Below are 234,330 nucleotides of genomic sequence, written 5' to 3' on the forward strand. Positions count from 1 at the left end.
ATTGCCTTAAATCTGCTTGCTCCTGCTTTACTTTGTCTGCGTTGCTCCTCTCGTCTAGCTTCGTGCAGGACAGACGGCGATGTCTGATCTGGTTGGTACAGCTGGGAAGACGGGACCTCGGCGAACAAAAGGACTGGGTATAGGAGATCCAGGTGGAGTTTCACTGCAGAGAAAGGGTGATGTATTAGCCAATCAGGACACGTGTTTTGCAGCTCTACGAGGTGAGGTGTGAGAAACCTGGGAATCTATCATTTTTATTATTTTAGATTGAAATCATTAATGCTCATTCTTGTTCATTCGCAGTCCTTAGACAGATCATTTTGACTAGTGGCACACTCTTGAAAGAAGATCTACATAAGGTAAACTAGTTTTCATGCAATAGTGATCCAGACACAGGGATTAGATTTCCATTTCCAGAAGTCTTGCATGTTTTACTTGTTTTACTGATATGGTGTTTCCATCTGTTTTCATGCAAATTTTGATAAATCGTGAATGAAAACACTAACAATTTGGAATATTGTGTATGAGTGAGGTTTAAAATGCCAACTCATGGCTACATACAAAACTTTTTTTTTTCCCGCCATACTACTGTATTTAGTACTGTAGTATGCAGGTTTGCATGCAGCCACATATAGCCAGCCATCATGATAGTTAGGAAAGCTTTTCTGGCTGCTAAATTCTTAGGTAGGTAGCTAACACTACTTAAAAAAAAACGTTCCCATGGTGACACTTGTGTTTCACACTTACTTGGAATACTTGGATGAAAACCTCTAGTTAAAAACAGTTATGATTTTGGCAATGTGTGCGCTAATGCCATGTCTCTCCCTGTCTCTCTCAGAAACTGCAGGAGCTGGTAGTGCCACTGTGTGTGAGACTCCAGCAGCAGGCTCAGTGCAGCAACTGGGATGTGGGCAGTGTTAGTGGTCAGTATGGCAGTGCTGCCCCACGCTGTGAGCTCTATGCCCTATTGCTGGCTCTGGTGCTGGTCCCGTCCCCACGCTGGCCTGCTCCACTCTCCTGTGCTGTGTGCGTGTTCAGCCAAGGACGCAGAGACCGTAACATCACTGTGAGTGATCAACACTTTAAATCTACCATTTATTGTGCTTTTGTTGTGTTATGTAGTATTATTCATGAGTAGTGATGCTGATATTCCTCAGTGTTTGTGAGAATTAGTTTGGATATAACGCCCATGAGTATAAATTTCTAGATAGTTAGCCAAATTATTATTATTGTTATTATTATTATTGCTACTTGGTGCTGGAACCATGTTATTCTTTTTTAGTGTTTTATTAGCCTAAGTCTTCATGCAGGGACTATGTCTTGTTATGTAATGGTGTAAAATGACCATTTGAAAGTTATGTGCAGATTGTAGGACATAAACTCTGAGTTTACATCTGTTTATCAGTTTCTCCGTGTCAGTTTGGACCCAGACTTTTTGGGAATTATTTTGCTTTTTTTAATAGGCCCATGCATTTAACTCTGGAACTATATTGTTTTTGTTAGAATTATTCTATAATAAAACAAATTGTGTGGACAAAACCATAAGTTATGCAGACTTGAAATGTTGTGCATGAAAAGAGAAGAGAGACCAAATGGGGCCGTTTTGAATTCTGCCTGTCGGGATTGGTTTCTTCTGTTTGGCTTCCATTATTATGTTGGCACAGTCGGGCTTGTGCTCATTTAGTTTTTTGATTATGTTTTCATTTTATTGTTGTCTCTTGCCATCATTAGGTTTCTTCGTTCTGTGCCGAGGCATTGACTATATGCAATGCTCTGCTTCACCCACGTACCCCATCCATCTCCCTCCCTCTACTGACTCTGAAGCCGACCCCAGCTGCTTCCGTCCTTGCCCCCACTCAGAATCCCTCTCTCTCCCTCCCTACAGTGCTGGGGGCACCTGCACCAGGGCCTTCCTTTGCTCCCAGACATCCTCTGAGCTTAGGCCCTGCTTCAATCCTGGGCTCTTTGGAGAACCATCTACCCCTGGGTCCTCCTGTCCTCCCCACACCAGCTGGTGCCACTGGAGCGCAGGGAGAATTGTTACTCTCCTCCCCTGCCCAGGCAGCTGACCTGGCAGGATTGGCAGCACCTCCTGAAACCCAGCGGCAGGTGTTTGTGCGCTACGACAAAGAGGAGCCCGAAGATGTGGAAATCTCCCTGGAGAGTGATTCGGACGACAGTGTGGTTATCATGCCCCAAGGCATGATGCTGGAGATGCAGGAAGGAGCTGCTAACACACAAAGTCTCCCTCCACCAACGGGCAGTGCCATGCCTGTGCCAAATGCTGGGCTGGGAAGTGAAGCAGGTCCTGTTGAAACCTCACTCTCCAGCGATCTCCCCACATCCATCGGGCATCAGATGCTGCCAGCCGATGCCAACAACATCAACTCCTTCCCAGGATCTAGTCAAACAGAGCAGCTGGTCTCTCTGGTGCCACCTCTGAACTCTAATGCTGTGCCACTTGCAGCTTCCTCTGGTGCACTGGGTAATTCTTTGCCTGCTGGTGCACAGCTTCAGCAGATGCTGATGCAGCCTTCACCAGGTGGACAGACAAGTCAGCTTGGGCTGTCCTTACACATGCAGCTCCAGAACCAACTAGTACAATCCAGCCGCCAGCCTGCCGCCAATGAGCAGGACCAGAATGTCATCAACATCAACAGCACAGATGATGAAGAAGAGGAGGAGGATGAGGAGATGGAGGATGAAGATGAACTGGGAGAAGAGGAGGAAGAGGAAGAAGGCCTGGAAGAGGACGAAGAGGAAGAGGAAGGCAGCGATTATCATGAAGATGGGTACTACCCGGGTGAGGAATTTGACGGCTTTGATGATGATGATGAAGGGGAGGAGATGGAGGAAGAAGAAGAGGAGGAAGACGATGAGGAAGAGACCCAGCCCTTGGAGGCCGACAACCGGAGGGATGTAATTGATGCAGAGGAGGGGGAAGTACTGATAGAAGGGCAAGAAGAAAGGGGGGTGGACACATTCCCCATGGAGGGTGAAAGGCCGGTAGAAGGAGGAATCGAGGAAATGAAAGCAGTGCAGAGCATCTATGAAGAGGAAGGACTAAAGGACAAAGGGGGCATAGAAGAGATTGAGAACATTGGTGCTGTAGAGAGGAACGAAAGCGTGGTGGGAGAGCAGCAAATAGAGACTCATGTGATTGGTGCAGAGGGAGAGCAAAGCGAAGAAAATGTCTCTGTAGAGGCATCCGATCAGGAATTGCAGCCACAAGAACAAGAAGGATCCAGGTCAGAGTCAGTGGTGACCCCAGAGGATTCTGGGATACCTCCAGAGGGTCAGGAGCAGGAGGTGGCCATAGAGGTCAGAAATAATGAGCCAAGTGCAGAGGCAGAAAAAGAAGAGATACCCAATCCAAGCACAGCAACCACATCAGAGGACACTGCACCACAGCAAGTAGTGGAGACAGCAGAGAAAGGAGTGGTTGAAGGGACGCAGGTGGAGGAGGATGAGGCACGAGGGACAAAAAGGAAAATAGAGGACAGAGAAGAAGGAGAGGTGTCTGAACAGAGCAGTGAGAAGAAAAAGGTAAATCTCCTTAATTTCAGCAAAGCACCATTACTGAACAGAAGGCACTATCATATGTAGTCATTAAGACTTACACCATGTTTAAGAAAAAAAACATTAAGTTCAAGTAAAGCAAAAAAAAAAACCAAGTTCTGTGGGAATAAAGCAAGATGAATAAGTGTTTATCCATGGATTGAGTGTTGATACTTACATACTACAAAATATGTAAACACTGGCTACAGGCTCGGGCAGTTCTGGTTGTTTTGTAACGAGCTGTTGCTTTAATGCTAATTCATCTTGCTCATTTGTTTAGTAAAACTCCCTCTCTCCTACTCTGTCTCCTAGCTGGATGATGAGGCCATGGCTTCCATGTTGGCTGACTTTGTGGACTGCCCCCCAGACGATGAGGACCACGGTGCCTCTCACTCGCATTCTTAAAGTAAAACCATCTCCAAGAGCCATAATTCATTTGTTGATGTCATGGACTCCAGACCTTTCCCTCCTAAGGTTCTTGCATCAGTAATTACATACAGATATAATTCATTTAAACTTTTATCAGCTGTAATTATTAAGTTAATGGTTTGTATCTGTGATGCAGTCATGATGTACCTTGTGATATCATTTAAGATGCACTCTTTCATGGTATCATAAGTGTTTTTCTGACTTTGGAACTGATTGTGTTACCATCCAAAAAGCCGGTTGGTATTTCGTGTAAATTACTTCTCACAGAGCAACCAGCAATCTTCCCTGTGTGAGGGAAGATGTACAGACCTCTTTGTGTTCTGAACATGGGTTGCATGCCTTCAGCCTTCTTACTTAACCTTACGATTGGAGTACTTTCCTTCTATGTAACATTTACACTAAAGAACCTGGGGCTCTCCATGTGGAAGATGATATGGTTATTGTAGTTCTTATGGGTTTTTTCCTCATATTTCAGTTTTTTGTACTATCATTCATTACACATGTGCTTATTTTCTGTTAATTGGTCAAAAAAGACAATTAAAAGCAAAAGAAAAAAAAAATCTGAATGCCTTGGTCCCCTTTATTCAACTAAATAGAGGGTTAGAGGTGTGCATCAGCACAGGGATCCCTCTGGACCCACCAAACAAGTAGCCGGAATCGGCTGTTTTTACTTACGGTCAGATGTCAGGCTTGTAGGAAAAATAATTTGGGAGGGTATTGGACAAACAGGTTGCTTGTTCATTCATCTACATAAAGGAGGCATAGAGAAACCCTCTTTCTGTCTCAAGTATCTCAAATATTTATTTATTAATAAATACAGATTCTACATATAGTCATTATGGACATGTAAATCACAAAAAAGAATTGCATGACATTCACCATGACTTGGACCCCATTGTTTTCCACTTCTCTTACTTGTTCATACACTATATGGCCAAAATTATGTGGACACATGACCATCATACCCCTATGTGCTTGGTGAACATCTCATTCCAAAACCATGGGCATTAATATGCCCCACGTAGCTACTGTAAGAACCTCCACTCTTCTGGAAAGGCTTTCCACTAGATTTTGGAGCATGGTTGTGGGGGTTTGCTCCCAGAGAATTAGTGAGGTCAGGCACTAATGTCAGACGTAGAGGCTTGGGGAACAGTCAGTGTTCCAGTTCATCCCAAAGATGTTCAGTGGGGTTGAGGTCAGGGCTCTGTGCAGGCCACTCGTGTAGGTGTGATGGTCAGGTGTCCACATAATTTTAGCTATACAGTGTACATCTAAATTTATACTGGCTTTAGCTGTTATAAAGGTCAATTTAATCAACCTGAAGAATCGCACGCTTTGGTTCTTTTTCCTTCCAGCAGAAGGAAAGACACTTCTTTTTGCTCCATTATCATTCTTGTACCTAGCATTTATGAAAAACAAAGTTATGCCCATGCAGAATAGACAGCATTTGCAAACTGAGAGAGTCTGTAAAGGGCACCATCTGCTGCTTCTAACCCCTCCTCCTGAACTGAAACATAGCAATCTGACTAAGAAGACTGTATTTTATTAACATAAGAGAATTAACAGAGAAATTTTTCAAATAATGCTTTGAAATCAGGGGTTCCAACCTAGGGGTCACTTGATTTACAAATGGGGTTGGGAGAGAATCTCACAATCTCCTCTTATGCTTCATTCATTTATTTTACAAATGAATATTAGAAATACTGGATTTTGTGGGCTAATATTTTGAAATGTTACTTGGACTCACAGTCAGAGAAACCACATTTAAATTAATAGGGCTAATAGGTTCCCAAAAAGTTTGGGAACTCAGGGAAATTCAGGAACTCAACTATATATTCATTCATGGACTGGAATCAATTTCCTCTCAAATCCCAAGCCTCATCTAAGGATCCAGTGGAGTTTGCCCCTCATGACAGTTCAAGAGGAGTATGTTGGTCATGTTCCATCTCCAGCCTCAGAGAGCCCTAGTCCCCAGCCCTCAGAGGATGCCTCACCATCAGACTGTGCTAAGAAGGATGCAATGCAAGTTTCCCTGATCTTCTGGCATGTTTTGGCAACGGCCCAGTTTCCAGCCCCAACAGACTGTTTCACAGACCTGCGACTTCTGCTCTTGTTCCATGCTCCATCTGTCTGTCTCTGATTCAGTGGCCATCTCATCTCCTGGCATTGATCCCCAATATATCATCAGTTCAGCCCCTGGTACTATAGACAACCGACATTTCACAACATTGTTAGATGCAAAGGGTTTGGTTTTTTTTTAATTATTCGAACCACTTTAGGCAATGTTTCACATTTTAACTTTTAGTTAGTTTATGAAATCAGGAAATAAATTTTCGTCAGACTGCATGAGAGCTGTGAGACAACTCCAGATCATGATATGCCTATATTCTCTTCGGTGAGCAATGAGTTCATTGTGTAATGGAGGTGAGTCAATTTGGAACAAATGACATTTTGTTCTGCTTGTGTGGTTATTTGGCAGACATTATATGTCCAAGACAAGTGGACTATCATGTCATATAGACTTATACTAGAGGTGTAACTCAGTGCCACTGTTGTTATCTGTACCTGCTTAATACTCCAAATATCCATGTTTCTAGTTTCTAAACATAAAGTGGGCATGGCCTAAACCGGAATTTTTTTCTTCTTCTTTGTTTACTTCAATATGACTTCTACCACTATGCCCCGGGAAACACTGGGAGAAAATCTCAGAGGTCGAAATTACAAATACAAGCAAAAAATGGTGGATTGGATCGGGTCCAATATCAGACCTTGTAACAAATGGCAAACACTTGAGTTGGATTTGGAAAAGAATTGTTTTGATTATATTTATACTTTATTATATTTATAGTCATGGCAAAAAGAAAGAACACTGTCCTTCAGTTTTAGGTTTTTATTTATCAGGTCCTAAATAACAGTTCTGTGATCCTCACCAACTTCTATAAACAAACAAATAACCTCAGGCTAACAACAACAACAAAAAAAGACAACTGATTTCAATATGGCGTCTTTTTTATTTATTTATTTTTCCAAAAGGTAAACCGACATTCAGAAACCAAGTGGGGAAACAAATAAGTACACCCTATATTTCAATAACATGTAGAACCACTTTTAGCAACAATAACCTGAAGTAAATGTATTCTGTAGGAGTTTATGAGTCTCTCACATCGTTTTGGAGAAATTTTGACCCACTGTTCTTTACAGCATTGCTTCAGTTCATTGATGTTTGAGTGCATTTGTTTATGTACAGCTCTCTTAAGATCCTACCACTGCAAATCATCACCCCTCCACCACCATGGTTGACAGTTTGACTGAGGTGTTTGTGGTGATGAGCTGTGTTTGGTTTTTGCCTGTAGATCACATTACGTAGCTCTTGAGGTTTTCTTTATAACTCTGAGCATTAAATGGTCAGACCTTGGACTGAATTTGCTGGGACGGCCACTCCTGGGAAGACTGGCAACTGTCTTGAAGGCTCTCCATTTGTAAACAATGCTTTTCACTGTAGAATGGTGAATTTCAAATTGTTTAAGATTGTCCTTTCTTTTTTGGCACGATGTAGACACATAACAGAGTGCTCCAGAACAACAAACTGCCAAAAAAACTGCCACTGCTTTTTTTTAATCATCACACTTGAAGATTAACTAATTTTGTACATTTCATTAGTAACATCTAGCTGGTAATTACTTTTTTTTGGGGTGGGTGGGGGGGTGTCGTCATCTGAGGATATTTGTTTGTTTATATAAGTTGTTGGGTACCACAGAACTGTTATTTAGGCCCTGATAAATAAAAACATAGAACTGAAGGAGAGTGTGCTTTCTTTTTCCCATGACTGTACAATGTAGGTGTTTTTTTGCGTTTAACTGTGAAGTGCTGTGAATTGGGGAAAAAAAATATTTTAATGCTTAGTAGTTTTTAAAGAAAACAGTACTGGATGGGTATCGGTATCAGCTGTGACTCAAGGTTTCAGTATTGGGTTCAGAAAAGAAAAAGTGGTATTGTGGTATCTATAGAAGAATTGACAAATCTTGTCAGCATGCTCCATAAATTCTGTCTGACAATTTGTCAACCTTAGCTCGAGTTCATAATCTGTCAACTAAAGATGTACTCGGGGCTGTTTTTTTTAAATATTCTGCTCTCAGTTTCTTTTTGTTTGTTTGTACCTGCCCAGTTTGTGTAGGTGGGATGTGTGGGAACTTTGGGATGTTCAGTCCCGGTGCACGCCTCTAGCAAGCTTTAAAAACACCATTAAAAACACCATAAGCATCATCTGTTCATTAAGAATAATGTATTCATATTCAGTTACATCCTTAACTTACACAGTGGATTAAAATGTTGCACTTTAATGGGCATTGTGTAGCAAAAGACACTAAAAAGACACTATAAAAATCCGTTCACACGCTGCTTGACTCATGCTCAGGGACTTCCCTATGGTATTTTTTTTAGTGACAGTGAAATTCTCTATTCTCTAAGTAACCTTATCTCTCACTGATGCTAGTCGAACAAGATACATTTGTGGTCTGCTGTGTAAGAGCACAAACTGAACATTTTTTAAAAAATAACAGACACATCAAACACAGAAAAATCTTTTCAGCAGTGTAACAAGTGATATATGAAATCTGTAACCAAAGCCATTTGTTACAGAAAACACTATTAAATCCAACCTGCTGGCAATCTTTTAACAAACAGTGGATTACTTATAAAATGACAATTGTGATGTTTGAATTTTGAATTTTTATTTTTTTTATTTTTATAAAAGTAAATGGCCCTCTTCATTGTCTCATTGTATTCCTATTCTAATCTCCATTTGTCCAAAGTTCTCCAAAAGCACTAATGATGCAGCAGGAGAAAGGGTTGGGCCTTGCTCATCTTACAACCATTGTGAGATTTCAGAATGTGTTTCTACCTATTGTGTGTACCTATTGTGTAACTGATGTTTTGTTCCACACCCAGTCGCTATTTTCCAGCTTAGTGTGTAGTCTTTAGCATTAATATCAGTGAATTTGTAGTGATAAGCAAAGCAAATGATTTAGCCTTGTATTTCAGATCTGGTGGTTTCTCTTTATAATTAGATGATATGATATTTTAATTTTAATTATTTAATCTCATTAATGGTTTACAAAAACATGGGGGTGGGGGTGGGTTAGTAAAGGGGAAATTCCTTGGATCTAGACTTTAAGAGTAGGCACTCACAAGGAGGATATGCTTCACAGCATTAAGACTTACTGCATTTATGTTGGTTTTACCATGTGGTAATAACATGAATTTAGTCTAGGGCTAGGTTTGAGCTTTAATAAATCTAATTTGGATGTTCTAGTTATCTATTCATTTGGCTGTGTTTCAGTTTTGGCACCTCCTTTTTTGCAGACACACCTAAGTCCTTATTTCTTGTTATACTAGAAACAGACAGACAGTTTTGTTTCGTTGTGACATGAAATGGTTTTGATCTGCACTGAAAGGTTTGTTTCAGCATCACAGTAGTGAAAGAACACTGCGTGGCTCTTACTATAAACCAGAAGGACTCCACTGTGCAACAACAAAGGCAATGTTTGCACAGTGAAAGAGCACTGATGAAATAGCTCACTTGTGGCAAATAGTAGTGGAACGTAACATGTCTCATATATTGAATCTAACGAACGTACAGCTCATCTTATGCATCATTCATTCACTCAACTTTAGTAACCATCAAACAGTGATATGACAGAGCTGAATGTTCCTAACAATATGGTGCTTTTCAGAACACTCCCTGTGAACAGGCAAATGTAAGTCATCTCTGGTGTTTAATATTAACTGTGATCTCGTGGTTCAGTCACCACAGGAAGCTCAAACAAGTGCATAAACAAATGCATGACACTGCAAAAATAAGCTTTCTTTTCAGGAGAAAAATAAAGAATTCTTTTAATAGCACATGAGATATATGACAACATTTTGCTTTATTATTTTGCTTTATATGCTTTATTACCATAATACCAACACAACATTAGCACCACACACACACACACACACACAAAAAACCTAGAAAACCTGGTTCAATTATACTTTTATTTAGAACTATAATTGTAAAAGTACTGTTATAAAGGTACTGGTGATACCCACAGTAGAGGAGTAAACAGACAATGGTTGGGGTGAGAGCTGTCTTTGATTATAATTCTGTAAGCAGATTTGATGATGATTGTCTGATGATTGTCTTTGATGGAAGGTAGCTGGACACCAGTGATGTATTGGGCAGTTTTCACCACCCGCTGGAGGGCCTTCTGATCTGAGACAGTGCAATTGCCGTAACCACAATGTGATGCAGTTTGTTAAGGTTCTCAGTAGTGCAGCAGTAAAAGTTCAGTAGTATCTGGGGGGATAAGTGAGCTTTCCTTAGTTTCTTAAGGAAGTAAAGGCGCTGTTGCACCTGTTTGATCAGTGTGGATGTGCCGAGGAAAGATCCTCAGAGATATAGACACCCAGGAACTTGAAGCCTGTCACACGCTCCACCTCGACTCCATCGATGTGAATGGGTGTGTGTATGGCCCCTTCTTGTCCTCCGGTGGTCCACATTATTCCACGTTTCACAATTTAGATGAATCGTTGATACCATATTATGAGAGAAATGAAGAAATAATTATTGTAATAAAAATAATAATCGGCTCATGTCTCAGCATGTCTGCTGGACACATAAAGTTCTTGTCATCACACTATTGGACAATGCACAATAGCTTGGTGTAGTTCTGGACAAGCTTCTGGAAAGCTATCATTGTCTGCTCATACTACTGGCCTTACTTGGTCAAGTAAGTTTCTCCTTTACAACAATAGGGCTATTTCTCTCTACTAAGGCCACTCTGGTGCTTGTTCAGTCCCCTGTCAGTGCAAGACTGGACTACTACAACTTGGTCCTGGCACGTCTCTACTTGTGTACCATTAGACCCCATCAACTGACCCAACAGAAACAAGCACGAAACTACTACTAGCATAAGGATATTGTTGGTAAGCTGCTCTGGATACAGGTGTCTGCCAAATGCAAATGTTATTGTAAATACTGAATAGATAACATGCTTTCCATACTGGTACTGCATAACTCGCATCACATGTAAATAAAATTGTGTGAAAAAATGCAGCAGCCATGTGTGAGTATACACTATATGACCAATAGTTTGTGGACACCTGACCATCACACTTGTATATGACCCTTCCTCTGTTGCCACAAAGTTGAAAGCACAGAATTGTCTAGAATGTCTTTTTTTATGTTGTGCCATTAACATTTCCTTTCACTGGAACTAAGGGGCCCAAACCTGTTCCTGCATGACAATGCCTATGTGCACAAAGTGAGATCCATAAAGACATGTTTTGCCAAGGTTGGAGTGGAAGAACCCCTGTTTCCTGCACAGAGCCCTGAGCTCAACCCCACTGAACACCTTTGGTCTGAACTGGAATGCTGACTGCACCCCAGGCCTCCTCACCTGATATTAGTACCTCACTTCACTAATGCTCTTGTGGCTGAATGAGCAAAAACCTCCACAGCCTTGCTCCAAAATCTAGTAGAAAATCTTCTCAGAAGAGTGGAGATTGTTATAACAGCAAAGTGGAGACTAAATCTGGAATGTTCAACAAACACATATAAATGTGATGGTCAGGTGTCCACATACTTTTGGCCATGTAGTATATGTAAGTCTGTAAGATAACAGAAGTTCTGTCTCTTTGCGTGGTTAAAAATACTGCTTTGCATAGGACTGGTAAAATTTGCAGTGTTGAACCTGATACAATCTACTTCCTTGAACTAGAAAGCACAGCTAAAAAAAAGAACGTCATTTACATAAAGGAGAATATGTGTAAGGGGGCTGGGGTTTCTGTCACTGCAGAGTTTATGATAACAAACATGGAATAATGTATTGACTCAGATGTTGGGCGTAGCCATACAGAAAGAAAGGGGAGGGCTAAAAGGAGGAACAACTTAAGAGGTGAGAGTGAGAGTGGGGGGAAAACTCAGTTTGCAGAAGTCAGCTATCAGATAGCAGTGCACTGAGACAGACCTACAAATACCACACAAACTGTGCAAAAGCCAGTGAAAAGAAGAAGTGGAGAGAGACTAAAGGAAACCTCAAGTCTTCACAAACAAGGCTTACTAGGTAAGTATTGTTTACAAAGTTTTACTATACTTTGATTTATTAAAGTATCTGCTATTGCAATATACGTTGCAAATAACCTTTTGTTCAAACAGGTTCTCACTGTAGAACGCATGTTGATGTTTGTGTAATGCAGTGGCTTTAGCTTAAGCCACTTAAGTTATAGTTTGACTTAAGGCACAAAACAGCCCTGTGTAATAGCATAGAGATATTTTGCATGTGTAGATCATTGTCGATAATATAAGCTAAATGGAAATGTAGTGGTTAATAGCACATGACAGGACAGAACAGAACAGTATTCACACCTCGTTAGCTGAATCATTTTCTATTTCCCTTTCCCTTGCTAATCGTATGTTATAACAAAAGTCAGTATCTGTGTGTGGCTATGTGTGTACAACTGCCTATGTGTGGCTATTTGCGTCCTTCCTTCAGCTTGGCTTAACTGTGAGCTGATTTGTATTAAAACTTTTCCAACTGGAAACCGAGATTCTCCCTATATATTATTAAGTGTAAATAAATAAGTAAAGAAATAATAAATACAAAATCACATATATGTAGTTTAACTCCCATTGATTCCTGACTTTTCGCACACCCCATATATAATTATTTAAAAAATACAAAAATGACCACAGAAATGCACACCTACCACTAAGAATTTATTAAAGGCACCAACTATTTTTGTTTCTGATGTGGGTGTGGTGGTGCTTCCAAATGCCTCCCAATGCAAATCATTTATACATTTAGCAGAATTTCTCGTATCATTTGAAGTGGCACTACTGATTTCATATTGCACATACAAAATTGTTTGTTTGTTTTTTCAAAAATACAAAATACTGCATTTTCAGTAAGTACAAATGTTTCTAGTTCATTTATTAGTTTATTTTTATTATCTATTAAAAAATATTATATGTATTTTTGCCCATTCATGAGTCTACCATTGATAAGCATTGCCTCTATAGTATTTCCAATATTTTCATGCCAGCAACATGTTTCAAAAATGTTGGGACAGGGGCATGTTTACCACAGTGTTGCTCTTCTTTTAACAACACTCTGTGAGTGTTTGGGAACTGAAGAAACCAACTGTTGTAGTTCTGAAAGTGAAATGTTTTTCCATTCTTGCTTAATATAGGATTTCACCTGCTCAACAGTTCGGGGCCTCCTTTGTCATATTTTTCTTTTCATAACACGCAAAAAGTTTTCAATGGGTGACAGGTCTGGACTGCCAGCATTCCAGTTTAGCATCTGCACTCTTTTACTACAGAGCCGTGCTGTAATACATGCAGAATATGGTTTGGCATTGTCTTGCTGAAATAAGCAAGGCCTTCCCTGAAAAAGATGCCATCTGGATGGCAGCATATGTTAAAATAACCTGTATATATCATTCCGCATTAATGGTGCCTTCACAGATGTGCAAGTTACCCATGCCATGTGCACTAATGCACCCCATACCATCATGGATGCTGGCTTTTGAAGTGTGCACTGATAACAAGCCGGATGGTCTCTCTCCTCTTTAGCCCGGGGGATGTGGCGTCCATGATTTCCAAAAAGAATTTAAAGTTTTGAATCGTCAGACCACAGAACAGTTTCCCACTTTGCCTCAGTCCATCTTAAATGAGCTGGGGCCCAGAGAAGGCGGCGACGTTTCTGGATCTTGTTTATATATGGTTTTTGCTTTGCATGGTAGAGTTTTTACTTGCATTTGTGGATGCCACTGACAGTGTTTTTCGAAAGTGTACCTGAATCCATGAAGTGATTTCCACTACAGAATTGTGTCTGAACTATTTGCCCATGTTTCTCAGAGTGGTGAACCCCCCATATCTTTACTTCTGAAAGACTTTTTTGGGATGCGCTTTTTATATCCAATCATGTTACTGACCCATTGCCAATTAACCTAATTTGTTGTGAGATGTTCCACCAGGTTTTTTTTTTTTTTTTAGCATTACACAACTTTTCCAGTCTTTGGTTGCCCCATCCCAACTTTTCTGAAACGTGTTGTTGGCCTCAAATTCAAAATGAGCATATATTTCTCAAAAAACAATAAAATTTCTCAGTTTCAACATTTTATATTGTTGTCTGTACTATTTTCAATTAAATATAGGCTTTAAATCATTTGCAAATCATTGCATTCTGTTTCTATTTACATTTTACACAGTGTCCTACATTTTTGGAAACCTTTTTTGGGTTGAAATCTTGAAAACAACAGCTGTGAGGAATTGTAATATATTGGTCATTTTCATATGCATTGAGTTGATGTGAATTTTGTGTGCAGATGGAGTACAAAGTGACTGTGGCTACAGGCACCTTAGAGTACTCGGGTACTAATAACTATGTGTATGTGACTCTGGTGGGGGAGAACGGAGAGAGTGAGAGGACGCTGCTGGACAATCCAGGCCTGGATCTGTGTAGAGGCGCAGTAAGTGAGAGTGTAGAGGATTGAATGTCCTGAATATGTAGCAAACTTACTTTAATTTTTTTGTCATATGCTTTTATTAAGAGGAAATGAGAATACAACCCAAGCATCTAACTGAGCAATCAAAGCTTTCTCAAGGGCCCAACAGTGGCTGGGACTGAGTCCTGGGATTTGAACTAATAGCATTTTGGACATTAGCCTGTCTTACGAACATGTTAAACTGCATTATGAAATTGCTTCTTTATAATAGGCTTTGCTTTTCCTTAGTATACACAAATTGTGTTTCCTCTCTTATTTCATACTTCTACAGGTTGATGAATACATAGTCCGGAGCTCGACTCCTCTGGGTCGTGTGCTCCTGGTACGCTTGGAGAAGCAGAAGTACTTTGTGGAAGATAACTGGTTTTGCAGTTATGTGAAAGTCACACCACCAGAAGGGGAAAACACACAAACCTTCCCCTGCTACCGCTGGTTAGTGGGGGATATTAAAATAGAAGTCCGCGATGGCACAGGTCAGTCCTTTGCCCCAGGGAGGAGATTTTATCTTACCCTAATTCAAGCTCAGGATTCCTAAGGGTAATTTCTTTCTCTCTTCTTCTTTCACAGCTAAGAAACTATGTGATGAGATCTTGCCTCAGGAGCTGGCTCATAGAAAGGCACAGCTGGAGGAGAGACAGAAAACCTTCCGGTGTGTATATTCCAGCACTAGGAATCTGATGAAATTGTGCATAGTTTGTCCTTTTTCATTTACATGATTGGAGACACTACACTAGGCAAAATGTTGCTGAGTCCATTTTTAACAAGATAGTACACAGCTAACAGTTCACAGCTAGCCTATTTGCACAATCTATAGCTTATGTAGCTAACCCATGGTGCTACCCCAATTGTAATCTAACTAAATGCATTATTGCTGTAGATAAAAATGACTTGGCACAGCATTAATTATATCAGAATGTAATTGAAGGTGACACAGAATTCTCTCTCTCTTGCTCTGTCACACGTTTTCTCCTGTTGCTTTTTTTCTGAAGTGTCTTCCAGAAGGTTTGGATCTCTTTGGATCTTTGAGTTTACCTGCTCTTTATCCTGCAGTTCATTCTGCTTTCCTCATTTGCACATTACTTATATGTTGTTCCTCTTTCGGCTGCTCCGGTTGGGGGTCGCCATAGTGGATAATTGGTCCGCGTATTTGATTTGGCACAGTTTTTACGCCAGATGCCCTTCCTGACGGAGCCCTTCCCAATTTTATCCGGGCTTGGGACCGGCACTGAAAGTGCACTGTTGCACACAACCACAGTGGCTGGGGTCGATTCCCTGGCCAGGAATCGAACCCAGGACGCAGTGGTCACACACACACACACACACACACACACACACACACACACACATTACCTATATATACTTATAATATTATAAATTTAGATTGTGCATTGTCTTTTTTAAATGTAATATTATTAGTATCATGTGATGAGTCCCTGGAGGACTACCTCACCACCATGGCCCGGGTTTAATTCCCGGCCAGAGAACCAACCCAGCCACTGGGGTTGCACAAGACAGTGCACATCTAGTGCTGGAGCGATGAATCAGGAAGGGCATGTGGTGTAAAAATGTGACAATCAAATATGTGGACAAATGATCCACTGTGGCGAGTGCTAATGGAAGCAGCCAAAAGAGGAACAACGACATTATTAGTAGTATGTGAAGATTACAGGTCTAGGAGGATTTTATGTATTACAAACTGCACCTTTAAATTTTTTGGGGGGAGTTGGGGAGTGGAAATGCCTGTCAGGACTGCTCAGAGCTTACATTCTTGCACTGATTGGATGTGGAGTTTACTTGGAGTAAGAGAAGGGGTAGGGGGATTTTCATTGCCTGTAGCCAGCTAATGCTGTTTTTGGTCTTGCATTCTTACACTGTTGGAAAACGGTTGGGGCAGGATGGGGGCAGGGTATCAGCAACCAATAAGCAACATCAGTAAAGCCTAGTGCACACTACACAATATTAGCCCCAATTTCCCAGTTGCTAAATAATTTTGGGGCTCAGTGACTACACCCCCAGCTCGACGACTACTTGCTGTGTAGACTGTAGTGTGTACGGTTCAGTGACATGATTTTCTCAGTCTGCGAGTGATCTCCAAGGCTCCAATATTTTCAAGCATGTCTAATTTTCCCTGTGATGAATCGTAGTGTGAACCAGTTGCAAGACTATGAGAAACAGCCAATGAGATTATTTTCAGTTTATTTTCATCAGAAAGTAGGATTTGGGGATCAGGCACACTTCGATGGAAATCTCTCCAGGTGAAAGATCATACAGTGTGTAACACTTTTCTGTAAATGATGATCTAGTGTGCACACCCCTACAACACCAAACATCTGATTGCAAGCGATTAAAGTTGTTTAATGTGAAAAGATCAGTGATTCTGAGATTTTGAAAGATATTGTATGTTGTGTATCAGTCGGCTTAAGCAGGAGAACTAGTGCACAAATAAACCATACAGTATCAGGAGCCCTGATGCAAAACACAATGTGCCTAGAGTGGACCTGTCAAGTCACTGTTCCAGACAATTTCTATGAAGTGTACACCAGTGGGCACTATGGTTTACCTGAAGAAAATACAAACAAGGCTATTTTTCATCTGCACATTCTTTGTCTTGACATTTCTACCCTGCCTCAGCAGCTTTTGAAAGTTAATGCTTATATTAATTTCTTGTCTGCTCTCTTTGGATGTAGCATATGCTTGCTCTTTACTTCTTCTTTCTGACTTTAGACTCTAAGTCTGTCTGATAGACCTTTGGTGTGGATTTCAGTTGAGCATTACCCAGGGGTATGACTGAGTACTCAAGGCACCTATGTGGACGGCCTAGACAAAAAGAAAGTTGGCAAGTGGGGAAGAGGCCCACTGAAACTGTGTTTGTATAGGGCTCAGAAAGTTGTGGAATGCCTCTGATATTACCAGAGTCCTGCCCAGAGACATGACTGTCTGTGTACATGAAATGAAACGCAGTTGGCTCAAGACTATCAGCAGTCTTCTTATACAGGGGGCTGTGCAACTGAGAACATCTACTACAGAATGTTCTCTGTTTTTGAATTGCAGCAGAAGGCTGGGTACTTGAATATATTACTTGTCCTTATGTCTGAGAATTTTGTGAAAAATTTAACATGTTGATGTTCAGTTGATTCTGACTTCTCTTGCATTACCTTTAGACAGAATTATGAGTTGGAAACTTTTGTAGAAATGTTAATTTTGTGGGTCTTAATGACATACATGAGCTATTATACAGCTTTTGTTTGCTGTTTTTTGTTTATATTAATGGTATTTTTTTGTGTTATGTTAGATGGCAAACCTGGGCTCCAGGAATTCCCAAATGCGTAGACGCCAAATCACAGGCAGACCTACCCCAGGATGTTCGCTTTGCCAATGAGAAGCGCTGTGACTTTGAAAGATCACTTCAATATGCGTGAGCAGTGCATTATTTTATTATATAAAGTTAATCTATAAAAACAGTGTTAATTAAATCCTACACATCTCAATAAAACCTCACTTGAAAGGATCACATGTACATTTAAGCAGAAATAAAATATGTGTCATGAACATCTGTACATATTATGTTTATTTTAATCACCCTCAGGCTTTTGGAGCTGTCTCTGAAGAAGCTGATTATCTGGTTTGGGAGGTCATGGGAGGATCTGGATGATTTTAAACAAATATTTTGGAAATTACGGAGTCCCATTGCTGGTGTAGTATCTTTTTTTCCCCTGTTACAAACAAGTGATTTCTAATCAACTTCACTTTAGCAAAAATATGTGAACACATTTGTATAATCAACAAGATGAGTATTATTGGTGTAACTTTTCAATTGTGGTCCAATACCATTTTTATGCCAAATAGCTGCATTCTTTTTGACTTACAGAAAAGTAAATTAAGTAATTTGACTTACAGTATAAGTAATAAATATTGACTGCAAATAGAAACATTTATTTAAAATCTCCTGCTTGAACTGTACACAATACAATAATACTAACTAATTGAATGTAAATGTGCTATGAATGTTATTAGAATACACTATGGAACACTGGAAAGAGGACTGGTTTTTCGGCCATCAGTTCATGAATGGGTCAAATCCACGGATGATCCAGAGGTGCAGGAAACTACCCTCCAACTTCCCTGTCACTGGAGACATGGTGCAGGCCTTCTTAAGCCCCAAAACCACCCTGGATAAAGAGCTCAAGGTGAGGTGTAGTGCATAATTTCTGCAATGATGCCATACACCCTTCAGAAAATTCATATTCATCTTCAGTAACCACTTTATCCTGGTCACCCTGAATCCACCAGTCCATCACAGGGCACCATGCACTCACATATTCACAACTAGGGGTCTTTAACGATCACATGATATGGGTTGGTGCATCGATTTTAAAGGAAATGATTGAAGTGAATTGAAGCGAAAGTCTTACATTTTGTTTTTGGGACCCTAAGCTCAGGGAACCACGGAGCTGTGAGGAGATATCTACCTGCAGCGGTCACTGTTATTGTCAAAATCACTGAGATCACATTTTTTCCCCATTCTCAAGTATGATGTGAAGTTCTTGACTGATTCACTGATTCACTGAGCTGCTGCCTCATGACTGGCTGATTAGACACTTGCATGAATGAGCAGACGTACAGGGTTCCTCATAAACTGATTGGTGAGTGTACATTACAGTAGGTGGTCACTGGTGTCAAAATTTGGTTTGGGCGTATGTGGTGGCCTGGGTGATTGTGAGACTCCTGAGCTGAATTTTTTGACCAGGGCAGCATGGATGTGCTGGCCCAGAGCACCACCATGCTGCCCTGACCATGATAAACTGGTTACTGGTTATGAACGAATAATGATTGAACCCTATAAAAAACGTTCCTTAAGGGCTGGATCATTCTACCCGTGGAAACTTTTCTTGCAGGGAAACAGTGTTGTAAGGTTTTATACAAAATAGTGAAGAACTGTTTGATGGAACTTTTTTTAAGCCTGTGTAATGGTTTAATTGGGTTTGGTGTATAACAGGAATTATTATATGGCAGTCAAGCCTGAAATTTTCACATTTCCCATTTTCAACAAATTTTTTTCACCAAAGCTGCCTGGGTGCTGAAACTTTAGTATACATTTCTTATCAGAAGTATTTTGTTGTCTACAGAAGATTAAAAAAGGAAACGATGTCTGACACCATAATCGGCAAAACTTTTTTATCCTACGAGAGCTTATATCTCACTAATGTGAACTTGTATAGGCTTCAAATCATGCAGTTGGCATGAGTTACTGCACTTTTATATAACGATTATTTTGAAAAGTTTATAAAGCTTAGTTAATTCAATTACACACCAATTGAGTGCCAATTTTGTGAAATAAATGGTGCCCTGTGAAAGAAGGAAGAGTTAGTTGGTGTCTACACTGACCGATGTGTTGTAATGGCTGAGCTGATGAAATGAAAGATTTAGTGAACTCTGTTCTTCTGCTTTTTAGTCAATTCTCTGTGTGTTTTCTGGAGTTTTATGATTGTCAGTGTTTGTATTGCAAATTCAGCAAAGCTAGGATCAGTGATGGAAAAGGTTAATGTGTGTGTGTCAGGGAGAGACAGAATAATAGGTAGAGACAGACAAGGCACTAATTAGCATATGGTAATTATGTAATAATTAATTAGCAACTACACATTAGTAATAATTAGTAATAGTAATAATTAGTAATAATTAATTAGCAATGACACATTCTTTGTTAATGTAATTTGTTAATAAGAATTCATCTATGTTCATTTAGGTCATCACACAGCATCTTAAAAATGCTTGAAATGGTATGTGGAAAGAATGTCATTAAAGGCCCCAGATGTTTTCATATCTTGGAAACACCCCTGTTTTCATACCATTATGTAATGATTTCATCAGGATCACTGGGTTGGGTTTAGCACAAAGCCCGCTGTAATGGAATGGGTTTAACTAGACAGAAAAATTAGCCATGATCCATCTATGTGCCAGTATAATAGTCAGTACTTCTGTCCTGGTAACTATAAGAAGAAGGCTATGAAAATCTCTCTTTCTCTCTTTGAAGGCTGGGAATGTATACCTTGTTGACTATGCTATAATGGATGGCGTCCCTGAGAATGTTATCAGAGGGATGAAGCAACATTTAGCAGCTCCTTTGTGTTTACTATATGAACATCCAGACAGTGGCCTCATTCCCATCGCCATACAGGTAATATTTTCACCAAGTCTGTTCACCAGAAGCAACATATGGCTAACGAAAAGGCTCATTGTTTCCACTTTTCCTTTTTCTCAGCTTGAACAGAATCCTAATAAGGACACACCCATCTTCCTCCCTAATGATCCGCCTCTGGCTTGGTTACTGTCTAAAATGTGGGTCCGTCATGCTGAATTTCAGGTCTTCCAGGTGCTGTCGCACCTGCTGCGAACTCACCTTATAGCGGAGGTGTTCTGTGTGGCCACACTGCGTCACCTCCCTGCAGTCCACCCTATATACAAGGTTAGTGGGAAGTACAGATGAGCTATCTTTAATGCTAATAATGTCAGGTATAGCAGTAAGTCTCTCTCCCTCTCTGTCTCTGCTACAGCTGCTCACTCCTCATCTGAAGTACACTCTGGAGATAAACTGCCGTGCACGTGCAGAGCTCATCTCTCAAAATGGCATCTTCAAAAGGGTGAGCTTCAGCTACAGAAAATATATGGATTGAAGTGAAAATGTTTGATAATTTTGATGCATTTAAATGCCAGGTTTTACCTAATACTAAATACATAGTCAAGGAATGAGCTATATAAGTACAGGGTGTCTGAAAAGTCAGGAACAAATGAGAGTAAAACTACATATAATTAATTTTGTATTTATTATTTACAGCATATGCTCTGCATGTTCACCCTTTTACTTTACACATTTTCTCTGTGTACTTCATGTTTTTGTGGATTTTGCTCAACATTTTTGGATTGACATATTTCCCGTTAGTTCCCGATTTTTCAGACACCCTTTAGATCAGTGGTAGATAAGCAGCCATGCTTTCCTTGCAGGTGGTGTCCACAGGTGGTGACGGGCTGCTGGTGCTGTCTCAAAGGGAGTATAAGGTCCTGACCTACCGCTCTCTCCAACCCCGTTGCGACTTCACAGACCGTGGCGTTACTAAACTCAATAAATACTTCTACAGAGAGCACAGCCTGATGCTCTGGGACGCCACTGAGAAGTAAGAGTCCAGGCACAATGCAGTGCTCTAGAGCTACTTTTTCCTGTCATTATTAGGCACTGAAATGAAGTTTAACAATATTCAGTATTTTGTTTGCTTTATTTTGGAGACACAACAAGTATTGACAGCTCCTCTTTCCTTCTTACTTACAGGTTTGTCTCCAGCATAGTGTCTCTATATTATGGAAGTGACAGTGAAGTAGTGCAGGATTCAGAACTGCAGGCGTGGATTAAGGATGTGGTTGAGGAAGGCTTTGTAAACGTCCCCCACTTTGGTTAGTCGCCTGTAACAAAAAAAAAAAAAAAATTATAATACTGATGTCATGGCAATAACTGTCGAGCAGCGGTGATTATGAAAAACAACTAATTAATGCATAATCAATTATTTATTAAAAAAAAGACATGAGGTAATCTAAAAATCTAAATGATCTCAAATGTAACATTGTGCTACATGCACCAGCTGTGATTACATTTATCCTTACACAGAGTAATTAATATGCTGTTCTTATAATTCATGTGTGACAGGGCTGCCTAATGAACTAAAGAATAAACAGGAGCTGATCACACTTTTGAGTGTGGTAATCTTCACCAGCACTGCACAACATGCAGCAACCAACAACGGACAGGTAAGTGACGTGTCATTGTTGTATTCGACACGTCATGATATGAAATTTGATCTAAACCAAATACCCATGTGTAATAAACCATAAAGGTAAGTTCCAACATAAAACATTTAATACAATATGCTGTCTGTCATATGCAGTACTGCATTTCTCAGTCCGAATGATTTGGAAAATTCACAATTTTACATAATTATTTTTATTCATACATCAGTGTTCTTTTACTACAATACCCAGGCCCACCGAAAGCAACTAATTCATAGTGTTATAGTGTAATTACTCAAGCCAATCATGGTATAGGTGGCAGTTAGGGGAAAAAAATCAAACCAGCCTGCAAACAAGTAGCCACCTTAAGCAGTAGAAGTGTCTCAGAAAGGGGTCTTCTAGTATTTAAACTAAGAAAGCTCTAGTTCTGACTGTGTACTTCAGGAAGAAGCAAGTAGGCAAGAATCAATACACTGATCATTAAACAACACACTCTTCTGTGTTTTAATCTTGTTCAGATTGACCTTGTGTATTTTTTCCTCTATATTCTAGTTTGACTTTTGTTCGTGGGTGCCCAACACGCCTTGCACCATGCGCCAGCCTCCACCCACAGACAAGGACAGTGTCACTATGGAGTTGATCATGAACACGCTCCCAGATATCAGCCAGTCATGTGTGGAGATGGCAATCACATGGCATTTAGGAAGAGCTCAGCCAGACGCAGTGAGTCAACACTTCCACGAAACACTTCAAGTGGCTTGCTCCATCTGTTTAAACAAGATGTCATTGCAAAACAGGCTCAAAATAAAATACAGACATAAAGCACAGGATGTTGGCTGCAGGTTTATAGTAAACTGGATGGAATCAAACACAACATTTTCCCATTACTTACTTAATCTCTTTCAATTCCATAAGTTATGTGTACAGCTAAGTTCAGCTAAGAATTTCTATATTTTATCTCCTGTCTGCTCTCTGCCCTATCTATCATGCCTAGATACCTCTGGCACAGTATGAGGAACAGTATTTCACTGAGCCGGCAGCCCAAAAGATGATCAGTAACTTCAGGCAGGATCTGAAGGACATTGAGGAGGACATTCTGAAGCAGAATAAGGGTCTTGAACCACCGTATCTCTATCTGTGCCCTAGCCGAATAGAGAACAGCATTACCATATAGAGAGGCTTGAGAAAAATTCTGCAATTTTTGATGATGTACTTCTTATGACATGTATAGAAAGCTGCCTTAAATAATAGACATTTTGAAAGGGAAATTTTGAGAAGCTTGTTTGAAAGAAGAAGAATATATTCTTAAACTACAGAAACTTATTGTTGTAAATCTACACTCACCTTCCACATTATTAAGAACACCTGTACATTCATGCAGTTTTCTAATCAACCAATCAGGTGGCAGCAGAGCAATGCAAAAAGCATCATTTTATGTTCATATCAAAAATGAGAATGCGGAAAAATTGTGATCTCTGTGACTTTAACTGTGGCATGGTTGTTGGTGCCAGAAGGGCTGGTTAGCGTATTTCAGAAACTGCTGATCTCCTGGGATTTTCACAAGCAACAGTCTCTAGAGTTTACACAGAATGGTGCGAAAAACAAACAAAAAACATCCTGTGTGCGGAGGGTCTGCAGGATGAAACACCTTGTTGACGAGCGAGATCAGAGCAGAATGACCAGACTGGTCTGAGCTGACAGGAAGTCTATAATGGCTCAAATAATCACTCTTTACAACCGTGGTGTGCAATAAAGCATTTCAGAATGCACAACACACCAAACCTTGCAGTAGTTGAGCTACAACAGCAGAAGACCACGTCGGGTTACACTACTGTCAGCCAAGAGCAAGAATCTGAGGCTATCATGGGCACAGACTCACCCAAACTGGACAGTTGAAGACAGGAAAAAGTTTTAGTGAGTCTGTGCCCATGATTCCTGTTCTTGGCTGACAGGAGTGTATCTCAATGTGGTCTTCTGCTGTTGTGCATGCTGAGATGCTTTTCTGCTCAACATGGTTGCAAAGAGTGATTAATTGAGCTACTATATCCTATATCCAACATCCATGCCACAGAGATCACACTTTTTCCCCCATTCTGATGTTTGATGTGAATATTAACTGAATGTCTTGATCTGTATCTGCATGATTTTATGCACTGCACTGCTGCCACAATTGGCTGATTAGAGAACTGTATGAATGTACAGGTGTTCCTAATAAAGTGGATGGTAAGTGTATATGCTTCAGATATGTTGTTCTTATGTTGTAGAGAATTTAAAGTCAATCAGTAAACTGGAACTTCTGTAAGGCAAGTGACCACCAAGAAAAGATAGAAAGATATATTAGGAACTACAGAAATGCTTATTCTTGTAAGTAACCAAGTGATACAAATAAGATACTAGATTGTTAACTGTTTAATACATGAAATTAAATTCACACAGACAATGGTCGTTTCTACTTTCTGTTGTGTTTACGTATATATAAATATTATTCAAATGTGATACTATTGTATGCGATTTTTAATTCAACCAAACAGTAGCACATTTTTTCAACCAAACAGTAGCACATTTTTTATTCTTAAAAATTTAAAAGCTTTTGGGCTACAGTAAACATCATGACAAAATGTGTAGAAGGCAGTAAGGCACAATGTTAACCATAACAATCCTTCTTCCATAAATATCAATCCCACACTGAGGCTTTTTTTGTTAAAGATCTAAACCTGAGAATGTTTTACAAAGAGAAAAGGCACAATGAAAATGCAACATTTTGGCTCTGATTACAACTAAAATACCAACAGCAGTTTCCTTCTGTAATATCAAAACATTGGTGATCAAGGAAATTCAGCAAGATATGAAGATCAGTTTCACAGAGTCTGATTTCTCCGCCCACCAGATCATGCTAACGCACAAGATATTCGTTGCGCTTATTCAGTCGGACCTGAATGAAAGACACAAATCCAATCACTACATAGATTCCTGCTGCGATGAAGCAGTTGTAGCCAACTTGGTTGTAGACAGCATAAACATTCTGCAGTGGGTTCTGACTGTAAAGAAAAGACCAAAGCACCTGTTTAATATTTCAATAGTTCAAGTCATTTATAAATTAGACAAGAAATATCACTTTTAGAAATAACATCCAGCTAATAAAACCATGTGTCGCACATCTTGGGTGCCATAGTCATGGTTATGAAAGTGGGGCCCAGGGAACCCCAGAGGTATGTTTCTGTAGAAATCAAAATGTTAATGCAGTGCTTCTGTGGGTGGAATGTTCAGAAATAAAATAAAACTTTCACAGCACTAATGAATAAATAAGATGGTACCTCTTTGTCCACTATGCCTAATATTTGAATACTTGGTTGGCATTACATTAGAAGAATTCATGGCTACAACAGATTTGTGAATCCACAAATTTTCAACCATTTTAAAATCTGGGCTCTATCAATCCTGGTTCCATTTATGAGCTTGTTATCAAGCCCTTGATGGGTCGGTGTGGCAGATAACCAAATAACGACAAATCTTTAAAAGAAAAAAAAAAAACTTCCCAGAAGATATTTTTGGAAAGTTTTGTGTGCCCAGACATGTGTTAGGTTGAATTTTACATCAAACATTTTTAATCATTATCATGATTTTATCTTCGCATATAAGAAGACTAATTTGGAAGCGGAGGCATGGTCGAGTGCCAGTTTGTGAATGGGGGCGTAGCCGGAGGTGGTGAGTGTTATGGGTGGCACACCTGAGAGGAATTTTACTAACGAGGGTTCTGTGTTGCAGGGAGCTATGGCAAGGATAAAGAGGGGAGAGACGAGCTGCACAGAGCCATGTGTGCACGTGTGTGCCTGGGTGAATTAACACCAGTGAAAGCGAAAGTAAAAATTGGAGAATCAAGCAGCTTTTGAGTCGTGTCAAGCCTGCCTCCCGTATCCTCATTTCCTACCTGAACTGGGAAATGTTACACTGGTGCCGAAACCCGGGAGAGTGAGTTGGATTCGCCGTCACGGAGTCCTCGCCTTAGGCTGAGATCGTCAAGTCCCTCGCCGGCATCCACCAAACCCAACACCATGCCCTGATTGAGCTGCAGACAGAGCAAGAGTAGCACTACCAGGTCCTGCTCCAAGCCCAGGCGGAGGACCGGCAGGTGCTCCAGTGCCTGGTACAGCCGGCCTGGTATCTCCAGCAGCATCCCCAGCAACCACTGGCCAAGATGGGGCCGCAGGACGAAACGGAAGCCTTTCTGGCGCTGTTCGAGCGAGCACCTGCGGCATGGGGCTGGCCCAAGGCCCAGTGGGCGGTCTACATGCTGCCAGTCCTCTCTGGGGAAGCCCAGCTCGCGGCCCAACAGCTTCCGGTAGCAAACCAGCTGGAGTATCCAGACCTGCAGGTGATATATCAACGAGTCGCCGCACCCCTGAGCAGCATCGTCAGCATTTCCGCTCACTGCTCTACAGCGAAAGCGGCCGTCCATTCACATTCGCCCAACAGCCCTGATCCCATGTTTTCCCGCCCCTCCCTCTCCACCTGTATCTATCTCTTCTTCTGCTGAGGTTGGTGACTCTGGAGCCACAGGAGTGGGAGCGTTGGTCCAGATCCCTGACGTGCCATAGCCCGCCCCTGATTGAGACGTACCTCATACCGATGAGTGTCCAAGGGGGTACATACCACGCCTTGGTGGATTCAGGCTGTAACCAGACTTCAATTCATCAATGCCTGGTTCAAGGTGAGGCATTGGGGAATGCACATGTGGTGAAGGTGAGGTGTGTGCACAAGGATGTTCACGAATATCCACTGGTGCCCGTCATCATCAAATTCCGGGATAAAAACACATAGTGGAGGCGGTGGTTAGTCCTCGCCTCACCCATCCACTGATCCTGGGCACCAATTGGCCCTCTGGGATTTCCCCTTGGAGCAGTCGCACGACGAGACCGTCAGGTTCGCCTTCGACCAAGTGAGAGTAATCGATGATCAGCAAATTCAGCCTAATGTTGCACTCTCTCACCCCTATTTTTTGATTATTAAGGATAGGTTATATCGAGTGACACAGGACATTCGCGACAGAGAGGAAATGACCCAACTGTTGGTCCCAAAGAGCTGTTGGGAAATGTTGTTCCAGGCAGCTCATTATAATCCCATGGCTGGGCATTTAGGGCGTGACAAAACACTAAACCTTGTCATAGCCTGTTTTTATTGGCCGGGCATTCACGGCATTGCTCGCAGGTGGTGTACGGCATGTCACAAATGTCAGCTGGTGAATCTGCTGGCCACCACAAAACCGTCATTGCGCCTTCTTCTATTAATCGAGGTCCCCTTCAAAAGAACTGGTATGGACCTCATCGGGCCATTAGAATGGACTGCACAAGCGCATCGCTTTGTGCTGGTACTAGTGGACTTTGCAACGCCATACCCAGAAGTGGTGCCTCTCCGCAGCATCTCATATATGATATGCATATCGTCTTTCATATCACAAACACTGTGCAAGCTTTACGAATTACTGGGGATTAAATCGGTTCGCACCAGCATGTATCATGATGGATGACCAATGGGCTGGTCGAACGGTTTAATCAAACACTTAAAAACATGATTCGAAAGTTCGTTCACGCTAATGCGTGGAATTGGAATAAGTGGCTATGCCCAGACATGTGTTAGGTTGAATTTTACATCAATCATTTTAATCATTATCATGACTTTACCTTTGCATACAAGAAGACTAATAGCCGGAGCCGGAGAAGGTGAGTGGTAATGGTGGCAGACCTGAGAGGAATTTTAATAATGAGGGTTCTGTGCTGCAGTGAGCTGTGGCGAGGATAAAGGGGGGGAGACGAGCGCCTAGCGAGAAAGCCAAGCTGCACAGAGCCGTGTGTGTGTGTATGGGTGAATTAAAACCGCTGAAAGCATAAGTAAGAATTGGAGAATAAAGCAGCTTTTGAGTCATGTCAAGCCTGCCTCCACTGTCCTCATTCCCTACCCGAACTGGGAAGTGTTACAACTTTCCCCAAACAGCACACATGATGGCACAGGAGATCTCAGGAGTGCATGTGTTTAATTCTTGCTAAATTTCTGACTGGTGATTTGCTGTTAAGACCATTAAAACTTTACCTAGGAGTGCATATAGCAAATATTATTGTCTACTAATTTAAGACATATTTTTAACCAAGGCTCCATCAGACAAAAAAAAAAAAAAAAAGTGCCATGTACAAAAGACAAAACCCAGTAAATGTCCTAGTTCTGCATGACTGAGTTGTATAACTAACAGCACCTGCTCTCTATAAGCAAGATGATGCCTCTGAAGCACTCCTTTTCGGTATCTGATGAGTGACACACTTATTATAACTTCTTTCCGAACATGTGAAATGAACTCACGTGTCTTGACGGTCTTCCTCCTTTAAAGGCACATCCTCAATCAGTACAGCCGAATGAACGCTGAAGAAAATCCCCAGCATTGCCTAAAAGAGGAACCCAGAGTAACTCAGGAAACACTGCTGGTTACATTTCACATTGACATTCCTCCAAACTATCTTAACAGACACATTCGGTTATGAATTTAGAGGATAATTCTTGTCTAATATCTCTATCCTTTCACCAAGCGTATTTACACTGTAGATTTTAAGTGTTGTGTTACAGCTTAGCGCCCAAATAAACCACCTAACACATCACATTAACTTTAATAATGGCTATAACCACAAGCAGTGGATTGTAATGCTTTAAAATTTCAAAATCAATGCTTAACCTACTCATAAGCTTTGGGTGTTTTTAAGAGGTATTTTATCATTTTACACAGTCAAGTATGCGCGGTCTGAAAAAATACATTTCATTAAAACGAGGATTACATTCTTACCAGCATAATGACTCCCCACATGCTCAGCACCAGCATACATACTGCCATTTTCGGACCACAGATGATAAAAGAAGGCATTTTCAAAATTACTCTCAGTACAGTGCGACCAAAAGTTACCTTATATCATTATAAAGTTAAAACTTTGTTTTCCCAAACTTCTTCCTACGTCTGAGACTGTCAATAGTCATCTGCACGAGTCAGCTGACTTAGCAATGACTTCCGGCCGGATTAAACAACGTATTTCATAATAAAAGTTCACACCTTGTATTTGGAAGCAAGTAAGTAAATACATAAATAAATAAACGACAAAAAAGGAAAGAAAAAGGCAAATTAAAGAAAGAAAGAAGAAAGAAAACCAATTAAAATACATAATAGTATAAAGATATGAGAAAAATAGCATAAAGCGCATTCCTAGGGCTACTGAAAAAAAAGAGCTGTACCGCCCCAACACAGAGGTAAAATATACAAATTCTGAGAATGAATAGCAAGAAAAACAACAACCTGCCTACCTCACAAGAGGAGCTGTGCAATAAAGATATAAAATAATGTACAATAAAATTGGGGAAATTGTTTTTTCGTTTTTTTTTTATTTCAAATTATGTTAAATTGTTAAGTTATATAACATGTCTTTTATGTCATTTTTAAGTCTGAGCAACAAAGCTAAACAAGAGTTTTACGGAAATAGAACGTTGTTTTTAGGTTTGCAGAACGTTCCCCTAACGTTCTCTTAACCTCAATTTTCATTTTTACTTTACATATTCATACATTCAGGCATCATTAAATAAACTAATAAGTCTATATAAATAAATAATCAGCGCACAGTCCATGTTTTTGTTAATCCATTGCTTAACTGTTTACATAAAATAACATTAGTATGAATCTCAGGACATTCAAAACAATAATTATCATTTAATTTTAAAAAAACATGAAAACATTTTCACAAATAAAAGAACACTATCATTAAAAAATAAACTGTAACTGTAAAAACTGATACATTTTGTACAATTTCTGATCACCACCATCTGCAAATTTAACAAATGAAAAAGGCAGAGTAAGTTACATGGACATTATATTAAACAATTAGAATTAGAAAATGAAATAAATAAACTTCTACTATGTAGGCCTTTGATATCATCAGGTTTGCGCATTGTTTTGTGTATTTTGTCATAAATATTCACAATGAAAAATAAAATAGACTTAATCCTCTGCAGTTTGGTTCTTTTTTTAAAAAGATGTTTATATATTTATACTGAAAAAACAAGACAAATACACTGATTAAGTACAGCGTCGGCATATTAAGTGATTTTGATACTGCCTTCAGCAGATATTTTAGTTTAAAAATATAAACAAAGCAGGCTGTGATTATTTAATAAAAGCAGAGTACTAAAATTAAGTGTGCCAGAGTGCAATTATACCACCGAAATCTAACATTTTTTACATAGCTTTTGCACAAGCAAGTGGTAAATATTCACAACTCCTGTCGTTCTTCAAAACCTGTGCAGGGTTGTGCTCTGTGTTTCCTTTTCCGCGATCACTGTTTCAAAACACAAGATTGCTGAGGCATGCAGTGATGCTGTACAAAATGGTTTAATCACCAAAACAGAATGATCTTTCTTCAGTTTAGTAATTTAACAATCAATTAATTCAAAAGCAATGTTTTTATTCATTTTAATTCATTTAACTATTATTATCTAATTGTATTATTTAAACTGCTTTTAGATGTAAATCAACAAATCATTTAGTTTACCTGTTCAACTGGTTGGGGAATTATGTGTGGCTGTAAAGCATCAACATCAAAATTACATGCGATTATAAAAGCCATTGAAATGAAATGCCTATTGATGACACTGATTATGTGAAGATGTTACTTCGTGGTTTTGTTAATAATAATAATAATAATAATAATAATAATAATAATAATAACACTTCTTGTTTGTTAAAATATTACCGTTTAGTAATAGTTTAATACCATAATAGTACAGTTTTTAAAGATATTTAAAAAGTTATTTTTCTGGTGTCCGCTTGTATTGACCGCTAGATGTCGCTGTGGAAGAGGGTGTTAAGGGGCGCTTCGGGACAAATGTTTCGTGTTTCGTGTTTCTATACACACGCATATATATATATATATATATATATATATATATTTTACACAGCAGTGTCAGATCTCCTCATTATATAGGATATATATATATATATATATATATATATATATAGGTATATAGGATAGGGGATATATATATATATATATATATATATATATATATATCCTATATAATGAGGAGATCTGACACTGCTGTGTAAAAAAAAAAAAAAAAAAAAAAAGCAAATACTTAGGTTTCAAAATATTACATATTATTGTTATACACATGCTATTGAATATAACACAATGAATTTTAGTTACACACATTGATGGGTGACACCTTTGTCAGTGAGGACTCTGGTAATGACTCCTCTGCTGAAAAAATAACAATTTATTTTACATAGAGCTACAGGTATATATAAACATTAAAATGTTTATTAACATTAAAACGTTAAAAAAAAAAAAAATTCCTCCTACAGAATAAATCAGGAGATCTTGGCATTTCTCATTGGTCTGTGGGGGAGAGAGTATATAATATATTACTTTAAATCCATTTTGAATTATATCTTCTATTTTGATACATAAATACATACTTTATTATATTTATATATAAAATATATAGATTTGTATTCTATTAACCCTTGTCTTGAGGATATGTTTAGGGCAAATGCTGATCTAAAAATACAACAGAAATAATACAGACATCTATTTGGTTGCTTTGCATTTTAGCTCCTTTATGATTATGCATAATAAAGAAAACAAAATAAAGCAGGTGAGCAAACAAAGTGTAGGCTGTGTGAATCATGTAACAACTAACATTTGGGTGGAACAGGTTTTGACACCTTTATTTTCTTAATTGGGATAACTCTGCCATCATCTGAAATAAAAACATTTCAGCATGTTTAAATAAATAAGAGTTCACAAACAGAAATCAAAAGTCCATAGTTCATAGAATTATGAAAGATGAAATTTTGTAGCAAACTACAAGTTGTATGTATAAACATACTGTAATTAACAATTGTGCTCTTCAAGGGCTTGGTCTTTAATTGGAATTTTGTTTACATTTTTATTAATCACTTAATTTCACAAGCGATAATTTTTTTTAGTGCAAATCTCAAAACTGAACATTGGTTTAATCACAAAAAGAAGAATAATCTTCTTCAATTTATTAGTGGATTTTAGTAATCAGTTAATTTAATAGCAATCATGACAAAACAAGAAAAAATACCCAAGTTAGCCATGCTCTTAGAGGTGCTGACTGAAAATACTTACTTAATACTTATAAAAGGTCATTACTTTTCTTCTGCTGTACACTACTGTCCTGCAGACTGGTTTTCTTAATTAAAAAGAATTTCCAACAGCTCTTACATTATGAATAAATTGACCTTTTACAGATGAGGTCATAAGGCAGCCTCTGCTATGGTAAGACCATAAGGTAATTGGATTCTTTCCCTTGCAGTCTTGTTGTGCTTTCATGCTGAGAAACATACACACTTTTATATACAGTACATACGGAGCTGCGGGTGATGGTAGAGACCGTAGGTGCCAGGTTTCTACGATCTATGAGTAAGTAGTGCTTACTTATGAAAATAGCACCAAATCAATCAAAACACTGTAAATGTAAAAGAAGACAAAAAAAATATATATCATTTTACTGTAAGTGATTTGAACACTTACCCTCTGAGGAGATTTCAGTTTCAAACTGAAATCTCCTTGGCTTTTTGTGTGCCCTCTTTTTATTTGTTGTGCCCTCACTTTCAATATTTGATGCCTCAGCGACAAGCCGGCATTTCTGGGAGGCTTTTTGTATATGAGTCTGGAAAATATAGCTTGTTGTAAAATATTAACTTTCATAAAGTAATTTTGGCAATAACCAGAAAAAGTATTAACAATATTATCTTCATGAGTCACAGACAGTACACATAGATCTGAACTACTATCACTATTACCTGTTCTTAGCCAAATCTTCTTTATCCAGAACCATAAAAGCATACTTCAGTGGTTTCCTCCAACCAAGTGGTTGGGATAATTTTCACTGAATTATCATCTGCAAATTCCACCACTCCAAAAGTTTTTGTCTCCAGCTGTTAAGAGATAACAAAATCAATGAATGAATCAATCAATATGATTACATAATCAGCTCTGTGCAGTTACATTCATTCAACAGCTTGTTATTTTTTATGATAATAGGTTTTGATTACTGTCCTTTTTGGCCTACCTGTTTGCCATGAGGGATTCCGTGTCATTAGATGGGAATTGTTAGACAAGACAATTCAGGAGATTGTCACAATGATGTAAGCTCTTCTTTATCAGAGTTTTGTTACGTTAAGTTGTGGCCTATGGTAGGTTTGTCTTGTTCTGGCTGTGTGTGTATGTATGTGTGGGTGTGTGTGAGACAGAGATAGAGAGAGAAAGACAGCGAGAGAGAGAGAGAGAGTGAGAGGGAGCGAGAGAGAGAGAGTGAGTTAAAGTTTATGCAGAATGGGCAAAAAAATGATCCCGTTTTCTTTTCTTTTTTCACCACTATTATGGCAGTTCTTGTTAGCTGCCGTTCTGACACGAGTTTCATTATGGAATGTCTTGGCTGCACTTTGAAACAGCCAATCATTTGTGAGTCACATGGGTCTCTGAAAAGTGGTTCAGATTTTTCAAAAACCTTGCACAAGAGCATTGGGGAACCTGACTCATCCAACTCATCTCTCTCTTTGATGACCTCACAACATTTTCCTTCCCCAAGAATGAAGGCATTGTTCGGTTTTGTGGTTTTGAAATTTCTGACTACCACAGTTTGAGTCTGTGGAGAATATGAAATCTCCATGAACCGTTTGGCCACTTGAACAAGCGGCTGCTTTCCTGACCTTATGAGTTTGCAAGAAAGTTCTCAAATGGGAATGCACTGCAAGCATCAAGACTGCCAAAATTCATTGCCTCTGCTGGCAGATGTACCATTGAATGTATTTGTACACCATATAGCTCTTTTGTTTTTGTAACAAAATAAGTCATCAGCTCAGTGCTGTAGCTGTTGTAGTCCACTGCGAAAGAAGGCCCAAGGCAACAGTGAATGACATGAAATGAAATGGACATAAAACTGGTCAGCCAGAAGTCCCTTTAGTACAATCTCGCCAGTGTTCACAGCAAACAGCCGCAGTTCAGTTGCCTTCCACCTATCAATGTCTTCTAGATGCCTTGGTTTTCTTGCAAAACAGCATGGAATGGTCTTCCTGAGTGACAGCAGCAATTGGGTCAATTCACTGATTTGTCCAGCAGACATTCTCACATTCCAGTCTCCTCCTATCTACTCTGTGATCATTTTTTTTGTAACCCCCAGGCAGGCTTGGTGCATGTATCCTATTGGAAATAGGTTAATCATGTCCAATGGGAGCCCCAAAAATGGAGACATTGAAATGGCCTCATCATCCTGCCGTCTTGCCATTTCAGCATGGTACGTATCATTTGTGCGTAGAGTGAGGTTATCCACCTCCGGATAAGTAACTCGTCCAGAAACCCACTGAGTGCATTTATCGCACCCATAATATCCTGAGTACTGCTTCATCCTTTTTACCATTGCTTTTGCGGGTATGTAACAGACAATACATATAATTTTTAATTGTTTTCTCTCCAAACCATTGTCGAGGAGTTCCTGAATGTCTTTTATGGCTTCCTCAACAAAATCCAAATTTGCTGGTTTGGAAGGACCAAGTGTCAGTGTCACAGGAAAGACTCTGATGGGTGCAAGATGAATGGATCAGAACATGGGCCAAAGATGCTTTTGAAAATTGGCAGTCCATCTATATTAAATGATATCTCCAGTGTTGTTATTCTTTCTGTTATCTCCCTCGGGTAGTGCTGCAGTTGCTTGCTAAGGCTCTCTCTTATGTTGAAATGAACATATTCTATCCCTCACTTTGTCACTGTTTTGATATCTCTTGGAGTATGCAGCAAGGTTCTTGCATCAATAGCATTATGTGTGATGAGGTGTTTTGTAGCCCACTCCTGCAAAAACATTGTAAGTGAGGTTGGAGGCATCTCATCCACATCTTCAGGCCCTGAACTACAGTTTTCTCTTGCCTTGAACTGTGGTTCTCCTCACTGACTACAGTCTCTAAACTCTCAAAAGCAGAAGAAATATTCTCATCTCCTGTGGGCTTCATGTGAGGAGCGCTTGTTTTATTATGGTTTCTAGCATGCCGATATACGTATTCATTCGTGTCCTTGTGTACACTGTATCGAAAGCCCTGTATCCAATCGGTTTGGTACGGACACATGTACCATTGCAGCCCTATTGTTTACTGATAGATTTTTTTTTTTTTTTAATCTCCTACCATTATTTTTGCAGGTATTCATCTGGTAAGGATTTCCTCATGGGTGGCAGGTGAATGGCACAAAGCAGCGTTTCCCCATACACATTCAGCAGTGGCGTGCAGTTGAATGGGGCTGGTATGAAGAGAAAGGGACCCCACCACATAAACAGTGACATCTCCGTATAGCAGTCCAACAAAAGCTATTTGTGAATGTGTGTGCACAAGGAAGAAGCAAGAACAAACTTACATCTCCTAGAGTAATGTCTATGGCAAAGCAGTTTACAGTCAAACTAATATCTATGGGAATAACTTTCCCATAGATATCTATACGTAGATACCCCATTTGACTGCTCCAGACACGTTAATGCATCTGCCATCAACATTTCAGACGCTGCTCATCATTCACACTATTCCTCCACTGACATGCTTAAAACACGAGTCTGCTGTTGCAGGCCCATGAAGACACATGCAACAGCACCCCTGCTGAAAAAAATCCTTGGGGAAAGGCTCCAAAGGATAACCCATATATATATATATTATTTCCTGGATTTCACAAGTGGCAGAAGTGTTATAAAGGAATAATTCACTCATAAATGGAAATTCTTTCATTATTTATATTCTCTAATGTCACTCCAAACATGTACAGTATACCTATTTATTCTATTGAACACAAAAGGTGAATTTTGAAATCTCCGAATTGTTTATTTGCCAAATAGTGATAGTGATAGCCACATGTGCATAGAGACCCAGCTCTGTGAATATCGAAAGCTATTAAAACCAGAGTAGAAGTAATAGTTATAACAATTTATCAATTGATTAGTAAATTGCTTCAAGACCTGAAATGTGTGTCAGATAAGGGAAACATCCAAACTGTGCAGTCTTGGGGGGCCTCAAGGAAAACTGTTGGAAAACACAGGTTTTATATTTTTGGGTTTTTACATCTTAACCATTATTTTTAATATCTAAATAGCAGCCAAATGAAATCAGCATTTAAATGTTTCCAATATGCAGCTAATTCTTTATCTCCATTGGATAGTGCTACAGCTGCTCACCAAGGTTCTCTGTATTTAAAATAGACACATTTCATCACTGACATCCCTGACTCCATCTCTGACTACCACTGTTTTGAATATTGGAGTTTTCAGCAATGTTCTTGCTGTTGATGGGGAGCTCTGGGTGTCCTTTTTTTTTTCTTTTTGTGTTTTGTTGCCAACATTTGCATAAATACTGTGCGTCAAGCTGGAACTATTTCACTTTCACACTCAGGCTCCAAACTACAGTTCTCCCCTCTCACTCCATTGTCCCTTAGTGTTTTTTTTTTTCTTTTATTGTTCCTATTTTAATAAAACTATTTGCCCACTTATTCCTTTCATTGTTTCTGTTTTAATAAAGCTGTTTTTCCTGTTAGTTATTTCTTTTGTTCCTGTTTTAATAAAACTCTTTGCTCAGTCGTATAATTGAAGTAGTGTTATGTTTCTCTTTCCCAAAGGATTATGCCCCAACAATGCTTACAGAAATTTTTCATTGTTTATCATTGCATATTTATATAGTGTCTTACTTGACTGCCTATTATCTTTTCCAGTGATCTGAATACAGGAATGTTTTGCCACTCCATTGACGTGATGTAACAGTTTGGCCACTATTATATCGTCCAGATTTTCATAGTGTCTTATCACTGTCCATGCCCTTATAGCATATTGTACAGATGGATATTATGCAGTGTTTGGTCCCCACTGTTCCTTTCAGAGACAGGGTAGTATTTGGTGCTAAACGTACAGTCTGGCAACTGAACCTGCTCATGTTACAATTAGCAGCTGACAAAATTTATGATTGTGCACTGTAAAATTGTCAAGTGTAAATAAATACTGATTAAGCACAACATGATTTAGCAGGTGTGGGTAACAAACATTTGTCAGGTGATATCTGTGTGTGATCTTGATAATGTGCTTAAACACACTTGTGAATGCCGTTTGAAAGTGAAAGCGGTTGGATCCAACACTTCATGTTCCCTAATCTAACAGACCTGATTCAACTCATCAGTTGATTAGTAATATGCTTCAAGACCTGAAATGGGTGTTTAAGATACGGTAGACATCCGCAATGGGGTGTTGGGGGCCTTCCGGGAAAATGGAACGGAACACTAAAAACATTGTGCATGAGCGACCCCTACTGCCTGACGATGGTAATGTAATATTTTCTCAGGCTTGTGAAACTAACTGATCACAGCTCGGGTGAATTAAATTGAACACAATTTCAGTCTTTAAATTGTGCAAACACTTGATTTCTGTGGAGGACTGTATATGTGCGTGTGCATCAAAATCATATAAATTGGTTTATTTTCAGCTGTGAATGGTTGGATTTTTACTGTCAATGCATTTTGACCTCAAATCGCATACATTGTACTGTTCATGCTGAAATCCTGTATCAAAATCTTCCTACTGGCTATAAAAATAAAACCTAAAAATAACCACTAGAGGACGTTCTGTATAGGTTATCTTTAAGTTGTTACAAAAAAAAAAAGGTTACCAAAATAAATAAATAAATAAATAAATAAATAAATAATAATAATAATAATAATAATAAAAACCTACAGAGAACGAACGTTCGAAGAACGTTATTATTTGGTTCACACACACAAAAAAAATAACCAAACGGGAACCATATGCTAACGTTAGGGGAACGTTCTGTATTTGCTGGGAATGTGGCTGGCTGTCTAGATGTGAAAAAGAAACCCGAAAAGGGTTAAGTATTGATAAACTGAGGAAGAAACTCACCTGCTCGCTCTGTATCCCTGCTGTAATGTCATGCTTGTTGTAATGCTGCTCCTGAGAGACTAGTGTAAATTGACCGATAGCGCCATCTGCTGTTTAGAGAGAGAAAGTTGCTCAGGTGCATTTGTGAGAAAATCAAGCCGAGGGGGAAAAAAAAGTCACGTCTCTTACAAACGTGAGTACTAGTACAATAAAGTATACCCTTGCTTATTAGGGGTCAAAAATAATGACAGTTTTGCACTGTTTGCGACAGCGACTTTTCGATTGCACATGGAGGGTTAAATGATTGTATGACTGATCTGTGGGCGGGTTTTACAGTCGACCTCCCTCTCTCTTCAGTTCACCCATCAGTTCAGTGTACCACTGCAGTTCAGTAGCACTGTAGTGTCCTGCAGCGTCATGGCAGAATGTCCAAAAAAAGAAAATACAAAACGCACTTCACTTCAGACTACACTAAAGTGTACCCCTGCTTAATAGGGGTCAAAAATAATGGCAGTTTTGCTCGCTGCACTGTTTGCAACAGCGACTTTTCGATTGCCCATGGAGGGTTAAAAGATTGTAAGAGACATGTTGAGGTGAGTTCAACATCTGTCGTTTGTTCATTAGCATAGCTAACGTTATTTAAACTAGCTGGCTAACTACTAATTAGCTAATCTATTGATGTCCTATGTGATGAGGCCAAACTCCCTGTAGACTTGCTTAAAGTTGTAATAGAATTAAAAAAAAAAAAACGAACAAAAACGACTCAGTGAGTTGACTAATATAATGTATAATATACAAATAATATAATAGTACATATTAAGTACATATTTTAATGTCACATTTTCTGCATATACCCAACCTGGTTTACAGATTAGACAAAATCACTAAACAAAGTATTACATAAGACAATATAATAAGCACACACCTTATGCTTTTATTTCTTTTAGGGACCACAACATATTAGGGAGGCTAAGTGCAGGGAAAGCTGCTCAAGTATTTTACAGTTCTTTTCAGCAGAAAACCAAAGTCTGATAGAGAAGGTCACTAGAGCTGAGGTGTACTTTACATCTTTCACTGTTGAGCATAACCTGCCATTCCACGTGTGAAGGCACATAAGCATGTTACTCAAGAAAATGTTTCCAGATTCAGAAATAGCACAAAAAACTATTGTGAACATGGCACTGGAACCTGATTGTTTAGAGGATCTGTGTAAGTTCATCCGGACAGAAAAAAGCCATACAGTATTTTGTTTCACGGAAGCAACGATATCATGTGTGAGAAGGAATGTGCCATATTAGCCAGGTACTATAATGAAACACAGGATAAGGTAACAGTTAGATTTGTAGACATGCCAGTGTGCAATGATGCCAAAGCTGAAAACATAACATAAAAAACATAAACATAAAACAGCCTTGACTCTTCTAATTGTGTAAGATTTAGCAGTGACAACTGCAGTGTGATGATTGGCGAAAACAACTCTGTCTTATCAAGAGTGAAAGCACAGGCCCTTCATATTTACAGTGTTGGCTGTCCAAGTCACCTTGTCAACATTTGTGCCAAAACTGCTGCTAAGGAGCTCTCAGTGTCACCTGAAGAACTGCTCATTGACATCTACTACTACTTTGAGAAAAGTTCCAAATGAAGAGAAGACCTAAAACAGTTTCAAGAGTTCTGCAATATTGCCCAGCAGAGAGTACAAAAGCATTGTCCTACACACTGGCTTTCTTTAGGAAAAGGTTTGGACCATCTGCTCCATCAATGGCCAGCCTTTATTTCATATTTTGAGTCAAAGAGTGAAAATCAGAAGTCATCTCATATTCAGAAGATGCTGAAATAAAAATAAACACATGCTTTCTCCATAGTGTCACACAATGTGTAGACAAATTCAATTTGATTTTTCAAAACAAGGCACCTGTCCACTTCAAGTTGGATCAGAGCATAGAAAAGCTCCTGCATTACATAGCAAGCAGACTTATTGAGCCAAAGGTATTAAGACAACAGAACATTCAGGAGATAGATGTGAGCAACCTTGAAATTCACCGAAGGTTTTTATTGGGCGCCTGGCAAAGAGGCAGTTGCTAAGCAAGGAAGCACAAGAGATGTCCACTTACAAGACAAAGCAGTTCTTCAAAGATGTCAGAGCATTCTATGTCATGAGCTTTCAAAAAATCTTGGGGAAGCTCCCAATGAGAGACCAAATCTTGAAAAAGCTTTCAGTCCTCGATACAGAGAGTCAAGATAATGTGAATCCAGAGCAGATTTTGACTTTGGCAGAGATTTCTAAATGTGATCAAGGCAGATGCCAGAGAACAGCTCTACTTGGAAGTCCTGGATTATGTCTCAACTAACCTTGAGGGACTGATGCCAAACTACAAAAGTTTGCCAGGTGATGACTTCCTGGGGAAGCTGTCCAAGTAAAACCTGTGACCACAGGGCAGTTGAGATTCAAACAGCTCTGCCAGTTAATGAAGCTGCTTTTGGTGCTGCCAAATTCTAATTGTGATGTGGAAAGGACATTCAGCATGGTGCATCATATTAAGACAGAATTCAGGAGTCAGCTATCTCACAAAACACTTGTAAATCTAATGTCTTGCAAAATTAACAAATTCATTGACACAGACTGCTCCGGGAAGGGTGGGTTTGCGGGGGTGGTGGAGCTCCTTGTAAATGGGACTGTTGTTGCATGCATGCTGGTGTCTTCACCATCGCCATCATAGATTTAACAATCGCCCACTGTAGAGCTGGACTTCATCTCTGCATTAAGAGAGAGGAGTGTCCCAGAGGAGAACCTCACGAAAATGGAGGAAGATAAGGTACGTCACTTGCTAGATGAACATGACATTTACTATTCCTTTTTCGTGGTTATTGAAATGGTCACACCAATGATACATGTTTCATAGCACCAAAACTGGGGTTTCCTGTTTGAAATTGCAAACTAATAAATACACAACTTTTTTGATGTCCTTGCGGGCTGGATGAACACACAACTCAACCACTAATGTCCGATTTGCGAAAAAATGTCTCTTTTTAACCGTTTCATTTTAAGGAATGGTTGAAAAAACTGGTTAGTGTTGTCTGTAATATCCTGAGCTAAGTAAACCACACACAACTGACTTGTGTAATTGTTTTGCTCTTTATCATTTCTACGTCTCAAGTGCAAACAACAGAGCACAACACATTTTCTTAGAAAATAATATGTCCAGTAGATGAGGTTAATATTCAATATACTTAATTTAAATCTCTATACTACACTCTGCATAACACACACACTGCAAATAAATAAATAAAACACAAACAAACTGTGTGGAGCAGTGTTTTTAAGGGTGTAATGGCAAATTTTAGATGATTTTTGCACCGGCCCCATAGTGTCATTTTTCTGAAAAAAAAAATTATACCAGTGACAAAAAAAGTGTGATGTATTGTGGCTCAGAGAACTTTTTTTAGTCCTATTTTTTTAAGCACACTTTAACATCTAAAACTAAACACATGCTAAAAGAGTATTATGTTGATGTGGTTCAGTTTGATCCTCATGTTGTAAGACTGCTGAATGAAGAGGAACTGTCGAAGTATGTTCCACGGTATGGTGACAGGGTCTGTGCAAAGAACTGGATGGAGTTAAATGCAGGAGAACATGGGAATGAAGACAGGAAACAGAAATTGATGAACTGATGGAGAAAAAAAATAAAACTATCAGCAATTCCAAATCAGAAAAAAAATACAGACATGGCAATAAGAATGCTGAAAGCAAGACCAGGAAAATTGAACGTGGCTGGATGCACTACCAAGATTGTAGCTACAAACAAGTTAGAAGACCCAAAGGAGATGGAACACAGGAAATTGTTGTTAAAAAATGAAGACACTGTGTCAAATGTTCTGGATATCGGGAGAAAACTTTTTTCCCTGAAGGTGAATCAAAAAAAGGGAATGCTGACAATTTAAATGTTATGATCTGTGTCACTGGCTCAGAAGAACCACTCAAGGAGAACCAGACAATTGGAAGCTTGTACGAGGCAACACATTACAAAATCCTTCGACTGTATGTGTGCACAAGACTGAGAGATCAGGATTCCGATCAGGATTCTGATCAGAGTGATGAAACTGACAGGCATTTGACTTTAAAGAGACCCCAGCTTATTTCCACCCCAGGCATAACTCCAAGTATTTCAGGATGTCACAATCAGAACAGAAGTCAAATTCTGCACTCCCCTCCTTCTACGTCTATGAATTCAAATGATGACTTACTCCAGTCTTCTGATGATGAAGTGGTGTTCTTGGGTAATGATGCGAACACATCCTTTGACATGGTCTCTGACACACTTGTATATTCACCTGTACATGTTGATTATATTCCATCCAAGTCTGATTCAATCTTCATTCCAGGAAGCTCATTCTGTGAAAATACAGACACAGTGAAGAAACAGTGCCAGTGACAGAAGATCCACCTCAGACAACTGACTCCCAGGAGCCAACAAACAATGACATGTTCTTTGAAAACCCTAGAAATGTGATTGAAAGTGAAACAGTTGTAGTTTGCAGAGTACACTGTGTAAATGATATGATTCAGGCTTTCTCAGACAAAAACATACTACATGCCAATGTAACATTTAAACGTCTACTCGAAAATGGTGAGGAGGAAGCTGGCATCGGAGATGGAGTGTTCCAAGACTGTCTTACTGATTTCTGGGACACATTTTTTGCAACAAGAACTTGTGGAACAACTTACAAGAAACCTAATCTGCATGACACTTACCAAGAAAGAGAGTGGGAATCTGTTGCACATATTTTTGCTTTTGGATGGCGGCGCTTTCGTTACTTGCCAATTCAGCCTGCACCTCCTTTTCTTAAAGAAGCACTGTCATTTCCTTCACCAGAAACCAGTCTAATGGAGGTGGTTTTGAATTACATTAGCCCAACAGAGAAGGATGTTTTAAGTGAAGCACTCCAAGACTTCCAAAGTGCTGACATGGATGAATTCCTCAGTGTAGTCACAGCTGCTCAGTGCTTCCAAATGAAAACAATCTCCAGAACATAGTGGAAGAAATTGCACATAAAGAGATGGTGCAATAATATTTAAAGATAAAGTGCTGGCAACCTATTCTGTGATCTATTGGGGAAACCATGACTGCAGAAAGTCTGGACAAGATAGCTGAAAATCTCCAACCAAAGGTAAGAAGTGTCACAAAATCCAATAAGTTGCATAATAATCCCACAGTCAATGTCCCTGTCTGAAACAATTGTATCAAATCATCTCCTGCGATTCATTAGGGAAAGAGACCATAAGGAGCTTGGTCTTTTTCTCATATACTGCACAGGGTCTTATTTCTCTCCAAGACAGTTCAAGTAACATTTAAAGAAATGAATAAGTTTTCAAGAACGCCCATTGCACACACTTGTACGCAACATTTGGAGCAACATTGTACACATCACATTGGCATGTGACTTCAGAACCTATGCAGAATTTAGGGCAGAGGTTTCCTCTGTGTTAAACAGTGGAGTGTGGCTAATGGTTATGTCACAGATGTATGAAGTGCCTGCACCAAACGAAAAAGATGTCTGTGAGTTAATTTAAATTATTGGTATAAATTGAAAGTAATGTTTTCAGGTTTAAACGTTATATCCTGTTCATGAAGTTGTAATAGGAGTAATTTTAAAAACTATTGTTTGTAATAGTATGGTTTTCTATGGGTTTTAAAATATACTGTTTATACTGTTACTGATAGAAATTTAGTGGGCTGATTTGAATGGGGCAGTTTTATGTTTTCAGGTGTTTTTTCAGTGTTTACACTTTTTTTTGCCCATTTATATATCCAGCAGGTAATCTAAATAATCTGTCATTGAAGCACTACAGTTGCACTTGAATGGTTTTATTTGCATCAACTGATTCATATATTTGGTACACAATTGTATGTATATTTTGTATTAAAACAAAGTTCTTTAACTCACCTTTTGATGTAATTACTTATTGTTTTCATTAGGTGTCAAACTTTTTCTTTTAATAAAACATAGCTAGTTAAAAAACAAATATATACACACAAATACAAATATAACTTGCAACCTAGAAAATATAAATAACATACATTTACACAAAAAAAGCACTTTTACAATTATGGCATATGTACATAATCTATACACCTAGAAGTTCTTTAATCAGAGGTCGAATATTTTTGTCTCTTATAGAGACATGAACTCTGTGTTCTTGTTATGGAGGAGAATAATCTACAATCAAGGGCTGTTGAACTTGACTGTAGATTATTCTCCTCCATAACAAGAACACAGAGGTCATGTCTGATTTCCACAGGCAGACATTTTCATTTTTTTGGATAATCACATCCAATCTTTCAGGATCTATGGGATTCAAGTAGTCTTTTGATTGATAAAGTTCTGTTAAGTTGTACATGAGGAAGGGTCTCCCATGTTGCAAGCCACTGCCATTGCTACGTCAGATTCGGTGGTGGTTCCACATGTTTACAACAGTATCCTAAAAACAAAGCACATTAAGGATTAATAAAGGGGTATAATGACATGCAGTGAATTGAAAAGCTACTGGCAAGGTTTACCGAAGCACTAAGTAGAACGTTATTTGCACATAAGTAGTACTTAATCTGTATGGCATGTTTCCAAAAAGCATTGTTATCTAAGTGGCATGTTAAAATGTTCCATTAAATGATCTGCTTCTTTTCACAGTTTCTAGACACAAAGGAACACTTAATTAATTATATTAATACAGTTTGATGATCATAGCAGAGCAATATCTGAGAATACAAAAGTGTCTAACACGATACTCGGCAGTCTGTGCATGAGACATGATATGCCTGAATTTATATGACAGACAACAAGGCATCATTTAGGCCTACTTTGATAAGTAAGTAATTGCAGCAGATATGATACATTCCTATAATGATAATCATTCCACAAGAAACCTTATTATTAAATAAATATACAAAGGATCAATCTCTCGTCCTTCTAACAATCCCATTCTTCCTCCAATGGCAGGTTTAAATCTGCTGCAGTAGTGTAGTCTGGAATGGCAGTTACATATGGCTTGTTGCATGATGACACAGTGCACAGTGTTTCTAATCACAGTGCACAGTGATTAGACTTCAAACCAGATGATCTAAATATCTATTTATCTGTGTGTGTGTGTGTGTGTGTGTGTGTTTGTGTGTGTGTGTGTGTATATACAATGCCACAATCATAATTTCATAATTTTGCCTCTGTACACCACCAAAACACCATTTAGGAATTACAGAATTACAGTCATTTTTTTTTTCAAAAATGACTGGCTGAAATCTGGAAATATGTATATATATATATATATATATATATATATATATATATATATATATATATATATACATATGTGTGTGTGTGTGTGTGTAAATGTCTTAGGCATGTTAGGTTTGTTGTTGGATTCCTTGTGCATACAAAAAATGTCACTGGATTATTACAATTATTTATCACGAGAATATTAAGTCGTGATCACAAGAAAACAAGAAAGAAAAAAAAAATGCATGGTCGATTAGGGCTTCCGTAACACACCGCTTAAAGTGGAGAATTATTCGGGGCTAAAGAAATAAATCTGTCCAGGCCAGGTCACGCCCCTGGTACTGACAGTAAAGCAAGTAATCTAGCTATGGACAGGGTCAACTTTAACTGTACTTAGTGGAAGCTCATTACATGAGGTCACGTGCTCATTGCTGACAGAGATTATGTGAAAACGCGCGGCAACTGTAAATGAGCTGTTTACCCATATCATTACCTACATAAAATACACAAACCACCTGCTGGACTGGTGGTACATAAAAGTCAATAAAAAGAACGTTTCATGAGGAGCAGTGGTCTTCATTCAGTATCACAGAGCTTGTGATATTTCACCAGAATACGAGTTTAAAACCTCTCTCATTTATCATTCGCTTTGATTATTTGAATAAACTAAGACTCCATAATATTTAATATTTAAAGTATTGCATAGCAAGCTGAATAAGTCAGACGACAACACTAGGCTAAACAAAATATAGGCCTAATTTGTTAACGATCGACACTGATGTAAAAACGTGCGTGGTTATCTTAAAACACTATTTCTTGTATTTAATATTAGGTGGACGCTATTTTCAGAATACACTATCAGGTTTCTATTACAGTTCTCACCTTGTACACAACTTTGTCAGACAGATCCCTCAGGAGTCCCTCTCCAGACCAATGGCCTTGCTTTGCAAAGCGCATGCGCGGTCACTCACTTTGACGTTGCTCCCGAGCAAGCGAAAAGAAGAAGATAAAAAGGTAGCATGAGGCAGGCACAAAAATGTGTGAGGCAAAAAAAACTTAATGTTTCTTGCTAAATACATGAGCAGCGTTTCAACAGAAATTCATTTATATTTTCGCAGTATATGGAAGTGAAGCTGTGATAAACCTTAAGTGGAACAACGCATTCGCAAACAGTTCAGACTCAGTCAGAACAGGAAGCCAACATATTGTGTCTTTTTTTTATCATCTCAAGAGAAAAAAATCCTGAGGTTTTCTTTTTGCATAACATTATTAATTATACTTATTATTAATTACATGTCATTCATATGTATATTTCATTAACTGAAATAAGATGATAAACTATACACTAATTATAACTATATATAATACAATATACATTTTTTAATAGAGTCTCCCTTTTTTCAGTGCAATTACAGCGATACACTGAAGCAGTAAATATTATTCACATAGTCCCAACACAACTAGACTAAGTAAACGTAGATTGTGTCTAGCTAGCATAGCAAGTTTTATCATGGCTGTCAGAGTAGGGACAGTTGCAACATGCTGTTGCAACTGTCCCTTATCACCCTTAGCACATTGATGTAAAAGCTTGTCATATTAATATAATACAATTGTAATTTTATGGATTAATAAAGAACCCTTTCAATAGCCAGGTATCCCTCCTTTTTTAAGTAAATACTCTCAGATTAGGCCACAATGTAGCCTACATTTTTTCTTTGTTTTCAGTATGCCACAAGAGAGGAAACGCACAACAGATAGGGGTATCCCTCTATCTGTTCTGACATTAGCAGCAACCCTAGTGAAGGATGAAGGCAGGACAGTGAGGTCTGTGGCAAAGGACTTTGCGATTTGCCACACAACCCTCTATCGATTTATGAAAAAGTTAATGCCGGCTATGATAGAAACGTGTGAGAACACACAGAGCATCACAGCTTGCTGTGCCCATGCTGACCCCTGTCCAATGCCAGAAGCGCCTACAATAGGCACGTGAGCATCAGAACTGGACTGTGGACCAACTGAAGAAGGTGGCCTGGTCTGATCAATCACATTTTGGATGGACGGGTGCGTGTGTATCACTTACTTGGGGAAGAGATGGCATCAGGATGCACTACGGCAGGAAGGCAAGCTGGCAGGGGCAGGGTGATGCTCTGGGCAGTGTTCTGCTGGGAAACCTTGGGTGTTGGCATTCATGTGGATGTTACTTTGACACATAACACCTACCTAAACATTGTTGCAGACCAAGTACACCCCTTCATGGCAACGGTATTCCCTAAAGGCAGTGGCCTTGTTCTGGAATGGTTTGAGGAACATGACAAAGAGTTCAAAGTGTTGATTTGGCCTCCAAATTCCCCAGATCTCAATCTGGTCAAGCATTTGTGGGATGTGCTGGACAAACAAGTCCGATCCATGGAGGCCCCACCTCACAACTTACAGGACATAAAGGATCTGCTGCTAATGTCTCTGTGCCAGATACCACAGCACACCTTCAGAGGTCTTGTGGAGTCCATGCCTTAATGGGTTAGAGCTGTTTTGGCAGCACAAGGGGGATCTACACAATATTAGGAAGGTGGTTTTAATGTTATGGCTGATCAGTGTATAAGTCTTTTTTTCTGTACTTTATCTGGCTTTAAATTGACAGGTTGGTTATTACTTAAATACCCCTTTTTGTGTAACTTTGTCTCCTTTTGTGTCTCAAGATCCCATCCAATGTTGTTGTTCTTTATATACAGTCCCCTCCGAAACTATTGGAACGGCAAGGCCAATTCATTTGTTTGTGCTGTACACCAAAGAAATTTGGGTTTGAGATCAAAAGATGAATATGAGACAAGAGTTTAGGATTTCAGCTTTGATTTCCTGGTATTTACATCTAGATGTGAACCTTTAGAACCTATAGAACCTTTTGTATCAGACCACCCAATTTTTCAAAAGCAAAAGTATAGGAACATATAAGTGTTGAAGTAAATTAAAGTAAATAACGCTTAATATTTGGTTGCTTATAACTGCATCAAGCCTGCAACTCACTGACAACACAGGATGTTTTTTTTTTTTGTATTTTGCACCATTCTGTGTAAACTCTAGAGACTGTTGTGTGTGAAAACCCCAGGAGATCAGCAGAAATACTCAAACCAGCCCAGTAACCATGTAACCAGTAACCATGCCACTGAAATCATATTTTTTTTCCCATTCTCATGTTTGATGTGAACATTAACTGAAGCTTTTTGCATTGTGCTACTGCCACCTGATTGGCTGATTAGATAACTGCATGAATGTACAGGTGTTCCTAATAAAGTGGATGGTGAGGGTAGATTTACAACAATCACCAATAAGTTTCTGTAAGTTAGGAGTATATTCTTCCTGTTTCAAACAAGCCTCTCAAAATGTATTTTTCAAAATGTCTATACCTCTCTTAAGAAGTACATCATCATAAATTGCAGAATTTTTCTCAAGCCTCTCCATATGGTAATACTGTTCTCTATTTGGCTAGGGCACAGATAGAGATACGGTGGTTCGATGTCCTTCAGATCCTGCCTGAAGTTATCAATCATCTTTTGGGCTGATGGCTCAGTGAAGTTCTATTCCTCGTACTGTGCCAGAGGTATCTGAGCATGATAGATAGGGCAGAAGGCAGACAGGAGATAAAATAAAAATATAGAAATTCTAAAAAGAGACTAAAAATACTTAGCTGTACAGATAAGTTATGGAACTGAAAGTAACTAATGGAAAGATTGTGTGCTGGATCCAACTTACTATAAACCTACAGCCAACATCCTGTGCTTTATTTCTGCATTTTATTTTGAGCCTGTTTTGCAAAGACAAGTGTTCAGTGAAAGTGTTGACTAACTCCGTCTGGCTGAGTTCTTCCTAAAAGCCATGTGATAGCCATCTCCATGACTGTCTGACATCCGGGAGTGTGTTCATGACTCCAAATCCATAGTGACACTAGCTGCGTTTACATGGACACTAATAATCTGATCGTAATTGCACTAGAAGCACAATCAGATTTAAAAAGTCACATGTAAACATGTCAATCGGAATGAATTGGCCAAAAATTTCATTCGGATCGTAAGGGGTGGTTTAAACCTTTTCTAATCCGATGGAGAGGACATGTAAACACTTCATCGGATTGAAAATGAAACCAGATAGTTCTGCGCATGTGCAATGACGTACAAATCACGTAATGGCGTATAACACACGGTTGTCAGCGGTATTGGGGCTCTGACCGTAGCCTCACCAGGTGCCATGTACCCCTCCACCATTGAGCATAGTGTCATACATAACTGTCGTGTCATCCTAAAATTCTCCTTCCACTCCTCGTCTGTGAAGTGGTGCAAGATGACGTTGTCCCACCAGTCCTTGCTTCGGACCCTCATCCACAGTCGCCTTGTTCTGGGCTCGGGAAGGGGCATTTTAATTGCTTGATAAATACACGCAGTACCGCACAAAACATCACGTGCTTGTCGTCTTCTAATTAGCAGCTGAAATAGGCAAATGTTAAGTCTGCTTTTTAAAATGAAAAAAAGAAGCAATGGCAAGAGAGTGGCTGCTAGTATCTGCATGTTGGAATGGTGGGAAACGTGTATTCGTGCACTGTGCGCATGTCAGAATATCAAATCCGATTCTGTCATGTAAACGCACATATCATCCCGATTACTTTATTCAGCGTTCTTGTAAACACTGTGATCGGATTAATCAATCTGATTGATTTCATTCCGATTGAAACAAAAAGTGTCCATGTAAACGTGACTACTGTCCTTGTCTGTGGGTGGAGGATGGCGCATGGTGCAAGGTGTGTTGGGCATCCACGAACAAAAGTCAAACTAGAGTATAGAGGAATAAATACACAAAATCAATCTGAACAAGATTAAAACACAGAAGAGCATGTTGTTAGAAGTGACCCACTGGCCAAAATGTTAAATTTAATGGTCAGTACATTGATACTTGCCTCTTACAAAGTCGCAGTTAGAGCTTTCTTAATTTAAATACTAGAAGACCCTTTTCTGAGACACTTCTACTGCTTTGGATGGCAACTTGTTTGCAGGATGGTTTGATTTTTTTCACCCCTAACTGACTCCTGCACCATGATTGGCTTGTAGTAATTACGCTATAACACTATTAATTAGTTGCTTGTGGTGGGACTGAATATTGTAGTAACAGAGAACTGATGTATTAATACAGTAATTATGCAAAATTGTGAATTTTGCCAAAACACTTGGGCTGAGAAATGCAGTACTGCATATTAATTCAATTCCAGTTCAATTTTATTTGTATAGTGCTTTTAACAATGGATATTGTCACAAAGCAGCTTTACAGAAATATATAAATTCAGTCTATGAATTTTAAATTTATAAGTTTATCCCTAATGAGCAAGCCAGAGGCGATGATGGCAAGGAAAAACTCCCTGAGACGAAATTAAACCTTGAGAGGAACCAGACTCAAAATGGAACCCATCCTCATCTGGGTGACAACGAATACTGCAATTATAAATAATTCCCTTCTATAACCGTACTACATGGTCAAAAGTGCAATTGTATAACCAGGAGACTTGAGAACTGTTCATGGCAATTGCAGTCCTAAAGCTATCATAGCAATTGTGGTCCTAAGCCACTGTAATAATAATAATAATAATAATAAGTTTATTTTATATAGTGCCTTTCTGCAAACTCAAGGTCACTTTACAATATGAAAATAGATAAACATGACAGCAGACAAAGAACAAAAGGAAATAAACAAGAAATCCATGGCATGAATCGGATCATACAGTCAGTTATCAGAAAAACAAGAAAGAAAAAGATGTGTTTTAATGTGGGTTTTGAAATCCTGTAATGAAGAAAGATCACATATGTTTTTGGGAAGAGAAACATCCCAGATCTCTCTATCCATGCCAGATCCTCTAGATCTGCTCCTTTACTTAAGAAAAGAACTATTCACAAAAGGCTTAAACAAATATGTTTTCAGCCTAGACTTAAACACTGAGACTGTGTCTGAGTCCTGGAAGGCTGTTCCATAACTGCATGAACTATTTTTTCTGCATCGTGTTGTGACATTATATTTCTTATCTTAGCAATCTTTCTGAGACTAAAAAGACTATCTTAGTAATATTATCTACATGAGCTTCAAATGAATCTGGAGTCAAATTACCCCAAGGTCTTTAACTGCTGCACATGAAAGGCCATCCAGAGATATTATGTAATCAGGAAGCTTACTTCTGTATTGTCAGAATTAAGTATAATGAAGTTAATAAGCATCCAGTGTCTAATGTCCTTTACACATTCCTCAACTTTATTAAGCTGGTGTCTCCCATCTGGCTTTTCTTAAACATACAACTGTGTGTCATCAGCATAACAGTGGAAGCTAATGCCATGTTTACGAATAATTTTACCCAGAGGTAGTATATATAAAGAAAAAAGCGGTGGGCCTAAAACAGAACCTTGTGGAACACCAAACTTATTTAATTGATCAGTCTTATCAGTTTGTAGAGAATTCACCATTTACATCTACAACAATAACAATAACAATCAGTCAATTAAGACCTGAGCCAGGAGAGGGCCATTCCCTTAACTCCAACAACATCTTCTAGTCTATCAAGGAGAATAGTATGATCAGTGGTATCAAAAGCTGCACTGAGGTCAAGCAACACAACCCTGATCAGAGGCCAGTAGTAGGTCATTTACCACTTTATCCAGTGCTGTCTCTGTGCTATAATGAGGCCTAAATCCTGACTGAAAATAGCATTAATTTCAATTCAATTCATTCTTATTTGTATAGCGCTTTTTTACAAAGGTCATTGTCTCCAAGCAGCTTTACACAAACAAAAGTGAAGTGTGTGTGTGTGACGTCTCTGATGAGCAAGCAGGGCGACGGTGGCAAGGAAAAACTCCCTGAGATGGTGATAGGAAGAAACCTTGAGAGGAACCAGACTCAACAGAGAACCCATCCTCATATGAGTTTACACTGTAGTGCGCGTGTGTGTGTGTACAATGTGTGTTGGTGTAGTCCATGGAAAACAGCTGAAGCGTCTTCGTGGCAGTGTGAAGCATTGCCGGTAGACAGGTCCAGAGTGAAGGGGGGGGGGTCTGGATTACCAGCAGCTCAGGAGTGATGCTCATCTGGTCCAGAGCGTATGGGGGGTCTGGATCACCGGCAGCTCAGGAGTGTAGCTCGGCAGAAAGAGAAGGAAAGTGGTTAGGTACACTCACAGTCACCGTGTGGAGATAAAACTTAATGAGGAGTGCAGGGGACCACGGCAGGACTAGCTATAACAGCATAACTAAAAGGAGAACCAGGGGGAAACACAGACGTGAGAGATCCCTGATATGTAAGGCATACAGTCACTCTGCCGTCACAAATCTCCTGAGTGACTAACGAGAGTGAGGAAGACAGCATCCAAACACACCAGATCACCATAGCACTCAACATCCACGAGTCCCCCAGATCTACTCCTTTGTCTAAAACACTAGTCGCTAAATGCTAGGTTAAATAAATAAGTCTTCAACCTCGACTTAAACACTGAGACCGTGTCTGCTTCACGTACATTAACTGGGAGGCTATTCCATAATTTTGGGGCTTGGTAAGAGAAAGCTCTGCCCCCTGCCGTGGTTTTGGCAATGCGTGGTACTGATAGACAGCCTGCATTCTTAGAGCGAAGTAGGCATGGCGGAACGTAAGGTACTAACATATCGCTTAAATACTGCGGAGCGAGACCGTTTAATGCTTTATAGGTTAGGAGTAATATTTTAAAATCGATGCGGAATCTTACTGGGAGCCAGTGTAATGTAGATAAGACTGGCGTTATATGCTCATACTGTCTAGTCCTAGTAAGGACCCTCGCTGCTGCATTCTGAACTATCTGAAGCTTATTTATGCATCTAGACGAACATCCAGATAGTAAAGCATTGCAGTAATCTAATCTGGATGTGATAAATGCATGGATTAGTTTTTCAGCATCATTTAGCGAAAGTATATTTCTAATCTTAGCGATATTTCTGAGGTGGAAAAATGCTAACCTGCTTACATTATCTACATTCGCCTGAAATGAGAGATTAGAGTCTATAATCACACCGAGATCTTTTACTGTTAGACTACTTGAAACAGAGAGACCGTCTAAAGTAACAGTGTGATCTTTAAACTTACTTCTAGCGGCTTGTGGTCCCAGTACCAGAACCTCTGTTTTTTCTGGGTTTAGCAGGAGAAAGTTGCTTAGCATCCAGTCTCTTATGTCTATCGCACATGCCTCAACTTTCTTTAACTGGCTATTCTCATCTGGCCTAGCTGAGACGTATAACTGTGTGTCATCAGCATAACAATGGAAGCTAATATTATGTTTACGGATTATGTTACCTAAAGGGAGCATGTATAACGTGAAAAGCAGTGGGCCTAAGACTGAACCCTGCGGAACGCCTTATTCTACTCGATAACGTGCTGAGTGGTCACCGTTTAAATCTACAAACTGATAAAGATCGGTTAAATAAGATCTAAACCAGTCGAGGGCTGAGCCCTTAATTCCTACGACCTTTTCCAGTCTGTGAAGAAGGATATTATGGTCGATAGTGTCGAACGCTGCGCTAAGGTCGAGTAAAATTAATAGAGTAATGCAACCCCGATCAGAGGCTAATAGCAAGTCATTGACTACTTTGACTAATGCTGTCTCTGTGCTGTGGTGGGGCCTGAAACCTGACTGATAAAGTTCATAGATATTATTACTTTGTAGATATGAAATTAGCTGCTGCGCTACTACCTTCTCTAGTATTTTAGATAGAAAGGGAAGGTTTGAAATCGGCCTATAGTTAGTTAAGTCGTTAGGGTCAAGGTCTGGTTTCTTTACTAGTGGCTTAATAACAGCTAATTTAAGTGATTTTGGAACGTACCCATTGCTCAGTGAGGAGTTAACTATTTTAAGCAGGGGTTCAGTTATGGTTCCAACTATTTGCTTAAGAAGATGTGTTGGTACCGGATCTAATAGACAGTTTGATGATTTAGCAGAAGAGATGAGCGAGATTAAATCATTCTCTTCAAGAGGAGTAAAACCTTCTAAGCTCTGATCTATGGTTAGTCTATCCTCCCAGTCTATTGTATAATTTGGACTTTGGGCCTGTATCTTCTGCCTAATGTTTTTAATTTTGCTATCAAAGAATTTCATGAAATCGTTACTTTTATATGCTGTTATTGTGGAAATTTCTGTTGATGTCTTATTCCTAGTTAATTCTGCTATAAGAATTTAGGATTACTTTTATTATTTTCTATAAGCGTTGATAAGTAAGTGGACCTAGCTAGCCTTAGAGCTTTTTTATAGGCTAAAATACTGTCTTTCCATGCTATTCTAAATGCTAGGAGTTTGGTCTGGTGCCATTTACGCTCTAGCTTTTGGGCGTTCTGTTTTAGAGAGCGGGTGTGGTCACTATACCACGGAGCGAGTTTCTTATCTTTAATTGTTTTTCTTCTAAGTGGGGCTACATTATCTAAGGTACAGCGGAATGTCGACTCTAAAAATTCTGTCGCCTGTTCGAGTTCTAAAGGGTCTGATGGTGACCCTATACTAGCGGATAATTCTGGTAGGTGATTAATAAAGCTCTGCGCGGTCGCAGGTGTTATTGTACGGCTAATTCGGTAGCGCGGTTCTGTGTGTACAATGCTACACACAAAATGAAATCAGACTGTGATCTGATATTGCCTCAGACTGCGGGATTATCACTATATCGGTTATATTAACTCCAAAAGATAATATTAAGTCTAACGTATGACCTGCTTTATGTGTGGATCCTACAACACACTGATTGACTCCCAATGAGTCAAGTATGGATGTAAACGCTATCTTCAGCGGGTTGCCTATATTCTCAAAATGAATGTTAAAGTCTCCAGCAATTAACACTCGGTCGACAGAAACAACTAGGTTTGATAGGAAATCTGTAAATTCACTAAGAAATTCAGAGTACGGTCCTGGGGGTCTGTAGATAATAACTAATGGAAGGGACTGTGATGACTTATCATTAGCGACTGCACTTATGTTGCTATAAAGTGCTTCAAATGAATTAAAGTTTTGTCCTAGTTTCTGTACGATGGTCAGATTATCCTTATGAATAACTGCGATGCCTCCTAAACGAGGCTGATGTATGTAGCTATAAGTGGGCGGACTAGCTTCATTTAATGAAACATATTTGTTCTGCCTAATCCACGTTTCTGTTAAACATAAGGCGTCATACTCCTGATCCGTGATAAGTTCATTAACTAAGAGCGTTTTAGACTCAAGAGATCTGATATTTAGCAAACCTAGCTTTAGAGTAGAGGTGCAGGCTGCACTCTCAGTATTATTATCTAATGTAGGTATGTTTATTAAATTGCTAAAACAGACTTTAGTCTTTCTTAATTTTAATACAGCACAGGGAACAGACACAGTCCCAATGCTATGTACCCTAGGTGACGACTCTAGGCAGCTAGCAGACGGTTGGGTTAAGTCAATTGTATCAGTCTGGTGAGTTGAACAGTAGCTATTATAATTGCGATCTAAGGTATGGCTTACCAGTCAGATGGTGCGTAGTGTCCTAGAGATGTTGTCCGAGAGGACCGCTGCTCCAGCTCTGCTTGGGTGCAGGCCGTCAGTATGGTAAAGCCTAGGACGCTCCCAGAAAATATTCCAGTTATCAATAAAGGGTCATTTCTGGTCTTGACACCATGACTGTAACCATTCATTAAAAGCAAATAGCCTACTGAACCTCTCGATTCCTCGCTGGAACGTGGGAAGCGGTCCTGACACGATGATCCTCGTTGTGGGCGATGTGCTGCGTACCTTCTCAATCAGGCTTCTGAAGTCCTTCTTCAGGATCTCCGTCTGCCTCAGCCTGGTGTCGTTCGTGCCAGCATGGAGGACCACAGCTCCGATGTTCTTCCCATTCAGGATCGCGGGTACCTGTGCAGCGACATCGGGAACACGAGCACCAGGAAAACAGCGAGTGCGCAACTTACCTTTAGCCGTGGTAGCACGGACGTGCCGGACGATGGAGTCTCCGATGATCACCGCGTCGCATTCCGACTCGCGAAGGGGAGCGAAGCGGTTCCGGGTCGAGATCTCAAAAACGGGTGGCGGTGGAGGGGGAGAGGTCCTCGCCCGGGTCCTGGCTCATGTCTTCCGCTGCTGCTGCATCCAGGCTCCGTGGTACCCCGGCGCCAGAGTGAACGAAATCTGGGCGGGCCGCGTCCTTGGTGCACTAGGCCTGGACAGAGAAGTATGCGGAGTTGAGGTTTTGGGAGTGTTTGTTTCCCGCCGCGAATTTACCTGGGACAGGTGAGCGTCAGTCCGGGATGATTCCAGTGCGGCTTTCCGTTGTCGCAGCTGGGCCTGCTTCACCTGTAGGTCGCGGATCTGCTTCTCCACGGCCTCCAACTCCAGATCCACCGAGTGCAGCTCGGGTGTATCCTCACCTGCACTCAAAGGCAGACACACAACCGACATGGTGTTTTAGAGCAGTAGTGTAACAGAAATAATCGGGTCTGCAGGCTAAAGTTTACTAGGCTAAAGTTATTAATAGTATGCTATAAATAACAAATAACTTCTCTTTATGGTTTATTACACATGGGTACTTGGTTTAGATCTAATTTCATAAAAGAATACAACAATGACACGCCACTGACCTGTCCATTGTTGATTGCTGCATGTTGTGCAGTGCTGGTGAAGATTACCACACTCAAAATTGTGATCAGCTCCTGTTTATCCTTTAGCCTGCAGACCCTCCACACACAGGATGTTTTTTGTTTGTTTGTTTTTTGCACTATTCTGTGTAAACTCTAGAGACTGTTGTGTGTGAAAATCCCAGGAGATCAGTAGTTTTTGAAATACTCAGACCAGTCCAGCTGGTACCAACAACCATGCCATGGTTAAAGTCACTGAGATCATACTTTTTTCCCATTCTCATGTTTGATGTGAACATTAACTGAAGCTTTTTGCATTGTGCTACTGCCACCTGATTGGCTGATTAGATAACTGCATGAATGTACAGGTGTTCCTAATAAAGTGGATGGTGAGGGTAGATTTACAACAATCACCAATAAGTTTCTGTAAGTTAGGAGTATATTATTCCTGTTTCAAACAAGCCTCTCAAAATGTACCTTTCAAAATGTCTGTATATTTAAGGCAGCTTTCTATACCTGTCTTAAGAGGTACATCATAAATTGCAGAGTTTTTCTCAGGCCTCTCTATATGGTAATGCTGTTCTCTGTGCAGCTAGGGCACATATAGAGATATGGTGATTCAAGACCCTTATTCTGCTTCAGAATGTCCACCTCTATGTCCTTCATATCCTGCCTGAAGTTGTCGATCATTATTTGGGCTGCGGGCTCAGTGAAGTACTGTTCCTCATACTGTGCCAGAGGTATCTGAGCATGATAGATAGGGCAGACATCCAAATTGTGATGGCTAGACGACTGGGTCAGAGCATCTCCGAAATCGCAGATCTTGTGGGGTGTTCTCGGTATGCAGTGGTTAGTACCTACCAAAAGTGGTCCAAGGAGGGACAACCAGTGAACCGGCAAAAAGGTCGTGGGTACCCAAGGCTCATTGATGCACGTGGGGAGCGAAGGCCAGCCTGTCTGGTCCAATCCCACACAAGAGCTACTGTGGCACAAACTGCTGAAAAAGTTAATGCTGGCTATGATAGAAACAAGTCAGAACACACAGAGCATCACAACTTGCTGTGCCCATGCTGACCCCTGTCCACTGCCAAAAGTGCCTACAATAGGCACGTGAGCATCAGAACTGGACCATGGACCAATGGAAGAAGGTGGCCTGGTCTGATCAATCACATGTGGATCGACAGGTGTGTGTATCACTTACTTGGGGAAGAGATGGCATCAGGATGCACTATGGCAGGAAGGCAAGCTGGCGGAGGCAGTGTGATGCTCTGGGCAATGTTCTGCTGGGAAACCTTGGGTCTTGGCATTCATGTGGATGTTACTTTGACACATAACACCTACCTAAACATTGTTGCAGACCAAGTACACCCCTTCATGGCAACGGTATTCCCAAAAGGCAGTGGCCTCTTTCAGCAGGATAATGTGCACTGCCACATGACAAAATTTGTTCAGGAATGGTTTGAGGAACATGACAAAGAGTACAAGGTGTTGACTTGGCCTCCAAATTTCCCAGGTCTCAATCTGGTCGAGCATTTGTGGGATGTGCTGGACAAACAAGTCCGATCCATGGAGGCCCCACCTTGCAACTTCTGCTGCTAATGTCTCTGTGCCAGATACCACAGCACACCTTCAGAGATCTTGTGGAGTCCATGCCTTGACGGGTCAGAGCTGTTTTGGCCGCAAAAGAGGGACCTACACAATATTAGGCAGGTGGTTTTAATGTTATGGCTGATCAGTATATATACATTGGCAGACATCCCACCCTGCAAAAACTCATTTCAGGGAGGTAGCTCCACCACCCCCACAACCCCACCACCCTCCATAGCAGTCTGTGTCAATGAATTTGTTAATTTCGCAAGACATCAGATTCATAAGCGTCTTGTGAGACAGCTGACATCTGAATTCTGTCTTAATGTGACGCACCATGCTGAATGTCCTTTCCACATCACAATTAGAATTTGGCAGCACCAAAAGCAGCTTCATCAACAATGGCAGAGCTCTTTGAATCTCAACTGCCCTGTGTTCACAGATTTTACTTTGGACAGCTTCCCCCAGTACTCATCAACTGGCAAACTTTTGTAGTTTGGCACCAGTCCCTTAAGGTCAGTTGAGACATAATCCAGGACTTCCAAGAGGAGCTCTCCTTGCATCTGCCTTGATCACATTTAGAAATCTCTCTGCCAAAGTCAAAATCTGCTCTGGATTCACATCATCTTGGCTCTCTGTATCGAGTACTGAAAGCTTTTTCAAGATTTGAAAATGCAGGAGCTCTTCTATGCTCTGATCCAACTTGAATTGGACAGGTGCCTTGTTTTGAAAAATCAAATTGAATTTGTCGAAACATTGTGTGACATTATGGAGAAAGCGTGTATATTTTCATTTCTGAATATGAATATTCACTTCTGAATATGAGATGACTTCATATTTACACTCTTTGACTCGAATATGAAATAAAGGCTGGCCATTGGTGGAGCAGGTGGTCCAAACCTTTTCCTAAAGAAAGCCAGTGTGTAGGACAATGCTTTTATACTCTCTGCTGGGCGATATCGCAGAACTCTTGAAACTGTTTTAGGTCTTCTCTTCATTTGGAACTTTTCTCAGTAGTAGTAGATGTCAATGAGCAGTTCTTCAGGTGACACTGAGAGCTCCTTAGCAGCAGTTTTGGCACAAATGTTGACCAGGTGACTTGGACAGCCAACGCTGTAAATATGAAGGGCCTGTGCTTTCACTCTTGATAAGACAGAGTTGTTTTCGCCAATCATCACACTGCAGTTGTCACTGCTAAATCCTGCACAATTAGACCAGTCAAGGCCTTTGTCATGCATGGATGATGCAATGCAATTGAATATGTTTTCAGCTTTGGCATCATTGCACACTGCCATGTCTACAAATCCAACTGTTACCTTATCCTGTGTTTCATTATAGTACCTGGCTAAAATGGCACGTTCCTTTTCACACATGATATCGTTGTTTTTGTCAACCAAAATACTGTATGGCTTTTTTTGTGCAGATTAACTTGTACAGACTGTATGTACAAGTGTATATCCATTATGTTGTCAAGTTCACACAGTGTATTTAATTCAGTTACACACACCAATTGGTGACAATTTTGTGAAATAAATAGTGCCCCGTAAAAGAAGGAAGAGTTAGTTGATATCTGCACTGACCGATGTGCTGTAATGGCTGAGCTGCATTAATGAAAGATTTAGTGCACTCTGTTGTTCTGCTTTTTAGTAAGTTCTCTGTGCATTTTATGGAGTTTTATGGTTCTCAGTGTTTGTATTGCAAAATCAGCAAAGCCAGGATCAGTGATGGAAAAAAGTTAGTGTGTGTGTGTATGTATGTATCAAGGAGAGACAGAGTAACACACAGAGATAGACAAGGCACTAATTAGCATATGGTATCCCTCAACTACATGTAGTTTGTTAATGTAATTTGTTAATAAGAAATCTTGATCTTGAAATGCCTGAAATAGTACATGGAAGGAATGTCATTAAAAGCCCCAGATGTTTTCATATTTTGGGAACACCCTTGTTTGCATACTATTATGTAATGATTTCATCAGGATCATTGGGTTGGTTTTAGCACAAAGCCCGCTGTAATGAGTTTAACTACGCAGCGAAATTAGCCATAATCCATCTATGTGCAAGTACAGTCTGTCCTGGTATCTTAAGGGCTATAAGAATCTCACTTTGTCTCTTTGAAGGCTGGGAAGGTATACCTTGTTGACTACGCTATAATGCATGGCGTCCCTGAGAATGTTATCAGAGGGAAGGAGCAGCATTTAGCAGCTCTTTTGTGTTTCCTATATGAACATCCAGACAGTGGCCTCATTCCCATCACCATACAGGCATTGTTTTCACCAAGTATGTTCACCAGAGGCAACATATGGCTAATGAAAAGGCTCATTGTTTCCTCTTTTCCTTTTTCTCAGCTTGAACATAATCCTAGTAAGGACATACCCATCTTCCTCCCTAATGCCTCCCATCTTCCTCCCTCTGCCACAGCTTATCTCTCATGATGGCATCTTCAAAAGGGTGATCTTCAGCTACAGAAAATATATGGATTGAAGTGACTTCAAAATGTTTGACAATTTTGATGCATTTAAATGCCAGGTTTTACCTAATACTGAATACATAGTCAAGGATTGAGCAATGTAAGTACAGGGTGTCAGAAAATTCAGGAACAAATGAGAGCAGAGCTACATAAAATTAATTTTGTATTCATTATTTATAGCATATGCTCTACATGTTCACACTTATGCTCTATACATTTTCTCTGTTCTCATGTTTGTGTGGATTGTGCTCAACATATTTAGATCGACATATTTATTCCCATTGGTTCCTGATTTTTCTGACACCCTGTAGATCAGTAGTAGATAAGCAGGCATGCTTTCCTTGCAGGTGGTATCCACAGGCGGTGACGGGCTGCTGGTGCTGTCTCAAAGGCAGTATAAGGCCATGACCTACCGCTCTCAACTTCTTGCTTGCGACTTCATAGACTGTGGCATTACTATACTCAATAAATACTTCTACAGAGAGCACAGCCTGATGCTCTGGGACGCCATTGAGAAGTCAGAGTCCAGGCACAATGCAGTGCTCTAGAGCTCGAGAGCTACTATTTCTTGTCTGTTAGGCACTGAAATGAAATTTAACCATATCCAGTACTTTCTTTGCTTTATTTTGGAGACACAACAAGTATTGACACATCCTCTTTCCTTCTCACTTACATGTTTGACTCCAGCATAGTGTCTCTATATTATGGAAGTGACAGTGAAGTAGTGCAGGATTCAGAACTGCAGGCATGGACTAAGGATGTGGCTTTGCAAATATCCCTCGCTTTGGTTAGTTGCCTGATGTCATGGCAATAACTGTAGCGGAGCGGTGGCTTAGTGTTTAAGGGTCTGGGCTAAGTGTGATAAGCAATGAATTATTATGAAAAACAACTAATTATTGCACAATCAATTATTTATAAAAAAAAACAAAAAAAAAATTACCTCAATCTTAATGATCTGTGTGTTGCATTGTACTACATGCACCAGCTGTGATTACATTTATCTTTATACAGAGTAATTTGTATGTTATTCTTATAATTCATGTGTGACAGGGCTGCCTAATGAACTAAAGAATAAACAGGAGCTGATCACACTTTTGAGTGTGGTAATCTTCACCAGCACTGCACAACAGGCAGCAACCAACAACGGACAGGTAAGTAACATGTCATTGTTGTATTCTTTTATGAAATTAGATCTAAACCAAGTACCCAAATATAATAAACCATAAAGGGAAGTTCCAACATAAAACTAACATTTAATACAGTATGCTATTTGTCATATGCAGTACTGCATTTCTCAGTCCGAATGATTTGGAAAATTCACAATTTTACATAATTATTTTTATTCATACATCAGTGTTCTGTTACTACAATAGTCAGTGCCACTGCAAGCAACTAATTCACAGTGTTATAGCGTGATTACTACAAGCCAATCATGGTACAGGAGTCAGTTAGGGGGAAAAAAAAATCAACCCAGCCTGCAAACAAGTAGCCATCCTAAGCAGTAGAAGTGTATGAGAAAGGGGGTCTTCTAGTATTTAAACTAAGAAAGCTCTAGCTGTGACTGTGTAAGAGGCAAGTAGACAAGTATCAATGTACCGATCATTACATTTTACATTTTGATCAGTGGGTCACTTTTAACAACATGCTCTTCTGTGTTTTAAGCTTGTTCAGATTGACCTTGTGTATTTATTCCTCTATACTCTAGCTAGTACAGTTATGTACATTAACTGTACAACTCTGTACAGTTATCCGGCAAGGTTACTGGTACCAGCTGGACTGGTCTGAGTATTTCAAAAACTACTGATCTCCTGGGATTTTCACACACAACAATCTCTAGAGTTTACACAGAATAGTGCGAAAAACAAACAAAAAAACATCCTGTGTGCGGAGGGTCTGCAGGCTAAAGGGTAAACAGGAGCTGATCACAGTTTTCACCAGCAGTGCACAACATGCAGCAATCAACAATGGACAGGTCAGTGGCGTGTCATTGTTGTATTCTTTTATGAAATTAGATCTAAACCAAGTACCCATGTGTAATAAACCATAAAGGGAAGTTCCAACATAAAACTAAAACTTAATACAGTATGCTATTTGTTATTAATGCTATTTTCAGTCAGGATTTAGGCCTCATTATAGCACAGAGACAGCACTGGATAAAGTGGTAAATGACCTACTACTGGCTTCTGATCAGGGTTGTGTTGCTTGACCTCAGTGCAGCTTTTGATACCACTGATCATACTATTCTCCTTGATAGACTAGAAGATGTTGTTGGAGTTAAGGGAATGGCCCTCTCCTGGCTCAGGTCTTATTTGACTGATTGTTATCAGTTTGTAGATGTAAATGGTGAATTCTCTACAAACTGATAAGACTGATCAATTAAATAAGTTTGGTGTTCCACAAGGTTCTGTTTTAGGCCCACTGCTTTTTTCTTTATATATACTACCTCTGGGTAAAATTATTCGTAAACATGGCATTAGCTGCCACTGTTATGCTGATGACACATAGTTGTATGTTTAAGAAAAGCCAGATGAGCGACATCAGCTTAATAAAGTTGAGGAATGTGTAAAGGACATTAGACACTGGATGCTTATTAACTTCATTATACTTAATTCTGACAATACACAAGTATTCATACTAGGGCCACATGCAGCCAGAAGTAAGCTTCCTGATTACATTGTAATCGGATCATACATAATAGGATGGCCTTTCTGTTTCATCATGTGCAGCAGTTAAAGACCTTGGGGTAATTTTTGACTCCAGTCTTTCATTTGAAGCTCATGTAGATAATATTACTAGGATAGTCTTCTTTCATCTCAGAAATATTGCTAAGATAAGAAATATAACGTCACTACACGATGCAGAAAAACTAGTTCGTGCAGTTATGGAACAGGCTTCCAATTAGTGTCCAGGACTCAGACACAGTCACTTGCTGTTGCTGAGGATGGCCCACACATGGACAGCCCAAAGATCAGTGAGATTGCTGAGGATGGTACCACTTAAAAACCATGAAGATGGCTTTGAACTGCAACTGATTGATATGAACAGTTTTGCTACAAAACTGTTTTGCTGGAAGTCTCCGCTTCCGGTGAGAGTATGCTGTGCGTGTTTTTGCTGCCGCTTCTTGCTGGAACTTTTTGTTTGTTTGTTTTGTTCTGTTGTGGTTCGCGTCTTTCGTTTCATCTCCTCTCCTGCTCTTCCGGATACCTGACTTTACTGGATTATAGTTTGGACTTTACCGTTGTCATTTTACCGTGGATTATAACTCTGATTGGATAACCCATACTCATCGCTGGCTATTCATCCAAATCACACCACTCTGCTGTTTCTGTCGATCTTCGCGCTCCAATGGGCCTTCTACATAGCTGGCGGGTGAGTCTCCACTCCCTTGTTTTTCTATCGTGGACAGTATTTTGGTTGGTGGGGTACCCCCTGCCATCTAATTTGACTGATAAGGTCTCCATACTGCGTTGATCGTGCTCTATCAACAACGTGAGTGCTGCGGCTCTCTTGCGTACTATTGCAAGAGAAGTGTGTTCTTCAGTCGCCAGTGATGTTGTGCCTTCTCATCTAACCATGTCTTTCACCCCTCGCAACGTTCCAGTACCTGCTCTGCTTAGAGTTATTACTCTGGGCTTATTATTCAGCTGCATTGTTGGTATGGCGCTCGACTACTTGCTATCTCAGATGCATAGCCTGAAATCGCACCCTCGTCTCGACGGGCTCTGCAAGGAGCTTGGGATTGCTAGACGGCCGCGTTACCTTCATCGTTCCACCACTGTTGCCACCACTTCTCATCGCGCTGCCTGACATCCTCATCTATTCCATATATCTGGTCTAACCGCTCGGATATACACTACTCTATGCTGCTGGCTAACCACCGTGGAATAAATCTTACCTCATTAATTACTGTATCCTGTGCTCCGTCTCTGACTGATCCACACATATGCAATGATTGCGCGTTACATCCTGTATTAGCGCTGTTTAACTGTCGGTCACTCACGAATAAGGCTACTGTGCTTTCCACGTTACTAACTGAGAAAGACCTAGACTTTCTGCTGCTTACTGAAACATGGCAAATTCCTAACGACTATTTCCACCTAAATCTCCTCACTCCCTCTGGATACAGCTATCTGGCCAAACCTCGTTTGACATCTAGGGGTGGTGGTCTGGCTGCTGTCTACCGTAGTAACATCCCAGTCAATACCATCGACTTTCATGTGACTTCATCCTTTGAATATCTAGTTCTCAAAATCTCTGGTACTTCTCCTATGATTGTAATTCTCTTGTATCCTCCACCTAAATCAATGTCAAATTTTTTCACTGAACTACATGAACTGTTAACCCTTTCCTGCGCTATGTCTTCTTCTGTTATCTTACTTGGTGATTTCAACATACATGTTAATATTGATTGTGCAGATTCCCACGAACTCATGTCAGTTTTTGAATGTTTCAATCTCGTACAGCATATTGACTTTCCTACACACTTAAAAGGTCACACACTTGATTTGGTTTGTACTACTGGTCTAGGTAATGTTTCTGTGCTTGGCTCTCAGATTGGACTTTCTGATCACCTCTTCATCGAACTAAACTGTGAAATGCCTCTCCCTCGCCTTAGGGTGAAATCTACCATAACTTTCCGTAACCTCAATTCTGTTAATCCATTACTGTTTACTGAATCTGTACAAACATATCTTTCTGACATTACTGAACACACTACTGCCCTTAATATACATGCCCCCCTTAAATGCAGACTTGTACCTTCTTCACATATGTCTCCCTGGTTTACCCCTGCACTTCGCAAACTGAAAACTCCTGGTTGTCGCCTTGAACGCCTTTACAGGAAAACTGGTTTGAACGTGCATCTTATTGCTTACAAGGACCATATTCAATGATATAAATCTGCTTTAAATACTGCACGCTCCAGTTACTATTCTGCCCTCATTACCAATGCATCCTCCCGTCCTAAAACACTGTTTTCTGTAGTCAATAAACTCACCAACCCTCCTGCACCTGTCATGAGTAACGCAGTAGACCTTTGTGAGTCATTCTTACACTTCTTCCAAAATAAAATTAATCGCATATATAATCTCTTTCCAACAATGAACTCCCCTATCCACTCACATGACTTCCCCTTTGATTTTGCACCTGGTACTTTTACTGATTTTGACCCTCAAACCCCTGCTTATATCTCTGAGCTACTCAAAAAATCGAATCCATCTTTCTGTCATCTTGATCCTGCTCCTACTGCTCTACTCAAAAACTCTGCACCTGTTATTTCGCGGCCTATTTCACTTCTCATTTCTCACCTTTTCAGCACTGGTGTTGTTCCTCTTGAATTAAAAACTACAGCTGTCACACCAGTGTTAAAGAAACCCGGCCTTGACCCCTCTGATATGGCCAATTACACACCAATTTCAAATCTTCTGCTTCTCTCAAAGCTACTTGAAAAAGTTGTTGCTGCTCAACTACATCTCATAACCTCTATGAATGTTTCCAGTCCGGTTTTCGCACTCTTCACAGCACTGAGACAGCTCTTCTTAAGGTTGTCAATGACCTTCTTATGGCCACTGACTCTGGCTCCATTAGCATTTTAATTCTGTTAGATCTTTCCTCTGCTTTTAACACTATCTCTCACAGTATTCTAATCTCACGACTTTCTGCTCTTGGTATTTCTGGAACTGCCCTATCTTGGTTCACTTCTTACCTGTCTGACCACCAGCATTACATCTCTGTCCACCAGGCTAAGTCCTCTACTGCTCCTGTCTCTCACGGTGTTCCTCAGGGTTCTGTTCTTGGGCCTTTACTCTTCATCATCTATATGCTACCTTTAGGTAACATTATTCGTCATCACGGCATTAACTTCCATTGCTATGCAGACGACACCCAGCTCTATATCAGTTCTCAACACAGCTCTCCTTTTCCCACCAACTCCATAACAGCTTGTGTTAATGATATAAATGCTTGATGACCAGTAACTTTCTCAAACTCAACACTGATAAAACAGATCTACTACTTGTTGGTTCACCAAAAAATGTTGCTCCTTTCTGTGCTGATAGTGTTAACATTGCTGGGATTTTGTTTCGACCTTCCACCTTCGTTAAAAACCTGGGTATAATCTTTGACTCCTCTCTCTCATTCCTGCCTCACATTTCTTCACTCACCAAATCTGCTTTCTTTCACCTCTTTAATATTGCTCGTTTACGTCCCTTCTTAAATATCAATGACGTTGAGAAACTGGTTCATGCCTTCATCACTTCTCGACTCGACTACCATAATTCTCTTTTCTATGGTCTACCAAACACAACATTAAATAAGCTCCAATATATCCAGAACTCTGCAGCTAGGTAGAAAAGTTCTCAGTTTTTCTAAGAATTCCTCTCATATCACTCCCATCCTACACAGACTTCATTGGCTACCCGTTCGTTTTCATATTCAATACAAGATTCTCCTCATCACCTTCAAAGCACTTCATGGTCTCGCCCCCCCATACATTTCTGATCTCATTCATACTTACTCCCCAGTTCGCACATTACGCTCTTCAGATACTGGTCTACTGTTAATTCCACGCCACAGGTTAGCATCGTTTGGTGGACGAGCGTTTTGTATCTCTGCCCCCACACTCTGGAATTCTCTCCCCAAAAACATATGTGATCTTTCTTCATTACAGGATTTCAAAACCCACCTTAAAACACATCTTTTTCTTTCTTGTTTTTCTGATAACTGACTGTATGATCCGATTCATGCCATGGATTTCTTGTTTATTTCCTTTTGTTCTTTGTCTGCTGTCATGTTTATCTATTTTCATATTGTAAAGTGACCTTGAGTTTGCAGAAAGGCGCTATATAAGATAAACTTATTATTATTATTATTATTATTATTATTATTATTATTACAGTGGCTTAGGACCACAATTGCTATGATAGCTTTAGGACTGCAATTGCCATGAACAGTTCTGCACTCAAGTCTCCTGGTTATACAATTGCACTTTTGACCATGTAGTACGGTTATAGAAGGGAATTATTTATAATTGCAGTATTCGTTGTCACCCAGATGAGGATGGGTTCCATTTTGAGTCTGTTTCATTTCGTCTCAGGGAGTTTTTCCTTGCCATCATCGCCTCTGGATTGCTCATTAGGGATAAACTTATAAATTTAAAATTTATAGACTGAATTTATATATTTCTGTAAAGCTGCTTTGTGACAATATCCATTGTTAAAAGCACTATACAAATAAAATTGAACTGGAATTGAATTAATATGCAGTACTGCATTTCTCAGCCCAAGTGTTTTGGCAAAATTCACAATTTTGCATAATTACTGTATTAATACATCAGTTCTCTGTTACTACAATATTCAGTCCCACCACAAGCAACTAATTAATAGTGTTATAGCGTAATTACTACAAGCCAATCATGGTGCAGGAGTCAGTTAGGGGTGAAAAAAATCAAACCATCCTGCAAACAAGTTGCCATCCAAAGCAGTAGAAGTGTCTCAGAAAAGGGTCTTCTAGTATTTAAATTAAGAAAGCTCTAACTGCGACTGTGTAAGAGGCAAGTATCAATGTACTGACCATTAAATTTAACATTTTGGCCAGTGGGTCACTTCTAACAACATGCTCTTCTGTGTTTTAATCTTGTTCAGATTGATTTTGTGTATTTATTCCTCTATACTCTAGTTTGACTTTTGTTCGTGGATGCCCAACACACCTTGCACCATGTGCCATCCTCCACCCATAGACAAGGACAGTGTCACTATGGATTTGGAGTCATGAACACACTCCCGGATGTCAGACAGTCATGGAGATGGCTATCACATGGCTTTTAGGAAGAACTCAGCCAGACGGAGTTAGTCAACACTTTCACTGTGAACACTTGTCATTGCAAAACAGGCTCAAAATAAAATGCAGAAATAATGCACATAATGTTGCCTGTAGGCTTATAGTAAGTTGGATCCAGCACACAATCTTTCCATTAGTTACTTTCGGTTCCATAACTTATCTGTACAGCTAAGTATTTTTAGTCTCTTTTTAGAATTTCTATATTTTTATTTTATCTCCTGTCTGCCTTCTGTCCTATCCATCCTGCTCAGATACCTCTGGCACAGTACGAGGAACAGAACTTCACTGAGCCGGCAGCCCAAAAGATGATTGATAACTTCAGGCAGGATCTGAAAGACATCGAACCACCGCATCTCTATCTGTGCCCTAGCCGAATAGAGAACAGCATTACCATATTACTATATAAATTCTACAATTTATGATGATGTACTTCATGGTTAAGAGAGGTACAGACATTTTGAAAGGTACATTTTGAGAAGGTTGTTTGAAACAAGAAGAATATACTCCTAAGTTACAGAAACTTATTGGTGATTGTTGTAAAGCTACCCTCACCATTCACTTTATTAGGAACACCAGGTCAGGTGGCAGTAGCACAATGCAAAAAACTTCAGTTAATGTTCACATCAAACATGAGAATATGAAAAGGTGTGATCTCAGTGCATAGCTGCTTTTGGAACAGGTCCACTAATCTTTATTGATGATGTAAATCATGATGGTAGCAGCAGAATGAATTCAGTAGTTTAAATGAAGATTTTGTCTCCCAAATGCCAAGTTACAGAGAAATGCATCCAAATTAATCGGAAGGAACTTTATCAAGACAATGATCGAATCTTAACAAAGGACTTTATCAGGGCTAAAAAGTGGAAGGTTTTAGACTGGCCAAGTCAATCACCAGACCTTAACCCAATTGAGCATGCATTTCACCTCCTGAATAGGAGACTGAAGGGAGAAGCTGAAACAAACAACAACTGAAAGAGGCTGCGGTAAAAGCCTGGAAAAGCATCACAAAAGAACAAACCAACAATTTGGTGATGTCAGTGAGTCGCAGGCTTGATGCAGTTATTGCAAGCAAGGGATAAGCAACCAAATATTAAGCATTATTTACTTTAATTTACTTTAAAACTTATATGTTCCTATACTTTTGCTCACCTAAAAATTGGGTGGTCTGATACAAAAAGTTCTATAGGTTCTAAAGGTTCACATCTAGATGTAAATACCAGGAAATGAGTTGTTCCAAGCCTGCCTCCAGCGTCCTCATTATCTGCCCGAACTTGGGAAATTGTTACACTGACCCATTCAGTGTCTGTTGCTCAGTACACCAGTGGATTCTTTCTTTTTCAGAACATTCCAAATTGTTGTATTTGTTGTAATGTTTGTGCAATGCCTCTGATTGATTTTCCCTCTTTTCTCAGTTTCAAAATAGCTTGCTTTTCTTCCATAGACAGCTCTTTGATCTTCATGTAGGCTTATCCTTTATAACAACAAATGCAGTCTTCACAGGTGAAACTGAAGGCTAAAACCAAGAGTAGATGTTCAGAGCTATTTGTTTAAACAATCAGTCTAACAGGACACATCTGGGTAACAAGAAACACCTGTCAGTCACATGTTCCAATATTTTTGCTCACCTACAAATTGAGTGGTCTGATATAAAATGTGCTACATATAAATACCAGGAAATAAAAGCTGAAATTCTAAACTCTTGATCTCAAACCCAAATGTCTTTGGTGTACAGCACAAACAAATGAATTGGCCTTGCCGTTCCAATAGTTTCGGAGGGGACTGTATATAAAGAACAACAACATTGGATGGGATCTTGAGACAAAAAAGCAGACAAAGTAATACAAATAGGGGTATTTAAGTAATAACCAGCCCGTCAATTTAAAGCCAGATAAAGTACAGAAAATAGGACTTATACACTGATCAACTCTAACATTAAAACCACCTGCCTAATATTGTGTAGATCCCCCTTGTGCAGCCAGAACAGCTCTAACCCATTAAGGCATGGACTCCACAAGACCTCTGTAGGTGTGCTGTGGTATCTGGCACAAGTCATTAGCAGCATATCCTTTAAGTCCTGTAATGTCATTGTCAATGTTTATTTATAGAGCACAATCAACAGTTGACCAATGTGATGTACAATGAAAACAAACTACAACAACAGAACATAAAATATACAACATAACAACACACTGTATAACAATAACAAATAAGTCCATATTGATTATAAGCTAAAGAGAGCTGCAAGTTGTGGCCACCTTCTTCCATTGCTCCGTGGTCCAGTTCTGATGCTCACATGCCCATTGTAGGTGCTTTCGGCGGTGGACAGGGGTCAGCATGAGCACTCTGACAGGCCTGCGTCTATGCAGATGCACTGTGTGTTCTGACATCTTTCTATCATAGCCTTTTTCTATCATTGACTTTTTCAGCAATTTGTGCTGGAAGACAAAAAAAAAACAAAAGAAAATGCTGCCCACTGCTCCGGGTGTGTGTTCACTACTGTGTGTGTGTGTGTGCACTTGGATGGGTTAAATGCAGAGCACAAATTCGGAGTATGGGTCACCATACTTGGCTACACTTCACTTCACTGTGGGATCAGACCAGATGGGCTAGCCTTTGCTCCCCATGTGCATCAGTAAGCCTTGGGAGCCCATGACCCTGTCACTGGTTCACCAGTTGTCCTTCCTTGGACCAATTTTGGTAGGTACTGACCACTCCATACCAGGAACACCTAACAAGACCTGCTGTTTTGGAGATGCTATGACACAGTCTAACCATCACAATTTGGCCCTTGTCAAAGTCGCTCAGATCCTTATACGCTTGCCCATATTTCCTGCCAACACATCAACTTTGAGAACTGACTATTCACTTGCTGCCTAATATATCCCAGATCTTGATAGGTGCCATTGTAATGAGATATCCAATGTTATTCAGGTCACCTGTCAGTGGTTTTAATGTTATGGCTGATCAGTGTTTACCAGCGGCTATTACCCCCAGTCCTCACCCAGTCCCTCCATTAAGGGTGTCCATTTCTCCATAAACTGATTCATTTGAAATCTTAAACTGTGTGTTATCTTTTCCATCACATAAATCTCCCCCATTGTCCGCATCCATTCCTGAAATGTTGGTGATATTTCTGGAGCCATTTAATTGTAATATTCTTCTTGGCAGCTACCAAATGTATTCATAAAAGATACATTATCTTCCCACTCTCCACTAATTCTGGCTTAAGTCCCAAAATAGCTATCAAGGGGTCCGATTACTCTCAGTTTAACAAGACATTTCTTGTTTGGTATGTGTGTTAGTTGAATAATTTCCTGAAAGGAAATTTCCAGAAATTTAGGTAGAATGTCATTGTATGCATGTTTTAAAGTTTGATCCACACTTCATGAAAAGGTGCTAAATCGCATGACTATAGAGACAATGGACTGATTAATGTCATAGGTGGAGAATGCAGTTTACACCCTGCCCTAAGACCATGCTGATTGGAGCAAACACTTTGGGGTCAGCCCAGAGAGAAACGGTTAAAACCCTCTGACACAAAGGAAACTGGAAGTTCTCGTCAATCAACAGCTTCAGGAGACTTTGTCGTCCATTGATATCAAGAGAGACAACGACGCAAGGAGGGAATCCCCATCTAAAGCAATGCAAACGCAAGTACGGTACCTCCAGATTCTAGTCGGAGCTGGTGCATTTAATAAAGCCCTTCTAAAACGAAACAAAGGTTAAATTAATTACTGATGGTTTGTTCAGGACATGATCTAACAACAGCATACATTTCTGAATCTAGGGAGCCATTCATTCTCTGTCAAAACCATTCTCACAGATGTTTATGTGCGTGTATGTGGGTGCATGTGTTTGTGTTAGATTAGACTTGTGTATTAGCGTAGATAAATAACATCTCATTGATTTTGAAGAGAGGTGTTTTGTGTCTCTGTGCTTACAATTTACTGCCTTAAACTGCCCAATCTTGTTACTGTGCTCATAATTTGTGTTTAACAATGTCAGAATATTATTATATTAATAGTCTAATATTAATCTAATATTAATATCCCTGTCAGAATTAATAATTTACATTATACATTAAGTTCAACTTATCAGTGGACGAATAGTTGATCGGGTGTTGAAATATTAAGTTTGCAAAATTTCCCCCTCTGACCTGGTCTGCAAGTTTAAGCTATAGCTTGACTTAAGACACAAAACCATATATAGATAATTCAACCCTGTGTAATAGCACAGATATATTTTGCACGTGTAGATCATTGTAGACAACATAAGCTAAATGGAAATGTAGTGGTGAGGTAACAGCACATGACAGAACAGTATTCACACGTCATCAGTTGAATCCTTTCCTATTTTCCTTTCCCTTGTTAATTGTGTGTTATTACTAGCAAAAGTCAGTATCTGTGTGTGGCTATGTGTGTACAACTGCCTATGTGTGGCTATTTGTGTTCTTCCTTCAGCTTGGCTTAACTGTGAACTGATTTCAATTTAAAACTATTCCAACTGGGAACCGAGATTCTCTATACATTATTAAGTGTAAATAAATAAGTAAATAAATAATAAATACAAAATCATGTATATGTAGTTTAACTCCTGTTGTTTCCAGACATTTCGTACACCCCATATATAATTATTTCCGAAATACAAAAATGACCACAGGTAGAAATGCACACCTACCACTAAGAATTTATTAAAGGCACCAACTATTTTGTTTCTGATGCTGGTATGGTGGTGCTTCCAAATCCAAATGCCTCCAACGAGGAAATGGATGTTTCTTGGGTGTTTAAAGGGTTTAAATGATTGTGAATGCATGTACTTATAATAGTTTTTTTCTAGTTAGCAAGCTGGATGCTAGTTAGCAGGCAAATCATTTACATATTTAGTAGAATTTCTCATATCAACTGGCAAATCAAAATGGCACTACTAATTTCATATTTCACATACAAAATTCATTTATGTTTTTTTTAATACAAAATACTGCATTTTCAGTTGCAAAATTTTGTAGTTTATTTATTAGGTTATTTTTTATCATCTATCAAAATATATTTGGTGTATTTTTGCCCATTCATGAGTCTAACCTTGATAACCATTTCCTATATTTGCTCTATAGCATTTCCAATATTTGCTCTCAATATGCTCTCTAATATGCTATCAAACATTTTAACATTTCTCCTTAAATTTGTGTAAGGATGTAGTCACCATGTACATACATGCTAATGCTAAAGCCAGATGTGCATATGGCACCTTTAGGGTTTCTGAGTGAGCCAAAACCTACATCTTCAATTCTGAAATCAATCATTTAAAATTGAAATCAGCAGCTGTGAGGAATTGTAATATATTGGTCATTTTCATGTGCAAGAGTTGATGTGAATTTTGTGTGCAGATGGAGTACAAAGTGACCGTGGCTACAGGCACCTTAGAGTTCTCAGGTACTACTAACTATGTGTATGTGACTCTGGTGGGGGAGAACGGAGAGAGTGAGAGGACGCTGCTGGACAAACCAGGCCTGGATCTGTGTAGAGGCGCAGTAAGTGAGAGTGTAGAGGATTGAATGTACTGAATATGTAGCAAACTTACTTTATTTTTTTTGTCATATGCTTTTATTAAGAGGAAATGAGAATACAACCCAAGCATCTAACTGAGCAATCAAAGCTTTCTCAAGGGCCCAACAGTGGCCGGGACTGAGTCCTGGGATTTGAATTAATAGCATTTTGGACATTAGCCTGTGTTACATCCATGTTAAACTGCATTATGAAATTGCTTCTTTTTAATAGGCTTTGCTTTTCCTTAGTATACACAAATTGTGTTTCCTCTCTTATTTCATACTTCTACAGGTTGATGAATACATAGTCCAGAGCTCGACTCCTCTGGGTCGTGTGCTCCTGGTACGCTTGGAGAAGCAGAAGTACTTTGTGGAAGATCACTGGTTTTGCAGTTATGTGAAAGTCACACCACCAGAAGGGGAAAACACACAAACCTTCCCCTGCTACCGCTGGTTAGTGGGGGATATTAAAATAGAAGTCCGCGATGGCACAGGTCAGTCCTAGTAATTGCTCCAGGGAGGAGATTTTATCTTACCCTAATTCAAAGTCAAGATTCCTAAGGGTAATTTCTTTCTCTCTTCTTCTTTCACAGCTAAAAAACTATGTGATGAGATCTTGCCTCAGGAGCTGGCTCATAGAAAGGCACAGCTGGAGGAGAGACAGAAAACCTTCCGGTGTGTATATTCCAGCACTAGGAATTGTGCATAGTTTTACCGCTTGTCCTTTTGCATTTACATGATTGGAGGCACTACACTCTAGGAAAATGTTACTGAGTCCATTTTAACAATATAGTACACAGCTAACATTTCACAGCTAGCCTAATTGCACAAAATAGAGATTATGTAGCTACCTGCTCTTCACAATTTGAAGAACACATAATATACAGTCAGGTCCGTAAGTATTTGGACAATGACAGAGTTTTTGTGATTTTGCCTTTATACACCACCACAATGGATTTGAAATAAAACAATCAAGATGTGATCAAAGTGTAGACGTTCAGCTGTATTTTAAGAGGTTCCACAAAATTTGGACAAAGTGACATAATTGTAAATATAACCATAATTTTAATACTTAATACCTGATATCAACTCCAGACCTTTCATCTGCTTCATTTGTCTTGAAGTAACGAGGGAATGGACTGCAACTGGTCAATTAACTTCTTGTCAGTCAATTGTCCAAAAACCTTTGAGCCCCTGAAAATGGAAGTACTTTGCTTAAAATGGCTGTAATTCCTAAATGGTAAATGCCATGTTTTTGTGGAACCTCTTAAAATAAAGCTGAAAGTCTACACTTCGATCACATCTTGATTGTGTTATTTCAAATCCATTGTGGTGGGGTATAAAGGCAAAATCACATAAACTCTGTCATTGTCCAAATACTTCCAGACCTGACTGTAGATGCTTACTCACGGACAAACATGCTAACTTTTGTTAATGTACTTGTACTTTTGTCTTTTAATTTATTTTAGATGGACGGATAGCAAATAAAATTTACAAGGCACACAAACAATTATAAATTTACAAAGAATGCAAAGTGAGCATTTTCAACAATCCAGATATACTGGTGCTACCCCAATTGTAATCTGACTAAATGCATTATTGCTGTATATCTTTCTCTCCCATTTTCTCCTAGTGCTTTTTTATGAAGTGTCTTCCAGAAGATTTGGATCTCTACACTTGCTCTTTATCCTGCAGTTCATTCTGCTTTTCTCAGTCCCACATTACTTATATATACTTATAATCTTAGAATTTTACATTGTGCGTTGTCTTTTTAAAAATGGATTTGTAATATTATTAGTATCATGTGATGATTACAGGTCTAGAAGGACTTTTAAATATTACAAGCTGGAACTTTAAATGACTTTGCTATGTTTCTTTTGGGGAGTGGAAGTGCCTGTCAGGACTGCTCAGGACTTTCTTGCACCGATTGGTTGTGGAGTTTACTTGGAGTTAGATGCTAATGCTATTTTTGGTCTTGGATTCTTACACTGTTGGAAAATGGTTGGGGCAGGATGGGGCAGGGTATCAGCCAGCAACCAATAAGCAACATCGGGAAAGCCTAGTGCACAGTGCAAATTTCAGCCCCAATTTCCTAGTTGCCAACTAATTTTGGGGCTCAGCAACTACACCCCCAGCATGGTGACTACCTGCTGTGTACTCCTGCTTATGTAGCGTGCGGTTCAGCAACACGATTTTCTCAGTCTGCAAGCGATCGCAGAGCCTCCAATATTTTCAAGTTTGTCTGATTTTCTCTGTGATGAATCACAGTGTGAACCACTCTGCAACTAGTTTCCAGTACAACAATGAGAAACAGCCAATGAGATTATTTTCAGTTTATTTTCATCAGAAAGTAGGATTTGGGGATCAGGCACACTTCGATGGAAATCTCTCCAGGTGAAAAATCATACAGTGTGTAACACTTTTCTGTAAATGATGATCTAGTGTGCACACCCCTACAACACCAAACATCTGATTGCAAGCGATTAAAGTTTGTGAAAAGATTTTGAAAGATATTGTATGTTGTGTATCAGTCGGCTTAAGCAGGAGAACTAGTGCACAAATAAACCATACAATATCAGGAGCCCTGATGCAAAACACAATGTGCCTAGAGTGGACCTGTCAAGTCACTGTTCCAGACAATTTCTATGATGTATATACCAGTGGGCACTATGGTTTACATGATGAGAATACAAACAAGGCTATTTTTCATCTGCACATCAGCAGCTTTTGAAAGTTAATGCTTATATTAATTTCTTGTCTGCTCTCTTTGGATGTAGCATATGCTTGCTCTTTACTTCTTTCTGACTTTAGACTCTAAGTCTGTCTGATAGACCTTTGGTGTGGATTTCAGTTGAGCATTACCCAGGGGTATGACTGAGTACTCAAGGCACCTATGTGGAGGGCCTAGACAAAAAGAAAGTTGGCAAGAGGCCCACTGAAGAAGTGGGGAAGAGGCCCACTGAAACTGTGTTTGTGTAGGGCTCAGAAAGTTGTGGAATGCCTCTGATATTACCAGAGTCCTGCCCAGAGACATGACTGTCTGTGTACATGAAATGAAAGCCAGTTGGCTCAAGACTATCAGCAGTCTTCTTATACAGGGGGCTGTGCAACTGAGAACATCTACTACAGAATGTTCTCTGTTTTTGAATTGCAGCAGAAGGCTGGGTACTTGAATGTATTACTTGTCCTTATGTCTGAGAAATCTGTGAAAAATTTAACATGTCGATGTTCAGTTGATTCTGACTTCTCTTGCATTACCTTTAGACAGAATTATGAGTTGGAATCTTTTGTAGAAATGTTACTTTCTTGGGTCTTAGTGACCAACATAAGCTATTATACAGCTTTTGTTTGCTGTTTTGTTTATATTACTTGTGTTATGTTAGATGGCAAACCTGGGCTCCAGGAATTCCCAAATGCATAGATGCCAAATCACAGGCAGACCTACCCCAGGATGTTCGCTTTGCCAATGAGAAGCACTGTGACTTTGAAACATCACTTCATTACGCGTGAGCAGTGCATTATTTTACATAAAGTTAATCTATAAAAACAATGTTAATTAAATCCTACACATCTCATCCAAAATGCTTCATCGGTCTCAATAAAACATCACTTAAAAGGAACATATCTACATTTAAACAGGGATAAAAGCATGTGTGTCACTAACAGCTTTACATATTATGTTTAATTTAATCACCATCAGGATTTTGCATCTGTCTCTGAAGCAGCTGGTCATTTCATTTGGGAGGTCGTGGGAGGATCTGGATGATTTCAAACAAATAATTTGGAAATTACGGAGTCCCATTGCTGGTGAAGTAGCTGTGACCTTTTTTTTTGCCCTGTTACAAACAAGTGATTCTTTATCTTCTTTACTCTAGCAAAAATATTTACAAAGCATTTGTTTAATCAAAAAGATAAGTATTATAAATGTAACTTTTCAATTGTGGTACAATTTACTTTTTATGCCAAATAACTGTGTTCTTTTTAACTTGCAATTACACTCACTGAGCACTTTATTAGGAATATCTGTACACCTACTCATTCATGCAATTATCTAATCAGCCAATTGTGTGGCAGCAGTGCAGTGCATAAAATCATGCAGATATGGGCCAGCAGCTTCAGGTAATGTTCACATCAACCATCAGAATGGGGAAAAAATGTGATATCAGTGATTTAACTGTGGCATGATGTTGGTACCAGACAGGCTGGATTGAGTATTTCTGTAACTGCTGATCTCCTGGGATTATATCATATAATAGTCTCTAGAGTTTATTCAGAATTGTGCAATAAAGAAGAAACATCCAGCAGCCAAACTGGTTCGAGCTGACAGACAGGCTACAGTAACTCAGATAACCACTCTGTACAACTATGGTGAGCAGAAAAGCATCTCAGAATGCACAACATTTCGAACTTTGAGGCAGATGGGCTACAACAGTAGAAGACCATGTTGGGTTCCACTTCTATCAGCCAAGAACAGAAAGCTGAGGCTGCAGGGGGCACATGCTCACCAAAACTGGACAGTTAAAGACTGGAAAAATGTAGCCTGGTCTGATAAATCTCAATTTCTGCTGAGGCACACAGATGGTAGAGTCAGAATTTGGCACCAACAGCATGAATCCATGGACCCATCTTGCCTTGTGTCAACAGACCAGGCTGGTGGAGGTGGTGTAATGGTGTGGGGAATGTTTTCTTGACACACTTTGCTGACCATGGCCACAATTTACCCATCATCTGATGTCTACTTCCAGCATGATAATGTCACAAAGCAAGAGTGTTCTTAATAACAAGTTCAGTGAGTGTAACTTATAAGTAATAACTATTGACTGTAAATAAAACATTTATTTAAATAGAGTAAAAAGAAACATTTATTTAAAATCTCCTGTTTGAACTGTACACAATACAATAATACTAACTAATTGAATGTAAATGTGCTATGAATGTTATTAGAATACACTATGGATCACTGGAAAGAGGACTGGTTTTTTGGCCATCAGTTCCTGAATGGGTTAAATCCACGGATGATCCAGAGGTGCAGGAAACTACCCTCCAACTTCCCTGTCACTGGAGACAAGGTGCAGGCCTTCTTAAGCCCCAACACCACCCTGGATAAAGAGCTCAAGGTGAGGTGTACTGCATAATGTCTGCAATGATGCCATACACCCTTCAGAAAATTCATATTCATCTTCAGTAACCACTTTATCTTGGTCACCCTGAATCCACCAGTCCATCACAGGGCACCATGCACTCACATATTCATACCTAGGGGTGTTAATGATCAGATGATATGGATTGATGCATCTATTTTAAAGGCAATGAATTGAAGCAAAGGTCTTTTATTTTGTTTTTGGAACCCTAAGCTCAGGGAACCATGGAGCTGTGAGGAGGCAATTACCTTTAGCACCAGCAGGCCAGGACTGGCCATCAGGAGATTCGGAAGGAATCCAATCCTGATTTTGCCTTTTTTTTTTCCTGTGATAATCCCAAGTGGCTGACATAACCTGACCTTCAGAGAGATCTTGGTCCATACAGATTGGTTAACAAAGCATATTGCAATGCTATTGGTCACCACTTGCTCACCATTTGCCTCATCTCTGTCATAATAAAAGAATGTAAATAAAAATAATGAACAAAAAGATATATAGATGTCATGAAGAACAGACAAGAGGAGCAGAGAGGGAAAGGGCATGAAAAAGAAAAACCCTACAAGAAGGTGCTGCAAAATGCAGCAAAATAACAGACATTTTTAAAGTAACTTCAATTACAGGTCAGTGATATCTGAAAACACATAGTTAACATCTTAGTTAATATCTAATATCTAATATCTAATTAAGCTGTATTAACCACAATATCAAACAAATATCTAATAAGTACAACAACTGGCTACATAAATGACATTATTATCACGTTTACATTTGTTTTATTATTGTTCAAATTTGTTTTTAGTTTGAGATACACTCACCAACCAAATTATTAGGAGCCTCATTCTAAAACCGGGTCAAACTGTGCATGCTAAGATTGTTCTGAGATGCTTTTCTGCTCACAACTGTTGTAAAGAGTCGTTATTTTAGTTGCCGTAGCCTTCCTGTTAGCTCGAACTAGTCTGGCAGTTCTCCTCTTACCTCCTAATCAACAAGATGTTTCCACTCACAGGACTGCCACTCTCTGGGTGTTTTTTCCCCCACATCATTCTGTTTAAACTCTAGAGACTGTTGTCTGTGAAAATCCCAGGAGATTTCTAAAGGACTCAAGCCACTCTGCCTTACACCGACAACCATGTCACAGTCAAAGTCATTGAGATCACATTTTTCCCATTCTCATGTATAATGTGAACATTAACTGAAGTTCTTGACCCGTGCTTACGTGATTTTATTCGCTGAGCTGCTGCCTCATGATAAGCTGATTAGATACTTATATGAATGAGCAGATGTACAGGGGTTCCTCATAAACTGATTGGTGAGTGTACATTACAACAGGTGGTCACTAGTGTCAAAATTTGTTTTGGGTGTACGTGGTGGCCTGGGTGAGACTCCCGACCTGAATTGCATAACCATGCTGCCCTGGTCGGGAAATTCAGGTTGGGAGTCTCACAGTCACAGGAGGAACAGGACAAAATGGTTTCTGTTTAAGAATGAATAATGATTGAAACCTATTAAAAGGGTTCCTTAAATACTAGATCTTTCTACCCCTGGAAACTTTTCTTAAAGGGAAACCCTGCTGTAAGGTTTTTCTATAAAATCTCTGAAGAACTGTTCAAACTTTTTTAAGCCTGTGTAATTGTTTAATTGGGTTTGTTGGGTTGGCTTTAGTGCATAACAGGGGAATTATTATTTTATGGTGTTCAAGCCTGAAATTTTCACATTTCCTATTTTCAAAAAAAAATATTCCACAAACCTGGGTGCTGAAACTTTAGTATACAGTTCTTAGCAGAAGTATTTTGTTGTCTACAGAAGATTAAAAAAGAAAATGTCTGATACCATAATCAGCAAAACTTTTTTATCCTATGAGAGCTTATCTCATATCTATGAACTCTCTTTATCTATGAACTTGTATAGGCTTCAAATCATGCAATTGTCATGAGTTACTGCACTTTTATATATTGATTATGTTGTCAAGTTTACATAGCTTATTTAATTCAGTTACAGACACACCAGTTGAGTGACAATTTTGTGATGGTGGTGCCCAATAAAAGAAGGAAGAGTTTGCTGGTGTCTGCACTGACCGATGTGTTGTAAAGGCCGAGCTGATGAAATGAAAAATTTAGTGGACTCTGTTCTTCTGCTTTTTAGTCAGTTGTCTGTGCATTTTATGGATTTTTATGGTTCTCAGTGTTTGTATTGCAAATTCTGCAAAGCCAGGAAATGATGGAAAAGGTTGATGTGTGTGTGTCAGGGAAAGAGAGAATAATACGTAGAGATAGACAAGGCACTAATTAGCATATGGTATCCCTCAACTACACATTCTTTGTTAATGTAATTTGTTGATAAGAATTCATCTATGTTCTTTTAGGTCATCACACAGTATCTTAAAAATGCTTGAAATGGTATGTGGAAAGAATGTTATTAAAAGGCCCATATGTTTTCATATCTTGGAAACACCCCTGTTTGCATACCATTATGTAATGATTTCATCAGGATCACTGGGTTGGGTTTAGCACAAAGCTCGCTGTAATGCAATGAGTTTAACTAGACAGCGAAATTAGACATAATCCATCTATGTGCCAGTATAATAGTCAGTACATCTGTCCTATTATCTTAAGGGCTATAAAAATCTCTCTTTCTCTCTTTGAAGGCTGGGAATGTATACCTTGTTGACTATGCTATAATGGATGGCATCCCTGAGAATGTTATCAGAGAGAAGAAGCAGCATATATCAGCTCCTTTGTGTTTACTATATGAACATCCAGACAGTGGCCTCATTCCCATCGCCATACAGGTAATATTTTCACCAAGTCTGTTCACCAGAAGCAACATATGGTTAACGAAAAAAGGCTCATTGTTTCCTCTTTTCCTTTTTCTCAGCTTGAACAGAATCCTAGTAAGGACACACCCATCTTCCTCCCTAATGATCCGCCTCTGGCTTGGTTACTGGCTAAAATGTGGGTCCGTCATGCTGAATTTCAGGTCTCTGAGGTGCTGTCGCACCTGCTGCGAACTCACCTTATAGCGGAGGTGTTCTGTGTGGCCACACTGCGTCACCTCCCTGCAGTCCACCCTATATACAAGGTTAGTGGGAAGTACAGATGAGCTATCTTTAATGCTAATAATGTCAGGTATAGCAGTAAGTCTCTCTCCCTCTCTGTCTCTGCTACAGCTGCTCACTCCTCATCTGAAGTACACTCTGGAGATAAATTGCCGTGCACGCACACAGCTTATCTCTCATGATGGCATCTTCAAACAGGTGAGCTTCAGCTACAGAAAATATATGGATTGAAGTGACATGAAAATGTTTGACAATTGTGATGCATTTAAATGCCAGGTTTTACCTAATACTGAATACACAGTCAAGGAATGAGCTATGTAAGTACAGGGTGTCTGAAAAGTCAGGAACAAATGAGAGTAAAATTAAATATTTTTGTATTCATTATTTATAGCATATGCTCTACATGCTCACCCTTACATGGATTGTGCTCAACATATTTAGACTGACATATTTGTTCAACATATTCCCATTGGTTCCTGATTTTTCAGACACCCTTTAGATCAGTGGTAGATAAGCAGCCATGCTTTCCTTGCAGGTGGTGTCCACAGGTGGTGACGGGCTGCTGGTGCTGTCTCAAAGGGAGTATAAGGTCCTGACCTACCGCTCTCTCCAACCCCGTTGCGACTTCACAGACCGTGGCGTTACTAAACTCAATAAATACTTCTACAGAGAGCACAGCCTGATGCTCTGGGACGCTATTGAGAAGTAAGAGTCCAGGCACAATGCAGTGCTCTAGAGCTATTATTTCTTGTCATCATTAGGCACTGAAATGAAGTTTAGCCATATTCAGTATTTTGTTTGGTTTATTTTGGAAACACAACAAGTATTGACAGCTCCTCTTTCCTTCTTACTTACAGGTTTGTCTCCAGCATAGTGTCTCTATATTATGGAAGTGACAGTGAAGTAGTGCAGGATTCAGAACTGCAGGCGTGGATTAAGGATGTGGTTGAGGAAGGCTTTGCAAATATCCCCTACTTTGGTTAGTGGCCTGAACAAAAAAAATATATAATACTGATGTCATGGCAATAACTGTCAAGCAGCGGTGGCTCAGTGTTTAAGGGTCTGGGCTAATTGTGAAAAACAATGAATTATTATGAAAAACAACTAATTATTGCATAATCAATTATTTATAAAGTAAGAGTAAGAGTAAGATATTCCTTTATTTGTCCCGCAGTGGGGAAATTGCATTTAGCAACAGCAGGGGTACAGTATAGAAAGAGTATGCACACAAGAACAAGGTAGATTAAAAACTATTCTGTACATAAATGGCTTAGATAGTGCTAAAAGCAAAAGCCATTTATGTACAGAATAGTTTTTAATCTACCTTGTTCTTGTGTGCATACTCTTTCTGTACTGTACCCCTGCTGTTCTTGTGTGCATACTAAAAGCAGACATGATGATCTAAATGATCTCAAATAAGTGTTGAATGTACTACATACAACAGCTGTGATTACATTTATCCTTACACAGAGTAATTAATATGCTGTTCTTATAATTCATGTGTGACAGGGCTGCCTAATGAACTAAAGAATAAACAGGAGCTGATCACACTTTTGAGTGTGGTAATCTTCACCAGCACTGCACAACATGCAGCAGTCAACAATGGACAGGTAAGTGACATGTCATTGTTGTATTCTTTTATGAAATTTGATGTAAACCAAGTACCCATGTGTAACAAACCATAAAGGGAAGTTCCAACATAAAACTATCATTTAATACAGTATGCTATTTGTCATTAATATGCAATACTGCATTTCTCAGTCCGAATGATTTGGAAAATTCACAGTTTTGCATAATTATTGTATTCATACATCAGTGTTCTGTTACTACAATATTCAGTCCCACTGCAAGCAACTAATTCATAGTGTTATAGTGTAATTACTCAAGCCAGTCATTGTGCAGGAGGCAGTTAGGGGGGGAAAAATCAAACCAGCCTGCAGACAAGTTGCCATCGTAAGCAGTATATCAGAAAGGGGGTCTTCTAGTATTTAAATTAAGAAAGCTCTGACTGTGACTGTATAAGAGGCAAGTAGGCAAGTATCAATGTACCGATCATTACATTCTACATTTTGACCAGTGGGTCACTTTTAACAACACGCTCTTCCATGTTTTAATCTTGTTCAGATTGATTTTGTGTATTTTTTCCTCTATATTCTAGTTTGACTTTTGTTCGTGGGTGCCCAACACACCTTGCAGTATGCGCCAGCCTCCACCCACAGACAAGGACAGTGTCACTATGGAGTTGATCATGAATACACTCCCGGATGTCAGCCAGTCATGTGTGGAGATGGCAATCACATGGCTTTTATCAAGAGCTCAGCCAGACGCAGTGAGTCAACACTTTCACTGAGCACTTTTAGCAGGCTCAAAATAAAATAGAGAAATAAAGGACAGGATGTTGGCTGTAGGTTTATAGTAAACTGGATGGAATGATGAATGTTGAATGAGGAATCCACCACAAAATCTTCCCATTAGTTAATTACTTAATCTGTTTCAATTCCATAACTTATCTGTAAAGTATTTTTAAGTCTCTTTTTAGAATTTCTATATTTTCATTTTAATCTCCTGTCTGCCTTCTGCCCTATCTATCCTGCTCAGATACCTCTGGCACAGTATGAGGAACAGTACTTCACTGAGCTGGCAGCCCAAAAGATGATCGACAACTTCAGGCAGGACCTGAAGGACATCGAGGTGGACATTCTGAAGCAGAATAAGGGTCTTGAACCACCGTATCTCTATCTGTGCCCTAGCCAAATAGAGAACAGCATTACCATATAGAGAGGCTTGAGAGAAATTCTGCTGTATTTCAAACAAGCTTCTCAAAATGTCCCTTTCAAAATGTCTATAGAACAATACACTCCTAAGTTACAGAATCTTATTGGTGATTGTTGTAAATCTACACTCACTGTCCACTTTATTAGGATCACCTGTACATTCATGCGGTTCGCTAATCAGTGACTCAGGTGGCAGTAGCACAATGCAAAAACCTTCAATTAATGTTCACATCAAACATGAGAATGGGGATAAAGTGTGATCTCAGTGACTTTAACCGTGGCATTGTTGTTGGTACCAAATGAGCTGGTTCGAGGATTTCAGAAACTGCTGATCTCCTGGGATTTTCACACACAACAGTCTCCTGGGATTTTTTCACATACAACAGTCTCTAGACAGTCTCTGAACATTCTTTACACGGAACAGTGCAAAAAATAAAAATATCCTGTGTGCGGAGGGTCTGCAGGCTGATACACCTTATTGATGAGAGAGATGAGAGGAGAATGACCAGACTGGTCACCGAAACTGGACAGTTGAAGTCTGGAAAAAGAACAGCTGATCTTTTTTCTAATCTTCAACTGTCCAGTTTCTGTGAGTCAGTGCCCATGATAGCCTCAGATTCCTGTTCTTGGCTGACAGGAGTGGAACTCAGTGTGGTCTTCTGCGGGTGTAACCCATCCACCTCAATGTTGAATGTTTTGTGCATGCTGAGATGCTTTTCTACTCACCCCGGGCGTAAAGAGTGATTATTTGAGTTACTATATCCTTCCTGGCAGTCTGGTCATTCTCCTCTGATCTCTCTGATCAACAAGGCGTTTCCACTCACAGAACTGTCGCTCACTCAGTGTTTTTTGTTTTTCGCAACCATTCTGTGTAAACTCTAGAGACTGCTGTCTCTGAAATTCCCAGGAGTTCAGCAGTTTCTGAAATACTCAAACCAGCCCATCTGGCACCAACAACCATTAAAGTCACAGAGATCACACTTTTTCCCCATTCTGATGTTTGATGTGAACATTAACTGAAGCTCTTATGGAAAATGATTTAATTTCATACCTTTATTAATAGGTTAATCATTTATCTATTATCTATTTCTTAATTATCCTCAGTTAATCCTTCATTATAATCCATAGTCACAAAATTTAGGTGGGTAATCCGAAATCTAGTGTATCTGCTTCTTATCATTTAGACTTCTTGTGTGAGAAAGCAGGAAGATGTCCTTGAAACATTTATTAAAAGGCATAGAGGGAGGCCTACTCTAACAGGACTGATTTAAGATACCTGCAGGATGAGAAGCTACGGTCATGTCATGTCTTTTTATGTGTCATGAATAAGATAGGCTTGTGACCTGAGGCTTAGATGAAGTAGTTCTCACAAGTAGTTCTCACAGTCCTAGTATTTTTAGATTTTCTCCATCTGTGTATTTCCTTTCCTGTTAATCATGTAATCATTTATGATCATTCATGTTAAGCTGAACTTTATTTGACCAATAAGCATGAAGTTCTTAAGTTCTTCTGAAGTTTCCTGTAACCAATCATGAAACACTAGCCCTGTGCAGTGAACTATATAATTGAACACTTTGGTCGCTGGAGTTCTTCTCCCTGGCCGTGACAAGAATAAACATATTACTCTGGAGTCAACTGTGTCTCTGTGAGTTTGACTTCTATTTGTCTTCAGAAGGTCATATATTCTACGACACTCTTGACCTGTATCTGCATGATTTTATGCATTGCGCTGCTGCCACAAGATTGGCTGATTAGATAACTGCATGAATGTGCAGGTGTACCTAATAAAGTGGATGGTCAGTGTATACGCTTCAGATATGTTCTTCTTATGTTGTACAGATTATACTTTCAAAATCAATAAACTGGATATAAATAAAACTCCGTAATGCATGTAACTTCCAAGAAAAGATAGCCAGAGATATTAGGAACTACAAAGATGTTTATTCCTGTAAATAAATAAGTGTTACAAATAAGATACTAGATTTTTAACAGTTTATACAAAAATAATATTCACACAAACAATTGTCGTTTCTACTTTGTATTTATGTATATACTGTCCCCTCTGAAACTATTGGCAAGGCCAACTCAGTTGTTTTTGGTGTAGACTGAAGACATTTGGGTTTGAGATCAAAAGATTAATATGAGAAGAGAGTTTAGAATTTCAGCTTTTATTTCCTGGTATTTATATGTAGATGTGTTAAACGACATAGAACATAGCACATTTTATATCAGACCACTCAATTTGTAGGTGAGCAAAAATATTGGAACATGTGACTGACAGGTGTTTCTTGTTACCCAGATGTGTCCTGTTAGATTGATTGTTTAAACAAATAGCTCTGAACATCTACTCTTGGTTTTAGCCTTCAGTTTCACCTGTGAAGACTGCATTTGTTGTTATAAAGGATAAGCCTACATGAAGATCAAAGAGCTGTCTATGGAAGAAAAGCAAGCTATTTTGAAAATCAATCAGAGGCATTGCACAAACATTACAACAAATACAACAATTTGGAATGTTCTGAAAAAGAAAGAATCCACTGGTGTACTGAGCAACAGACACTGAATGGGTCAGTGTAACAATTTCCCAAGTTCGGGCAGATAATGAGGACGCTGGAGGCAGACTTGGAACAACTCAAAAGGCGCTTTATTCTTTTTATCTTTATTTACTTTCGCTTTTCAGCATACTCAGACTAAGGCGTGCACCCACATACATGCAGTACTGTGCTCGTCAGCTCTCTCTCTCTTGTCAGTTATGGGGCTCCCTGAAAGCACAGAGAGACACAAACAAATCAGCTTTCACTAATTACACACAGGTGAGAATCATCTCGCATTCCCTGCCGGTACGACCTGCCTCCTCTCCGTCCACAGCTGAAACTTGACCACGCCCCCGCTGCCACATACCTCCACTGCCCGACTCAGGCCGGGGAGCTGTCTGGCCTGCAGCTGTCTGGCCCGCGGGAAAGGTAATCCACCACCACGATCTGTGCCCCCGACCTGTGGACCACCTCGAACTTGAATGGCTGAAGTGCCAGATACCAACGTGTTGGCATCCTTCATGCAGTGGAGCCATTGGAGCTGGGTTTGATCAGAACACAGGGTGAAAGAGCACCCCAGTAGGTAGTATTGGAGACTGAAGAGCGCCCACTTGATGTCCAGACACTCCTTCTCAATTGTGCTGTACTTTGACTCCCTTACCGAGAGTTTCTGGCTGATGTACAGCACAGGGCACTCCTGTCCCCTCCACCACCTGGAACAAAATGGCCCCCAGCCCTCTGTCTGACACATCATCTGCAAAACAAAAGGGAGAGAAAAGCCAGGCAAATGCAACAGCAGGCCCCCCCACAAAACAGCTTTCACCTGGCAGAAAGCCCGCTCACATGGCTCTGTCCACTGGACCAGATCTGGCACCCTCTTTTAGTGAGGTCAGTCAGCGGGCTGGTGACGTCCGAAAAAACTGGTGTACCCCAGCATATAAAAAGCAAGCCTCGCCTAACTGATTGAGCAGTTCATCAATGCAAGGCTATGCGTCAAATTTAGACACAAATTAAAGTCCACACAAAAACAGACCAACCCGTCAGATTTGGGCACCAAAACCACCGGGCTGCTCCAGTCACTGGGGGAATCCCTGATTACTCCCGTGTCAAGCATAGCCGTGAGTTCCTCCCGAACCACATTTTTTTGTGTTCAGGGAGCTGGTATGGGTGGCTGCATACAACCACACCTGGAGGAGCCTCAATGCAGTGTTCTATGAGATTCTATACTGGGCAGAGGCAAGAATATCGTGAGGGGAAGGGTGGTCTCCACAGGGGACTGAGTGATTTGGCCGCACTTTCGGAACTTACCTCCGGTCCCAGCCCCTCCCTCTTGGGAACCACCATCACCAGAGCCATAGGAACTGCCTCTCTCCACAGGTCAAGGAGATTGAGATGGTATATTTGCAGTGCATCACCTCTAGGTTCGCCTAACCTCATAGTCTACCTCACCGACTCGCCATGTGACCTCAAAGGGTCCTTGCCACTTTGCGAGAAATTTCAAGTACGACGTGGGTAGCAAAAAAAAAAAGTACTTTATCTCCTGGTGCAAATTCCCATAGCTGAGTACTCCTGTTATACAGCCGGGATTGACGTTCTTGCGCCTGTAGCAAATTCTCCTGTGTTAATTGTCCCAATGTGTGGAGTTTTGCTCTCAGGTCAAGAACATAATGAATTTAATTCTTGCTATTAGAAGGTCCCTCCTCCCAATTTTCCCTAATGATGTCTAGAACACCACGAGGCTTGCGCCTGTACAATAATTCAAGTGGAGAAAACCCTGTTGAGGCTTACGGGACCTCTCCTACTGCAAATAACAGGGGCTCGAGCCACTTATCTCAATTCCACGCATCATCGCAAATGAACTTCTGAATCATATTTTTTTAACGTTTGATTAAACCGCTCAACCAGCCCATCCAGCTGCTGATGGTAAGCGCTGGTGCGAATCAATTGAATCCACAATAATTCATAAAGTTCACATAGTTTCCATGACATAAATGTTGTGCCCTGTTCAGTCAGGATCCTGACTCAGGAGATAACACAGAAGAACACCTCTGCAACACTACACACCATATCTTCGCGTGCACCTTTCTAATAGCCCGACAAGGTCCATACCAATTCTTATGAAAGGGACCTCGATTAATGGTAATGGGTGCAATGCTTCTTTTGGGGTGGCTGGCGGATTCACCAGCTGACATTCGCGACATGCCGCACACCACCTGTGAACATTAAAAGTGCCAATAAAAGTGAGCCCTTAGACAGTTTAGTGTCTTCTCCTGGCCCAAATGCTCAGCCATGGGATTATTTTTGGGACCAACAACATTGGTCATCTCTTCCTTAGTTTGAGGGTCCTGCACCACTCTATATAACCACTCGATATATCTTTAATAATCACGAAGTAGAGGAAGGAGATCATCAATTACTTTCATTTGGGGAAGGGCGAGAGAGAGTCAAGGAAGTCGGCCAAGGAAAACAATAACAGCTGATGACAGAGACATTGTGAGACCTGTGAAGAAAAACCCAAAAACAACAGTGACCAACAACCTCCACAGGGCAGGGGTGAAGGTATCACAATCCACCGTTCAAAGAAGACTTTGAGACCAGAAATATAGAGGACATACTACAAGATGCAAACCACTCATCAGCAGTCAGAATCGGAAAGCCAGATTGAAATTCACAAAGAAATACAGAGATGAGCCGCAAAAGTTCTGGAACCAAGATTAACCTCTACCAAAGTGACGGAAAAGGCAAAAGTGTGGAGAAAGAAAGGATCTGCTCATGATCCAAAACATACAAGCTCATCTGTGAAACATGGTGGAGGTAGTATCATGGCTTGGGCCTGCATGGCTGCTTCTGGAACAGGCTAACTAATCTTTATTGATGATGTAACTCATGATAGTAGCGTTTTTGCATGCCAATTTACAGAGAAACGCATCGAAATTAATTGGGAGGAACTTTATCATGTAGCAGACAATGATCCAAAACACACGACCAACTCACAAAGGACTTTATCAGGGGGAAAATGTGGAAGGTTTTAGACTGGCCAAGTCAATCACCAGACCTTAACCCAAGTGAGCATGCATTTCACCTCCAGAAGAGGAGACTGAAGGGAGAAACCCCTGAAACAAACAATGACTGAAAGAGGCTGCGGTAAAAGCCTGGAAAAGCATCACAAAAGAAGAACCCAACAAAATGATTCACAGGCTTGATGCAGTTATAAGCAAGGGATATGCAACCAAATATTAAGTGTTATTTACTTTAATTTACTTCAAAATATATCTGTTCCTGTACTTTTGCTTGCCTAAAAATTGGGTGGTCTGATACAAAAGGTTCTATGTTTTATGTGGTTTAACACATCTAGGATGTAAATACCAGAAAATAAAAGCTGAAATCCTAAACTCTCATCTCATATCCATCTTTTGATCTCAAACCCAAATGTCTTTAGTGTATAGCACAAAAAAAAAGAAAAAAAGAACTGGCCTTGCTGTTCCAGTAGTTTCGGAGGGAACTGTATAAACAGTTTTTTTTTTTAGTTTCTAGCTTTATGCTCAATTTGTGAACTCTATGTGGCTCACACACGCACGCACGTCCCACTCTCTCTCTCTCTCTCTCTCTCTCTACTACCAAACGTTCCCAATAGGAAAAACCCTGCCCCTTGAACTCTAGAGGTCATAATGTTAACACCTTATTGGTTCATCAATAATACTTATTTTAATAAAACATAAATTACAGTTTCTGTTTTTAAACTTTACATCACTTTTAAACCTTTTTAAACACGAATGAACAAATGTGAATTTACAAAAAAAAATAAACAACAGGACACACCTTCTACATTAAACAGTCTTTCCCGAATCCAAAATATTATTCCATATTCCCCATTTCACATATTAATTTAGAAATTATAGAAACCTTAATTTAGAAAACCCTTTTTTAAAAAGATAACAAAACCCTTAATTCAGTAGACCCTAATTTAGCAAGGCTCTACGCTTTTTTTTTTTTTTTTTAAACAGTTTTCCCAAAACTTCTTCCTACGTCTGAGACTGTCAGTAGTCACCTGCACGAGTCAGCTGTCTTAGCAGTTGGTGATGTCCGGCTCCTGAACGAATCGTTCTTTTTAACCGGTTCTTTTTAGTGAACTGGTTGAAGCGGTTCACCAAATCGGACTGAATCGTTTGAAACAGTTCGCGTCTCGAGTCAATACTGATCCACAAGTTACTCAATCAAACCGTGCCTGACAGTCACTCCGACTTAAAATGAGCCAATATCCCGGAGTATATATGATCCTATGATGTCAGATTTCGCCAACTCTTCTTAGCAGCGCTCCAGTGACGCGACAGTAGACTAACTGACCTGAGAACAGTCTCTTTCGGACATGTGCGACGTGCTGAGAACTGACGAGCTGCTGAAACTGAGCATGCGTGTACCGAGGGTTTCATTCAGGCGGACGAAATTAATGTTTCTAAGTATTTTCCTGAACAGCAAAAAGTATAACAAATAAAACATACTGGAAATATGTTTATGACTCAGTTACTGTCTTCTCACTGTATGAGGATCCGACTCGCAGCACTTCTTAGCTGAACAGTACACTGACGACTCAGTCACGACAGCGCTCGAGTAAGCGGCACACTGACCTGAGAACAGTCTCGGACTCAGACATGGCCCGCTGCGTGAGCTGCTGATACTACTGGTGCGTTCAAGTCATGTCGGAAAGATCCTATTTACGAGTTGAATGCAGATGAACGCCACCACGAAGTCGTAATTACGAGTGGGAAACTCTGGATTTTGTTTGAGCTCCGAGTTTCCGAGGTGGGTGTTGTGTCAGGAAGAAAACATGGTGGAATCAGTGGATGCAGCGTCTGTAGCTGACGGTAAATTTGTTGAAACTGAATGGGTATTTAACAGTGACATGTCTTTGTCAGGCTTTTTACTTTACAATAAAACAAGCCAACTGCCTACACAAAATACGATAGCACTGTACAATTACGATATAATATGTAACGATAAAGTTTACAGTGGCTTCATAAAGTGATTACAAACATAAAAAAGCAAAACACACATAATGCGTATTTTTGTTCTTCCTTTTCTATAAGTAGAGTTAAAAACCTTGGTGTATTTTTTGTAGTTAATTAAGAGACGGTACACCCCCATCTTGCTCCGACCAAAATGACTTGAACGCACCTGATGTCGTAATTCCGACTTCCCAACTCGTAAATACGAACTTCCCAGGAGCACTTGAATGCACAGTATGAGCATGCGTGAACCGAGGGGCGAAATGTGTTTCTTTAATAACAAATAAAACGTACTGGAAATATGCATAGTACAACTAAGTTATATTAAACAACATTTTTATTAAAAACATGCAAAAAACGGTTCAGTCAAGACATGTACATGAATCTTACTACTGAGTATTGTGTATGCAGATTATATTTTAAGCTTTTATGAGCTGGATCTGTAAAAAGGTGAGTTGATTAAGGCTATTTTATTCACTTTATATGCTTTAGACATGTAAAACATGCGCGTTTGCACATTGCCTGTATTGGGTGCTTTAGCTGCAAATTAAATTATTATTATTATTATTATTATTATTATTATTATTATTATTATTATTATTAAATAAAATAAAATGTAAATCAGCTATATGCGCGTACACATGGCTTTATTTGAATGTGTAGTTTTTTAATTAAAAAACTACTTAACGTTAAAACATATTCTGAGGCACATAGAGTAACAAAGAACAAGATTTAACACAAAACCGCAGATTCTGTGTTTTAACAGCTAACAAAAAGAATGACAATATGGTATATGCCAGGGAGCAATCTCAGGATTGTGCCTTTTGAAAAGATGACTTTTGACGGTTTTCACAGCTTTTTTTGTAGAAGAATCAGAAATTAAATGTATGTAAAGTTTTAAGTCACAAGAAAAACGTTAAACATAGGCTTAGTCTTACTAAATTTACACTTGTGTATAAAATATTTAGCCAAAAATAAAATAAGATTGATTAAATAAGAAACATCCGACTCTTCTTTCTTATAATGTGTAAAACCGAGAACTACATTTTCATATTTCAAAGAAATATCAGGAATCATACCACCAAAAATGTCCAAATTGTTTCTCCAGAGATTCTTTCTCTTACTCTTTCTCTTACTCTTTCTGTAATGTCTTACAAGGTTGGAGACATTTGTAGTGGATCTTGGACACTCACCCTTGTACATGTGGATGTCCTCTTCAATTCAGACCACAGGTTTTCAGTAGACTGTGATAGCCACTGGAAAAGTGATTTTGTGTTTCCAGATCCATTTATGTGTTTGGATTTGGATGTATGTTTAGAGTTATGGCCAAGTCTTCACCTACTCATGAAGGAAACCTGGTTTTGTATTAGCATAAACTTCTCCAGAGACCATAATGTTAGCAATTTTCACAAGAGGACCACTAGCCAAAAACAGCCCCAAAGTATTAAAGATCCACCACCATAATTTGCAGGTGCTCTTGCTTCAACGTAATCAGACGGGGTTGGGTTTAACATACCTTAAAAATAAAGGGAAAAATAATAATTAACATTTATTATTGATGTCTCAGCCTCAGATACTCTCTCTGTGCACAAGGTGTCTAAAACCTATTGAACTCCTTTCACATATGTGTACTGGCTTCTACTGGGTAAACAAACTTTTGAACACCATGACTGAATGAGCAAGATATAGTCACTAGACTCTTTTTTTTTTTTTAATAGTATCACACCTTTAAATTTTTTTCTTGAAGGAGTTAGTGATGAGTAAAAGATACTCTTGATAGTTTCCTGAAGGGCTCCTACTCATTTTGTTTTTTGATATTCTTAGACCAAGAAAAATGTATAATGTGTAGTAGTGTGATGCTGAAAAGGGTTAGGGGAAAGGCCCATTCTATTGCTGCTGTTAATAATGTAATATTTGCACCATATTGAAGGCATATTACCTCTGTGGTTATTATTAAATAATCTGAATATTGTCATATCCATATGTGGTCTAGAATGGACTTACTGATATTATCCTTTGAAAACAACCTGTACCCTTTAAATATCATTTTACTAATAAAGTGCAACAAATATCATACAGATTAATTTGTAGGTTTTATCCAACTAAAACCTTTATATTAAGATTAAAAAGGCATAAAAATACATTTTGTGATGGTCTCCCAGAAACATTTAGCATGGTACTGCAGACACACAGTAAAATAAGGTCTGACCTAAGTTTGATCAAAAGTAGTCTTAGTTTGGAAAGAAAGAAAGAAAGAAAGAAAGAAATAAATAAATAAATAAATAACATGTAGTATTTGGATTCCATGATAATAAGAAAGTCTTGTTGGGCAACAGGCTAAGAAGGGCAGTCCAAAATTTTCTATCCCCAGCCACAGATTGCGGCTGTGGTCGCCCCAATTCAAAATACATTACTGATGCTAAATTCTACAGTTTAGGTCCATTATCTAAACAGCAAATGGGCAATATTTTGGGCTGTAGTCCTACTTGTATAGGACTCTTTGGCAATGGTTTCAGTAAAAATCAAAAGCTTCTAAAGCTTCAAGAAAGTTTTAACTGCCATATCATTTTGTGTAAATGATATTGAATTAATAACCTTTATGTTATCATACAGTTTTATGGATGGTTATAAAAATCTAACCGACTACGAATATTAACCTAGCACAAGAAAACATAGAAAAATGAAAGAAATGTCCACGTTCATGTACTTCAAAAACGTTTCTTAAGGAATCTGTGGTTTGGGAAGGTCAGATTTGGAGTTTTATGGCTCTGACTTTTTTTTTTTTTTTTAAACTGACGATTATATTAGTTTTGATTGACCAGTGTGGCTTTGTCATGCAGAACGGGTCCCTGGCTGTAAAACCCCTTCTAGTAGATTATTGAAAATAGTTTGGTTACCGATATAGTGTATGGTTATGCTACGATTCACTTTACTGAGTCGATTCCTCAGACCTACCTGTTCAAATGAACCGAACTGCGGCTTTGGATTCATTTGATTCTCAAATCGTGCAGTGCAGAAATGTCGTGCAGTCTTATCTTACAGTTGATTGACTGTGATTTTAGCGTGGCTGCTAGAATTCACTTAAATATGTTGTTCAAAAACAAAGAACTGTGAACCTCCCATTGCAATTTTGTCATAAATAAGGCATATCCAGGCTCGCTATTTCTGCCTGTGTATGAGCTTTGCTTTACAGTAGTTTTCCTGGTAGCAAGTCTCAGTGAATTTGAACATGGGCATAAGAGTCTGAATGTGGTATTCAGTATCTAGAAATTCTGAATCAAGATCAACTGCTGAATTCCAGTTTTACTGCTATAAAAGTTCAGTTCTCTGCGAATGAGTGAAATTGGACACCTGGTGATTCTGCTCGGTTCTTTCTCCGCCCCTCACTGAAACAAAACGTTGCGAAATTCCTCAAGTTTTCAGGCGGTCGTGAGCAACTACTTTCCTGGGATTATTAAAGTCGCACACAGGCTTCTGACTTCTTTTACACAGACGCATGGGATTTGTTAATAATAATAATATAAGCTGTCTAACATACCAGGAGCATTAAAGAAACAAAACGCGGGCAGAAAGAAGTGTGAAAAAAGCGAATGAAGACGGGAGGCGCTTAACGGGACCAAAAGGAGGAGACAACTAACTTCGGGAACGCTATGGGAACTTAGGCCTTTTTATCAACCAGTTTTAAAGCACAAAGATTCTTAACTTCTGCGTTAAAGTTTCGCATAGCCACATAGGTAGGCGACCTGACTTTTAAGATTGTTTTAGATTCTCACAGGGCATTAAAAGACAACTTGAAAGTTCTTCAGCAGCCTACGTGGCCGAACCTGAGCTACACCAGTTCGGGCCTGTTTAGCTTTGCTATAGTAAAAACTAGAGAATGACTTACAGATTTCAAGATTTTGTAGTAGAACTGTATGTTCATTTGGATATATTTTTTAGGCTGTTTCCTATCATGAATGCAAGTGTTGACTTTGTTTTTGTGTCAGGTTATAGTCATGGTATTTTCCCTCTTTTTAATCCAAATCCTGACTTGGTTTTCTCATGTTAGTTGCACATCTCACAAGCATTGTTTGCTAACTCGTTATTACTAACCAGATCTAAAGGTGGTCACACGTGTCTTCATGAAGTCTAGGTTTCTGGAAACATCTGAAACACTGAGTGTTTTTAAATATGTCTCTGAAGTGTTCCAGGCATGATGGATGGAGAGAAGGAGAGAGAGAGGGAAAGGGGAGAGGAAAAGGAGAGTGATGAGACGGAGGAGGATGCTGAAGGAGCAGCCTTGCTGTGGCAAGAAGGCTCCTCTGATGATGACCTAGGATTACCCATCATGCACTGGGAGGCCCTAAGCCTGCGTATTGCCCAACTTGAGAAACAAGAGGAAGAACGAAGAGAGAAGAACAAGGTCAGAGTTGCAAAAAGCATGCACAATGTAATACCGTGCAGCATATGGGAAGGTATACACACACACATATATATATATATAGTATATACTAGTATAAATAGTATATACTAGTAAATTGGTGGTTGGCAGTATGGTAAAAAATATATTGTGATACATGATACATAGTACATAGTACACAATTACAATATGTAATTTTACTATCAAAGTACCTGCTAAATAGCATTTTAGAAAAATATCATTTCAAAAACATGTACAAAATAAAATATTTAACAAGGAAAAGGCATAAAAATAAAACAGACAGAGAGAGATTTTAATATCCAAGCTGTAACAGCAGAATTGACTAGTGTTGTAGAAGTACTGACAATATCCACAACACTCTTAGACACTCTTGTGTTGTGACATAAATTAACATAATATCGCCAAGCCCTGATTTTTGCACTTAATTATTTGGCACACTCTTTTTTTTTTTTCTCCTCAATTTGTCCATTTGCCACCAAGAAGCCAGCTTTCAACCCGGAGAGTGATGGCTAACACATGCCACCTTGGAGACATGTGAAGCCAACCATCATATCTTTTCAAACTGTTGCTCATGCTACATCACAGGGCAGTTCAACACACCCAGAGGAAAGCGCTAACTTCCCTCTTCCGCATACATGAGCTCACTGATGCGTATGATTGACTAGTGTAGCTCTGATTGACAAGGGAGAATGTAATGCCTTCTCTCATACCCAGTGTACATGTTCAACATTGCACTTTTAGACTCCCACCAACAGATGGCTGTGGCAATGTCAGGATTCAGACCTGCGATATCATGACAATAGGTGAATGGAAAGACATTTTTATCCAAAAGCAACCTACAAGTGAGGCATAATCCAATCCTTGTGTAGAGATGGATGATTTAGGATTAAGGGTCGTACTCAACAGCCTAAAACTGGCAGTATTTGGATTATTACCTCAAAACCTTCTGGTCAGAACTTTAACACCCAAGAGAAGTGGTACCTCAGATTTGAGTGATTTATATTAAAAATAATTCTATATAATTGTATTATACAGATTGCTTATATTGACACTCATATATGAAGCAGCTAAAATGGTGCCTATATGTTTTCTGTATACTTCAAGGATGTTGCTCAGTGGACAGCGAGTTGGCCAGAGTTGTATAACCTTACCAGACATCAAGATACCTGTGAGGATGTGGATGATAGTCGCCTGACAGCCCTAACGTCCCGGTACCCACCAGATTGATTCTTTAATCTTCCATTTTTTACTTTGCTGTAATATCTAAATATAAGTGGAATTTTCCTGGTTATTTTAGACTCCAGAGTCATATGAACCTGCAACTCTGCTTTATCAACAACAGTGAGAGTGAGGATGAGGAGGAGGAAGACAAGGAGAAAAAAGAGGTTTCTGATGACATTTTATTTTTATTCAATGTGTTGCGCTGCAGATTTTGGAATGTAACAAATAAATATCTAAAATTCTCCTTATATATAAAAGCAAAGTGTTTTGTGGCATGGTATTTTGTAATTTACTTTACAGTTGAAGAAACACTCTGGGAAACAGATGCAGCAGCCACAGCAGCATTCCAGCACTGCATCCAGCAGCAAAGCCAAACCTGGTGGGTTTAAGAAAGAGGTCAAGGCTGCTCTCAGCATGCTAAGACACAAGCTGAGGTTGGAGCAAAAACAGGTAACCATACATCAATATCTCTTTTAATTCTGATTTCCCAAGTCCAAGATCACTTTATACAATCATTTAAGCCTGTATGTGTACATGGCTGTGGAAAAAATATAAATCTGCTTGACTGTTCTCTTATAGACCAAACCCCCCAGTGATGCAGTTAAAGAGAGAACTCATTATAATCGCAGCGACTTGCAGAATTTCAGCTTAAAGGAGTTGAATGCACTGAAGACCACACTAAGCAAAGACATTCATAGTAAGAGTTCTTCCATCTGAAACCGTATTAAATCTGGTATCAGACCTCTGGTATTGTTGCTCAGCATTTCATAATCATTTTTTGCTAACTCTGACATCATGAATTTGAAATAACTGTGGCATTTTGGCTAAAAACCAAGTCATCATTACCTCTTAAAGAACAGGACTGGGATCTAATATTTTGCAACTCTGACAAATATGGTGTAGACATCAATGCATATTGAAATACAGTATTTTTTGCTCATTCCAGTTCATCCCAAAGGTGTTGGGATGAAGTCAGAGCTCTGTGCAGGCCACTTGAGTTCTTCGACTCCATCCTTGGCAAACCATGTCTTCATGGTTTTCGCTTTGTGCACAGGATGTGTCATGCTGGAACAACTTTGGGCCCCTTAGTTCCAGTGAAGGGAAATTGTAATGCTACAATGTACAAAGACATAGAGTACTGTGCAAAAGTCTTAGGCACCCTATATTTTTAAGTAGAAACCTTGTTATAGATTTTATGACTTCTACATTATCAAGTCAGCACAAAACCAAAACATTTTAGATTTCCAAATTTTAGTTTTCCAGCATAAAATTAAATATTACAGAAAAACGTTTGTACGTCAGTAAAGAAAGCAGCATATTATGTAAGAGACCACTTTTCAGACAAAAAATATAATGAAGGCTGCTGGGTTTTGCTGCAAAAATAAGAAGTTAAGCCTAGTGTCCAGAAGAACTGCGGCTGCTACAAGATGCTCAGTAGAACCTACAGCGAATTTCCTTATAATACTGCACAAATTGTATCTGAGGCTACTAATTTTTTTTAAAGCAAAGGGTCATCACATCAAATATTAACTTTGTTTTATTTATTACTGTTTACTGCTCTTTATATCATTTTTTTAAATGTAAAAACATTTAATTGCTTTATTTTTGAAGGCATCTTTGCTCTACAGCATTTCTTTGCATGTGCCTAAGACTTTTGCACAATACTGTCTGTTTGCTATACACTGAAGACAGTTAGGTTTTAGATGAAAGGATGAATATGAGACAATAGATCAGAATTTCAGCTTTCATTTCCTGATTTACATCTAGATGTGTTAAACAACTTAGAACATGGCACCTTTGGTGGCAGACCACCCAGTTTTTAGGTGAGCAAAAGTATTTGAACAGATAGTCTTAAAGTAAATAACACTTAATATTTGGTTGCATATCCCTTGCTAGCAATAACTGCATCAAGCCGGCAACCCACTGACATCACCAAACACCAAACACCAAACATTCTTATTTGTGATGCTTTCCCAGGCTTGTAACATAGCTTCTTTAAGTTGTTGTTTGTTTTAGGGGGTTTCGTCCTTCGGTCTCCTCTTTAGGAGGTGAAGTGCATGCTTAATTGGGTTAAGGTCTGGTGATTTACTTGGCCAGTCTAAAACCTTCCACTTTTTTCCCTGATGAAGTCCTTTGTTGTGTTGGCAGTGTGTTTTATGTTATTGTCTTGCTGCATCATGATTTCCTCCCAATTAGATTGGGTGCATTTTTCTGTAAATTGGCAGACAGAATGTTTCTGTAGACTTCTGAGTTCATTCTGCTGCTACCATCATGAGTTACATCATCAGTAAAGATTAGTGAGCCCGTTTCAGAAGCAGCCATGCAAGCCCAAGCAATGACACTACCTCCACTGTGCTTGACCGATGAGTTTGTATGTTTTGGATCATGAACAGATCCTTTCTTTCTCCACACTTTGGCTCATCTCTGTATTTCTATCTGGCCTTCTGAATCTTACTGCTGATGAGTGGTTTGCATGCTGAGGTATGGCCTCTATATTTCTGCTCTCGAAGTCTTCTTCGAATGGTGGATTGTGATGTCACTGAATGTTGTTTTTGGGTTTTTCGTCACAGCTCTTACAATGTTTCTGTCATCAACTGCTGTTGTTTTCCTTGGCCGAACTGTTCCATGTCTGGCTGTTGGTACACCAGTGGTTTCTTTCTTTTCACGACATTCCAAATTGTTGTATTAGTTATACTCAATGTTTGTGCGATGGCTCTGATAATCAGTTAATGTAACAGGGCACACCTGGGCAACAAGAAACACCTGTCAATCACATGTTCCAATATTTTTGATCACTTGAAAAATGGGTGGGTTCAAACATAAGGTACCATGTTCTAAGCTGTTACATACATATCTATGTATGGATGTAAATATCAGGAAATGAAAGCTGAAATTCTATCTGTCATCTCATATTCATTTTTGGTGTCAACCCAAAAGTATTCAGTGTATAGCAAAAAAAAAAAGACTTGGGCTTGATGTTCCAATACCTTTGGTAGCCTTAATTATGGGAAAACAAGAGCAAAGTACTATCTGAGTATGTCAAGGGAGAAGCATGTTTCAGGCAATTCCATTATTGTTAGCTAGCAAATAACCACAGATGTGACGTGTTGGATTTATGGCAGTGAGTCACACCTGTGTATATCACTCACTGTGTGCTCTCTGAAGAGGATGAGTGAAAAGCACCATTCACTTCTTTTCAGATAACACAACAACTTTTCAAATGTCAAATATCTCTTGACTAGATTCTTCTGCATTTGTTCCGCAGTGTATTTTTCAAGTTAAACATTCTGATTTAAACATTTTTTATAAAGACGAAGAAAGGACCACTTGGCTTCATGCATTATATTTCTGTGTACAGTACTGTGCACAAGTTTTAGGCACCCTTACTGCACAAAGTGTACTGCACTTTATAGTTTTGTTAACTTTATAGATTTACATAGAAACCCTTAATTTCATTAATTTTGAAGGAAACTTTACTTTACAGAATTTGTTTACATGTGCCTAAGACCTTTTGCATAGTACTGTACATGTATACACAGGAGGAGAAATTTTCAGAATAAAGCTGTACATCTGATTAAATGATCTGTCAGTGTTAATGTCTTCTTCTTCTTCTCTGTGTGTGTGTGTGTGTGTGTGTGTGTGTGTGTGTGTGTGTGTGTGTGTAGACCTCAGCTCTGAGTTAGTGGGCCGACTTCTCACAAGAGACCAGCTAAGAACTGAGCAGGATGCCATGTTGCTGGAGATACAGGATATGACATCACTCTGAGAGAAGTGGTCTTTTACATTAAAGGGACAAAACCAATGCCTCAATAACTTGAGAACTTACAAACCTGGGAGATCTGCCTGGAAGAATTAACTGTACTGTGAAAAGTTTCTCCACACCAAAGGAATGTTTAAGGAATTTAAGGTCTTAAATTGCACAGATTTGTTTCCAAGTTTGCCTTTGTTTTAGCTGCTTTGTAAATTTTTCTGTTAATATGTTGATATAAAGGTGTTGAAAGGCATTGGTAAGCTGTTATTACTAGGACCAACCTCTTCCCAGAATCAAATTGTTTTTGACAAATCATTCTTTTTATTGTTCCAGCCCCTTTAAGTTTGTGTCATATTTACAACATTTTAGTGATGTACTGCATCTATAATTTGATAGTCAGTAGTCTACAGTCACATGCAGACACTTGTAGAGCTAATGGATAAAGCAATAATCTCCTGAAGGGATGACATGTTCCAGTATGTTTCACACCTGTGCTCACAAATGTAAATTATGCAAATTTTCAGTTAGAGAATCAAAGCTGCCTAAAACATGCTCATTAAAGTCTACCTAAAATAATTAAATTGTGTTTGCATGTACATATCTCAGGTAGCACTTGAGTGGATTGATGCTGCTTGTGGATTTTTTGTAGAATAAAGGTACAGTTTATTCACAATATGTTACACAGAGCTGGTGATCAGTACACTATAGGTTGGTTAGACCTCCTTACTGCTTTTCTTTTAAACTAGAATCTAATACGTATACAGAATATGTCGGTTCTATGTCCTGCCTAGTCAGAGTTTGTATCTTCAAAAGGACAGCTCAGCAGAATAGAGGAAAGAAGATAGACAGGGGGAGGGACAGATGAAGAGGTGAGGGGAGACCATGAAGAAGGGAGGGATGCATAGAATGGTCCACAATAGATACGACAGTCGAGGTGAAGTAGAGCAACAGCTTATGGTTCTGAAGTGAACTAGAGAAGAATAATAGTTTTAGTACTTTTTCTTATCTATTTATCTGTGCTTTCTTGTTCACACTGATGATGGATGGACAATGAACTAGGAGTGTTTTGGTATCAATTTTCACTTTGATATTTGGGATTCAGTTGCTCAAAAAATTCTCTCCTGTGGAATCGGTAAGTTTTCCAGTTTGTAGTAACACAAAACCAGTTAGAGGTATTTATGTACCACTCTGATACATGACACATACCTCTTAGACTTTTTCTTTATGAACTGTAATTTATGAAGCTTTTTAATATTCGGACAGCGAAGACATTATAAAAATTGTATTTTTCCCTGGAATTGTCTTTGTTCCCATTAAGGCACAAATGGATGATTTATCATAATATGGTTGAGTGAACGTATCGCTCTGTTGACACAATGCTTTATATGTTTCTCAAGTGCTGAACAATATAGCCTTTTGCCCTGTAGCTACTCAGCTTAATGCTCAGTCTACAAGAAGAGAAGATAACCATTGTATGGCATGTAGATAAAGTTCAAAACAATATTTGATGTTTAAATATATCCACTGAAGCATATAGAATGATGTAGTGCAGAAAGAGCTAAAAATTATCTTCTAAACTTTTGGGGGTCAAAACGAGGAAAGAGTCTGATTGGGATAACAAGTGAAGGTAAGACAGTCAGATGGATGATGGAACACAGAGGGGAAGTGTAGTTACTGATTGATTAGTTACTGAAGTGAAAAGAGTCTGAATCAGCAGCGTATACTCGTGCGGCAGGGCAAACAGGTTCACAGATTGTGAAAGAAAGGCTGAGGGCGGGGGGAGGAGTCACCTTGGAATCTTGGATGTAATTTGTGGGATTTTGTATTCTACATTAAACATATTGTCAATTCTGTTACTATTTTTACAGAAACTCAAATTGGACCACCAGGCTGGAAAAACTGGAAATTTAGACACATTCCAGAATTGGAATCAGGAGCTATTTTTATGGATGCTCACTGTGACAATGACACAGAATCACTTCCTTAATAAGAGATGCAGAAGCAATCAGAAATGGTGACAGACACTCCTACAGGCCTGTCCGAAACAGGACAAGGTGGTGACACCCTTTTCCTCTTTTCATCTAATTCCTCTAGTGCTGCCTCCTGCAACATTGATGAGTCTTACAAGTACATCTTCCTTCCTATCTGTTACTCCTTCACATTTGTCTTTAGCATCAGCCTCAATTCTGTGGTGCTCTATCGCTCTTTTCGCCGTACCAAGCACTGGAATGTGTCCCTAATTTATATGGTGAACTTGGCTACTACTGACTTTATGTACGGCCTCTCCCTGCCATTCCTAGTGGCCAGTTATATCATGCATGACAACTGGGTCTTTGGAGATTTCATGTGTCGCTTGGTGCGCTTCCTGTTCTACTTCAACCTATATTGTAGCATTTTTTTCCTCACCTGCATCTCTGTGCATCGCTACCTGGGCATCTGTCATCCCATGAGGACCATCACTCTAGAGACCAAGCGGGCTGTAAAAGGCACTTGCATTTTGGTATGGCTTGCTGTCTTTGCCCTCACATGTCCTATTTTTCGATTTGCGCAAACAGAGCTTCTTCCCCGTCGAAAGGATGGTGGAGCATTAGACGTACATGAAGTGAATGGTGACACACACAAATCCAACACAAGTCCAAGCACTGAGATGTTCCATAACTGCTGGGATGATGCTATTGATAAAGAGTTCCAGGACTATGTTCCTTATGGAATAACTCTCCATCTTTTGGGGTTCTTTGTGCCATTTAGCATCATAGCCTGGTGCTACTCACGTGTGGTTATGACTATATTTCGAACACTGCACTCCCAACCTCCTGCTAATGGACCAAGGGCAAGACAAGGAAGCAGGTCAGGGACAGGAGGAGAAGGCATGTCCATTGTTCTCGGGGCTCATTCACCTTACATAAACAGGCGTCGCAAGTCCATCAAAACCATCATAACCATTACTCTCCTCTTTGCCCTTTGCTTCTTCCCCTTTCATGTTACCCGCACTATTTTTTTGGTGCTGAAAGTGACCAGCAGGGTGCAGTGCCATACGATGCAGATGGTCTCCATTTGTTACAAAATTACTCGGCCACTAGCATCCTTCAATGCCTGGCTTAATGCTTTGCTCTATTTCCTCACCAAGGAAAAAAGTGGACCCTGCTGCAACAAACCACCACCTTCCCAACATGGGCTCCTTTGGCCTTTACGGATGCTGGGAAAAGGAGGGAACGAGGAGGAAGAAGCTGAAGAGGCAGTGAATCATAAAAACAATGAACTCAAGGCAGAAAACAACATATTCACAGACTTACCTTGAGACAAAATATAAGAAATATGTAAAATGTGTTTTGAATGTTAGTAATATGAATTGCCTGGATGTAGAGTCATATGTACTGGGGAAAATCTCTTAAAATGTATTCATTTATTTCCTTGTGCACTAATATAAAATTTTGGAAAAAAAGAAATGTGTCAATTGATAGTCTAATAGTGTGATTGTTAGCAGATAGCAATTATAAAATTTGATTCATGTGATTCAGTAATATCATATTACCTATGGTCTGTCTTTTGCCCTTTTTGCCCATATTACTTGACATGATATTACCAGCTTCTGGGACACAAAATATAACTACACAAGGACATGTTTATCTCAGTACTGGCCTTGGGTATTTTGATCAATATCAGTGAGTGCTGTGACATGAAAATGATTAAAATGTAAATAAATTATATTTCCATGTACTTTTGAGCTCACTAAAAGAAATGAAATGTTCCTTATCTTTTCTGTTTCTCTGTAAATAGGCTATGGGCTTCTATGTGTAATGGGACAAATTCAAACGTACACTTCTTGTTCTTATAAATGGATGCAAGTCTGGATATGTATGTATGTATGTATGTATATATATATATATATATATATATATATATATATATATATATATATATATATATATATATATATATATATATATATATATATATAAAATGTGTGTGTGTGTGTGAAGTTTAGTCATTGTCAACCAAATATCTGTCAAAGTCCATTTTAAACTTCTCATGTGAGCATGTGAGAGGGAGAGAGGTTATATATTTGGAAGAGTTAATTATTTCCTTTTTCTCAATGATCATCTAACAATTAGGAACAAGTTGTACCCATATTTAACTATTATAATTTTAAACACTTAAAATTTGTAAAATAGTTTGCTTTTGTCAGAAATGATTTTTTTCATGGACCTGAAGGGTTAGAGTCCAGTACAGTGTGGTGATGTTCCTGGTCCATAACAGTCCTAGCCTACTAATGAGCTAATAAGTTGAAGCAGGTGTAATAGAGCAGGAGAATCACTAAACTGTGCTGGACTCTGACCATACCGGTCCACAGCTGGGTCCCTGCTCTGAACACAGAGGTAGGGAACATGAAAAACAGACATGCAGTGCCTCCCACCATCACTGTTTTCCCTGCTAGTCACTTTAACACTGGCTCCATAAAACTGGAGCAGATCAGGAATAGACCTCTACTACTACCCCCAACTTTAAAAGTTTGTCATCCAGAATCAGCAACCTATGTACTCCTGTATTTGTCCTGGAATAAAAGAAAAGCTCCTGGACCACAGACACATTAGTGCTCGATCAAAGATTAAGCCTCATATTAACAGAAGTGCTGCATAAATGGAAATGCCGGTCAGTGGAGTTTCTAAGGTCGATAACATTAATACTCCATGTTTCTCTGAAAAGGTCATTTTACATCGTGCTAAAGCCTATCACTGATAGTTTAAACCTTGTTAAAATATGAAATACGTGGTTTAAATCTGAAAATAAAATATAATCCTGACTATTGAGGAACGCTGATATCCGGAACGTGGTGGTTTAAACCATGGCATTCAGTGATTTAGATAACACGACCACATCAAGCACCGTCCTGATATAAAGCTGCCTGAATGTAATGAAGCTCGCCTGCAGGACGCCAGGTTGTCCAACAGGGGGCGACATATGGAACATCCGTTATTTCCAGTTTGGAAATTCAAAACAAAACCAGCCAGGCTAGTTCCCGACCTGCACCGCGGCAAAAATAAGCGCTGACCGTTAAAAAAATTAACAAAAAAAATATTAAAAAATTCATAAAGCGAATATCTGCGTACAAGATGCCTGGTTTCGTAAAGACTATCAAAAATACAAGTCAGTGAGGCGTCGAAACCTAAAAATTTGTAGAGGAAATTTTTTATTTATTTTTTTTTCTCAGTGCCTCGTGTCATCACAGTGTAGAGGTGCTGCGGTGAAGCCTTGGCGCCATTTTCAAACTTCAGAGCCCGAGTGAATGGAACTCTTGTTATACACAAAATTGTTATTTTGCTCTTTTAAATTTTTTATCTTCTGATCCTTCACCACTTTACACTTTGCAGTGATTATACTGACTCCGAGGACAAGATTTAAAAAAAAAAAAAAAAAAGGTAAATGAATATTTTGCATTCTATGAACCAAGTGTTTTATACAGCTTTCCCCCCCTCATATACTTTTAACTATTTTGCCTGTGTTTATTTCTGCTATAGTTACTAGGTTACTGGGGTTAGTTTCTGAGTAATGTTGGCGCAGCAGTCTTCTTCTTGTCACTTGGTAATTTCTAGCTAATAGTTGGTGATAGCTACAAAAGTAATCATTTCTATTATTATTATTATTATTATTATTTATTATTATTATTATTATTATTTTTTTTACAAAGTATTGTTTGTTAACACACATTAGTTGGGCAAAAGGGTAGAGTTACACAGCTGTCTAAGTAGAATAGCCTTCAGCTTTGGTTTCTGGTTAAGCTAATGAGTAACCTGTTAGGGAGCTGTGTGTGTGTGTGTGTGAGTGTGTGTGAGTGTGTGACGGCGATTGTAGTTTTTCACTGTAGGAGTTTCCTTCACCGGAGCTGTCCAGTTACTCCATTAGTTTAACAATAGCACCTGTGTGTCCAGATGTTTTCTAAACGTTAGTAGGTGACTGTCGTGATTCAGAGAAATCCACAGCTAATCATTTGTGTTGTTTATTCCTATGACGTTATGATAAATAATTGAATTATTCGATTTCTCTGTGCGTCATGAGACACTCCCTGTTCAGATTTGTGTTTTGCTGACTAGCCAGAAGCGTTATAACTGTACAGAGTATTATTTCTGACAGTGCCAGTGTAACAGTGTTACTTTGAGCTGCCTCTGTCCGGTGACATTTTGTTAATTTTGTGCACAATTCTGCAGTGAATGTTCTCGACTTTAAACGGATAATCTGTTAATTAGGTTCTTCAAACTCCTCCATAAATGTAGTTTTCGTTAAATCTGTGTGTAAGTCTTTGCATGGAAACCTTTTTTTTTTTTTTTTTTGCACAGCCATAACAAACTGCTTGTGCAAAGACTCAATCACTCTAAGCTAGACTACATGGCTCTGTGCCAGTTACTCGGAATTTTTTCTTTTTGCGACTAACCTTAAAAAAAAAAAAGATATCTATGTATATTATAAAGACTAATAGAGTTCGGCACGTGCGTGGTCTTACAGCCCCACCCACCAGCACAATACCCGATTATGTGCTAATATATAAAGTTATATAAACTGTATTTAGGTCCTGTGCTTTTTAATATTTTAATATTTTTATATTGTAACGTTTATTGATAATCATTTGTTTACATCAGTGCATGGCAGGTAGAATTAATGTTGACACATTTAGTGATGCCACATAAGGGATCATACAGGTATGAGCAGAAGAGGCATTAAATCAAATAACATGCATTAAGGGGATAAAATATATAATTTGAAAAATAGTTTATAAAGTGTGATGAGCTGTGTGTGTGTGTGTGTGTGTGTGCGTGCAGGAGTGATGTGAAGAGGCATAGGACTGATGGTAGACTTTCAGTAAGTTGTTGACTTTGGGAGGGGGAGCAGAACACATAGTGAGTATGCTTGGTCTTGGTTGCTAGTTTGTCAGCAATATGGCATTCTGGTGCTGGTTTTGGAGAACTGCTCGTTGCATTACTGATTAACTCCTTGTCTAGTGAGAATATTACCCAGGATTTTGCTATCTTTAGACTGAGTGCACATCTATAATTTGCTCTGTTTTGTGAATTTATGTGATCAGGACTCATGCTTTCAATATTTGCTTCCCCATGTCTTTTCTTAAAACTGTTCTGTTAAATTCAAATGTTGTACACTACATTTGATGCTCTGTAACTGATTTGATGTTATTATTTGCATTTTCTGTAATTATATGGGCAATATATTAAACTATTACTGAATATAAACTATTGTGCTGTGAAAAGGAAGTTGGGTGCTATATGAAATTTAGGTTCCTGCTCCATCACAACCAGAATTGACCACAGTAATTAATTAGCATGTTTGCATCACAGTTTTTTTTTTTTTTTTTTTTTCTTCCTTCTTTTTTCTTCTTTTCTTTTCTTTTCATTTTACCCTCAGATCTGGTCATTTTATAGCCCATGAAAATTCACCTGGGATTTCAGGGTCATTATTTGCATCCTCATAATGTACTTCATTTTGCTTGAATTTATCATGTTTAATTTTTAACTATGTCTCTCATGTTAGGCCCTGGGCCTGACGCTGTTCCTTCTCTGGACTGTTTTTAGTCTTCCTGTTTTTGTGTGTGGTTACTGAGGCTTAGTGAGTACATGTTTTGAGCAGAATGAGATGATGCATGAAATGTAAGAAAGTAGATTACTTATTTATATAATTGATTTAAAATTTTAATCAGCAATGAAGCATATTCTTAATTTTGTTTTTAATATACATTCATATTTTCATATAGACTGGAATTTATTTTTAAATAACATGTAGCTTTCAATCAATATGACTATTAGGGGAAAAACCTAAAGTCATTTTTAAACCAACATGGTGTGTGTTGGTACTTATTTTGAATTGCTGAATCTGTTGTGTGCTGATCTTATTAATAGTGGTTAGATCTTATAGGCCTGTTTGGGGCACTCTTTCACCAAGTGAGATTGTGACTTTGATTTCTTTTGGCTTTTGCTTTTTGGCCATGTATCATTCGCAGAGGTCTTTGTCTTGTCTGGCTGTGTGTGCGTGTGTGTGCGCGCGTGCAACTGTTCAAGCCCAGTTGTCTTTCTCAGTAAAGCTATCTGTGGAACCAGATCAACATTTTCTCCACTTTTTGTACCTACTCTCTCGTTCTATGCACAGCCCACAGTGCCGGTACACACAGCCAAGCTCCATGTTGCGATGAAGCTAGGAAAACAACATTAAAATAATAATAATAAAAAGTTTGTTATTTTCAGATTGATTTTAGTATTTAGTTTATTGTCTTTCCCTGGTTGCACTTATATTTTTATTTTATCATTTAGACTCAAATGAATCAAGGCCAAGAATGAAAATGTTTTTCTAAGACACTCGTGAGAGTTTCGAGATTGTAATAAAAGTTTCCTGCATCATGGCAAAAAAATCGCCACAAACACAACACTTTTTCTTGTTTCGTTTCCCTCTTTCCCTGTGTTTCTGCAGTTGAGCCTGCTCCCTCTTTTGTTCCCCCCCTCCCTCCTTTTCTCTGCTGGCTGTGTGAATGCTTTGGCAAGGGTACAAGAAATCAAGCAAGCGAGAGCTGCTAGCACTGGCGCGCTCCACACACGAAGTCCCACAAATTAATTTTTTGCCTGGAAACGGTTAAAGCAAAAGTCCCCAAATTTTACACCCTTTGAAAGAGACCCCAGGGTGATGTACTGATTTTTTTTTGGATTTTTTCAGTCCCCCAAAAATGTTCATTTTAATTGTAGAAAGTGATGCCCCGGGAAAAAGGCTACAACCCCTGCTTTTTATGCCTACCAAGTTCCTCAGGCAGCCTCACTAGCTACAGCTAAGCAGAGGCTGCACACTGCATGGACTGCTGGTCTGGAAGGGAATAGGGAGAGAAAAAGGGTTTAGGGGCTGAAAATAGGTGGTGGGGGACAAAAGCTTTAGGCACTTATTTTACTCCTGGAACCCCCAGCCTGGAATGGGAGTCCCAATCTTAGACGAGTGGGTGTATTTTTGATCTCAAATTAAGACTTGGAATGACAATTGATAAGTGTATGTGAGGATTTCTTTCCTTTTTAAAATCTTTTGCCACAAATTTGTTTTAATGGATTTAGCTCTTTTAGTTGATGGTTTTCTTGTTTATATTTAAAGAATTTACATATTTGCATGTTACAGCCCTTCACTGGTGTCTTTTACCTAGTTTTAAGAAAGATAGTATTAACTGTCTTAAAATAATTTTTTTGCCTTTTTCAAAACTAAAAGAAGTTTAACCTATTTTAAAGTAATTAATTTAAAGTATTTTTCCCCCTCTAGGTGCAGAATTGACTTCAGAGGACGATTGGTGTTCAGTGAGTTCCTTTTGGGATTATCAGCCACCTTCACCTCTCCTCTGTTGCTCAAGAGGGTGAAGAAAAAAGGCCGAGGGTAAGTTAGTTTCTTTTCTGTGTCTGCTTCAAAGCTTAACCAAAATGGCCCCTGGTTTGAATGGGTAAGAAAAAGTTAGGCCAGGGTGTGTGAGTGTGGGCTTGCGCTCTCTCTCTCTCTCTCTCTCTCTCTCTCTCTCTCTCTCTCTCTCTCTCACTTTCACTCCGCACCTTTTTGCAATCTCTCCATTTCTTATTCTCTCTCTCTCTCTCTCTCTCTCTCTCTCTCTCTCTGTCTCTCTCTCTCTCTCTCTCTCTCTCTCTCTCGCCCCCTGATCTCCCATTTCTTGTGCTTTTTGTTGTTTGCTCTTTCTCTCGGTGAACAGCTGGCAGGAGTAGACAAAAATGAATGCCTTCTTCAGCTGTGCTGACGTGATCATTTGATTGAGACTGCAAATAGGCTGCTCTTTTATCAGATATAACTTCGGCTTCAATCTACAGTCTTTTAGTAATGCTGTAACATTGTTGTGTAATTAGTTAACCTTTCAAAAGTATTTTTTTAAATACCACTTTTCTGTTTTATACCTGAAACCAATAAATAATGTCCTAATATTAAAAAAAAATCCACTGAAGGTTTGATGACACTAGGTTGTGGTTTATTCACAATATTTTCAAGTTTTTTAAACACACTACATTATCTGCAATGGCAAGTGTAATTTCAGTCGTATTTCATCTGATCCTTAGTCATGAGTTTAGAATAAATTAAAACAAATATTTTATGTGAGAATTATGATTTTCCGCTTTAATTAAAGCTCAGAGTTTAGATGTGTCAAGTGTGTGTATGTGTGTGTGTGTGAATTCTTTGTGGTAGGGCCACCTTTTTTTTGCTAACATTTTATTTTAATTTTATAATAGCACAGTCATTCAAATTTATTGTCATTGCAGTAATTAATTCTGATTATACAGTCACTCAAACACTTATTATTCAGAAGATGAATGTCTATTAATTTTGTCTCTGTTGATTCACTGTCAAGGTCACACCTTTGGGATTTTCTTGTATATTGATTTTTTTTTTCTTTGCTCTGTTCTTCTTTTTGTACTTAGTCTTTACACCTCACCCTCTGTAGCACTTTCAAAGTGTGAAAAAAACAGTTAATTTACAGTTAATTAGTTTCCTTTTCCACATTTCTATATGTCCTGTTAAATACGTCTTAACTTCTTTTTTTTCAACATGGATTTAAATCTTAGGACTTTTCCCTTCTGTGTAGTGTTTTGGTATTTTGCATTATTTTGTACTTTTAATATTTCTTTCTTTAGTGAAGTCTATTCATTAAATTAAATTATGTATTTAATTTTTCCCCCTTCTCCCTTGTTCATGAGGTGACAGGATCAGATATAATTTCATAAGGTAACAGTGTGAATGGTACTAGAGAAATAAATTAAGAAAATAAATTATGATTAAAATCAACAGTGGGCAATATCACAAATTCATGATGCTTGAAGAGATTTGTGCGATACACAATATGTATCATGATATTTAGTTTTGCTAATTGCCAGCAAAAGAGTAGTGTTCCATTTAATTAAAAATGATGAAAAACTGAGTTTGATGATATTTAATGTCTACAAAAATAAATGAATCTGAAACAGAGATAAAATATGAAATTTGAAAAATTACATTTACAATTGTAAAGATTCCGTACAAAATCATCAAACATCAAATCAGCTGCTTCCAATCGGATTGTAATTGGTATTTAATTACTAATTAAAAAAAAAAAAAGGTTCTTTAAAAATAGTATATCATAATACATGTGCTCTCTCAGAAAAGTGCATTGTGGTATATCACGATTTCGATATTATAGTGAAATTGCCCAGCCCCATTTAAAATTGCATCTAAAAACATTTTTAGATACTTGTTCTTCTATTCTTATTTTTTCCTTTAGTAGTCACTGTTTTGTAGTCTAACTTTTTAATAGACATTATTTGTGGTGTTCTTGCTCTGCCTTTAACAGTCCACCATTTTGTTTTTCATTTTCATCATCCAGTCAGACTATGCACTTTAAGACACTTGTTCAGTTTGAAAGGCTGTTATTAGTGTGGCATGAAAATATTCAGCCTTTTATATGATCATATTTTATATGATCTAGTGCAACACGATTGGAATTACCTATTTCATACTAAATGCTTATTATTATTTTTTTTCCCAGTAAAGCAGATATGTTTAAAACCCAGAATTGTTTCTGTTCACCTCATAGTTACATTTCCCTACAGTGGAGCTCATTTTGGTTTAGATATGGTTTATGGTTTAGATAAAGAAACAAAAATAAACAGGGATACTGATTAATATAGGCTGCTCTTTCTTGAAATAAGGTCTGCTTTTTACCGGATGTGTTAAAGGAGTGTCAGCATCTCCCTCGACCCTCATGAGCAAGCCAGAGAGCTCTGTAGCAGCACATCATGGTTTGTAGGTTCCCAGGTTGATTTCCAGATCATTGTGTGCTGTTACTGGGAACACTGGTGATTCTGCAGCTAACAGCATTTACATATTGTCCACCGCCTGCATGGATGCATCACTGTGTGACTTTTCTTAATATTGGCCACATTACAGTGGCTTGATATTCTAGGTAGTGCAGCGCATTATAGGAATCAGACTGTTATCACATCGACCCTGAGTTGCACTGGCTTCTTGAACATAGCAAATTGTATTTTGATAAATAACACAGGATGATTTAATGATTATGAAACTTACTACACTGATCACCTTTAAGCTTTCTCTAAAGGAAAATATAGTGTGTTTTAGAAAATCTGTGATGGATGACTAGATTTATTCCAGTGAGCATTTCCTTGTACACGTTTTACTAGAGTGGTACAAGGAACAAATCCTTTGTGCATCTCTCTCTTTCTGTTCCTTCTCCAGACCACACACTCATGACGGCAGCTTTGTTTCTGTGTGCCTGACATTAGCAGCACATCAATATTGGCAGCTGCCCTCTCCCTGGGTTGCCAGTATGTTTTGTGCTGCTCCCGTCAGACAGACACACTCTTCATCTCTCTAGAACGCAGATCATCAGGACAAATGCATGTCCTTGAAGGCTGATACGGGGTGTGTGATATTCACATGTATATAGTCTCAATATTATAAATCATGTAGATACTTGTAATTAATAACTAAACAGACTTAATGACTTCTGTTTGCATTTGCACTTGTAATAAAAAAAAGCTCATTGTTTAAATAGCAAGAAATAAAATCTATTTAAAAGTTTATTGAAGTTTAATTTTATTTACACACACACACACACACACAAAATGTGAATTGGTCACTTGGATAATTACACTATGCAGGAAATGTAAAATGTATTTTCATGGATATTAAGAGAGATTTTGAAATGATGTCCATTTCCTTGTATGTATAAGCCGTGGCCATTTCAGAATCAATGTGTTATACAGAAACAGCACTGATGTTTCTGTATAACTGACATTTTAAACCCAGAAAGTGTTTAGAGAACTTTGTTGTTTGTCATTCAACATTTGTCACACAGCTGCATTTAGCAAGGTCTGTGGTTGCTGGTTTATTTTATTGGGTTATCAGTGGCACTCATAGCTGGAATAATTAGAGCTCAGTGGGCTAGGATAAATTGAGTTATGTATATGTGACAACTGAGATTTGTCTGAAGCCACAGTTTTGCACTGCACATTAGCGCACATGGATCTGCGCTGGTATTCATAATTTCTGGTCCCCACAATTGAGAGAATTTTCTCTTTTCATTTCAATAAGGAACATTTCTTGGATACAGGTGGTTAAAAAGGAATCTGTAAATATTGTTTTGCATTTGGGCTTACCAACTCGAGTATAATTTAGAACACACTGTGATACAAGCCATGAAAATACTTAATTAGGAAGTTTATTAAAGTTCCCCACTGGCTTCTCTGAAGAAGGTGTAGAGACTGTTTATTATTATTATTATTATCATTATTATTAATTCTGTAAATTACTTGCACATTGGCAAATTTAAAACAATGTTTTACACCAGACCACTGTTTGAAAGTGCTGACACAGAATAACTTCCGGAATATATAGGCTTGAAGTTACGTTAAATTGCTCATGTATAATTTATCAGAAACAAAATTATTGACAGAGTCTCTGTTGAGCAAAGGTTAGACCGTCCCAACAAAAAGTCAATGTAACATTTTAAAACTCAGAAAACTTTTCACAAATAGTTATTTCAGTTTGTATTTGTCCTTTTAAACATGCAGTGGTGACCTTATGCAAACAAATAATCAAGCAAACAGTAAACAAGTGTTGTGTTGCACTCAATCATGTGCAGAATGCATGCAGATTTCTATCAATCTGACATAATGGACAATCTCGAGTTAGAACTTGCATAAGTTGACACCAGGACAAACAGTACAGGAAAATAGCATTATCATGTATTCATAGACACATTTGTCAGAGGAACAGATTCCCAATATAACAAAAATTAATGCATTAAAGGAATATATTCATTTACATGAAACCAACATATAAAATTTTATTTTAAAAGAATTTATAAGACAATTATTCTATGCATTGGTGTCATATGACAAAATATGTTTGTAAGTCATTGCTGACCTGTTTTAGACCATATTTGAACAGGCCAAAAGAATGAATATAAAATGAAACAAGCATTCCATCTGCCTTACAGATTTGACCTTGCATGAAAACTATAAGTGTTCTAGAATCCATCTATATAGTAGAAACCAAAGAAACTGGCTCCTGGACTGGGCTGTTTTGCGACGGTTCAGCCCAGTCTGACGTAATGTTAATTTTTTTCCCTTTACAGTTTATGGTTGTGAACAGAGAGCCAGGTTCAGCGGGACAAGAGAGGCAGGTCACTGGAATTCATGATGAGACTTGAGTCAAGATTCAGACTTTCTGTAAAACAAACAAATGTAGAACAAAAGATCCTTAATATTGGTTTCACTGAACAAAGTAGCCAAACAATACACTCACTCAAACTGAAGGTGCCATTGTTATTAGCAATTCTTAAAGTGGGGTCAAGGGACCGCCAGGGGTCCATGAAGCATCCATTACAAAATGGATCCGTGATTTCTCTGTTTTTTTTTTTTTTTTTTAATTTTGTTACAGTGGTGGAAGTCACAATCTACATTATCAAAGTTATTATGCTTAGGGGCCCAAGTACCAATGTCAACTCAGACTCGAATGTGGAAAGTTCAGGAATAGAAAGCTCTATCACTCCAAAAAATATTTGAAATTTGAAAAATTTGAAAAATTTGAAAAAAATGTTCATGAAATAAATCCATTTCTCCAATCCTGAGAGGGTCCATGGAATTTATTTTACAGTTAAAGGGGCCACTGGCTAGAAAAGGTTTGAGAACCACTGAACTTAGAAGACCACAGTCCATATGCAGACCCAGCAAAGTATTTCAGTGGATCAAACCAAGAGCTTGAAAAAATACTATAGCAAAACTGATCAAGGTATGAGGAAAAAAATGGGCTGAAGGCTCATCGAGAACGTTTTCACAGACTTTCATTGATACCCCTGCCCCTTTTTGATCTGATTAGTGAAGATATGATGAATGGAATGTTTAAAGAGGAATAGACAGAAAAGTATGTGTTTATAGTCCCACCACAAAGGGTTCAAAACTGATGTATCTCATCTGTTTAGAGTCTATGGCATTAGTTAAAAGAGTGGAGTGCCGGCATAAAACAAACAACCACTTTGAAATAATGGCTCTTATTTATAGCCATGAACAAATCAATAATGGTTTAGCATGAAAAGTTAACTGATGACATTCAGTCATGTTAGTGGCTTAGTAAGCAAGAAATTTTATGTAGCTGGACCTTAACAAATTTTAGTTGAATACCCCTGCTTTAGAGGTTATAATCCTTCCCTGTATTAATCATTGAGCAACTGTGTATTATATTTTTGTACCTTGATCAAAGTTGAGCTTTTTTGTCGCCGAGCTGTCACCAAGTCCCTCGATATCTACCAGATCGCTGTTCACATCCGAATCATTCAGAGCACTGAGAGTAACATCTGTGAGATATACAAATAATGGTAATTATATTTGTCATCAAATTACGTAATTATAACACTTATGTCCTTAATGAAAAGAGATTGTAATTTTTCCCACATGTGATTCCTGCAATGTCTTTTGCGTGGCGATGCTCACCTGCTGTTTTTGGCTTCTTGATGCTAGCTGTGCCTGTAGAAGGACCCTGTAACCCTGTCGTCACCACAACCTGAGATGTTGGCACAGCTATGACTGTGGGTGGTGGAGGGGGAGCCATGGCAACCGGGACCTTCTTGGTACTTTTCTTTGGTGAGTCAGAAGACAAAGGAACTCCACTGTCTTCATAAAGCTTCCGCTTGACTGTGGTCTTGATTTGTGCCCTAATCAGAGGAAGTTCATTTAAATTTGTAGTTAGTCATAAATGATCTTTTACATCTTTTGGCCCAAGGCTATCTTGGATTAGACATATAAAGCACAAAAATACCCAACAACGAACACAGTCAATCTGCTTTGTTTCTCTTGAATTTTCACAAAGCGGATTCAAATTCTAAGAGCTCCTCTCATATTTCCATGCAAAACTTTAGCATATATTACAACTAAGATATAAGCCTACATACTGAAACTAGCGCGGTCAGGCCCAGCATAGGAAGTAAGGCAAAGTAGAGAGACCTGATTGCTTACACTGTTCGCTTCTTGATGACCGAGCTGAGTGCGTTCAAGTCGTCACCAAAGCGCCTAACAGCTGACCGGAGCATCTCAATCTCTGTGTCCGTCCATTTAGCTCTGCAAGGAGAGACAGCAACCAGGGGACAGGCCCCATGGTGTGACTATACTTCAGGCTAACTAAAATTAGTCTACGTCTGCACAAAATCATTTGGAGTATAAAGAAATGCACATATTATTATTATCATCATCATTATTATTATTAATGAGACTGGATTGGCGGTTTGCGTGGTCTTTGGAAAATTCAAGAGAAATAAAGAAACTTCTATCAAAATAAATTACTGGTAGCTTTTACAAATGCAAAGAGAATGTGTACTGTAAAACATCCTTGTTCAAGAAAGGTATTAGTAAAACAGGGAAGAACATCCCAAGTGTCTCCAAAGAAACAGGTTTTCTTGTAACTCATCAGCACTTGACAACAACAAACACGCGTTAGGGAGCAGCAGTGCCTCCGCCTTCAGCACTACTCACCCTGCTGGACTTGAGTCTGCCACCGGGTGCAGCTGCATGGTGAGCTCCCCCAGTTTAGTAAAAGCAGCTCCTGCTGCAGAGAAGATCTCACCAACCTGTGGATATACACAGTGAGAATATAGAAAAGTCAGCTTAGGATAGCTCTACGTGAGTGGGTGATTTATTTATACTAATACTCATCACTAGACATCAAGCTAAACAAGACAAGGCATATGCTTTGCTAGAAAGCGAAAATGTATCAAGCAGACATCTTGAAAACACAGAGGTCTATAAAAAGACCAAGCAGTCTATAATAATATACGGACATTCGGTTAGTAACATTACATTAAACCAGCGCTGATTAGCCTGTAGTAACTACCTTTGTTGATGCCGAGGTCATTGTTCCGTCTGATCTTACCAGCTTTATTGTTGCTAACAGATTCAGTGAAACAACGCTTCCTGGTTAGTTCACTTAAACGCCACTGATGTTTCTGAAACAAACACTCGGTTATTACTGTTCTTCTACTTTAAATATAATAATGTTTTGAACTAAATAATGGCATTAGTGCGCCATAAAGGTTCCGCTCCTGTTCGCCGATGTTCATTGGTCAAAATTCTACAGCAGTCCGTGATTGGTCAGGTCTTTTCAGCTGTTCAAAACAGCCAACATTGCGCTAAACATGCGCAGCAAATGTGATTTCTTTCTCCCCCTTTTTCGGTCATGAGGTATGCCAGGACGAGGGTTAGAAACCAGTGGTATAATGCATTGTGCTTATGTTGTGCTTGATGTATGCAGGCCTATTTAATATTATATGTAATTCTCAATTAAAAATTAAAACACAATTAAAAAAAAAAAAAACATAAGTCGTCCCCAGGCATGTCACTAAAAAAATCTAGTTTTCTTCATGAAGCGATCTTTGAAAACGAAGTTTGAATTTCACAATTTATTTTACTTCCGCGAGTGCAAAGTGCCATCTGCAGGACAAAAGCTGCACTACAACATGCAGTTTCTACAAATTTAATCCACAAAGCAGCATATACACCGATCAGCCATAGCATTATGACCACTGACAGGTGAAGTGAATAATATTGATTATCTCGTTACAGTAGCACCTGTCAAGGGTTGAGATATATTAGGCAGCAAGTGACAAGTCGGTTCTTGAAGTTGATGTGTTGGAAACAGGAAAAATGAGACATAAGACTTTGACAGCGGCCAAATTGTGATGGCTAGATGACTGGGTCAGAGCATCTTTAAAACGGCAGGCCTTGTGGGGTGTTCCTGGTATGCAGTGGTTAGTACCTACCAAAAGTGGTCCAAGGAAGGACAACCAGTGTACTAGTGACAGGGTCATTGGCGCCCAAGGCTCACTGATGCGCGTGGGGAGTGAAGACTAGTCCGTCTGGTCTGATCCCACAGAAGAGCTATTGTAGCACAAGTTGCAGAAAAGTTAAAGCCGGCTATGACAGAAAGGTGTCAGAACACACAGTGCATCGCAGCTTGCTTCGTAGCCACAGACCTGTCAGAGTGCCAATGCTGACCTCTCACATGTGCATCGTTTACCTGGGGAATAGATGGCACCAGCATACACTATGGGAAGAACACAAGCTGGCGGGGGCAGTGTGATGCTCTGGGCAATGTTCTGCTGGGAAACTTTGGGTCCTGGCATTCATGTGATGCTATTTTGACACATACCACCTACCTAAACATTGTTGTAGACCAGGTATACCCCTTCATGGCAACAGTATTCCCTAATGGAAGTGACCTCTTTCGGCAGGATAATGAGCCCTGCCACACTGTAAAAATTGTTCAGAAATGGTTCGAGGAACATGACAAAGAGTTCAAAGTGTTGACTTGGCCTCCAAATTCCCTAGATCTCAATCCATTAGAACATCTGTGGGGTGTGTTGGCATCACCATCAAGTCTGATCCATGGAGGCCCCACCTCGCAACTTACAGGACTCTGCTGTTAATGTCTTTGTGCCAGATACCTCAGCACACCTTCAGGGATCTAGTGGAGGCCATGCCTCGACGGGTCAGGGCTGTTTTGGCAGCAAAAGGGGGACCAACACAATATTAGGCAGGTGGTCATAATGTTATGGCTGATCGGTGTAGAACGTTGAATATCACGCTAGATATTAAATTATATTATTTACGAAATTCAGTAGTGTCGAAGACATTATAGGCTATATGATGTTGCTACAGTCAGGTCCATAAATATTGGGACATCGACACAATTCTAACATTTTTGGCTCTATACACCACCACAATGGATTTCAAATGAAACGAACAAGATGTGCTTAACTGCAGACTGTCAGCTTTAATTTGAGGGTATTTACATCCAAATCAGGTGAACGGTGTAGGAATTACAACAGTTTGCATATGTGCCTCCCACTTGTTAAGGGACCAAAAGTAATGGGACAGAATAATAATCATAAAGCAAACTTTCACTTTTTAATACTTGGTTGCAAATCCTTTGCAGTCAATTACAGCCCGATGTCTGGAACGCATAGACATCACCAGACGCTGGGTTTCATCCCAGGCCTCTACTGCAACTGTCTTCAGTTCCTGCTCGTTCTTGGGGCATTTTCCCTTCAGTTTTGTCTTCAGCAAGTGAAATGCATGCTGAGAAGCCAATTGTCCCATTACTTTTGGTCCCTTAACAAGTGGGAGGCACATATGCAAACTGTTGTAATTCCTACACCGTTCACCTGATTTGGATGTAAATACCCTCAAATTAAAGCTGACAGTCTGCAGTTAAAGCACATCTTGTTCGTTTCATTTGAAATCCATTGTGGTGGTGTATAGAGCCAAAAATGTTAGAATTGTGTCAATGTCCCAATATTTATGGACCTGACTGTATATTCGAATACATTATACTGATGATCCAAAATATATATTTCTAAATGACAAGCTCTCATTAAAGCCACAATCAGAACAACATACTGTAGTCTGCAGCTCAGCTCTGGCCTTCTCAGTTCGTTAAAACAGTTGCTTTTAACTCAAAAAATGTGGACCCCCTTAATACAGTTTTTTTTTTTTTTTTTTTAAATTAAAGTTGTCAGTAGATTAGGAATAAATTCCCATTCAATTTCCATTCAACCTGTCAAACTGGCTAATAGCTATAAGAACCTAATAATGAATATATTAACTTAAATGGTAGGTAATATGATTTCCAGCACTATAACAAAACGTAAAAAAAAAAATCACCTGCCACCCACTGTTCAGGGATCCCTGCAGATCGCTGCACCCCACTATTAGAACCATGACTCTTAACCATTTGAGAGAGGCTACTGAATACCCAGAGTTCCTGAATGCAAGAACCATCAGTTACATGAAACCCCAGTTTCACAAGGACATTGTAGGTAGTAGAGACCATCTCCTGCATGAAGTTTTATCACTGTTTTATGAGGTACTTAGAATAGTTGGCAAATTGTATATATCTATTTACTGTACAAAGGCTACAATTTGTGTTGAAAGGCAACAAACAGGGTTACACAATCTAGAGCGATAACACCTTTGGTGAAGATGGGTAAAAAAGTTGAAAAATGTTTTTGTAATTGATTAGCTTAATTAGGGGGTTTTCTTTGAAATCTGAGATAAGATAATTAATGGCAATGACATTTTTCAAAACCTTCCTTTTATTTATTTGTTTGTCTGTTTTATTACTGTTTTTTTTTTTTTTTTTAACTCATCATTACCAACTGTACCAATAATTCTAGAGCTGACGGAATGTGTTTAGTGAGCACAAATATGAGTTACTAGCCTTACAGGCTCATTCCTTTTATTAACTGCAGTATTTATTGTAAGCATTTTGCTGGTTAAGTATGCGCTGATATGTTTTAGATGATGTAGCAATGCCTTTACATTTCCTTCTAATGAAATGATTGTAGACTCTGGGCAGAGTGGATTTTACTGCCTTCTTTCTGCTTGCATATGGTGCATGTAAACAGTCCCTGTGTTTCCTTCCCCAGTGAATGAGCTCATAATTATTGTGTTAGGCAGTGGAAATCACACTAGCTAGGAGAAACACCAGCTGGTTTGTGATCATGTATGATAGTGACATAGATGACACTGGTCCATAGCACACAATATTAAGCTATGTTGGGCTAGTGTGGATCCAAGCATTCATTTTAAACCATCAGAACACACTTCATACCACCTTTCAATTAACTGAAGCCTTGGTTAAAGAGTTACTCTTCTATTTAAATGTACATGTGATTTGTGAATTAGAGTAAGAAGTGTATAAGTCCTAACACGCAAAATTTATCATGTCTTGAAGTACTGATCTAAATTATATAGCCACAGAGCACAGGATCATCACTGTACTGTTCATGTGATTCACCTGGCTATTAGCCATTATCTAATGTTAGAGAAAAAACATTATGCTTCTCTTGAATTTGCATTTTAGGTTTACATTTATGTTGTCAGATTTAATCTGCAAGCAAGGGGCACACAATTTTATTTTAATCAGACTTTTTAATGAGGTTTTGTTGGAGGACTTCAGATACAACGCCCAAGAGGCAGCAGTAGTACCATGCAGAGTAGTAGCACAATGCTGTCACCACACAGGTTTGGCACAGTGGGCAATATCTGGACCAATAAGAATAACAATGAGGGTGCAAAAAGAAAAAGCTGTCAATCTGAGGATGCACAGATGATACTCACTCTAGAACGTAATAATCATACAATGCTAAGTGTTCACATTAATTACAGTATATGACTGATTGCAACAGCACATAAACCTTTAAAGCCATCCCAAAAAAGTTGGTACTGAAAATAAAAAACACATACAAATGCTTTTGTCCAGATATGGTGATTTATCAATCAGAATATCACAACCATGACTATTACCAATGAAATTATTGTCAATTCAAATATATTCCATTGCAAGTATAACCTCTTATTGCTAACCACAATCTCAGGGCTAATAATAACCTTTAATAGATACAGATTTATAATATAATAATATACATCAACACTGGCTTATTGTTACAAAGGTTATCAGTCAAATTTGTGAGTACAGAATCCAGTAAGGGAGGAGATTTAGGACAAGCACAGGTCTTTTCACTGGACAGAAGAGATAAGGACAAATTGTCATTGAGCAAAAGATGCAAGAGCAGCGACAGACAAGCACGTTCCCCAGCCACACTGCTGGCGCAAGCATTTATTTCACTTATCTTTTCTATCTCATACCTAAATAATTTAAGACAGCATTTTATTATTTTATTTTCAAAATTACATCTTTCCAAGGTAAAATGCCCTTGTCCTGTCAACTTGTGAGGTTACATATAATTACAGTTAATCATAATACTTGCTGGAGGGCCTGCTCTTCCACTGTGTTCTAACTTATGTGGAGATAAATGATACTGAAATAACGTGTGAGTAAATCAGTGGTGTGACTTGCAGAAAGCACCCAAACAACCACATTTTAAAATGTGTAAATACAGTGAGATAGATATGCTCAGAAGAGCAAGGAAAATGATACATTAAGTGATAACAAAATAATGTCCAAAAAGCATACAATAAATATAGTACATAAGAATTAAACCAGACATGAGCAAACTGAAAACACTCTGTGTAGTTTTCTACATTTCATAATTAGTGCAAGCATGCAACAAAAATACTTAAAGGAAAAAAGGACATACTAAACCATGAGAACGAGTAATCAACTTTAGCTGGCTCTCGTAAATGTCTCTCCTCTGAGCACTCCCATTTAAACACTCTGCTTTCCTGCATCATCCACCAAATGCATAAGTTGAGTGATGGCGGAGTTGGGGTTAAGATGGCTGACACAGCAGGCCGTTGTTTCAAATGAGCACTAACTAAATTACACTTCTTCCATTACCGTAATGAAAATTCTTTCCTACTGGGAGGGGAGCCAGTAGTGGAAAAAAAAAAAAGTTATTGACTCTTTGGCACACAGGCATGACACAGTAGTTACAAACCTCTCTCTTTAGGACTTGCACACATGCACGAATTGCCCGGGCAAATGTAATGAAAGTGAACATGACTTTCACAAGTGGTGTGCTACATATAGACAAGGGATAATGGATACTGACCCATGGAGGCACTCAATTTGGATATACTCTTACACAGTCACTTTTTAGCTTGCACACCCTCACAAACACACATAAATAGAGGTGAAACATGCTGTGAGCACCAGTATGCATGCAATAGGTGTATCAAACAAGATGAGAACGCTTTACATATCAGTATAATACACAGAAATGGAATACACACATTTCTGGAAGCCAGAACAAACACATCAGTGCAGTATAGAGCCAGCACATGGAGCATGGACTCAAATGGCCCGTGATTCCCTTATATATGTTATCAATGAATTGATCTGGACACACATAGAGACAGCAGACAACTGCACCTAACCACAGGCCACACATAAAATTTAAAGAGTAAAGAGGACTGACATGATAGAAGAGGAATATAGACAAATGCACACATGGTCAAGCAGCAATTATAGATTAAGCAAATCAAACCCTTAAGTAAAAAAGGGAAATGTGGGATCCTGAGGACAAGAGTGAATGAGGGCTTCTAAGCATCAGTTATACTGACACACAAAGACACAATTATCAGGGGTAATATAACACCTTTAACAGTTTCTCTCGTACATCCTCAATGATGACCGTAACCATTAATAGTCTCTTCCTGCAATTAACATGCAACGCTGTCAAACAACTGTCCATGGCAATAGTAATAGTATTTAAATGTAAAATGATACAATAGTGAACAATATACAGGTGGCAAATGATACTCTACAGAGTTTATAACTGTAACCTTCTCAAATTAAATCTTCTACCTACTCAGAGGAACCCATCAATAAAGGGCATAATCTACAGTGGCTCAGAGAACGACTGACATTCTATCAGAAGGCTCCTGAGACTATAGAGTAATGTGGTCATCACCCTTCTCTAATTTTTATTTTCTTGCATTCTCTCTGTGTCTCACATTCTCTGTATATCTATCTACAGGTCTGTACAACGCTCCTGCTTGCTGTAGTGGTCGAACTGGCTCTTCCAATGCATCATGTAGGAGCTCCAGCGGTGGAACTCTGCCTTCCATTGCCGCTCGGCATCATCAATGTTGTCTGGGTATAACGAGAAAAGGAAATAGATTGGGAGAAACAAATAGTCATTATGTTTAATTTTGCTTACACTCAAATCTTGTTTAAAGTCACTAAGCCTAAATAGTTTTTAGCTACACTCTATAGACATAAGAACTACAGATTCAATTCTGGGATAAAACTGCCAGGCAGGGATGTAGTATGATCGTTTTTGTTTGCAATAAGCCTATATAGAGAAAAATTAGGTGATCATTATGAATCACAAATTAAGTGCAAAGACCACACACAAGGTCAAAGAAAAGGTAACACAAGAATGGAAAAATCAACAGTACTAATAACAATCAATGAAGTGAGAGCAGAAGAACAAACAGTGCAGAGATCTTCCCGACGTATACATCAAGTGATCACATTAAACAAATTACTCAGCAGCACATCAGCCCACTTAAACCCCACCCTTTTATTAGAGCAAAAACCCTCTCTGGAGGATTTGCAGTTTATGAGTTCAGGTCACTGCAGCTGAATCATCTCACACTCTTGAAAACAGGGTACAGCTTTTCGTGTTCTGGTTCACTTCCAGTAGAAGACAAAGTTGTTTAGTTTACTTCCAAGATACACATCAAATGACAAGGCATTTCCTTATGGACTGAAATGCCTTATTTACTGCGTGGTCTATACGATTCTCAGAGACTCCAAAGCCATTTCATAACATAATGCCTGCCATGTCTATAGAATATTTGTATAATTTAGCTTTTTGTTTTATTTTAACCTAAACTGAACCCTTTTACATGAGAAAGGAAAGATGAAGCTGATTTAACCAGGATGAGCAACGTAGTAAATCAATTTACGGTTTTCTTATCCCATTTATTTTACTCAGGCTTCCTTGTCTAAACAGCATGAAACGTAAGTGAGCCGTTTCTGAAGCATTACCACATAGGTTGTTTCTCTGTCCACTAGTGCTTAACATTTCCAATTTCTCAGTTCACTGCTCAGTTCTCTGTTCCCTGTGTCCATGCTCTGAAGGTATCTGCATGTTAATATGACGGCAACATTTGCAATGCTACCATTTCTTAATGGCTGACATCATGAGGGAGGCCTCTGCTGACAAATGGCATATCTAAAATGCATCATGTAGGAGCTCCAGCAGTGGAAATTTAAGAATCATGACAGTTTATATCACAACCTAAACTGAATAATGTTACATGCAACTGTGAGTTCTGTTAGTTACCAGTTATGTTAAGTAGGCGAGGCAGAAACCGGTTCCACAAGGCACATAGCTGTGTTTTCAGCCCTTTGTGCACCTTCATTGCATCTGTGTTTAGGCCCACATGCTTCTGCTCTGTTGCTGTGAAGAGAGGCCATCTCCGTCGGCTCTCTATGGATCCATCAATGTTGATATTGGGATTGCTAGATAAGAAAATAGAAGAGAGAAAAATAAAATTGGCATGGAATAAAAACCGCACAGTCCCATTCATCTACACACCAACTTTTCCCAGCCACACACAAGCTCACATATGACTATTTTAACTCACCCAGTACGAGCAAAATTAGCCCAGTATCTCATCATACGTCGACTGAGCTTCTCCTCTTCTACAGTGTAGTTAAGCCTCTTCTCCAAAGGCAGGCCAAACACAAATTCAATTTCATAGCCATGGATCACACCCATCCACTCGGGCCAAGCCAGGTTAGAGGCTCGATGGTCAAAGAGGTAGAGGTACACAGCAACTGTGAACAACACAGAAATGTAATGGATTAAAAAAAAAAAAAAGATGACATTTTAGCCATATTTAAATTTTTTTTTAACATTTTCTGCCAGGTGGAAGATCTATCTATATTTCAATACAACATGAATCCAGACCCTTAACTGCAAATCAAAAGTACTACTACTATCCACAATTACCTTACCTTGTGCATGGCCGCTGTTGCTTGCTGGACCTGAATTGGCCCAACCAAAGTTTCCTTGACCAGTTGTTCCTGTCTGGGCAGGGTTAGAACTGTATTGAGCATAGGATCTTGCAAAGTGCTGCAGAGGGCAAATTACATTATGGTCTCCCACAATGTCCTCCATTGCCTCACGGTTTTTCAAGGGGTTGTCTTCATCCATCCAGTCTGTGTACTGAAGGATAACTGCCTCCAATCCAATATCATTGGCATGAGGAACACTCATCCTAACACCTTGTAGAAAGTCCTCCCTTGAGATCAGACTATCATTGTCCTTACTGAAACCTGGTGCACCGTAAATCAAGAAATAAGACCCTTCATCCTGGTTTACACCCAACAGAATTTGAGTATCCTTGAAGTTGCCTGAGCTCAACATGGCATCGGGGGTATCAGGGAGCACCACACCATCAATCACAGGCACAAATGAAAAACGGAATAGGCTGCTATATGGGAGTACCAGGAACTCCTGGTCAATAAGCTCCTGTGGTTGCTTGTTCCTAAGGCAGTCAACTAGCTCACTGTCGTCATCATCAGGACAGCCTACCAATTTGGCCAGCTTGGTGGCCCTCCTTCGAGCCTCATCAAAGTTGACTGTAGCCCAAGGGCAATTTGGCACACCACTTTGCATAATGGCACGAGTGAATTTGGGGCGACTCTCTGGAGACAGAAGATGCATGCCGATTGAGGCTCCACCTGCACTCTCCCCAAAAATGGTCACCTGCTTAGGATTGCCTCCAAAAAAGTGAATATTATCCTGGACCCACTGGAGTGCCATTCTCTGATCTAGCAGTCCCACATTTCCAGGAGCCTCAGAGGAGCCATTAAGGGCAAGGAAGCCAAAAGCACCCACACGATAGTTCATAGAGACCACCACCACCTTCTCAGAATGTGCCAGGTAGCGACCATCATAGACATCTAGAGAGGAAGAACCACTGTAGAAGCCACCACCATATATCCATACCATAACAGTGAGGTTGTGTGGCCGAGGGGAAGCAGGAACCCAGACATTTAGGTATAAGCAATCCTCACTCATCATCCTGTTGGGGTTCCACATTTCAGTGCCAGGAAAGCCAGGATATGTAGTGTCCACATACTGGTAGCAAGCATTGGGATAATCTGTGGCTTCAAACACATCATTCCACGGCTTTTTGGGCTCAGCTGGCTTAAAACGCTTTTTTCCTACAGGAGGTTCTGCAAATGGAATACCCAGAAAGGCAACAACATGGCTTCGATCTGGGATGGGCAAGCGTATACCCTGAACACGACCTAACCTAGTTGTTACTATAAGTTCAGAATCACTTTGTGTAAGGGAATGGTGGATAAAGAAAATAATAAGAATCATAAGGAAGAGTAAGATCTTCATGTTCTCTTCTGTTTTTTGGTTAATTGGTTAAGGTACTTGTTTTTTTTCCCGGGCTCAGCTCAGAATATAATCTGTAGAAGACAAAAAAAAAGATTATTAAAAAAGAATATATGTATTGTAAAAGAATATAGGTCCACACACACACACACACACACACACACATATATATATATGGATTAGTGATCTATGTCTATGAGAATTGCTAATATGCCATCAAATCCTAAACAATTAATAAACGATGAATAATATGAGAAAAGATCCATAAGTTCTTGAGCTCTACAAAATGGCCCAAATGGCTGCTCTATAAACACTATAAAAGTTCTCTCTATGTGACTGTTGCTCTCCCATTCAGTACTAATAACCTCCCACATAAGAACACTTGTTTGATGGAAATGTTTTCCAGGGTCTTAACACTCAAATACACCTGTGAGGTTGTTTATATTTTATCTGTTGTGTGGTTGCCATGATGACTGGATTAGTTCGAGAGGCATGGTTAGGGGGAGGGTACATGACTTTTTCTGCAGCTGTGTGGAGAAGGTGCTATTTCTGTTCTGCTGTCCCTTTTGCCTGTCCTGGGTTGTATGAGCTGTTAAGCATGCCATAGGGTTAGACATTTGAATGTGAAAGGTTTGGGTTTTCTTGTCAAGATCTATGTCATCTGTGTAGACAAATACCACAGTAAACATGAAACATGACATTAGGTAGGCAGCAGCATCCCACTTATTATCCACTTTATTTTATATGACAAATTGTGTGCATAGTATAATATGCATCCTGGAAGAGTTTTATTGCTGTTTCATGTTTGGGTTTAGGCAGAGAAAGTCCACTTCTGAGCACTGGTGGCAAGAATACAGTACAAACATCTGAACTGATGGGTGGCTTCTGCTTTTCTGTTGCAGATATAATTTGTGCATAATGTCTATTTTGCTGACAATGTAACTAAAATTGATTTGTAGTTTATATGCACTGGTGAGTTACTTTTTTTATACTTGTGAAAAAAATCTGAAATTATTATTTTTTGGTTGTAGGCATAGAGAATATTAAAATGTTTTAATTTTTTTTAATGTTCTAATGTTTTAAATTAAAAAGAATTTCTACATATAGGTTTCACTGTCTTTTCTTTTATGTTATAGTCCTACCAGTGCCTAGACTTGGTTTGCTTTATCAAGGGTTGGAGAATACTGTGAAAAAAGTGCAGTGTCATTGCTCTTTTAATGGAATGGTTACAGAATTCAAACACTCAGTGTGTGGGAGAGAAAGGCATTGGATAATAACCACATACCAAGAAAGATTGTGCTGAATTATTATTATTATTATCATTATTATTATTATTATTATTATTATTATTAAAAAACATAGTTTTACATGCTGATAACATGGCAAACATGCGTTAACAGTGTTACCTTTATAGCATATGGGTTATCATGGAAAATAATGTGATACATTGAATATTACAATAATAATTTAACCCTTTTGTGGTGTTTGCATTTTTGTTACTCACCCAGTGTTCAGGGGTCTGGTCAACCCGCTACATTATTTGTAATGTAAAACAATACAATCATATCAACTTATGCAGAAATACTCAAAAATATGTATGTCATCTCATTTACAAGCGGTACAAACACAATATGTGGTTAATATTTGCCTATTTACCAACTTGTAAACCTCTCATTCCTAGGAAGAGGAGATGATTCGATTTCACCATTTTTAGACATCAAGCCTTCTTTTCTAGCAGGGTGCTGATGAGCTGGTGCTGGGAAGGTTTATGTATAGTTGAAAATTTTGTCCATGTCCACCGACCATGTATGTTTACCTTTTTGTAAGCGCTGTGGGTATTACTGTAAACTGCTGTCAAATTCCATATATGTACAAGCATACTGGCCAATAAAACTGATTCTAATTCTGTTTTCAAGTTCACTGCCAAAAACTGAATTTATTGAGACATGCTCCTCATGTTCAGAAAGTACGTCATCTTCCAAAAGAGGAACTCCTTCTACATTTGCTAAAATGATTTCTAAAGCTGGCTCAACTGAGATTATTTTTGTCATATTGACTGTGGTGAGATGCCATACACTGTGACACAGAGCAATTTATATCTTATGTCCCTCCCCCAATTTGCAGCTGATAGAATGCTATGAAATTATTTTTTTGCAGATTCCTTTGAGAAAACTTCTAGATTAACACACTACAGGGAGAGTAGAGTATAGGAGAGTAGACTGGTTCTCTGTGCTTAAAACTTTTGCAGCTTTGGATATTTCTATGTGTGCATTTGTGTGTCTTGATTCACAGACAAAAGAAGAATGAAATGTAAAAATTTTGAGAACTGTGTGTGAGTGTGTATGTGTGTAGTTTCACATACAAGAAAGGAAAGAGAGTTTGGAGAAAAAGATACACACATGAAGAAAGTGTAAGGAGGATACAGGCAGAGTAGAAGGTCAGAAGTCAACATTTTTATCATGGTTACCTGTTTTTACATCAGTTTCTACAATCTCATTCCTTACAGGTCCAGCAGATTCAAACACCACGTATATATTATAAATGTGTAAAAAGTGCACAGGAGGCACTCAGTAAAAACAAGTTTTTCAACATTCAGAACAAATGAGCCAAGGCCAATGTCAGATTGAAATAATAACTGATTGTAGTATTTTTTCTTTAACAAAACATTGAAAATGGGTCCCACAGACCCGAACACCACAAAAGGGTTAACGTACGTGTCTAAAAACTAATATCATGAGCAGTATTCTTTCAACTGAAAACACCCAGTTGGCAACAGCACAGGCTACATTGCAGTGAACTGTGTGAGCTAACATTAGCTTGGGAGTTTGTTTCTGTTAATAGCTATTATCTTACCTTCACAGTTGTGTATTTATGATGAAGCACACAGTTTGAAAGTGTTCTTCAACTTACTAGAAGGGACTTTGCAAGTATTCTCACATATCTGATGAACATCACTGACATTCATCTTCAGAAGCTCTTGCAGAAACCAACTGAAAATAATGCAATTCCAGGTGTAGTGAATGAAACATAAATGCAGGAACCGCGGTAAATAAAATGCAGAAATAAAAATAAAATGTGTTTGTGCAAGTACTGCATTGTCTACATTGTCAACACATTGACATGACGCATACTGACATCTGTGTGACCTTGTCCTAGACTAATCATGCTGGTAGCTATGTAGCTAAAAAAAAAAAAAGTAAGTTAGTTAGCTAGCAAATGTATATTCATGGCCCGTTGTAGCAGATTTCTTTAACTGTGTTACGCTTACTTAGCTATCATACATTAGCTGAAAGCAGCTAGAGGGAAAGCATGGAACGATTTGCCAACAGGCACAAAAACAGACGAATCGCTCTGTTCTGACTGATGGACTCTGTATATCTGGTTCTGATTCATTGTATATGTCCGATTTTGTGTGCATTTGACTGAAGGGCCATTGTTTAGTTTTACACTTTAAATGTTTTAGTTGTTAAACTCTTTGATTATATGTCTGAATTTGTGTGCCTTTGATTGAATGCGCGTTTTTGCATTTTTGCACAGTTTTGCAAATTTCATTCAGTTGAAGAAACAGAAGTTGCAAAGATAAATCTGTCTCCAATAACGCAAGACAAACCTATGTAGAAACCATTATTTACATACCACTGTTTAATGTAATCATGCCAGGAACTTCTCATATGTGATGTGTGTAGCCTTTCATATATCACATGAATTTTGTCAACAGTGTCCTGTAAATTAGTATTAACAGAAATTTGTGCAGTACCATATACTAAGACAGTGACTAATCATTATTTATTGATGCCCCCTGGTTTCCCCTCTGTGCCCCTTATAACCCACCTTAAGTTGGTCTAGACAGGCCACTGCTTACAGCTAAATTAGCCTTAACACTATAGCCCTTTTAGAAAACACTTTTGATTGCTTTGTAGTGAACACGACAGTAAAACAGAGTGATTGTGGTGGTGCCCAAGGGACTGGGAAACAGGGGTGCCTGTCAGTGTGTCTCAGTGGACTTATTAATATCTAGAAGAACAGCTGCTAGCCAGAGACAGGGGTAAAGTGGGAATGGGCATGGGGGATAGACACGGGAGAGAGGCTGAAATTAGACCCTGGAATCTGTGTATGAAGTTCACAGGGGGATTCACTTTCAGCTTGGGATTACATGTTGTAATATGCGCTGTCATATCCTTACATGCTCCCCATCCTTTTCTTCCAAAATAAACACCTGCACACCAGTGGACCAAATATACTGCTAATAATTGTAGACTACTTAACTTGATGACCAAAAGAAGATTAGCGATCTGTAGTCAGTTGTTTTAGGTAAGTCAGAGAAAAATAAAGCACAACTAGACTATGCTCAACAACTAGGCTAGGTTGCGTAGTGTCAATTTAGGAACTTTCTACAAGAAATCTTTCATCATGACTTACTTGCACTTTGGTTTTTCTTTTTCTAGCATTTGTACAGGATTTTACTTCAGTCAACATTTAGTAAAATATTATTTACAGCTCTGCTGTTTGCTGTCACTACAAGGGTGACTTATATTGTACTACAGCGTGTGTGGTTGCCATAGGAATTAAGAGGCCATACTGTCCATCGCATCGTCTCTGCACACAATCATGACATATGCGTTAACATATCCCCCATGCTTCCATGCTAAAAAGGGCGCAATATGACAATATGATATTGTTATCATATTGTGACTAATTATAAATAAATAAATAAATAAAACCATCACCTCTACAGCATTGTATGTGTAAAAATTTCTTCTATGTCAAAAAAGTAAATACTCAGTAAATTCAAATTTATTCACTTACTAGGTCTACCCCTGAGGGTACACAATACACAGTAGGCTACTTTAGTATGCAGTGTTAGATGTTATTTTTGCCTAGGTTGCCTCCTGCTAGCTCCATTTTGCCACTATATTTATGTTTGAGTATTTGAGATTTTTTTTGCATTTCTGTGGGTGACCGTTTGCTACCAAACATTTCAGTAAGGTCAAGTTAATGCAAGAAATTTTGAAAAAGAATTCATGTCAATTTAGGCTAAACTGGTTTAGCTGTTGTATGAAGTGAGTGTTTCTTTGCACTTTTGTGCAGTAATTATAATACTTTACCAGTACAATTGCACATAGGCTACACTCTTTCATATGACTTACAGTTCACTGACCTACTGATCAACGCACAAATCACTGGGATGTTTCTGGGATGTAATTCTGACTGAAGCATTTGGAAGTTTATAATGAACACTTTTGAAAACAAGCTGGCTAAGATTGCTGGGTTTATTTTTGAGAGTCTCAAATGCCCTCCATAAGAGTAATGAAAAAAAGAGAAAAAATAGTGTTTCTTCATCTGTTTTGCGAAAAATCTGGGTCTAGATGAAACTAATGATTGTAGAATGCACAGCGTCAATGCAAAATACCACAACGTTTTCGTGTTCTAGGCCTAGCTGGATTAGAGTTAGCTCATGAAGCATCTGCGCTCCACATAGGATGGCTTTCCAGAAGGCGCTGCATCTTGTGCACATCTAATTAAGCAGTTCAGGACCAGACGGGCTGGAAAGGATGTGAGACAGGTGCTCGAGGTAAACAAGACTTAATTTTAGAACGCAGAGTCTCCGAGTGCGCGTGCGTTGGGGTGTGTTCACGAGCTGCCTGATTTCTCTCTCCGTCTCTGCAGCAAGCTACATCTACTTACATCCAGCCAGTCATGCAAAATAATGAAATCACCGAGCGCGCGCACATCCATCACCGGCTTCGTGCATGATATCTGAAGCCTTGCTTTTCGTAAGATCAAAACACAGGCTTACAGGTTGCGTTTTTAGGCGAACGTCACCGTATTACTTAATCTGCACAACCCAGTTAATCTTGTCAAGTTTAATCATAGTGTACTTGCAAGCGACATACAGTGGCCAATGCACATTTAGTGAGCAGAGATTTCAACCAGTGTTTATGTATTGCTACTACTATTTTACTACTAACACCCTACTACTATTAATAGCAATAATAGCACTAATAAGAATAAGAATAATAGTGAATTTATAATTAATGGTTAATAACAATTGGAAAAACGATCACTGCAAAAGGAAATGGACATCTCGCGAAATATCGCGGATTAGTCCAGAGGTAATTAAAAAAAAACCCTACGCATGTGCAGCCATTTCAAAGTGGAACTACAACGTATCGATCAGATGACAACGTCGGAAAATTCACAAACAGATATGTTCAAACACATGCAACAGCGCGTCAAGACGCACTACAGGCACGCGCGCGCAGACAGCTCTCCTTCATATTACTGCACTTACCATGTCGCTGCGCAGTGTTTACTTTCGATTGTAAGGGGTCGCATTCGCGTAACTTAGAAAAGGAATAGAGCTCCACCGAAGGGTTATAGTGACTGAATGAAAATGTACCTGGCGACTCCCAATGGCGAGGCGGCTTAGCTCTTCCCTCCTGTCTCTCTCCTGTCCTTGAGCGGAACAAGCCGGAATGATGGCCGTGCTGATGAGAGAGGGTATAGAGGAGTGCAGCGGGGAAGCACAGGACACAGAATCACTGCCTGTCACGACCAAAATTACTGCCTCGGCCCTTTAAACGCTTGATGTCGCTTCTCTCGACTAGAGGCGATAGGACCAGAGTCGTACTGCACTGCTGTGTCGATAGGGGGAGACTGCGTAAAAAAAAAAAAAAAAAAAAAAAAGAGCTGAAGAGCTGAACTCTCGCGAGAAAAAACACCCAGTTGTCATATGCATATACTTCGTAGTAAGCGAGTTATTTCTGCAATATGTGAATTGGGTTCAATTAGGAAATATCATTTTAAAACGTACGAAAACACGCATTGACGTAGGCCTATTCAGGTCGTGTCACGATGAAGTTAACAATCAGTTAAACGCATTTAGAAACAAAATCCAAGTGTTTTTTGGAGATGTATTTACTGCATCTACTTCTTATAGGAGCACGAAACTGAATGCTGTTCAGCGGTCCATTTGCATTTAAACTATTATGAAGAAACAATCCAATACACCTACGTTTATTTATGAAGCCCACATGCCAGTCATCTGAATTATTGTAAAGCCCTGAAGCTAAAGATGTACTCAGATTCGTTATGAAGCACACTGCATACCTTTTACAACTTTTCCACCGCGTCATGAATGTTTTGTTATTAAGAGAAGGATAAATAAAGCAATAAAGCAGCAGATCAGTCGACCCATAACGATTAACTGAGGTTTGTCGAAAGGTCACTTAAGAGTTAATACATCCTTTTTTAATAAATTCTGCAGCATTGCTTAAAATATAGATACAATGATTATGAATGTGTTATTTAGGCCTTGTGTTGGCACCTATCAAATAAAGTAACTATTAATGTATTATTTTAGCAGCCTATTAGCTATTAATTCATTAACTATTAATAAAGTAACAATAACCATTAAAAATGAAATATTGGCTCAGAGAAGGTATATAAAATACAGTGTCATATCCAGATAAACAGGACTTTTATAAAATCAGCTTTTATCACCTGTACAAGCAAAGTACCTCAGAATCGAAAGGAGGTGAAAACAGCTGATATTCTAAAAAGTGGTACATAAAAGTGGTACACACTCTGTCATGGAACAATTTTTTACTATGTCTACATTTATTACTGAATTACTTCAGTATTTTTTATTGCTGCTACACCCTAGCAACTACGCCTTAGTTTCTCATAAACTAAGCGCCTATGTATATAAACGATTATTGGGGACCAATTTCAGCATAAAATATTGTTAATGGAATTCACAGCAGTGACTGAACCTAAATTTTAGGAATACAAAATTTATATTACAACTAAGCTGGCTAATTTACATCAATTTTCAAGTATAATTTTGCTGTCAAGTACACAATAACACCTCAATGGCTTTTTATAGACTATAAATCTATAAAGTGGTACTCTTTAAACCCATAAACTGAAAATACTGCATACTTGAATAATGATTTGTAGATTTTACAGTAGAAGCCTACATGTATCACAAGTCAAAGTACAGATTTACTTTTTAGCCTTAAAGGCATTAAAACATCTAAGCTCACCAAAAGTCTTAATTTTATATTTTTACATTTTAGTATTGTAATCAAACAAGCTGTTGAAATCTGAAGGTAATATATCCGTATAATACAAATTTACTGATTGTATCTGTTACTGCTGCTAAGCTGGGCAAGCTTTACAGAATATGGTGATGGGTGTCCAATAGGAATAAATCAGAGATTTTTGTATTAATGTATTAAAAAGGATTCAGTTGAATTAACCAGTGCCAGTTGAGATCCTGTACTATTTTGTAGTATAACTGATATTATCTTGTTTTCAGTGGCTACTTTAAATGTATGCTGTGGTGCTACTAAAAGATGTGAAGATGGATCATTATAGATATGCCTCAAACAGAGAAAACGGGAATGGGCGATAATAAAGACAATTAAATATGGTGATATATGGTTTGAATAAAGATGCTGATCAAAAGAAAATTGAACTGTAATCATATTTACAGCAACACTGAAGAAATGCCTAGAATAGATTGCTATAATCCTGCTGTTTGATTCTGGCTCATCGTTGTCTTTTGTTGCAGGACAGTGTTAAAAAAAATAGATGTTGGGTTGACTTTTGCAATGTTTAAACATGGTTTCATCTTTTAAATTCAACATGCTGACAATTAGGACACAAGGTTGAAATAACATTGTGAGAAGATAAAATCTCTTCTGGGAGTAATGAATAATGAAAATTTTAAAAGGGCAGAAACCCTGAGAAATGAGGCCACTGCTATTAGATACATTCAATCATACCAAGTCATTTCATTAACTAAATTAATCTTAATAAAGTATGACATTTGAAAAGCATAAGCATGAGCATGCAAATGTATTAAAACACACCTCAAGCACATTTACTTTACAGAACATACAGTTTCTGCAAAAATTCAGGATAGCTTGTTTGCAATTACCCTCAGAGTCTAAACACTTAAGACATTGATTTTGTGCCTCTGCATATTCTGAATTATGGTGCCACCTCCATTCCCAATCACATTAGGAGAAGCAGAATGCTGAGAGAGATGAAGAGAGATCCAAAGAAAAAAAACAGGATGTTCTTCCATAAGCACCATGAAAACAAACAAACAAAGAAACAAACAAACATTCTGAAGACTGTAGGGGTAGTACATCCTTAAAAAGGCATCAAGTGGTTTTGTTAAAACCACATTTATAAAAATTGAAAGTTTTATAAATATTTGCAGGAATATTTTATTACATTTTACAAGGCAATACTTTTTTGTTTACGGACAATAGTTCTATTGCTTGAGCCATTGTTGCAGCTTTATAGGGTCAATCGGGAGCTACACAATGTTTACCAGGCCTGCCACACGAGTACGCCTGCTACAAGGGCTTTTATTTCATTAATTTTTCTGTCATATATTCAAAATGTGACAAGCTTATGGTGGCAAATAACAAAAAATAACTGGGGAAAGAACAGATCTGGAGGGTTGCACTTACTGCCATATTACTGCCTAGACTGTACTCTATTTCAGTGCCTTAATCAGTACAGGAGTTCATCTGCCTTATTGCATTTTGTAGTTCCTGCACCATCAGCACCAAGACAAGTGACTAAACATGCACAAGCCACAGAGAGAGAGAGAGAGAGAGAGAGAGAGAGAATACATACATACATACATACCTGATGACAGAGGGGAGAAAACGCCTGCTCAGGGGAATCCAAAATAGAGTCTGTAAAAGCAGCAGTTTGCTGATCCAAAGCTATTACCTAATTGCTGTGCTATTAGTAATTTGGTGGACACATTTTCTCTCTCCTAGTCTGCTTCTAAGTCATAGGAACCGTCCATGGCATAAGACAAATAAGTAATAAGCAAATAAAAATTCTAGTCAAAACAGAAAAAAATAGGGTTAATTCACATGTGTAATTTTAACCCAGCAGACAACACAACATTTAATTATAAATTCATTATACTTAGGAGTTTTTTTCTGTTTCATAATTACCTTTCCACATACAAACCCAACACTGCCACCATGTGGTGACCAAGATGTGATCACTATCAGAGTGGATGTTGAGCCCAAGTTCCCCCAGCCCTAAGCCCAAGTTCCCCCAATCATCTGTAGGAGGAAATTTCATATGTATCAGTATAGTAAATGTATATTGGTCTTTTGATATATATTTGCTATAACGACATTGTCAAAAAATGCCACAAAAATTAGTTTACCTAGATATTGTCGTGGCAAATACTTCTGCAAATCAGAATAAGAAAATGAGTTACAAGGGGTTATAAGGGGTTCTGGATGCCAAAAATCTATAGACTTTATTGAATCAAACAATAAAGCCGAGATGGTCTGCAGAGCATCTGATGGTCTGCAGAGCATGCTTTTATACAATTCTAAAATAATGATCTCATCGGATGGAGTTTTCTCTTCTTTCTTTTAATCACACACCTGCCTCTCGCCCCAATTATTTCACTGTCCTCTTATCTTAGTTTTAACCGTGGCGAGAGTTCAGTCAGTTTATTTTTTAAAAACAACATTAGCCTTCAAACACTAGCCTTCATGACAGTACATTAACCAAAGAGTACAATACAATACAATACAACACAATACAGTGCAATATATCTGTACAGGAAGGCAGTACAATATTTTCACCTGGATACTGCTGATACAGCAAAAATGTAGGGGTGTAATATAATTGTTACTATGAGTGTCATTGTGCTATTAATGCAGGTGTTAGTGCAATTAATAAGCTAATACGCTATAGCTGAGTGTTAGCTCTGTTATTGTCAAGGGAAAAAGCAGGCATTCTAGCTTAGCTACACTAATGCTAATTAGCTAAACAATAAAGTTACTGCTAGGGTTATGGATAAATGGTTTGCTATGTATACAGTAAGAACTTTCTATAAAAAAAAAAAAAGTAGAGAGTAGATACCAATCTGATTAATCCAATTTCAGTAGGAGAATTTGTGATTTTGCCACTGGACCTCCAGCTTTGCTCTGAGTAAGGAGTTAGGGGAAAATGGCTCCTTCAGAAAAAAAAAGGGCTTCAGACACATATTAATTAGCATCTGGTTTATAGAGTGTTACTGGCCCTTTGTTTAATTTCATCTGTGATAATAATGGAGAAGAAAATGCCCTAATAAACACAACCATGTGGGTTAAAAATAAGCAAGTATTTTTAGAGTGCAATATGTGCTTTGCAAGATTGTAAGGCTTTTTTCTTGGTGTTTTTCCCCATTGACCACATTGCTTACCATTTTGTTGCTCACATCCTAGAACCTGCATTTTCTATTCTAGGATGAACAACAAATGCAGTCTATGCCCACTCAATATTTGTTTTCATTAAAATAACAGCAAATTATAGTTTAACTTGACTTTGTGCATTTCCTTGCGTGCTTTAAAAGGGTCTTTTTACTTTTACTTTTGTGTGTTAGCACTTTTTATATCAACCAGGTGACTGAAGATCTGTTTGCCCTGGTGGCCCAACAGACCAAATTTCTGGCTGATGCTGAACCAACACTGGCCCAATGTCAGTTTGCTACTTGGGCAGCTCAGCAGATCATATGTTTGCATCATGCCAAATGACAAAATGTAAATATACACATGTCATCTTTTGTGCTTTAAAATTGTGACATGATCTGTCTCGAGAGCATTATCTGTATTCTATCTGCATAACATAGGTGACCTTTGCAAATGTAATACATAACATACTTCTTGAACAAGGCAGACTGACAAATTATGCCAATATCTGATTCTTTTTGTCCCTTGTACTTTGTGTGGTGGTAGGTCACCTTAACTAACAATTTATCAAACACTGGTATCCCTGCCGATCGGAGTTCACTCTTCACAATCATACACTTACTGGAGATTATTTTATAGGCATGTAATTTGATATATAAGTTAAAAATCAGAGTGTATGTTGAGCGTGCTTGACAACAACTCATGTTTGACCTACCCACAAGGGCTAAAGTCCTTTGTCTTTTAACATCCTGAAAAACTCTTACTTGAAACTGTTCTCTCTGCCTGCACCATGTGATGATAAGCCTTCATGTAGTCATCCAATATGTTTCTACATTCATTCTGATTTTTTGGCTATTGTATTGACCCACAGCACTGAAAAACACTAATACTGTTTCCCAAATGGTGCTGTATGTAATTATTTTATACCATCACGTCTGTCCAATCTCTTTAATGTATATTCCTCAAGAGAAAAAGAGAGATATTCCTTTGCCTACCAGATAAAACAATTGATAAAACAAAATGGTTCAGAAGTGGTATATGTTTAAATATGAATCTTAGCTAACTTGAAATGAATGGAAATAAAAGGAAAGTTTCTTTCAACTGTTTCCCTTATGCTGAGCTCTCCCTTGCCATTTGGAGAGAAATCCTGACCCTTTGATCCTTCCACTGGATTTGATCTGATCTTAGGATAGATTTTTAGTAATTTATCAAGCAGCCTGGGATCATGGGATTTTGAAAGAATGAAGTCCTAAGAAAAAGCATGACCACCAGCCCTGGGAGTTACACTAATCTTAAATATTGAAACCTTTTATACAAATTCAGTTGTGTAGGTGATCTTGTGAGAGATCTTACTGGTAAGGGTGTGAGTGTTTTGGTTTAGTTGATCCCATAATAAAGAATGTTGGGATATATGGGATATATATACCCATAGCCATATTCTTCTTTATAACAGTGTGCCATTTGTATGGCTCCCTTGTACAATACTGGCACTGATTTTAGTTATATTATGTAAAACATCTATTACAGTATATGAAATTTACTAGCAACAATAATCAGTAAAATATAATTTTCTTTGTGTTTTTGCAGCTACTTGTTAGATACCAAGAACAAACACAGATGAAGTCAACATTTTAGGTCTTTGAATCCAGTGGAATTACATGTGTAAAATAAAGCTAAGTGAATGTTACTTAATAAGACACAAAGTCCATGGGTGTGTACTTCATAGATCTGGTATGTGTGAGATCTCAAAGCTTACAACCAGAAGCATGTCATCCAGGAACATTTCATCATTGAAACTATCACTATTTGCTTGCTCATACACACATATATATAAAACTCAGCATTTGATGATGTCCATGGGTTCCAGACTTCAGGCAGTCACTGACTTCAGTATATGAGATATATTTTATCTCAGTGGCCTAGGTGGCTACATCTAGGTAATAATTATGACAAGCTGCTAAAATATTATAGCAATTGCATTAGCAATACATTTTTCTCCAACACAGTTTACCAATGTAAGATAGTCCCTTATCAGAATGATCAAACCTTTGCCAACAGTGGCATTTCTGTATCTTGGTGTTGCTAGGGAAATCAGCAAAACAAGTTGTTTGAATATGAGTTATTTATAGCAAATAGAGGCAGTTAGGTACTGATAGGATAGATTATTATATAGACATTATGTAAGTCTTTGTTCTTTGATCTTCACTGTACTATGTCCTTGAGAAACACCTGGTATTGCATAACAATGGCCAGTGACGCTGTCCCCCCTCCACATCACCTCATAAATGAACCAGTGACTATGAAGTCAAAGAGTAGTGTGTGTGTGTCTGTGTAAACCTTCATCTATGCCTGCTCATTCATGCAATGCACTGTATTTAAAAACAAGTGTGAACAGATAAAATACTGTATATAAGTAAAATGAACTCACTATAGAACAGTACAGTACAGAAACATTTAAGCCTTTGTAGAGTCATGGGAAAAAGGAAGTACACCCTCATTCAAGTCTATCTTTTCATTTATCAGAGCCTAAATAACAATGTGTGGTCCTCACTAACTTCTATATACAAACAAATATCCTCAGGTGATAACCAAAAAAAAAAAAAAAAAAAAAAAAAACACAACAGATTTCACTGTGTAGTCATTTTATCAAAAATTAAACCAACATTCAGAAACCAGGTGGGGAAAATAAATACACCCTATATTTCAGTAACAGGTAGAACCACGTTTAGCAAATATAACCTGAAATAAATATTTTCTGTAGGAGTTTATGAGTCTCTCACATCATTTTGGAGAAATTTTGGCCTACTCTTCTTTACAACATAGCTTCAGCTCATTGATGTTTGAGGGCATTCGTTTACGCACAGCTCCCTTAAGATCCCACCATAGCATCTCAATGAGGTTGAGGTCTGTACTTTGACTTGGCCATTCCAACACCTTGATTTTTTTTTTCTTTTTTAGCCATTCAATGTCGAATTGCTGGTGTGCTTGGGATCATTGTCCTGTTGCATGACCCAATTTTGGCCCAACTTAAGCTGCTGAACAGATGGCCTCACATTTGTCTCAAGAATATTCTGGTACAAAGTGGAATTAATCATTGTCTCAATAACTGCAAGTTACCCAGGTCCTGTGCCTACAAAACAAGCCCAATCTTCACCCTAGGGTTAGGGTTAGGGTTAAGGTTAACACCACATGCTTGAGGTGTTTGTGATGATACACTGTGTTTGGTTTTCACCAAACATGGCACTTTGCGTAATGGCCAAACATCTCCACCTTGGTCTCATCAGTCCAAAAGATATTGTTCCAGAACTTTTTGAACTGGTTTGTTCAAATGCAATTTTGCAAACCTAAGTGATACTGCCATATTCTTTTAGGAGAGAAGGGGCTTTTTTCTAGCCATCCTTCCATGAAAGCCATACTTTTTCAGTCTTTTTCTGATTGTCCTGTAATGAACAGAAGCCTTCAATGTGCTTACAGAAGCCTGTAGGTCACATGATGCTCTTGGGTTCCTCCTCTAGATGTCTGAGCATCAAACGGTCTGAACTTGGATTGAATTTGCTGGGACCCCCACTCTTGGCAGCTGTCTTGAAGGCTCTCCATTTGTAAACAATCATGCTCACTGTAGAATGGTGAACTTCAAATTGTTTGGAGATGGCCTTATAACCCTTCCCAGCTTGATAAGGAGCAAAAATTGCTTCTCCGAGGTCATGGCTGATGTCATTTCTTCTTGGTATGATGTGGACACACACCTGAGTGCTCCAGAACACCAAACTGCCAAAATTTCGGTTTTATAGAGGTGGTCACACCCCTTGATGTTTAAATAATTTTGTGCATTTCATTAGTAACACCTGGCTGCTAATTATTCTCTTAATGATTGTAGAAGTAGGAAGGGTGTATTTATTTCTCGGTTACTATATGTTGGGAAAAATGACTACATATTGTTTTTGTTGTCACCTTTGTTTGTTTATAGACGTTGGTAAGGACCACATAATTGTTAGTTATGCCCTAATAAATAAAAATAAATAAATAAATAGAATTGAAAGAGGGTTGTACTTTCTTTTTCCCATGATTGTATGTGTTGAACCATGTACCCTGCTATGCTTCATCTGCTTCATATGTATATTAGAGATATACTAACTTCCTGCACATGTAGTGCATGTAATAATAGTCTGATTGTCATCATGAAAAGAGAGTTTTAAGTGCCTTACCCAGTTGCCTAAGCAATATTTGACTTTGATGCAATTTTAGATCAGTCCAGAGGATTTGACAGTTACACACAAACAGGTCACCAGTGATCACCACGACAACTGTTGTCAAGATCTTATCAGGAACGTCATCTCCTGCCTGAGTGAGTGTAGTATTATTTATGGCTTCTTATCTTATGCTCAAGTCTGCACTCCTGTTCTTCTTAAGTTCAGTATAATACAATGGTGGAACTGTCAACCATCACTCATGGGGCACATGCTTGCTAGTATGTAAAAACAATTTCATAAGTCTGCCTATCTGTATGACTATCCTGTAAAATCCACCTCCCCATTTTCTTCTGTTGTACAGCATTTTCTAGACTTACATATTTCAGCAAGCATGAGAAGTGTATGATGGGTGGGGAGGGCGTGGTGTTGCATCAGGCCATAAACTTTACTAGATCATTACTCCATCAATTCTATTTCATGGTGCAAACCAGTCAAAAAGGGTGGCCTCTTTGTCAGTGCTTCATCAGTGCTTTATAGCATTGTGAATTGGATATGCGTTGGTTTTATTTTACATTAGTGTGTGTGCATGCATTACTGTGATTTTGATTTGTGCCACTATGTCTTTTTCATGGAGAACTTATTTTATTATTCTGATCTTATGCCAGTGTCAAGCTTCAGGTAAGATAATTGTTTGGTAATAGTACTTAGAAATGTTAATAGAAATAGAAATGTTTATACAAATAGAAATGTATAATAGTAATAGAAATGTTTCATATTTCAAGTTTTAGTAAAAGTCTGAATGAGAAAAATCAGCAGATTTATCTACTTAACCTGAGGTAATAATTGTAGGCAGTTTGCCTTTAAGCCATAGAAGTATACAACTTTCACATTGCCTCAGTCCACAATTAAAAAAAAAAATTCTTGAAAAATTCCTTGTCATTGTTCTCAGCACACCTAAGGCAATTCATATCTAATGTATACCTTATATTAAAAGGCTTTCTGAATAATTAATAATGTGGATAGAAGATATCAAATGTATCTCTATTTTACAGGGTGTCCCAAAAGTCTATAGTATAGACAGATATAGCTATACACACATAGACAGATAGATAGATAGATATAAATATAAATATAAATATAAATATAAATATAAATATAAATATAAATATAAATATAAATATATACACACACACACATACACACACAAAGGAAATAAAAACTTAACATTCATGAAAATATTTCAAAGATTTTACTTTTCACTCTAGTTGTTGTGAATAATATAATTCAGAATGAAAACTGTATTAAATTAGAAAGAAACGCAATAAAGAAGCATTTTCACTAGAGATCTCAGACTTTTTGACTGTACTGTATATGCTATAACAACTGTTTTCTGGATAAATTAAATTACTTGAGAATCTAAAGTGAAATTAAGTACAAAGTGTCCCAAAAGTCTCCATACATAGGGGAAATTAAAACTTTTTAGCAAGATGTAACTTTATTTACAAAACATTCTCTACATGATTGCCATTTCTTTGTAAACACATATGGAGTCATCTTTCCTCCATCGCAACCTTGCGACAGCTTTCCGATCCAGCCATGAGAAAGATTTCAATACATTCTTCTTTTGTCAAAGGCATTCTTAATGGCCATCTGGAAAAAAAATATATAAACTAAGTATGAAAAAAAGTGGAAGACATTTTGCTAAAACACCCTATATATATATATATATATATATATATATATATATGTACTGTATATGTATACGTACTGTGCAAAAGTCTTAGGCACCCTTTTTTTTAGTACAAATTTTGTTATAGATTTTTATTTTATGACTTCTACATTATTGATTCACTACAAAAACATTTTAGATTTCCAAACATTAGTTTTCCAGCACAAAATTAAATGTTACACAAAAATGTTTGTATGTCAGTAAAGAAAGCAGCATATTACATCAAAGACCACTTTTTAGACAAGAAGAACTGTGGCTGGTTCTGCAAGATGCTCAGTAGAACTTACAGCTAATTTCCTTATAAATTTACACAAATTGTACGTGAGACTACTATTTTTTTTTAAAGCAAAGGATCGTCACACCAAATATTGACTTTGTTTCATTTATTACTGTTTACTGCTCTTTATAGTATTTTTTTAAACATAGAAACGTTTAATTTCATTATTTTTTAAGGCATCTTTGCTCTACAGCATTTCTTTGCATATGCCTAAGCCTTTTGCACAGTACTGTATATATACATATATATATATATGTAATATGCTGCTTTCTTTACTGACATACAAACATTTTTGTGTAACATTTAATTTTGTGCTGGAAAACTAATGTTTGGAAATCTAAAATGTTTTTGTAGTGAATCAATAATGTAGAAGTCATAAAATAAAAATCTATAACAAAATTTGTACTAAAAAAAAGGGTGCCTAAGACTTTTGCACAGTACGTATACATATACAGTACATATATATATATATATATATATATATATATATATATATATATATATATATATATATATATATATATATATCTCACACACTCCATACCATTAAGGGTACATATTTTGTACCAGTAGTATGTATCCTTCACCTTTAAAAATAATTTAAGGTACATAATTGAACCTACTATAAAAGCTAATTAAAGGTACGCAACATAACTGTCTGTGAGCTGCTGTGATAAGTGAATTTCCCCACTGTGGGATCAATAAAGTTTATCATATCTTATCTTATCTTATCTTATCTTATCTTATCTTATATACCTTCTCAAAAAGATAAATACTAATAGTACAAAAGATGACATATATTTCAGATTCTTAATGCTATTCACTTACTGATTAGAAAAAAAGTCAGTATGTGAGTGTCAGTGGTAGATTCAGAAGTAAAAAGGAAGTTTGAAGTTGGGTTTTGGTAACTTCTAAATGCCAACTGTCAATATCACCTGCCAAATGTTTTATTATTCCTATGGACTGGCAGTTTTAGGTTGTATGCATTAGTTATGGTATTAAAGTCACCACCAATTATACCGTGATTCAAAAAGAGTGGTTGGAAAGATGCACAAAAAAAGGCAGATAATAAGGACATGTCTTTAATTTGGTGAGGTTTAGAATGTTTCTGGCCAGAGAGGTAATACCACAGATGTTTCAAGTTCCAAATTTCAGTGGTGACTTTACATATAGTAGACGTTGGCATGTGAGTGTAATAGGCTCATATGCTGTTACATGGTACTACCACATAATCTTCTGTATTTCAGATACATATTACAATACACACAGGTACATACTTTTACCAGAAATAGTGTCCATGCCTGTCTAATTCATCATTAGAGCCTAGCGATGTCTCCGTTAAAAACATAAAATCTAATTCATAGAAAACACACCAGAATAAACACATATGCACTTCTTTTATTTATTTTATTCTATTATATTTATTTTATCATTATTGTAGTTGCAAACACTCTGCAACTACAGGATATGTGATTTTAAATAAAGTTAGCATATGGAACATATAGAAAGGGCAAGTGTGTGATTCAAATTGACATCTAGTTTACACTTCATTTAGATATGCAAGTGAAAAAAGTGAAGGCGGTTAAAAATGCAGCAGGTTGGATGCTCTTTCATATTTACATAGAATTGTACTGAATCCAGGTTTTGAAATACATCTTATGATGCACTTGGACACATCATCAATGATATTTCATTCACCCTCACCCAGACAACCCAGCCAGGGGTGTTCTGCCCTTTGTATCAAACGCCTTGCTTGATTTTCAGTCAGATAACGCCTCCCAAAGACAACAGAGTCGAGGAATCATTTCTTAGCTTTACTGTTGAACATGGAATAACGTAAAACTGCAAAACAACAAAATAAAGACCTGAGTGTGCAAAGCCAATAAGTTAATCACATAAGCATGACGAAGGCTCTTTACACAGTGCATAGCTAGCATCAGGTCTATCAGAAACAGATTGTACAATTAACGCAATATTAAAAAATATAATATTAACATCTGGCATATATGATATGACAAATTAAAGTAAACATGCAAAAGAATTATAATGTGGCAGTGTCCTCCTACCGAATGTGCCTTCGGATCACCTTTTTTTTTTTTTCTCCAAGGAACAATAACATACAATATGTTATCAAGACAACAACATTAAAAATTAGAAAAGACAAAGAAAAAAAAGATAGAAAGACAAATTACAACAAACAAAACAGTTGCCAGGGGGAGGAAAGTATAAAACTTCAAAACAAAAATACAAGATATAGATACATACATGTGTATGTATATATAAAATCAAATAAATATATTGTAAAATTCACAAACTTTCAAAGTTCTCACAGCTTTCTTATTCACAGGGTCTCTGATACTGTCAATATATATGCATATTTCAGTCAACAAAACCATAAAATTGGGTTTTTTATTGGTAAATTTACACTTATGAATGTGAAATTTGGTCAATAGAATAAATAAATTAATTAAGTAAAAGTACTGTTCCTCTTGGTCAGGATAGTCAGTAAAGCCAAAGAGTACATTTTCCCACAGGAATGAAAAAGGTCTTAAACACTGAAAATTTTCGCTAATTAATTTTTGGACCTTACACCATAGTGTAACTGAGTATGTACAGTGGCAAAATAAGTGCAAGGCAGTTTCCTCATATTCATTACAAAAAAAAAACAATTTACATTTATTCCTTTTTTAAATTTTTGTAAATAATGATTTGCTGGATAAAATCTATGAATGAGCTTATAAGAAACTTCTTTAATCTTATTTCTAAGATGATATTTCTGTGGTAACAACCACACTTTTCTCCAGCAAATCAATTTTCCATTCAATAAAGAGACCCAATGAGACAAAACATAATTGTACAGTAACACTTTCTCTTTGGAGAAGACTACGGATAGCTCTATTATTATTTTTGGGATTTAATGAAAAACAAATTTTACCAACATAAGATTTAGTAACATCAGAAGACACTGAATCAGGAGAATGGTCTATATCAATACCTTTAAATAGCATTTGAGTACCTGAAGGAATTGAACCAATAATAATTGCAAATTCTTTGTGAGTAACTGGCATTTTATAAGAAGAAAGGAATTCATCATAAGAAAAGAGTGTACCTTCTTTATTATATAACTGACTAACCAATTTAATATCGTTGTCAAACCAGTTCTTAAGAAAAAGAGATTTATGTTTGTAAAGAATGTTTCTATTATTCCAGATGAAATAGCGATGCAGAGAAAAATTATGCTTATATATTAATGACCAAGATAGGAGCACTTGTTTGTGGAAGGCAGATAACTTGGAAGTTGATAAGCTGGAATTTTATCTATATTATAATTACACATCAAAACAAAATTAAGACCACCAATATTTGAAGAAGCATAATGAGGAATAAAATTCCAGACAGAAGTGGGGTTTTTTAAGTGATGCTTAATCCAATTAATCTTAAAGGTGTGGTTCATAGTGGTGAAATCTAAGAAATTAAGGCCACCATTCTCATATATATTCATAGTCACAGTCTTTTTAACATAGTGTGTTCGATTTTTCCATAGGAAATCAAATAGCATTCTATCAATATTTTACTAGTATGGTTATCAAGATACAAAGATAAGGAGGCATATGTCAGTCGGGCTATACCTTCAGCCTTCGTAAGGAGAACTCTTCACTTTAGGGAGAGATCTCTTTGAAGCCAGAAGTTGAATTTTCTTTTAGTTTTATCAATGGGGTTAAAATTGAGAGAACATCTTTTCAGCTGGTCTTTAACAATAATGATTCCTAAGTACGTAACACTATCTTTTACAGAAATGTTACAAATATCTGTTAAATCACAGTCTTTAACAGCCATTAGTTCACATTTACTAATATTGAGATAGAGACCAGAGGCACTAGAAAACTTATTGATAACATTAACTGCAATTGGAATTTGGTCACTATTTTTCAAAAAAAGGGTCATATCATCAGCTAACTGACTTATAATAATTTCTCTATTTGCAATTGAGACACCCTTAAGAATACTTTTTTTTAACATGCACAGATAATAACTGGGTTATAAGCAGGAAAAGATACGGAGAAATAGGACAACCCTGTCTAATACCTCTTTTTAAATCAAATCTAGAGGTAGTTCCATGTTTGAGTTTGATTGAGCAATTTGCATTATTATACAGGGTTTCAACTGCTACACAAAAGAACTCACCAAACCCAAAAACCTTCAAAGAAGAAAATAAAAAATTATGTTCCACAGTGTCAAAAGCTTTACGAAAATATAAGAATAAAATAAAACTATTTTCATCAATTAAATATGAATAATCCAATATATCTAAAACCAACCGTATATTATTCGAAATGAATCCTGATTGAGTTTAATCTATAATATATTCTAATACATCCTTAATTCTTTTAGCAAATATAGAGGCAATTAATTTATAATCATTATTCAAGAGAGTAATTGGCCACCAATTATCAATAATAGTCAAATCTTTTTTAGGCTTAGGAATAAGGGTAATTAACCCCTGAGTTATGGTAGATGGGAGGTTGGACTTAGATAAACTCTCACAAAAAACTAAAAGAAGAAAAGGGACTAGCTGCTCAGCAAATAATTTATAGAATTCTGAGGTTAGACCGTCAATTCCGGGAGACTTATTATTTTTTAAGTTATGAATTGAATTGGTTATTTCTTCTAAACTAATAGGTTGGTCACACATAGCTTTATCTAAATTATTTATTTTTTTAAACTCTCCCACTGAATCTAAGAAATCATTTGAGGCTTTAGCATCATATTGTGACGCATATAGTTTACGGTAAAAGGTGGAGCAAAACTCCGAAATCTCTTTACTGTCCTTTGATATTTTATCATTAATTTTAACTGATGAATAGTATTTAATGTAGCCTGACTTTTTTCTAGTCTAAAGAAGTAGGAGGTATTCTGTTCACCTTCCTCCAACCATCTTTTCCTAGACCTTATAAAGGCTCCTTCAGCCTTTTTCTTATAGATGTTGTCTAATTTGCTTTGTAATTCTGCCATATTTATTTTATCTACATCTGAAAAGTTATTAGACCCTTTACTTAGGAGTGAGGTAATTCCAAATATAATTTTATCTTCCTGTTCTTTATGAACTTTAGCAAGATGACTGCCAACACGTCTTAAATATTTAGAGGCCTCAAATTTAAAAAGTTCCCAATTAGTGCAATATAATTTTTCTGTATTAGCCTTTTTAAAAAAATACTTAATGAGGGATGTAATCTCTATTTTTACTGATTTTATTTTCAATAAAGAATTATTAAGTTGTCTTAATTATTATTAATAAGATGATTTTGCTGGACTATAATAAGTGGATATCTGCACATTGAGAGAAATTGCTTTGTGGTCAGTAAGAGGCGTTGGAAATACGTCAAAAGAAATATTGTGTAAATCAACATTCCTAGATGTAAGCCAAAAATCTATTCTTGATTGCCTGGAGAAATCTGTATTACACCAAGTATATGTTTTTTTATTTGGATATTTTTGTCTCCAGATGTCTATTAAGTCATATTTCTCCATAAAGGTTTTTAATAGCAAATTACATGAAGCTTTCTTTGGTGGCATACGATCTAGCATATTATCTGGAGCAATGTTAAAGTCTCCTCCCATACAAATTATACCAGACGGATATTTTTTTAGCCAAAAGACAATTTTGTCTTCAATCACCTCAAACAGAGCCCTGTTTTCATTTGAAGAAGAATATTATTAGTGCAAAAAAAGAAAATATTATTAGTGTAAAGAACCAAAAAATAAAATGCCTGTGAGGGTCACAATAATAATGAAAAACATCACCAGCAAACTTATTCTTTAGTGTTAAAATGTCTGCCGAACGTTCAGTTCCATGAGAAAACCATGCATCACCTCCTCACTGTGATTTCCAGAAGTTACAGTCATTTGCAGTTGAGTGAGACTCTTGAAAGAAACAGAAATCGGTATTGTATTTCTTCCCAAAAAGAAAAAGAGCTTTACGCTTCACAGAATCTCTCAAACCCCTGGCATTTAGAGAGATAACAGAAATAGAAATAATGAACAAGTTAATAACAAAAAGTTACAGTAAGTGCAAAAAGAGCACAACAAGTAGTGAGTATAAACCTGAGAAACATAGCTCAGCTGAACATACTGAGAGAAAATCCTACAGTCAAGGTATGACAACTGGCTGCCGAAAGAAAGTACATTAACAAAAACATGAGCTGTAACAATAGAAGCATCATCCATAGATGTGATCGTAGCTGGTAATCGAAAACTTAGTTCGTAGAATTTTGTAAAGTTCGTCGACGATAACCTGGTCCACAAACAGGAGTTATGTTTGTAAAAGAAAGTCTGACTCTAATTTTTTTTTTTTTTTAATTTATTTATTTTTTTAATTTATTTTTCAGCAGACGTAGGCAGACGAATCTCAATACCATTAATGAAGGCGCGTGCACTCACGTATTAAGCAGCTTTTTTATTTTATTAAACTTTTTATTAAACTCCAACAACCCAACTCTCTCAAGTCTCTCTTTATGGAATTTCTTTGAAGAACGGAAGTTACTCATCCATATAAATCATCTACAAAGAAACCACACAGACATGTCTGCCTAACACAGCCAGAGCCATAAAGGCCTGTACAGTTATAGCAAGCCCCATTGGCAGCATTAATACATGCTCAGTGCTACTGGTTCTGTATGGATTCCTAACATTACTCTTAACGCCACTCACATGTCTGCCTAACACAACCAGAGCTGAAGGGAAATCCAAACATTGCTGTATTAAATTTATATGTATTTCACCAATATGAAATCCACTAAAAAAGGACAAACAGATAAACAGCAGTGTTTAATCTACAGGGAAACAAGAGGAAGCTCAGCAGCCCCTAAAGGGTGCATGAGATCTGTGGTGGGTGTTGCAAAAGTGATAGTTAATTAAACCACTTGTTATTAACAGCAGTTCTGCTCCTCAGTGCTTGATATAAAAATAAAAATTTAATTAAACTCCAACAACCCAACTCTCTCAAGTCTCTCTTTTATGGAATTTCTTTAAGGCGTTTAAGTTACTCCTCCATATAAATCATTTGCAAAGACACACAAGAAATCAGTGTTATAGATATATAAAGAAAATCAGTGTTACCAAAACCTTTGCAACTCTGCCAAGATGTTTTAGATTGGTTAAGAGTATGAAAACAGGTACCGACAATTTTACAAAAAGATTGATAAATGAAGCCCAGTGAATGCAAAATAAGAGTGTGTGATTTTTAGATCCTATACGCTCTTAAGTGTCTTACAATTTTGTTGATTTTTAAAAGGTGTAAAATATATAATTTATTATAATTTATTTATTTTTAGCAGAAGCATTTACTACTGCCAATTTCACAACTACATCAGACATTTAAAAGTACACATATGGGAATGTATTTTTAGCTTTTAGTTCTCCTAAATGTCCGTGCTACATATCAGTTTTTGCTTTAATATCAGAACACCTGAATGTTGATGGTGAAGAAAGAAGTTCCTGAGTTGGTAAAGTGCAGGCTCACTCTGGAACTGATTGTATATACATGGATGCTATAAAATGACCAAAGAACAAAATTTATTTGCAGCTCAGAGTACACAATATGCAACCATAACAACTGGTGATTTTGGCACAACAGGTGAGAGTTTGGAAACAACCACAGACAACTCTCTTACAACTACCCCAGATGCAACCGTAACAACTACTGTCTCTGCCACAACAGCTGAGAGTTTGGAAACAACCACAGACAACTCTCTTACAACCACTAGTGATTCTGGCACGACAGCTGAGAGTTCAGACACAATCACAGACAACTCTCTTACAACTACCCCAGATGCAACCGTAACACCTAGTGACTCTGGCACAACAGCTGAGAGCTCAGAAAGAACCAAAGACAACTCTCTTACAACCACTAGTGATTCTGGCACAACAGCTGAGAGTTCAGAAACAACCACAGACAACTCTCTTACAACTACCCCAGATGCAACCGTAACACCTAGTGACTCTGGCACAACAGCTGAGAGCTCAGAAACAACCACAGACAGCTCTCTTACAACGACTAGTGAGTCTGCCACAACAGCTGAGAGTTCAGAAACAACCACAGACAACTCTCTTACAACGACTAGTGATGCTGGCACAACAGCTCAGAGTTCGGAAACAACCACAGACAACTCTCTTACAACTACCCCAGATGCAACCGTAACACCTACTGTCTCTGCCACAACAGCTGAGAGTTTGGAAACAACCACAGACAAGTCTCTTACAACCACTAGTGATTCTGGCACAACAGCTGAGAGTTCAGAAACTACCACAGACAACTCTCTTACAACTACCCCAGATGCAACCGTAACAACTAGTGACTCTGCCACAACAGCTGAGAGTTTGGAAACAACCACAGACAACTCTCTTACAACCACTAGTGATTCTGGCACAACAGCTGACAGTTCGGAAACAACTACAGACAACTCTGTTACAACCACTAGTGATTCTGGCACAACAGCTGAGAGTTCGGAAACAACCACAGACAGCTCTCTTACAACCACTAGTGATTCTGGCACAACAGCTGAGAGTTCGGAAACAACCACAGACAACTCTCTTACAACCACTAGTGATTCTGGCACAACAGCTGACAGTTCGGAAACAACTACAGACAACTCTCTTACAACCACTAGTGATTCTGGCACAACAGCTCAGAGTTCGGAAACAACCACAGACAACTCTCTTACAACCACTAGTGATTCTGTCACAACAGCTGAGAGTTCAGACACAACAACAGACAACTCTCTTACAACTACCCCAGATGCAACCGTAACACCTAGTGACTCTGGCACAACAGCTGAGAGCTCAGAAACAACCACAGACAACTCTCTTACAACCAGTAGTGATTCTGGGACAACAGCTGAGAGTTCGGAAACAACCACAGACAACTCTATTACAACTACCCCAGATGCAACCATTACAACGAGTGACTCTGCTACAACAGCTGAGGGTTTGGAAACGACCACAGACAACTCTTTTACAACCACTAGAGATTCTGGCACAACAGCAGAGGGTTTGGAAATAACCACAGACCACTCTCTTACAACTACTCCAGATGCAACAGAATCAACTAGTGAATCTGCCACAACAGCTGAGGGTTCAGAAACAACCACAGACGGCTCTCTTACAACCACTAGTGATTCTGGCACAACAGCTGAGAGTTTGGAAACAACCACAGACAACTCTCTTACAACCACTAGTGATTCTGCCACAACAGCTCAGAGTTTGGAAACTACCACAGACAACTCTCTTACAACTACCGCAGATGCAACCGTAACAACCACTAGTGATTCTGACACAACAGCTGAGGGTTCAGAAACAACCGCAGACAACTCTCTTACAACCACTAGTGATTCTAGCACAACAGCTGAGAGTTCGGAAACAACCACAGACAACTCTGTTACAACTACCTCAGATGCAACCGTAACAACTAGTGACTCTGGCACAACAGCTGAGGGTTCGGAAACAACCACAGACAGCTCTCTTACAACCACTAGTGATTCTGGCACAACAGCTGACAGTTCAGAACCAACCACAGACAACTCTCTTACAACCACTAATGATTCTGGCACAACAGCTGAGAGTTCGGAAACAACCACAGACGACTCTCTTACGACCACTAGTGATTCTGGCACAACAGCTGAGAGTTCGGAAACTACCACAGATAACTCTCTTACAACTATGCCAGATACAACCATAACAACTAGTGACTCTGCCACAACAGCTGAGGGTTTGGAAACAACCATAGACAACTCTCTTACAACCACTAGTGATTCTCCCACAACAGCTGAGAGTTCGGAAACAACCACAGACAACTCCCTTACAACTACCCCAGATGCAACTGTCACAACTAGTGACTCCGCCACAACAGCTGAGAGTTCAGAAACAACCACAGACAACTCTCTTACAACCACTAGTGATTCTGGCACAACAGCTGAGAGTTCGGAAACTACCACAGACAACTCTCTTACAACTACCCCAGATGCAACCGTAACAACTAGTGACTCTGCCACAACAGCTGAGAGTTTGGAAACAACCACAGACAACTCTCTTACAACCACTAGTGATTCTGGCACAACAGCTGAGAGTTCAGAAACTACTACAGACAACTCTCTTACAACTACCCCAGATGCAAGTGTCACAACTAGTGACTCTGGCACAACAGCTGAGAATTCAGAAACAACCACAGACAACTCTCTTACAACCACTAGTGATTCAGGCACAACAGCTCAGAGTTCAGAAACTACCACAGACAACTCTCTCACAACTACCCCAGATGCAACCGTAACAACTAGTGACTCTGGCACAACAGCTGAGGGTTCGGAAACAACCACAGACAGCTCTCTTACAACCACTAGTGATTCTGGCACAACAGCTGACAGTTCAGAAACAACCACAGACAACTCTCTTACAACCACTAATGATTCTGGCACAACAGCTCAGAGTTCGGAAACAACCGCAGACGACTCTCTTACAACCACTAGTGATTCTGGGACAACAGCTGAGAGTTCGGAAACTACCACAGATAACTCTCTTACAACTACCCCAGATACAACCATAACAACTAGTGACTCTGCCACAACAGCTGAGGGTTTGGAAACAACCATAGACAACTCTCTTACAACCACTAGTGATTCTCCCACAACAGCTGAGAGTTCGGAAACAACCACAGACAACTCCCTTACAACTACCCCAGATGCAAGTGTCACAACTAGTGACTCTGGCACAACATCTGAGAGTTTGGAAACAACCACAGACAACTCTCTTACAACCACTAGTGATTCTGGCACAACAGCTGAGAGTTCGGAAACTACCACAGACAACTCTCTTACAACTACCCCAGATGCAACCGTAACAACTAGTGACTCTGCCACAACATCTGAGAGTTTGGAAACAACCACAGACAACTCTCTTACAACCACTAGTGATTCTGGCACAACAGCTGAGAGTTTGGAAACAACCACAGACAACTCTCTTACAACCACTAGTGATTCTGGCACAACAGCTGAGAGTTCAGAAACAACCACAGACAACTCTCTTACAACTACCCCAGATGCAACTGTCACAACTAGTGACTCTGGCACAACAGCTGAGAATTCAGAAACAACCACAGACAACTCTCTTACAACCACTAGTGACTCTGGCACAACAGCTGAGAGTTCGGAAACTACCACAGACAACTCTCTTACAACTACCCCAGATGCAACCGTAACAACTAGTGACTCTGCCACAACAGCTGAGGGTTCGGAAACAACCACAGACAGCTCTCTTACAACCACTAGTGATTCTGGCACAACAGCTGAGAATTCGGAAACCACCACAGACAAGTCTCTTACAACCACTAGTGATTCTTGCACAACAGCTGAGAGTTCGGAAACAACCACAGACAGCTCTCTTACAATCACTAGTGATTCTGGCACAACAGCTGAGAGTTCGGAAACTACCACAGACAACTCTCTTACAACTACCCCAGATGCAACCGTAACAACTAGTGACTCTGCCACAACATCTGAGAGTTCGGAAACAACCACAGACAGCTCTCTTACAACCACTAGAGATTCTGGCACAACAGCTGAGAGTTCGGAAACTACCACAGACAACTCTCTTACAACTACCCCAGATGCAACTGTCACAACTAGTGATTCTGCCACAACAACTGAGAGTTCGGAAACAACCACAGACAACTCCCTTACAACTACCCCAGATGCAACTGTCACAACTAGTGACTCTGGCACAACAGCTGAGAGTTCAGAAACTACCACAGACAGCTCTCTTACAACCACTAGTGATTCTGGCACAACAGCTGACAGTTCAGAACCAACCACAGACAACTCTCTTACAACCACTAGTGATTCTGGCACAACAGCTGAGAGTTCGGAAACAACCACAGACAACTCTCTTACAACTACCCCAGATGCAACTGTCACAACTAGTGACTCTGGCACAACAGCTGAGAATTCGGAAACCACCACAGACAAGTCTCTTACAACCACTAGTGATTCTGGCACAACAGCTGAGAGTTCGGAAACTACCACAGACAACTCTCTTACAACTACCGCAGATGCAACCGTAACAACTAGTGACTCTGCCACAACAGCTGAGGGTTCGGAAACAACCACAGACAGCTCTCTTACAACCACTAGTGATTCTGGCACAACAGCTGAGAATTCGGAAACCACCACAGACAAGTCTCTTACAACCACTAGTGATTCTCGCACAACAGCTGAGAGTTCGGAAACTACCACAGACAACTCTCTTACAACTACCCCAGATGCAACCGTAACAACCACTAGTGATTCTGGCACAACAGCTGAGGGTTCAGAAACAACCACAGACAACTCTCTTACAACTACCCAAGATACAACCATAACAACTAGTGATTCTTCCACAACAGCTGAGAGTTCGGAAACAACCACAGACAACTCCCTTACAACCACTAGTGACTCTGGCACAACAGCTGAGAGTTCGGAAACTACCACAGACAACTCTCTTACAACTACCCCAGATGCAACCGTAACAACTAGTGACTCTGCCACAACAGCTGAGAGTTTGGAAACAACCACAGACAACTCTCTTACAACCACTAGTGATTCTGGCACAACAGCTGAGAGTTCAGAAACTACTACAGACAACTCTCTTACAACTACCCCAGATGCAACTGTCACAACTAGTGACTCTGGCACAACAGCTGAGAATTCAGAAACAACCACAGACAACTCTCTTACAACCACTAGTGATTCAGGCACAACAGCTCAGAGTTCAGAAACTACCACAGACAACTCTCTTACAACTACCCCAGATGCAACCGTAACAACTAGTGACTCTGGCACAACAGCTGAGGGTTTGGAAACAACCACAGACAACTCTCTTACAACCACTAGTGATTCTCCCACAACAGCTGAGAGTTCGGAAACAACCACAGACAACTCCCTTACAACTACCCCAGATGCAACTGTCACAACTAGTGACTCCGCCACAACAGCTGAGGGTTCAGAAACAACCACAGACAGCTCTCTTACAACCACTAGTGATTCTGGCACAACAGCTGAGAGTTCGGAAACTACCACAGACAACTCTCTTACAACTACCCCAGATGCAACCGTAACAACTAGTGACTCTGCCACAACAGCTGAGAGTTTGGAAACAACCACAGACAACTCTCTTACAACCACTAGTGATTCTGGCACAACAGCTGAGAGTTCAGAAACAACCACAGACAACTCTCTTACAACTACCCCAGATGCAACTGTCACAACTAGTGACTCTGGCACAACAGCTGAGAATTCAGAAACAACCACAGACAACTCTCTTACAACCACTAGTGATTCTGGCACAACAGCTGAGAGTTCGGAAACTACCACAGACAACTCTCTTACACCTACCCCAGATGCAACCGTAACAACTAGTGACTCTGCCACAACAGCTGAGGGTTCGGAAACAACCACAGACAGCTCTCTTACAACCACTAGTGATTCTGGCACAACAGCTGAGAATTCGGAAACCACCACAGACAAGTCTCTTACAACCACTAGTGATTCTCGCACAACAGCTGAGAGTTCGGAAACTACCACAGACAACTCTCTTATAACTACCCCAGATGCAACCGTAACAACCACTAGTGATTCTGGCACAACAGCTGAGGGTTCAGAAACAACCACAGACAACTCTCTTACAACCACTAGTGATTCTAGCACAACAGCTGAGAGTTCAGAAACAACCACAGACAACTCTGTTACAACTACCTCAGATGCAACCGTAACAACTAGTGACTCTGCCACAACAGCTGTAAGTTCAGAAACAACCACAGACAACTCTCTTACAACCACTAGTGATTCTGGCACAACAGCTGAGAGTTCGGAAACAACGACATACAACTCTCTTACAAACACTAGTGATTCTGGCACGACAGCTGAGAGTTCAGAAACAACCACAGACAACTCTGTTACAACTACCCCAGATGCAACTGTCACAACTAGTGACTCTGGCACAACAGCTGAGAGTTCAGAAACAACCACAGACAACTCTCTTACAACCACTAGTGATTCTGGCACAACAGCTGAGAGTTCGGAAACTACCACAGACAACTCTCTTACAACTACCCCAGATGCAACCGTCACAACTAGTGACTCTGGCACAACATCTGAGAGTTTGGAAACAACCACAGACAACTCTCTTACAACTACCCCAGATGCAACCGTCACAACTAGTGACTCTGGCACAACATCTGAGAGTTCGGAAACAACCACAGACAACTCTCTTACATCCACTAGTGATTCTGCCACAACAGCTGAGAGCTCGGAAACAACCACAGACAACTCCCTTACAACTACCCCAGATGCAACCGTAACAACTAGTGACTCTGCCACAACAGCTGAGGGTTGGGAAACAACTACAGACAACTCTCTTACAACCACTAGTGATTCAGGCACAACAGCTGAGAGTTCGGAAACTACCACAGACAACTCTCTTACAACTACCCCAGATGCAACTGTAACAACCACTAGTGATTCTGGCACAACAGCTGAGGGTTCAGAAACAACCACAGACAACTCTCTTACAACCACTAGTGATTCTAGCACAACAGCTGAGAGTTCAGAAACAACCACAGACAACTCTGTTACAACTACCTCAGATGCAACCGTAACAACTAGTGACTCTGCCACAACAGCTGTGAGTTCAGAAACAACCACAGACAACTCTCTTACAACCACTAGTGATTCTGGCACAACAGCTGAGAGTTCAGAAACAACCACAGACAACTCTCTTACAACCACTAGTGATTCTGGCACAACAGCTGAGAGTTCGGAAACTACCACAGACAACTCTCTTACAACTACCCCAGATGCAACCGTCACAACTAGTGACTCTGGCACAACATCTGAGAGTTTGGAAACAACCACAGACAACTCTCTTACAACCACTAGTGATTCTGGCACAACAGCTGAGAGTTCAGAAACAACCACAGACAACTCTCTTACAACTACCCCAGATGCAACTGTCACAACTAGTGACTATGGCACAACAGCAGAGAGTTCAGAAACAACCACAGACAACTCTCTTACAACCACTAGTGATTTTGGCACAACAGGTGAGAGTTTGGAAACAACCACAGACAACTCTCTTACAACTACCCCAGATGCAACTGTCACAACTAGTGACTCCGCCACAACAGCTGAGAGTTCAGAAACAACCCCAGACAACTCTCTTACAACCACTAGTGTTTCAGGCACAACAGCTGAGAGTTCGGAAACTACCACAGACAACTCTCTTACAACTACCCCAGATGCAACTGTCACAACTAGTGACTCTGGCACAACAGCTGAGAGTTCAGAAACAACCACAGACAACTCTCTTACAACCACTAGTGATTTTGGCACAACAGGTGAGAGTTTGGAAACAACCACAGACAACTCTCTTACAACTACCCCAGATGCAACTGTCACAACTAGTGACTCCGCCACAACAGCTGAGAGTTCAGAAACAACCCCAGACAACTCTCTTACAACCACTAGTGTTTCAGGCACAACAGCTGAGAGTTCGGAAACTACCACAGACAACTCTCTTACAACTACCCCAGATGCAACTGTCACAACTAGTGACTCTGCCACAACAGCTGAGAGTTCAGAAACAACCACAGACAACTCTCTTACAACCACTAGTGATTTTGGCACAACAGGTGAGAGTTTGGAAACAACCACAGACAACTCTCTTACAACTACCCCAGATGCAACTGTCACAACTAGTGACTCCGCCACAACAGCTGAGAGTTCAGAAACAACCCCAGACAACTCTCTTACAACCACTAGTGTTTCAGGCACAACAGCTGAGAGTTCGGAAACAACCACAGACAACTCTCTTACAACTACCCCAGATGCAACCGTAACAACCACTAGTGATTCTGGCACAACAGCTGAGGGTTCAGAAACAACCACAGACAACTCTCTTACAACCACTAGTGATTCTAGCCCAACAGCTCAGAGTTCGGAAACAACCACAGACAACTCTCTTACAACTACCTCAGATGCAACCGTAACAACTAGTGACTCTGGCACAACAGCTGAGGGTTCGGAAACAACCACAGACAGCTCTCTTACAACCACTAGTGATTCTGGCACAACAACTGACAGTTCAGAAACAACCACAGACAACTCTCTTACAACCTCTAATGATTCTGACACAACAGCTGAGAGTTCGGAAACAACCACAGACGACTCTCTTACAACCACTAGTGATTCTGCCACAACAGGTGAGAGCTCGGAAACAACCACAGACAACTCCCTTACAACTACCCCAGATGCAACCGTAACAACTAGTGACTCTGCCACAACAGCTGAGGGTTGGGAAACAACCACAGACAACTTTCCCACAACCACTAGTGATTCTGGCACAACAGCTGAGAGTTCGGAAACTACCACAGACAACTCTCTTACAACTACCCCAGATGCAACTGTCACAACTAGTGACTCTGCCACAACAGCTGAGGGTTGGGAAACAACCACAGACAACTCTCCCACAACCACTAGTGATTCTGGCACAACAGCTGAGAGTTCGGAAACTACCACAGACAACTCCCTTACAACTACCCCAGATGCAACCGTAACAACTAGTGACTCTGCCACAACAGCTGAGGGTTGGGAAACAACCACAGACAACTCTCCCACAACCACTAGTGATTCTGGCACAACAGCTGAGGGTTCAGAAACAACCACAGACAACTCTCTTACAACCACTAGTGATTCTAGCCCAACAGCTCAGAGTTCGGAAACAACCACAGACAACTCTCTTACAACTACCTCAGATGCAACCGTAACAACTAGTGACTCTGGCACAACAGCTGAGGGTTCGGAAACAACCACAGACAGCTCTCTTACAACCACTAGTGATTCTGGCACAACAACTGACAGTTCAGAAACAACCACAGACAACTCTCTTACAACCTCTAATGATTCTGACACAACAGCTGAGAGTTCGGAAACAACCACAGACGACTCTCTTACAACCACTAGTGATTCTGCCACAACAGGTGAGAGCTCGGAAACAACCACAGACAACTCCCTTACAACTACCCCAGATGCAACCGTAACAACTAGTGACTCTGCCACAACAGCTGAGGGTTGGGAAACAACCACAGACAACTCTCCCACAACCACTAGTGATTCTGGCACAACCGCTGAGATTTTGGAAACGACTACAGACAACTCTCTTACAACCACTAGTGATTCTGGCACAACAGCTGAGAGTTCGGAAACAACCACAGACAACTCTCTTACAACCACTAGTGATTCTGGCACAACAGCTGAGAGTTCGGAAACCACCACAGAAAACTCTCTTACAACCACTAGTGACTCTGGAACGACAGCTCAGAGTTCAGAAACAACCACAGAAAACTCTCTTACATCCACATCAGCAGCCACAACAACAGGTGCGACACAAAAAACCACTACAACTACAACTACAAATCCACCTATACCATGTGAAAATGGTGGAACTCCAACAGACAATGGCTGTTTCTGCGCCCCTGGTTTTATAGGAGGGTATTGCGGCAGTGTTGTATCTGAAATCAGAGGTCCAGGTATGTTAAAGCATTTCTTGTTAATTTTACAATTAAAATACAAGTAGTTTGCTGCTTGTTAAGCAGCTAAATGTCAGTGAGTGTAGTGTTTATTCTAATATACAAAAATAATACATTGTTTTTAGTTTAGTAATTATTTACATAATGAACTACCTCAATTTTAATGTTGGATATTCTTTTTTTTTGTTCTGTTTCAGATAAAATTGAAAGGATAGTCCTTGCTGAAGTAGACATAAACAAAACTTATATCTCTGAATACCAAAATCCATCCTCACAACAATATAAAGATTTTGTCCAAAGCTTCATTATAAAGGTGAATTATGAAGACTACATCCACCACCATATTATATTTCAAAGTAGTCCTTTAGTACTGACCATACTTCAGTACTGACAGTTGTTACCGTGTTTTAAATTTGTTTGTGTGGAGATAAGTCAGCTCCCATCCAGAACTGGTATTAACATGAGTCTCGATTGATCAACTCACTTGTCACTGCATCAATTGAGGGTTGCCAAATCCACCAAAGGCAACAGGAATTGGGTGGCATTTCCTAATTAAACCATAGAACATTTTGTGCAGTTTTTGCTCTGTTAAACAAGTGCTTTACTCAGCAAACAGACAGAAAAAAAGAGGGAAATAAGAAAATGTAAAACATGATAGAATATTATTTGCTGCATAATGAGATTGCAGACACCTGCTATCAGTGTTCAGGCATATATAAAGCTCTCAAATACAGCTCTATTGAACAGCTCTAATGAATAAAACTATAACAGTATAATAGTATTTCCTATAACAGTGCCACAAAATTATGGTAAATGTATTTGCTAGAAACCCTGCCCCTTCCAAATCTTAAACACTACTTTAAAGTCCAATAGTCCAAGTCCATGATTGCAAATGTAATATTTAAAAGTAATGTCATACAATATGTCTTAATGAAGCAGTATTAAAAACCTGCCATTTCATCAAGGTGCTAAAATACTCTGGTTGGTCTACATATATTGTAAACTCTTTGACAGAAATACATTCATACACTAACAAGCAGAGCTTATTGAGAATAGTTATGTTAGGTTCAACTTTATTGTCATTATCAGAGTATGAGTACAGGGACAAAGAAATGCAGTTAGCATCCAACCAGCTGTGCAAATGAATTAAAATGAGGTAACAAGGTTATGGTGCAATATCAGGCCAACCAAAGTAGTGTCATCTGCGAACTAGATTATGGAGTTGGAGCTATGCACAGGTACGCAGTCAGAGTTGAAGAGGGAGTAGAGGAGAAGACTCAGCACGCAGCCTTGTGGTACGCCAGTGTTTAGGATGATGGTGGAGGAGTTGCTGCCAACTCTAACAGACTGGGATCTGTTGGTCAAAAAATCCAGAGTCCAGTTGCAGAGAGCAGGGCTTTTATAAAGACTGGAGAGTTTGGTGATCAGCTTGGATGGAATGACAGTATTAAATGCAGAGCTAAAGTCAATGAAGAACATCCTCACATAGGAGTTGCTATTTTCCAGATGAGTGAGGGCAGAGTGAAGGGCTGAGTTAATGGCATCCTCTGTTGACCAGCGACTGGACGGAAGTCGTTGAGGGCTGTTGCGGCACTGTGCTTTGGTATTGGCACAACAGTGGCGTCTGTGAGAACCTAGATACCTTGCCACATGCATCGAGGGTCAGAGGTGTTAAAATTGTTCTCTATCTGCAGCTTGTATTTGTGTCTGGCATCCTGGATTCCTCGCTTGAGGTCCCTGGATGCACTGTAATCTTCCCTGTCTCCAGACCGGAAAGCAGCATCTTGTGCCTTCACTAGGAGCTGACTTCTTTAATCATCCAAGGCCTTTGATTGGGATTTTAACTGTCTTGAGGGCAGAGTCAACACATCTGTTAATATAGTGAAGAACGGCATTAATGTAGATGTCAGTGTCTGTATGGGAGTCCTCTGTGGCGAGAATGCGCTCCAGTCTGTGTCCTGGAACTCACATTGTCATGAGGAGTCTACCCCCTCTAGCCACACTTTCACAGTTCACCCTGGAGCACCTCTAAATGTGTTTTCTGTGTACAGATCGCAATTTGTCTCCAAGGCACATATGACCCCCTTGTACTTAGCGCTGACCACTTATGATCTAATCAGTCCAGACACATGTTAATACCAGTTGTAAACTGTGTCTAAAATACCCTTTCTTGAGCTAAGAAAAGGTCCATGTCAGCAACAGTTGTCACCTCATCTTTTAATGCAACTGAAAAGAATTTCATATCATTGTTTTCTTACAGATGACACCATACTACAAAACCAGGATTGATAAGTTCTTGAATATAACAAATGTAACACTGAGGTATATCTGCTCATTTATAAACAACTACACTGAACAATTGTTTACAAATAAAAAACTGTATTAATGTTTGGTTAAAAAGAAAGCCTCTTTAAACAAATATTTTAGATACTATAAATGCTGTTAAAATCTGTTTAAACCACAGTGAAGGAAAACCTTTCAAGAGCCGAATGCAGAGCAAGTGGATAGAGAAAGCACCTAAAAGGTAAGAATCTTAAAACACAAGTTCAGTGTTTGGAAAAGTACTTTTAAGTTTACCATTTTCACATCATTTCTTCATGTTTTAGAATTCATGTTTTAAGTTCTGACATAATATGCATACCCTTATCCAATTTTTTCCACAGTGTGAATGTTAAGCATGACATTGTTGTGGAAATTGAAAACTATGCTAGTGAAAAGTATGAAAAGCTCTTTGTGACCGTCCAAGAAGCTGTTAAATCACTTACAAATTGTACTCCCATGTTAAAAGGTACGTTTTCTTTATTGTTCCCTCTACATTTCAAATGTTTACAAGTGATTTTCATTTTAAAAAATTGAAGAACTTTAAAACATTTTTCGTTCTCCAGCCTGCCCAAACTTTACTGTTACTGAGGTCCAGGTCAACAAAACTGTACTGACTGAAAAAGGTAATTCAATACATTTAGAACCTAGTCTCTTGTACTGAAAAGAATTAAATACACCTCTATAAACAGAATGCATTTGAATCTTACATCAGCTTTACACTTCCTTCATTGTTAGAGTTCTGTGAGCAAGTTACAGCAATGCTTCCTGAGGAGTATCGTCACTATTTTTCTCCCGTTACTGTGCTGGGCAAATTAACATGTGTCAATCAATGTCATCGTGATCATCCTTCTCCAAAGATCTGCATGAACAAAGGTACCTGTGAGGTTTCCAAGCAAGGACCAGCCTGCTAGTGAGTACTTTTTCATTTTAAATGAATGATCTTATGCCTTAGGGTTAGAATTAGTTAGGATTAAAATTCAGTGCTAGAATGCTAGAATTATTGGTATAATGTGTCTTTATTCTATCTTTCAAACATGCTGATGTGAAAATCGTTTTAAAATGTTAAAATAGTGGCAATAGAAATTTTCCTGTGCAAAGTGATAAAATATGACAATAGTCCTGTGTCATTTTGTGTATTCTAGCTGTCGTCACTCAGATACAAATTGGTATCTTGGAGAAGATTGCAAGTACCAAGTTCACAAAGTGGGCGTCTATGCTGGAATGGCAGTTGTCACTGTGGTTTTAGTATTAGCTGTAGCAGTGTTTTCGGCATATGTCTCGCTTAATAAAAGGAAACAGAAGAGGTATGAAGTTTATGTGTTTATATCTTGTAAGTTTTGAATATTAATGGTGTACAAAGATTCATTTTTTGCACATGCATGTCCCATTATTACCACCTTATTTCCCTTCCTAAACTCTGTTGCACAGGAATAAAGACAATAAGGAAGCTCTTGTGAATCAGTGGATAGATGATGACTTTGAGTGGCCCTCACAAAAAAGATCAAACGAATCTCATTCAGGTACCAATATGCAAGTACATCATATCAGGTTATTGCATTTTTTCTGCCATGGCACAGCTATGAATTATTAATCTATAACTTTTATAATCTATACACACAATTAATTGGGTTTTATGTTATAACTATAGTTGGTATCATGACGAGCAAATCTGTCCTCAGTAATTTTGTTGTTTTGACCTGGTTAAGAGAATGACAATTCCATTGTATTGCAGTGGTTGATGAAACATATGATAATCCTGCACAGTCAAATGAGGAGAATACCAGCCAGAATACCACACCTCATAGAACAGCCTCTTCCACCCATCCTTCTTCCCCCCAATTCAACTTGCCTCAAAATGTAATTCCACTTCAGTATCTGGGCAGCAATCACCCTGTAAGTACAGAAAGAGCTATACACAACCCAATCTCAAATAAAATTATAAGACAGGTAGTAGTAATAAAACTTGAATTAGTATAATTAGTGAAACATCTTCCTGATTGAACCATGAGCCCAGTCACCAACACTTACTACTAGAAGACATTCAACTTGAATGTAATGATGGAAAACCTTAACAGAAAGCGTACTCAGTTTTTCAAGGGTCTACTAATATATTACAGGCCTGGAGCGAACTATCCAATCTCACTAGCTAGTTACATGTATGTTTTCTTTTTTCTTAAAATAAAGTAAGTTTATTAGTGAAAACTAGTAATGTATAGACTGGCAGTAAGTACCTTCATACATTTTGTCCTTTAGTCCGAACTAATTAAATTATAGAATTAAGATAAAATTGTTTGAGCAGTAGCTAAAATGTTCTTCTGACCCACAGTGTTATTTTTTTAATACATATGAGTTTAGTCTATTTTAAATATTATATAAAAAGAAAATCTATTAACATTAGATAAAATAATAAATGGCCTTGTGGATAAACCTGATATTTAAAAGTTGGGAAGAGTGTTGAAAGGAAGACATAAGTGAGTTCAGATATGTTCTGCTGTGCAATCAACACATATTAACTTATAAAAATATTTTTGTGTTCAACAGATGAGAATCAGCAAGCCTCAGATCCACACCTCTTCTTCAAGGCCAGAAATATACAACTTTGATGTATGATATTTAACATCATCACACATTCACAAAACTAAAAACTACTGTTAAAAATTGTTTGCCTCCACAGAGAAAAGCATTAAAATACTCTAGACAAGATGATTATTTTTGCTTTTTGCTACAAATTCCACAGATCATTCTAAATACTTTTATACTATTTCTTATTTACATATTGCATTTTGAGTTTTCTGATAGCTAAAAATAATGACATGATGACAAGACAAAAGAAGCACTTTTGCTAGAACACAAGCATGAATAAAATACAAATTTCATGTTTTACTTGAAAAAATCTTACAGTATATGTTTAAACTATATATCTTTGCACTATTATACTGTATATTTTATAATGTCTGTGATAATTTATATCATTGTCTCTTACATTATTTATTGCTTACTAAATTAAAAATTTTATTAAAATTAATAAGGGATCTCACAATGTTATTTTCTTTAATGCATCATATTACATTTGTGTACTGTATATATATAAAGGATTTGAAAGTCATAGCAGTAGAGCACAGTATGCATACGAGGTAAATATAGTCAGGGATGCTTTCAGAAATAAGGATGTTTGATTCGACATGTTTCATTTTTTGTATTTAAAATATTTTAATTCAGATTTCAGTTTAATGCGTATATAATAGGAAAAAAAAAGTTCCCCTGACCCCCTTCTGGAAAAGGGAAGGATGGCTTTGGGTTATCTCAGGGCTTGTCCATGACCACGCTTGTGTAAGGCCTAAAGCATGTGTAACTTACTTATCTCTTAATATGCTACTCCGAGTAAGATAAGAGTAATGTTACTGAGAGCAATACAATTCCCCATTGCAAGACCTTGCAGATAAAATGAACCTAACTTCACCTTTATGGGTATTAAATATAGGCCTACCACATAATGTAATTTTGGATTATGCATTTTGGGCTTTTTGTGCCATGCACACCTAATATATGTAAATGTGGGAGGGTTGGCACAACCAAATGAAACTCTGTGAACGTATTAAGTAATTTCAAAAAGAAGTCCAAAGATCACATAAATACAGTGTAACAGCAGTTAAATCTGGTTTTCCATGGTATTTTTATAGATGGGAAAAATAATTTTTTTATGAAATGATGATTTTCACGATTTCCACTGCATTCTTGTACAGTGGAAAAACTTAGATTAGATTAGAAGAAGCTTTATCTTTCTCTGACTTGAAAGCATTCAGGTAAGGTTGTTTTACTACTTCTATCCTTTGCTACTACTTCTAGTAGTAAAAATGATCTTTACTACTTCTGTACAGTGAACATTTTATCATCATTATTAAGATGATAAAATAATCTTACTGTTGATAATAATCCAACAGTATTGCTTCCTGTTTCTGAATGCAGGAAACATAAAATTTAATTTATAATTTATAAATCAGTTAAGTGGGGAAATCCTGACCATATCAACATTGCCTGTTGTGCTTCTGTGCAACACTTGATCGGAGATCACAAGGGAGTCAGGAACTTCCTAAACACGGTAGGAAGACATGCATCAAGACTCACCCAGGTCATAAAATCATCTGAAGTGACCTTCTCATGATACACAATGTAGTTAGTTCCCTGGCCCTACCTCAGAAAAATGTTTAAACATGCTGGTGTAAGCGAAGACATCAAGTGTCTACTTTGCCTCCTTAGAAGGCATGAAAGGCATCTAATTTGAAAACGCATGCTGAGGTAAGTTTAGCTAATTTGCTAACATTAACCTGCTATATTTAACTAACTTACATTAGTGTTTCCTCTGCCAGGTTAGATTAGTATGAATTCCAGTAGCTGGCTGGCTGGCCAGTAATTGGCTAGGCAAGTTAAATTGTAGCTAATGGTAAATTTTGGCTATGTAAACAATATATACATAACTCTTAATAATAACATTTTTTTTTAGTTTCACTTGAGTACATTTTTGCCTGGATACTTCCAAATTTTATTTGAAATTTTGATACATCATATATGCTTTCATTTAAGTTTAATTTTCAGTACTTTTTCCTCCATGGTTTGGAATACTGTACATACAGGCCTCTTGCTTTTCCACCAACATGACATGACCCTAGTACCAGTTGTTTCTTCTTCGGAAAATTAATTGACAGCTGGTAATATTAATTTTATGCGCAATACTCTTTAAAACCTGCCTCTGTTCATAGCTCTTTTGTTAATGCCAATCATTTATTAACACTTCCAGCTCCTACACCGCAGTTATATGTTCCATACCAGCAGCATTTTGGTGGAGTAACTAGAAAAAGAACATCTAGAGAACAGTTTGGACTGTTATAGCCTGCTAAATAGCCATCTAAATGGCTAATTAGCATATGAGACAGCATAATAAACTAATGCACAATATCTGAATTAGTTTGAGAAGTTGAGAAATGCTGTAGCTCGCTTTTAAAAACTTGCACATATTTTCTTTAATGCATCATATTACATTTGTGTACTGTATATATACACTGCCTGTTCGCACCCGTCTTGCTCTCACAGTCCTCTGCATACAGAGGATGTGAATGAATGGAAGGTGGAACAAAAAAAGATTTGTTTAAGTAAAATAAAATAAGTACACCCTATGGCTCATTAACATATAAAACGACCTTTAGCAACAATAACTCGAAGTAAACATTTTTTCTGTGGGAGTTTATGAGTCTCTGAAAGTCTCTGAGAAATTTTGGCCCACTCTTCTTTATAACATTGCTTCAGTTCATCGTGTTTAAGGGCATTTGTTTATGCACAGCTCTCTTAAGATCCCACCATAGCATCTCAGTGGGGTTGAGGTCTGGACTTTGACTTGGCCATTCTAACACCTTGATTTTTTTTCTTCTTTAGCAATTTAGATGTTGATTTGCTGGTGTTTTTGGTGATATGCTGTGTTTGGTTTTTGCCAAACATGGTGCTGTGCATGATGACCAAATCTCCACATTGGTCTCATCAGTCCAAAAGAAAACTTTTTTAAAGAAAACTTTTTAAAACTGGTTTGTCCAGATGCAATTTTGCAAACCTAAGTCATGCTTCCATATTCTTTTTTGGATGAAAGCCATCCTTCCATGAAAGCCATACTTGTTCAGTCTTTTGCTGATTGTGCTGTCATGAACATGAACCTGTAGGTCACATGATGTAGCTCTTGGGTTTTTCTTTATATCTCTGAACATTAAGCGGTCTAACCTTGGACTGAATTTGCTGGGACATCCACTCCTGGGAAGGTTGGCAACTGTCGTGAAGGCTCTCCATTTGTAAACAGTCCTTCTCACTGCAGAATCGTGAATTTCAAATTGTTTGGCGATGACCTTATAACCCTTCCCGGATTGATGAGCAGAAACAATTGCTTCTCTGAAGCTATGGCTGATGTCCTTTCTTCTTGGTAGACACACACCTGAGTGCTCCAGAACACCAAACTGACAAAAGTTCTGCTTTTATAGTGGTAGTAATAATTCTTGTGCATTGCATTAGTAACATTTGGCTGCTAATTACTCTATTAATGATTGTGGAAGTAGGAAGGTTGTAATTATACTTCCCACCTGGTTTCTGAATTTTGGTTTAGTTTTTGGGGGAAAAAATGACTACATATTGAAATCTGTTTTTTTTTTTTTTTTTTTTTTGACCTGAGGTTATTTGTTTATAGAAGTTGATGAGGACCCCCAATTGTTATTTAGGCCCTGATAAATAAAAACATAGAACTGGTGGAGGGTGTACTTTCTTTTTCATTTCCTGATATTTACATCTAGATGTGTTAAACAACTTAGAACATGATATCTTTTGTTTGAACCCACCCATTTTTCAAGTGATCAAAATATTGGAACATGTGACTGACAGGTATTTCTTATTGCTCAGTTGTGCCCTGTTAGATTGACTGTTTAAACAATTAATAGCTCTGAATGTCTATACTTGGTTTGAGCCCTGAGTTCTGGCTGTGAAGACTGCAGTTTTTGTTAAAACGGAAGAAGCAACATGAAGACCAGAGAGCTGTCTATGGGAGAAAAGCAAGCCATTTTGAAGCTGAGAAAAGAAGGAAAATCGATCAGAACCACTGCACAATTTATACTGAGCATAGCCAATACAACAATTTGGAACGTCCTGAACAAGAAAGAAACCACTGGTGTACTAACAACCAGACATCAAACAAGTTGGACAAGGAAAACAACAGTAGTTGATGACAGAAACATTGTGAGAGCTGTAAAGAAAAACCCAACACAACAGTCAGTGACATCAAAAACAACCTCCACAGGGCAGGGGTGAAGGTATCACTATCCACTTTTTGAAGAAGACTTTGAAAGCAGAAATATAGAGGCCATACAAGAAGATGCAAACCATTCATCAGCAGTAAGAATATGAAGGCCAGATTGGAATCCTTATCCCTAAAGTATTTACTTTAAGACTATCTGTTCCAATACTTCTGCTCATCTAACGATTGGGTGGTCTGCCACCAAAGGTGCCATATTCTAAGTTGTTTAACATGTCTAGATGTAAATATCAGGAAACAAAAGATGAAATTCTAATATAATGTCTCGTATTCATATTTTGATCTCAAACCTAAATGTCTTCAGCGTGCAGCAAAAACAAAAGACTTGGCCTTGCCCTTCCAATGCAATCCTACAATTTATATTCCACTTTTCCCAGCATTTTTGCACCTGCACTTACTGGAAAAAAATTACACTAAATATACACCTCATCTAGCAGCAATTACCTGATGAACATTGGGCAGGAGAGGTTTCGTTTCTTTGGAAAGGCAGTAGGACATTTTATGTACAGCTGTAAAATCATATGTTATAAAATTAAAAGTACAGCTCCATGGACTGTAATCGACACAGCAGTAAAACATAATGACAGGCTGATTATGTAAGCACACTGATGTACCTAACAAACCATTGGATTGTTATTTTTGTGCAAGTCCAATTCATAAAAAGCATAGGGAAAAAATATCTGATTATTAAAAATTAGCTGTTAAATGTAAACTTTACAACAAGGACAGTTTGCTTACCCCTACTCTTATTTTCCTTTGAGTTGAGGATTTGTGTCAGAGAAGTCAACAGCACATAATTTACACTGTTTTTATGGTCAATAAATCAGACACCACTCAGATATACCTAAGACTAAGCAAAACATTTCAACTTCTTTACTACTTGACTCATGAGCCACATTTCCCTGATCCACACATTTCTCATAGTAAACCAGTCACATTTTCTGTAAAAACGAACATTTTCTGTAAACAGCACACTAGAATGACAAATGCAACAGAAATTAACTAAAAAATAGATATTTATTAAATAAACACAACTGTGTGCACAAAAGTGTCCTTTAGTAACTAAAAAGACAAAAACTTCAAATAGTGAATCCAGCACACATTTATAAATTAATGTTCTTGTGTACACCCACTTCACTAGTGCATTAGAAATATGTAAAATATGTTTTGAAATATGTAAAATATGTTTTCAGTGCAATGTATACTAAAGGCCTAATTTGTACTTACAAGCTTCATTAAATTATGTAAGGTTATTTCACTGATGCCATCACATTAAATGCACTTTGAAACAAGGCAGATGTATATTATTTTCTAAATGAAATCATTTTAAAACACCAACGTCAGCATCAACGGTTCTGAAATCAGAAAAACACAGCTGCTTTTGCACTCTCCTTGGGTTACTGCCGTTTCAGGAGGGCTACTGGCACCATGAATGGATTTAGTGGACACAAGCCAGCAGTAGCCCAATCACCTTTGTCTTTTGACAGTTTCATTGCAGGTGACTGGCCTGCAAAATCTCCAGCAGCTAATGGTGATTCTGTAGCCTTTGCTTGCTCAGTTACTTCTCCCTTTTGAACACTCTCTTCCCCTGTAGACGGTACACTCTGTGTTTGTAAAGAAACATCAGGTCCTTTAGCATGTTTGTCAGCTCTGGAGGTTTGCTGTTCTGTTACTCTAGTTGAAGCAGAATTGGCAACTGCAGGTCTCTGATCTGTGCTGTGGCTCACTGCTGGTGTGTTCAGACGGGTGTGAACTTGAAGCAGATGATGCTGCAGTTCCTTACAGTCCAGCAAGGGGAGCTCTTCAGGCAAAGACATCAACAGGTCCAAAAGCACTGCACTTTCTTGGGTTATTAAAGACAAACAATTTCACAAGGTTGTAATTTTATAATATATATATTTTTTAATACTCTCTTTCTTTCTTTCTTTCTTTCTCTCTCTCTCTCTCTCTCTCTCTCTCTCTATATATATATATATATATATATATATATATATATATATATACGCACACACACAGTATATATACTAAATACTCACTTTATTAGGAACACCTGTACACCTACACAGTCATGCGTTTATCTAATCAGCCAATCATCCAATCATGTGGCAGCAGGCATGAGTGTTGGTGCCAGACAGGCTGGTTTGAGTATTTCTCTAACTGCTGATCTCCTGGGATTTCATGCACAACAGTCTCTAGAGTTTACTCAGAATTGTGCAATAAAGAAAAAACATCCAGTGAATGGCAGTTCTGCGGATGGAAACGCCTTGTTGATGAAAAACACCATCAGCAGAAAAACAAGTGATTCTTTTTTCTAATCTTCAACTGTCCAGTTTGGGTCAGCCTAAGCCCATAATAGCCTGGAGCCTGATGTGGTCTTTTCTGCTCACCACGGTTGTAAAGAATGATTGAGTTAGTATATCCTTCCTTGCAGCTTGAACCAATCTGGCTATTTTCCTCTGACCTCTCTTATCAACAAGGTGTTTCCACCCACAAAACTGTTGCTCACTCAGTGTTTTTTGATTTTCGCACCATTCTAAGTAAACTTTAGAGACTGTTGTGTGTGAAATTCCCAGGGACCCAGCAGTTTCTGAAATACTCAGATCAGCCCATCTCATACGAACATCCATTGCAATTGACAAAAAATTTAATATTTAGACATAAAATGTTTTAGGGAGAATACATACCCATAGCAGTAAGAGGCTGAGTGTGTTTTTTGAGAATGATGTTGCTTATAAATTGGTATATCTTTTCAAAATCCACTACACTCTTCATCCCCATTGGTCTATATTGCCAGGCTTGCTCAGACTGTCCACTTCAGCTTGCTTATCAATGTCTGATGTGAGCAAGGGTGCAGCAGTAGACACAGCACTTGAAGCAGACAGTGGTGGCGTTGGTTTTGAGACAGGTTGACTCAGGAGTGATTTAAGGGTGGTTGATGTGGAAGGCATGGCAGAGTCTTTGTCTGCCTCAGTTTTTTGTTGTAACTCACTATGATCCTCTTCAGCAATGGCAGAAGGAGATGTTACTGTGGTGGTTTGGGCAGAGGGGTTGGAAGGTGCATCCTTCCCATGTGACTGAGGGGTTTTAGAGGCTTGTCCAGGCCGAATTATCGCTGGAAGAGGCAAGCCAGCATGGGATTTAGGCACACAGTGCACAAGCCGCTGGCTAGAGTACTTTGAGAGTCTGTGGTACGTGGAGGATCTGTGTGGTGGAGGCTGCAGGACTCTGTGGCAGCAATTACCAGCATCTGATGGTACAAAAAAGTCAACTCAAAAAAAAAAAAAAAATAAATAAATGCTGCCACCCAAGATACATGCTCATGCTCAAGAATTTAAGTAACAAATTCTTTGGAAAAATTCCTTCTTTGAATATTACAGTATCACAAACACTAGAAACTAAGCAATCTCTTCCACTATGATCACATGCACTTTTCCATGATCACATACTTGAGAGAAGGCAGAAGATATTGTTTCCTCATGGACACCAGCCATTTTCTGTGCTACTTCTGCCCATAGTTCCATTGGTACTTTGTTGTTTTGTTCCTCACGTCTCCGTTTTTGGACCTGCAGATACACCCGCTGCACCACACACCTCCTCAAAAACTTTATCATGTTCTGTATCTAAAAGCAAACACAGCACTGTACATACTGGTATTACTAATTAGTATTAGGCTAATTAGCATATGAGACAACATGATAAACTAATGCACAATATCTGAATTAGTTTCAGAAGTTGAGAAATGCTGTAGCTCGCTTTTAAAAACTTCCACTGCCTGTTCGCAACCGTCTTGCTCCCACAGTCCTCTGCATACAGAGGATGTGAATGAATGGAAGGTGGAACAAAAAAAGATTTGTTTAAGTAAAATAAAATAAGTACACCCTATGGCTCATTAACATATAGAACGACCTTTAGCAACAATAACTCGAAGTAAACATTTTTTCTGTGGGAGTTTATGAGTCTCTGAAAGTCTCTGAGAAATTTTGGCCCACTCTTCTTTATAACATTGCTTCAGTTCATCGTGTTTAAGGGCATTTGTTTATGCACAGCTCTCTTAAGATCCCACCATAGCATCTCAGTGGGGTTGAGGTCTGGACTTTGACTTCGCCATTCTAACACCTTGATTTTTTTTCTTCTTTAGCAATTGAGATGTTGATTTGCTGGTGTTTTTGGTGATATGCTGTTTGGTTTTTGCCAAACATGGTGCTGTGCATGATGACCAAATCTCCACATTGGTCTCATCAGTTCAAAAGAAAACTTTTTTAAAGAAAACTTTTAAAACTGGTTTGTCCAGATGCAATTTTGCAAACCTAAGTCATGCTTCCATATTCTTTTTTGGATGAAAGCCATCCTTGTTCAGTCTTTTGCTGATTGTGCTGTCATGAACATGAACTTTTAATGTGCTTACAGAGACCTGTATGTCACATGATGTAGCTCTTGGGTTTTTCTTTACATCTCTGAACATTAAGCGGTCTAACCTTGGACTGAATTTGCTGGGACATCCACTCCTGGGAAGGTTGGCAACTGTCGTGAAGGCTCTCCATTTGTAAACAGTCCTTCTCACTGCAGAATCGTGAATTTCAAATTGTTTGGCGATGACCTTATAACCCTTCCCGGATTGATGAGCAGGAACAATTGCTTCTCTGAAGCCATGGCTGATGTCCTTTCTTCTTGGTATGGTGTAGACACATACCTGAGTGCTCCAGAACACCAAACTGACAAAAGTTCTGCTTTTATAGAGGTAGTAATAATTCTTGTACATAGTAACATTTGGCTGCTAATTACTCTATTAATGATTGTGGAAGTAGGAAGGTTGTAATTATACTTCCCACCTGGTTTCTGAATTTTGGTTTAGTTTTTGGGGGAAAAAATGATTACAGATTGAAATCTGTTTCTTTTTTTTTTTTGACCTGAGGTTATTTGTTTATAGAAGTTGATGAGGACCCCCAATTGTTATTTAGGCCCTGATAAATAAAAACATAGAACTGGTGGAGGGTGTACTTTCTTTTTCATTTCCTGATATTTACATCTAGATGTGTTAAACAACTTAGAACATGATATCTTTTGTTTGAACCCACCCATTTTTCAAGTGATCAAAATATTGGAACATGTGACTGACAGGTATTTCTTATTGCTCAGTTGTGCCCTGTTAGATTGACTGTTTAAACAATTAATAGCTCTGAATGTCTATACTTGGTTTGAGCCCTGAGTTCTGGCTGTGAAGACTGCAGTTTTTGTTAAAACGGAAGAAGCAACATGAAGACCAGAGAGCTGTCTATGGGAGAAAAGCAAGCCATTTTGAAGCTGAGAAAAGAAGGAAAATCGATCAGAACCACTGCACAATTTATACTGAGCATAGCCAATACAACAATTTGGAACGTCCTGAACAAGAAAGAAACCACTGGTGTACTAACAACCAGACATCAAACAAGTTGGACAAGGAAAACAACAGCAGTTGATGACAGAAACATTGTGAGAGCTGTAAAGAAAAACCCAACACAACAGTCAGTGACATCAAAAACAACCTCCACAGGGCAGGGGTGAAGGTATCACTATCCACTTTTTGAAGAAGACTTTGAAAGCAGAAATATAGAGGCCATACAAGAAGATGCAAACCATTCATCAGCAGTAAGAATATGAAGGCCAGATTGGAATCCTTATCCCTAAAGTATTTACTTTAAGACTATCTGTTCCAATACTTCTGCTCATCTAACGATTGGGTGGTCTGCCACCAAAGGTGCCATATTCTAAGTTGTTTAACATGTCTAGATGTAAATATCAGGAAACAAAAGATGAAATTCTAATATAATGTCTCGTATTCATATTTTGATCTCAAACCTAAATGTCTTCAGCGTGCAGCAAAAACAAAAGACTTGGCCTTGCCCTTCCAATGCAATCCTACAATTTATATTCCACTTTTCCCAGCATTTTTGCACCTGCACTTACTGGAAAAAAATTACACTAAATATACACCTCATCTAGCAGCAATTACCTGATGAACATTGGGCAGGAGAAGTTTCATTTCTTTGGAAAGGCAGTAGGACATTTTATGTACAGCTGTAAAATCATATGTTATAAAATTAAAAGTACAGCTCCATGGACTGTAATCGACACAGCAGTAAAACATAATGACAGGCTGATTATGTAAGTACGCTGATGTACCTAACAAACCATTGGATTGTTATTTTTGTGCAAGTCCAATTCATAAAAAGCATAGGGAAAAAATATCTGATTATTAAAAATTAGCTGTTAAATGTAAACTTTACAACAAGGACAGTTTGCTTACCCCTACTCTTATTTTCCTTTGAGTTGAGGATTTGTGTCAGAGAAGTCAACAGCACATAATTTACACTGTTTTTATGGTCAATAAATCAGACACCACTCAGATATACCTAAGACTAAGCAAAACATTTCAACTTCTTTACTACTTGACTCATGAGCCACATTTCCCTGATCCACACATTTCTCATAGTAAACCAGTCACATTTTCTGTAAAAACGAACATTTTCTGTAAACAGCACACTAGAATGACAAATGCAACAGAAATTAACTAAAAAATAGATATTTATTAAATAAACACAACTGTGTGCACAAAAGTGTCCTTTAGTAACTAAAAAGACAAAAACTTCAAATAGTGAATCCAGCACACATTTATAAATTAATGTTCTTGTGTACACCCACTTCACTAGTGCATTAGAAATATGTAAAATATGTTTTGAAATATGTAAAATATGTTTTCAGTGCAATGTATACTAAAGGCCTAATTTGTACTTACAAGCTTCATTAAATTATGTAAGGTTATTTCACTGATGCCATCACATTAAATGCACTTTGAAACAAGGCAGATGTATATTATTTTCTAAATGAAATCATTTTAAAACACCAACGTCAGCATCAACGGTTCTGAAATCAGAAAAACAGAGCTGCTTTTGCATTCTCCTTGGGTTACTGCCATTTCAGGAGGGCTACTGACACCATGAATGGATTTAGTGGACACAAGCCAGCAGTAGCCCAATCACCTTTGTCTTTTGACAGTTTCATTGCAGGTGACTGGCCTGCAAAATCTCCAGCAGCTAATGGTGATTCTGTAGCCTTTGCTTGCTCAGTTACTTGCTCATTTAGGCATCGGCACATAGGGCACAAGCCGCTGGATAGAGTACTTTGAGAGTCTGTGGTACGTGGAGGATCTGAGTAGTGGAGGCTGCAGGGCTCTGTGGCAGCAATTACCAGCATCTGATGGTACAAAAAAGTCAACTCAAAAAAATAAATAAATAAATAAAAATGCTGCCACCCAAGATACATGCTCAAGAATTTAAGTAACAAATTCTTTGAAAAAATTCCTTCTTTGAATATTACAGTATCACAAACACTAGAAACTAAGCAATCTCTTCCACTATGATCACATGCACTTTTCCATGATCACATACTTGAGAGAAGGCAGAAGATATTGTTTCCTCATGGACACCAGCCATTTTCTGTGCTACTTCTGCCCATAGTTCCATTGGTACTTTGTTGTTTTGTTCCTTACTTCTCTGTTTTTGGACCTGCAGATACACCCGCTGCACCACACACACCTCCTCAAATCTTTATCATGTTCTGTATCTAAAAGCAAGCACAGCACTGTACATACTGGTATTACAGGCACAGGATTTTTACAATATTTTTGTTTGTACCAGAGCAAAGGTTCATTGTGGACATGCATACCTGATGCAGAGACCATTTAGGAAATTTCTTCTGAAGTGCCAAAAAATCCAGTTCTGTATTTAACCTGTTCTGTTGTTTCAGGGCAAGTAGAAGGCACCCAGTAGGGAACCTGCTTATTGGTTCAGTCCTCTTTAATTCTAAAAAACGAGATGGTGTGATCCGGCGACGAGATGGAGGCTTCATAATGACTGAAAGAATGCACACATCATCATCATCATCATCTTCATCATCATTACCACTATCATTATTATTATAATCATGGTGTATGTGTATCATGGAGTACTGAGCTGCATACTTTCTTTAAGGAAACCTAAGTTTCGGGCAAACTAGCAAGTAAGTGTTTGGGAGAGAGTCACTGAGTCATTTTACATGTATATCCATTAAGACGCCACATCTCCAGCTTCGCTGTGCTCCAGGAAATGACTTGAGAATGTTTTCACCAGCACTGCTACTGGGAACTATTGTGCAATTTCATCACGTAGCTCATCACTACTCTTGTACTTTAAACTTATAGGTAGATACTTAACATCAGTTAACAGGTTGATTCGCACGAATCTTACGATTTGGCACTCTAGCTACACATCCTTTCCGGGAAATAGTAATTTGCTATAAGAAAACTTGACAGCTTATATGTTCATGAAAATGGCTAGTTAGCGAAACAGCTAACATTAGCCAGCTATCCAAGCTGTAGGTCATTGACGAATTGCCTAGCCACACAAATTACACCACTGTGTTACAGTCTTCGGTTTTCCTACACCGAATCAACGCACGATTCAACACAGAAAAAATGTCAGTGCTTGTCTTTAATTAAAACTTAAAAAGCTGGTGATGGATAACTGCAAAGTGATTACCAAGTCAAAACAATGACTCGTTGCTGTCAGTGGTATTTTGAAACGAGTCGCTAGAAAGGCCAAAAAGGACGACAGCACTTAAAATGCGTTTGGCGGCATTTTAAGGACTTGGCCTGTGAAAATATCTATTCTATCTATCTATCTATCTAGCTCACTGTAAATAATAATAATAATAATAATAATAATAATAATAATAATAATAGTTATAAGACCAGTTATAGTGGAATAGTCTGAGCATAAGGCATTTAAAAACCTCTATGTAAGTGCAGCTAATGTTTTTTGCTATTAACACAATAATAGCAAAAACAAAAAAGTAACCATTTCAAAGAAGTGCCAACAATGGCGACAATAGCAACCGGCACTACTACTACTCTTCAACTAACTCTTCAATAATTGCACTAACTCAAAAGGAGATTTTTTTAGTGTAAACAAAAAAGCATATAAGTGTCAGTTCTTACTTGTCTCTCTGAAAAAAGGGCAGGCCACCGTTCCTTCAGGGTTTTCACTGGAGGTTCGGCCTCCACAATCTACCATCTCCACAATGGGAATTTCTGATCCATCTTTGAAGCAATAACAGTTCCACTGGGGTTCCGTTTTTTCATTTCTTCAACCAGGAGCTTTCTTTCAGCCTCTAGTCCATCTTCATTCTGCCCCTCAGGTATGTTAGGTAAGTAATTCACCTCATACCTTTTTGGTCTTTTGAGTCATTTTGATGCTATTTGCGGGGCGCACTTTATCCCTGTGTTTATTGCAACCTCTGGACATCCAGCTTTTCTCAGTTTAGTGCGATAGTTTCCCATTTTGTACAAGCTGTTCTTCCAGCCAGAGCACCCATCTGGTGAGCCTGGTTCCCTCAGACAGGGATGTTTTGTTATGAGTGCTAATGCCACAGAATGGCATTGTTCTTTATTTGGATAGGCATCAAATTTGTAGATCTCCTCAGCAAGTTTCTCCAAAATACCATGCTTCATGTCTCTTGGTACATTCAGGTAAGTACGGTCTCATAAAAACTGAAGATTTGCCCGTCTCAGTCTGAATTCCACATCAACTGGGAAATTTGGAATGTCAAAAAATTCTGGCCATCGCTCTTGTCTTGATGAGCTTGGTGTCAACAGAATCTCTGTATCATCTGAGGAGACTTCAGATAGACTGGGGGTGGAGGTAGGTATCAATGTCAGTGTCATGGTATGACCTTGACAGTAACTTTCGTAGGTGGCAAATCTTGTACATCAAGGTTGCAGAGGGAATTATCAAAGTCAGGATCTTCATACATGAGAGAAAAATCATGCTTAAGCTTGCATTTTTCTTTAACTATTATCTTAAGTTCTTCAACTGTTTCTGGTTTCCCATCTAGTGAGACTTTATGTATATCCTGTTCATTTACAAAAATTCTTAGTTTATAGCTTCCCATGGTCCTAGAGTAACATAACTTTAGTGCCAATTTCACATGCAATCATTCAGCATAATATATAACGCTTCAGTATCACATACACACTGCCCTTTATTCAATAGGAGGATAAGGGGAAAGGATCATTTAGATCAGAAAAATGAGTGACTGTGAGAGACCCTGCCCCACTGAAGCACAACTCATAAGCACATAAGTGTTCAACATACCATGAAGTCAAAAGCCTACAGATCAACAGGATTTCTGTATTAATAACAATATGTGCTATTTGCTGGAACTCTGGGAGACCTGAACAGGTTCCAACTGAAATGGTCATATCTGCACTGTATTTTACACCATCAACACAACCAACAACGTGCAACCAACACCGTATTTTGTTTGGCATTATGCTGACTTAGGGAGTTCTGAACATTTTCAGGAAAAGATGTAATCATAACTGACCTCACTTTATCAATTTCCAAAGATGGATGATGAATCCAAATGGAAGCGTCTTGTTCCCTCTGGGAACCATGGTTACATGCGTAACCTAGAGACGTTCCCGTTCAGGAACTCGAGCTGCGTCGAAACACTATGGGAACGAGTATACCCACGTCGCCAGACTTACGAATCCCTGCCTAGAGTGAAAGAGCACAGCTAGGGCAAGAGAACAGAAGAACCCGGAACGGCTCACATATCGAGGCCATAGAACCTGGCGAACGTCAAGGGCGTGGACCAACCTGCAGCATTGCAGATGTCCTGCATAGACACACCTGCCCGCACACCTGCTCGCACTGGACACGTACAGTTAAGCCTCTGATGGTCGGGCTCCTGAAAGGGAGGAGGACAGAAGGCCTGGTGTATGACTGGCCGTGGTGTAGACAAGGGAATTTTAGGTACATAACCCGCTCGAGGGTAGAGAAACACTTTGGGCAGACCGGGCGCAAAGTCTAAATAAGAGGGGGCCACAGAGAGGGTCTGTAGATCCCCAACTCTCTTAAGAGAGGAAATCGCCAGAAGAAAGGCAGTCTTTATAGTGAGAAGACAATCAGAAATCCCCTCTATAGGCTCAAAAGGGGGTTTACAGAGAGCCTCTAACACCACAGCCAGGTGCCATGGAGGGACACGAGATCATACCGGAGGCTTCAGCCTCAGCGCACCACGGAGGAAACGCATAACTAAGGGCTGTCTGCCCACAGACTGACCACTGAGAGGGGCGTGGTAGGCCGCAATGGCCACCACGTAGACCTTCAAGGTGGAGTGGGTCAACCCTGCGGAGAAACGGGCCTGCAGGAACTCCAGCACTGTACCAACTGGGCAGTGAACTGGGTCGAGCCGGCGGTCTCCGCACCAAGAAGTGAAAAGTTTCCACCTCAAGGTGTACAGTTTCCTCGTCGAGGGAGCTCTGGATTGGAGAATGGTCTCAACAACCTCGGCTGAGAGACCGGAAGCTACGAGTTGTGCCCCCTCAGAGGCCACACCCACAGCTTCCACAACTCCGGGCGGGGGTGGAATATGGTGCCCCCCGCCTGTGAGAGGAGACCCCTCCTGACGGGATTCTCCAATGGAGAGCCGTCGAGAAGAGAAGTCAGGTCTGAGAACCATACTCAGCCCGGCCAGAACTGGGCTACTAGCAACAGATGGACCCCGTCCCAGCACGCTCTCTCCAGAACGGGGGAAAGGTGTACAGACGCAGCCTCGGCCAAGTCTGTACCATGGCATCGAGTCCGAGAGGAGCTAGATGAGTCATAGAGAACCAGAGGGGACAGTGCGATGTCTCCTGAGTCACAAACAGTGGTTGTGGTTCTCTGTACTGGAGAAAGCACACTTTTCTCGATCGTGACAAACCCGTCCTCGGACCTGATCTGAGACACGACCTGTTTGATCATGAGCATCTTGAACTTCAGTCGCATGACTGAGCGGTTCAAATGATGCAGATCTAAAATGGGACGCAACCCTCCACCCTTCTTCGGAACGATGAAGTACCAGCTGTAGAACCCGGACTCTCTGTCATGAGGAGGGACCACCTCGATGGCCTCCTTCCTCAGGAGAGTGTTTACTTCCTGTTCCATTACCAGAGCCTGCTCGGGGTCCACCAGAGTGGGAAGAACCCCGCAAAAACGAGGCCATGGAGAACCGAATTGGATTTGGTAGCCTCTCTCTACAGTATGCAGGACCCATTGAGACACATTTGGCAGAAGTTTCCACGCCGCAAAATAGTCTACTAAGGGAATCAGTCTCTCGAGACTGACCTCTGGTGTAATGAGAGCGGCTAGCTCGGTGCCCTGAAGCTGCGGACTGGCAGGGGACGGCCAAACTAGCTGCTCTGAAGAGCTCCGAAGAGGCAGCGAGCCTCCCAGTACCGCCACGTTCCCGGGCGGAAACTGAGAGAAGCGCTCGATGGAGACCGCTGTGCCCTGAAGCACCATGGGTGGCAGGTCGATCTCCCGAGGGCACTGAGGAGAGACGGGCACCATATGATGAGGTGTACACCGTTCTTCCCCAGAGGGGCCTGCCCTCAGAAGTCCTGGGCCACGAGCACCAGGACTTCTTGGCCGAGGTCTTCTTAGACAGAAGAACGGTCCGCAGATCTGGCTTCGCCTCAGAAGACCCTGGCCCAGAGCATCGCTGGGCTCTGGGCCAGGGGCTTCCGGTCCCGAGGCAGGGGAGCACGGGAGGCGAAGCTCTGTTTTTGTGCCTCCTGGTATGTGGAGCTGGCACATGGAGGGGGCTGCACCTGCCCGGCAGCCCCAAGAGCTAGAGAGCAGCAAGGGAGGAACCGCTGGAACGCTGCCGCCTTTGTACGAGCCTCCTGGAAACTGTCGACGACGGAACTGATGGTGTCGCCGAACAGGCCAGAAGGCGCAAGCGGGGCGTCCATGAGGAAGACCCTGTCCTTCTCTTTCATATCATACAGGGTCAACCACAGATGTCTCTCCGACACCACCAGTGCTGCCATGGACCTGCCAATAGCGCGGGTGGTCTCTTTGGTGGCACGGAGAGACAATTCAGCGGCTCGTCTGAGCTCGGTGACATGCTCGGACATAATCTCCATGCCCTCATCTAGCTCTTTTAGCAGATTGGCCTGGTAAGCCTACAAAACCACCATGGTGTCCAAGCAAGCACCAGCCTGACCTGGTGCCGTGTACCCTTTGCTCACCAGCGCTGAGGTGGTCTGCAGCGGCTTGGAGAGCAGTGCCGGAGCCTTCAGGGACGATGCCGCACCGGGGGACAGATAGCTCACAAGCGTCTGTTCAACCTGGGGCATCGCCCTGTAACCGTGATCATCAAGCCCTGCATACTGGCATAATAACTAGAGGCAGGACTGAATATATGGGCTGAAAAAGGCCTCCTCCAAGAGAAGAAAGGCAGGCTCCGGCGTGGAGGTGGCGGCTTACGTCCGCAGTTCATCGAGCTTGCTTTTCTGCGGTTCAGCCCGTTTCTTGGCGGGCCAGTCAATGTTTAGCTTGGCCACGGCATGAGTAACCACCTCCAACAGCTCCTCATACTGGGGAGATTGAGGGGGTGAATCCTCATCGGCGCCCTCCACGTCAACCTCCTCGGAGGAAGACAGGCGGAGCGCCGAGCCCTCTCCCCGGGGGGAAGAGACCGCAGAGTGGGCTTCCGATCCCAGAGGCAGTGGATCTGGCGGGTGAGGAAGAAGAAAGGGTCTTGCCCGTTTCCATTCCCTCCACCATATCCATTTGCGAACCCCACGAGTGTAACCGCCGCTCTGCCTCGACAGAAGCGGGGCCAGCACCACGAGGAATGCTGGTGAAGGCTCCCTCCTCAAAGAGAGCCTTCTGGGATCGAAGCGCACACAGTGACAAACGCTCGCAATGCGGGCAGCTGGCTCCCTCGAGAGCCGACTTTGCATGCTCTGCTCCCAACGTGTGTATCCCCACCCGTAATATAGCGCGGGCTAAAGGAACACACAGCCTAAAACGCTGCCCGCTCTCGCCCTCATGTTTTGTCTTTTTTATTGCTTTTGACATGATGCTTTGAAAGACAGACAATACAAAATCAGACTGACACACACAGCGCCTGCTGAATGACAGAAAGCTGCTGCTGTATCCACCGTACGTGCTTTTAAGCTTCCGGGTCGCTACGTCACCCCGCCCGTGACGTCTTGCCCATCCATTGGACTGACTGCACACGTGATTCAGAGCGTGTCACGCTGGGGGTGTTCCCATAGCATTTTGACGCAGCTCGAGTTCCTGAAGGGAAACTGTGCTTCCCTTCAAAATGTGTTGTCCACACATCTACTAGTGGGCCGAAGATTTTTATCATTTGAGGGTAGTGTTCAATAAAATTATGTTTTGGACGAAGTTTGTAGGTTGGAAAGGTTTGCTGCAGTAACTCTCTATGTTCTGAGATTTTGCATTCCAGGAAGTGTATTAACTCATCAGTAAAGTGTGATTACATCACTATCTCTAGTATATCTTTTAGAAGCATAAGTATCTCTTGCTTGGTCTCCCTCTCGGATATTGTGCCCTATCATCAATGGAGGGAGCCTCAGGAGAGACCAGTTTTCATGGCCATTGCCCCCGATAGTTCTCTTGGAGATGTAGGTCTTTGGAATTATCTGTGGTTGGTCAGCTTTATCAGAAAATGTGTACGGAAACTGCTTAATAGCCTTATTCAGAGAGTCCAAAGAAATATACCGCTTGGTAACCAAATCCTGAGAACACACTGATAATCTTCTGGACTGCACTTTGTATTAGCAGCCTTGAAAGTAAATGGATCTGGTTGATCTGCTGTATAACTTCTTGGGCAGCAATTTCAGATATGTGCAGGACTGTCTGCATTTTTAAAAACAGAGCAGCAAGGTTACGTTCCAGCTGAGTTTCCAAGTCGTGTGTGTCACCCAAAGACTCCTCATACTCACAGTCAAAGTCATCCTGTGAAGAAACATTCTCTTCTTCGGTCACCTCATCTGGTTGTTCAATGTTGTGTACTATTCCTGGTTTAAAATGTGGTGTAGTACTCCTACCGTGAATAATACTTTTGTGTGCATTAAATGTTGAATATACATTGCTCTGAAAATCACAGCCTTCATATGGACACACAACTCTTTGCTTAAGTTTTAAATGACTGCGCAAGTGTGTGAAAAACTCTGCTTCAATGCAGGGCTCCATGTATTCACATAACTCGCAATGGAATGCAGCTGTGGATTTACTTCTTTGCCTGTCTGATCGAGGATGCCAAACAGATAAATGCACTTTGAGTGCATTAAAAGATTTGAATGTGCACAAGCAATCACTATGAAGACATGGTATCGGCTGTTGCCATGTAAAACCTCCATGTTTCACGCGAGTGTTTCAACAACTGTCCTCTTTTATTTGTGGAAAAAATGCACTGCTTACAGGTCCACTGCATCTGCAATAGGTTATTTTAAGAGGAAGTTTTTGGTGTATATTTAATATGTATAATACCCTCCAAACTTTTGGCTACTGGCATCTTACCTTCAGTTATACGGCGCAGAGGATGACCACGTTAATGAAGCAGCTGTTTTGAGCCTCTAAGACAGTTGCCACAAGCTCTTCTGAAGGACAAGGAAATTTCTAATTTAAAAATTTTCCACACAGAGAAAAAATGTATATGTGCAATAATCCATATTTATTAATCCACAATCCATATTTACTCATCAATCAATGTTATTTTATCATGCCACTGTTCTTTGGTTTTACTTTACTATTATCATATATTATTATTATTATTATTAATATTCTATTATTATCATCAGTATTGTAGCACTATATACCATAACATTTTTATGGTATATAGTGCTACATCCCAAACAACATAGCTATCTTTTAAAGACAGCTATGTCGTTTGGGATGCATAAAAAAAGGAAATAACAGTGTTGCAGTGAAACATAAATACACAACTGATTCAGTCATATAACATTAAGGACCTTGCATAAGGATCCGGCTGGATATCACATACGCCCTGACTGGGATTTGAACCCCGGTCTCTTGTGTCCCGCGGCGTTGCAAGAGAAAATCTTGAGGAACCGCGTGTTTCCAGGGTTTCGTGATGAGTTAACGTTAACCTTCGTTCTGTGGATCTCTCTCAGTTTACATCATACAGTCATATTTTTTCCCCGCTACGTTCAACAAAAATCAGCGTAGTGGTCGACAGAAAAGGCAGAAAAAAAGACAGAAAAGTCATTAACACCACGTTAGCCTAACGCTAGCTTAGCGACCGCATTAGCGATGTTAGTTTAGTAATAGTTTAGTACATTTCTAAGAGAAAAAACACACCAAGACGGTTGGAAGGTCATCAGCTACTCAATATGGTCAAAAAGTGGTCGTATCGTCCACTCTTACAGTCACTCCCCACCCCACCCGGTTATGACCGTTTTATTAATTTCTGAGTGGTTTTTCTCTTCTCCCTCTCTCGGAAGAGTACCGGGACAGCAACCAAGACATGTCTCAACTTGTGCAGTGTTTGTTAGCTAAGTTAATATGAAACAAATGATAGCTAGCGCTATAACAGCAGTAGAATGATCATATTCACACACAATTATTATTTGTTTGATAACTTTACCTTACTGTTCTTTACACGAAGAGATCCTCGAATTGCACCCAAATATGTCGGTACAGTGTCTGCGCGCGAGACGGTCCACTGGCTTCTACTGCACACGCGCAGATCTGGTTGCTTTTAGGGTACTTTAAAAAATACTCGCTCTTAGCACGTGACAGCAACTTAAGCCCTGTTGTAATAGTAACTTGAGCCCTATTAGGTTGACTCAAAATAAAATTAGCGAGTGATCGTGCCTTAAGCCATGTAAACTTCACTCAGAATAAAAAGTAAAATGTACTTTTTTACCATGCAATTACATGTCACTTTTATAAAAACTATTAAGTAGTACATATTAGTACTGGTAACTTATATGCAAGTCATGACAGCTATTAGATTTTACAGTGTAGGTAGCTACATCTAAGTAATAATTATGACAAGCTGCTAAAATATTATAGCGATTGCATTAGCAATACATTTTTCTCCAACACAATTTATCAATGTAAGATAGTCCCTTATCAGAATGATCAAACCTTTGCCAACAGTGGCATTTCTGTATCTTGGTGTTGCTAGGGAAATCAGCAAAACAAGCTGTTTAAATATGAGTTATCCATAGCAAATAGAGGCAGTTAGGTACTGATAGGATAGATTATTATATAGACATTACATGAGTCTTTGTTCTTTGATCTTCACTGTACTATGTCCTTGAGAAACACCTGGTATTGCATAACAATGGCCAGTGACACTGTCCCCCCTCCACATCACCTCATAAATGAACCAATGACTATGAAGTCAAAGAGTAGTGTGTGTGTATGTGTAAGCCTTTATCTATGCCTGCTCATTCACGCAATGCACTGTATTTAAAAGTAAATCTGAACAGATAAAATACTGTATATAAGTAAAATGAACTCACTATAGAACAGTACAGTACAGAAACACTTAAGCCTTTGTAGAGTCATGGGAAAATGAAAGTACACCCTCATTCAAGTCTATCTTTTCATTTATCAGAGCCTAAATAACAATGTGTGGTCCTCACTAACTTCTATATACAAACAAATATCCTCAGGTGATAACAACGAAAAGAAAACACAACAGATTTCACTGTGTAGTCATTTTTCCAAAAATTAAACCAACATTCAGAAACCAGGTGGGGAAAATAAGTACACATATTTCAGTAACATGTAGAACCACGTTTAGCAAATATAACCTGAAATAAATATTTTCTGTAGGAGTTTATGAGTCTCTCACATCGTTTTGGTGAAATTTTCGCCCACTCTTCTTTACAACATAGCTTCAGCTCATTGACGTTTGAGGGCATTTGTTTATGCACAGCTCCCTTAAGATCCCACCATAGCATCCCATAGCATAGATCTCACCCTAGGGTTAGGGTTAGGGTTAAGGTTAACACCACATGCTTGAGGTGTTTGTGATGATACGCTGTGTTTGCTTTTCACCAAACATGGCACTTTGCGTAATGGCCAAACATCTCCACCTTGGTCTCATCAGTCCAAAAGATATTGTTCCAGAACTTTTTGAACTGGTTTGTTCAAATGCAATTTTGCAAACCTAAGTGATACTGCCATATTCTTTTAGGAGAGAAGGGGCTTTTTTCTAGCCATCCTTCCATGAAAGCCATACTTTTTCAGTCTTTTTCTGATTGTCCTGTAATGAACAGAAGCCTTCAATGTGCTTACAGAAGCCTGTAGGTCACATGATGCTCTTGGGTTCCTCCTCTAGATGTCTGAGCATCAAATGGTCTGAACTTGGATTGAATTTGCTGGGACTCCCACTCTTGGCAGCTGTCTTGAAATCTCTCCATTTGTAAACAGTCATGCTCACTGTAGAATGGTGAACTTTGAATTGTTTGGAGATTAGACCTTAGATTAGATTTGGCCTTATAACCCTTCCCAGATTGATAAGCAGCAACAGTTGCTTCTCCGAGGTCATGGCTGATGTCCTTTCTTCTTGGTATGATGTGGACACACACCTGACTTTTCATTAGTAACACCTGGCTGCTAATTATTCTCTTAATGATTGTGGAAGTAGGAAGGGTCTACTTATTTCTCTCACCTGGTTACTGTAGGTTGGGAAAAATAACTACATATTGTTTTTTGTTGTCACCTGAGGTTATTTGTTTGTTTATAGAAGTTGGTAAGGACCACATAATTGTTATTTATGCCCTGATAAATAAAAAAAAACAATTGAAGGAGGGTTGTACTTTCTTTTTCATGTGTTGAACCATGTACCCCCGCTATGCTTTATCTGCTTCATATGTATATTAGAGATATACTAACTTCCTGCACTTGTAGTGCATGTAATAATAGTCTGATTGTCATCATGAAAAGAGAGTTTTAAGTGCCTTACCCAGTTGCCTAAGCAATATTTGACTTTGATGCAATTTTAGATCAGTCCAGAGGATTTGACAGTTACACACAAACAGGTCACCAGTGATCACCACGAAAACTGTTGTCAAGATCTTGTCAGGAACATCATCTCCTGGCTGAGTGAGTCTAGAATTATGTATGGCTTCTTATCTTATGCTCAAGTCTGCACTCCTGTTCTTCTTAGCTTCAGTATAATACAATGGTGGAACTGTCAACCATCAACAGCTCATGGGGCACATGTTTGCTAGTATGTAAAAACAATTTCATAAGTCTGCCTTATGTATCTGTATGACTATCCTGTAAAATTCCCCTCCCCATTTTCTTCTGTTGTACAGCATTTTCTAGACTTACATATTTCAGCAAGCATAAGAAGTGTATGATAAGTGGCGAGGGCGTGGTGTTGCATCAGGCCATAAACTTTAGTACATCATTACTACATCAATTCTAGTTCATGGTGCAAACTAGTCAGAAAGGGTGGCCTCTTTGTCAGTGCTTCGTTGGTGCTTTATAGCATTGTGAATTGGATATGCTTTAGTTTTATTTTACATTAGTGTGTGTGTGTGCATTACTGTGATTTTGATTTGTGCCACTATGTCTTTTTCATGGAGAACTTATTTTATTATTCTGATCTTACGCCAGTGTCAAGCTTCAGGTAAGATAATTGTTTGGTAATAGTACTTGGTAATAGAAATGTTTCATATTTCATGTTTTAGTAAAAGTCTGAATGAGAAAAATCAGCAGATTTATCTACTTAACCTGGGGTGATAAGTACAATAATTGTAGGCAGTTTGCCTTTAAGCCATCGAAGTATACAACTTTCACATTGCCTTAGTCCACAATTTTAAAAAAAAAATCTTGAAAAATTCCTTGTCATTGCTCTCAGCACACCTAAGGCAATTCATATTTACTTTGTACCTTATATTAAAAGGCTTTCTGAATAATTAATAACGTGGATAGAAGATATCGAATGTATCTCTATTTTACAGGGTGTCCCAAAAGTCTATAGTATAGACAGATATAGATATAGACACATAGATAGATACAGATATAAATACACACATACACACACACAGGAAATAAAAACTTAACATTCATGAAAATATTTCAAAGATTGTACTTTTCACTCTAGTTGTTGTGAATAATATAATTCAGAATGAAAACTGTTGTATTAAATTAGAAACGAATGCAATATAGAAGCATTTTCACTAGAGATCTCAGACGTTTTGACTGTACTGTATATGCTATAACAACTGTTTTCTGGATAAAATAAATTACTTGAGAATCTAAAGTGAAATTAAGTACAGAGTATCCCAAAAGTCTCCACAGATAGGGGAAATTAACACTTTTTAGCAAGATGTAACTTTATTTACAGAACATTCTCTACATGATTGCCATTTCTTTGTAAACACATATGGAGTCATCTTTCCTCCATCGCAACCTTGCGACTGCTTTCCGATCCAGCCATGAGAAAGATTTCAATACGTTCTTCTTTTGTCAAACGCATTCTTAATGGCCATCTGGAAAAGAAATATAAACTAAGTATGAAAAAAAGTGGAAGACATTTTGCTAAAAAGTATTAATTTCCCCTATGTATGGAGACTTTCGGGACACCCTATATATATATATATATATATATATATATATATATATATATATATATATATATATATATATATATACACTGTGCAAAAGTCTTAGGCACGCTTTTTTTTAGTACAAATTTTGTTAAAGATTTTTATTTTATGACTTCTACATTATTGATTCACTACAAAAACATTTTAGATTTCCAAACATTAGTTTTCCAGCACAAAATTAAATATTACAGAAAAATGTTTATATGTCAGTAAAGAAAGCAGCATATTACATCAAAGACCACTTTTTAGACAAAAAACATAATGAAGGCTGCTGGGTTTTGCTGCAAAAATAAGAAGCAAGTGTGACAGTCAAAGTCTCTAGAAGAACTGTGGCTGGTTCTGCAAGATGCTCAGTAAAACTTACAGCTAATTTCCTCATAAAATTACACAAATTGTACCTGAGACTACTATTTTTTTTTAAAGCAAAGGATCGTCACACCAAATATTGACTTTTCTTTCATTTATTACTGTTTACTGCTCTTTATAGTAGTTTTTTTAATGTAGAAATGTTTAATTTCATTATTTTTTTAAGGCATCTTTGCTATACAGCATTTCTTTGCATGTGCCTAAGACTTTTGCACAGTACTGTATATGTATATATATAATCTCACACACTCCATACCATTAAGGGTACATCTTCTGTACCAATAGCATGTATCCTTCACCTTTAAAAATAATTTAAGGTACATAATTGAACCTACTATAAAAGCTAATTAAAGGTACACTACATATACCTTCTAAGGTAAAAGATAAATACTAATAGTACAAAAGATGAACATTTGATGGTTCCAACTCAAGAAACAGGGGAAAGTACATTTGGGTAACCTTCTTATGGGGGCAGTTGTGGCTTAATGGATAGCGAGTTGGACTTACAACCCGAAGGTGAACCTGAAAGTCGTGGGTTCGAGTCTCAGGTCCGGCAGGGATTGTAGGTGGGGGGAGTGAATGACCAGCACCCTCTTCCACCCTCAATACCATGACTGAGGTGAGACCCTTGAGCAAGGCACCAAACCCCCAAACTGCTCCCCGGGCACTGCAGCAAAAAAGGCTGCCCACTGCTCTAGGTGTGTGTGTACTTGGATGGGTTAAATGCAGAGCACAAATTCCTTGTATTTGGCCACACTTCACTTAATTAGAATACACTTTTTAATAAAATAAAAACTGCAGTTAAAAGTACTTTACAAAAATAGCAAATAGGAGCTTATAAAATATGAAAAAATAATTTTTATTATTTGTCTAAAACTACAGTGGGCACCTCTATTTTCTTTCCTGAGCAGAGTATAGACAGCTGTACTGACACAAACAGGTTTCAGATAGAGTCTCATGTATTCCATGGATGAATGTATTTTGATGCATAAGAAATACAGCTGGCTGTAGATTTATTTTAGATTTATTTGTTACCAAGTTTTCAGGACTAAGTCTTTGTTTTAATAATTGAGTTTTCTTGTTTTTAAGTTTGTTCACTTTGAAGTTGTGTTTCCTTTATTTATGCTGTGTTCCATCTTGACACAAGTGTCAACTCAGGATCTTTAAGCAGTGATATGTTAAAACACCATCTGAAAGTTGGTTTATGCAGGTGATGTCCATTCTTAGTGATGGAGACAGGAACATGGTCACTGATAATATTGGTATAAATTTGTATATTTCAGATGCTTAATGCTATTCACTTACTGATTAGAAAAAAGGTCAGTATGTGAGTGTCAGTGGTAGATTCAGAAGTAAAAAGGAAGTTTGAAGTTGGGTTTTGGTAACGTCTAAATGCCAATCATCAATATCACCTGCCAAATGTTTTATTTTTCCTATGGACTGCCAGTTTTAGGTTGTATGCATTAGTTATGGTATTAAAGTCACCACCAATTATACCGTGATTCAAAGAGTGTGGTTGGAAAGATGCACAAAAAAGGCAGATAATAAGGACATGTCTTTAATTTGGTGAGGGTTAGAATGTTTCTGGCCAGAGAGGTAATACCACAGATGTTTCAAGTTCCAAATTTCAGTGGTGACTTAAAAAAATTACATACAGTAGACGTTGGCATGTGAGTGTGACAGGCTCATATGCTGTTACATGGTACTACCAAATAATCATCTGTATTTCAGATACATATTACAATACACACAGGTACATACTTTTACCAGAAATAGTGTCCATGCCTGCCTAATTCATCATTAGAGCCTAGCGATGTCTCAGTTAAGAACATAACATCTAATTCATAGTAAACACAGCTGAATAAACATATGCACTTCTTTTATTTATTTTATTTTCTTATATTTATTTTATCGTTATTGTAAATTTATTTTAAATAAATTTAGCATATGGAACATATAGAAAGGGCAAGTGTGTGATTCAAACTGACATCTCGTTTACACTTCATTTAGATATGCAAGTGAAGGCGGTTAAAAATGCAGCAGGTTGGATGCTCTTTCGAATTTACATAGAACTGTACTGAATCCAGGTTTTAAAATACATCTTATGATGCACTTGGACACATCATCAATGATATTTCAGTCACCCTCACCCAGACAACCCAGCCAGGGGTGATCAGGCCCTGGCTTATGTCGAGGTAGCTTATATTCTACAAATTACCTCACTCATTCTTCAGCCTTGCCAACCTGTCTAATGCAACCAGAACCATACAGGCCAATCCAGGATTCCATATCAAGCACTAAGTTCTGCTCCTCAGTGCTTGATGTAAAAATAAAAATTTAATTAAACTCCAACAACCCAACTCTCTCAAGTCTCTCTTTATGGAATTTCTTTAAGGCACTGAAGTTACTCCTCCATATAAATCATTTACAAAGAAACCACACAGACATGTCTGCCTAACACAACCAGAGCCATAAAGGCCTGTACAGTTACTAAGACTATAGCAAGCCCCACTGGCAGCATTAATACATACTCAGTGCTACTGGTTCTGTATGGATTCCTAACATTACTCTTAACGCCACTCAGACATGTCTGCCTAACACAACCAGAGCTGAAGGGAAATCCAAACATTGCTGTATTAAATTTATATGAATTCCACCAATATGAAATCTACTAAAACAGGACAAACAGATAAACAGCAGTGTTTAATCTACAGGGAAACAAGAGGAAGCTCAGAGGCCCCCAAAGGGTGCATGAGATGTGTGGTGGGTGTTGCAAAAGTGATAGTTAATCAAACCAATTGTTATTAACAGCAGTTCTGCTCCTCAGTGCTTGATATAAAAATAAAAATTTAATTAAACTCCAACAACCCAACTCTCTCAAGTCTCTCTTTTATGGAATTTCTTTAAGGCACTGAAGTTACTCCTCCATATAAATCATTTGCAAAGACACACAACAAATCAGATATTCAAGAAAATGAACTTAATGTGGAAAATATCTTTCAAGTTTGTATCTTGAGAGCTCCTGAGATATAATTGTCTTGAATTACTGTAATTTTATGTACCGATTATGTTGCTAAGTTCAAATAGGTTATTTTTTAATAACACACAAGAATGTATAGAAAATTAAAAAAAAAACTCAGTGACTTCATATTAGTGACTTGAAAGAAGGTAATTCAGAATACTATAAATACATAATCTAGCTATTCAATTAGGACAAAAATGCTACAATATAAAAGGATGAAGACTCCTAGCTGATGCGCTGAAATAGCTGAGCAGCATTACATGAAGATTTAGCACTCTCTGCACTTAGGAGATGCTTTTTCAATGTTTAATTGTCATTTTAAGCTTTGCTTTTTAAGGAATTATGGAGGCATCATTAAATGCAAATGAGTTATGCCATAAACATGCTTAGTAATTTATGGGTGATTGGCATTTATGAACATATGCATGGGAGTATAAAGAAAATCAGTGTTACCAAAACCTTTACAAATCTGCCAAGATATTTTAGGTTGGTTAAAAGTATGAAAACATTTACCGACAATTTTAGAAAAAGATTCATAAATGAAGCGCAGTGAATGCAAAATAAGAGTGTGTGATTTTTAGATCCTATAAGCTATTAACAGTCTTACAATTTTGTTGATTTTTAAGATGTGTAAAATATATAATTTATTATAATTAATTTATTGATAGCAGAAACATTTACTACTGCCAGTTTCACAACTACACATTTAAAAGTACACATATGGGAATGTATTTTTAGCTTTTAGTTCTCCTAAATGTCCATGCTACATATCAGTTTTTGCTTTAATATTAGAAGACCTAAATGTTGACGGTGAAGAAAGAAGTTCTTGAGTTGGAAAAGTGCAGGCTGACTCTGGAACTGATTGTATATACATTGATGCTATAAAATGACCAAAGAACAAAATTTATTTGCAGCTCAGAGTTCGGAAACAAAGACAAACAACTCTCTTACAACTACCCCAGATGCAACCGTAACAACTAGTGACTCTGCCACAATAGCTGAGAGGTCGGAAACAACCACAGACAACTCTCTTACAACCACTAGTGATTCTGGCACAACAGCTGAGAGTTCGGAAACAACCACAGACAACTCTCTTACGACCACTAGTGATTCTGGCACTACAGCTGAGAGTTCAGACACAACCACAGACAACTCTATTACAACCACTAGTGATTTTGGCACAACAGGTGAGAGTTCAGAAACAACCACAGACAACTCTCTTATGACCACCAGGGATTCTGCGACAACAGCTGAGAGTTCGGAAACAACCACAGACAAGTCTCTTACAACTACCCCAGATGCAACCGTAACAACTAGTGATTCTGGATCAACAGCTGAGAGTTCGGAAAAAACCACAGACAACTCTCTTACAACTACCCCAGATGCAACCGTAACAACTAGTGATTCTGGATCAACAGCTGAGAGTTCGGAAAAAACCACAGACAACTCACTTACAACTACCCCAGATGCAACCGTAACAACTAGTGACTTTGCCACAACAGCTGTGAGTTCAGAAACAACCACAGACAACTCTCTTACAACCACTAGTGATTCTGGCACAACAGCTGAGAGATCGGAAACAACCACAGACAACTCTCTTACAACCACTCGTGATACTGTCACAACAGCTGAGAGTTCGGAAACAACCACAGACAACTCTCTTATGACCACTAGTGATTCTGGCACTACAGCTGAGAGTTCAGACACAACCACAGACAACTCTCTTACAATCACTAGTGATTCTGGCACAACAGCTGAGAGTTCGGAAACAACCACTAGTCATTCTGGCACTACAGCTGAGAGTTCGGAAACAACCACAGAAAACTATCTTACAACCACTAGTGATTCTGGCACAACAGCTGAGAGTTCGGAAACAACCACAGACAACTCTCTTATAACGACTAGTGACTATGGCACAACAGCTGAGAGTTCGGAAACAACCACAGACAACTCTCTTACAACCACGAGTGATTCTGGCACAACAGGTGAGAGTTCAGAAACAACCACAGACAACTCTCTTACAACCACTAGTGATTCTGGGACAACAGCTGAGAGTTCGGAAACAACCAAAGACAACTCTCTAATGACCACTAGTGATTCTGCGACAACAGGGGAGAATTTGGAAACAACCACTGACAACTCTCTTACAACCACTAGTGATTCTGGAACAACAGCTGAGAGTTCGGAAACAACCAAAGACAACTCTCTAATGACCACTAGTGATTCTGCGACAACAGGGGAGAATTTGGAAACAACCACTGACAACTCTCTTACAACCACTAGTGATTCTGGAACAACAGCTGAGAGTTCAGAAACAACCACAGACAACTCTCTTACGACCACCAGTGATTCTGCGACAACAGCTGAGAGTTCGGACACAACCACAGACAACTCTCTTACAACTACCCCAGATGCAACCGTAACAACTAGTGACTCTGGCACAACAGCTGAGAGTTCGGAAACAACCACAGACAACTCTCTTACAACCACTAGTGATTCTGGCACTACAGCTGAGAGATCAGACACAACCACAGACAACTCGATGACAACCACTAGTGATTCTGGCACAACAGGTGAGGGTTCGGAAACAACCACAGACAACTCTCTTACGACGACTAATGATTCTGGCACAACAGCTGAGAGTATCGAAACAACCACAGACAACTCCCTTTCAACCTCTAGTGATTCTGGCACAACAGCTGAGAGTTCAGAAACAACCACAGACAACTCTCTTACAACCACTAATGATTCTGGCACAACAGCTGAGAGTTCAGAAACAACCACAGACAACTCTCTTATGACCACTAGTGATTCTGCGACAACAGGTGAGAGTTCGGAAACAACCACAGACAACTCTCTTACAACCACTAGTGATTCTGGCACAACAGCTGAGAGTTTGGAAACAACCACAGACAACTCTCTTACAACCACTAGTGATTCTGGCACAACAGCTGAGAGTTCGGAAACAACCACAGACAACTCACTTACGACCACTAGTGATTCTGGGACAACAGCTGAGAGTTCGGAAACAACCACAGACAACTCTCTTACGACCACCAGTGATTCTGGAACAACAGCTGAGAGTTCAGAAACAACCACAGACAACTCTCTTACGACCACCAGTGATTCTGCGACAACAGCTGAGAGTTCGGACACAACCACAGACAACTCTCTTACAACTACCCCAGATGCAACCGTAACAACTAGTGACTCTGCCACAACAGCTGAGAGTTCGGAAACAACCACAGACAACTCTCTTACAACTACCCAAGATGCAACCGTAACAACTAGTGACTCTGCCACAACAGCTGTGAGTTCAGAAACAACCACAGACAACTCTCTTACAACCACTAGTGATTCTGTCACAACAGCTGAGAGTTCAGAAACAACCACAGACAACTCTCTTACAACCACTCATGATTCTGTCACAACAGCTGAGAGTTCGGAAACAACCACAGACAACTCTCTTATAACCACTAGTGATTCTGGCACAACAGCTGAGAGTTCGGAAACAACCAAAGAAAACTCTCTTACAACCACCAGTGATTCTGCCACAACAGCTGTGAGTTCAGAAACAACCACAGACAACTCTCTTACAACCACTAGTGATTCTGGCACAACAGCTGAGAGTTCAGAAACAACCACAGACAACTCTCTTACAACCACTCGTGATTCTGTCACAACAGCTGAGAGTTCGGAAACAACCACAGACAACTCTATTATAACCACTAGTGATTCTGGCACAACAGCTGAGAGTTCGGAAACAACCAAAGAAAACTCTCTTACAACCACTAGTGATTCTGGCACAACAGCTGAGAGTTCAGAAACAACCACAGACAACTCTCTTACAACCACTCGTGATTCTGTCACAACAGCTGAGAGTTCGGAAACAACCACAGACAACTCTCTTATAACCACTAGTGATTCTGGCACTACAGCTGAGAGTTCGGAAACAACCACAGAAAACTCTCTTACAACCACTAGTGATTCTGGCACAACAGCTGAGAGTTCGGAAATAACCACTAGTCATTCTGGCACTACAGCAGAGAGTTCGGAAACAACCACAGACAATTCTCTTACAACCACTGGTGATTCTAGCACAACAGCTGAGAGTTCGGACACAACCACAGACAACTCTCTTACGACCACTAGTCATTCTGGCACTACAGCTGAGAGTTCAGAAACAACCACAGACAACTCTCTTACAACCACTAGTGATTCTGGCACAACAGCAGAGAGTTCGGAAACAACCACAGACAACTCTCTTACAATCACTAGTGACTCTGCCACAACAGCTGAGAGTTCGGAAACAACCACAGACAACTCTCTAATGACCACTAGTGATTCTGCGACAACAGGTGAGAATTCGGAAACAACCACTGACAACTCTCTTACAACCACTAGTGATTCTGGCACAACAGCTGAGAGTTCAGAAACAACCACAGACAACTCTCTTACAACTACTAGTGATTCTGCCACAACAGCTGAGAGTTCGGAAACAACAGACAACTCTCTTACAACCACTAATGATTCTGGCACAACAGCTGAGAGTTTGGAAACAACCACAGACAACCCACTTACGACCACTAGTGATTCTGCCACAACAGCTGAGAGTTCGGAAACAACCACAGACAACTCTCTTACAACCACTAGTGATTCTGCGACAACAGCTGAGAGTTCGGACACAACCACAGACAACTCTCTAATGACCACTAGTGATTCTGCGACAACAGGTGAGAGTTTGGAAACAACCACTGACAACTCTCTTACAACCACTAGTGATTCTGGCACAACAGCTGAGAGTTCGGAAACAACCACAGACAACTCTCTTACAACCATTAGTGATTCTGGCACAACAGCTGAGAGTTCGGAAACAACAACACACAACTCTCTTACAACCACTAGTGATTCTGGCACAACAGCTGAGAGTTTGGAAACAACCACAGACAACTCACTTACGACCACTAGTGATTCTGGGCCAACAGCTGAGAGTTCGGAAACAACCACAGACAACTCTCTTACAACAACTAGTGATTCTGGGACAACAGCTGAGAGTTCGGAAACAACCACAGACATCTCGCCTACAACCACTAGTGATTCTGGCACAACAGCTGAGAGTTCGGAAACAACCAGAGACAACTCTCTTACAACTACTAGTGATTCTGGCACAACAGCTGAGAGTTCAGACACAACCACAGACAACTTTGGTACAACCACTAGTGATTCTAGCACAACAGCTGAGAGTTCAGAAACAACCACAGACAACTCTCTTACAACCACTAGTGATTCTGCCACAACAGCTGAGAGCTCGGACACAACCACAGACAACTCTGGTACAACCACTAGTGATTCTGGCACTACAGCTGAGAGTTCAGACACAACCACAGACAACTCTCTTACAACCACTAGTGATTCTGGCACTACAGCTGAGAGATCAGACACAACCACAGACAACTCGATTACAACCACTAGTGATTCTGGCACAACAGCTGAGGGTTCAGAAACAACCACAGAAAACTCTCTTACAACCACTAATGATTCTGGGACAACAGCTGAGAGTTCAGAAACAACCACAGACAACTCTCTTATGACCACTAGTGATTCTGGGACAACAGCTGAGAGTTCGGAAACAACCACAGACAACTCTCTAATGACCACTAGTGATTCTGCGACAACAGCTGAGAGTTCGGAAACAACCACTGACAACTCTCTTACAACCACTAGTGATTCTGGCACAACAGCTGAGAGTTCGGAAACAACCACAGAGAACTCTCTTACAACCACTAGTGATTCTGGCACAACAGCTGAGAGTTCGGAAACAACCACAGACAACTCTGTTACAACAACTAGTGATTCTGGCACAACAGCTGAGGGTTTGGAAACAACCACAGACAACTCTCTTACAACTACCCCAGATGCAACTGCAACAACTAGTGACTCTGCCACAACAGCTGAGAGTTCAGACACAACCACAGACAACTCTCTTACAACCACTAGTGATTCTGGCACAACAGCTGAGAGTTCAGACACAACCACAGACAACTCTCTTACAACCACTAGTGATTCTGGCACAACAGCTGAGAGTTCAGAAACAACCACAGACAACTCTCTTACAACCACTAGTCATTCTGGCACAACAGCTGAGAGTTTGGAAACAACCACAGACAACTCTCTTACAACCACTAGTCATTCTGTCACAACAGCTGAGAGTTCGGAAACAACCACAGACAACTCTCTTACAACCACTAGTGATTCTGGCACAACAGCTGAGAGTTCGGAAACAACCACAGACAACTCTCTTACAACCACTAGTGATACTGGCACAACAGCTGAGAGTTCGGAAACAACCACAGACAACTCTCTTACAACCACTAGTGATACTGGCACAACAGCTGAGAGTTCGGAAACAACCACAGACAACTCTCTTACAACCACTAGTGATTCTGCCACAACAGCTGAGAGTTTAGAAACAACCACAGACAACTCTCTTACAACCACTAGTGACTCTGCCACAACAGCTGAGAGTTCAGACACAACCACAGACAACTCTCTTACAACCACTAGTGATTCTGGCACAACAGCTGAGAGTTCAGACACAACCACAGACAACTCTTTTACAACCACTAGTGATTCTGTCACAACAGCTGAAAGTTCAGAAACAACCACAGACAACTCTCTTACAACCACTAGTCATTCTGGCACAACAGCTGAGAGTTTGGAAACAACCACAGACAACTCTCTTACAACCACTAGTGATTCTGTCACAACAGCTGAGAGTTCGGAAACAACCACAGACAACTCTCTTACAACTACCCCAGATGCAACTGCAACAACTAGTGACTCTGCCACAACAGCTGAGAGTTCAGACACAACCACAGACAACTCTCTTACGACCACTAGTGATTCTGGCACAACAGCTGAGAGTTCAGAAACAACCACAGACATCTCTCTTACGTCAACTAGTGATTCTGGCACTACAGCTGAGAGTTCAGACACAACCACAGACAACTCTCTCACGACCACTAGTCATTCTGGCACTACAGCTCAGAGTTCGGAAACAACGACATACAACTCTCTTACAACCACTAGTGATTCTGGCACAACAGCTGAGAGTTCGGAAACAACCACAGACAACTCTCTTACGTCAACTAGTGATTCTCGCACTACAGCTGAGAGTTTAGACACAACCACAGACAACTCTCTCACGACCACTAGTGATTCTGGCACAACAGCTGAGAGTTCGGAAACAACCACAGACAACTCTCTTACGACGACTAATGATTCTGGCACAACAGCTGAGAGTATCGAAACAACCACAGACAACTCCCTTTCAACCTCTAGTGATTCTGGCACAACATCTGAGAGTTCAGAAACAACCACAGACAACTCTCTTACAACTACCCCAGATGCAACTGCAACAACTAGTTACTCTGCCACAACAGCTGAGAGTTTGGAAACAACCACAGACAACTCTCTTACAACCACTCCTGATTCTGGCACAACAGCTGAGAGTTCAGACATAACCCCAGACAACTTTCTTACAACCACTATTGATTCTGGCACAACAGCTGAGAGTTCGGAAACAACCACAGAAAACTCTCTTACAACCACTAGTGATTCTGGCACAACAGCTGAGGGTTCAGAAACAACCACAGAAAACTCTCTTACAACCACTAATGATTCTGGGACAACAGCTGAGAGTTCAGAAACAACCACAGACAACTCTCTTATGACCACTAGTGATTCTGGGACAACAGCTGAGAGTTCGGAAACAACCACAGACAACTCTCTAATGACCACTAGTGATTCTGCGACAACAGCTGAGAGTTCGGAAACAACCACTGACAACTCTCTTACAACCACTAGTGATTCTGGCACAACAGCTGAGAGTTCGGAAACAACCACAGAGAACTCTCTTACAACCACTAGTGATTCTGGCACAACAGCTGAGAGTTCGGAAACAACCACAGACAACTCTGTTACAACAACTAGTGATTCTGGCACAACAGCTGAGGGTTTGGAAACAACCACAGACAACTCTCTTACAACTACCCCAGATGCAACTGCAACAACTAGTGACTCTGCCACAACAGCTGAGAGTTCAGACACAACCACAGACAACTCTCTTACAACCACTAGTGATTCTGGCACAACAGCTGAGAGTTCAGACACAACCACAGACAACTCTCTTACAACCACTAGTGATTCTGTCACAACAGCTGAAAGTTCAGAAACAACCACAGACAACTCTCTTACAACCACTAGTCATTCTGGCACAACAGCTGAGAGTTTGGAAACAACCACAGACAACTCTCTTACAACCACTAGTCATTCTGTCACAACAGCTGAGAGTTCGGAAACAACCACAGACAACTCTCTTACAACCACTAGTCATTCTGGCACAACAGCTGAGAGTTCGGAAACAACCACAGACAACTCTCTTACAACCACTAGTGATACTGGCACAACAGCTGAGAGTTCGGAAACAACCACAGACAACTCTCTTACAACCACTAGTCATTCTGGCACAACAGCTGAGAGTTCGGAAACAACCACAGACAACTCTCTTACAACCACTAGTGATTCTGCCACAACAGCTGAGAGTTTAGAAACAACCACAGACAACTCTCTTACAACCACTAGTGACTCTGCCACAACAGCTGAGAGTTCAGACACAACCACAGACAACTCTCTTACAACCACTAGTGATTCTGGCACAACAGCTGAGAGTTCAGACACAACCACAGACAACTCTCTTACAACCACTAGTGATTCTGTCACAACAGCTGAAAGTTCAGAAACAACCACAGACAACTCTCTTACAACCACTAGTCATTCTGGCACAACAGCTGAGAGTTTGGAAACAACCACAGACAACTCTCTTACAACCACTAGTGATTCTGTCACAACAGCTGAGAGTTCGGAAACAACCACAGACAACTCTCTTACAACTACCCCAGATGCAACTGCAACAACTAGTGACTCTGCCACAACAGCTGAGAGTTCAGACACAACCACAGACAACTCTCTTACGACCACTAGTGATTCTGGCACAACAGCTGAGAGTTCAGAAACAACCACAGACATCTCTCTTACGTCAACTAGTGATTCTGGCACTACAGCTGAGAGTTCAGACACAACCACAGACAACTCTCTCACGACCACTAGTCATTCTGGCACTACAGCTGAGAGTTCGGAAACAACGACATACAACTCTCTTACAACCACTAGTGATTCTGGCACAACAGCTGAGAGTTCGGAAACAACCACAGACAACTCTCTTACGTCAACTAGTGATTCTCGCACTACAGCTGAGAGTTTAGACACAACCACAGACAACTCTCTCACGACCACTAGTGATTCTGGCACAACAGCTGAGAGTTCGGAAACAACCACAGACAACTCTCTTACAACCACTAGTGATTCTGGGACAACAGCTGAGGGTTCGGAAACAACCACAGACAACTCTCTTACAACTACCCCAGATGCAACCGTAACATCTACTGACTCTGCCACAACAGCTGTGAGTTCAGAAACCACCACAGACAACTCTCTTACAACCACTAGTGATTCTGGCACAACAGCTGAGGGTTTGGAAACAACCACAGACAACTCTCTTACAACTACCCCAGATGCAACCGCAACAACTACTGACTCTGCCACAACAGCTGTGAGTTCAGAAACCACCACAGACAACTCTCTGACAACCACTAGTGATTCTGCCACAACAGCTGATAGTTTGGAAACAACCACAGACAACTCTCTTACAACTACCCCAGATGCAACCGTAACAACTACTGACTCTGCCACAACAGCTGTGAGTTCAGAAACAACCACAGACAACTCTCTTACGACCACTAGTGATTCTGGCACAACAGCTGAGAGTTCAGAAACAACCACAGACAACTCTTTTACGACCACCAGTGATTCTCGCACAACAGCTGAGAGTTCAGACACAACCACTAGTGATTCTGGCACAACAGCTGAGAGTTCAGAATCAACCACAGACAACTTTATTACTACCAGTAGTGATTCTGGCACTACAGCTGAGAGTTCAGAAACCACGACAGACAACTCTCTTACAACCACTAGTGACTCTGCCACAACAGCTGAGAGCTCGGAAACAACCACAGACAACTCTGTTACGACCACTAGTGATTTTGGCACTACAGCTGAGAGTTCAGACACAACCACAGACAACTCTCTTACAACCACTAGTGATTCTGCCACAACAGCTGAGAGTTCAGAAACAACCACAGAAAACTCTCTTACGACCACTAGTGATTCTGGCACAACAGCTGTGAGTTCAGAAACCACGACAGACAACTCTCTTACAACCACTAGTGACTCTGCCACAACAGCTGAGAGCTCGGAAACAACCACAGACAACTCTTTTACAACCACTAGTGATTCTGGTACTACAGCTGAGAGTTCGGAAACAACCACAGACAACTCTCTTACAACCACTAGTGATTCTGGCACTACAGCTGAGAGTTCAGACACAACCACAGACAACTCTCTTACAACCACTAGTGATTCTGGCACTACAGCTGAGAGTTCGGAAACAACCACAGACAACTCTCTTACAACTACCCCAGATGCAACCGTAACAACTACTGACTCTGCCACAACAGCTGTGAGTTCAGAAACAACCACAGACAACTCTCTTACATCCACTAGTGATTCTGGCACAACAGCTGAGAGTTTGGAAACAACGACATACAACTCTCTTACAACCACTAGTGATTCTGGCACAACAGCTGAGAGTTCGGAAACAACCACAGACAACTCTCTTACAACCACTAGTGATACTGGCACAACAGCTGAGAGTTCGGAAACAACCACAGACAACTCTCTTACAACCACTAGTGATTCTGCCACAACAGCTGAGGGTTCGGAAACAACCACAGACAACTCTCTTACAACTACCCCAGATGCAACCGTAACATCTACTGACTCTGCCACAACAGCTGTGAGTTCAGAAACCACCACAGACAACTCTCTTACAACCAGTAGTGATTCTGGCACAACAGCTGAGAGTTCAGAAACAACCACAGACAACTCTCTTACGACCACTAGTGATTCTGGCACTACAGCTGAGAGTTCAGACACAACCACAGACAACTTTGGTACAACCACTAGTGATTCTAGCACAACAGCTGTGAGTTCAGAAACCACGACAGACAACTCTCTTACGACCACTAGTGATTCTGGCACAACAGCTGATAGTTTGGAAACAACCACAGACAACTCTCTTACAACCACTAGTGATTCTGGCACAACAGCTCAGAGTTCGGAAACAACCACAGACAACTCCCTTACAACCACTAGTGATTCTGGCACAACAGCTGAGAGTTCAGACACAACCACAGACAACTCTGTTACAACCACTAGTGATTCTGGCACTACAGCTGAGAGTTCAGACACAACCACAGACAACTCTCTTACAACCATTAGTGATTCTGGCACTACAGCTGAGAGTTCGGAAACAACCACAGACAACTCTCTTACAACTACCCCAGATGCAACCGTAACAACTACTGACTCTGCCACAACAGCTGTGAGTTCAGAAACAACCACAGACAACTCTCTTACATCCACTAGTGATTCTGGCACAACAGCTGAGAGTTTGGAAACAACGACATACAACTCTCTTACAACCACTAGTGATTCTGGCACAACAGCTGAGAGTTCGGAAACAACCACAGACAACTCTCTTACAACCACTAGTGATACTGGCACAACAGCTGAGAGTTCGGAAACAACCACAGACAACTCTCTTACAACCACTAGTGATTCTGCCACAACAGCTGAGGGTTCGGAAACAACCACAGACAACTCTCTTACAACTACCCCAGATGCAACCGTAACATCTACTGACTCTGCCACAACAGCTGTGAGTTCAGAAACCACCACAGACAACTCTCTTACAACCAGTAGTGATTCTGGCACAACAGCTGAGAGTTCAGAAACAACCACAGACAACTCTCTTACGACCACTAGTGATTCTGGCACTACAGCTGAGAGTTCAGACACAACCACAGACAACTCTCTTACAACCACCAGTGATTCTGCCACAACAGCTGAGAGTTCGAAAACAACCACAGACAACTCTCTTACAACCACTAGTGATTCTGGCACTACAGCTGAGAGTTCAGACACAACCACAGACAACTCTCTTACAACCACTAGTGATTCTGCCACAACAGCTGAGAGTTCAGAAACAACCACAGAAAACTCTCTTACGACCACTAGTGATTCTGGCACAACAGCTGAGAGTTCGGAAACAACCACAGACAACTCTCTTACAACCACTAGTGACTCTGCCACAACAGCTGAGAGCTCGGAAACAACCACAGACAACTCTTTTACAACCACTAGTGATTCTAGCACAACAGCTGAGAGTTCAGACACAACCACAGACAACTCTCTTACGACCACTAGTGATTCTGGCACTACAGCTGAGAGTTCAGACACAACCACAGACAACTCTCTTACAACCACTAGTGATCCTGGCACAACAGCTCAGAGTTCGGAAACAACCACAGACAACTCCCGTACAACCACTAGTGATTCTGGCACAACAGCTGAGAGTTCAGACACAACCACAGACAACTCTGTTACAACCACTAGTGATTCTGGCACTACAGCTGAGAGTTCAGACACAACCACAGACAACTCTCTTACAACCACTAGTGATTCTGGCACTACAGCTGAGAGTTCGGAAACAACCACAGACAACTCTCTTACAACTACCCCAGATGCAACCGTAACAACTACTGACTCTGCCACAACAGCTGTGAGTTCAGAAACAACCACAGACAACTCTCTTACATCCACTAGTGATTCTGGCACAACAGCTGAGAGTTTGGAAACAACGACATACAACTCTCTTACAACCACTAGTGATTCTGGCACAACAGCTGAGAGTTCGGAAACAACCACAGACAACTCTCTTACAACCACTAGTGATACTGGCACAACAGCTGAGAGTTCGGAAACAACCACAGACAACTCTCTTACAACCACTAGTGATTCTGCCACAACAGCTGAGGGTTCGGAAACAACCACAGACAACTCTCTTACAACTACCCCAGATGCAACCGTAACATCTACTGACTCTGCCACAACAGCTGTGAGTTCAGAAACCACCACAGACAACTCTCTTACAACCAGTAGTGATTCTGGCACAACAGCTGAGAGTTCAGAAACAACCACAGACAACTCTCTTACGACCACTAGTGATTCTGGCACTACAGCTGAGAGTTCAGACACAACCACAGACAACTCTCTTACAACCACCAGTGATTCTGCCACAACAGCTGAGAGTTCGAAAACAACCACAGACAACTCTCTTACAACCACTAGTGATTCTGGCACTACAGCTGAGAGTTCAGACACAACCACAGACAACTCCCTTACAACCACTAGTGATTCTGCCACAACAGCTGAGAGTTCAGAAACAACCACAGAAAACTCTCTTACGACCACTAGTGATTCTGGCACAACAGCTGAGAGTTCGGAAACAACCACAGACAACTCTCTTACAACCACTAGTGACTCTGCCACAACAGCTGAGAGCTCGGAAACAACCACAGACAACTCTTTTACAACCACTAGTGATTCTGGTACTACAGCTGAGAGTTCAGACACAACCACAGACAACTCTCTTACGACCACTAGTGATTCTGGCACTACAGCTGAGAGTTCAGACACAACCACAGACAACTCTCTTACAACCACTAGTGATTCTGGCACAACAGCTGAGAGTTCAGAAACAACCACAGACAACTCTCTTACGACCACTAGTGATTCTGGCACAACAGCTGAGAGTTCGGAAACAACCACAGACAACTCTCTTACAACCACTAGTGACTCTGCCACAACAGCTGAGAGCTCGGAAACAACCACAGACAACTCTTTTACAACCACTAGTGATTCTGGTACTACAGCTGAGAGTTCAGACACAACCACAGACAACTCTCTTACGACCACTAGTGATTCTGGCACTACAGCTGAGAGTTCAGACACAACCACAGACAACTCTTTTACAACCACTAGTGATCCTGGCACAACAGCTGAGAGTTCGGAAACAACCACAGACAACTCTCTTACAACCACTAGTGATTCTGGCACAACAGCTGAGGGTTCAGAAACAACCACAGACAACTCTCTTACAACCACTAGTGATCCTGGCACAACAGCTGAGAGTTCGGAACCAACCACAGACAACTCTCTTACAACTACCCCAGATGCATCCGTAACACCTAGTGTTTCTGGCACAACAGCTGAGAGTTCGGAAACAACCACAGACAACTCTCTTACAACTACATCAGATGCAACTGCAACAACTAGTGATTCTGGCACAACAGCTGAGAGTTCGGAAACAACCACAGACAACTCTCTTACATCAACTAGTGATTCTCGCACTACAGCTGAGAGTTTAGACACAACCACAGACAACTCTCTCACGACCACTAGTGATTCTGGCACAACAGCTGAGAGTTCGGAAACAACCACAGACAACTCTCTTACAACCACTAGTGATTCTGGGACAACAGCTGAGGGTTCGGAAACAACCACAGACAACTCTCTTACAACTACCCCAGATGCAACCGTAACATCTACTGACTCTGCCACAACAGCTGTGAGTTCAGAAACCACCACAGACAACTCTCTTACAACCACTAGTGATTCTGGCACAACAGCTGAGGGTTTGGAAACAACCACAGACAACTCTCTTACAACTACCCCAGATGCAACCGCAACAACTACTGACTCTGCCACAACAGCTGTGAGTTCAGAAACCACCACAGACAACTCTCTCACGACCACTAGTCATTCTGGCACAACAGCTGATAGTTTGGAAACAACCACAGACAACTCTCTTACAACTACCCCAGATGCAACCGTAACAACTACTGACTCTGCCACAACAGCTGTGAGTTCAGAAACAACCACAGACAACTCTCTTACGACCACTAGTGATTCTGGCACAACAGCTGAGAGTTCAGAAACAACCACAGACAACTCTTTTACGACCACCAGTGATTCTCGCACAACAGCTGAGAGTTCAGACACAACCACTAGTGATTCTGGCACAACAGCTGAGAGTTCAGAATCAACCACAGACAACTTTATTACTACCAGTAGTGATTCTGGCACAACAGCTGAGAGTTCGGAAACAACCACAGACAACTCTGTTACGACCACTAGTGATTTTGGCACTACAGCTGAGAGTTCAGACACAACCACAGACAACTCTCCTACAACCACTAGTGATTCTGGTTCAACAGCTGAGAGTTCACACACAACCACAGACAACTTTGGTACAACCACTAGTGATTCTAGCACAACAGCTGTGAGTTCAGACACAACCACAGACAACTCTCTTACAACCACTAGTGATTCTGGCACTACAGCTGAGAGTTCGGAAACAACCACAGACAACTCTCTTACAACTACCCCAGATGCAACCGTAACAACTACTGACTCTGCCACAACAGCTGTGAGTTCAGAAACAACCACAGACAACTCTCTTACATCCACTAGTGATTCTGGCACAACAGCTGAGAGTTTGGAAACAACGACATACAACTCTCTTACAACCACTAGTGATACTGGCACAACAGCTGAGAGTTCGGAAACAACCACAGACAACTCTCTTACAACCACTAGTGATTCTGCCACAACAGCTGAGGGTTCGGAAACAACCACAGACAACTCTCTTACAACTACCCCAGATGCAACCGTAACATCTACTGACTCTGCCACAACAGCTGTGAGTTCAGAAACCACCACAGACAACTCTCTTACAACCAGTAGTGATTCTGGCACAACAGCTGAGAGTTCAGAAACAACCACAGACAACTCTCTTACGACCACTAGTGATTCTGGCACTACAGCTGAGAGTTCAGACACAACCACAGACAACTCTCTTACAACCACCAGTGATTCTGCCACAACAGCTGAGAGTTCGAAAACAACCACAGACAACTCTCTTACAACCACTAGTGATTCTGGCACAACAGCTGAGAGTTCAGAAACAACCACAGACAACTCTCTTACGACCACTAGTGATTCTGGCACTACAGCTGAGAGTTCAGACACAACCACAGACAACTCTCTTACAACCACCAGTGATTCTGCCACAACAGCTGAGAGTTCGAAAACAACCACAGACAACTCTCTTACAACCACTAGTGATTCTGGCACAACAGCTGAGAGTTCGGAAACAACCACAGACAACTCTGTTACGACCACTAGTGATTTTGGCACTACAGCTGAGAGTTCAGACACAACCACAGACAACTCTCCTACAACCACTAGTGATTCTGGTTCAACAGCTGAGAGTTCACACACAACCACAGACAACTTTGGTACAACCACTAGTGATTCTAGCACAACAGCTGTGAGTTCAGAAACCACGACAGACAACTCTCTTACGACCACTAGTGATTCTGGCACAACAGCTGATAGTTTGGAAACAACCACAGACAACTCTCTTACAACCACTAGTGATTCTGGCACAACAGCTCAGAGTTCGGAAACAACCACAGACAACTCCCTTACAACCACTAGTGATTCTGGCACAACAGCTGAGAGTTCAGACACAACCACAGACAACTCTGTTACAACCACTAGTGATTCTGGCACTACAGCTGAGAGTTCAGACACAACCACAGACAACTCTCTTACAACCACTAGTGATTCTGGCACTACAGCTGAGAGTTCGGAAACAACCACAGACAACACTCTTACAACTACCCCAGATGCAACCGTAACAACTACTGACTCTGCCACAACAGCTGTGAGTTCAGAAACAACCACAGACAACTCTCTTACATCCACTAGTGATTCTGGCACAACAGCTGAGAGTTTGGAAACAACGACATACAACTCTCTTACAACCACTAGTGATTCTGGCACAACAGCTGAGAGTTCGGAAACAACCACAGACAACTCTCTTACAACCACTAGTGATACTGGCACAACAGCTGAGAGTTCGGAAACAACCACAGACAACTCTCTTACAACCACTAGTGATTCTGCCACAACAGCTGAGGGTTCGGAAACAACCACAGACAACTCTCTTACAACTACCCCAGATGCAACCGTAACATCTACTGACTCTGCCACAACAGCTGTGAGTTCAGAAACCACCACAGACAACTCTCTTACAACCAGTAGTGATTCTGGCACAACAGCTGAGAGTTCAGAAACAACCACAGACAACTCTCTTACGACCACTAGTGATTCTGGCACTACAGCTGAGAGTTCAGACACAACCACAGACAACTCTCTTACAACCACTAGTGATTCTGGCACTACAGCTGAGAGTTCAGACACAACCACAGACAACTCCCTTACAACCACTAGTGATTCTGCCACAACAGCTGAGAGTTCGGAACCAACCACAGACAACTCTCTTACAACCACTAGTGATTCTGCCACAACAGCTGAGAGTTCAGAAACAACCACAGAAAACTCTCTTACGACCACTAGTGATTCTGGCACAACAGCTGAGAGTTCGGAAACAACCACAGACAACTCTCTTACAACCACTAGTGACTCTGCCACAACAGCTGAGAGCTCGGAACCAACCACAGACAACTCTCTTACAACTACCCCAGATGCATCCGTAACACCTAGTGTTTCTGGCACAACAGCTGAGAGTTCAGACACAACCACAGACAACTCTCTTACAACCACTAGTGATTCTGGCACAACAGCTGAGAGTTCAGAAACAACCACAGACAACTCTCTTACGACCACTAGTGATTCTGGCACAACAGCTGAGAGTTCGGAAACAACCACAGACAACTCTCTTACAACCACTAGTGATTCTGGTACTACAGCTGAGAGTTCAGACACAACCACAGACAACTCTCTTACGACCACTAGTGATTCTGGCACTACAGCTGAGAGTTCAGACACAACCACAGACAACTCTCTTACAACCACTAGTGATCCTGGCACAACAGCTGAGAGTTCGGAAACAACCACAGACAACTCTCTTACAACCACTTGTGATCCTGGCACAACAGCTGAGAGTTCAGAAACAACCACAGACAACTCTCTTACGACCACTAGTGATTCTGGCACAACAGCTGAGAGCTCGGAAACAACCACAGACAACTCTTTTACAACCACTAGTGATTCTGGTACTACAGCTGAGAGTTCAGACACAACCACAGACAACTCTCTTACGACCACTAGTGATTCTGGCACTACAGCTGAGAGTTCAGACACAACCACAGACAACTCTCTTACAACCACTAGTGATCCTGGCACAACAGCTGAGAGTTCGGAAACAACCACAGACAACTCTCTTACAACCACTAGTGATTCTGGCACAACAGCTGAGGGTTCAGAAACAACCACAGACAACTCTCTTACAACCACTAGTGATCCTGGCACAACAGCTGAGAGTTCGGAACCAACCACAGACAACTCTCTTACAACTACCCCAGATGCATCCGTAACACCTAGTGTTTCTGGCACAACAGCTGAGAGTTCGGAAACAACCACAGACAACTCTCTTACAACTACATCAGATGCAACTGCAACAACTAGTGATTCTGGCACAACAGCTGAGAGTTCGGAAACAACCACAGACAACTCTCTTACATCAACTAGTGATTCTCGCACTACAGCTGAGAGTTTAGACACAACCACAGACAACTCTCTCACGACCACTAGTGATTCTGGCACAACAGCTGAGAGTTCGGAAACAACCACAGACAACTCTCTTACAACCACTAGTGATTCTGGGACAACAGCTGAGGGTTCGGAAACAACCACAGACAACTCTCTTACAACTACCCCAGATGCAACCGTAACATCTACTGACTCTGCCACAACAGCTGTGAGTTCAGAAACCACCACAGACAACTCTCTTACAACCACTAGTGATTCTGGCACAACAGCTGAGGGTTTGGAAACAACCACAGACAACTCTCTTACAACTACCCCAGATGCAACCGCAACAACTACTGACTCTGCCACAACAGCTGTGAGTTCAGAAACCACCACAGACAACTCTCTCACGACCACTAGTCATTCTGGCACAACAGCTGATAGTTTGGAAACAACCACAGACAACTCTCTTACAACTACCCCAGATGCAACCGTAACAACTACTGACTCTGCCACAACAGCTGTGAGTTCAGAAACAACCACAGACAACTCTCTTACGACCACTAGTGATTCTGGCACAACAGCTGAGAGTTCAGAAACAACCACAGACAACTCTTTTACGACCACCAGTGATTCTCGCACAACAGCTGAGAGTTCAGACACAACCACTAGTGATTCTGGCACAACAGCTGAGAGTTCAGAATCAACCACAGACAACTTTATTACTACCAGTAGTGATTCTGGCACAACAGCTGAGAGTTCGGAAACAACCACAGACAACTCTGTTACGACCACTAGTGATTTTGGCACTACAGCTGAGAGTTCAGACACAACCACAGACAACTCTCCTACAACCACTAGTGATTCTGGTTCAACAGCTGAGAGTTCACACACAACCACAGACAACTTTGGTACAACCACTAGTGATTCTAGCACAACAGCTGTGAGTTCAGAAACCACGACAGACAACTCTCTTACGACCACTAGTGATTCTGGCACAACAGCTGATAGTTTGGAAACAACCACAGACAACTCTCTTACAACCACTAGTGATTCTGGCACAACAGCTGAGAGTTCAGACACAACCACAGACAACTCTCTTACAACCACTAGTGATTCTGGCACTACAGCTGAGAGTTCAGACACAACCACAGACAACTCTCTTACAACCACTAGTGATTCTGGCACTACAGCTGAGAGTTCGGAAACAACCACAGACAACTCTCTTACAACTACCCCAGATGCAACCGTAACAACTACTGACTCTGCCACAACAGCTGTGAGTTCAGAAACAACCACAGACAACTCTCTTACATCCACTAGTGATTCTGGCACAACAGCTGAGAGTTTGGAAACAACGACATACAACTCTCTTACAACCACTAGTGATTCTGGCACAACAGCTGAGAGTTCGGAAACAACCACAGACAACTCTCTTACAACCACTAGTGATACTGGCACAACAGCTGAGAGTTCGGAAACAACCACAGACAACTCTCTTACAACCACTAGTGATTCTGCCACAACAGCTGAGGGTTCGGAAACAACCACAGACAACTCTCTTACAACTACCCCAGATGCAACCGTAACATCTACTGACTCTGCCACAACAGCTGTGAGTTCAGAAACCACCACAGACAACTCTCTTACAACCACTAGTGATTCTGGCACAACAGCTGAGAGTTCAGAAACAACCACAGACAACTCTCTTACGACCACTAGTGATTCTGGCACTACAGCTGAGAGTTCAGACACAACCACAGACAACTCTCTTACAACCACCAGTGATTCTGCCACAACAGCTGAGAGTTCGAAAACAACCACAGACAACTCTCTTACAACCACTAGTGATTCTGGCACTACAGCTGAGAGTTCAGACACAACCACAGACAACTCCCTTACAACCACTAGTGATTCTGCCACAACAGCTGAGAGTTCGGAACCAACCACAGACAACTCTCTTACAACCACTAGTGATTCTGCCACAACAGCTGAGAGTTCAGAAACAACCACAGAAAACTCTCTTACGACCACTAGTGATTCTGCCACAACAGCTGAGAGTTCGGAAACAACCACAGACAACTCTCTTACAACCACTAGTGACTCTGCCACAACAGCTGAGAGCTCGGAAACAACCACAGACAACTCTTTTACAACCACTAGTGATTCTGGTACTACAGCTGAGAGTTCAGACACAACCACAGACAACTCTCTTACGACCACTAGTGATTCTGGCACAACAGCTGAGAGTTCAGACACAACCACAGACAACTCTCTTACAACCACTAGTGATCCTGGCACAACAGCTGAGAGTTCGGAACCAACCACAGACAACTCTCTTACAACCACTAGTGATTCTGGCACAACAGCTGAGGGTTCAGAAACAACCACAGACAACTCTCTTACAACCACTAGTGATCCTGGCACAACAGCTGAGAGTTCGGAACCAACCACAGACAACTCTCTTACAACTACCCCAGATGCATCCGTAACACCTAGTGTTTCTGGCACAACAGCTGAGAGTTCGGAAACAACCACAGACAACTCTCTTACAACTACATCAGATGCAACTGCAACAACTAGTGATTCTGGCACAACAGCTGAGAGTTCAGACACAACCACAGACAACTCTCTTACAACCACTAGTGATTCTGGCACAACAGCTGAGGGTTTGGAAACAACCACAGACAACTCTCTTACAACTACCCCAGATGCAACCGTAACAACTAGAGACTCTGCCACAACAGCTGAGAGTTCAGAAACAACCACAGACAACTCTCTTACAACCACTAGTCATTCTGGCACAACAGCTGAGAGTTCAGAAACCACCACAGACAACTCTCTTACAACCACTAGTGATTCTGGCACAACAGCTGAGAGTTCAGACACAACCACAGACAACTCTCTTACAACCACTAGTGATTCTGGCACAACAGCTGAGAGTTCAGACACAACCACAGACAACTCTCTTACAACCACTAGTGATTCTGGCACAACAGCTGAGAGCTCAGACACAACCACAGACAACTCTCTTACAACCACTAGTGATTCTGGCACAACAGCTGAGAGTTCAGACACAACCACAGACAACTCTCTTACAACCACTAGTGATTCTGTCACAACAGCTGAGGGTTCGGAAACAACCACAGACAACTCTCTTACAACTACCCCAGATGCAACCGTAACAACTAGAGACTCTGCCACAACAGCTGTGAGTTCGGAAACAACCACAGACAACTCTCTTACAACCACTAGTGATTCAGGCACAACAGCTGAGAGTTCGGAAACAACCACAGACAACTCCCTTACAACCACTAGTGATTCTGGCACAACAGGTGAGAGTTCAGACACAACCACAGACAACTCCCTTACAACCACTAGTGATTCTGCCACTACAGCTGAGAGTTCAGAAACAACCACACACAACCCTCTTACGACCACTAGTGATTCTGCCACTACAGCTGAGAGTTTAGAAACAACCACAGACAACTCTCTTACAACAACTAGTGATCCTGGCACAACAGCTGAGAGTTTGGAAACAACCACAGACAACTCTCTTACAACCACTAGTGATCCTGGCACAACAGCTGAGAGTTCGGAACCAACCACAGACAACTCTCTTACAACTACCCCAGATGCATCCGTAACAACTAGTGATTCTGGCACAACAGGTGAGAGTTCGGAAACAACCACAGACAACTCTCTTACAACTACATCAGATGCAACTGCAACAACTAGTGATTCTGGCACAACAGCTGAGAGTTCAGACACAACCACAGACAACTCCCTTACAACCACTAGTGATTCTTCCACAACAGCTGAGAGTTCAGAAACAACCACACACAACCCTCTTACAACCACTAGTGATTCTGGCACAACAGCTGAGAGTTTAGAAACAACCACAGACAATTCTCTTACAACCACTAGTGATTCTGCCACAACAGCTGAGAGTTCGGAAACAACCACAGACAACTCTCTTACAGCTACCCCAGATGCAACCGTAACAACTAGTGACTCTGTCACAACAGCAGAGAGTTTGGAAACCACCACAGAAAACTCTCTTACATCCACATCAGCAGCCACAACAACAGATGCCACAGAAAAAACCACTATAACTCCAACTACAAAACAACCTGTATCATGTCAAAATGGTGGAACTCCAACAGACAATGGCTGTTTCTGCGCCCCTGGTTTTATAGGAGGGTATTGCGACAGTGTTGTATCTGAAATCACAGGTCCAAGTATGTTACAGCATTTCCTGTAAAATTTACAATTTTAAATACAAATAGTTTGCTGCTTGTTAAGCAGCTAAATGTCAATGAGGGTAGTGTTTATTCTAATATACAAAAGTGATACATTGTTGTTTTTAGTTTGGTAATTATTTACATAATGAACTACCCCAATTTTAATGTTGGAAATTCTTTTTTTTTTTGTTGTGTTTCAGATAAAATTGAAAGGATAGTCCTTGCTGACCTAGACATAAACAAAAATTATATCGCTGAATACAAAAATACATCCTCAAAAGAATATAAAGATTTTGTGCAAAACTTCATTTCACAGGTGAATTATGAATACTATATCCACCATATTACATTTCAAAGTAGTCCTTTAGTACTAACCATATTTCAGTACTCACAGCTGTCACAGTGTTTGAAATTTGTTTGTGGAGACAAGTCAGCTCCCATACAGAACTGGTATTAACATGAGTCTCGATTGATCAACTCACTTGTGACTGCATCACTTGAGGGTTGCCAAATGCACCAAAGGTAGCAGGAATTATGTGGCATTTCCTAATTAAACCATAGAGCATTTTGTGCAGTTTTTGCTCTGCTAACCAAGTGCTTTACTCATCAAACAAACAGAAAAAAAAGAGGGAAATGAGCAAATGTAAAACATGAGAGAATATTATTTACTGCATAATGAGATTGCAGACACATGATATCAGTGTTCAGGCATATATACAGTTCTCAGTTCTCAAGTATATAGAGGCGGAATCGCTTTCAGAAGAAAAGGCGATCCGAGCGCGCAGAGAAGAGAGACTATCTATCTCTATCAGAGCAGCTTCCGCATGGGGTTTACCCAGGCAGGAAACACACTCTGAATGGCCGTTATCGGCGTGCAGAATCTCAACGCCGCTTGCGCTTTTAGAAGGAAAACGCTCTTTAGCGCTTGCTCTTTTAACGGAAATGCTCTTTTAGCGCTTTGGTTTCGGTTTCGAAACGCGCTTCAAACTCGCCGGATGGCGGCAGGGGACGAGCCGGTATCTGCGCCGGACGCTGACGCTCGGCAGACAACGGAACGGCTCAGGTGAGTAGCTCTATCTGCTGCGAGGCGTGTCAACAGCAGGTGCAGGCTAAAGTCTCGTAGCTCAGCGGAGAGAATCTTCGGCGTTGAAGGAGAATTGATCTGAGATCCTATGGCACTATGCCCGCTTATATAGCCAGATGGCTCCGCCCATTCTGGCGGGCCTCCTTGCCATAGGCGCGTGCAGTTCCGCTGCCGAGCCATTGGTTCGCTTTATTGCACTGCACGAACCAATGGCCGTGCAGTTTCACTGCGTGATTGTAAAGGCTTCAGTCATCTGAGAAAAAGGAGTTTTCCCCATAGCGTCTAGCGACGCAGTACGAGTGTAGTATCGAAAGGGAACAAATGACAGGTGTTTCAGACATAATAGCATGGCTAGGCTTGTCCAAAGTAGCTCAATTCCATGTGAAAAACATGATCCTGACAAAACGGGTGAATAGTTGGACCTTCAATATTGTCCATAAAGCATTGAGACTCATTAGCATATATGTTGCAATCACACTGCGGCCATATTCACCCTGGAGCACCTCTAAATGTGTTTTGTGTGTATGGATCGCAATTTGTCTTTAAGGCACATGTGACCCCCTTGTACTTAGCGCTGACCACTTGTGATCTAATTAGTCCAGACACATGTTAATACCAGTTGTAAACTGTGCCTAAAATACCCTTTCTTGATCTAAGAAAAGGTCTGTGTCAGCAACAGTTGTCACCTCATCTTTTAATGCAACTGAAAAGAATTTCATATCACTGTTTTCTTACAGATGACACCATACTACAAAACCAGGATTGATAACTTCTCGAATATAACAAATGTAACACTGAGGTATATCTGCTCATTATTACAAATAAAAAACTATATTAATGTTTGGTTAAAAAGAAAGCCTCTTTAAACAAATATTTTAGATACTATAAATGCTGTTAAAATCTGTTTAAACCACAGTGAAGGAAAACCTTTCAACAGCCGAATGCAGAGCAAGTGGATAGAGAAAGCACCTAAAAGGTAAGAATCTTAAAACATCTTAAAGTTCAGTGTTTGGAAAAGTACTTTTATGTTTACTATTTTCACATTATTTCTTCATGTTTTAGAATTCATGTTTTAAGTTCTGACATAATATGCATACCCTTATCCAATTTTTTCCACAGTGTGAATGTTAAGCATGATATTGTTGTGGAAATTGAAAACTATGCTAGTGAAAAGTATGACAAGCTCTTTGTGACCATCCAAGAAGCTGTTCAATCACTTACAAATTGTACTCCCACGTCAAATGGTACGTTTTCTTTATTGTTCCCTCTACATTTCAAATGTTTACAAGTGATTTTCATTTAAAAAAAATTGAAGAACTTTAAAACATTTTTCGTTCTCCAGCCTGCCCAAGCTTTACTGTTACTGAGGTCCAGGTCAACAAAACTGAACTGACTGAAAAAGGTAATTCAATACATTTAGAACCTAGTCTCTTGTACTGAAAAGAATTAAATACACCTCTATAATCAGAATGCATTTGAATCTTACATCAGCTTTACAATTCCTTCATTGTTAGAGTTCTGTGAGCAAGTTACAGCAATGCTTCCTGAGGAGTATCGTCACTATTTTTCTCCCGTTACTGTGCTGGGCAAATTAACATGTGTCAATCAATGTCATCGTGATCATCCTTCTCCAAAGATCTGCATGAACAAAGGTACCTGTGAGGTTTCCAAGCAAGGACCAGCCTGCTAGTGAGTACTTTTTCATTTTAACTGAATGATCTTATGCCTTAGGGTTAGAATTAGTTAGGATTAAAATTCAGTGCTAGAATGCTAGAATCATTGGTATAATGTGTCTTTATTCTATCTTTCAAACATGCTGATGTGAAAATGGTTGTAAAATGTTAAAATAGTGGCAATAGAAATTTTCCTTTGCAAAGTGATAAAATATGACAATAGTCCTGTGTCATTTTGTGTATTCTAGCTGTCTTCACTCAGATGCAAATTGGTATCTTGGAGAAGATTGCAAGTACCAAGTTCACAAAGTGGGCGTCTATGCTGGAATGGCAGTTGTCACTGTGGTTTTAGTATTAGCTGTAGTGGTGTTTTCTGCATATGTCTTGCTTAATAAAAGGAAACAGAAGAGGTATGAAGTTTATGTGTTTATATCTTGTATGTTTTGAATATTAATGGTGTACAAAGATTCATTTTTTGCACATGCATGTCCTATTATTACCACCTTATTTCCCTTCCTAAACACTGTTGCGCAGGAATAAAGACAATAAGGAAGCTCTTGTGAATCAGTGGATAGATGATGACTTTGAGTGGCCCTCACAAAAAAGATCAAACGAATCTCATTCAGGTACCGATATGCATGTACATCATATCAGGTTATTGCATTTTTTCTGCCATGGCACAGCTATGAATTATTAATCTATAACTATTATAATCTATACACACAATTAATTGGGTTTTATGTTATAACTATAGTTGGTGTCATGACGAGCGAATCTGTCCTCAGTAATTTTGTTGTTTTGACCTGGTTAAGAGAATGACAATTCCATTGTATTGCAGTGGTTGATGAAACATATGATAATCCTGCACAGTCAAATGAGGAGAATACCAGCCAGAATACCACACCTCATAGAACAGCCTCTTCCACCCATCCTTCTTCCCCCCAATTCAACTTGCCTCAAAATGTAATTCCATTTCAGTATCTGGGCAGCAATCACCCTGTAAGTACAGAAAGAGCTATACACAACCCAATCTCAAATAAAATTATAAGACAGGTAGTAGTAATAAAACTTGAATTAATAAATCTTTCTAGCTGGAACAGTTGAAGCCTATTAGATGATTAGTGAAACATCTTCCTGATTGAACCATGAGCCCAGTCACCAACACCTACTACTAAAAGACATTCAACTTGAATGTAATGATGGAAAACCTTAACAGAAAGCGTACTCAGTTTTTCAAGGGTCTACTAATATATTACAGGCCTGGAGAGAACTATCCAATCTCACTAGCTAGTTACATGTATGTTTTCTTTTTTCTTAAAATAAAGTAAGTTTATTAGTGAAAACTAGTAATGTATAGACTGGCAGTAAGTACCTTCATACATTTTGTCCTTTAGCCCGAACTAATTAAATTATAGAATTAAGATAAAATTGTTTGAGCAGTAGCTAAAATGTTCTTCTGACCCACAGTGTTATTTTTTTAATACATATGAGTTTAGTCTATTTTAAATATTATATAAAAAGAAAATCTATTAACATTAGATAAAATAATAAATGGCCTTGTGGATAAACCTGATATTTAAAAGTTGGGAAGAGTGTTGAAAGGAAGACATAAGTGAGTTCAGATATGTTCTGCTGTGCAATCAACACATATTAACTTATAAAAATATTTTTGTGTTCAACAGATGAGAATCAGCAAGCCTCAGATCCACACCTCTTCTTCAAGGCCAGAAATATATAACTTTGATGTATGATATTTAACATCATCACACATTCACAAAACTAAAAACTACTGTTAAAAATTGTTTGCCTCCACAGAGAAAAGCATTAAAATACTCTAGAGAAGGTGATTATTTTTGCTTTTTGCTACAAATTCCACAGATCATTCTAAATACTTTTATACTATTTTTTATTTACATATTGCATTTTGCATTTTGATAGCTAAAAATAATGACATGATGACAAGACATAAGAAGCCCTTTTGCTAGAACACAAGCATGAATAAAATACAAATTTCATGTTTTACTTGAAAAAATCTTTAAAAATCTTACAGTATATGTTTAGACTATATATCTTTGCACTATTATACTGTATATTTTATAATGTCTGTATTAATAATTTATATCATCGTCTCTTACATTATTTATTGCTTAATAAATTAAAAATTTTATTAAAATTAACAAGGCATCTCACAATGTTATTTTCTTTAATGCATCATATTACATTTGTGTACTGTATATATATAAAGGATTTGAAAGTCATAGCAATAGAGCACAGTATGCATACGAGGTAAATATAGTCAGGGTTGCTTTCAGAAATAAGGATGTTTGATTCCACATGTTTCATGTTTTGTATTTAAATTATTTTAATTCAGATTTCAGTTTAATGCATATATAATAGGAAATAAAAAATTCCCCTGACCCCCTTCTGGAAAAGGGAAGGATGGCTTGGGGTTATCTCAGGGCTTGTCCATGACCACGCTTGTGTAAGGCCTAAAGCATATGTAACTTACTTATCTCTTAATATGCTACTCCGAGTAAGATAAGAGTAATGTTACTGAGAGCAATACAATTCCCCATTGCAAGACCTTGCAGATAAAATGAACCTAACTTCACCTTTATGGGTATTAAATATAGGCCTACAACATAATGTAAAATTGGATTATGCATTTTGGACTTTTTGTGCCATGCACACCTTATATATATAAATGTGGGAGGGTTGGCACAACCAAATGAAACTCTGTGAACGTATTAAGTAATTAAGTAATTAAGTAATTTCAAAAAGAAGTCCAAAGATCACATAAATACAGTGTAACAGCAGTTAAATCTGGTTTTCCATGGTATTTTTATTGATGGATAAAATAATCTTTTATGACATGATGATTTCCACTGCATCCTTGTACAGTGGAAAAACTCAGAAAGATTAGAAGAAGCTTTATCTTTCTCTGACTTGGAAGCATTCAGGTAAGGTTGTTTTACTACTTCTATCCTTTGCTACTACTTCTAGTAGTAAAAATGATATTTACTACCTCTGTACAGTGAACATTTTATCATCATTATTAAGATGATAAAATAATCTTACTGTTGATAATAATCCAACAGTATTCTGTTTCTGAATGCAGGAAACGTAAATGTTAATTTATAACTTTTAATTCAGTGGGGAAATCCCGACCATATCAAGATTGCCTGCTGTGCTTCTGTGCAACACTTGATCGGAGATCACAAGGGAGTCAGAAACTTCCTAAACATAGTAGACTTGCATGTAAGGAACGAAAGAAACATGGTAGACATGCATGTAAGGAATGCATCAAGACTCACCCAGGTCATAAAATCATTTGAAGTGACCTTCTCATGATACACAATGTAGTTAGTTCCCTGGCCCTACCTCAGAAAAATGTTTAAACATGCTGGTGTAAGCAAAAACATAAAGTGTCTACTTTGCCTCCTTAGAAGGCATGAAAGGCATCTAATTTTAAATTAACTTTAGCTAATTTGCTAACATTAACCTGCTATATTTAACTAACTTACATAAGTGTTTCCTCTGCCAGGTTAGATTAGTATCTGGCAGTAGCTGGCTAGCTGGCCAGTGATTGGCTAGGCAAATTAAATTCTAGCTATTGGTAAATATTGGCTATGTAAACAATATATACATAACTCATAATAATAACATTTTTTTTAGTTACACTTGAGTACATTTTTGCCTGGATACTTCTACATTTAATTGAAATTTTGATACATTATATATGCTTTCATTTAAGTTTAATTTTCAGTACTTTTTCCACCATGGTTTGGAATACTGTACATATAGGCCTCTTGCTTTTCCACCAACATGTCACGACCCTAGTACCAGTTGTTTCTTCTTTGGAAAATTAATTCACAGCTGGTAATATTAATTTTATGCGCAATACTCTTTAAAACCTGCCTCTGTTCATAGCTCTTTTGTTAATGCCAATCATTTATTAACACTTCCAGCTCCTACACCGCAGTTATATGTTCCATATCAACAGCGTTTTGGTGGAGTAACTAGAAAAAGAACATCTAGAGAACAGTTTGGACTGTTATAGCCTGCTAAATAGCCATCTAAATGGCTAATTAGTATATGAGACAGAATAATAAACTAATGTACAATATTTGAATTAGTTTGAGAAGTTGAGAAATGCTCTAGCTCCAACTTTTTTAAAAACATCCACTGCCTGTTCGCACCCCTCTTGCTCCCACAGTCCTCTGCATACAGAGGATGTGAATGAATGGAAGGTGGAACAAAAAAATATTTGTTTAAAGTAAAATGTGAATGCACTATTAAACCTGATCACTTAAATTACACCACAAAATAATATGTATAAAACCTATCTTGATGCCTTGACTGACCTAAATCTGTGTTCTAAATGGAATATTTTGCTTTAGTAATTACAATGATTCCAACTTCAGGTGAGTGTCTAAATGGTATACAGCCATGGGAAAAAGAAAGTACACTCTCCTTCAGTTCTATGTTTTCATTTATCAGGGCATAAATAAACAAACACGTAACCTCAGGTGGCCCAAAAAAAAAAACCCCAGCAGATTTCAATATATAGTCATTTTTTCCCCAAAAAGTAAACCAACATTCAGAAACTATGTGGGGAAAAATAAGTACACCCTATGGCTCATTAACATATAGAACCACCTTTAGCAACAATAACTTGAAGTAAACATTTTTTCTGTGGGAGTTTATGAGTCTCTGAAAGTCTCTGAGAAATTTTGGCCCACTCTTCTTTATAACATTGCTTCAGTTCAACGTGTTTCAGGGCATTTGTTTATGCACAGCTCTCATAAGATCCCACCATAGCATCTCAGTGGGGATGAAGTCTGGACTTTGACTTGGCCATTCTAACAACTTGATTTTTTTTTTTTTTTAGCAATTCAAATGTTGATTTGCTGGTGTTTTTGGTGATATGCTGTGTTTGGTTTTTGCCAAACATGGTGCTGTGCATGATGACCAAATCTTCACATTGGTCTCATCAGTCCAAAAGATAGTCCCAGAACTTTTAAAACTGGTTTGTCCAGATGCAATTTTGCAAACCTAAGTCATGCTTCCATATTCTTTTTTGGATGAAAGCCATCCTTCCATGAAAACTATACTTGTTCAGTCTTTTGCTGATTGTGCTGTCATGAACATAAACTTTTAATGTGCTTACAGAGACCTGTAGGTCACATGATGTAGCTCTTGGGTTTTTCTTTATGTCTCTGAGCATTAAGCAGTCTGACCTTGGACTGAATTTGCTGGGACATCCACTCCTGGGAAGGTTGGCAACTGTCGTGAAGGCTCTCCATTTCTAAACAATCCTTCTCACTGCAGAATCGTGAATTGTTTGGCGATGACCTTATAACCCTTCCCAGATTGATGAGCAGCAACAATTGCTTGTCTGAAGCCATGGCTGATGTCCTTTCTTCTTGGCATGATGTAGACACACACCTGAGTGCTCCAGAACAGTGGTTCCAACCTTTTATGTTTTTAAAAAATCATGTGCTTACAATAAGGCAGTAAAAAAAAACAATTATCTCTTATATAAAATATCATTAATGATTCTCTTTTACACTGGCCAATTGCGTTCACGTTCCAAGCTGGAAGGGCTGTCATTGGCTGTTGTCGGTTCAGATAACGTGCGTGTCAACACAGTATCAAAAATGTCATTAAAACTTGAAATTATTTATTAACTATTTATTTATATTAACTATATACTGTATATGTGTACATGTGTGAGTAGCATTAACATATATATATATATTGGGAACCACTGCTCCAGAACACCAAACTGCCAAAAGTTCTGCTTTTATAGAGGTAGTAATACGTCTTCTGCATTGCATTAGTAACATTTGGCTGCTAATTACTCTATTAATGATTGTGGAAGTAGGAAGGTTGTAATTATACCTCCCACCTGGTTTCTGAATTTTGGTTTAGTTTTTGGGGGAAAAAAATGACTACATATTGAAATCTGTTTCTTTTTTTTTTTTTTTTGACCTGAGGTTATTTGTTTATAGAAGTTGGTGAGGACCACACAATTGTTATTTAGGCCCTGATAAATAAAAACATAGAATTGGTGGAGGCTGTTCCTGATATTTACATCTAGATGTGTTAAACAACTTGATATCTTTTGTTTGAACCCACCCATTTTTCAAGTGATCAAAATATTGGAACATGTGACTGACAGGTGTTTCTTATTGCTCAGTTGTGCCCTGTTAGATTGACTGTTTAAACAATTAATAGCTCTGAATGCTTGGTTTGAGCCCTGAGTTCTGGCTGTGAAGACTACACTTTTTGTTAAAACGGAAGAAGCAACATGAAGACCAGAGAATTGTCTATGGGAGAAAAGCAAGCCATTTTGAAGCTGAGAAAAGAAGGAAAATCACCACTGCACAATTTATACTGAGTATAGCCAATACAACAATTTGGAACGTCCTGAACAAGAAAGAATCCACTGGTGTACTAACAACCAGACATCAAACAAGTTGGACAAGGAAAACATCAGCAGTTGATGACGGAAACATTGCGAGAGCTGTAAAGAAAAACCCAAAAACAACAGTCAGTGACAACAAAAACAACCTCCACAGGGCAGGGATGAAGGTATTACTATCCACTTTTCGAAGAAGACTTTGAAAACAGAAATATAGAGGCGATACAAGAAGATGCAAACCATTCATCAGCAGTAAGAATATGAAGGCCAGATTGGAATCCTTATCCCTAAACTTTACTTTAAGACTATCTGTTCCAATACTTTGCTCATCTAACGATTGGGTGGTCTGCCACCAAAGGTGCCATATTCTAAGTTGTTTAACATGTCTAGATGTAAATATTAGGAAACAAAAGCTGAAATTCTAATATAATGTCATTCATATTTTGATCTCAAACCTAAATGTCTTCAGCGTGCAGCAAAAACAAAAGACTTGGCCTTGCCATTCCAATGCAATCCTACAATTTATACTCCACTTTTCCCAGCATTTTTGCACCTGCACTTACTGGAAAAGAAATACACTAAATATACACCTCATAACATCTAGCAGCAATTACCCGATGAACATTGGGCAGGAGAGGTTTTGTTTCTTTGAAAAGGCAGTAGGACATTTTATGTACAGTTGTAAAATCATATATTATAAAATTAAGAGTACAGCTCCATGGACTGTAATCGACACAGCAGTAAAACATAATGACAGGCTGATTATGTAAGCACGCTGATGTACCTAACAAACCAGTCCAATTCATAAAAAGCATAGGGAAAAAATATCTGATTATTAAAAATTAGCTGTTAAATGTAAACTTTACAACAAGGACAGTTTGCTTACCCCTACTCTTATTTTCCTTTGAGGTGAGGTTTTGTGTCAGAGAAGTCAACAGCACATAATTTACACTGTTTTTATGGTCAATAAATCAGACACCACTCAGATATACCTAAGCCTAAGCAAAACATTTCAACTTCTTTACTACTTGACTGATGAGCCACATTTCCCTGATCCACACATTTCTCATAGTAAACCAGTCACATTTTCTGTAAACATGAACATTTTCTGTAAACAGCACACTAGAATGACAAATGCAACAGAAATTAACTAAAAAATAGATATTTATTAAATAAACACAACTATGTGCACAAAAGTGTTCTTTAGTAACTAAAAAGACAAAAACTTCAAATAGTGAATCCATCACATTTATAAATTAAATGTGTTCTTGTGTACTCCCACTTCACTACTGCATCAGAAATATGTAAAATTTGTCTTCAGTGCAATGTATACTAAAGGCCTAATTTGTACTAACAAGCTTCATTAAATTATGTAAGGTTATTTCACTGATGTCATCACATTCAATGCACTTTGAAACAAGGCAGGTGTATATTATTTTCTAAATGAAATCATTTTAAAACACCAATGTCAGCATCAACGGTTCTGAAATCAGAAAAACACAGCTGCTTTTGCACTCTCCTTGGGTTACTGCCGTTTCAGGAGGGCTACTGGCACCATGAATGGATTTAGTGGACACAAGCCAGCAGTGGCCCAATCACCTTTGTCTTTTGACAGTTTCATTGCAGGTGACTGGCCTGCAAAATCTCCAGCAGCTAATGGTGATTCTGTAGCCTTTGCTTGCTCAGTTACTTCTCCCTTTTGAACACTCTCTTCCCCTGTAGATGGTACACTCTGTGTTTGTAAAGAAACATCAGGTCCTTTAGCATGTTTGTCAGCTCTGGAAATTTGCTGTTCTGTTACTCTAGTTGAAGCAGAATTAGCAACTGCAGGTCCCTGATCTGTGCTGTGGCTCACTGTTGGTGTGTTCAGATGGGTGTGAACTTGAAGCAGATGATGCTGCAGTTCCTTACAGTCCAGCAAGGGGAGCTCTTCAGGCAAAGACATCAACAGGTCCAAAAGCACTGCACTTTCTTGATTATTAGAGATAAACAATTTCACAAGGTTGCAATTTTATAATATATATTTTTTATACACTCTCTCTCTCTCTCTCTCTCTCATATATATGTATATATATATATACACGCACACACACAATATATATACTAAATACTCACCAAGCACTTTATTAGGAACACCTGTACACCTACACAGTCATGCGATTATCTAATCAGCCAATCATGTGGCAGGAGGCATGATTGTTGGTGCCAGACAGGCTGGTTTGAGTATTTCTCTAACTGCTGATCTCCTGGGATTTCAGGCATAAATGTCTCTAGAGTTTACTCAGAATTGTGCAATAAAGAAAAAACAGCCAGTGAATGGCAGTTCTGCAGATGGAAATGCCTTGTTGATGAAAAACACCATCAGCAGAAAAACAAGTGATTCTTTTTTTCTAATCTTCAACTGTCCAGTTTGGGTCAGCCTAAGCCCATAATAGCCTGGAGCCTGATGTGGTCTTCTGCTGTTGCAGTTCATCCACTTCAAGGTTTGATGTGTTGTGCATTCTGAGATGCTTTTCTGCTCACCACGGTTATAAAGAATGATTGAGTTAGTATATCCTTCCTTGCAGCTTGAACCAATCTGGCCATTTTCCTCTGACCTCTCTTATCAACAAGGTGTTTCCACCCACAAAACTGTTGCTCACTCAGTGTTTTTTTTTTTTGTTGTTGTTTTTCGCACCATTCTAAGTAAACTCTAGAGACTGTTGTGTGTGAAATTCCCAGGGAACCAGCAGTTTCTGAAATACTCTGATCAGCCCATCTCATACGAACATCCATTGCAATTGACAAAAAAATTTAATATGTAGACAAATTGTTTTAGGGAGAATACATACCCATAGCAGTAAGAGGCTGAGTGTGTTTTTTGAGAATGATGTTGCTTATAAATTGGTATATCTTTTCAAAGTCCACTACACTCTTCATCCCCATTGGTCTATATTGCCAGGCTTGCTCAGACTGTCCACTTTCAGGTTGCTTATCAATGTCTGATGTGAGCAAGGGTGCAGCAGTAGACACAGCACTTGAAGCAGACAGTGATGGCGTTGGTTTTGAGACAGGTTGACTCAGGAGTGATTTAAGGGTGGTTGATGTGGAAGGCATGGCAGAGTCTTTGTCTGCCTCAGTTTTTTGTTGTAACTCACTATGATCCTCTTCAGCAATGGCAGAAGGAGATGTTACTGTGGTGGTTTGGGCAGAGGGGTTGGAAGCTGCATCCTTCCCATGTGACTGAGGGGTTTTAGAGGCTTGTCCAGGCAGAATTATCGCTGGAGGAGGCGAGCCAGCATGGGATTTAGGCATCGGCCTCAGGGGTATAGTGCGCAAGCCGCTGGCTAGAGTACGTTGAGAGTCTGTGGTACGTGGAGGATCTGAGTGGTGGAGGCTGCAGGGCTCTGTGGCAGCAATTACCAGCATCTGATGGTACAAAAAAGTCAACTCAAAAAAAAAAAAAAAAAAGAAAATGCTGCCACCCAAGATACATGCTCATGCTCAAGAATTTAAGTAACAAATTCTTTGGAAAAATTCCTTCTTTGAATATTACAGTATCACAAACACTAGAAACTAAGCAATCTCTTCCACTATGATCACATGCACATTTCCATGATCACATACTTGAGAGAAGGCAGAAGATATTGTTTCCTCATGGACACCAGCCATTTTCTGTGCTACTTCTGCCCATAGTTCCATTGGTATTTTGTTGTTTTGTTCCTCACGTCTCTGTTTTTGGACCTGCAGATACACCCGCTGCACCACACACCTCCTCAAAAACTTTATCATGTTTTGTATCTAAAAGCAAACACAGCACTGTACATACTGGTATTACAGGCACAGGATTTTTACAGTATTTTTGTTTGTACCAGAGCAAAGGTTGTGGACATGCATACCTGATGCAGAGACCATTTAGGAACTTTCTTCTGAAGTGCCAAAAAATCCAGTTCTGTATTTAACCTGTTCTGTTGTTTCAGGGCAAGTAGAAGGCTCCGCTGTTCCAGCCGATGGCACCCAGGACGGAACCTGCTTATTGGTTCAGTCCTCTTTAATTCTAAAAAACGAGATGGTGTGATCCGGCGACGAGATGGAGGCTTCATAATGACTGAAAGAACGCACACGTCATCATCATCTTCATCATCATTACCACTTTCATTATTATTACAATCATGGTGTATGTGTATCATGGAGTACTGAGCTGCACGCTTTCTTTAAGGAAACCTAAGTTTCGGGCAAACTAGCAAGTAGGGGTTTGGGAGAGAGTCACTGAGTCATTTTACATGTATATCCATTAAGACGCCACATCTCCAGCTTCGCTGTGCTCCAGGAAATGACTTGAGAATGTTTTCACCAGCACTGCTACTGGGAACTATCGTGCAATTTCATCACGTAGCTCATCACTACTCTTGTACTTTAAACTTTTAGGTAGATACTTAACATCAGTTAACATGTTGATTCGTAAGAATCTTACGATTTGGCACTCTAGCTACACATCCTTTCCGGGAAATAGTAATTTGCTATAAGAAAACTTGACAGCTTATATGTTCATGAAAATGGCTAGTTAGCGAAACAGCTAACATTAGCCAGCTATCCAAGCTGTAGGTCATTGACGAATTGCTTAGCCACACAAATTACACCACTGTGTTACAGTCTTCGGTTTTCCTACACCGAATCAACGCACGATTCAACACAGAAAATACGTCAGTGCTTGTCTTTAATTAAAACTTACCAAGCTGGAGATGGATAACTGCAAAGTGATTACCAAGTCAAAACAACGACTCGTTGCTGTCAGTGGTATTTTGAAACGAGTCGCTAGAAAGGCCAAAAAGGCCGACAGCACTTA

General features: G+C 39.4%; 12 protein-coding genes and 2 long non-coding RNA genes across 23 annotated transcripts in view; 9 read left to right on the forward strand and 5 right to left on the reverse strand.

Moving 5' to 3' along the window:
- The window catches only part of pelp1 (proline, glutamate and leucine rich protein 1), a 14,043-nt gene extending 9,503 nt beyond the window's left edge, over window positions 1–4,540 (forward strand). The window contains exons 13-17 of the mRNA XM_026936020.3: window positions 59–221; window positions 304–359; window positions 839–1,066; window positions 1,732–3,546; window positions 3,871–4,540. Of these exons, the coding sequence (XP_026791821.3) occupies window positions 59–221; window positions 304–359; window positions 839–1,066; window positions 1,732–3,546; window positions 3,871–3,963 (2,355 nt within the window). The 3' untranslated portion in view covers window positions 3,964–4,540. The remainder of the gene's footprint in view (window positions 1–58; window positions 222–303; window positions 360–838; window positions 1,067–1,731; window positions 3,547–3,870) is intronic.
- Window positions 4,541–11,921: 7,381 nt separating this feature from the next.
- alox12 (arachidonate 12-lipoxygenase) lies at window positions 11,922–24,751 on the forward strand. Its single transcript, XM_034303560.2, has 15 exons — window positions 11,922–12,092; window positions 14,359–14,502; window positions 14,810–15,011; window positions 15,106–15,187; window positions 17,831–17,953; window positions 18,125–18,231; window positions 18,553–18,725; window positions 20,570–20,713; window positions 20,798–21,001; window positions 21,090–21,176; window positions 21,538–21,707; window positions 21,860–21,981; window positions 22,232–22,332; window positions 22,864–23,034; window positions 23,306–24,751. The coding sequence occupies exons 2-15, from the start codon at window positions 14,359–14,361 to the stop codon at window positions 23,483–23,485; spliced, it is 2,010 nt and encodes a 669-aa protein (XP_034159451.2). The 5' UTR covers window positions 11,922–12,092; the 3' UTR covers window positions 23,486–24,751.
- rnaseka (ribonuclease, RNase K a) lies at window positions 24,703–29,351 on the reverse strand. The gene is made up of 3 exons (XM_026936080.3): window positions 29,135–29,351; window positions 28,660–28,742; window positions 24,703–25,349 (listed from the first exon to the last, which is right to left on the reverse strand). The coding sequence occupies exons 1-3, from the start codon at window positions 29,210–29,212 to the stop codon at window positions 25,205–25,207; spliced, it is 306 nt and encodes a 101-aa protein (XP_026791881.1). The 5' UTR covers window positions 29,213–29,351; the 3' UTR covers window positions 24,703–25,204.
- A 9,071-nt stretch (window positions 29,352–38,422) lies between these two features.
- Window positions 38,423–72,227, forward strand: LOC117597048 (uncharacterized). The gene is made up of 4 exons (XR_004577991.2): window positions 38,423–38,861; window positions 62,260–62,360; window positions 68,884–69,052; window positions 69,297–72,227. It is a non-coding gene; the product is annotated as an uncharacterized LOC117597048 (long non-coding RNA).
- A 193-nt stretch (window positions 72,228–72,420) lies between these two features.
- LOC113539915 (arachidonate 12-lipoxygenase) lies at window positions 72,421–87,624 on the forward strand. The gene is made up of 15 exons (XM_026936030.3): window positions 72,421–72,699; window positions 74,429–74,572; window positions 74,880–75,081; window positions 75,181–75,262; window positions 77,971–78,093; window positions 78,288–78,394; window positions 79,532–79,704; window positions 82,373–82,516; window positions 82,603–82,806; window positions 82,895–82,981; window positions 83,319–83,488; window positions 83,641–83,762; window positions 84,293–84,393; window positions 84,942–85,112; window positions 85,382–87,624. The coding sequence occupies exons 1-15, from the start codon at window positions 72,688–72,690 to the stop codon at window positions 85,559–85,561; spliced, it is 2,022 nt and encodes a 673-aa protein (XP_026791831.3). The 5' UTR covers window positions 72,421–72,687; the 3' UTR covers window positions 85,562–87,624.
- Window positions 87,625–93,386: 5,762 nt separating this feature from the next.
- On the forward strand, window positions 93,387–103,064 carry si:dkey-6n21.12 (schwannomin-interacting protein 1). 2 transcript variants are annotated; one of them, XM_034303569.2, is made up of 7 exons: window positions 93,387–93,541; window positions 97,274–97,493; window positions 98,616–98,722; window positions 98,809–98,896; window positions 99,033–99,182; window positions 99,312–99,429; window positions 102,398–103,064. In XM_034303569.2, exons 2-7 carry the CDS (start codon window positions 97,284–97,286, stop codon window positions 102,496–102,498), a joined length of 774 nt encoding a protein of 257 aa, XP_034159460.1. In that variant the 5' UTR covers window positions 93,387–93,541; window positions 97,274–97,283; the 3' UTR covers window positions 102,499–103,064. The 2 variants fall into 2 exon arrangements, with proteins under 2 accessions (XP_034159460.1, XP_026791871.1); XM_026936070.3 differs by lacking the exon at window positions 93,387–93,541 and adding an exon at window positions 96,433–96,825.
- A 145-nt stretch (window positions 103,065–103,209) lies between these two features.
- On the forward strand, window positions 103,210–106,327 carry si:dkey-6n21.13 (P2Y purinoceptor 3). Its single transcript, XM_026936048.3, has 2 exons — window positions 103,210–103,615; window positions 104,352–106,327. Exon 2 carries the CDS (start codon window positions 104,477–104,479, stop codon window positions 105,779–105,781), a length of 1,305 nt encoding a protein of 434 aa, XP_026791849.1. The 5' UTR covers window positions 103,210–103,615; window positions 104,352–104,476; the 3' UTR covers window positions 105,782–106,327.
- A 379-nt stretch (window positions 106,328–106,706) lies between these two features.
- Window positions 106,707–115,082, forward strand: LOC128318126 (uncharacterized). Its single transcript, XR_008301612.1, has 2 exons — window positions 106,707–107,900; window positions 111,772–115,082. It is a non-coding gene; the product is annotated as an uncharacterized LOC128318126 (long non-coding RNA).
- A 951-nt stretch (window positions 115,083–116,033) lies between these two features.
- Window positions 116,034–119,685, reverse strand: zgc:92664 (uncharacterized protein LOC436695 homolog). 3 transcript variants are annotated; one of them, XM_026936075.3, is made up of 6 exons: window positions 119,425–119,685; window positions 119,028–119,122; window positions 118,515–118,616; window positions 117,993–118,213; window positions 117,752–117,856; window positions 116,034–116,730 (listed from the first exon to the last, which is right to left on the reverse strand). In XM_026936075.3, exons 2-6 carry the CDS (start codon window positions 119,063–119,065, stop codon window positions 116,666–116,668), a joined length of 531 nt encoding a protein of 176 aa, XP_026791876.1. In that variant the 5' UTR covers window positions 119,066–119,122; window positions 119,425–119,685; the 3' UTR covers window positions 116,034–116,665. The 3 variants fall into 3 exon arrangements, with proteins under 3 accessions (XP_026791876.1, XP_026791874.1, XP_026791877.1); XM_026936073.3 differs by having other exon boundaries at window positions 119,386–119,681; XM_026936076.3 differs by lacking the exon at window positions 118,515–118,616 and having other exon boundaries at window positions 119,386–119,652.
- A 4,239-nt stretch (window positions 119,686–123,924) lies between these two features.
- On the reverse strand, window positions 123,925–136,035 carry ache (acetylcholinesterase). 6 transcript variants are annotated; one of them, XM_053233372.1, is made up of 6 exons: window positions 135,783–136,035; window positions 132,293–132,372; window positions 127,987–129,456; window positions 127,614–127,806; window positions 127,310–127,488; window positions 123,925–126,108 (listed from the first exon to the last, which is right to left on the reverse strand). In XM_053233372.1, exons 3-6 carry the CDS (start codon window positions 129,383–129,385, stop codon window positions 125,987–125,989), a joined length of 1,893 nt encoding a protein of 630 aa, XP_053089347.1. In that variant the 5' UTR covers window positions 129,386–129,456; window positions 132,293–132,372; window positions 135,783–136,035; the 3' UTR covers window positions 123,925–125,986. The 6 variants fall into 6 exon arrangements, with proteins under 6 accessions (XP_053089347.1, XP_026791835.2, XP_053089345.1 ...); XM_026936034.3 differs by having other exon boundaries at window positions 132,236–132,372; XM_053233370.1 differs by lacking the exons at window positions 132,293–132,372; window positions 135,783–136,035 and adding exons at window positions 130,887–130,913; window positions 131,039–132,182.
- Window positions 136,036–154,363: 18,328 nt separating this feature from the next.
- Window positions 154,364–169,654, forward strand: LOC113539911 (mucin-17-like). Its single transcript, XM_053233545.1, has 11 exons — window positions 154,364–164,414; window positions 164,612–164,727; window positions 166,675–166,736; window positions 166,879–166,938; window positions 167,078–167,202; window positions 167,300–167,359; window positions 167,472–167,646; window positions 167,879–168,040; window positions 168,165–168,256; window positions 168,469–168,629; window positions 169,278–169,654. Exons 1-11 carry the CDS (start codon window positions 154,364–154,366, stop codon window positions 169,344–169,346), a joined length of 11,133 nt encoding a protein of 3,710 aa, XP_053089520.1. The 3' UTR covers window positions 169,347–169,654.
- A 4,918-nt stretch (window positions 169,655–174,572) lies between these two features.
- Window positions 174,573–181,463, reverse strand: LOC117597112 (snRNA-activating protein complex subunit 2-like). The gene is given in 6 exon segments (XM_053233316.1): window positions 174,573–175,417; window positions 176,259–176,384; window positions 176,387–176,719; window positions 176,722–176,821; window positions 177,021–177,194; window positions 181,276–181,463. Coding segments are annotated over 6 exon segments (1,362 nt in total). The 5' UTR covers window positions 181,459–181,463; the 3' UTR covers window positions 174,573–174,971.
- Window positions 181,464–192,864: 11,401 nt separating this feature from the next.
- Window positions 192,865–225,219, forward strand: LOC113539967 (mucin-17-like). The gene is made up of 12 exons (XM_034303567.2): window positions 192,865–193,068; window positions 198,353–220,318; window positions 220,522–220,637; window positions 222,143–222,204; window positions 222,322–222,381; window positions 222,525–222,649; window positions 222,748–222,807; window positions 222,920–223,094; window positions 223,327–223,488; window positions 223,613–223,704; window positions 223,917–224,077; window positions 224,761–225,219. Exons 1-12 carry the CDS (start codon window positions 193,008–193,010, stop codon window positions 224,827–224,829), a joined length of 23,109 nt encoding a protein of 7,702 aa, XP_034159458.2. The 5' UTR covers window positions 192,865–193,007; the 3' UTR covers window positions 224,830–225,219.
- A 5,432-nt stretch (window positions 225,220–230,651) lies between these two features.
- snapc2 (small nuclear RNA activating complex, polypeptide 2) lies at window positions 230,652–233,587 on the reverse strand. Of its 2 annotated transcripts, none has more exons than XM_026936044.3 (4): window positions 233,384–233,587; window positions 233,112–233,285; window positions 232,337–232,913; window positions 230,652–231,476 (listed from the first exon to the last, which is right to left on the reverse strand). In XM_026936044.3, exons 1-4 carry the CDS (start codon window positions 233,585–233,587, stop codon window positions 231,031–231,033), a joined length of 1,401 nt encoding a protein of 466 aa, XP_026791845.3. In that variant the 3' UTR covers window positions 230,652–231,030. The 2 variants fall into 2 exon arrangements, with proteins under 2 accessions (XP_026791845.3, XP_026791846.3); XM_026936045.3 differs by having other exon boundaries at window positions 233,112–233,303; window positions 233,384–233,516.
- Between the last annotated feature and the right edge of the window lie 743 nt (window positions 233,588–234,330).

The sequence above is a fragment of the Pangasianodon hypophthalmus genome, chromosome 4 (genome assembly GCF_027358585.1).
Source record: "Pangasianodon hypophthalmus isolate fPanHyp1 chromosome 4, fPanHyp1.pri, whole genome shotgun sequence".
Taxonomy (NCBI): Eukaryota; Metazoa; Chordata; class Actinopteri; order Siluriformes; family Pangasiidae; genus Pangasianodon; species Pangasianodon hypophthalmus.

What these genes read in the sequence shown, in the direction of transcription:
- LOC113539915 (XM_026936030.3), top strand. An exon ending in TGGATCTGTGTAGAGGCGCA is followed by an intron (nt 74,573 to 74,879) that starts GTAAGTGAGAGT and finishes ATACTTCTACAG; the next exon opens with GTTGATGAATACATAGTCCA. An exon ending in CAGCAGTCAACAATGGACAG is followed by an intron (nt 84,394 to 84,941) that starts GTAAGTGACATG and finishes TCTATATTCTAG; the next exon opens with TTTGACTTTTGTTCGTGGGT.
- ache (XM_026936033.3), bottom strand. Translation starts at nt 129,385, where the DNA reads ATGAAGATCTTACTCTTCCTTATGATTCTTATTATTTTCTTTATCCAC. An exon ending in CAACAGCGGCCATGCACAAG is followed by an intron (nt 127,807 to 127,986) that starts GTAAGGTAATTG and finishes TGTTGTTCACAG; the next exon opens with TTGCTGTGTACCTCTACCTC. An exon ending in GCTAATTTTGCTCGTACTGG is followed by an intron (nt 127,489 to 127,613) that starts GTGAGTTAAAAT and finishes TTTCTTATCTAG; the next exon opens with CAATCCCAATATCAACATTG.
- si:dkey-6n21.12 (XM_034303569.2), top strand. Translation starts at nt 97,284, where the DNA reads ATGATGGATGGAGAGAAGGAGAGAGAGAGGGAAAGGGGAGAGGAAAAG. An exon ending in AAGACAAGGAGAAAAAAGAG is followed by an intron (nt 98,897 to 99,032) that starts GTTTCTGATGAC and finishes TTTACTTTACAG; the next exon opens with TTGAAGAAACACTCTGGGAA. An exon ending in ACTAAGCAAAGACATTCATA is followed by an intron (nt 99,430 to 102,397) that starts GTAAGAGTTCTT and finishes GTGTGTGTGTAG; the next exon opens with ACCTCAGCTCTGAGTTAGTG.
- alox12 (XM_034303560.2), top strand. Translation starts at nt 14,359, where the DNA reads ATGGAGTACAAAGTGACTGTGGCTACAGGCACCTTAGAGTACTCGGGT. An exon ending in CTCTGGGACGCCACTGAGAA is followed by an intron (nt 21,708 to 21,859) that starts GTAAGAGTCCAG and finishes TCTTACTTACAG; the next exon opens with GTTTGTCTCCAGCATAGTGT. An exon ending in GAAGAGCTCAGCCAGACGCA is followed by an intron (nt 23,035 to 23,305) that starts GTGAGTCAACAC and finishes TATCATGCCTAG; the next exon opens with ATACCTCTGGCACAGTATGA.
- si:dkey-6n21.13 (XM_026936048.3), top strand. Translation starts at nt 104,477, where the DNA reads ATGCAGAAGCAATCAGAAATGGTGACAGACACTCCTACAGGCCTGTCC.
- LOC113539911 (XM_053233545.1), top strand. Translation starts at nt 154,364, where the DNA reads ATGACCAAAGAACAAAATTTATTTGCAGCTCAGAGTACACAATATGCA. An exon ending in ATCTGAAATCAGAGGTCCAG is followed by an intron (nt 164,415 to 164,611) that starts GTATGTTAAAGC and finishes GTTCTGTTTCAG; the next exon opens with ATAAAATTGAAAGGATAGTC. An exon ending in ATCAAACGAATCTCATTCAG is followed by an intron (nt 168,257 to 168,468) that starts GTACCAATATGC and finishes ATTGTATTGCAG; the next exon opens with TGGTTGATGAAACATATGAT.
- rnaseka (XM_026936080.3), bottom strand. Translation starts at nt 29,212, where the DNA reads ATGCCTTCTTTTATCATCTGTGGTCCGAAAATGGCAGTATGTATGCTG. An exon ending in TGTGGGGAGTCATTATGCTG is followed by an intron (nt 28,743 to 29,134) that starts GTAAGAATGTAA and finishes TTCCTCTTTTAG; the next exon opens with GCAATGCTGGGGATTTTCTT. An exon ending in GAGGAAGACCGTCAAGACAC is followed by an intron (nt 25,350 to 28,659) that starts GTGAGTTCATTT and finishes TTTTCTTTACAG; the next exon opens with TCAGAACCCACTGCAGAATG.
- snapc2 (XM_026936044.3), bottom strand. Translation starts at nt 233,587, where the DNA reads ATGAAGCCTCCATCTCGTCGCCGGATCACACCATCTCGTTTTTTAGAA. An exon ending in TATCTTCTGCCTTCTCTCAA is followed by an intron (nt 232,914 to 233,111) that starts GTATGTGATCAT and finishes TTGTACCATCAG; the next exon opens with ATGCTGGTAATTGCTGCCAC. An exon ending in TCAGCCTCTTACTGCTATGG is followed by an intron (nt 231,477 to 232,336) that starts GTATGTATTCTC and finishes CTAATAATCAAG; the next exon opens with AAAGTGCAGTGCTTTTGGAC.
- zgc:92664 (XM_026936073.3), bottom strand. Translation starts at nt 119,406, where the DNA reads ATGACCTCGGCATCAACAAAG. An exon ending in GCAGACTCAAGTCCAGCAGG is followed by an intron (nt 118,617 to 119,027) that starts GTGAGTAGTGCT and finishes CTCTCCTTGCAG; the next exon opens with AGCTAAATGGACGGACACAG. An exon ending in GTCATCAAGAAGCGAACAGT is followed by an intron (nt 118,214 to 118,514) that starts GTAAGCAATCAG and finishes TCCTCTGATTAG; the next exon opens with GGCACAAATCAAGACCACAG.
- LOC113539967 (XM_034303567.2), top strand. Translation starts at nt 193,008, where the DNA reads ATGTCTTTTTCATGGAGAACTTATTTTATTATTCTGATCTTACGCCAG. An exon ending in TTGTACTCCCACGTCAAATG is followed by an intron (nt 222,650 to 222,747) that starts GTACGTTTTCTT and finishes TTCGTTCTCCAG; the next exon opens with CCTGCCCAAGCTTTACTGTT. An exon ending in ATCTGGGCAGCAATCACCCT is followed by an intron (nt 224,078 to 224,760) that starts GTAAGTACAGAA and finishes TGTGTTCAACAG; the next exon opens with ATGAGAATCAGCAAGCCTCA.